The sequence below is a fragment of the Vicia villosa genome, unplaced genomic scaffold (genome assembly GCF_029867415.1).
Source record: "Vicia villosa cultivar HV-30 ecotype Madison, WI unplaced genomic scaffold, Vvil1.0 ctg.002460F_1_1, whole genome shotgun sequence".
Lineage (NCBI taxonomy): Eukaryota > Viridiplantae > Streptophyta > Magnoliopsida > Fabales > Fabaceae > Vicia > Vicia villosa.
This window is the reverse complement of record NW_026705935.1, coordinates 303-288,660: the sequence shown is the minus strand read 5'-3', so window position 1 is coordinate 288,660 and position 288,358 is coordinate 303. Positions and strand designations below refer to the sequence as shown.

The 288,358-nt window shown below is 38.2% G+C and overlaps 1 non-coding gene across 1 annotated transcript; it reads right to left on the bottom strand.

The window, feature by feature from the left end:
- Positions 1-72,640: 72,640 nt before the first annotated feature.
- On the bottom strand, positions 72,641-72,747 carry LOC131638881 (small nucleolar RNA R71). The gene has a single exon (XR_009294789.1). It is a non-coding gene; the product is annotated as a small nucleolar RNA R71 (small nucleolar RNA).
- Between the last annotated feature and the right edge of the window lie 215,611 nt (positions 72,748-288,358).

The following is a 288,358-nucleotide window of genomic DNA, read 5'->3' as shown; positions in this document are numbered from 1 at the left end:
CTGAAGAAGTTTAATCTTCTAGACTGCAAAGAAGCCAAAACTCCTATGCATCCAACATGCATCCTAGGTAAGGATGAGGTAAGTAAGAAGGTAGATCAGAAGTTATACAGAGGTATGATTGGATCTCTTCTATATTTGACTGCTTCTAGACCTGACATTCTGTTCATTGTTTGTTTGTGTGCTAGATTCCAATCAGATCCTAGAGAATCTCATTTAACTGCTGTTAAGAGAATTTTAAGGTATCTGAAAGGTACTACTAATGTTGGCTTAGTTTACAGAAAATCTAAAGAATACAACTTAGTAGGATTCTGCGATGCTGACTATGCTGGAGACAGAATTGAAAGAAAAAGTACTTCAGGATGTTGCCAATTTCTTGGAAGTCATTTAATCTCCTGGTATAGCAAGAAGCAAGCAACTATTGCTCTATCAACAACAGAAGCAGAATATGTCGCTGCTGCTGGTTGCAGTACACAGATACTCTGGATGAAGAGTCAGTTAGAAGATTATCAGATATATGAGAGTAACATTCCTATATTCTGTGATAATACTTCTGCTATATGTTAATCTAAGAATCCTATTCTTCATTCAAAGGCTAAACATATTGAGATTAAACATCATTTCATAAGGGACTATGTTCAGAAGGGTGTTCTATCTTAAAACTTTGTGGATACAGACCATCAATGGGCTGATATCTTTACAAAACCCCTGGCTGAAGATAGGTTTAAGTTCATTCTGAAGAACATCAGTATGGATTTATGCCCAGAATGAGAAGATGAGAAGTTCTTATGTATGAGTATCTTGTGAAATGAAAATGGATTATTTTCTAATCAGAAGTTCTGATTGAAATCTTTTAGAAATTATGATTCGGTTATTACTAACGTTTCATTGTCTAAGTTGATTCAGAACCTCTTTTAAAGCAAAACAGCTGTAACGTTTTATCTCGGGATGGTAAACCTGTCGTTACTGTTCATGGATAAGCGCGCGTGCAGTTGAAGGGACGCCGACCATAGGTAACTGTGCCAGTCACCTCATTTGTCTTTATTATCTCTCCTCATGTCACGTAACATTAAATGCTATCCATCATTTGTTTCATTTTATTTTCTTTTAAATACTCTTCAAACGCTTCTCCTTCCCTCCTATATTTTCTCTATTACACTCTGTCTTTGTTTTCCTTCTCTATCCTTTTGCATTCATATCAAACCCTAGCTGTTCATTATCTGCAAATCCATCATGAACTCTTCATCAAGCCCAGGAAACCATGAAAATGATCAAAACAAAAAGAGAAAAGCTGTTGAAACATCTCCTTCCAAACCCAAAAAGATAAAGATCACCTATGACCCTCTCAAGGTGAATCCATTCGAAGCAATGTTATCTGGAAACTATTCTAGACGTGTGTTTCAACCCCCTGGTGAAAGCCCTCCATCATCTCCATCTTCTTCCTCATCTTTTTACCTTCAAGACTCAACTTCCTCCTCATCTAACCTTTCCTCTCCCTCAACCCATTCCAACGAAATCTCCTCATCTTCACCTGCTGAGAATGTTGTCTCTGATAAAGATTGTGGAAGATCTGCATCAGAACCAAGTCTCCCTGACCCCTCGCCTGGAAGCCCAAGAAGCAGTCAATGATGCGTTTCACTCCTTCATGACATGCTGGCACAGATTTTGTCTTAGCTAGGGTCCTAGGCTTTGGTCTTAGTAGTTTTCTTTCCTTGTTACATCTGCTTGTTAAACATCTTCTCATGTAATATCTTTTGATTATCAATGAAAAGTTACCTTGTTTTACATTTCAGTGTTTTTATTTGTCGTTTTATTCATCTGAATCTTTTGAAATATTCTTTTTGATGTTATGACAAAAAGGGGGAGAAGATAAATGATAAATGATTTGATTAATCTATCAGTTGCTGGGTAAAGCTCCCACACATTTACTAACAAGAACTGCAAGTTCTATATGGTTTAAGTGTTTTGCAGGTATAAAGAAGTGAAGAGAATCTTCAAAGCAAACACAGAAGCAAAACCATAAGAAGTGTTATTCTGTAAAAAGAATAAACTCATGGAAACTGGAGCAAGCTAAGTGCTGTCAAGCTTCAGAAATCAGAAGCAAGAAAGAAGAATGAATCAGAAGCACAGATAATAGAATTTGATCCATATTTGTCTATCTGCTCTGACAAAATTCTATTTGCTCTGATACATTATTTTAGCCTATATGGCTCTGATACATATCATGTGTTCGAATATACATTTTATGTTCTGACTCGTTCATGCTGACTTTTGTCGTTTAGTTTTTGTTCTGTAACATTTCAGGATGTAGAGATGCTCTGATGATGCTCTGGTACATTCAACAATGTTCTGATACAAATCTAGCATGAAGTGATGTTGGTAGAAATTCAAAGCTCTGAAGCTATCCGAGGGAAGCAGAAATCAGAAGCTGTGAATGTTCTAAAGATCCAGAAAACTCAAGTTCTGAAGCTGTCCTAAATGGAAGCAGAAATCAGAAGCTGTGAATGTTCAGAAGATCAAAGAAATTCAAGTTCTGAAGCTGTCCTAGATGGAAGCAGAAGTCAGAAGCTGTGAATGTTCAGAAGATCAAAGAAATTCAAGTTCTGAAGTTGTCCTAGATGGAAGCAGGAATCAGAAGCTGTGAGTGTTCTAGGGATCTAAAGAAATTCTAGTTCTGAAGCTGTCCAATGGAAGCAGAAGTCAGAAGCTATGAATTCTCTAAAGACAGAAGCTTATGTGATCGTCTCTACCGAAATAATCAGGGAAGTCTTTTATTAAAGTTCTTCGAGTATTTATTTCAGGGGGAGATTATTTATCTCAGGGGGAGATTGTTAATCTCAGGGGGAGACATATTCATATGCTTATGCTATAGCTGTGTAATTTGTCTTTTGCCGTCTGCTCTTTCTGATCGCAAATTCATATCATTTATATATGTTTTTGTCATCATCAAAAAGGGGGAGATTGTTAGAACAAGAATTGTTCTGATCAATTATCTTAGTTTTGATGATAACAATAATATGAATTTTGCTTAAGATAATATGGTACTCTAATCCAATGCAATTTCCTTTTCAGGAAATATATAAAGAGTATGCATAATTCAGCGCTCAGAAGCTTTGTCTCAAAGGGTTCAGCATGCAACATCAGAACATGGTCTGGCAAGACATCAGAAGATGGTCGAAGCAGAATCAGAACATGGGTCTATGGAAGCATCAGAAGAACAAGAGATCAGAAGCACTGAAGTTCTGATGGTATCACGCACAGAAGCACTTCAAGGTCAGAAGATCAGAAGATGCTTTGCACCAAGCTGTTTGACTCTGATGATATTCAAATGTTGTATTCACAAACATCAGATCAGAAGGAAGTACAAGTGGCAAGCTACGCTGACTGACAAAAGGAACGTTAAAAGCTATTATAGGCTACGTCAGTAGACACAGCGTGAACAAGGCTCGAGGTAGTTGACAAAAGCGTATAACATTAAATGCGATGCTGTACGGAACACGCAAAGCATTAAATGCACTCAACGGTCATCTTCTCCAACGCCTATAAATATGAAGTTCTGATGTGAAGCAAGGTAAATGATCCTGACGATTTGCAAAACAATTAACTTGCTGAAACGCTGTTCTACTCAAAACTCAGAATCTTCATCTTCATCAAAGCTCACTACATTGTTGTTGTAATATATTAGTGAGATTAAGCTTAAACGTTAAGAGAAATATCACAGTTTGTGATTATCGCTTTTAAGAAGCAATTGTAATACTCTTAGAATTGATTACATTAAGTTGTAAGGAACTAGAGTGATCGTGTGGATCAGAATACTCTAGGAAGTCTTAGAGGTTATCTAAGCAGGTTGTAACTAGAGTGATCGTGTGGATCAGAATACTCTAGAAAAGTCTTAGAGGGTATCTAAGCAGTTGTTCCTGGAGTGATCAGTGTGTGATCAGAAGACTCTGGAAGACTTAGTTGCTGACTAAGTGGAGAACCATTGTAATCCGTGCGATTAGTGGATTAAATCCTCAGTTGAGGTAAATCATCTCTGCGGGGGTGGACTGGAGTAGTTTAGTTAACAACGAACTAGGATAAAAATAACTGTGCAATTTATTTTTATCTGTCAAGTTTTTAAAGCTACACTTATTCAAACCCCCCCTTTCTAAGTGTTTTTCTATCCTTCAGAGAGAAGTCAAGATAGGGGCCGCTTTGCAAAGTGATGTAAAGAGAAGGTTGATTGAGCTGCTTCAAGAATATGTTGACATCTTCGCCTGGTCATACGAAGACATGCCTGGTTTAGACACGGATATAGTTATGCACAGGTTACCGCTCAAACCAGAATGTCCGCCTGTAAAGCAGAAACCACGAAGGACTCGACCTGATATGGCTTTGAAAATCAAGGAGGAAGTTGAAAAGCAGTTGAAGGCTGGTTTCTTATCGGTGTGTGAATATCCTCCTTGGATTGCAAACATCATACCTGTTCCTAAGAAGGACGGAAAGGTACGCATGTGTGTCGACTACCGAGATTTGAATAGGGCAAGTCCGAAGGATGACTTTCCTCTGCCTCATATTGATGTGTTAGTCGACAATACTGCTCAGTATTCGGTATTCTCATTTATGGATGGTTTTTCTGGCTATAATCAAATAAAGATGGCTCCTAAAGATATGACCAAGACTACTTTTACCACTCTGTGGGGTACGTATTGTTATAAGGTAATGCCTTTTGGTCTTAAGAATGCTGGTGCAACATATCAACATGCGATGGTGACCCTTTTCCATGATATGATCCATAAGGAGATTGAAGTATACGTTGATGATATGATTGCAAAATCCCAAACTGAGGAGGAACACTTGGTATATCTTGAGAAATTGTTTGCTCGTTTGCGAAAATTCAAGTTGAGGCTTAATCCAAACAAGTGCACTTTTGGAGTACGATCTGGAAAGCTACTTGGATTCATCGTGAGCCAACGAGGGATTGAGGTCGACCCTAATAAAGTAAGAGCAATACAGAATATGCCGGCACCGAAGAATGAAAAGGAAGTCCGAGGGTTCCTTGGGAGATTGAATTATATAGCCAGGTTCATTTCTCATCTCACTGACACCTGTGAACCCATCTTTAAGTTGCTGCGCAAGAATCAAGATATCCGTTGGGATGACCATTGTCAAGAAGCCTTCGAAAAGATCAAACAGTATCTCCAAAAGCCACCAATCCTCATGCCTCCAGTTCCTGGGAGGCCGCTTCTTATGTGCTTAACTGTGCTTGAAGGATCTATGGGGTGTGTGCTAGGCCAGCATGACGAGTCTGGTCGAAAAGAGTGCGCCATTTATTACCTGAGCAAAAAGTTTACCGATTGTGAATCCCGTTACTCACTACTCGAGAAAACTAGCTGTGCTTTGGTATGGGCCGCTCGCCGACTGAGACAGTATATGTTGACTCACACCACTCTATTGATCTCCAAAATGGACCCGATAAAGTACATCTTTGAAAAACCGGCCCTTACAGGAAGACTAGCCCGGTGGCAAATGCTTTTATCAGAATATGATATCCAGTATGTCACACAGAAGGCAATCAAAGGAAGTGTCCTTGCAGATCATCTCGCTCATCATCCATTAGAAGAATATCAGTCAATGAAGTTTGACTTTCCTGATGAAGATATCATGAAACTAGATGATAATGAAGGACCCGAACCAGGGGAGCGATGGACTCTCACGTTCGATGGTGCATCAAATGCTATGGGCCATGGTATTGGGGCAGAGTTGATGGCAGAGTTGATGGTGCATCACTGATAACGGGTCCAATCTTAATAACAAGATGATGACAGAGTTGTGCGAAGAGTTCAAGATTGAACATCACAATTCATCACCTTATCGGCCAAAGATGAATGGCGCAGTCGAAGCTGCTAACAAGAACATAAAGAAGATCGTCCAAAAAATGGTTAGAACGTACAAAGACTGGCATGAGATGTTACCATTTGCTTTGCATGGCTACAGAACTTCAGTTCGTACTTCAACTGGGGCAACTCCCTTCTCTCTTGTCTACGGTATGGAGGCCGTACTTCCCGTCGAAGTGGAAATTCCTTCGTTGAGAGTCTTGATGGATGCCAAACTTGATGAAACAGAATGGGTTCAGACGAGGCTTGACCATCTCAATCTAATTGAGGAGAAACGCTTATCCGCAATTTGCCATGGCCAGTTGTACCAAAAGAGGATCAAGAAAGCGTATGACAAGAAAATTCGGCCTCGAGAATTCCACACGGGTGACCTAGTCATAAGGAAGATCTTGCCAATTCACACCGATCCAAGGGGCAAATGGACTCCCAATTATGAGGGACCATACATTGTGAAGAAAGCATTTTCAGGAGGTGCTTTAATTCTGACAAAGATGGATGGGGAAGACGTTCCGCTTCCAGTCAATTCAGACTCAGTCAAAAAATACTACGCATAAAAGACCCGCTAGGTCGACGTACCTAGGCAAAAATAAGGGCATCCCGGCAAACCAAAAGGGTTTGGGCAAAAATTAGGGATAAAACAAAAGAGAATAACCCGCTAAGTCGAAAACCCGAAAGGGCGACTTAGGCAAAAAGGGGTATCCCGCTGGGTTGAAAACCCGAAAGGGCGATCCAGGCAAAATTTAGGGATCAAAAGCGAGAGGCTGCAGTCTGAATATCCTTCACAAAGACCACTATACACCCTTGGCAAAGCGGACAGATCGATCCAACCATTACGCTTCTGAAGCAAAGCATTGAGAGGATCAAGGATATCGGAACTGTAGCAATACCAGTTTTAATGGAAATTCGAGCATTTCTCTTTGCCATTTTGCTTTTTTGCATCTTATTTTCTTTTTCGCAACTACCTCATTCAGGAGTTGCTTCCTTGTACAGAAGCCTATTCATAGGCGCTCCATCAATAAAATGATCTTTTGACAAAAAACTTTCCTTCCTACCTTTTTTCGTTTTTCGCATGCAAAGTGTGATTTAATTCGTTATTAAACATTGCATTGAAAGCATGGGGGATAATGATCATAAATCAAAACGAAACATGATGTTACATAAACACAAAAGTGCTCCAAGGGGCACCATTTGCATCCAGACGTTGTTTTCTCTGTGCAGGTTGCAGGTACTAGCCGTCATCTTGGCTTATGACATGTCACAAAGGCCATCGTCATCCCGCGTGAAAGTTCAAGCGTATAATTCATCAGTACTTGTAAGCACGGGGCACCTGAAGAGATCCATGTCCCTCTTCCATATGGCAGACAAAGAAGGGTCCCTCAAAACTCACGATTCCCCAAGCAGTATAGGATGTAAGGAAAGTCTAGCAAAGTCACTTCCTCCCCAACAGAGCTATGTTCTAATCCTCCACACAGTTGCCAATAATCTTTGGCACTATGAGGTTTCCAACGCCCACCCACAATTGCGTCTCAAGAGAATAAGCAACGGACCCCAATGATCCTGCTCCGTTATCTCTTCAATTCCTTTATTTGGCAATCTGCATATAGTGTTCACTGCATATAACATTGCATCCTCAAAAGCGTAGCATATCCATTACAGTGGATCATTACACCATAAAAAACTCAAACATGCATATGAAGCATAGGCCAGATAATGTGAGTCAATGTTGAATCGAAATAATGACACATCCCTATAGAAGTTGTCATCATTACAAACTCCACTTGATATCTGCTGTAGTGCCACAAACACTTTTAAGCTGCGGTGCCGATACGAGGTATCCTCAATGTAACGCCCGTATAATTTTAATATTAATTTAATTTTATTATTGAATTAATAATTAGAATTATTAAAGAAATTGTGGAAATAATAAATAAATGAGGTTTTGGCTTTTGGGCCATATGTGGAAATAGTGGAAGAAGGGGGGGTGATTCTGTAAAACCTTTTTCTAATTTTATTATTTCATAAACATTGGATTTGGGAACCAAGAAAGAGCGTGAAAGAAAGAAGTCTGAAGAACGAGGAACGCGAAGGAGAACGATAGAGGGAGAGACCAAGAATCCAGAATTATCTAAGGTAAGGGGGGACTTGTCTTGATTACCATCTATTATCGGGTTAGGGGTTGATAATGCTGAATAGATGTAGAATTCGGATCAATTGAGTCATATAATAGGTTTAGGGATTATGTCAATTGTGTGATATTTGACCCTGTGTTTTGAATCTATGATGTATGCGTTGTTATAATCTCAATTGATGAATATTTGGTGCATTATGAGACGTAAATTGTGTTGTTTGTGCATTATAATTCTCCATGTTCGCACTGGTATGTGTTGGGGTGTTTGGGATACATGGAATGCTGTTTTTCTGCAGATTGGGGTTTCCAGAATCGCGGTTCGCGCCGCGTACAGAGGGGAGGCGCCGCGAACCTGAAGGCAAAAGGTCAGGAAGTTTTGTTGCGTTCAGTACGCGCCGCGAACGGGTGACCGCGCCGCGAAGGCGTTGTTCCAAATCGTTCCGCGCCGCGAACATGTGTACGCGCCGCGAAGGCGTTGTTTCGATTCGTACCGCGCCGCGAATGTTTGATGGCGCCGCGTGCTGTTGATGTTTTGTGATATTTTAAGAAAGTTCAAAGAGGCGTAACTTTCTAACCGTTGGTTCATTTGATGCGCCGTTTTGGGCTAAATGAACTTTATTAATCGATCTATGTGATGATGATTTGACTGGTTTTAGAATGATGATATTATATGTTGCTATTTCTTGATGATGACGATGATTGTAGCAAATATGTACGTGTTTCGACATGATGATGATAGAATTGTGGTTGAATGATGTTAATATATATGAACATACTTGAATGATGATGATGATGATTGAGGATGATGTTGATAATGATATAAGTATGTTATATATGTTGCATTCATTCATGTGCATTGTTGATACTGTATCCATAAGGGATGTGTTGGATCAATGAAGGGCATGATTCCCATTGTGTGGAATCTGTGCTGGCAGGGCCGTATCTGGATGATGATAGATCGGTCATGGGTTATTCCCATTGAATGACGTTGGTACCACATGCATAGTGTCAGTTCATTCATATGCATGATTTATGACATGATTTGGAGGTATTCCAGTGTTGTAAATGCTGATGATGTGTTGGTTGTTATTTGTTTTGTTTTGATTGTCTGTTTATGAAACAATTGGGTGAATGATGCAACTGTGACGTGTTATTGCTTTATAACCTTATAACATTTGTTAATTATGACGAGACTCACCCTTACATGTTGTCATTTTCAGATTGAGGATAGCGGCTGATCGACTCGATGAGGATTAGCTCATGAGTCAGTGTTTTTAGTTAGCGTCAGGTGTCATGCTCTGGTAGTTGTAACACTGGGAACGTTTGTTTGTAGTTTGATTGTAACTCATTATTTATCTGTTTTGGTTGAAGTCTGATACATTTAGTAATAATGTAGACTTGATGATGTATTTTTCCGCTGCGTAGAACATGGTTTGGATAATGAGTTATGATTTTCAGGTGTTCCAATGATGCATGACTTATGTGACGTGTGCTTTTGTTATTTATGAAGTGTGATACCTCTCTACATGTTACTCTGATTTAAATAATTTGTTTAATTGCCGCGGGTTATTTAGAGGGGTGTTACAATAGTGGTATCAGAGCATAGTCGGTCGTTGTGACCAGAGTCTTAGTGTCAGTGTCAGTTTTCCTGTGTATACGACTAATACGAGTTATTGTCGATACTTGTTCTGACTGGATTGTTGTATTTAAGCAGAACAAATGGCTGGAAGAGGAGGAAGAAACGATGATGCTCTTGCTGAGGCTCTGGGCATGATTGCTGGTGTGCTTGGAGGAGGGACTGTAGGAACAGGGATTGGTGCTGATAGGCAACTGGGGAATTTTCAGAGGAACAATCCTCCATTGTTCAAAGGCACGCACGATCCTGAGGGTGCTCAGAAATGGCTCAAAGAGATCGAGAGGATTTTCCGAGTCATAGATTGTGCTGAGAATCTCAAGGTGAGGTTTGGTACCCACATGTTGTCTGAGGAGGCTGATGACTGGTGGTTGACAACAAAAGCTGAACTGGATGCCGGCGGTACAGCGGTTACTTGGGCTATATTCAAAAGGGAGTTTCTGAGGAGGTATTTTCCTGAGGATGTCAGGGGCAGAAAAGAAGTGGAATTTTTGGAGTTGGTTCAAGGTAACATGACTGTACCAGAGTATGCTGCCAAGTTTGTGGAACTGGCAAAGTACTATGTGCACTACAACAACGACGAAGCCAGTGAATTCTCGAAATGTGTCAAGTTTGAGAATGGCCTCCGTGATGAGATCAAACAGGGTATCAGGTACCAGAGGATCCGGAGATTTGTTGATCTGGTGGATTGTAGCAGGATTTTTGAGGAAGATAGCATCAAGCTGAAGTCATCTCACTCTCGCGAGTTGGTTGACAGAAAGGGGAAGAAGCCTATGGACAGAGGTAAACCATATGGTAGAGGTAAACCTGTTGATTGGAAGAAACCCAGTGGGGGAGATTCCAGTGCTCGTATCAGATGCTACAATTGTGGTGAGATGGGACATCGTAGGAATGAGTGTAAGCTGAACCAGAAGAAGTGCTTCAAGTGTGAGGAAGTGGGTCATGTCGCGGCTGATTGTAAGAAGAGAGTTGTGACTTGTTACAACTGTGGTGAAGAGGGTCACATCAGTCCTAATTGTCCTAAGCCAAAGAAGAACCAATCGGGAGGAAAAGTTTTTGCTTTGACCGGGTCAGAGACTACTCCAGAGGACAGATTGATTAAAGGTACGTGTTTCATTCATGGCACACCTTTAGTTGCGATTATTGATACTGGAGCAACTCATTCTTTTATTTCTTTGGACTGTGCTACGAGGTTAAATCTTGAGATATCTGACATAAATGGAAGTATGATTATTGACACTCCTGCGTCGGGTTCAGTAACTACTTCGTCTGCATGCTTGAATTGTCCGGTTGACATTTTTGGTAGAGAATTCGGAATGGACTTAGTGTGCCTTCCGTTGAAAGAACTTGATGTAATCCTGGGAATGAACTGGTTGGAGTTCAACCGTGTTCATATCAACTGTTTTGAGAAGACGGTAACTTTTCCTGAAGAGGGTTGTGCTGATAATCTGGAAATGACAGCTAGGCAGGTGAATGAGGCTATCGGAGATGGTGCAACGGTATTTATGTTGTTCGCAATGATGAATGTGAAAGAAAAGGTGGCTAGTAGCGAATTACCTGTGGTGTGTGAATTTCCAGAAGTTTTTCCTGAAGATGTAAATGAATTACCACCGGAAAGAGAAGTGGAGTTTTCTATTGAATTGATTCCGGGAACCAGTCCAGTGTCGATGGCACCGTACCGTATGTCGCCGTCTGAGCTAGCCGAACTGAAGAAGCAGTTAGAAGAATTACTGGAGAAGAAATTTATTCGTCCTAGTGTTTCTCCATGGGGTGCGCCTGTGCTGCTAGTAAAGAAGAAAGAGGGTTCGATGAGGCTGTGCGTAGATTACAGACAATTGAACAAGGTTACTATCAAGAATCGGTATCCATTGCCGAGGATTGATGATTTGATGGATCAGTTGGTTGGAGCACGAGTATTTAGTAAAATTGATTTGAGGTCTGGGTATCACCAAATACGTGTGAAAGATGATGATATTCAGAAGACTGCTTTTAGAACGAGGTATGGACATTACGAGTATTCGGTAATGCCGTTTGGAGTTACTAATGCACCTGGTGTTTTTATGGAGTATATGAACAGAATATTTCATCCTTATCTCGACAAGTTTGTGGTGGTATTTATCGACGATATTCTGATATATTCTAAGAATGAGGAAGAACATGCCGAACACCTCAGAACTGTGCTAGAACTGTTGAAGGAGAAGCAACTTTTTTCCAAACTGTCGAAGTGTGAATTCTGGTTAGAAGAAGTTAGTTTTCTTGGACATGTGATTTCTAAGAATGGTATTGCTGTTGATCCTACAAAGATAAAGGCCGTGTCTCGGTGGGAAGCTCCGAAGTCAGTATCAGAGATTCGTAGTTTTCTTGGCCTTGCAGGTTATTACAGGAAGTTTATTGAAGGATTTGCAAAGTTAGCGTTGCCGTTAACTAAACTAACCAGGAAGGGACAAGCTTTTATTTGGGATGCAAAGTGTGAAGAGGGATTCCAAGAGCTGAAGAGAAGGTTGACTAGTGCTCCTATCTTGATTTTGCCGAATCCGACAGAATCATTTGTGATTTACTGTGATGCGTCACTAATGGGTTTAGGTGGCGTGTTAATGCAAAATCAGCAAGTAGTTGCTTATGCGTCGAGACAACTTAAAGTACATGAGAGGAATTATCCGACTCATGATTTGGAGTTGGCAGCTGTAGTGTTCGTTTTGAAGTTGTGGCGACACTATTTGTATGGTTCGAGATTTGAGGTATTCAGTGATCATAAGAGCCTGAAGTATCTCTTTGACCAGAAAGAGTTGAATATGAGGCAGAGAAGATGGTTAGAATTCCTGAAAGATTATGATTTTGGTTTGAATTACCATCCGGGTAAGGCAAACGTTGTTGCTGATGCATTGAGTAGGAAAACCTTGCATATGTCTATGCTAATGATGAAGGAATTGGATTTGATTGAACAATTCAGAGACTTGAGCTTGGTATGTGAAGGTACTCCTACTAGTGTCAAATTGGGTATGTTGAAGTTGACTAGTGGCATTCTTGAAGAGATCAGAGGGGGTCAGAAAGATGATGTTGAGTTAATAGATAAGTTGACTTTGATTAATCAAGGCAAGGGTGGTGAATTCAGAATTGATGAAAATGGTATACTGAGGTTTGGTGATCGAGTGTGTGTCCCTGATATTGTTGAACTCCGGAAACGTATTTTAGAAGAAGGACACCGTAGTGGGTTGAGTATTCATCCTGGTGCTACCAAGATGTATCATGATTTGAAAAAGTTGTTTTGGTGGCCGAGAATGAAGAAAGAAATTGCCGAGTTTGTGTACTCTTGTTTAATTTGCCAGAAGTCAAAGATTGAGCATCAGAAACCGTCTGGGTTTATGCAACCGATGTTTATTCCTGAGTGGAAGTCGGATAGCATATCAATGGATTTTGTGTCGGGTTTGCCGAGGACTGGCAAGAATTGTGAAGCTATCTGGGTCGTGGTAGACAGGTTGACGAAATCTGCACATTTTATACCGGTGAGGATGGATTATCCGATGGAGAAGCTAGCCCAGTTGTATATCGAGAAGATAGTTAGTCTTCACGGTATTCCTTCAAGTATCGTGTCAGACAGAGATCCGAGGTTTACGTCTAAGTTCTGGGAAGGTTTGCAGAAGGCTTTGGGTACTAAACTGAGGTTGAGTTCTGCTTATCATCCGCAGACGGATGGACAGACGGAGAGGACAATACAGTCGTTAGAAGATTTGTTACGTGCTTGTGTGCTGGAAAAAGGAGGTACTTGGGATAGCTATCTGCCTTTGATCGAGTTTACTTACAACAATAGTTATCATTCGAGTATTGGTATGGCTCCGTTTGAGGCCTTGTATGGTAGGAGATGTAGGACGCCGTTGTGTTGGTATGAATCTGGTGAGAGTGCCGTGATTGGGCCGGAAATTGTACAACAGACTACGGAGAAGATTAAGATGATTCAGGAGAAGATGAGAGCTTCTCAGAGTCGTCAGAAGAGTTACTATGATAAAAGAAGGAAGACACTTGAGTTTCAAGAGGGAGATCATGTGTTTATGAGAGTTACTCCTATGACAGGAATTGGTCGGGCATTGAAGTCAAGGAAGTTGACTCCGCGTTTTATTGGACCGTTCCAAATTTCTGAAAAAGTGGGATAATTGGCATATCGTGTCGCTTTGCCGCCGATGCTTGCAAACTTGCACGACGTGTTTCATGTGTCTCAATTGAGGAAGTACATTCCAGATCCGTCCCATGTGATCCAAGTAGACGATGTACAGGTAAAAGACAACTTAACGGTTGAAACGTTGCCTGTAAGGATTGAAGATAGAAGACTGAAGCAATTGCGTGGCAAGGAAATAGCTTTAGTCAGAGTAGCTTGGGGAGGACCAGCTGAAGGAAATGTTACCTGGGAGCTAGAGAGCCAGATGAAAGATTCCTATCCGGAACTCTTTGCTTGAGGTATGTTTTCGAGGACGAAAACTCTTTTAGTGGGGGAGGGTTGTAACGCCCGTATAATTTTAATATTAATTTAATTTTATTATTGAATTAATAATTAGAATTATTAAAGAAATTGTGGAAATAATAAATAAATGAGGTTTTGGCTTTTGGGCCATATGTGGAAATAGTGGAAGAAGGGGGGGTGATTCTGTAAAACCTTTTTCTAATTTTATTATTTCATAAACATTGGATTTGGGAACCAAGAAAGAGCGTGAAAGAAAGAAGTCTGAAGAACGAGGAACGCGAAGGAGAACGATAGAGGGAGAGACCAAGAATCCAGAATTATCTAAGGTAAGGGGGGACTTGTCTTGATTACCATCTATTATCGGGTTAGGGGTTGATAATGCTGAATAGATGTAGAATTCGGATCAATTGAGTCATATAATAGGTTTAGGGATTATGTCAATTGTGTGATATTTGACCCTGTGTTTTGAATCTATGATGTATGCGTTGTTATAATCTCAATTGATGAATATTTGGTGCATTATGAGACGTAAATTGTGTTGTTTGTGCATTATAATTCTCCATGTTCGCACTGGTATGTGTTGGGGTGTTTGGGATACATGGAATGCTGTTTTTCTGCAGATTGGGGTTTCCAGAATCGCGGTTCGCGCCGCGTACAGAGGGGAGGCGCCGCGAACCTGAAGGCAAAAGGTCAGGAAGTTTTGTTGCGTTCAGTACGCGCCGCGAACGGGTGACCGCGCCGCGAAGGCGTTGTTCCAAATCGTTCCGCGCCGCGAACATGTGTACGCGCCGCGAAGGCGTTGTTTCGATTCGTACCGCGCCGCGAATGTTTGATGGCGCCGCGTGCTGTTGATGTTTTGTGATATTTTAAGAAAGTTCAAAGAGGCGTAACTTTCTAACCGTTGGTTCATTTGATGCGCCGTTTTGGGCTAAATGAACTTTATTAATCGATCTATGTGATGATGATTTGACTGGTTTTAGAATGATGATATTATATGTTGCTATTTCTTGATGATGACGATGATTGTAGCAAATATGTACGTGTTTCGACATGATGATGATAGAATTGTGGTTGAATGATGTTAATATATATGAACATACTTGAATGATGATGATGATGATTGAGGATGATGTTGATAATGATATAAGTATGTTATATATGTTGCATTCATTCATGTGCATTGTTGATACTGTATCCATAAGGGATGTGTTGGATCAATGAAGGGCATGATTCCCATTGTGTGGAATCTGTGCTGGCAGGGCCGTATCTGGATGATGATAGATCGGTCATGGGTTATTCCCATTGAATGACGTTGGTACCACATGCATAGTGTCAGTTCATTCATATGCATGATTTATGACATGATTTGGAGGTATTCCAGTGTTGTAAATGCTGATGATGTGTTGGTTGTTATTTGTTTTGTTTTGATTGTCTGTTTATGAAACAATTGGGTGAATGATGCAACTGTGACGTGTTATTGCTTTATAACCTTATAACATTTGTTAATTATGACGAGACTCACCCTTACATGTTGTCATTTTCAGATTGAGGATAGCGGCTGATCGACTCGATGAGGATTAGCTCATGAGTCAGTGTTTTTAGTTAGCGTCAGGTGTCATGCTCTGGTAGTTGTAACACTGGGAACGTTTGTTTGTAGTTTGATTGTAACTCATTATTTATCTGTTTTGGTTGAAGTCTGATACATTTAGTAATAATGTAGACTTGATGATGTATTTTTCCGCTGCGTAGAACATGGTTTGGATAATGAGTTATGATTTTCAGGTGTTCCAATGATGCATGACTTATGTGACGTGTGCTTTTGTTATTTATGAAGTGTGATACCTCTCTACATGTTACTCTGATTTAAATAATTTGTTTAATTGCCGCGGGTTATTTAGAGGGGTGTTACACTCAATCCCCGACAAGTGTCTGACACAATGACTCTCTGCTTGTATCTTCTCTTGTTGTCGAGTCGATGTTGAGTCGTAGATCGCACGAGATCTATCCCCTTTTCGTCCTGAAGATCGAACGAGGTCTTCTCCTGATGTTGAGTCGTAGATCACACGAGATCCTTTTTCCTTTCAGTCTTGAAGATTGTACGAGGTCTTCTCCCGATGTTGAGTCAAAGATCGCACGAGATCTTTTCCTTTCCGTCTTGAAGATCGCACGAGATCCTCTCCTGTTGTCGAGTCGATGTTGAGTCATAGATCGCACGAGATCTTTTCCTTTCTGTCCTGAAGATCGTACGAGATCTTCTCCTGTTGTCGAGTCGATGTGGAGTCATAGATCGCACAAGATCTTTTCCTTTCCGTCCTGAAGATCGTACGAGATCCTCTCCTGTTGTCGAGTCGATGTTGAGTCATAGATCGCACGAGGTCTTTTCCTTTCTGTCCTGAAGATCGTACGAGATCTTCTCCTGTTGTCGAGTCAATGTTAAGTCGTAGATCGCACGAGATCTTTTCCTTTCAGTCTTGAAGATCGTACGAGGTCTTCTCCCGATGTTGAGTCGTAGATCGCACGAGATTTTCTCCTTTCAGCCATTGTCTCATATAACCATTCTCTTTGAAAACCTGTATTGGCACCTCGGTCATGTTACATGCTACCACCATTCAAATCCATTACTCACCGTAAATTCTTCCACCAGAAAAAACAAAATTTCTCTTTCCCCAGCAGATATCAAAACAAAAAATAAAGATAACACTTATACCATCTTTTCAGGACAAATTTCAGGTCTTGATATTTAATCTTCTTCTACCTCGAATGTTCGAAAGGCTAACCCCAATCTCACCTTCAGGTTTAAGACGATTAAATAGGGGCAGCTGTCATATCCCAAATTTGTCCCACCCATTTACTTCTAACTGGCTTAGGCTTTGCATTCATGTACATACATCACGTAGGTCATAATCCCTACCCATGCATGCATACCATTGGTATCAATCAAAGACTAGCAAGAAAGAACTTTTATGGCAAGGAACTTTCTACCAAGTGTGTGGATCTGAGGGGTAATCATGTGGCTCTATGATTCATTGAAGTCTCCTTGGATTAGGGTTTTTTTTCTCTTTCTCAGCTCAAGGCATTGATGGAGGTGTACAAGTCCAGAAGTCATCTGATTCTCTTGACCAGGGTTTCCTTGACCAAAGTCAACCAGTTGACTTTCTGGTCAACATTTAATCAGGGATGGATTTTATGAGTGAAAAAGCTTTTCATACGGGCCATGTGGATGTGTTCATTTGATTGGATTTGACTAGAGGAGATTTAATCAAGAATTCCATCAATAATCAGAAAAATCAGAGCAGTTGACTTTTGGGTCAAAATCAGAAGAACTATTCAAATATTGACTTTTGGTGGAAAATCAATCAAGAAAAGTCAAAGAATGGATAAAATCAAGAGTTTGACAAAAGGTTGCCAAAAATAGAAAAATGACAAAAAAAGAAAGTTTCAACACTTAGAAATTTTTTGAAGGTTTTAAATCTTGATGAGCAGTCCACTCCAGCCCTAATTTACACGTGGCAAATGACATTTTTTGAAGAAATTTCCAACATCAAAGTTGTTCCTCTCATGGAGGAGAACAACTTTGTAGTTGGACACTTTTTCATTTGAAGCTTGCATGAAGAGTTAAAGTGGTTTGAAGTTGCTGAAAATCTATTCAACCCAAGTCATAATCCAAGTCACAAGCCAGGTCATGATCAGGCATTTCAGCAAACACATGGCATGCCAAATCTCAAGCCAGTTTTAGAGCTCTACAAAAAGGCCATGGAAACAAACTTGGTATCATTCTAATCCTTGCCATGTCTTCTTTCCAACAAGCCAAGAATTGGGTCAATTGAACAAGTATTGAATGAGATGCAAGCTCTCAAAGTTGTGCCTCTACACTGACTAAGTCCTGCATCCAGCCAAGGCAGATTTCTAGGGCACACGCATGCATTTTAACAAATACATGGTGTGCCAAATTCCAATGCACTTTTCTTCCTCCACAAGTCTTCAGCTTGAACAAGCTTGATATTGAAGTGCTCTTTGCCATGTTCCCTATCTATTGAATCCAATATCATTAATTTTGGACACATATTGAGCAAGATATAGAGTCCCAAAGTTATGCCTCCACCAAGCTACACTTTCACCAAAGGCACGAGCCCAGAGCCAGGTCATGCGCGCAGGTAATGTTCAATGGTATGTCACCATTTTGCCAGCAACTTTCGAATAGGTTACAGGTTTTGTCTCTCAATCTTCCCAAAATCAAACCTCATCTATTCCATGTACTCTTCCTAATGAGCCCAAGAGAAGATTGAATGGTGAAGTAGAGCCCGAGATATATATGCTTGAACATGGCAATGTGAGCACTGGTTTTGACAAGGCATTTGCACTAGAGCCCATGCAAAGAACACACTAGACACCTCTCCCTTGCCATGTTAATGCCATGCATTCCTGGACTTATGGAAAGCATGTTAGGAACTTTCCACAAGTGCACAAAACTTACTCACTAAGCATCACTTCCCTAGTCCCACACTGAGAAAAACAAGGTTGCTACTAAATGCTCATTTGCAAGTCCCATATTCAAAAAGCTACACGAGCTCCACTTCTCTCATTCACCAAAGAGGAACCTCACACTTGCCCTATAAAAGCATCCACAACCCTCACTCCACACTCACTCAGGATCCACTCTCTTCACGTTTTCCTCTCTATCATTTTCTCTCATCCTCTCTCTCTCTCCATTCCCATTCTCTCGCCCTTCCACACTCTCTCTGTAACCCTCAAACCACCATAACCACTCCAATCACCACCATAACAAACTTTTCCACCTCCACAACAACCTTTAAGCCGCCTTCACCAACTTCCTACTTCTTCAGTCATGGCTCTAAAGGAATTCCCTCAACTTCTTCGTCGTCATCATTGATCGATTTCCACCTTCTCTTATTGATTCCGTAGTGTTATACTGGTCAGGCAAGAGGTCTTCGGAGTGCATTGCTCAGATTACTCTCTAAGCATCCATCACCGTGGTGTTCAAGAACCAAGAGGAGTTCACAGGATCTCGCGAAGCATTTCTCTTTCCCTTTCATTCAAGGTCCTTACAAGTAAGCTTCATAATCTTCACAATGCATATAGCTAGGTTAATAAAGCATGAACCAGTATGTTTAGCATGAACTTCGAACCTTGTGATTGAATTCAGTTTGCCTGCTATAATATATGCTTGTTCGTTTGATCTGCATATTTGAGCTCTGTGTGATGTGAGGATTAGGTAGATGTAAGAATCTTGCGTTTCCTTGAAGTTTTGGTTTGGTTAAAGTATGAGAGGTGGTTCGGTTTGTGTGATAGAGGCAGAATCTGAGAAATCCGAGGCCGGATCCGTGATGTGCGCGAAGAACCGAGCGGAACGATGGTGGTTTGGTAGTTTTCTGGGTGATTTGCATGACGCCGGCCACCGCACGCGTCGGAGGAGATGACCGGGGCTTTGGCTCCGGCGTCTGCTTCCTTTTTTTCATGTTTCGCTTCCGATTCACACGCGTGGCGCACATGTACTGGATTTATTTTCCCATTTTCTTTGCTTTTTGGCGTGTTCAAATGATTGGCATATGAGGTGGCGCGCTCTCATTTGCCAAGGGATTATTTTGTCATTTAGCAACTTAAAATCCACATGACTAATTGATTTTGTGTTGAAGCCATGCATGTCATGTTAATCGTATCATATAAACCACATGCTAATATATTTTGGAATAATAAAATCTGAGGACAAATAAAATGGAAACGGTAGAGTGGCGTTGGGCCTCTATGCTTTGGGCCACGCCAACTCCTGGATTGCACACCCAAACTCGTGATGCACCACCCTCTAGTGATTGGGCAAATTGCAGACTGCTACTCCCACCCCCTTTATTTTGAGCCCAGTTTCTGTTATAACATGCTTTTAGTTCTTTTTAAAGAACTACTTCTGCACCCCCCTGTTAATAGATTTTACAATAAGAAAAGTTGATTTTCTTTTATTTCTTTTGCATATCAATTCATTTTCTTTTAAATAAAAAATGACAAAAATAATCTTTTCACTCAATTAGACTCTTTAGAATTCTATTTTCTTTTAATTGAATTTTAATTGTTGTTTTCCTTGATTTTTGATTGGTTAATAAACCATAGAAAATAAATAGATTTTGTTCCTTTCTATTAGAATTAGAATAACATAGATTTAGAAATTAGGAATAGTTCCCTCTTTTTATTTCTTTTTCTTTTCAACACTAAAACATCTAAAAATATTCAAATAAAATTCCCTTTAAAAAATACAAAGAAAATACTTAAAACACTAATAATCAAAGTGAAAATTCTTAAAAAGGGAATGGAAGCTTGAACATCCCTTGCTTAAGGGAATGTTCGAGTGCTTGGATCTCCCTTGCTTAAGGGTACCATTCAGGCGTAAGTTCCCAACTTCTAAAAAACACCAACCAAAGAGTAACTCGAGTTTCCCTTGCTTAAGGGATTTCCTCGAAACGCTCAAAATCACTCTCTCACCTCCTTTCTTAAGGGCATTGTTATCTCCGCTCTATTGCATCCTAGGCTGTCCCCTTATGCAAGAGCGCGAGCGTTAACTCCGCCCAACTAAAAAACACAAAAACAAACAGAAAATATTGAGCCGAACTACGGCGCTCTGATTCCTGAAAAGGATACGTAGGCATCAAGTCGCGGGGCTTGAACGAGCACACTTGTAAATAATTCCTTCTTTTCCCCGTATCTCTTTTTGCATGCATTCACATATAGGTAGACATAGTGTAATACGGTGAATTGACTTTTTATAATCGAAATGTGCGGTTGAGCAAGAGTCGCCACCGACTTTTATTTTATCCAAATATTGGAAAGGCTAAAAGAAACAGGAAAACACCTTTTAAAAAGATTTGAGTTTGGGGGGTAATTATGCAAAGGGAAGGTGTAAGGCACCCTTTGCATCCATGGTTTTCCATGGGCTCTTAATTGCTTTGCTCTTTTTTGTTTCAGAAATGTAGAAGATAAAGAATAGGGACTTTAGCTCGTAAATGAGCGTAGCCCTTTTGAAGGTTTATGAGAAAGAATATAAAAAAACTTTAGCCAGAGCAAGGCAATTAAAAGCAATTACCTTAAACTTAGCTGATAGGTCTCTTTTAGCCTTTCAGGGGAAAGGGTCTATCCTTGCCATAAGAGGGCAGGAAGCCTTTCATTTGGAGGTTAAAGGGTCGTCGAAACATCCTTTGCCATAAGACTGTCCCATGCCATAGAAGGGCAGGTAGTCTAAGGTAAGGATCAGAATAAGCCTTATTCGTAGGCAACCAGAGGATACCTCAGCCTTTTCCGTAGGCAACTTCCGAGGGTCGAGGTCATATTTGTGTATCGAAGGCAGCATCATTTAGGGTCACATGACCTTTATTTATCGAGGCAGCATGGCTGAGGTATCCTCGTATTCGAGGGACATGGCTTATTCTGCAAAAAACACAAAGGCAACAGGCAACAAGGCAACAAGGCAACAGAGAGGTTACCCCAAAAGAGTGCGTGTGTGCAACAATCATGTGGTGCAATTCAGTTATTTATCTTGTAATTAGTGACTCTAATCCAGTTTAAATTTGCACTCCCTAAATTACTAACCACGCAGTATATAAAGCAATAAAGGGGAAGGGAAATTGAAACCAGCGGATCCCCAAAAGGGTTTGGCACAAGTAATAATAAAAGAAAACAGAAAATATTTAGGGTTTAGGGTTACCCATGACGTAGCTTTGGCATTCGACAAACCCTGAAAAGGTGGAAAGGAAATAATAAACAGAAGAGAGTGAGTGTATTATTTGTTCAGAGGCAACTAGGGTTAACCCTAAAAAATAAACATAACATTACAGAAAAAGGGTAAAAGAAACTTAGCTTCGATTGATGAAGGTTGAGAATTGGAGGTAGATTGAAGCATTGACTCTGACCATCTGATAATTGCATAGAGAAATAAGAGGATGTGAGTGTAGAGGGATTTCATTGACGGGGGCAGTCAAACCCTAATTAAAACAAAATAATAGGCGAAAAATATTAAATAAGAAGAAATTAGAACTTAGCTTCATTCTTTGACGTGGCGCGAAGTCAGAAGGTATTTGACGAGTAACCCTGAAAAGGCACAAAGAAACAAATATTTCAGTGCATGGCATGATCTTCGTAAACCCCGATTAGGGTACGAATTGAATAAAATAATGTAAACGATTTAATTAATTATTGGTCTCGCGACCTAATTAATTAAATCGAGAAGAGAAAATAAAATCAGACACAAGGTATTTTTTATGAATTTTTTAGAATTTTTATGAAAAAAATATGAATTATTTAAGATATTAAAATAAATAAATGAAATATATAAATAAATAAATATAATTAAATAACTAAATAAAAGAGAAAAGGTACATATAATAAATATTATTAATATAAATAAAATACAAATATTATTATTATTATATATAAACTAAAATAAGTTTTAAAAAAACTAATTTATAGTAATAAAAGAAAAACAAACAAATGTATATATGTATATAAATATAAATAAAAAGGAGTTTGTGTGATTAAAAATATAAAAAAAAATTATAAAAATCTTAGCTTTTAATCAGGTGTGGCTGCGCATGAAGGTGCATGGTGAACCTGCATGTTTGCATACGTGGGATCTGCAAGGAGATGAATCTAACGGCTTTGTGGATGATGGCGCACAGTATGATGGTATGTCTTAATGCACTGGATCCCAGAAGCTTTTCCAAGCACGCGCGCCAAAACTTCATTCAAATCGACCACTCGCGTGCTGACAACTCATCATCTTCTTCAGGCAGAACCTGCAACTGGTTTTTTACACCGCTTTTGTGGATGCGTTGTAATAGGCCTATGCTTTTTACACCTGCGAAAATCAAGAAAAGCCCCAAAACGCAACGAAAATTGTTCGCGACTAGACGAATGTGATCGTCTAGAGATCACGAGTTCGATGACACCAGAATTTTGGCTTAATTTTTCCTCTATAGAAAAGCCCCTTTCGATCCTTAAAACCCTAACTATGGTATATGTTTCAAACAGGCACGAAATCACGATTAGAGATCCAGAAACAATCAGCACACCACAGCAAACAATATAATACGATCCAAACATGTTTATATGCCATGAATGAGAGGAATCGAGCTTAAAAGGTTCATGACATACCTTGGCTTATAGGAGGTAAATCTGGGGGTACTGATTGCGTGTGAGGATTCCAACTGCTTTAGAAACCTTCAGGGAGCGTGTTGGGAGCCTTAGATTGGATTGAATATCTCTCCAATTCAAAAACCGAATGTCACTTTTTCCTTGAAACTTTGAGAATTCAATTAGGGCTCTTGGATCAGAAATCTCTAACCCTGGGGGTCTGGAATGCTTCACTATTTATAAGAGAATGAATTAGGTCAATAGTTTTGGACCAAATCTCCTTTGAATCAAATATTGGAAGTTTTGAAAATTAGATTTGTAAATGTTTCTAATTTTGCTTCAATCTCACTCCAATCCTCTTGATCTTAATTTGCACGAAATTTCCTTGTTTATGGGACTTAAATGATGATTGGAATGAATTATGAATGAAATCAAATCCAATTTTTTCTAATTATGTGATTTATTTAATTTTAATCATTTTTAATATGAATAAAAATTCATAATAAATCACATAATTCAATTAAATTCGTGGCAATTGATTCTTAGGCTTTGGATAACTTGTGGATCAAGATTGAATCAAAATATCTTGGGCCCATTTGCAAAAATAATTCAATTCTTTCACATTTTCCCCTCCAAAATAGTCCAACTTTGACAAGGCCTATCTCTCTCAATTTTTGAGATATGGAAGTGTTCTAGGACTTTTTAGAAACCTTAGAGAGTCCTCTAAGTAGTGTCTTTGGTCTCATAACAAAATTATTTTCCATGCTCCTTATATATCCTTTTGAAAAAAGTGACTTTTTGTTGACTTTTGAAAAGGACCTATAATGTTTTAGTCCATATCTCTCAAATGATGCATTTCTAGACTTGGCATATGAGAGACAAAGTTGTAGAGAATCAATTTTCCTTCAAGATGAGCTTTGGATGGAAAATTTTGGATGTTCCATGTGAAAGTTATGGCTGGTCAAAGTTCAGTTGACTTCTCCTATACAAAACCCTAATTTAGAAACTTTTTGATTTGTTGATTTTTGATCTTTCCTTGATGAACCATGATCAATTCTTGATCAAATGGTGAATATTACTTCAATATGAGGATCTTGACAAAAAATCAGGAGTTTTGACCTTACTTTGACCACAGTTGACTTTTAGGTTAACTTAGTCGACTGTTGACTTCCTGAACAATTGAGTGGCCAATTCTTTGAGATGAGACTTGTTATTTGTCATGGAGATTATGTGAGATATATTGAACCATATGAGATGCCTTGGAGCCATTGATTCACTGATTTTCCTTTGAATAAACCAAACCCTAGTTTCAGAGCCTTGCATAGGAGAGTGTGTCTAGGAGCTTTGTGTATTGATTTTGAATTTGAATAAGAGAAATAATATGGGCAAATTTGGGGGTATGACAGCTGCCCCTGTTCAATTATCTTAAACCTGAAGATGTAGAGTGGTTTGTATGCCAGTCGGTATCTGAAGGTGGAAGATGATTGAACACTAGAATACCAAGAAATTTGCCCTAGCTGAAGTAGGGGCTTTTGTCGGAGATGGGCTTGAAGATGCCATCCAGGTGTTTCGAGAAGATGTATGATGGAGATGGGCTTGAAGATGCCATCCGACTTGATATACTTGAGAGTCAGAATGTGTCGTACGTTAAACTGTTTCTGAGCCTTAGACTTAGGTTGAGTCGTACGTCAGACTGGGTCTAGCTTGCATCCTCAGATGTCTGGAAAACCGTGCGTTAGGTCGAAGAATAACTCGTGCGTTAGACTATTCTCAATTGCATCCTCAGATGTCTGGAAAACCGCGCATTAGGTCGAAGAATAAATCGTGCGTTTGACTATTCTTAATTGCATCCTCAGATGTCTGGAAAACCGTGTGTTAGGTCGAAGAATAAATCGTGCGTTAGACTATTCTTAATTGCATCCTCAGATGTCTGGAAAACCGTGCGTTAGGTCGAAGAATAAATCGTGCGTTAGACCATTCTTAATTGCACCCTCAGATGTCTGGAAAACTGTGCGTTAGGTCGAAGAATAAATCGTGCGTTAGACTATTCTTAATTGCATCCTCAGATGTCTGGAAAACTGTGCGTTAGGTCGAAGAATAAATCGTGCGTTAGACTATTCTTAATTGCATCCTCAGATGTCTGGAAAACCATGCGTTAGGCTGAAATTTTTTGTATTGAGGAATATTTGTTGGAGATGGGCTTAAAGATGCCATCCAGATGTCGAGACTGAAGTGTTTGAGAAGTAGTTGTTTGAATGTTGATCGTATAGTAGATGAATTAGATTTTTGGAGAGTTGGTCGTGTCAGCACCGTTTGTAGTAACCGAATTAGACTTTGGAAGATGATCGTGTCTACACCGTTCGTGATGATAGAATTAGATCTTTGAAGGTCGATCGTGTCAGCACCGTTCGTAGTAACTGAATTAGATCTTTTTGTCGTGTCAGTACCGTTTGTAATAACTGAATTAGACTTAGGAAATAGTTGATCGCGTCCACATCGTTCGCGATGATGGAATTAGATCTCTTTAAAGGTCGATCGTGTCAGCACCGTTTGTAGTAACCGAATTAGATCTTGGAGAGATAATCGTGTCTACATCGTTCGTGATGATAAAATTAGATTCTCTTGTCGTGTCAGCACTGTTCGTAGTAACTGAATTAGACTGGGAAGGTCAGTGATCGTGTCTACACCGTTCGTGATGATAGAATTAGATTCTCTTGTCGTGTCAGCACTGTTCGTAGTAACTGAATTAGACTGGGAAGGTCAGTGATCGTGTCTACACCGTTCGTGATGATAGAATTAGATCTCTGAGAGTTGACCGTGTCAGTACCGTTCGTAGTAATCGAATTAGATCTTTTGTCGTGTCAGTACCGTTTGTAGTAGCTGAATTAGACTTAGTTGGTCATTGATCGTGTCTACACTGTTCGTGATGATAGAATTAGATCTCTGAGCGTTGACCGTGTCAGTACCGTTCGTAGTAACTGAATTAGATCTTTGAAAATGATCGTGTCGTTATCGTTCGTGGTAAATGAATTAGATCTTCGAGCGTTGACCGTGTCAGTACCATTCGTAGTAGCTGAATTAGATCTTTGAAAATGATTGTGTCATTACCGTTCGTGGTAAATGAATTAGATCTTCGAGCGTTGACCGTGTCAGTACCATTCGTAGTAGCTGAATTAGATCTTTGAAAATGATCGTGTCATTACCGTTCGTGGTAAATGAATTAGATCTTCGAGCGTTGACCGTGTCAGTACCATTCGTAGTAGCTGAATTAGATCTTGGAAATTTGGAGATTTCGTTCATTTGTCGGTACCTGTATCCTGCAATAGGTATAGTTATGCAATGTCATAATGCATGTATTATGTAATGAGTCCCTCAAAATAAATGAGAAACTTTGTATGTTATGGATGAATTCATTACGAGGTAATGTATGCAATGTATGAATACGTTTATGACATATGATATGTGATTTATGTAGTCTTGATTGAGAAAATAAATCTCTATGTCCTTGTGATTTTGATGTCTGATCTTATTTGAAAATGCTTAGCTGGGAATTTATGATTCTTGCTTGGGGATGATCAGTAACTTGATGGACCCTGATTGGGGCTAAAAGTATTAGTAACCCATGTTGGATATGAGCAAAGTGTTGGAGAACCAGCAGTGTTGAACATGTACACTTTGTTGGGGAGCCATGTCTTTGTCGAGAGCGTTTGAAGATATCTTCTTAATGATTACTCTGTGGGGATATGATCTTGTGAAATCGGAATTACGGGAACGCATGGATGCCTTGAACATTGCCCCCAGTATTATAGTACTACCATTCCTGGATTTGATTAGAACACGCCACTGAGTATTTGGTAAGGATGTAAAACTGGACTTGCATAGATTTGCCCCAGTTAGTAGGAACTTTGGAAAGATTCGCCTCGCGAGGACTTTACTATGAGCGACATGCCCCCAGTAATCATAAATTTAGGATGAGCCCCCTGATTGTTTTGGCATCCTTGAGAGATTCTCGGAATCTTGACTTAATTGCCCCAGATTGATTGAGCAAAGCGTGCCATGCCCCTTGTATACGTAGGGGACATTGCTTCTCGGAGTAATCTTGTCTGTCGGGATAACTTTCAGTCATTAGTTGTACCCTGTGCAAATTCTTCCTGATACTAACATTCAAAATTATGTAGCAAAATATGTTTAATAATGAATTCATGAGATGCAATGCATACGTTTGTCTTGAGTTTTTTGAAAAGACATTAAAACAAGAGATGTAAAAGCGGGGTATTTGTTAAACATGCTGTTTTTGTAGAAGCGGAATATAGACTCAGCATTTTAGTAAACCTTAAGGAGTCGGGATACCTTTTTTGTTGACAGTATGCTTTCGAACCAACCATGCTTCAATTAGGACTTTCAAGGGTTGTAACGTGGCTTGGTTCACGGTTTAAGAAACAAAGGATAAAGGCTCAAAGTTCATTTGTACCCACCCATCTTCGTGATGATCTTCAGTCCTAAGCTCAGTTAATTCAACTTATGCATTCAGGTTCTAAGAGACTTTTGGATTTGCACATTTGATAATGATGATGGTTCCCAAGCAAAGAGAACTTTTAAGATGGCAGTCACTTCTTCCTTTTGGTAGTCACAACATTGTGTTGTTCGGGAATTTATTAAATTCTCTTCTTTCATCTTTTTGATATCCCTAACTTTTGCCTGAACTGTTTATTTTGAGCTTACAGTCAGCGGGATGCCTTGATTTTTGCCTAAGTCATCTTTTGACTTAGCAGGCTTCTCTTTGTATGTATGTTTTTTCATTCATTTTTTTTTGAAAGATATTGACTGCCTTGCTTAATGATTGATGAACCATCATTGGCTTTTGATTGACATCTCCAACACTTCTTTGATGTGTGCGGATGAACGCTTGTGATTGAAACCTTTGTTGAAAAGTGTACTGAATGATTCCCTTAAAATAGAATGCATAGCCCAATTAACTGAGAACTACCCTGCCCCAGGTTATGATCAAGGGTTTTAATTTGTTCAAGAAAGAAAACTTCTACTCCTTAGGCTCAAAGGGGTTGACGAGGGATTAACATCCTTATATCTCCACTGTTTAGGAATTGAAACAATGCCTGTACATCGTCAGCATAGTCTGTTCAAAAGCATACTGTATGAGGTTACGGTATCATTTTCGTCATCCTCCCTAAAAGGCTTACAACTTAGCAGGAGTTGAATATCACAAAACACATGCAAAGTAAAGACATAATTTAAAATGAGTGATAGCGAAATAATTAATTCAAGACAAGCATATGCAATGCACTGATGATGATTATTAAAACAGATAATGTCTATCATAATTCGAATGTTTAAACAAACAGGAAAGAAATTGCAAATGAAAGTAAACCTAATGATTTAAAAATTTCATCCTTCTAAACATTAATCAATCTTGTCGTGACTAGGAATGGGAGTGGTGATCACCACAGGAGTCTTGGGATGATTGAATTCAATTTCACCAGCATCGATCATGTCTTGAATCTTGTTCTTCAATGGCCAACAATCATTTGTATCATGTCCAGGGCTATTGGAATGGTATACGCACCTCGCATTGGGCTTATAGCTAGGAGCGGAAGTGCTGGGCTTTACAGGAGGATTCCTCACAGTAATCAAGTTTGCTTTCAACAAATATTGTAATGCCTGAGCCAGTGACATGTTGATCTTCGTGAACTGACGCTTAGGTGCATCTGACTTGCGTCTTTGTTGTGGAACTAGTGTAGAGATCAGAGTTGTCCCCACAGATTGGTTGGGTTCATTGTGACCTTTCCGATTGTTCCCAGCATTAGCCATATGAGGTTCCTCAGGTGAGTTGAAATCAATGATCTTATCATCAATGAGGTCTTGGATCTTATTCTTCAATAGCCAACAATCGTTAGTGTCATGTCCGATGCTGTCGGAGTGGTAAGCACATCTTGCATTAGGATTATACTGATGAGACAAAGTGTTAGGATTCCGAGGAGGATCCCTCAAAGTCATTAGCCCTTTCTTCAACATCTGTTGCAACGCTTCAGCCAAAGTCATGTTGATCTTTGTGAATTGTCTTTTAGGCGCGTTACGCTTACGTTGTGGTTGTGATGCTGATGTGGAGATCAGAGCTCCCCCAACTTGTTGGTTACGCATAGTATTAGCCATGTAAGGCCCCTTAATTGAATTGAAGTCAATGATCTTGTCGTCAATTAAGTCTTGGATCTTATGCTTCAGTGGTCCACAATCCTCTGTGTCATGGCCAGGACTATTTGAATGATAAGCACATCTCACATGGTACTTATACCCGGGAGCAGGATTTGTAGGAATTGAATATGAAGGTAATAAGGTTATCAAGTTCTGGTTGAGCAGTTGTTGCAGAACTTGATACATCGGTATGTGCAACGGAGTGAATGATCGCTTGGGTTTGGATTTCCATTTACCTTGACCATCTTGTTGCCTACGTTGATCCTTCTCCTTCTCGATCAGAAGTGCCTTTAGTTCTTCTTGCCCCTTGGCCAAGTTAAAGATCATCTCTTGGAATTGGTTGTTCTGAGCTTGGAGATTTTTGATAGATTGTTCAAGGTCCATGATGCTGAAATAAACAGCGAGGGAGGATGAGAGACCTATTGTAAGAAACCTATTATGCGATGTTATGAATGCAAATGCAATATTTTCAAGGATCTTTAGGAATTTAGTTAGCAACTTTAGAAAATGATTTGGTTGCGTCTTTGCCTGAAGAACTCCGACTTTCGTCATGGAACATCTTTCTTTGAGAATCAAGCTCACCATATCGAGTGGGTCATCGCCTCTGATTCGAGATCCTTATGAATTTGAAAGTATATGGCTAGAGGAAAGTAAATCCTCTTACCCCTAGATAAGTATTGTGTCTTTGAATTGGAAGGTATGTGGCTAGAGGAAAATAAATCCTCTTGCCCCTTGATTAGGACATCAACCTTTGATAGAGGTACCTGAAATTGTGCGCCCTAAATCCCTAAGATCCTTGAAAGGGTTAGTTAAATCATGTTATGCTTATGATGTCATGATGTCATGATGTTATGCGAATGAAGTTCATTTGGCATAGTGTGAGATAGTAAGGACAAACAAGTCCTTTTAACAAAACCTGCAAGGAAATGAAGGTTAGTAGTAAACACAATAAGTCACACAAGTCACGCAAGTCACACAAGTCACGCAAGTCACACAATTTTTGGCTTAAGGCTTGCATGGAGTCTGATCAGGTGTCCTTCCCAAGGGTATTTCTATGGATAAGGAGATTTCAGCAACGGGTTCTAGAAGTTATCCAGAATTGTCAGCCCTTCTAAAGCACCCTCGGACATGATGCATTTGCACCATGCAATGATACTTTGAGAAAGAACCTATCTGAATTGTAGCATCGGGTAGCGACTAGTTCTTAACATTTGTCAAGAGTAGTCCCCCCACTACGTTCCTAAAAGCCAGGATGGGTTAAGGGTAACTAAAGGTCCTTGAGCTCCGGCGCACCCACAGACACATACATAGACCTCCCTCATTTGAGAAAGGTGTGCATATGCTATGGAGTCCTAACTCAAGTGTGAACTTCATATTGACTCATCTCCCACATATGTGAAAGAGGTCGCCATGACTATGCAACTCAACTCCTAATCTTAAGTGTACTTGAATCCGGGTGTAGGATTCGTCCTTCAGTTAATTCCCAAAACAGCCCTGAAAAATAAAGCAAGCAAAGCAAACAATAGAATACAATTAAGTGATCCTAAACTTTTAAGGTAACCCCTATTTTATCGAAAAATCCCCAGCAGAGTCGCCAGTTCTGTAATACGGTGAACTGACTTTTTATAATCGAAATGTGCGGTTGAGCAAGAGTCGCCACCGACTTTTATTTTATCTAAATATCGGAAAGGCTAAAAGAAACAGGAAAACACCTTTTAAAAAGATTTGAGTTCGGGGGGTAATTATGCAAAGAGAAGGTGTAAGGCACCCTTTGCATCCATGGTTTTCCATGGGCTCTTAATTGCTTTGCTCTTTTTTGTTTCAGAAATGTAGAAGAAAAAGAATAGGGACTTTAGCTCGTAAATGAGCGTAGCCCTTTTGAAGGTTTATGAGAAAGAATATAAAAAACTTTAGCCAGAGCAAGGCAATTAAAAGCAATTACCTTAAACTTAGATGATAGGTCTCTTTTAGCCTTTCAGGGGAAAGGGTCTATCCTTGCCATAAGAGGGCAGGAAGCCTTTCATTTGGAGGTTAAAGGGTCGTCGAAACATCCTTTGCCATAAGACTGTCCCATGCCATAGAAGGGCAGGTAGTCTAAGGTAAGGATCAGAATAAGCCTTATTCGTAGGCAACCAGAGGATACCTCAGCCTTTTCCGTAGGCAACTTCCGAGGGTCGAGGTCATATTTGTGTATCGAAGGCAGCATCATTTAGGGTCGCATGACCTTTATTTATCGAGGCAGCATGGCTGAGGTATCCTCGTATTCGAGGGACATGGCTTATTCTGCAAAAAACACAAAGGCAACAGGCAACAAGGCAACAGGCAACAAGGCCACAGAGAGGTTACCCCAAAAGAGTGCGTGTGTGCAACAATCATGTGGTTCAATTCAGTTATTTATCTTGTAATTAGTGACTCTAATCCAGTTTAAATTTGCACTCCCTAAATTACTAACCACGCAGTATATAAAGCAATAAAGGGGAAGGGAAATTGAAACCAGCGGATCCCCAAAAGGGTTTGGCACAAGTAATAATAAAAGAAAACAGAAAATATTTAGGGTTTAGGGTTACCCATGGCGTAGCTTTAGCATTCGACAAACCCTGAAAAGGTGGAAAGGAAAGAATAAACAGAAGAGAGTGAGTGTATTATTTGTTCAGAGGCAACTAGGGTTAACCCTAAAAAATAAACATAACATTACAGAAAAAGGGTAAAAGAAACTTAGCTTCGATTGATGAAGGTTGAGAATTGGAGGTAGATTGAAGCATTGACTCTAACCATCTGATAATTGCATAGAGAAATAAGAGGATGTGAGTGTAGAGGGATTTCATTGACGGGGGCAGTCAAACCCTAATTAAAACAAAATAATAGGCGAAAAATATTAAATAAGAAGAAATTAGAACTTAGCTTCATTCTTTGACGTGGCGCGAAGTCAGAAGGTATTTGACGAGTAACCCTGAAAAGGCACAAAGAAACAAATATTTCAGTGCATGGCATGATCTTCGTAAACCCCAATTAGGGTACGAATTGAATAAAATAATGTAAACGATTTAATTAATTATTGGTCTCGCGACCTAATTAATTAAATCGAGAAGAGAAAATAAAATCAGACACAAGGTATTTTTTATGAATTTTTTAGAATTTTTATGAAAAAAATATGAATTATTTAAGATATTAAAATAAATAAATGAAATATATAAATAAATAAATATAATTAAATAACTAAATAAAAGAGAAAAGGTACATATAATAAATATTATTAATATAAATAAAATACAAATATTATTATTATTATTATATATAAACTAAAATAAGTTTTAAAAAAACTAATTTATAGTAATAAAAGAAAAACAAACAAATGTATATATGTATATAAATATAAATAAAAAGGAGTTTGTGTGATTAAAAATAAAAAAAAAAATTATAAAAATCTTAGCTTTTAATCAGGTGTGGCTGCGCATGAAGGTGCATGGTGAACCTGCATGTTTGCATACGTGGGATCTGCAAGGAGATGAATCTAACGGCTTTGTGGATGATGGCGCACAGTATGATGGTATGTCTTAATGCACTGGATCCCAGAAGCTTTTCCAAGCACGCGCGCCAAAACTTCATTCAAATCGACCACTCGCGTGCTGACAACTCATCATCTTCTTCAGGCAGAACCTGCAACTGGTTTTTTACACCGCTTCTGTGGATGCGTTGTAATAGGCCTATGCTTTTTACACCTGCGAAAATCAAGAAAAGCCCCAAAACGCAACGAAAATTGTTCGCGACTAGACGAATGTGATCGTCCAGAGATCACGAGTTCGATGACACCAGAATTTTGGCTTAATTTTTCCTCTATAGAAAAGCCCCTTTCGATCCTTAAAACCCTAACTATGGTATATGTTTCAGACAGGCACGAAATCACGATTAGAGATCCAGAAACAATCAGCACACCACAGCAAACAATATAATACGATCCAAACATGTTTATATGCCACGAATGAGAGGAATCGAGCTTAAAAGGTTCATGACATACCTTGGCTTATAGGAGGTAAATCTGGGGGTACTGATTGCGTGTGAGGATTCCAACTGCTTTAGAAACCTTCAGGGAGCGTGTTGGGAGCCTTAGATTGGATTGAATATCTCTCCAATTCAAAAACTGAATGTCACTTTTTCCTTGAAACTTTGAGAATTCAATTAGGGCTCTTGGATCAGAAATCTCTAACCCTGGGGGTCTGGAATGCTTCACTATTTATAAGAGAATGAATTAGGTCAATAGTTTTGGACCAAATCTCCTTTGAATCAAATATTGGAAGTTTTGAAAATTAGATTTGTAAATGTTTCTAATTTTGCTTCAATCTCACTCCAATCTTCTTGATCTTAATTTGCACGAAATTTCCTTGTTTATGGGACTTAAATGATGATTGGAATGAATTATGAATGAAATCAAATCCAATTTTTTCTAATTATGTGATTTATTTAATTTTAATCATTTTTAATATGAATAAAAATTCATAATAAATCACATAATTCAATTAAATTCGTGGCAATTGATTCTTAGGCTTTGGATAACTTGTGGATCAAGATTGAATCAAAATATCTTGGGCCCATTTGCAAAAATAATTCAATTCTTTCACATTTTCCCCTCCAAAATAGTCCAACTTTGACAAGGCCTATCTCTCTCAATTTTTGAGATATGGAAGTGTTCTAGGACTTTTTAGAAACCTTAGAGAGTCCTCTAACTAGTGTCTTTGGTCTCATAACAAAATTATTTTCCATGCTCCTTATATATCCTTTTGAAAAAACTGACTTCTTGTTGACTTTTGAAAAGGACCTATAATGTTTTAGTCCATATCTCTCAAATGAAGCATTTCTAGACTTGGCATATGAGAGACAAAGTTGTAGAGAATCAATTTTCCTTCAAGATGAGCTTTGGATGGAAAATTTTGGATGTTCCATGTGAAAGTTATGGCTGGTCAAAGATCAGTTGACTTCTCCTATACAAAACCCTAATTTAGAAACTTTTTGATTTGTTGATTTTTGATCTTTCCTTGATGAACCATGATCAATTCTTGATCAAATGGTGAATATTACTTCAATATGAGGATCTTGACAAAAAATCAGGAGTTTTGACCTTACTTTGACCACAGTTGACTTTTAGGTTAACTTAGTCGACTGTTGACTTCCTGAACAATTGAGTGGCCAATTCTTTGAGATGAGACTTGTTATTTGTCATGGAGATTATGTGAGTGAGATATATTGAACCATATGAGATGCCTTGGAGCCATTGATTCACTGATTTTCCTTTGAATAAACCAAACCCTAGTTTCAGAGCCTTGCATAGGAGAGTGTGTCTAGGAGCTTTGTGTATTGATTTTGAATTTGAATAAGAGAAATAATATGGGCAAATTTGGGGGTATGACAGCTGCCCCTGTTCAATTATCTTAAACCTGAAGATGTAGAGTGGTTTGTATGCTAGTCGGTATCTGAAGGTGGAAGATGATTGAACACTAGAATACCAAGAAATTTGCCCTAGCTGAAGTAGGGGCTTTTGTCGGAGATGGGCTTGAAGATGCCATCCAGGTGTTTCGAGAAGATGTATGATGGAGATGGGCTTGAAGATGCCATCCGACTTGATATACTTGAGAGTCAGAATGTGTCGTACGTTAAACTGTTTCTGAGCCTTAGACTTAGGTTGAGTCGTACGTCAGACTGGGTCTAGCTTGCATCCTCAGATGTCTGGAAAACCGTGCGTTAGGTCGAAGAATAACTGGTGCATTAGACTATTCTCAATTGCATCCTCAGATGTCTGGAAAACCGCGCATTAGGTCGAAGAATAAATCGTGCGTTTGACTATTCTTAATTGCATCCTCAGATGTCTGGAAAACCGTGTGTTAGGTCGAAGAATAAATCGTGCGTTAGACTATTCTTAATTGCATCCTCAGATGTCTGGAAAACCGTGCGTTAGGTCGAAGAATAAATCGTGCGTTAGACCATTCTTAATTGCACCCTCAGATGTCTGGAAAACTGTGCGTTAGGTCGAAGAATAAATCGTGCGTTAGACTATTCTTAATTGCATCCTCAGATGTCTGGAAAACCGTGCATTAGGTCGAAGAATAAATCGTGCGTTAGACTATTCTTAATTGCATCCTCAGATGTCTGGAAAACTGTGCGTTAGGTCGAAGAATAAATCGTGCGTTAGACTATTCTTAATTGCATCCTCAGATGTCTGGAAAACCATGCGTTAGGCTGAAATTTTTTGTATTGAGGAATATTTGTTGGAGATGGGCTTAAAGATGCCATCCAGATGTCGAGACTGAAGTGTTTGAGAAGTAGTTGTTTGAATGTTGATCGTATAGTAGATGAATTAGATTTTTGGAGAGTTGGTCGTGTCAGCACCGTTTGTAGTAACCGAATTAGACTTTGGAAGATGATCGTGTCTACACCGTTCGTGATGATAGAATTAGATCTTTGAAGGTCGATCGTGTCAGCACCGTTCGTAGTAACTGAATTAGATCTTTTTGTCGTGTCAGTACCGTTTGTAATAACTGAATTAGACTTAGGAAATAGTTGATCGCGTCCACATCGTTCGTGATGATGGAATTAGATCTCTTTAAAGGTCGATCGTGTCAGCACCGTTCGTAGTAACCGAATTAGATATTGGAGAGATAATCGTGTCTACATCGTTCGTGATGATAAAATTAGATTCTCTTGTCGTGTCAGCACTGTTCGTAGTAACTGAATTAGACTGGGAAGGTCAGTGATCGTGTCTACACCGTTCGTGATGATAGAATTAGATTCTCTTGTCGTGTCAGCACTGTTCGTAGTAACTGAATTAGACTGGCAAGGTCAGTGATCGTGTCTACACCGTTCGTGATGATAGAATTAGATCTCTGAGAGTTGACCGTGTCAGTACCGTTCGTAGTAATCGAATTAGATCTTTTGTCGTGTCAGTACCGTTTGTAGTAGCTGAATTAGACTTAGTTGATCATTGATCGTGTCTACACCGTTCGTGATGATAGAATTAGATCTCTGAGCGTTGACCGTGTCAGTACCGTTCGTAGTAACTGAATTAGATCTTTGAAAATGATCGTGTCGTTATCGTTCGTGGTAAATGAATTAGATCTTCGAGCGTTGACCGTGTCAGTACCATTCGTAGTAGCTGAATTAGATCTTTGAAAATGATTGTGTCATTACCGTTCGTGGTAAATGAATTTGATCTTCGAGCGTTGACCGTGTCAGTACCATTCGTAGTAGCTGAATTAGATCTTTGAAAATGATCGTGTCATTACCGTTCGTGGTAAATGAATTAGATCTTCGAGCGTTGACCGTGTCAGTACCATTCGTAGTAGCTGAATTAGATCTTGGAAATTTGGAGATTTCGTTCATTTGTCGGTACCTGTATCCTGGAATAGGTATAGTTATGCAATGTCATGATGCATGTATTATGTAATGAGTCCCTCAAAATAAATGAGAAACTTTGTATGTTATGGATGAATTCATTACGAGGTAATGTATGCAATGTATGAATACGTTTATGACATATGATATGTGATTTATGTAGTCTTGATTGAGAAAATAAATCTCTATGTCCTTGTGATTTTGATGTCTGATCTTATTTGAAAATGCTTAGCTGGGAATTCATGATTCTTGCTTGGGGATGATCAGTAACTTGATGGACCCTGATTGGGGCTAAAAGTATTAGTAACCCATGTTGGATAAGAGCAAAGTGTTGGAGAACCAGCAGTGTTGAACATGTACACTTTGTTGGGGAGCCATGTCTTTGTCGAGAGCGTTTGAAGATATCTTCTTAATGATTACTCTGTGGGGATATGATCTTGTGAAATCGGAATTACGGGAACGCGTGGATGCCTTGAACATTGCCCCCAGTATTATAGTACTACCATTCCTGGATTTGATTAGAACACGCCACTAAGTATTTGGTAAGGATGTAAAACTGGACTTGCATAGATTTGCCCCAGTTAGTAGGAACTTTGGAAAGATTCGCCTCGCGAGGACTTTACTATGAGCGACATGCCCCCAGTAATCATAAACTTAGGATGAGCCCCCTGATTGTTTTGGCATCCTTGAGAGATTCTCGGAATCTTGACTTAATTGCCCCAGATTGATTGAGCAAAGCGTGCCATGCCCCTTGTATACGTAGGGGACATTGCTTCTCGGAGTAATCTTGTCAGTCGGGATAACTTTCAGTCATTAGTTGTACCCTGTGCAAATTCTTCCTGATACTAACATTCGAAATTATGTAGCAAAATATGTTTAATAATGAATTCATGAGATGCAATGCATACGTTTGTCTTGAGTTTTTTGAAAAGACATTAAAACAAGAGATGTAAAAGCGGGGTATTTGTTAAACATGCTGTTTTTGTAGAAGCGGAATATAGACTTAGCATTTTAGTAAACCTTAAGGAGTCGGGATACCTTTTTTGGTGACAGTATGCTTTCGAACCAACCATGCTTCAATTAGGACTTTCAAGGGTTGTAACGTGGCTTGGTTCACGAGTTAAGAAACAAAGGATAAAGGCTCAAAGTTCATTTGTACCCACCCATCTTCATGATGATCTTCAGTCCTAAGCTCAGTTAATTCAACTTATGCATTCAGGTTCTAAGAGACTTTTGGATTTGCACATTTGATAATGATGATGGTTCCCAAGCAAAGAGAACTTTTAAGATGGCAGTCACTTCTTCCTTTTGGTAGTCACAACATTGTGTTGTTCAGGAATTTATTGAATTCTCTTCTTTCATCTTTTTGATATCCCTAACTTTTGCCTGAACTGTTTATTTTGAGCTTACAGTCAGCGGGATGCCTTGATTTTTGCCTAAGTCATCTTTTGACTTAGCAGGCTTCTCTTTGTATGTATGTTTTTTCATTCATTTTTTTTTTAAAGATATTGACTGCCTTGCTTAATGATTGATGAACCATCATTGGCTTTTGATTGACATCTCCAACACTTCTTTGATGTGTGCGGATGAACGCTTGTGATTGAAACCTTTGTTGAAAAGTGTACTGAATGATTCCCTTAAAATAGAATGCATAGCCCAATTAACTGAGAACTACCCTGCCCCAGGTTATGATCAAGGGTTTTAATTTGTTAAAGAAAGAAAACTTCTACTCCTTAGGCTCAAAGGGGTTGACGAGGGATTAACATCCTTATATCTCCACTGTTTAGGAATTGAAACAATGCCTGTACATCGTCAGCATAGTCTGTTCAAAAGCATACTGTATGAGGTTACGGTATCATTTTCGTCATCCTCCCTAAAAGGCTTACAACTTAGCAGGAGTTGAATATCACAAAACACATGCAAAGTAAAGACATAATTTAAAATGAGTGATAGCGAAATAATTAATTCAAGACAAGCATATGCAATGCACTGATGATGATTATTAAAACAGATAATGTCTATCATAATTTGAATGTTTAAACAAACAGGAAAGAAATTTCAAATGAAATTAAACCTAATGATCTAAAAATTTCATCCTTCTAAACATTAATCAATCTTGTCGTGACTAGGAATGGGAGTGGTGATCACCACAGGAGTCTTGGGATGATTGAATTCAATTTCACCAGCATCGATCATGTCTTGAATCTTGTTCTTCAATGGCCAACAATCATTTGTATCATGTCCAGGTCTATTGGAATGGTATACGCACCTCGCATTGGGCTTATAGCTAGGAGCGGAAGTGCTGGGCTTTACAGGAGGATTCCTCACAGTAATCAAGTTTGCTTTCAACAAATATTGTAATGCCTGAGCTAGTGACATGTTGATCTTCGTGAACTGACGCTTAGGTGCATCTGACTTGCGTCTTTGTTGTGGAACTGGTGTAGAGATCAGAGTTGTCCCCACAGATTGGTTGGGTTCATTGTGACCTTTCCGATTGTTCCCAGCATTAGCCATATGAGGTTCCTCAGGTGAGTTGAAATCAATGATCTTATCATCAATGAGGTCTTGGATCTTATTCTTCAATAGCCAGCAATCGTTACTGTCATGTCAGATGCTGTCGGAGTGGTAAGCACATCTTGCATTAGGATTATACTGATGAGACAAAGTGTTAGGATTCCGAGGAGGATCCCTCAAAGTCATTAGCCCTTTCTTCAACATCTGTTGCAACGCTTCAGCCAAAGTCATGTTGATCTTTGTGAATTGTCTTTTAGGCGCGTTACGCTTACGTTGTGGTTGTGATGCTGATGTGGAGATCAGAGCTCCCCCAACTTGTTGGTTACACATAGTATTAGCCATGTAAGGCCCCTTAATTGAATTGAAGTCAATGATCTTGTCGTCAATTAAGTCTTGGATCTTATGCTTCAATGGTCCACAATCCTCTGTGTCATGGCGAGGACTATTTGAATGATAAGCACATCTCGCATGGTACTTATACCCAGGAGAAGGATTTGTAGGAATTGAATATGAAGGTAATAAGGTTATCAAGTTCTGGTTGAGCAGTTGTTGCAGAACTTGATACATCGGTATGTGCAACGGAGTGAATGATCGCTTGGGTTTGGATTTCCATTTACCTATACCATCTTGTTGCCTACGTTGATCCTTCTCCTTCTCGATCAGAAGTGCCTTTAGTTCTTCTTGCCCCTTGGCCAAGTTAAAGATCATCTCTTGGAATTGGTTGTTCTGAGCTTGGAGATTTTTGATAGATTGTTCAAGGTCCATGATGCTGAAATAAACAGCGAGGGAGGATGAGAGACCTATTGTAAGAAACCTATTATGCGATGTTATGAATGCAAATGCAATATTTTCAAGGATCTTTAGGAATTTAGTTAGCAACTTTAGAAAATGATTTGGTTGCGTCCTTGCTTGAAGAACTCCGACTTTCGTCATGGAACATCTTTCTTTGAGAATCAAGCTCACCATATCGAGTGGGTCATCGCCTCTGATTCGAGATCCTTCTGAATTTGAAAGTATATGGCTAGAGGAAAGTAAATCCTCTTACCCCTAGATAAGTATTGTGTCTTTGAATTGGAAGGTATGTGGCTAGAGGAAAATAAATCCTCTTGCCCCTTGATTAGGACATCAACCTTTGATAGAGGTACCTGAAATTGTGCGCCCTAAATCCCTAAGATCCTTGAAAGGGTTAGTTAAATCATGTTATGCTTATGATGTCATGATGTCATGATGTTATGCGAATGAAGTTCATTTGGCATAGTGTGAGATAGTAAGGACAAACAAGTCCTTTTAACAAAACCTGCAAGGAAATGAAGGTTAGTAGTAAACACAATAAGTCACACAAGTCACGCAAGTCACACAATTGTTGGCTTAAGGCTTGCATGGAGTCTGATCAGGTGTCCTTCCCAAGGGTATTTCTATGGATAAGGAGATTTCAGCAACGGGTTCTAGAAGTTATCCAGAATTGTCAGCCCTTCTAAAGCACCCTCGGACATGATGCATTTGCACCATGCAATGATACTTTGAGAAAGAACCTATCTGAATTGTAGCATCGGGTAGCGACTAGTTCTTAACATTTGTCAAGAGTAGTCCCCCCACTACGTTCCTAAAAGCCAGGATGGGTTAAGGGTAACTAAAGGTCCTTGAGCTCCGGCGCACCCACAGACACATACATAGACCTCCCTCATTTGAGAAAGGTGTGCATATGCTATGGAGTCCTAACTCAAGTGTGAACTTCATATTGACTCATCTCCCACATATGTGAAAGAGGTCGCCATGACTATTCCACTCCTAATCTTAAGTGTACTTGAATCCGGGTGTAGGATTCGTCCTTCAGTTAATTCCCAAAATAGCCCTGAAAAATAAAGCAAGCAAAGCAAACAATAGAATACAATTAAGTGATCCTAAACTTTTAAGGTAACCCCTATTTTATCGAAAAATCCCCAGCAGAGTCGCCAGTTCTGTAATACGGTGAACTGACTTTTTATAATCGAAATGTGCGGTTGAGCAAGAGTCGCCACCGACTTTTATTTTATCTAAATATCGGAAAGGCTAAAAGAAACAGGAAAACACCTTTTAAAAAGATTTGAGTTCGGGGGGTAATTATGCAAAGGGAAGGTGTAAGGCACCCTTTGCATCCATGGTTTTCCATGGGCTCTTAATTGCTTTGCTCTTTTTTGTTTCAGAAATGTAGAAGAAAAAGAATAGGGACTTTAGCTCGTAAATGAGCGTAGCCCTTTTGAAGGTTTATGAGAAAGAATATAAAAAACTTTAGCCAGAGCAAGGCAATTAAAAGCAATTACCTTAAACTTAGATGATAGGTCTCTTTTAGCCTTTCAGGGGAAAGGGTCTATCCTTGCCATAAGAGGGCAGGAAGCCTTTCATTTGGAGGTTAAAGGGTCGTCGAAACATCCTTTGCCATAAGACTGTCCCATGCCATAGAAGGGCAGGTAGTCTAAGGTAAGGATCAGAATAAGCCTTATTCGTAGGCAACCAGAGGATACCTCAGCCTTTTCCGTAGGCAACTTCCGAGGGTCGAGGTCATATTTGTGTATCGAAGGCAGCATCATTTAGGGTCGCATGACCTTTATTTATCGAGGCAGTATGGCTGAGGTATCCTTGTATTCGAGGGACATGGCTTATTCTGCAAAAAACACAAAGGCAACAGGCAACAAGGCAACAGGCAACAAGGCAACAGAGAGGTTACCCCAAAAGAGTGCGTGTGTGCAACAATCATGTGGTTCAATTCAGTTATTTATCTTGTAATTAGTGACTCTAATCCAGTTTAAATTTGCACTCCCTAAATTACTAACCACGCAGTATATAAAGCAATAAAGGGGAAGGGAAATTGAAACCAGCGGATCCCCAAAAGGGTTTGGCACAAGTAATAATAAAAGAAAACAGAAAATATTTAGGGTTTAGGGTTACCCATGGCGTAGCTTTGGCATTCGACAAACCCTGAAAAGGTGGAAAGGAAAGAATAAACAGAAGAGAGTGAGTGTATTATTTGTTCAGAGGCAACTAGGGTTAACCCTAAAAAATAAACATAACATTACAGAAAAAGGGTAAAAGAAACTTAGCTTTGATTGATGAAGGTTGAGAATTGGAGGTAGATTGAAGCATTGACTCTGACCATTTGATAATTGCATAGAGAAATAAGAGGATGTGAGTGTAGAGGGATTTCATTGACGGGGGCAGTCAAACCCTAATTAAAACAAAATAATAGGCGAAAAATATTAAATAAGAAGAAATTAGAACTTAGCTTCATTCTTTGACGTGGCGCGAAGTCAAAAGGTATTTGACGAGTAACCCTGAAAAGGCACAAAGAAACAAATATTTCAGTGCATGGCATGATCTTCGTAAACCCCGATTAGGGTACGAATTGAATAAAATAATGTAAACGATTTAATTAATTATTGGTCTCGCGACCTAATTAATTAAATCGAGAAGAGAAAATAAAATCAGACACAAGGTATTTTTTATGAATGTTTTAGAATTTTTATGAAAAAAATATGAATTATTTAAGATATTAAAATAAATAAATGAAATATATAAATAAATAAATATAATTAAATAACTAAATAAAAGAGAAAAGGTACATATAATAAATATTATTAATATAAATAAAATACAAATATTATTATTATTATTATTATATATAAACTAAAATAAGTTTTAAAAAAACTCATTTATAGTAATAAAAGAAAAACAAACAAATGTATATATGTATATAAATATAAATAAAAAGGAGTTTGTGTGATTAAAAATAAAAAAAAATTATAAAAATCTTAGCTTTTAATCAGGTGTGGCTGCGCATGAAGGTGCATGGTGAACCTGCATGTTTGCATACGTGGGATCTGCAAGGAGATGAATCTAACGGCTTTGTGGATGATGGCGCACAGTATGATGGTATGTCTTATTGCACTGGATCCCAGAAGCTTTTCCAAGCACGCGCGCCAAAACTTCATTCAAATCGACCACTCGCGTGCTGACAACTCATCATCTTCTTCAGGCAGAACCTGCAACTGGTTTTTTACACCGCTTCTGTGGATGCGTTGTAATAGGCCTATGCTTTTTACACCTGCGAAAATCAAGAAAAGCCCCAAAACGCAACGAAAATTGTTCGCGACTAGACGAATGTGATCGTCCAGAGATCACGAGTTCAATGACAGCAGAATTTTGGCTTAATTTTTCCTCTATAGAAAAGCCCCTTTCGATCCTTAAAACCCTAACTATGGTATATGTTTCAGACAGGCACGAAATCACGATTAGAGATCCAGAAACAATCAGCACACCACAGCAAACAATATAATACGATCCAAACATGTTTATATGCCACGAATGAGAGGAATCGAGCTTAAAAGGTTCATGACATACCTTGGCTTATAGGAGGTAAATCTGGGGGTACTGATTGCGTGTGAGGATTCCAACTGCTTTAGAAACCTTCAGGGAGCGTGTTGGGAGCCTTAGATTGGATTGAATATCTCTCCAATTCAAAAACCGAATGTCACTTTTTCCTTGAAACTTTGAGAATTCAATTAGGGCTCTTGGATCAGAAATCTCTAACCCTGGGGGTCTGGAATGCTTCACTATTTATAAGAGAATGAATTAGGTCAATAGTTTTGGACCAAATCTCCTTTGAGTCAAATATTGGAAGTTTTGAAAATTAGATTTGTAAATGTTTCTAATTTTGCTTCAATCTCACTCCAATCTTCTTGATCTTAATTTGCACGAAATTTCCTTGTTTATGGGACTTAAATGATGATTGGAATGAATTATGAATGAAATCAAATCCAATTTTTTCTAATTATGTGATTTATTTAATTTTAATCATTTTTAATATGAATAAAAATTCATAATAAATCACATAATTCAATTAAATTCGTGGCAATTGATTCTTAGGCTTTGGATAACTTGTGGATCAAGATTGAATCAAAATATCTTGGGCCCATTTGCAAAAATAATTCAATTCTTTCACATTTTCCCCTCCAAAATAGTCCAACTTTGACAAGGCCTATCTCTCTCAATTTTTGAGATATGGAAGTGTTCTAGGACTTTTTAGAAACCTTAGAGAGTCCTCTAACTAGTTTCTTTGGTCTCATATCAAAATTATTTTCCATGCTCCTTATATATCCTTTTGAAAAAACTGACTTCTTGTTGACTTTTGAAAAGGACCTATAATGTTTTAGTCCCTATCTCTCAAATGAAGCATTTCTAGACTTGGCATATGAGAGACAAAGTTGTAGAGAATCAAATTTCCTTCAAGATGAGCTTTGGATGGAAAATTTTGGATGTTCCATGTGAAAGTTATGGCTGGTCAAAGATCAGTTGACTTCTCCTATACAAAACCCTAATTTAGAAACTTTTTGATTTGTTGATTTTTGATCTTTCCTTGATGAACCATGATCAATTCTTGATCAAATGGTGAATGTTAATTCAATATGAGGATCTTGACAAAAAATCAGAAGTTTTGACCTTACTTTGACCACAGTTGACTTTTAGGTTAACTTAGTCGACTGTTGACTTCCTGAACAATTGAGTGGCCAATTCTTTGAGATGAGACTTGTTATTTGTCATGGAGATTATGTGAGATATATTGAACCATATGAGATGCCTTGGAGCCATTGATTCATTGATTTTCCTTTGAATAAACCAAACCCTAGTTTCAGAGCCTTGCATAGGAGAGTGTGTCTAGGAGCTTTGTGTATTGATTTTGAATTTGAATGAGAGAAATAATATGGGAAAATTTGGGGGTATGACACATAGTACACACCCTTTAGATAGAAACAAACATAGGTGGATACCATCGAGTACGATGGGCGCGAGGGGTGCTAATACCTTCCCCTTGCGTAACCGACTCCCGTACCTTGATTCTCTGGTCGCAAGACCCTGTTCCTTCCTTTGCTAGGTTTTCTGATATTCCTTTCCCTTATAGGATAAATATATTGGTGGCGACTCTGTTCATTTTTCGCGAGTGGCGACAACGGTGACTTCGAGCTCATCGCCCTGGGGGACGACCCCAGCAAAAAGGTCAAGATCGGAGCAGGGATCCTAGAGATCGCAAAGAAACAGCTGCAAGCCTGCCTCCGCTAGAATGCCGATCTCTTCGCCTGGAGCGCCACCGAGATGCCCGGACTCGACCCTGAGGTCTCCTATCATCACCTTAGTATTAATCCTGCCACTAGGGTTGTAGCTCAATTTAGGAGAAGGCAGTCTCCCGAAAAGGCGGAGGCTGCCGAGAAAGCTGTAAGAGACCTCCTAGAGGCGAATTTTATTTTTGAGGCCAAGTATTCAACTTGGCTCTTAAACGTTGTACTCGTTAAGAAAAGTAATGGAAAATGGAGAATATGCGTTGATTACACTGATCTCAATAGGGCATGCCCTAAAGATGCTTATCCTTTGCCTAATATTGATAAACTGGTCGACAACTCGGCCGGTTACAAACTGTTATCTTTTATGGATGCATATTCAGGATATAATCAAATACCCATGGCGAGGAGCGACCGGAAGCACACGTCCTTCATGACCGAATCAGGCAACTACTACTATAACCTAATGCCGTTCGGACTCAAGAACGTCGGGGCAACCTACCAGCGGATGATGAACACGGTTTTCCGAGGAGAAATTGGAGACACTCTCGAGGTCTACGTGGACTACATGATCGTCAAATCTAGAGAAGAGATAACTCACACCGATGACCTCGAACGAGTCTTCACTCGAGCAAGACAATGCAGGATGAGGTTCAACCCCGAAAAATGCACTTTCGGGGTAAGAGCCGGGAAGTTCCTCGGCTTCTACCTGACCGAATGGGGCATCGAGGCCAACCCAGACAAGTGTCGAGCATTCTCCAGCCTCCCCACGCCGAACAACAAAAAATCAATCCAAATCCTGAACGGCATGCTCACCGCATTGTCCCGCTTCGTCGCAAAATCCGCCTAGCACGCCCTCCCGTTTTTCAAACTTCTACGGAAAGAGGCAACTTTTGAATGGACCGACGAATGCGAGAACGCCTTGTCCCACCTCAAACAAGTACTCTCGCAGCCACCTGTCCTAAGCCGACCAGACGTCAGAGAAACGCTCTACCTTTATCTGGCCTTGTCTGCCGAGGCCGTAAGCGCGGCGCTCATACGAGAAACGAACGAAGGACAGAAACCCGTGTACTTCACAAGCAAAGCCCTCCAAGGACCCGAAGTGAGGTACCAGCAAATAGAGAAAGTAGCCCTCTCGCTCATCATCACGGCAAGACGACTACGATACTATTTCCTCACGCAGACCATTGTCTTGAGAACCGACCATCCCATCAAGCAACTACTAGGCCACCCAGATATGGCCGGTAGAATGCTAAAATGGTCCCTCGAGCTTTCCGAGTTCGACATCCAATACGAAAGCAGAAAGGCCCTAAAAGCACAGGTCCTGGCCGACTTTGTCGCCGAGATGACAATCCCCGGGCCTCCAACATCTGCCAACGACGAATGGATGATCTTCGTCGACGGAGCGTCCAGCTCGTCAGGAAGCGGAGCAGGCATCATCCTCGAAAACAAGGAAGGCATCCTAATAGAAGTTTCGCTCATCCTGTCGTTCCAAATATCTAATAACCAGGCCGAATACGAAGCCCTCTTGGCGGGAATCCGTCTAGCCGAAGACCTAGGAGCACGGGTAATCACCATTTACACCGACTCCCAGCTTGTCGCTTCCCAAGTAAATGGTGACTATCAAGCCAAAAACGAACTCCTAATCGAATACTTGGCCATGGTCAAGGAGAAAATCAAAAACTTTGCTCAAGCCAAGGTCGAACATGTCCCTCGCGAGCACAACGTGCGGGCAGACATCCTTTCCAAGTTGGCAAGCACCATGAAGAAGGGGAGTAATCGATCCGTAATTCAAGAAACGCTTCCCCGGCCAAGCGTACAAGCGTCCGCCCACCCACCGTTGGTTAACGCCATTGGAGAAGCCCATTGCTGGATGACCCTTGTGTACAACTTCCTGACGAAAAACGAACTCCCAGCCGACCAAAAAGAGGCTGCGATAGTCAAACGAAGGTCTTGCTCTTACGTAGTTGTCGAAGACAAACTATACCGAAGGGGATTCTCCATCCCCTTACTTAAATGCCTCGACTCCACACAAGCCCTCGAGGTCCTGCAAGAGATTCGTGAGGGCATAAATGCACAGCACCCCGGAGGATGATCGCTAGCCCGAAAAGCTCTCCGAGCGGGATACTATTGGCCGACGATGCAACAAGACTCCAAGGACCACGTCCAAAAATGTGATAAATGCCAACGCCACGCCGACATTTACCACACGCCCCCAAACGAGCTAAAAACGTTATCGTCACCCTGGCCCTTTGCCTGGTGCAGAATGGACATCCTGGGACCGTTTCCCGTTGGCTCGTATCAGAACAACTATCTAATAGTCGCCGTAGACTACTTCACAAAATGGATCGAGGCAGAAGCCCTCGCCAAAATCACCTCCCTCAACATACTACGACTTTACAAACGAAACGTGCTCGCACGGTTTGGAATACCCCAAGCTCTCGTCACCGACAACAGAACACAATTCACGGACACAAAATTCCAAGACTCCATCGCCAAACTCGGCACAAAACAACATTTCATTTCTGTCGAACACCCCCAGACCAACGGGCAAGCCGAAGCCGCCAATAGGGTCATCCTCCGAGGGCTCAAGCGACGTCTAGGAGAAGCGAAAAGGGCTTGGGTAAAAGAACTCCACAGCGTTTTATGGGCATACCAAACCACTCCCCACTCAACCACAGGAGAAACTCCGTTCTGATTAACTTACGGGACCGAAGCCGTAATCCCAGTAGAAATCCGCGAACCATCTCGTCGCACCGAGCTCCCTCTCGAAGAAGAACTAAACGACGAGGCTATGAGGGAAGAACTCGGCATGGTCGAGGAGATACGCCTCGGAGCATCACTCCGAGAAACCAAAATCAAACAACAAATCACTTTGCCCCACGACGCGAAGGTCATCAAACGCGAGTTCGAGGTCGGCTCCATCGTCCTCCTAGGAAACAAGAAAGACTCGCGTGAAGGCAAACTCGCACCCAATTATGAAGGCCCCTATCGTGTCTACGAGAAAACCGAGCACGGAGCCTACTACCTTGAAAACCTACTCGGGGAAAAATTTGCTCGACCATGGAACGCAGAAAAACTCCGTCAATACTATAGCTAAAACGTCAAAACCACCGACAATCGCTCGGCAACGACGCCACTAGGTCGGCCAAGAGACACGTCTCGGTATGGACGTTTATGTTTCTCATGCATCATAAATCGCGTCGCAGCCCACGCCGAGCAGCTACCTGATTCGACGGGGAGACCTACATCTAGCTTCGCCGTCGTAGTACCACCCTGGCCGGACACCAGCTCGCGATGGATATTCCGCGCCGCGAGCTCTTGGTTCCAAACGTAGCCTCGAATTCGCCTAAGGTCGGGAGTACACCCCTCCTGCCCGATTCGTTCCCCACACGCTCGGATGACAAATATTGGTCGAGCATAAGAAAGCAAACACAACGAATTGCTAAAATAAACGAGCAAACATACAACGAATTGCTAATTTAAACATATGAACATAACACGATAACAACACTGACAAAAAAAGAAGTGCATTACGACGGTTCGAAGGCCCCAAATGTGCCAGGAAAACGCCCATATAAGTCATAAACGGCTCGCAAGCCGACAAAATCTTGGCACGCAGGCCAAAAACAAAAAACAACCAATCACACTTCACCACCATCGTCTTCCTCACCCCCGTCGTCCTCCTCACCCTACTCAGCCTCCCACTCATCAAAGTCTGGGTTTGCCTCAATCTTGCCGTTCGCAACCTTATTATACGGGCTGATCCCCGCAGTGACCAAACCCGAGTTGAGGACCCGCAGTTGCTCCACGTCCGCCTTGAAACCAACCCCCAGGGTGGCGAAGCAATCCACTTCGAGCTCCCTCACCTTGCCCAACAGCTGAGAACGAGTTTCCAAAGCCTTCTCGTCCTCCGCCTCATCGGCCTTCTAAAACATTGAGGACAATGTTTAGTTCAAGTGTGGGGAGGTTCTTATTTTATTTGCTTTATTGCTTTGCTTTCCGTTTTGAATTCATAGTTTAGTTTGTTTAATTTGAACCATTTTCTTTTGTCTCTCTATTATTGTGTTTATTTCAAGTTTGTAGTGCTGCCATGGTGTTACCAGGTTGGATACAAGTCGGAAGGGGGCAAATGAATAGATAGTGGTTGAACAACACATCTCACACTTGATCTCTACAGGCACCACGGAAGTTGACACAATCAAAGAGAAGAAGGTAGGACGCAAAAAGTCAACACTGAACCAAGAGAGGAGTATGGTGTACTTTAGATGAAAGGAAACTGCAGGACACCAATAGCACCTCGAAGCATGCAAGCTTAACCGACCCGGTGAGATTTCAGAGCCAAATTCATAACTCCACATGAGAGTCCAGTCAAGTATGGCACTATTCACTTTGATTTTGTGTATGTTCTCATAACGCAAGCACACTACGAGAGCGCACACTGAGGCAAGTTTTTTCGTAACCCCGAGCCTTTCTAGCCATCCTGTATGCATGATATCCATCGTCAACCCCCTTTGAGCCGTAATGTTTGTTTTGTTCATTGTTGTTATTCTCGTTACCACCCACATATTTACTATTCATGTTATCGCTCGGCATTAATGTTATTCTCTTGAAAGACACGAAAGAATCTAAGTGTGGGGTTGTAAACCATTGAGAAAAGGGCAAGAAAAAAATAGAAAGAAAAAAAAATGAATGTTGAACTTGTGAAAATCCAAAGAGAAAGTTTGAAAAACAAAAGGAAGAAAAAATCCTTAACCCTTGCCCACGTATATGAAAGACCATGTGAATGACTCTAAAAAGCTAAAAACAAGATGTCGAAGGTCTTAACCCCATTCTTACGATTCAAACCACTAAGAGTAGAAATGTGAACCCAACATAAATGCCGAGCACCAAAACCATTTGTTATCCCATTCCTTGTTACCCCACCAAACCCAAGCCACGTTACAACCCTAAGACCTCATGAAGTGTGTGTAATCTGTGTGTGTAGTGATTAGAGAATATATTCAAAGTTAAAAGTAATATGCATGCCTTGGTACTATGAGTGTAGACACTTTAACCCGGAGAGATTTTGTGAGAGTGTGAAAAGCTTGCAGGTGAAAACGTGCTCGAAAGTGATAATGCAGTTGATAGTTTGAAGAAGGAAACCAGAAACTCGATTGCTAAGTGAAGGAATCTTGCGAAAAACCTGATTGTGTTGTGGAGAAAAGAATCTCGTCAGGTGACCTCTGTTTTGCCTCGATACATCACTTGAGGACAAGCAATGAGATAAGTGTGGGGTTGTGATCGGTCACCATTTCTAGTAAGTTTCCGCACCTTTTTCCGACCGAAATTCGTAATCTTGGTAATACTAAGTGGCATTGGCATATGTTTTTAAAGTAAGTTTCTTGTTTTTCGGTCGTATGGCTTTGTTGCATTTTAATGTGTTTTGAGTATTATAAAAGTGTCGTTTTATGCGCTGGTTGTTAGTTTGTTTTTGGCCAGGTTGATGCACGGGAGAGATAGAGACTTATGGCGCGCACGAATGGAAAAAGAAGCCGAAAAAGCCAAAGCTGAGGGCCACACGGGCACCCGTGTGCATGCACACGGTCCGTGTCAAAAAGTGGCTAGAAAAGCAAGTTTGATGCAAAGACAGAGGTTTCACACGGGCACCCGTGTGCAGGCACACGGTCCGTGTGAAAAGATGCAGGGAACGTGTGTTTTTGGCCCAGGAGCAGAGAAACAACACGGGCGCCCGTGTGCAGCAACACGGCCCGTGTTGTTGAAGCGTGCTGATTTTATTTTCATTATTTTTCTCACCTGAAGGGGACCAGTAAGGGTATTTTTGGTACTTCAGTTTCAACCTGAATGGAAGCGAGTGATAAGAACAACCTTAGGGCAAAGAGAAGGGGACTTTTGGACGGACGAAAGAATTGCAGAAGAAAGAGGAGAGCTCTCAAGGGTTTTGGAGAACAGAGATCTTCAAGAGCAATTGCGATTGAAGATCAAAGCAATCCTATTTTCTTGTAATGTCTAATCTTCCTATTGTATTTTCTTTGAATATTATGAGCTGCTAAACCCCCCAATGCTAGGGGGGTGTCCCTGAATTGCTATTGTCATTGAACCTAATTTCCTTTATGTTAGAGAATATTTATGTGTGTGAAATTATTTGATTGTGCAAAGTGCTTATTGCTCTATCTATCTGACAAATAGATTTTTGATTTACGGTTAAGGTTTAGGTCGGACAAACCACCTTATCGCTGTTTGCAAAATTATATTACGATTGCTATTGCTTAGGAATGAGGATGCTTCGTAGTAACCATAATAATCTTGATAAATTATATTGCGCTTGATTACTTCTTGAATTGCTAAGGAATTAGGATACAAGAAAGTATCAAAAGGTTTTCCTCTGAGGAATTAGGGAAGATAACTCTTGAGATTCGGTAATAGTTCATGTACATTGATATTTTATAACTAAGGATTAAGGGTCATTGCAAGGCAATTCATACACTCACCCTAGCATATTCTCTCATATTGTTTTAAAGTCACATTTACGTCTCTTATTGATTTGTTGTCATTTATCATTATTTCTAGTCAAACAACAAAACCCCCATGATCTTTTGTTCAATTGAATCATTAAAATAACTTATATTTCCTACGCAGTCCACGAGATCGATATTTGGGATAAATCCTATTATTACTACATCGGTAAAAATAGTACACTTGCTATTTTCCGATCAAGTTTTTGGCGCCGTTGCCGGGGACTGCCATAATATAAGTGATTAATAAGTCAATTGAAATTTTGTTGCTCTGCAACTAAAATTCTATTTTTCTGCAATTTTTGTTTTGATTTTATTTTTGTTATTATTTGTGCTTCCAATTAAGCATTGTCTAATCTTGTATGCGAGGTAAGGCCTCAGCTGAACTTCTTTTTGACGCAGAACCAGAAAGAACATTGCGAGCACGACTACGAGAAGTTAAGCGGAAAAGACTGGCATCGAAAGAGGGATCACCTATAGTTTCAGAATCGGAAGACGAAGAAGGACTATCTATTCCGTCCGAGCATTCAGAGTCTGAATCAGAACCTATGGCAGCGGATCCACCTCCTCCAGAGAGACTTTTAGGAGACTATGGAAGGGCTAATGCCCCGCTTGGAAGAATGACCATCGTAAACCAACCGGTCAATGTGGAACACTTCCAACTCCATCCTTCAACTATCCGACAGTTGGAGAGCAAACCGTTTGCGGGAAGAATCAATGAAGATGCAAATAAGCATCTACAAAGATTCCTCACCACAACAACATCATTGAAGATTGAAGGCCATTCTGAAGAAGCCAAGAGACTCGTGATGTTCCCATTTACTTTATCCGAAGATGCAGAAGAATGGTTTTACTCACTTCCAGCTGGAAGCATCACAACATGGCAACAGATGGAAACCGCCTTCTTGAATGAGTATTTCCCTGCTTCAGTCTTCATTCGAAAAAGATATGAAATCGTGAATTTTAAGCAGAAAGAAGGGGAATCGTTGGGAGATGCATATAAAAGGTTCAAGAGGTGTTTGGTTGCTTGTCCTACTCATAACATGGACCCAACAGAGCAAATGCAGACTTTTGTTAATGGTCTACGAGTCAAGACAAAACAGCTGATAGACACTGCAGCCGGTGGCTCAACTAATTTTTCAACAGCCACTGGTATCAAGAGAATCATAGAAGCTATTGCCGCTAACGAGCACATTGAGTTATATGACCGTGCAATGAGCCAACCGGAAGGTAAAATTGATTTGAAGCTTGTTGATCAGGTGGTTAAAATGGAAGAACAAATTGCGGTTGAAGTAGAAAGAAGATTGAAGAAGATGAATATTGGTGAACAGAAAGTAGCACAAGTTGAGCCAGTCGCCTCAGTTGTATGTGAAATATGTAGTGGACCTCATTTTGCTATGCATTGTGTGGCAACGCAAGAACAAGTGGAACAGATTCATATGTTGAGGCAGAATAATCCATACGCCAACACATATAATCCAGGATGGAAAAATCATCCTAATTTCGCATGGAAAGACCAACAAGGGAATATTCAAAAGCAGGGACCCAACCAATATCAATCTCAAGCTCAGCCACATCAATACATACCTCCACAACAACCTCCATATCAACAACAATTCCAACATCATCCTCAACAATTTCAACAACAGGTACCAAAGAAAGAAGATTGGGAGATCGCTCTTGAAAAAGTGGCAACCCAAAACTCTCAGTTTCAAGAAGAGACAAGAGCCAACCTCAGGAACACCACGGCTTCAATTAAAAATCTTGAAGTTCAAATGGGTCAAATAGCACAACATCTCAGTCTACAAGCACAAGGAAACTTTCTGAACGAAACTGTGAAAGATCAGAAAAATCTAGAGAAGATCAATGCTGTTACAACAAGGAGTAAAAAGGTGTTAGGATCGGAAAAAGAAAAAGAAGAGATAGATGACCCTATGGTGATAGAGGTAGATTTGGAAATAAGAGAGAACCCAAGAGAGCCAGAAGTGGTGATACCACCGGTTAAACCAGCTGAAGAAAAAATTAAAAAAGATGTTGAACCGGTAATTAAACTACCCTTCCCTTCAAGAGTAACAAAGAATAATTCAAAAGAGAAAGACTTTAAGAAGTTCACTAAATTGTTCAAAAGGTTAGAGGTGAATCTACTTTTTTTTGAAGCACTTGAACACATGCCTTTGTATAAGAAATTTATGAAGGAGGTGTTGGCGAAAAAGAGATCACTAGGAGGAGTACCAAAAATTGTAATCGAGAAGTGTGGTATAGTCTCTTCAGCAAGAAAGATCCCAATTAAGAGGAAAGACCCTGGGGCGGTGGCGATACCATGCACTATCAAGAATATAGCATTTAAAAAGGTACTCCTCGATTCTGGTTCTAGTGTGAGTTTAATGCCTTTATCCATTTTCAAAAAGCTTGAATTAGAAAAGATTAGTGAAAGTAAGACACAGTTAAGGTTCGCCGATCACACCGTTAAGAAATCCTATGGGGTAGCTGAAGATGTACTAGTGGAAGTTGATAAGTTTGTTTTCCCTGTTGACTTCCACATCATGGACATTCCGGAAGATGAAGAAACTCCTATCCTTCTTGGGAGACCCTTTTTGTCAACAGGCCACTGTAATTTTGACATTGAAAAAGGGACGCTAACGCTGAAATCATTTGATGAAGAAGTAACCTTGAAGATGTTAGGAGTCAGGAAACATAGGTCAGATGTGAATGAGAAAACCTCAACTGGTATGACGGAAGGTGAACAAGAAGACAAAAATCTTAAAAATCTCCAAGAAAAAGTTTCTAGCATAGCCTCTATGATGGAACCAACTTATGTAGCTGTCAAAAGTCCTAAGAAAGCTGAAGAAGTAGAGAAAAATGTGGGAAGCAAATTGAAGAGAAAAGTTATCCAGGCTTTTCATCTTCATGAGTTCGCGGTTGCGGAAGTGGCAAGCAACAAGGTTTGGAAAAGGAAATACCCTCCATAATAAAGGGTAATGGACCGTCGAGCCATGCGACGTTAAACGAAGCGCTTCGTGGGAGGCAACCCACGGTTTTAATAATTAATTTTTCTGTTTGTTTGTTTTATTTTCAGGAAATAAAAGAGAGCATCTCTAGTGGAAGCTAGGAAGTGATCATTGGAATGCAATACCTCTGTAAGCAACCTCTCCAAGGCTGGTTCTAAAACATTGAGGACAATGTTTAGTTCAAGTGTGGGGAGGTTCTTATTTTATTTGCTTTATTGCTTTGCTTTCCGTTTTGAATTCATAGTTTAGTTTGTTTAATTTGAACCATTTTCTTTTGTCTCTCTATTATTGTGTTTATTTCAAGTTTGTAGTGCTGCCATGGTGTTACGAGGTTGGATACAAGTCGGAAGGGGGCAAATGAATAGATAGTGGTTGAACAACACATCTCACACTTGATCTCTACAGGCACCACGGAAGTTGACACAATCAAAGAGAAGAAGGTAGGACGTAAAAAGTCAACACTGAACCAAGAGAGGAGTATGGTGTACTTTAGATGAAAGGAAACTGCAGGACACCAATAGCACCTCGAAGCATGCAAGCTTAACCGACCCGGTGAGATTTCAGAGCCAAATTCATAACTCCACATGAGAGTCCAGTCAGGTATGGCACTATTCACTTTGATTTTGTGTATGTTCTCATAACGCAAGCACACTACGAGAGCGCACACTGAGGCAAGTTTTTTCGTAACCCCGAGCCTTTCTAGCCATCCTGTATGCATGATATCCATCGTCAACCCCCTTTGAGCCGTAATGTTTGTTTTGTTCATTGTTGTTATTCTCGTTACCACCCACATATTTACTATTCATGTTATCGCTCGGCATTAATGTTATTCTCTTGAAAGACACGAAAGAATCTAAGTGTGGGGTTGTAAACCATTGAGAAAAGGGCAAGAAAAAAATAGAAAGAAAAAAAAATGAATGTTGAACTTGTGAAAATCCAAAGAGAAAGTTTGAAAAACAAAAGGAAGAAAAAATCCTTAACCCTTGCCCACGTATATGAAAGACCATGTGAATGACTCTAAAAAGCTAAAAACAAGATGTCGAAGGTCTTAACCCCATTCTTACGATTCAAACCACTAAGAGTAGAAATGTGAACCCAACATAAATGCCGAGCACCAAAACCATTTGTTATCCCATTCCTTGTTACCCCACCAAACCCAAGCCACGTTACAACCCTAAGACCTCATGAAGTGTGTGTAATCTGTGTGTGTAGTGATTAGAGAATATATTCAAAGTTAAAAGTAATATGCATGCCTTGGTACTATGAGTGTAGACACTTTAACCCGGAGAGATTTTGTGAGAGTGTGAAAAGCTTGCAGGTGAAAACGTGCTCGAAAGTGATAATGCAGTTGATAGTTTGAAGAAGGAAACCAGAAACTCGATTGCTAAGTGAAGGAATCTTGCGAAAAACCTGATTGTGTTGTGGAGAAAAGAATCTCGTCAGGTGACCTCTATTTTGCCTCGATACATCACTTGAGGACAAGCAATGAGATAAGTGTGGGGTTGTGATCGGTCACCATTTCTAGTAAGTTTCCGCACCTTTTTCCGACCGAAATTCGTAATCTTGGTAATACTAAGTGGCATTGGCATATGTTTTTAAAGTAAGTTTCTTGTTTTTCGGTCGTATGGCTTTGTTGCATTTTAATGTGTTTTGAGTATTATAAAAGTGTCGTTTTATGCGCTGGTTGTTAGTTTGTTTTTGGCCAGGTTGATGCACGGGAGAGATAGAGACTTATGGCGCGCACGAATGGAAAAAGAAGCCGAAAAAGCCAAAGCTGAGGGCCACACGGGCACCCGTGTGCATGCACACGGTCCGTGTCAAAAAGTGGCTAGAAAAGCAAGTTTGATGCAAAGACAGAGGTTTCACACGGGCACCCGTGTGCAGGCACACGGTCCGTGTGAAAAGATGCAGGGAACGTGTGTTTTTGGCCCAGGAGCAGAGAAACAACACGGGCGCCCGTGTGCAGCAACACGGCCCGTGTTGTTGAAGCGTGCTGATTTTATTTTCATTATTTTTCTCACCTGAAGGGGACCAGTAAGGGTATTTTTGGTACTTCAGTTTCAACCTGAATGGAAGCGAGTGATAAGAACAACCTTAGGGCAAAGAGAAGGGGACTTTTGGACGGACGAAAGAATTGCAGAAGAAAGAGGAGAGCTCTCAAGGGTTTTGGAGAACAGAGATCTTCAAGAGCAATTGCGATTGAAGATCAAAGCAATCCTATTTTCTTGTAATGTCTAATCTTCCTATTGTATTTTCTTTGAATATTATGAGCTGCTAAACCCCCCAATGCTAGGGGGGTGTCCCTGAATTGCTATTGTCATTGAACCTAATTTCCTTTATGTTAGAGAATATTTATGTGTGTGAAATTATTTGATTGTGCAAAGTGCTTATTGCTCTATCTATCTGACAAATAGATTTTTGATTTACGGTTAAGGTTTAGGTCGGACAAACCACCTTATCGCTGTTTGCAAAATTATATTACGATTGCTATTGCTTAGGAATGAGGATGCTTCGTAGTAACCATAATAATCTTGATAAATTATATTGCGCTTGATTACTTCTTGAATTGCTAAGGAATTAGGATACAAGAAAGTATCAAAAGGTTTTCCTCTGAGGAATTAGGGAAGATAACTCTTGAGATTCGGTAATAGTTCATGTACATTGATATTTTATAACTAAGGATTAAGGGTCATTGCAAGGCAATTCATACACTCACCCTAGCATATTCTCTCATATTGTTTTAAAGTCACATTTACGTCTCTTATTGATTTGTTGTCATTTATCATTATTTCTAGTCAAACAACAAAACCCCCATGATCTTTTGTTCAATTGAATCATTAAAATAACTTATATTTCCTACGCAGTCCACGAGATCGATATTTGGGATAAATCCTATTATTACTACATCGGTAAAAATAGTACACTTGCTATTTTCCGATCAAACAACATGAGTGTGAATCTCATACTTATCTTTATAAACTTTGAATTCATGTTCCAGCATTTCATACTTTTGCAGCAGGATGTCGTAATCCTTTTGGGAACAAACCCCATGAGCATTTAGAGCCATGGCCAGAGCGGCCACCCTCATCATCCCCTCAACATCCTAGGCCAGATCATTTCCCCGAGCCACCCTGTCTCGCCTAATGATGTGTTTCACCTCATCCCGCTCCAGCAAAAGATTCTTCCTCGAGAAAAGCCCCGATGTAAGGTGCACAGAGGCAGCACGATGTCGTTGTCGGTAGGGTTGTCATTGATTATGGGACGAACCTCTGGAACCCCCTCAGTCCTTTGCTTCTTCTCAGCTGGAGAGCTCCCCGACGTTGTTCCGGCCGAGGAAGGAGAGCTACCGCCAACAGCGACCGCAGCAGCCGCTTTAATCTCTGCGACACGAGTTCTCTTCATGGCCCCTTTGGCGGCCGCCTTGTTCTTCGCCCTCGTCTTCACAACTTTGTCGTGCAAGTCAGCCATTTGCCCTACAGGAGAAAAGAAAAATTAACAACCAAGACAAACACATTAAACAGTCAAAAAATTTCTCACCAAGTAAAATCATGGCATCCCCGTCAGTCTCGCACTCGAGGAGAGCCTTAGTATTGATATGACGAGTCTCAATCTGAGGCTCCCCATCATCCCCGAACAAAAGATCCCCATTTGGCAACGTACACGTCGCTGGCCTAAACCCATCAACGAAAGTGACAAGCCTCTTGTAGCCCGTCAAATCTCGCTCGTTCAAATCTTCGTCCCTAAAGATATAAGCATCCTTCCCGTTCTCAAAGTGCTCATATTGCCACTCTAGAGGAAACCGAGCAGAAGGTCCTACCTTCTTCACACCGTCCTTGTAATATTCGATGATCTCAAACGGATGGTCCTCGGCCTCGGGAGTGTGGGGCTTAACCATGAAGTAACGACTCTTGAAGTGTTTAATGGAGTCCTGGTAGATGGCGAACAGCTTCTTAGGCTGTTTAAAAGAGACCCAGCTAAACTTGTCGTCCACATCGCGGAGCCTCTGAAGGTGAAAAACTCTAAAAAAGAGAGGAAGTGTGGCTTCGATCTCCAAGAAGCCGCACAGGATCTCGAAGACCCTTAAGAAAGCGAAAGCATTAGCGTGAAGCTGGGACGGGCACAGTTGCAACCAACTAAAAACACTCCGCTGTAAATGAGTAAAGGGAAGCCTCAGACCGGCCTCCTTGAACACGAACTCGTACATGGCATATCGAGGACCAGGATAAGCCGAACGAATTCTCTGGTGGGACTTCGGTGCGAAGGCCCCCCATGAAGGCTCCATGCCCGACTCAAGGTCTTCAAGGACATTAAAAGCCTCCTTAGGGTGCGTCGTGAAACGCGAGGCGATACTTCGGGGCGCTACAACCACCCAATCCTCGAGTTTCCTCGGAGTAGTCTCCACAACTGGGATGTGATCATCTTGGGAATGACCAATGGCCTCTTCTTCGTCGGATATGTCGAGGACATCATCGTTCCGGGCATCGTCAGCCATTTACCTGAAAAGCAGAGGAAACAGTGAATTCGACGTGTCAAATCCACCCTTCCACCGCATGCCAAGTGAAAGGGCGAGGAGAATAGACGATGAGGAGCAGCCATCTAGAGTTCGCCGACGACGCCAGTCTTAAATAAGCTATGAGACAAATTCTCACCTAAACGTCCTCGTCCCATTTAAAATACCCTAGGCAAGCGCGCAATTCAAAGATCATTCTCATAACTTGGTCGACGCACATATTCATTTCCCCGCCACGCTCATAACCTACTCGACTCACGCAACCGTTTCCCCTCGTCAACCCAAACCCGCGCTCGGCAAACTCATATAAAACATACGTTATTCCCTCATCCGCTCGGCCTACTCATAGCTAGGTCTCCTAAATCTATGAAGAAAATAAAAAGGAGAAGTTGAGGGCACTTACTTGGATCGAGACAGCATAAGAGGAACACGTGCTGAAAGGCGAAATCCTTGAGCGAATCTTGGGAGAGTTTCGAAAGCTAAGTGACAAATGAATGGCCTCCTCACTCTTTTTATAGGAGAAGGAGGCGAAAGGGCGTCATGATTGCCTAGGGAGTTTAAAGGACGCAATCATTGCCTACCCTAAAAGGCGGCTCCCAGCATAGGAAAACGCAAAAGGTGCCATGAAATGCCTTGGGGAGCCCAAAGGGCGCAATTAATGCCTGAACCAAAAAACAGCAGGGTAATGATGATGCTCCAAACGGTCGCCACTTGTCAGTCAAAGACTGACAAGGTAGATCGTTTCAATTAAAAACCAACAGTAACTCCGTCCACCTCCTCGGCCTAACTATGCGCCTTCAACCCGATTTTCTCCTCGACCTGAACATCTCTCCACAACGACTGCGCTCCCCGCGAGCCGAGGACCCAGTCTTCGAGAAGGCCTTAGCTACGAACGCTCCTTCGGACATATGCTCGGCCAGCCCCATAGCGAAAGTCGTCACTCCCACGGGACTAACAACTTGGGGGGCTCCTGTTCTGGACTGGGCCGAGCAGGCCCAACTCCCCTTGCCAGCCGAGCAGGCCCAATCCACTTGGGCCAATTTCCTTGCTACCGTTACGAACTAGTCAAGCACGAAGACCACGTGCGTAACACTTCAGCGAAGGATCCGGTCAACCACCTCCGAATCCTACGCCACGCTCATCCAGAACGTGAGTCACCTGCTGACTCAGCCCTAGCAGAGGGTGTTCTGGCAGTTTCCTAGCACGTGGGCCTCCAATTGGATTTGGCCCAATTAGGAGACCTTGGCCCAGCGCTGGGGGCTATAAATACCCTCTTTCATTAGAGGGTCAGGTATTCATTCTCTATTTCTTAAACCCTCGCTCTCTCTGATAGCTTCTGACTATAGCATCGGAGAATCTTGCAGGTACCTCTGTTGGTGGTATTCTAGAGGTGGTATGTGATAAATTATGGTGTTGCAGGATTCTGCAGAGGAAAACTGGTTTTTGACACTTTTTGCACTATACTTCCACTGGTGGAAGATATGCTTTAAAACTGCACCGGACACTTTTCTCACTATATTTCCACTGGTGGAAGATATGATTTAAACTGTTATTTTATTGAATTCACCACCAACTGCTCTATCTTTCTTAACATTACAAAGCCTTTATATAGGCTTGAATCAAAACTGACATAGAAGACAATAAGATGATAATTAAGATATGGACTCTTTGGCTCTCTCAATCTTAATGGTACAATTCTAACATAACTCTAAATAAAGATAGTAATTATATTATGATGGTTACAATTCTTTCATAATGCTCACTAATAGTGGTGGTTACAACAACACATTAATTTTAACACTCCCCCTTAATGTGTTGCTCTTTAACTCCCATTGTAACACCCCATAAATTTCTTTATTTAATTTAATTAATTTTTTTTATTAAATAATAGAATTAATTGAATTATTTGAAAAATATGGATTGATGAGGCTAATGGGCCAGTGTCGCAAGTAGCAATTGGGGGGGTGTCAGTTGCAAAGCCTTTTACTAAAACAAGGTTATATTTTTCATAAAATAGAAAAGAGGGAAATATTGTGAAAAGAGAACCAAAAAGGAGAAGAGAAGATTGAACGTGAAATTGGGAGAAGAGCAAGTGTGAAGAACAAGGGCATCCAAGAATTCGACATCGAGGTAAGGGGGGATTCTTCTCATTAACCTCTATTATGGGTTGTATGAATGATTCAATAGAGTTTGTATGTTAGGATTCCGAATTGGATTGTATGTCGGGTTTGGGGTTTTGGGGTTTATAGAACTTTGGTTCAATTTATGTTGTGAATGATGATTGGTGTTGGATAATGATGTTAAGCATGATTAGAAGTATGTGTAAATGTGCAAATTATGTTGTATGTGTGGTTTATTTTCTGAAATTCGTACTGGTATGATTTTGAGGGCATTATGGATGTATAGAATGTTGTTTTCTGCAGGTTGGGGTTTCTGAAATCGCCGGTTCGCGCCGCGTGCACAGGGTTGGCGCCGCGAACAGGTGGGCAGAATGCCAGGATGTTGTGATACGCACAGGTCGCGCCACGTACCTGTGTTGGCGCCGCGAAGGCGTAACTTTTTCTCGTTTCGCGTCGCGTACAGGTGTTTGCGCCGCGAATAGCTTGGCAGAGAGCCAAGGATTTTTGGAACTCTCAGTTCACGCCGCGAACCAAGTTGGCGCCGCGTGCTGTTGCTGTTTGGGACTTTTTAAAAGTTTAACGATGTATAACTTTTTAACTGTTAGTCCGTTTGATGTGCCGTTTCGAGCACAGTGAAGCTAATTAAGCGATTTACGCAATAAAATAGTGTTTGGAGTTGTGACTCGAATTTAATTTAAATACTTGATTTAATTGGTTGTGGTGGTTTATATTGTTATTGCACCGGTTGATGATTATAATTGTTCAGTTGTTTGGCATTGATGATTAGCATGCGGTATGTGATGCATGCATTTCATAATCATATTGTGGGCTGTATCCCTTATGGTGGTGGGACAGCGGTAGCTAATTCCCATTGTGTGGAATTGGTGAGAGAAGTAGCCGAATCTTTATGGTGGTGGATCGGTGAGATGGGTTATCCCATGTTTGGTACCACATGCATTTAGTTGCATTGCATTAGGTTGTTGTGTATAATTGTAACATGAATGGAAGTTGTCCAATGTTATGATTTGTGTGTATTTTGGTATGAATGACTATAATTGACGAATGTTGCTATATTATCTGGATATAATTGATTTGGGTGAATAATGTATGGATGAAGTTGTATTGTTTATATTCCTATAACATTTGTTAATGCGAATGAAACTCACCCTTACTGTTGTTATTTTTCAGATTGAGGAGTAGCTTGTGTACTTGGTGAGGATTAGCTCGTCAAGTAGTTCGTTAGAGTCAGTTGGGTCTGTGTCATGCTTTGGTCGTGTAACACCGGGAACGTTATTTTAGAATTGGCTGATAAACTTCTGTTTTGTTTATGGTTTATGGTTGAATTATGAGTCTTCGACTCCAGATGTTTGATTATTCAGTTGTTAAGAATATTCCGATGTGTTAACATGCTACCTGAATAATTTTTGGTTTATCGTTCCTTTATGGCATGACATGAATATTTGTTTATTTTGTTGGCGTTGTAATACCCTTCTTCATGTTTTACTCTGATTTTAATGTTAATTTTCCGCGGGGTTTAGAAGGGTGTTACACCCATTGCTTCTCTAAGTTGCTGAAATCTTCCTCTTGGTAGTGCTTTAGTAAAAATGTCTGCAAGCTGCTCTTCTGAATTGCAGAACACTAACTGCACATCACCATCTTCGATCACACTTTGAATGAAGTGGTGCTTTATATTAATATGTCTTGTTTGACTGTGGAAAACAGGATTCTTCGCCATGGCTATTGCTGATTTATTGTCACAGTGAAGCAGCAGACTTTCTTCTTGCTTTTCTCCAATATCTTCAAGTATTCTTCTCAACCACAATGATTGTTGTGTAGCCAAACCAGCTGCCATATATTCTGCTTCAGCTGAAGATTGCGCTACAGTGTCTTGTTTCTTCGAACACCAAGAAATTACTCCTGAACCCAGGTTGAACACATAACCAGAAGTGCTTTTCATGTCATCAACACTTCCAGCCCAATCACTGTCACAGTAGCCTTTAATTTTGATTTTAAAACTCTTTTCAAACCTGATTCCAAGCTCCATGGTTCCCATGACATACCTTAGAACTCTTTTTGCTGCTCCAAGGTGTAAGTGACTCGGTTTACTCATGAACCTTGAGAGTAAACTAGCAGCAAACATTAAATCGGGTCGTGTAGCTGTTAGATAAAACAAACTTCCAACCAAACTTCTATACATGTTTGCATCTACTAATCTTCCACCATCTTCCTTTTTTAATTTTTCATTCACCACTAAAGGAATATCAACAGGTTTGCAGCCATTCATGCCAAACTTTTTCAAAATATTTTCAGCATATCTTCTTTGACAAATAAAAACTCCATATTCATCTTGGTAAACCTCAATACCAAGAAAATGATGCCGCAAGCCAAGATCACTCATCTCATATTTTTTCATCATTTCTATTTTAAAATTTTCAACCATTTTCTTGTTGGTACCCGTATACACCAAATCATCAACATAAAGGGCAACAAGAAGGATATCATCTTTACCTTGATGCTTCACATACAAGGTATGCTCACTCTGACTTCTTTGAAATCCTTGTTGAATGAAGTAGCTGTCAATTTCACTATACCATGCTCTAGGGGCTTGTTTCAACCCATAGAGAGCTTTCTTCAACTTGTAAACTTTTTCTTCTTGGCCTTTAGTCACAAAGCCTTGAGGTTGCTGCACATACACCTCTTCTTTTAATTCTCCATTCAAGAAAGCTGACTTCACATCAAGTTGGTACAGGTTCCACCCTTTCTGAGCTGCTAATGCAATAACTGTTTGTACAGTATCTAATCTTGCAACTGGGGCAAAAGTTTCACTATAGTCAATTCCAGACTGTTATGCATAGCCTTTTACTACCAATCTAGCCTTGGCTCTTTTAATTGACCCATCTGGATTATGCTTTAATTTGTACACCCACTTTACTCCAATAGCTTCTTTGTCATTTGGCTTTTCAACTAGCTGCCATGTTTTGTTTTTCTCAATGGCATTTATCTCTTCTTGCATCGCATTCCTCCAAACATCTTCTTTGATTGCTTCATCAAAATTGTCTGGTTCCACAACACAATAGTTAAATCTTGCATAAATATCACTCAAATCCTTCAATTTTATTGGAGTTGAGCTGGGAGATGATGAACTTGAACTTGATGAACTTGGAGAGGAGAGGATGAGGAACTTGGTGTACATGGAAATGGTTGCTCATTCTCAGCTGCTTAATTTTGTTGTTGTAATATGATTGCAGGGACTGTTTTCTCCTTCATTTTGTCTTCTTCCCAATTCCAAGAAGCATTCTCATCAAATACAACATCCCGACTAATAATCACCTTGTTTGTCTTCAAGTTGTAAAGTCTATAGACCTTTGACATGGAACTATAGCCAATAAAGACACATCTTTCACTTGTTTCTTCCAGCTTTGTCCTCTTTTGTTTTGGAGATTGAGCATAGCAAACACATCCAAAAATTTTAAGATGGTTCACCGACGGTGTTCTTCCACTCCAGGCTTCAAATGGAGTCTTTTTCCACACGGCCTTTGTTGGAAACCTGTTCATCAAATACACAGCAGTTTTAACGGCCTCGGGCCAAAAGGTTTTAGGTAAACCTTTCTCAAGTAGCATAGATTTGGCCATCTCCATCACATTTTGGTTCTTTCTTTCAGATACACCATTTTGCTGAGGTGTATAGCCAACAGTGAGCTGTCTTTCAACACCTTCATCTTCACAAAATTTGTGAAATTCATTTGAGGTGTACTCCTTTCCTCGATCACTTCTCAGCATCTTTATAAATCTGCCACTTTGTTTTTCAACTAATGCTTTAAACTTCTTAAAGATTACAAACGCTTCAGGTTTTTGTCTCATGAAATATACCCAAGTCATGCGGGTAAAGTCGTCAATAAACAAGATAAAGTACCTGTTTTTGCCATGAGACAAAGTATTCATAGGACCACACATATCTGTGTGTACAAGTTCCAACACTTGTTTGGCTCTCCATGCACTTTCCTTTGGAAATGGTTGCCGGTGTTGTTTGCCAAGGACACATCCTTCACACACACCAGATTTTTCTTCGATTCTTGGCAGCCCATACACCATCTTCTTTTGATAGAGTAACTTGAGACTTTCGTAATTCAAATGCCCAAGTCTCTTGTGCCATAAGCACGAGTCATTCTCTTTTCTGGCCATCATGCTTACATTTTTCTCATAGTTGAAAGATAGTGGAAAGCTCCTGTTGCTAGTCATCTTCACAACAACAACACTTCTTCTTTCTGAGTCAAAAATTCTGCACTCTCTATTCTCAAAGTTTAGAGAATAGCCGTGCTCTAGAAGTTGTCCAATGCTAAGAAATTTTTCATCTAATTCTGGCACATAAAACGTGTCATGTATGACTTTGCTTCCTTGCTTTGTGGTGACTCCAATGCTTCCTTTCCCTTTCACTTCGACATGTTCTCCATTGCCCAATTTAACTTTTGAGCCAAATGAAGAATCAATGTTTATAAATGCTTCCTTCTGTCCGGTCATATGGTTGCTACAACCGCTGTCCAAATACCAAACATTTTTACCTTCTTCATGCAATGCTTTTTGACAAGCAAAAAACAAATTCCCTTCATCAGATTCTCCTTCTGCGTAAGAAGCATGTTGCTGATTTGCAAGACGACAATCCTTTTGAAGGTACCCGAATCTCTTGCAATTGTGACATTGCGGTTTTCCTTTGTTCCAACAGTCCTTCTCGACATGAGTGACGCTGTTACAAATTTTGCACCAATTGTTTGATGCTTCATTCCATCTTCCTCCATTTGCGCCTCTTCTAGATCTGCCACGTTGGTTTCGACCTCTGCCTCTGCCTCTTCCAAATCTGCCACCTCTATAAGACTCACCTCTAGATTGTATTTGGGGCTTATTTTCACCATTGTTGGACTGAATGTTGAGTTTAGATTGAAAGGCACTTTCAATTGATTTTTCAGAATGTCGTAGGATCTCAAAGACCCCATCAACCCTTGACCAGTCAAGGTTGATAGATCCTTGGTTTCTTCTATCACCCCCACCATTGGGTCAAATCTTGCTGTCAAACTAATCAGAATTTTGTCAACAATTCTGCGATCTTCTATCGTATCACCATGCGACTTCATCTGATTCACCAACTCGGAGAGTCTGTTGAAGTACTCATTCAGGCTCTCGTTCTCCTTCATCCTTTCATTTTTGTAATCTCTCTTAAGAGATTGAAGCTTCACCGTTCGCACCTTTGAGTCTCCTTCGAACTCTTGTTGTAGGATACTCCAGGCTTCTTTCGATGTTTTAGCTCTCATAATCCTTGGGAAAATGGATAGAGAGACTCCTCTTTAAATCATTCCGAGAACTCCAGCATCTTTGATCTTCTTCTTCAACTCTTCAAGCCGTTGGCTTGATTCTTTAGCCTTTTCTTTTGATTTTTCAGCCTCCGTTGGTGCCGGTTCTTCATATCCGTTTTTGACATACTCTAAAACATCCAAAGATGTGAATAGAGTCTCTATTTTAACAGCCCAAAAATCATAGTTCTCTCCTTCAAATAGAGGAACTTTGACATTGTTGTAAGTTGCGGAAGGGTTGTTTGTAAAAGCCATAACTTTTGTTGTTTTTGTTGGGGCTGCAAGGATCTGCAGCTCTGATACCACTCTGTTGGTGGTATTCTATAGGTGGTATGTGATAAATTATGGTGTTGCAGGATTCTGCAGAGGAAAACTGGTTTTTGACACTTTTTGCACTATACTTCCACTGGTGGAAGATATGCTTTAAAACTACTATTTTATTGAATTCACCACCAACTGCTCTGTCTTTCTTAACATTACAAAGCCTTTATATAGGCTTGAATCAAAACTGACATAGAAGACAATAAGATGATAACTAAGATGAGGACTCTTTGGTTCTCTCAATCTTAATGGTACAATTTTAACATAACTCTAAATAAAGACAGTAATTATATTATGATGGTTACAATTCTTTCATAATGCTCACTAATAGTGGTGGTTACAACAACACATTAATTTTAACAACCCCCCCCCCCACCTTGTTCATCAAGCCAGATCCAGCTGCCGTGACGATCCATTCTGATCAGGTAAGATCAATATCCCCACAGAGTAATCTTCAAGAAGATATCTCCAAAGCAGAGACTTAGTCCCCAACGGAGTTTACATCTTCAAACACTGCCGGTTCACCGATACAAGGTCATCCATCTCTCCTACCTCCTGTTAGGATACATCAAGATCAATCATTCAAAGTTATTGTTCATCCCCAAGCAGAAATCATAAATCCCCAGCTGAGCATCTTCAAGACAAGATCAGACATCAAAATCACAATGATATAGAGATTTATTTTCTCAATCAAGAAAAATCACTAATATACTCCAAATAGCATAAACATATTCATACATTGCATACATTACTTCATGATAAACATACAAGTTTCTCATTTATTTTGAGAGACTCGTCATATAATACATGCATCATGACATTGCATAAAGACTAACTTTACCTTTTTCAGAATACAGGTACAAACAGATAAACAAAATCTCCAATCTTCAAAGATCTAAATTCATCAATGCAAACGGTGGAGACGATCATTCTAAGATCTAAATTGGTTACTCCACAAGGTGCCGAGACGATCAACAATTCAAGATCTAATTCTATCATCACGAACGGTGTAGACACGATCATCCTTCAAAGATCTAATTCAGTTACTACGAACAGTGCTGACACAGTCAATATTCCAAGATCTAATTCTATCATCACGAACGGTGTAGACCCGATCATCCTTCAAAGATCTAATTCAGTTACTACGAACAGTGCTGACACGGTCAATATTCCAAGATCTAATTATATCATCACGAACGGTGTAGACACGATCATCCTTCAAAGGTATAATTCAGTTACTACGAACAGTGCTGACACGATCAACATTCAAAGATCTAATCCTATCATCACAAACAGTGCTGACATGATCAGAGAAAGAAACACACTTAATCATGACACTCAATTCAGAAAAGAACACGACAATGGAGTCACAATAATTTAGTCACGACAATTGAGTCACGGCAATGGAGTCACGACAATGAATTCAGGACAATGGAGTCACGACAATGACGTCACCACAGATGAGCACGACAATCGAGTCACGACAATCGAGTCACGACAATACAACAATGGAGTCATGACAATAGAGTCACTACAATCAATTCACTTCATACTCCCAACATCCATGTGGCATCTGTAAGCCCATCTCCGATAAAATTTTTGTCAACGCCCGGATGGCATCTTTAAGCCCATCTCCAACAAACATTTCTCAATACTCCGAGCTCGGATATAGTCTAATGGACGACTCATTCTGACTCTCATATTATCAAAACTAGATGGCATCTTCAAGACCATCCCCGATAACCTTCTGCCAACATCTGGGTGGCATCTTTAAGCCCATCTCCAGCAAAAAGTCCTTATCTCAGCAAGGACAAATTTCTGGGTATTCTAGTGTTCAATCCTCTTCCACCTTCAAATACCGATTGGCATACAAACCACTCTACATCTCCAGGTTTAAGAAGATTGAACAGGGGAAGATGTCATACCCCAAAATTTGCCCACTATATTCCAAGCTTCGATTCACAAAACAGCTCAAATGGTCAACAGTCGACTAGGTTGACTTAAAAGTCAACTGTGGTCAAAGTACAGTCAAAATTCCTGATTTTTGGCCAACATCCTCATTTTGAGGTATCATTCATCATTTGATTGAGGATTGATCATGATTCATCAAGAAAATCTCCAAAATCATCCAAAACCTAAGTTTCTAAATTAGGGTTTTTAAGGAGAAAGTCAACCCAACTTTGACCAGCCATAACTTTCACATGGAACAACAGAAATTCTCCATCCAAAGCTCATTTTGAAGGAAATTGAATCCTCTACAACTTTGTCTCTCACATGCCAAGGCCAAAAATGCTTCATTTGAGAGATAGGGATCCAAACATTACAGGTCCTTTTCAAAGTCAACAAAAAGTCTTTTTTTCTCAAAGAATGGTACATGAACATGGTAGACTAAATTGAGATGAAACCAAAAGGAGCTTTTAGAGGACTCTTTAAGCTTTATAAAAAGTCTTAGAACACCTCCATACCATAAAAATTGAGAGAGTTATGATTGGTGCAAGTTGGACCAAATTTGTGAAGAGACATGAAACCCTAAGTGAGGAACTTTAAATTTCTAATTAATGGGCCTATATTGTTGAGTTATGAACGCGATAAGGATCTCATGAAAGGCCCATAAACACATTTATCTTTATTTTATGATTTCTATTTCTTTTATTTTGAATTTATTCATTTAAATTCAAATAAAATTATAATTAAATGATAAAAGATTGTGAGATTAATTTTCAAGTCAATCTAAAAATCTCCTTGGGACCCATAAAATAATCCCATGCAATATTATGATTTTTATTTCTTTATTTTTGTGTTTATTTATTTAAATTCAAAATTAAATCAAGAAAAATCATGATTTAATTTTCAAAGATTGTATGGATGATTTTTGAAGATCCAAATTGATTCACATGGCCAATAACACGTGAAAAAATGCATCAAATAGAGTTGGGTTCAAAATAGAAGGTTTTAGTGCATGAATCAAATCATATTTTTTCTCAATCAAAGCCAATGATTTCTTTCCAATTATTGGAACCCTAACTCAGTCACCTATTGATAACACGATTTTATATCGTATATTTAGCTTGAAATCCATAGATATTTATAGCATTTTCTATTTATTATGTTAATTTATTATGATATTACGCGAGTATTTGCTTTGTTTCAGGTTCCACACTCTAATTACGACTATTTGCGAAAAGGAAAGAAAATGGAGCTTAAATGACCAATATTTATGCCTAAAAGATGAAAAAGGAGTGCTGAAGTGAAAGAGGGGTGCAATTAAGACCCAAAAGACCCAAAAGAGACAGTCCAGCCCACCATGGAACCAAAGGCGCGTGGCCCAAACCTTCCCAGCAAGTGGAGACGCACGTCTCCAACGTTCTTCTGCCACGTCACCAAGAGGAGACGCCCGTCTCCAACTGCTCCTGGATTTTCTCCACTTGAGACGCACGTCTCAAGTCCTACACCCAGTCCTCCTGAAGAAACGGAGACGCACGTCTCCACACCCAGTCTGCAAAATCCCCACTTTTCACGCAACGTCACAGCAAAACCTCTCCTATAAATAGGACCTGCTACCTCACTTTCAAGGAGTCCGATTTCCTGCCAACGAAGTGCTGCCGAAATTATACCGCGAACCGTATTTCTTTATTCTGCTTTCATTCAAACACTTATTTTCTCACAACGATTTCTACACTGGAAATTGTTGTGAACCTTTTTATAGATCTAGCCTTACGTTAGATTTATCGCTTATTTCCTTGTTTTATTTACTGCCATTCGAAGAACGATCCAGCCAACCTGTGGTGGAAGTTCAGTACTCGAAGATTCAATTACCATTTATTTAATTCAGGTTTTTATTTACTGCTTTAATTTATATTATTATTGCATGATATATTGTATGCCATTTACTATGCCTATTATTATGAACCGAACCGATTTATGCATGTTTAACCATATTAATATGTCTGGCTAAATTATTATGATATCGGTATGTAAAGTAAGTTAACCGTAGGGATCCGAAATAAATTGGCTTAATTATGTTTTATTAACTATCACTTGTTTTTGGTCTGTATGTCTAATTTAATTAGTGAGTCTTAAAACCAATAGAGCGAAGGTTTGAGGGTTAAGACGGTCAAAGGTTAAAATCAATAGAGCGAAAGTTTGAGATCTTTAACTGGATAGTGGACATAGGACATTAGTTTTAAGGATGGCGAAAGCGTATTAAAACTAATTAGAACTTATTTATTTTCAAAAATTGTTTTTACACCCGACGGGATGGCGAAAGCGTACGTTAGGGATATTAGCATGTTCCGAGTCAACAGAGCGAAAGTTTGAGATTAGGAGATTTAAATAGATAACAACTTCATAAAACGGGCATTTTATTAATTACGTTGTTTCCAAAAAGCTTTTCTAAAATCTAATGGGATGGCGAAAGCGTACATTAGGATTAGGACAGTAATCTAAATCAACAGAGCGAAAGTTTGAGACGAGGATTTTTAATCAATTGAATTAGTAAAGATTTTTAATTAAATTATGCAAAAGCCAATGGACCTTCGGATCACCTTAAGTTAAACGAAATACATACTGATATCTGTCTTTTATTATATTCTTAATTTTTCACTCACTTTCCCTTAGAAACAATCAAAATTTTAGTAGCCCTAGCTTTACATAGTAACCTTAGATAACGGTAGATCGATTCATAGTCCCTGTGGATTCGATATCTTTTAAAACTACACGACACGACTGTGCACTTGCAGTTATCAGATTTATAGAGACGTAAAGTCGCGATCAAGTTTTTGGCGCCGTTGCCGGGGACTATTTAAGTCGATATCGTAACTCACTGTTACACCGTAGAGACTAGGACAATTCTTCCCTATCTTTCTGAACGATTGTATGCCAAATACTCGTTCACAAGGAGGAGATTTAATACAACGAATTAACGAGATCGAACGTTTCATTAACGTCAAACGTCGAGCTCGCAATCTTCCCGAAGTAGCAGAAATTCCGATTAATCAGGAATTGACTCTTACTGATCAAATCAATCAAATTATCCCGAAGTTAGAGATGGCTGCTATTCGTCCTCTTAGAGACTATGCCGCTCCTTCGCACGCTGAACAGCATTCAAGTATCGCACCACCTGCGATTGAGGCAAACAATTTCGAACTGAAACCTTCGCTGGTCCAAGCTGTTCAACAGAATCAATTCTCTGGAAGCCCTGTAGACGACCCCAATCTCCATTTATCCGTGTTCGTGCAATACGCCGATACTATCAAAGCCAACAACGTTAGTTCCGAAGCTATTCGATTACGCCTTTTCCCTTTCTCCTTGAGAGATAGAGCGAGAGCGTGGCTTCAATCCCTGCCTTCCAATTCCATAACTACGTGGGACGAATTGAAGAGAGTATTCTTAGCGAGATACTTTCCGCCTAGCAAAACTGCTATGCTTAGAGGTCAAATCAACGGATTTACCCAGAAAGATAACGAATCACTCTTCGAAGCTTGGGAACGTTACAAGGACATGCTTAGAATATGCCCTCATCATGGACTCGAACCATGGCTGATCATCCATACTTTCTATGGTGGTCTCTTATATAACACTAAAATGACTATAGATGCCGCTGCTGGCGGAGCATTAATGGACAAACCCCATGATGAAGCATACAAACTCGTAGAGAACATGGCACAAAACCATTACCAATGGGGTGGAGAACGTGCCGCTCTAGAGAAAGCCCAAACCAAAGGAGGAATGTACGAAATAAGTGGTATAGACCGCGTTATCGCTAAAGTAGACGCTTTAACTCAAAAGATCGAGAACTTAACCATCACTCCTTCAGCCACCGCTGCCGCTGTAACACCTAACTGTGAGATTTGTGGATTGACTGGACATGTAGTTGCTGAATGTCAACTCTTGACTGGAGTCTCATCTGATCAAGTAAACTATGCTCAAGGAAATCCTTATTCTAGCACGTACAACCCTGGATGGAAAAACCATCCGAACTTTTCTTATAAGAACAACAATGCGTTGTACGCACCTGGACAAGCACCTGCTGTACCACCTGGCTACCAAAAAGCGCCTGTAGCTGCTCAAAACACCCCTAGGAAGTCAAATCTAGAAATCATGATGGAGAACTTTATAGCTTCCCAACAACAAACCAATAAGGACTTCCTAAATCAAAACATCCACAATAGCGAGCAACTAAAACAACTATCGAACAAAGTAGATGCCTTAGCTACGCATAACAAAATGCTAGAAACTCAAATCTCACAAGTAGCTCAACAACAAGCACCTACTGCTGCCCCTGCTGGCACGTTTCCTGCTCAACCTCAACCCAATCCTAAAGGACATGCGAACGCGATAACACTATGAAGTGGAACGAATTACGATGGACCCATAGATCCTAGAACTCAAAACATACCCATGTCACAACAAGAGCCAAAGGAAACCCAAAAGAAAACCACTGACGAACAAACTGCTAAGACTGATGAGAACAATAACGAAGTGGAACCTGAAAAAGAGAAACCTTATGTTCCACCACCGCCTTATAAGCCACCAATTCCTTACCCTCAGAGATTAGCTAAATCAAAAACCGAAGCGCAATTTAAAAGATTTGTAGAACTTCTGAAGCAATTAAACATAACCATACCATTCACAGAAGCCATAACTGAAATGCCTTCATACGCTAAGTTCTTAAAAGAAATCTTATCAAACAAAAAGAAACTCGAGGATAACGAAACTATAACGCTTACCGCTGAATGTAGCGCTATCATCCAAAATAACATGCCTCCAAAACTGAAAGACCCTGGTAGTTTCTCTATACCCTGCGTAATAGAAAAAACCATCATAGAGAAAGCCTTGTGCGACTTAGGAGCTAGTGTTAGTTTGATGCCTCTTTCGACCTGTAAGAAACTCAATCTAGGTGAGCTTAAAGCAACGAGAATGTCCCTTCAACTAGCTGACCGTTCAGTTAAATACCCTGTAGGAATGTTAGAGAATATCCCTGTTCGTGTAGGTCAATTCTACATCCCAACTGACTTCATCATTATGGATATCCAAGAAGATTCTAACATCCCGATCATATTAGGAAGACCATTTTTAGCAACCGCTGGTGCAATTATAGATGTAAAGCGAGGAAAGCTTACTTTCGAAGTAGGAGAAGAGAAAATAGAATTTATCCTTTCCCAATTCCTAAAAGCACCGCCTATAATTGACACATGCTGTTCTGCTGACATAATCGACGAGTGTGTCAAAGAAGTAAAATCCGAACCAAATAAGGAAACCGAGATCCTAAGAATTCCTATGCCGCCAATTCTTGAAGATGACAACTGGCGTGAGGAATATCAAGATAACCACCTGAGTGAATGCTTAGCCTTAACTCCCGATCCTATACCTGGACCTAAGAAACCTGCTATAGAGCTGAAAACACTTCCTACCGATCTTAGATACGAATTTCTAGACGAAGAACTAAACCGACCAGTTATAGTGAACGCCAACTTGGGACGAACCGAGACTGAAAAATTACTTAATGTCCTAAGAAAATACCCTACCGCTTTAGGATATAACATATCAGATCTGAAAGGTATAAGCCCTTCTCTGTGTATGCACCGCATTATGCTCGAAGACGATAGTAAAACCTCTAGGGAACATCAAAGGCGAATAAATCCTATTATGAGCGATGTGGTTAAAAAGGAAATCCAAAAACTGCTAGAAGCTGGAATAATATATCCTATATCCGATAGTAAATGGGTTAGTCCTGTTCACGTCGTACCTAAGAAAGGAGGAGTTACTGTAATCACTAATGCTAAAGGCGAATCTGTAGCACAACGTACCCAAACTGGATGGAGAATGTGCATTGACTATAGGAAGCTAAACAAAGCTACCCGAAAAGACCATTTCCCTTTACCTTTCATAGATCAAATGCTCGAACGCCTAGCTAAACACTCGCATTTCTGTTATCTGGATGGATACTCCGGATTTTTCCAAATTCCTATCCACCCTGACGACCAAGAGAAGACCACATTTACCTGTCCTTATGGTACATTCGCCTATAGACGAATGCCTTTTGGACTCTGCAATGCACCCGCGACCTTCCAAAGATGCATGATGGCAATATTTGCCGACTTCCTAGATGGAATAATGGAGGTCTTTATGGACGACTTCTCTGTCTGTGGAGGAAGTTTTGAAACATGTTTAGAAAACCTTGAAATGGTACTTAAACGATGCGTAAGCGTAAACCTGGTCCTTAATTGGGAAAAATGCCATTTCATGGTTCGACAAGGAATTGTACTTGGACACATCGTATCCGATAGAGGAATCGAAGTTGATAAAGCAAAAATCGAAATTATCGAAAACCTTCAACCTCCCAAAACCGTTAGAGAAATAAGAAGTTTTCTAGGACACGCTGGTTTTTACCGACGTTTCATTAAGGATTTCTCTAAAATAACAAAACCCTTAACTGAACTACTAATGAAAGACGCCGAATTTATTTTCACCGATAAATGCACTGAAGCATTTCAAACGCTTAAACGAGCATTAATCTCTGCGCCAATTATGCAACCTCCCGACTGGAATGAACCTTTTGAAATAATGTGTGACGCAAGTGATTATGCTGTAGGAGCCGTTCTAGGGCAAAGAAAGGATAAGAAACTACATGTCATATACTATGCGAGTAGAACCCTAGACGAAGCTCAGATGAATTATGCCACGACAGAGAAAGAATTATTAGCTGTCGTATTTGCATTAGACAAGTTCCGTTCTTACCTGGTAGGAGCCAAAATAATCATATACACTGACCACGCCGCCATTAGGTACCTCCTAACCAAAAAGGACGCAAACCAAGACTTTTGAGATGGATCTTGTTACTACAAGAGTTCGACCTGGAGATTAAAGATAAAAAGGGCACTGAAAATGTCGTAGCAGATCACCTCTCTCGATTAGAAAATCTGAAACCCGAACAAGTACCAATTGACGACGATTTCCCTTATGAAAGACTCATTGCCCAATTAGAAGCGAATGAATTCGAACCGTACCATCCAAACTCTGAAACCAACAAATTAGCAGAAATAGCTTTAGCCCGATCTGACACACCTTGGTATGCAGATTTCGTAAACTACCTAGCTGCTGGTGTGCTTCCTCCTGATCTAAGTTACCAACAGAAGAAGAAATTCTTCCATGACCTAAAACATTACTATTGGGACGACCCACTCCTGTTCAAAAGAGGCCCCGATGGAATCTTTAGACGTTGTGTACCCGAGGAAGAGATAAGAAGCATAATAACACACTGTCATTCTGCACCGTGTGGAGGACACCATAGCACATCTAGAACCTGCGCCAAAATTCTTCAATCTGGACTCTTCTGGCCCAACCTGTGGAAAGACGTTTATTTTGCTGTACTAAGCTGTGATAGATGCCAACGAACCGGAAACATTTCAAGACGCGATGAAATGCCTCAAAAAGGCATTCTAGAAGTAGAAATATTTGACGTCTGGGGAATAGACTTTATGGGTCCGTTTCCGTCATCGTTTGGAAATCAATATATACTCGTAGCTGTCGATTACGTTTCAAAATGGATTGAAGCTATTGCTTCTCCTACAAACGATACACGAGTAGTTATCAAACTCTTCAAAAACGTCATCTTTCCTAGGTTCGGTGTGCCAAGATTGGTAATTAGCGATGGTGGTTCCCATTTCATTTCAAGAATACTTGAGAAACTCCTTCGAAAATATGGAGTGAATCATCGAATAGCCACACCATACCATCCACAAACAAGCGGTCAAGTAGAAGTATCTAACCGCGAAATAAAACAAATATTGGAGAAAACTGTTGCTATATCTAGGAAAGATTGGTCAACCAAGCTAAATGAAGCTTTATGGGCTTATAGAACAGCTTTCAAAACTCCAATAGGAACTACCCCATTCAAACTCGTTTATGGAAAATCATGCCACCTACCGGTAGAGTTAGAACATAAAGCCTATTGGGCCATTAAGAACTTAAACCTAAACTACACTGCCGCTGGTGAGAAACGACTTCTAGACATAAACGAATTAGAAGAACTTAGACAAGACGCTTATGAAAACGCCAAAATCTATAAAGAGCGAACAAAAAAATGGCACGACAAGCGTATATCTAGGAAAAATTTTAGCATAGGCGATAAAGTACTTTTATTTAATTCTAGACTAAAATTATTTCCTGGTAAGTTACGATCTAGATGGTCTGGCCCTTTCGAAATAACTAACATATTTCCGAGTGGAGCGATAGAAATCAAAGGAGAAACCGTCAAACCTTTTGTCGTAAATGGGCAACGTCTTAAGTATTACCATCATCTCGAATACGATGAAAACATCGAAGTTTTTAAACTTGACGAACTGCCCGCTCTTTCGAAAAAATAGTTTTCTATTTTAAAATCGTCGAGCTTACGACATTAAACAAAGCGCTTGGTGGGAGACAACCCACATTTATTTATTCTTTTTATTTTTATTTTATTTTATTTTTAATTTTTAAACCTTTAATTTTCATTTAATTATTCTATTTTTAATTATTCTAATTTTAATCATTTTCATTTTTTTTCTTACATCTTATAATGATTATTATAATTATAACTGCTATCTTATTTCGAGAAAATATTTCCTTTTTATAATTATAATTATTATTATAACTTGTTACTTAATTTTATTTCATTTATTTTATTTTATTTTATTTTATTTTATTTTTAAAATTAACACTAGCCTAGTTCTAACTTAATCTTAATATTTTCAACTTCTAGGTTTTTTTCATTTAACTACTAACTACGATGCAAGAAGTTGATAATATGGAAGTTGTGTTCCGTGGTAGAGGACAAGAAGCAAGATTTAATAAGCTGGCTGAAAGACACATGGATTTGACTTGCTATCCTCACCAACCAACTATGGTGAAACTTGGTATCGAAGAAAGCGTCCTGCACCTGCTTAACCAAATTGGTTGGACTGGTTCTCACCTGTTCCGCAAGTTTAGCACTTACCGGAAGCTCACTCTGGAATTCTTGAGCTCCCTGACCTATCTTCCAAACTGTGGACAAGGACTGAGAAAAGGAGTTATTCTCTTTAGACTCTTTGGTATGGAGTTTAATTTCTGCATCCGAGATTTTGCTGAAATGTTAGAACTACCTCATGGATCAGATGCATACACCAAAGTAGCTGAAGACAATCTTGCTTACTGGGAGTTGGAAAAATACTGGGGCAAGATCACTGGGAACGACAACCCTGAAGAGAATGAATTTCAATCTGAGAACATCCATAACCCAGCCTTCAGATACTTCCATAAGATCCTTGCTCACTACATTTTTGGTAAACCCGATAATGTCACTGAAGTCTCTAGAGAAGAGTTGTTCATCATGTTTTGTACCTCTCAGAATCGCCCGGTCAATGCCATCGCATTCATGCTAACAAACTTCGAGCGCATCACGCATGACGAAGTTTCACCTATTAGGATCGGCGGATTTGTCACTATGATTGCTAATGCTATAGGATTGAGAGTACCTTTGCTTAGATTGACACCTCTTGGTTCCCACAACTCTATGGATATTCACTTCTGCTTTAACCGAGGAATCATCGGTAACCTTGGACCTGATCAGTTTGATTTACTCATTGATAACAAAATATTGGATCAGTTCACCTTACCGAGTCCTAGGACGAGTGTGCATAACCCTGCCAACTGGCTTTTCTTTGATCAGATTCCTGAAAGAGAACCCTCACCTGAAACCCCTCAAGCCTATGAACATTTCGATGAGGAAATGCATGTATCAGAATCTGAGCCTGACACTCCTCCTGGTTACTATGAACCTAATCCTGAAGATGAACCCATTCCTGATTACGAACCTCTTCCTGTTGATGAACCTATATCTGAGTATGAGCCTGAGACTCGTTCTGAAGATTCTGTTGATGATTACACTGTTGATATGACTGATGTCGAACTCGAGCAACAACAACCAGCTACATCTACCGCATCGGTGAATCAAAGAATGCCTAATCTGAACACGCACGAGCAAGCCATCACTGCATTACAACAAGATGTCCAACATGTGCGCAACGAGCTACACACTTTGCAAATGCAATTCTTCGATTTTATCGACACCGTAAATGCTCAGTTTGACGAAGTTTTCAAACACATTCAGTCTAATGAGCATAACAATAGACGTGGCTAGATGTTACCGTATTAGATTATTAGATTTTATTTCTAGTTTTAGCAATTTTTATTCATAAGTTTAGATTTTCATTTTTCTGCATTTTACATTCTGCTTATGTTAACACTCAGTACCGGTTTAATTTTAAATGCAATATTCTTTTGATTACTGCTACTGTGTTATATTACACTGCTATTGACTGCTATATATTTGCCTGTTTATCACTTTTTGCTGTTAATAGTATTAAAATTCGACACTGCTCTGAACTGATGGACAATTTGTGGTATCTGTCAGCACTGTCTGGTCCCTTGCATGCGTGAACCACTTGCCTACAACAGGAGACGCACGTCTCCATCTGTGTGGGACCAGCAGGAATCTTTCCGAGGACAGGAGACGCACGTCTCCATGCTTTGTCCCCTTGCAGACTGACTGCCTGAGACGCGCGTCTCCCAAGGGCAGCAGTCTGCATTGTTGACCACGCTGCAGCACCACCATAACTCCCATTTTGAATTTTGAATTTGAATTTCAAAATTCATCTTCCAATCTTCTTCATTCTTCCCCTTATTTATTCCATTTAAACTCCATAAACCTCATTCATCCTCCATCATTCACCTCTTAAACTCTAATCTTTTCCCAATTCTCTACTCCATTCAAACTTCAAACACCACCATTAATCCATTTTAATTCTCCATTAAACACACCATTTTCAAACCTCACTATAAAACCACACCACCACCACTCTTCTTCTTCACAACCTTCATACCATTCTCTATTCTCCTACACTCCATTTCTATTTTTCATTTCCATACTCACCATGCCTCCACGTTCATTCATCCGTAGTGAGCGTCCCGAGAGACCACCTCCCGACCTTTCAAATATTATCTTCCGAGATGACGACAATGATGCTCAACGAACAAAATATGTCGCCTTCTACGAACGTTCGGTTGTTCCCACAAAATTTGTGAACACCGAGTGTCTAGAAACTCTGGGTCTCATTGATGGTGTTACCCGTTTGCTCACTAAATCTAGCCTCCACCATCTTTGTACCGAACCCGTACCTACTTATGAGCCGCTCGTCTTAGAATTTTTGAGTTCTTTCAACTACGACACTCCCTCTAATCAACCACTCTCAACCGGTAGCATCCAATTTCGGATGTTCAACCGTGAATATGCTCTAGATCAAGATGTCGTAGCTTCATATTTGCATTTTAATCATGCACCAAATGCTCACCGCTCAATCTTTCAAGAACTCAATGGTCGATCTTGGGAGGATCTCGCTTTTGAATTTTGGTTCAATCTCACTGGAGAAATTCCTACCAGTTGGAGAGCTCTCCATGCTTCTCACATTCAAAACCCCGCTATACGTTATTTTCAACGTGTTTTGGGGCATACTATTTTTGCGAGATCTAACAACCACAAGGTAAACCAACATGAACTATTTTTCCTCTACTGTGCGCTTAACAATATCCGTTTCAACGCCGCACCGTTCATGTTCCAACACATCCAAGGCTTAGTCAACGCCCCCGCTACAAACCCATTCTTGCTTGGCGGAATGATTACTTCCTTGGCCTGTGCTTTAGGTCTTGGTGACGAGCTCCTCTCACTCTCACATCTCATGAAGCCTGCTCAGTCACTCGATCTCACCTACTGCCGTGACTCCCACTTGGTTTCACCCCGCCATGACGGCCGATACACTTTGGTCGTCAACAAAGTTCCTATTCCTTATGTCATCCTTCCATGCCCTGAAAGAATCAACATCCGTTATGTTCAACGTTGGAGGCTTATTGAAGACAACCCTCAAGATAACCAACAAGAACATCCTAATGAACCTATGGATGCACATGAAGAAGAACTCAATCAAGGGCAAGCTGATGTCAACCAACCTCCTCCAAACAACCCTCCGCCAATCACTCTTGAGGCCATGTATGCTGCTATTCAACGCCAAGATCAACTCGTTCAAGCTATGCAGACAAACCAAACTGAAACAATTAGGCTCATCCGAGAGATGCAACAGGAGCACCGTGACTATGCTATTAGGAGCGAAAGTCAATACACTGAAATTGCTACATATTTGCATGATCTTGACATTCGTGTGAATGACTCTCCTCCTGATAGACGTCGTCGTGTTCGTACAAGAGGCGCAAGCAGTTCCCGCAACCGCAACAATGAGGAGTAGTTCTTATGCACTGAGGACATTGCATCATCTAAGTCTGGGGGAGTCGTATTATTTCTATTTCCTTTAGTTTTATTTTTCCCTTCAGTTATTTCCCTTCCTTGTAATGTTTTTCTAATTCAATAAAAGAATATTTATGGAATTTAAGTCTTATATGTATAATCCCGTAGTTATTCCAATTTCTTCCATTTTCTTGAGCCATAACAAAAATTTTGCTCCTAAACGATAAACGCAAACCCCACACGTTCGAGAAATACGAAGCTACTCAAACACTCAACGCATAGAAATTGAATATAGTCAATAACCCTATTGTCCCAACACTCTAAAACCCCCGAGTATGCGTAACCGATTTGAATACCCGTTATACCAAAACCATCAACTTTAAGTTTTGAAGTAGCCCTTAGTAGTTTATTTTAGCAGTCGGCACCGTCTTAGATACAAACTACGCAGAGAGTCGATGAATATAAGTGTATGATCCTCATAATAATAATTATGTGCTTAACCATAAGAAGAAATGTGCCTACTAAGTAAGGTGATCCTCACAAGATCATTTAACCTAACGGTCGCGAATCTCAAATACAAAGAATTTAAAAACTCATTGTCGATTGGTTCAGAAGTCGTCTGGTACTGAACTTGGTAGGAAGGACTATTGTCCGATTCCCCACAATCTACAAGTGAGGGCTAAGGAGTATACCACTTATTGTGCCAGAACTCCATGAGAAGGATCATAGTCACTAACCGACTACTCTGCTATGTGCGTGTCAAGATAATGGGCTTAATGTGATTGCGCGCGAATGAAAAGGGTGAAACATGATGACGAGTCAAAAAGGTCGAGCTATAATGGCATGATTCGGATTGGTATGTATACTGGGAGTTGTTTAGTGTTGTTACTATAAGTTTATTGCTAGGATCATTATCATTATTTTCAAATAAGAACACTATGTAGCTGAGTATGACCGAACGACGTGGTGGAAGTGTGTTTCATTTATCTTTATCTTATTATTTTGCTTGAGGACAAGCAAAGGTTCAAGTCTGGGGGAATTTGATAACACGATTTTATATCGTATATTTAGCTTGAAATCCATAGATATTTATAGCATTTTCTATTTATTATGTTAATTTATTATGATATTATGCGAGTATTTGCTTTGTTTCAGGTTCCACACTCTAATTACGACTATTTGCAAAAAGGAAAGAAAATAGAGCTTAAATGACCAATATTTATGCCTAAAAGATGAAAAAGGAGTGCTGAAGTGAAATAGGGGTGCAATTAAGACCCAAAAGAACCAAAATAGACAGTCCAGCCCACCATGGAACCAAAGGTGCGTGGCCCAAACCTTCCCAGCAAGTGGAGATGTAACACCCTTCTAAACCCCGCGGAAATTAATAAAATAATTCAGAGTAAAACATGAAAACAAGGGTGCCACAATTCAATTTAAAACAAATTTATCATAAATTCATTGTCATGCTTTCACTAAGGAACAATTTGTCATAATACATACACATCTCATGTTTACACAGCGGAAAATTCATCATACGGATAAGCATAACATCATCTATGCGATATCTCACAAAATTACTCCAATAACAACAAAATAGAGTATCATCATAAACTCTAAACTAACGTTCCCCCAGTGTTACAATATCAGAGCATGACACCGACGCTATACCAAATAAACTGACTCATGAGCTAATCCTCACCGAGCCAAAAGCCGCTACTCGCCAATCTGAAATCATCAAAGTAAGGGTGAGTCTCATTCTCAATTAATCAATGTTATGCATTCATAAGCAACAAAACATCATAATATATCATTCACCCAATTTGTCATATATTCAGATTCACAGCTATTATTCATCAGTTCACACAATAATAGGATACATTACCAAAAGACAACACCATAACAATTACACCGTCATCAAATATTATAACATTGGACAATCTTCCATTCATGTTATAATTATACACAACAACCTAATGCAAATGCAACTATATGCATGTGGTACCAAACATGGGATAACCCATCTCACCGATCCACCACCATAAAGATTCGGCTACTTCTCTCACCAATTCCACACAATGGGAATTAGCTACCGCTGTCCCACCACCATAAGGGATACAGCCCACAACATGATTATGAAATGCATGTATCAACCATAACATGCTCATCATCAACATTAATCAACCAGATATCATAATCATCAACCACCACAATAATCAACAACCACACACAGTTATGTTGTTTCTCAACCATAATAAAATACATATTTTACATCAACAATATATGTATAACAAACACCAATTACAACTACAACATCATAGCAGATAAAACATTCACCACACAGTGCAACAACAATAGCACTCCTCACAATCGTGTACCAAGTACAACAAATCAACCCAACAATAACAGAGCATTTACATCATCATTCATCAAAACACATGATAACCATATTTACCATGAACAACATCCATTTTGCATAACAAGCAGAAGCAATCACATTATAACAACACCCATCATTGCACATATTCAATTATGCAAACAACAAACCAGTGCACCTCATCAACTACGCAAAACAAGAATAAACCGCATTTGAAGAAAACGATACTTTTCAAAATAGAATCAAGTTATTGTTGTTATATTTATTTTATATGGTAGAACATTCAATTTAAGGAACAACGTCCAAAACGGCGTCTAAAACGGACTTACGGTTTGAAAGTTACACATTTTTACATTTTTCAAAGAAAACAATTATCGCTACAGCACGCGGCGCCAACCGGGTTCGCGGCGCGAAACGAGAAAAACTTACGCCTTCGCGGCGCCAACACATGGACGCGGCGCGACCTGAGCGTATTCACAACTTCCTGGTTTTCTGCCCAACGGTTCGCGGCGCAAACAGTGGTTCGCGGCGCGACCTGGCGATTTTGCAGAATTACGGGTCTGCATTCAGACTCTGCGATTTCACATCCTTTTCACCCAAAAACGATTCCATACGTCGCATACAAGCATATAATCATCGAATTTCTCATCACACATCATTATACATCAAAACAACACATCAATAACCAACAATCTATACAAATTCATCAATTATCCCAAATCATAACATACCTAACAATATCAAATCCCAATATACCAAATCGAATCGAATCATACGTTAATCCATCTCATTACCCATAATCACATAATAGAAATTAACCGGAAGAGTCCCCCCTTACCTTAGCCAAGAGTTTTTGATGGGTCTCTCCCTCCATTGCTCCTCTTTCACGTTCTTCGTGTTCCAAACTCTTTTCACATTCCTTTCTCTTATTCTCCATGCCTTATTATTTTATAAAATAACCTTTTAATTAGAATAGGGCCTTTACTAACATAACACCCCCTCTTTACTAACACCACACTTGGCCCAATAGCTCATCTCATAATTCTTTCTAAATAATTCCACCAAAATACCGAATAATTCCAAATAATAATTTAATTTCCGATTAAATTAAAATTAGAAAATATGGGGTGTTACAACTCTCCCCCACTAAAAGAGTTTTCGTCCTCGAAAACATACCTCAAGTAACCAGCTCGTATAAGAGTCCTTCACCTGACTCTCCAGCTCCCAATTAACAGTACCATCAGTCAATCCTCGAAAATCCATCAGACATAACCAACAGGAGACATGTTTCATACATTCAAATCCCAGTTCTTACGTCGCTTTTGGCTATCCAAAAGTATACCACTCGCTATAGCTCCAAAAGGTTAACAACAACAGAACATTGAGGCATAACCTATACAATACGCTCAACAGCCGAGTAATACAATTACACAATCTATAGTATGATCACACTGATCAACACTGCAGTAATGCATACCATCTACCAAACATACCAACCTTAGACACACTTTTCTATCTAAGTGATAATGTAATACTTACATTTTTCACCAGCTGCTTCTTTCAAGGAACTCAATACTCGTATTCTTATACCATTGAATTCCAATTATCTGACTCCTTTTAAGTCACACCAGTAATTATCCAACACGTTACATTCCGCTTTTCCGCTCTACTCTAATTACTCATCACAATCATCTATACCAAATAGATTTCTGAGTTTTACCTGATTCCGACTCTCTTTACTCATTCGTTTCAAGGATCATTCTTTACCATCCATGGTACTAGTCCACCACTCATCAATACTTACTCGCACTCAAAACCAAATTCCTGATTTACTTCATCTATTAAACATTCCAACCATCGGAATGAGTGCACACACAAGTAATTATAATCACACTCGTCATCCTCAATACACCATTTCTTACAAATAACTCAAACTGAATCCCACTCTCTTCTAAGAATTAAATCAGCTTCGTCCTTCATAGAGTATAATTCCTTATTATATCTGGAATCCACAATATCACCTTAACAACGAAACAAAATTATTATAATATCATACAGTATCGACTCGTCATCTTAACTTCGCCGAATACATACTCGTTAATTACGCACAACCATAATAACATATTCATCATCTCGGAAATTATTCAAAAGAGTTATAATTCTCCGACACGACATCCTTACATCCACTGAATTCTAAATTCAACATATAGATCAATACATATTCTCTATGTAGGCTTCCGACATATTAATTCCTTACTTCCCGCGAGTAGTACTCATAACACTACTCCTCATCACACTTTCGCTGCGCGACTCTGATTACCCATCTTAAGTCATCATCCACCATGTTGCACTCTTTCATATTCACTTCTTCATAAGTTTACACAACATAGTGAGTGATTATCCTCTCGGCTTAATATCCATCACAACTTATACCATTAAGGTAACAAAACAAGTTCATCTCATTTATATGATTTCCGTCTACTACCAACAAGAGATTAAGGGTGATCAAGTCCTCAATTTGTCAATAGATAGTTAAAAATCATATTTAAGCATAAACCGTTGTTACTACATAACAGTGTCCTTTCCGGGTTTGCACTCAAACTCATTAACATCGTCATAGTTCAATAATTCACTATAGTGTCCTTCTTCTAGAATATTCTTCCGAAGCTCAAAACATCAGTTACACAAATCCAATCACTCAACCTCATTACACCGTTCTCGTCGATCTTGAATTCACCACCTTTACCTTGGTAATTCAAAGTCAACCTGTCGATCAACTCAGCATCAGCTTTCTGACCTTCTCTAATCTCGTCAAGAATACCACTAGTAGTCTCTTAGCATACCCAATCTAACACTATTACGAGTTCCTTCACATACCAACTTAAGTCTCTAAATTGTCCAATTAAATCCAACTCCTTCACCATTAGCACCGGCGTATTTAAAGACTTCCTACGCAACACAATAACACAACATTCATAACTCGTGGTTTTACTCCCAATTCCGTGACGTCTTTCACATCCCAACATCATTCCACTCGGAATCTCAACAAGTCTTCCTCACATCAGTAGGTGTTAGAAATTCTCTACAATTCTTCTTTTATACCTGTCGTTACTTTGGCATCACAATTACGACTTCAACTGTTCCCAACGTTTATTTCACCTTTCTTACTAATTCACTCCTCACTAAAATCCATCGGCACTCAAATCATCTTTATTATCGAACATCTCATCAACCTATTCATCAACAACATGTTCCACTCAATTTTGTTTCAAACAATCCCGATAGTAGGCATTCTTATTCAACAAGTTTCACACTTCCGTAACCGACTTTAAAATATCTCCTCATAGGATCAATCTATTGTACCTATAACTTCCCCATAATGTAGAACATAATCTCTCCTCTTCATAGGTTCAAACGGCACGTTAATCCGACACTCGGAACTCAAGATATGAATTTTCCAATCGTTGCCCGAAAAATGCAACACCGACATCATGCAGCGACACTCTATACGATATATCCAAAATTCCTCAATTGGTAAATTCAATTCTTAAAATTACTCCTCAACAAACCTTCTAATTATTCCTTCGATCCATTCAACACTGACACTGACACTGACATCCCGTGCAGTACCAATAAACAAGTCTAGTTATAAGAACAAGAGTAACCGTAACTCCACCTCTTTCCAACGTCACCCTGTCACAATTAAATATGTTACAGCTGCTGCAACTATTTTTATAACAAAGTTCATCTCGTTAGCTTTCCAACGCTTCAAACGGAACTCAATTCGGATGTCCAGAACTCCGGTTATGAGTTTTCGAAGTTCCGCAGCTATTCCGCAATTTTCCTGCGTTTTGCTTACGAAAATCTCTCTCCAAAACTCATTCTCTTCAACTCTATCACATTCCAAACAGCCCCTTATCATATCTCTTTACCTCCAATCATTATTACAACTTGAGCAACACTTCCCATCGCCGAAGCGCAATTTCTGGAACATTACTACATCAATCCCCTTCGCAAACTTGCAGCTGAACCTCTTCTGAGTCGTAAGGCTACTCAACTGACAGCTTCGCAGCACACCAGTAGAGCTGACACATTGCAACTTTCCAATTTCCTTCTCTTACAATAACTGTCAATTACCTCTAATCATCTTCCTTCAAGATGTTCCAACTCAATTCCCAGTGAAGTCTTAATTCCAAGTCACCTTCAATTCGGGAAACAACAAACTCCGACAACGCTCGCACTGTTGCCAACAACAGCCTACTGAATCAATCTTCTTACAACTGAAACATAACCGAGAAGCGAAGCTTCTCCCCCACTTGTTTCAATCCAACACCTGCAACAAACAACCAAGTATCGACAGTGATTCACTCACATATCGCGTACCAAGGAATAAAATGCCGACAATATACAACTGTCGCGCAACTCAACTGACTCAACAATTGGCCGGACGGACCGACCTGCTCTGATACCACTATTGTAACACCCTTCTAAACCCCGCGGAAATTAATAAAATAATTCAGAGTAAAACATGAAAACAAGGGTGCCACAATTCAATTTAAAACAAATTTATCATAAATTCATTGTCATGCTTTCACTAAGGAACAATTTGTCATAATACATACACATCTCATGTTTACACAGCGGAAAATTCATCATACGGATAAGCATAACATCATCTATGCGATATCTCACAAAATTACTCCAATAACAACAAAATAGAGTATCATCATAAACTCTAAACTAACGTTCCCCCAGTGTTACAATATCAGAGCATGACACCGACGCTATACCAAATAAACTGACTCATGAGCTAATCCTCACCGAGCCAAAAGCCGCTACTCGCCAATCTGAAATCATCAAAGTAAGGGTGAGTCTCATTCTCAATTAATCAATGTTATGCATTCATAAGCAACAAAACATCATAATATATCATTCACCCAATTTGTCATATATTCAGATTCACAGCTATTATTCATCAGTTCACACAATAATAGGATACATTACCAAAAGACAACACCATAACAATTACACCGTCATCAAATATTATAACATTGGACAATCTTCCATTCATGTTATAATTATACACAACAACCTAATGCAAATGCAACTATATGCATGTGGTACCAAACATGGGATAACCCATCTCACCGATCCACCACCATAAAGATTCGGCTACTTCTCTCACCAATTCCACACAATGGGAATTAGCTACCGCTGTCCCACCACCATAAGGGATACAGCCCACAACATGATTATGAAATGCATGTATCAACCATAACATGCTCATCATCAACATTAATCAACCAGATATCATAATCATCAACCACCACAATAATCAACAACCACACACAGTTATGTTGTTTCTCAACCATAATAAAATACATATTTTACATCAACAATATATGTATAACAAACACCAATTACAACCACAACATCATAGCAGATAAAACATTCACCACACAGTGCAACAACAATAGCACTCCTCACAATCGTGTACCAAGTACAACAAATCAACCCAACAATAACAGAGCATTTACATCATCATTCATCAAAACACATGATAACCATATTTACCATGAACAACATCCATTTTGCATAACAAGCAGAAGCAATCACATTATAACAACACCCATCATTGCACATATTCAATTATGCAAACAACAAACCAGTGCACCTCATCAACTACGCAAAACAAGAATAAACCGCATTTGAAGAAAACGATACTTTTCAAAATAGAATCAAGTTATTGTTGTTATATTTATTTTATATGGTAGAACATTCAATTTAAGGAACAACGTCCAAAACGGCGTCTAAAACGGACTTACGGTTTGAAAGTTACACATTTTTACATTTTTCAAAGAAAACAATTATCGCTACAGCACGCGGCGCCAACCGGGTTCGCGGCGCGAAACGAGAAAAACTTACGCCTTCGCGGCGCCAACACATGGACGCGGCGCGACCTGAGCGTATTCACAACTTCCTGGTTTTCTGCCCAACGGTTCGCGGCGCAAACAGTGGTTCGCGGCGCGACCTGGCGATTTTGCAGAATTACGGGTCTGCATTCAGACTCTGCGATTTCACATCCTTTTCACCCAAAAACGATTCCATACGTCGCATACAAGCATATAATCATCGAATTTCTCATCACACATCATTATACATCAAAACAACACATCAATAACCAACAATCTATACAAATTCATCAATTATCCCAAATCATAACATACCTAACAATATCAAATCCCAATATACCAAATCGAATCGAATCATACGTTAATCCATCTCATTACCCATAATCACATAATAGAAATTAACCGGAAGAGTCCCCCCTTACCTTAGCCAAGAGTTCTTGATGGGTCTCTCCCTCCATTGCTCCTCTTTCACGTTCTTCGTGTTCCAAACTCTTTTCACATTCCTTTCTCTTATTCTCCATGCCTTATTATTTTATAAAATAACCTTTTAATTAGAATAGGGCCTTTACTAACATAACACCCCCTCTTTACTAACACCACACTTGGCCCAATAGCTCATCTCATAATTCTTTCTAAATAATTCCACCAAAATACCGAATAATTCCAAATAATAATTTAATTTCCGATTAAATTAAAATTAGAAAATATGGGGTGTTACAGGAGACGCACGTCTCCAACGTTCTTCTGCCACGTCACCAAGAGGAGACGCCCGTCTCCAACTGCTCCTGGATTTTCTCCACTTGAGACGCACGTCTCAAGTCCTACACCCAGTCCTCCTGAAGAAACGGAGACGCACGTCTCCACACCCAGTCTGCAAAATCCCCACTTTTCACGCAACGTCACAGCAAAACCTCTCCTATAAATAGGACCTGCTACCTCACTTTCGAGGAGTCCGATTTCCTGCCAACGAAGTGCTGCCGAAATTGTACCGCGAACCGTATTTCTTTATTCTGCTTTCATTCAAACACTTATTTTCTCACAACGATTTCTACACTGGAAATTGTTGTGAACCTTTTTATAGATCTAGCCTTACGTTAGATTTATCGCTTTATTTCCTTGTTTTATTTACTGCCATTCGAAGAACGATCCAGCCAACCTGTGGTGGAAGTTCAGTACTCGAAGATTCAATTACCATTTATTTAATTCAGGTTTTTATTTACTGCTTTAATTTATATTATTATTGCATGATATATTGTATGCCATTTACTATGCCTATTATTATGAACCGAACCGATTTATGCATGTTTAACCATATTAATATGTCTGGCTAAATTATTATGATATCGGTATGTAAAGTAAGTTAACCGTAGGGATCCGAAATAAATTGGCTTAATTATGTTTTATTAACTATCACTTGTTTTTGGTCTGTATGTCTAATTTAATTAGTGAGTCTTAAAACCAATAGAGCGAAGGTTTGAGGGTTAAGACGGTCAAAGGTTAAAATCAATAGAGCGAAAGTTTGAGATCTTTAACTGGATAGTGGACATAGGACATTAGTTTTAAGGATGGCGAAAGCGTATTAAAACTAATTAGAACTTATTTATTTTCAAAAATTGTTTTTACATCCGACGGGATGGCGAAAGCGTACGTTAGGGATATTAGCATGTTCCGAGTCAACAGAGCGAAAGTTTGAGATTAGGAGATTTAAATAGATAACAACTTCATAAAACGGGCATTTTATTAATTACGTTGTTTCCAAAAAGCTTTTCTAAAATCTAATGGGATGCCGAAAGCGTACATTAGGATTAGGACAGTAATCTAAATCAACAGAGCGAAAGTTTGAGACGAGGATTTTTAATCAATTGAATTAGTAAAGATTTTTAATTAAATTATGCAAAAGCCAATGGACCTTCGGATCACCTTAAGTTAAACGAAATACATACTGATATCTGTCTTTTATTATATTCTTAATTTTTCACTCACTTTCCCTTAGAAACAATCAAAATTTTAGTAGCCCTAGCTTTACATAGTAACCTTAGATAACGGTAGATCGATTCATAGTCCCTGTGGATTCGATATCTTTTAAAACTACACGACACGACTGTGCACTTGCAGTTATCAGATTTATAGACACGTAAAGTCGCGATCACCTATATATCATCACTTCATTCAGCATGAAGGGGAAGAAAAATTGAAAACCCTAGCCTCCCACACACTTTCAAAAACTTCAAAGGTTTCAAAAGTTAGGGCAAACAAAAACTATACCATACAGCCACTTCCAGTCCAAGCCAGTCACTCAAAGCTCTTCCTAAAGCACCAAGGGGTAAGTTGAGATCGAAGGTGGAGGCTCATAACAGCGAACACAAGCATCTCGTGAACATCTTTGCATCCATGTAACTTATTTTTCGTTTTCTCATTAGCCTTGCATTTTAATGGAAACTAACGATACTAACATGTTCTTAAGGTTGTTTAGAACAGGATAGGATCATTAGTATGAAGCTTTAACGTGTGGAAGGAGGTATATCATTCTTAAGGCTCCAAGCATGCATTGCATCGTATCCATAGATGCAGCCGTTTTTGGACAAAAATAATGCCACCGTTGGACTCAGGAGGGTCGATTTAGGTGACCTGGGTGTTCTTGGATTCGTGTTTAACGTGATTTTTAGTGTTTGTGTTTTCCAGCAATATCCGTGAAGAATCCGCAGGAAATTCCAAAGCAAATTTCATAAAAAATTCTGCAGGAAAAAGGTTGAAGATGATGAACAGTGGAGGGGACTTTTTGACTCACACGCGTGACTTTTGTTTTGAATTTCCATTTGAATTATGTTTCACATATACTATTTGAATTGTACACATTAGATGATTAAGCCTGCAGCGCGCATGGAAAGGGAGAAGGAAATGCAAGCACTGAAGCGTGGGTTCGAACCCAGTCCACGTTAATTTATTTTTTAACTATCATTTGATGTCACTTGTTCTCAGATCTTGTGCGGAGGGCTAACGCACATCCACGGTACACTCTCGGTCATCTACCAACAGATCCCCTGCGAAATCAAATCTGAAGGGCCAGAAGCATGACGCCTATGGTGGACCTTCAAGACCTTGCCATACCAGATTACTGTGCCAGATTTTCTTAACTATTTTCTTTAATTTAATTTTTAATTTTAATTGTTTCTTTATTGTTATTTTCTTACTAAAAATCTTTTTCAAATTAATTCTTTTTTATAAAAATAACAAAAACTCTTTTGATTAATAAAATAATTTTTTTATATATAATTAATTAATAATCTTAGTTAGTAATTTTAATTAGATTTTAATTTTAGAATACTTAGAAAATTTTAATTAACTTAGGATAATTAGACATAAATTAAATTACTCAATTTTTGTTTTATTTTGGTGCATAGTTAATTTTAGTTAAATAATTAATCAATTAGAATCAATTTTGATTTAGTAATTAATTAGTAGTTATAAAGTTCTAAACACATATTTTTTTTTCAAACCTTAATTTCAATCTCTTTTCTCGATTCTTCTTCTCCATCTCAAACTCCATTGATTGACGCATGCTTGCTTATTTATCGTTTTATTTAATTATTTATTTTCTGTTATTTAAATTCTAGAAATTATGTATAGGTTGCTTGTTCAATTTTTTATGTAATAGTAACTAGGATTTATTTTCTCGCACTTTAATTTCCGCATCCCCCATTTTTTGGTTAAGTACCCCCTTAATTCCGAAGCACTGTAATAGCGTAGGATTTAATTTCCGCACTTTATTTTCTGTAAATATATTAACTGCGTGGTTAGTAAATTAGGGAGTGGCAAGACTAAAAACAATCGTTAGATCGCTAACTCAAAGATAAATATCTGAACATAACACACATAATTGCTACACACATTCACCTTTAGGGTACCCCCTCTTGGTTGCCTTTTGATCAAAATAGTCAAGTCCCTTCAAGCATAGGGATACCTTAGCATACGCTGCCTTCGATTCAAATCACCATGTCCCTCCGATAAAAGATCATAGTCCCTTCGAGTTGCCTACGATAAATATGATCTCGTACCTCGATTAAATGGTGATAGTCCCTTCGATTGCTAAGGTATCCTTATTGTTGCCTAAAATGACTATTATATCTTTCTCTAAAGACTACCAGCCCTCTTTATGGTAGGGACAGTCTTATGGCCAACTGAAAGACTTCCTTCCCTCTCATGGTATGGATAGACCCTTTCGCCTGAAAGACTTAAAGAACATGAAAGACAAACTTAGGGTAGGTAGTTCTCAACTGCTTGCTCACATTCAAATCAAACTTTCAAATGCTTTTCATTCCTCTTTTTTTCAAATCAATTCAAAAGGCTACGCTTATTTACAAGCTAAAGTCCTTATTCAAAATCTTTTTCTAAACACACACTACACTTCTTTTCAAACAATTCAAACAAACAAGTGAGCTAAGCAATTAAGAGCCCATGGATAACCATGGATACAAAGGGTGCTTACACCTTCCCTTTGTATAACTTACCCCCCGAACTCAATCTCTTTCAAAAAGGGTTTTTTCTGTTCTTTTAGCCTTTCTTTAAATTGGATAAAAAAAAGTCGGTGGCGACTCTTGCTATCCGCAACATTTCAAAAAGTCAGTTCTCCCACCGTGTTACACAACCCAACGGTCATCTTCTCTCAACGCCTATATATAAAAGTTATGATCAGAAGCAGTATAGAACTCTTGTGCAAAATACTAAAACGCTATCAAATTCAAAGCTCACGAACTTCATCTTCAACCTCGCAAACTCTTGTAATATTTAGTGAGTGTTAAGCTTAGAACTTAAGAGAAATATCACTGTTGTGGTTATAGCTTTATAAGAAGAAATCTTACTCTTGTAAACATTTATTTTACATTGTTTGTAAAAGGATCCTAGAGTGATCTAGTTGTGAGTAGACTCTAGAAGACTTAGAAGTTTTCTAAATGGTGATTTCCTGGAGTGATCAAGTTGTGATCTGTATACTCTAGAAGACTTGGAAGTTTGCTAAGTGGATAACCATTGTAATCAGTTGGAATAGTGGATTAAATCCTCAATTGAGGTAAATCACTCTAAGGGGGTGGACTGGAGTAGTTTCGTTAACAACGAACCAGGATAAAAACAATTGTGTTAATTGTTTTTATCTTACAAGTTTTTGAAGGCTCACTTATTCAACCCCCCCCCCCCCCCTTCTAAGTGTTTTTTTATCCTTCAATTGGCATCAGAGCGTCGGTTCTAGGTGCAAGCACTTAACCGTTTTAGATAAAAGATTCTTGGAGAAAAACACAAAGTCAATATGGTCGAAACAGCTACATCTACTCCTACACCTGAACAAAACAACAATGGTAATGAAAGCAATAGTTTTAATGGCTATAAGAGACCACCAGTTTTTGATGGTGAAAACTTTGAGTACTGGAAAGATAGACTCGAAAGTTACTTTCTTTGTCAAGATGGTGACTTATGGGATCTAGTGCTGGATGGTTACACACATCTTGTTAATGCTCAAGGGGTCAAGGTGTCAAGACAAGCCATGAGTGATGCTCAGAAGAAAGACTTCAAGAATCATCACAAGTCTAGAACAATATTGCTAAATGCTATCTCTCATGCTGAATATGAGAAGATAACAAACAGAGAAACTGCTCATGATATCTTTGAATCCTTAAAGATGACTCATGAGGGTAATGCTCAAGTTAAGGAGACAAAGGCCTTAGCATTAATCTAGAAGTATGAAGCCTTCAAGATATAGGAAGATGAAAATATTGAAGCAATGTTCTCAAGATTTCAAACTCTGACTGCTGGATTAAGAGTGCTTGATAACACCAAGGCAGATCACGTCAAGAAGATTGTCAGAAGCTTTCCTAGAAGATGGGGCCCAATGGTGACTGCATTCAAGATTGCTAAGAATATGAATGAAGTTTATCTTGAAGAGCTGATCAGTGCCTTAAGAAGTCATGAAATAGAGGTGGATGCAAATGAACCTCAGAAGAAAGGTAAGTCAATTGCATTAAAATATAATAATAAAAAATGCACTAACGCTTTTCAGTCTGAAGAAGAAGATTCTGAAGAGTCAGAATCAGAAGAAGAAGAAGAAGATGATGAACTTTCCATGTGTGGTGTCGTTTTCTTTACCTCCCCGTTTCACTTGGGAGGACGGCACGCTAAACCCTTCACGCGAAATTTGGAAGGAGAATGCGCCCGTGGTGGGATGAATTTTATTTCAGTTCTTCCTACGATATCACACGAACTTTCTTATTTGTCCTACGAGTAGGAAAGGGAAAAAAAGATCTCAACTAAACCCTAGGAGTTTGCTAAGTGTGGGGATTTACACCTAGACTAGAAATTCTGGAGTCCGGGGGGTCGGTTATACATAGGGAAGTGTTTAAACACCCTACATATCTGTAGTACTCTACAGGAACCTTCTCTGTGTCATTGTGTTTGTGTTTATTGCTAATGATTGGGAAAGTTTCTCCTTTGTGTTAGGAGAGAGAATTGATTTGATTTTAAAAGACAGACAGACAGACAGACTGACTATTTTTGGTATTTTATTAGCTCGCTGAGATTCCTTGTGAACCTCATGCCTACATATCCCTAGTGGAAGTCAGAGCTTAATGTAGTTCGGGGAACTAACTAGGGAAATTAATGTTTTTGGTGCCTTGCTTGAAGCTCAAGGTTGAAGCTTGGAATTAAATCTCTGTTTACAGTAAAGAGACATGAAATTATCTCTACAGAGAGGTATTTGTACTATTCTACCACAAACATTTAAAGGAGTGACAGAATAACTGGATTCATTTCATTCAAGAGGGGGACCTTACTTGTGTGTGTGCAAGTATGCCAGTCAGATGCCTCTTAAATGAAAGAAAGATGCTCGTCCAAATTAGGGAAAGTGTACAAGTCTGGGGATGTGCCAGAGCATGTCTTTCAGAGTCCTAAATGGGAGACTTTGATTGAAATTGAAATTGAAATGTTTGTTTGTTTGAATGTGGTAGAGTAGTAAAAATATCTCTTTATAGAGATAAGCTATGTCTATCTACTGTATGAAAGATTTGACTTTAGCTGGCTTGTATGAGGCCCAAGCTTGAGGCTTTTTGATTGATTAATTAATATTATTGACTCTGGGAGATGACTCTACTGAGGGTTAATTACAGGGTATTTTTGTGTTCTGTACAAAGCCCAGAATTGAGGCTGACTCTACTTGAGGAGACTCTATTTATGTGCCTTGTACAAAGCCCAAGGTTGTGGCAGACTGTTGCTAGGGAAAACATTATTTTCTGCCTTGTACAAAGCCCAAGGTTGTGGCGGACTCTTAAATGAATTAAGTATGGATGATTATATGGGGAAAGATCCTAAGTGTTAGGAATCTTTGACACATGAAAGATATGGTTTATCTGCCTTGTACAAAGCCCAAGGTTGTGGCTACTGAGCGATGAAGGACTCACTGGGGAGACTCTATTATCTGCCTTGTACAATGCCCAAGGTTGAGGCTGACTCTTGACAGGGGAGTTTTATTGTTTGGGTGCCTTGTATGAAGCCCAAGGTTGAGGCTAACTGTTTTTTTGTTGGTTTTAACTCTACTGGAGATTAAAAAGACTGTTTTTCTTTGGAAGCTAACCCTTTCCAGGGATTTTGACTCAGCTGGTGAATTTGTCTATTAAAAGACTGACTTTTATCATGTTTTTGGAGGCTGACCCTTTCCAGGGGTTTTGACTCTTTTGGGGAAATTATCTCCTAAGAGAAATGAATCTATTTATTTTTTTTGACATTTATTAATTGACTTTGGAGGCTAACCCTTTCCAGGGGTTTTTATTGAAATGATGGATTGATTTTAATTGACTTTGGAGGCTAACCCTTTCCAGGGGTTTTATTTTAGACAGATGTTGGAGGCTAACCCTTTCCAGGGAAATTTATTGAAATGAAGGAATGTGTGGAAGCTAACCCTTTCCAGGGAAATTTATTGAAATGAAAAGTGGATGGCAGAAAGATTATCTAGTGGAGACTCTTTGTTTAAAGCCCAAGATGAAGGCTGACTCAATGCTGAGGATGACCAAAACATAGATCCTAGACTCTACTAAGGAGGATTGATGAAGATAAGGGTGACAGAGACTGTCCATGTCTCTCATTCCAAAAATGTACTCAATGTGAAATTGAGACAAACTTAGCTTGTTTTAAGTCTGGTTTAAATTGGAAGAAACTCACCAGGGTAGGCTAAAAGGTGACTAAAGACCTGTTCCTATGTTTATAAGAAACCTGATGGGTCCTTGTATACAAGCTCAAGAGGAAGCTGGAAATGCTTTTAAGAAGCCTGTGGGTCCTTGTACAAAGCCCAAGAGGAGGCTAATCGAGGGTCCTTGTTATAGCACAAGAGAAAGCTTATGTAGTTTTGAACTTATTTTGGCTCTAAGCAAATGGGTAAGAGGTTTCACCGGGAATAATTCCTCTTTGGGTGGATGTGTCCTATTTTTTTTGGATTCTAAGGTTTTTGCCAAGATGTTTCACCGGGAATAATTCATCTTGGGGGTTTGAACTACAGATCTCTAATTAGGAAAGAGCCTTCACCGGGAAGACATTCTCAATCCTAGGTCATATTCCTATAATATATATATATAGTTTAACTGTCCTAAGGTTTATACTCAAACGTAGTTCTAAACTAATATATGCACAGTTTATATTTGACAGTAATTTAAATAAAGACTGTAAATTGAAAGCTTGTAAAGCCTAACCTGGATGGAGTGGAGGCCATTGAAGAAGTATGTACAGAGCCTCAACAGTAATTTTTGTTGTTTTTGTTGATAACAGTTGAATGTATATGATAAACAGTTAATGGTTTTTTGAAAAACAGAAGAAGTGAAGATGGACAAAGGTCACATAGGTATCTGAAGAGTTTCACCGGGAATAATGCCCTTCAAATACCAGAAGAATGTTTTTGAAAACAGAAAGAAGATTTTGAAAATACAGTTTTGAAAACAAGCTAAGAAGAGAAGGTTTTTGGGACTTATACTCTATTAGAGGCCCACTTAAAAAATGATTTACTGTTTATGAGAACAGTTGAAGAAAAGATTGAAATGATATAAGGTTTTGTTGTCTGAAAACCTTAATCATCTGTTTAATCAGAGATTGAAAACAATTTTGTAGATTGACAAAAGTCAACTTAATTAAAGCAAAGATGAAATCTATACCTAATTAAGACCTAAATAAATAGGGTTTTTATCATAACATTATTCACAAAGTAATTAGGTTAAAACAAAATGAATATATATATTTTAAAGTATTTAAGAAAACATACTATTTTAAACCTAAATAAAATACATGAAATAAATAATATTTTTATGATTTTTTTGATTATTTATAAAATATATATATTAATCAACAAGTGTTTAAAAAATGAAGTCAAAATGAATTAATTTGATAAGTTAAATAATTGGTTAAAGTTGTGAAGGAATTAAGTTAGAAAAGTGATAAAAAAATAGGTTTTGGTCCTAGCAAGGCTTGAACTCACGCCCTTATAGCCACACACTCAAAACAACACCACTGAGCCAAACGCCAGTTGGTGACTATAACACGCGCGCATTTGGTTTTGTTTTAAAACAAGTTAGAAAAATCTGAAAAAAAAATAAAAGGATGAAAAAGTCTGGGGCGAGGGGGATTCGAACCCCAGACTTGTGGCATGATGATACTAAGGGCGCATGTGTGGCCACTAGGGCAAGTTGTTTAGTCGTTAATAAAACGCATACCATTCAAAATAAAATAAAACCTACCCTGAGATTTCAAATTTGCGCGCCACCACCATCTTCGTCTTCAACCTCAAGCTCTCCATTTTTGGATTTCTGAACTCACTCGTTTCTCAACCATTTGTCATGATGTAAACATGAAACTTGCTCTAATTTCACTCACGATTCTAAATATGTAACTAACATGAACTATCATTAACTACATCTAACTAATTTATCAGAAATCGTGAAGAACCCTAAAATTTCAAAATCAAATTAAATGACTATACTGAAAGATAAATGGATGATGATAGAGGGTTTTCAATCCTCTGATGATGCTGAACAAGATAGAATCGAGCTATTTCACAAAAGGTACTTAAATTAGAGAGGTGAAGTTCAGAAACTTACCTCTGAAAATGGAGATCGTGAGGATGATTGAGAGCACCTGGGTTTGAATGAATGATCTCAATAGCTTCCCTGAGACTCAATGATGCTAACTGGATGCTTATTGTAGCCTGAATCCTTCTGAATTGTTCTATGGACCTCCCTCGATTTGAGCTTCAAGTGGACATGGAGGTTGTTGAATCCTGAGTTACAGATGAGCTGCAGCCATCTGGTTAGCTTCACTATGACCTGAGGAGTGTGTCTGGATGATTGGCTTGCCTTGAAACCTTCTGAATCACTCCATGGACCTCCAACTGCAAGTGCTTCAAAGTGAGAGCAACAATGGTGTTCCTCCACCTACAGAAGTGATCCAGGTGCTTGGATCACCTCAAATGACCTCCCTTGAGATGTTAGAATGCTCACTTCCCAAAGATAAGCTTTGGTTTGAAGAAATCGATTCTTCTTGCCAAAGAACTTTGAAAAACAATGAACAAGAGAAGAGAAGGAGAAAGCAAGTAATATGGTTGCTTTGGTGTGTTTTTGAATGAGGAATGCATCTGTATTTATAGGCAAATGGATCAGTATAGCTGCAGAGGAGTGAGCTTCCTTAGTGAAGTTGATTTGCTTTCTTAGCCATGAAGGAATTTTGCAAATATCTCTTATGCAATGATGAGAATTTTGATTCCATTTGATCAATCCCCTAGCCCTCGATTTTGCTTGATCTTAGGGGACAATTCTGAGCCAGAAATGAGCTCTAATTGGTTGGTGAGAAGATTCCTTGGGTGATTCATCAATTTGCCATAAATTCACAAATGTAATCATTACATAATCACATGTTCTTGTTTTTTAGAATCTTCTTCAATCCTTATGGCATGGTGAAAATGAATGCATGGCATGGTTTCAGATGTGTTATGGGTCGTGTAGCATCCATAAGAGAGGTTATTTGCACAAAATTTGCAAAGTCCAAAAGTGTCCATGACCTATAATTTTACTTCATGAGGCCAACTTTGAACAAGCATAACTCCTAGCTCAAATTGAATTTGGAGAAGGTTGAACACAATTTGGAAAGCCCTAAACATCTACTTCAAATCATTAGTTTATGTCCTCTTCAGAATCATTTAGGAAATTTGTGAAAAATGAGCCTAAAGTTGGATGAAAACTAGGTTAAAACACTTAGAAAAATTTCTAAGTGTTTATGACCTAAACTTCAAAATTTCCAAAACTTCATAAATGGTTGATCTTTTGAAAAAAGTTCCTTTGTAAGATGATGTTTTATTTTGCAAGATCTACAACTTTCATGTTGGAAGTTTTTTGAGTTGTGTAGGTGAAATTTTGAGATCTCACCATGCCTTCAAAAACCCTAATTCCCGACTTTTCGCTCCTTGATGAATTTCTTTGAATTTCTTTGGCCAAATGACTTTGACATCCATATATTGATGATATTGATCTTTGAAAATCATTTTTTGACCAAAAACCTTAAAAGTCAATGATGATCCTTCACAGTTGACTTTTTCCTGACAAAGTGAATTTTTGGGCTTTTGTGTAGAAATAAGATCTTCTCCACAAATGGATGATATAAATGGATTATATGGAGGTAGTAGAGATCCTTGAATCATGTCTTGAGTTTTGGATTCATGCCCTGATTCAGAAGTCAACTATCTTGGTGAATTAGGTCAAAACCCTAATTTGTCGACCATGTGAAAGTAATGACTGTAGACTTTGAATTGAAGTGTGATGTCCAGTAGACCTTGTAATATGAGTTATTTGAAGATGATTGATGTCTTTGAATGACCCTCTGAGGTTTTTTAGGGTTTCCCAAATGTGATCCCTGATTTCAGTCCTTGATAGGCTCAGAACCCTAGTCTGGCGACCTGAGTAAACCTGTACTCATATGACTGGATGTCTAATCAATCATAGATGAGAAAAGTGAAGTCTTTGAGCCTCATGATTGTATTAGGGACTAATCCTTGTATTGATTGATCCTTTGCCTGAGCTTTCTTGTCTTTGAGCATCCTCGATTAGGTACCAGATGGAGAAATGACTGCTCTGGGAACTTGTCTTAACCTGATGAAAAATCCTGAAGATATGTCATCTCAGGGGGGTCAAAAATTAGGGTATGACACCATGATCTCCAGAAGAGTAAATCAACTCTGGAAGAGTAAGCAAAGAAAGTTCAAGAACTTCAGAAGTTCCAAAAGGCCTGAAAGAGGAGAATCTTCTAGACATAGAAGATCTGACAAGAAGAAGGTGACATGCTATGAATGTAAGGAGTCAGGACATTACAAGAATGAGTGTCCAAAGCTTCAGAGGGAAAAGCCCAAGAAAAAGTTTGAAAAGAAGAAAGGTCTTATGGCTACTTGGGAATACTCAGATTCTTCTAATCAAGAGTCAGACTCTGAAGACGAACAGGCAAACATAGCGCTGATGGCCACTGTTGATGATGAATCAGAATCTACATAAGAATCAGACTCAGACTCTGAAGAGGTATTTTCTGAACTTTCTAGAGATGAGCTAGTTTCCAGCTTAACTGAAATTCTGGAAATCAAGGCTAAACTTAGTATCAAATACAAAAAGCTGAGAAAGCTCTTTGCATCTAAAACTAAGAAGCTTGAAATAGAAAATGCTGAACTCAAAGAAAAAGTTTTAAAACTATCTAGAGATGCTGAGTCATTTTCTAGTTCAGAAAAGTCTATTCCAAGTGTGAACAATATTCTTAAGGAATATGACTTGAGTTTCAGAAAATTTCTATCTAGAGGTATTGGAAGAAGTCAACTTGCCTCTATGATATATGCAGTTAGTGGAAACAAAAGAGTTGGCATAGGATATGAGGGTGAAACCCCATATAAACTTGAACCTGTTGATGAGATGAAAATCACATACAAACCTCTGTATGATCAATTCAAGTTTGGCCATTCTCATGATATAAAGATCACATCTAACTCTAAGAGTTTTCATTTAATATACACCAAGAAGCATGTTGCACACACTAGAAAATATCATGCTATTCAAAATAGGGAATATCATGTTGTACCTCCTGTTAATCTTCATTCTAAACCTCGGTTCAATCAGAACTTGAGGAGAACCAACAAAAAAGGACCCAAGAAATTGTGGGTACCTAAGGAAAAGATTATCCTTGTTGCAGATATCCTTGGCAGCCAAGAAGACAAAGAAAAACATGTCATGGTACCTGGACTCTGGGTGCTCGCGACACATGACAGGAAAAAGGTCTATGTTCCAAGACCTAGAGCTTAAATTTGCTGGTGAAGTCAAGTTTGGAGGGAACCAAAAAGGCAAGATCATTGGTTCTGGAACCATTTGTATTGGTAACTCTCCCTCTATAACTAATGTACTTTTAGTAGATGGATTAGCTCATAACTTATTGTCCATAAGTCAATTAAGTGACAATGGTTATGACATAATCTTCAATCAAAAGTCTTGCAAAGCTATTAGTCAGAAGGATGGCTCTATCCTATTTACAGGCAAGAGAAAGAACAACATTTACAAGATTGATCTTCAAGATCTTAAGAATCATAAGGTTACTTGCCTTATGTCTGTTAGTGAAGAGCAGTGGGTATGGCCCAAAAGATTAGGTCATGCTAGTTTGAGAAAGATTTCTCAGATTAACAAACTTAATCTGGTCAGAGGACTCTCTCATCTGAAATACAAATCAGATGCTCTTTGCGAAGCATGTCAGAAAGGGAAGTTTTCCAAACCTGGATTCAAGTCTAAGAATGTTGTCTCTTCCTCTAGGCCGCTAGAACTTCTGCACGTTGATCTGTTTGGCCCAGTCAAAACAACATCTGTCAGAGGGAAGAAATATGGATTAGTCATCCTAGACGACTATAGCAGATGGACGTGGGTAAAGTTCTTGAAACACAAGGATGAGTCTCATACTGTGTTCTTTGACTTCTGCACTCAGATTCAATCTGAGAAGGAATGCAAAATCATAAAGGTCAGAAGTGATCATGGTGGCGAATTTGAGAACAGATTCTTTGAGATTTATTTCAAAGAAAATGGTATTGCCCATGATTTCTCTTGCCCTATAACTCCACAGCAAAATGGAGTTGTAGAGCGAAAGAATAAGACTCTACAAGAAATGGCCAAAACCATGATCAATGAAACCAATATGGCTAAGCATTTTTGGGCAGAAGCAATTAACACAGCGTGTTATATTCAGAATAGAATCTCTATAAGACCTATTCTCAATAAGACTCCTTATGAATTGTGGAAGAACAGAAAGCCCAACATTTCTTAATTCCATCTATTTGGATGTGTATGCTATATTCTGAACACTAAAGATCATTTGCATAAGTTTGATTCTAAGGCACAGAAGTGTTTCCTTCTGGGATATTCTGAACGCTCTAAGGGCTACAGAATATACAATACTGAAACATTGGTTGTTGAAGAATCAATCAATATCAGATTTGATGATAAGCTTGGTCTTGAAAAGCCAAAGCAGTTTGAGAATTTTGCAGATATAGAAATCTCTAATTCAGACTCTGAAGAACCCAAAAGCAAAGTTTCAGAAGATCAAGTTGTAACACCCCTTACTAACCCCGCGGCAATTTAATTAAATTCATTCAGAGTACATGAAAATAAGGGTGCCACAATTCATAATAAAATAAACATCATTCAGTCATGTCATGCATTCACTGAAGAAATCATCATCGATTAAAAACATTTCATGTTAACACAGCGAAAATTAAATCAAACGGACTAAGTTCAACATCTTTAAAACTTATCCTTCAAAACATCAAACATAACTAGAGTTATGAAACATAAACTCTAAACATCGCGTCCCCAGTGTTACAAATATCAGAGCATGACACCTGACGCTAACTAAATAACTGACTCATGAGCTAATCCTCACCGAGTCGAACAGCCGCTATCCTCAATCTGAAAATGACAACATGTAAGGGTGAGTATCATCATAATTAACAAATTCTATCAGGTTATAAAGCAATAACACATCACAGTTGCATCGTTCACCCAATTGTTTCATAAACAGACATTCAGACAAGTTTCATCATCACAAAGAATCAACCAACACATCATCAATATTTACAACACTGGAATACATCCAATCATGTTATAAAAATATGCATATGTATGAACTGACACTATTCATGTGGTACCAACGTCATCAAATGGGAATAACCCATGACCGATCCAACATCATCAAGATACGGCCTTGCCAGCACAGATTCCACACAATGGGAATCATGCCCTTCACTGATCCAACACATCATCATGGATACAACATCATCAATGAATATGAATGAATGCAACATACATGAACATACTTATACCATCGTCAAGTCTAATGAGTAACATCATCAAAATACTTATTTCATCATACTTACCATAACCATCATCAAGCATTTTTATATGTATATGCATCATTCAATCACAATCACATCAGTAATCATCAAATAGATTATTTCACAAGGTTCGTTTAGCTCGAAACGGCACATCAAACGGACCAACGGTTAAAAAGTTACGCATCTTTAAAATTTTTAAAAAAATGTTCTATCGCTAACAACATGCGGCGCCAACTTGGTTCGCGGCGCGAGCTGAGCGTCTCAAAAATCATTGGCTCTCTGCCAAGCAGTTCGCGGCGCAAACATATGCTCGCGGCGCGAAACGAGAAAAAGGTACGCCTTCGCGGCGCCAACACTGGGACGCGACGCGAACTGAGCATGTCAAAACTTCCGGGCTTTCTGCCCAGCCGTTCGCGGCGCCAACCCTGAGACGCGGTGCGAACCGGTAATTTCAGAACCCCAAATCGCAGAAAAAATCATTCTACACATCCTAATTGCCCTTAAATCATATCGGTACGAATTTCATGAAATGGAACACACATACAACCCGAAATGCACGTCATAACACACAATTTAAGCATCAATTAAGACCATAACAACACACACATCTTAGATTCAACAAAGGGATTAAACATCACACAATTGACTCAATCCCTAAACCTATCATATGACACAATTGATATGAATCCCACATCTATCCTATGTTATCAACCCCTAACCCGATAATAGATGCTAATCAGATAAGTCCCCCCTTACCTTTGCCAAATTCTTGAATTCTTCCTCTTTCTTTGCTTCTGCACTTTCACGTTCTTGCTCTCTTCTCCTCTTTTGCTCTTTTCTCGTTCTATTTCCAATTTTCCTCTTTTCCTTCTTTTATGAAAAACAACATAATTTTAGTAAAAGGCCTCATGACTATCACCCCTCCTTTTACTAAACACTACCTCGGCCCAATTCTATTATTTTCCATAATTTTCAGAGAAATGCCAAATAATTCCAATAAAATAATTTAAATTCTAATTAAATTAATTTAAGGAAAATTACGGATGTTACAACTCTCCCCCACTAAAAGAGTCTTCATCCTCGAAAACATACCTCAAGCAAATAGTTCCGGATAGGAATCTTTCATCTGGATTTCTAACTCCCAGGTAACATTTCCTTCAGCCGGTCCTCCCCAAGCTACTCTGACTAAAGCTATTTCCTTGCCCCGCAATTGCTTCAGTCTTCAGTCTTCAATCCTCTCAAGCAACGTTTCAACTGTTAAGTTGTCTTTCACCTGCACATCATCCACTTGGATCACATGGGACGGGTCCGAAATGTATTTCCTCAATTGAGACACATGAAATACATCATGCAAGTTTGCAAGAATCGGCGGTAAAGCGACACGATATGCCACTTCACCCACTCTTTCAGAAATTTAAAACGGTCCAATAAAGCGCGGAGTCAACTTCTTTGACTTCAAAGCTCGACCAATACCTGCCATATGAGTAACCCTCATAACACATGATCTCCCTCTTGAAACTCAAGTGTTTTCCTCCTTTTGTCATAATAACTCTTCTGACGACTCTGAGAAGCTTTCATCTTCTCTTGGATCATCTTAATCTTCTCCGTAGTCTGTTGTACAATTTCTAGTCCAATCACAGTACTCTCACAAGCTTCATACCAACATAATAGAGTCCGACATCTCCTACCATACAACGCCTCAAACGTAGCCATACCGATACTCGAATGAAAATTGTTGTTGTAGGTAAATTCAATCAAAGGCAGATAACTATCCCAAGCACCTCCCTTTTCCAACACACAAGCACGTAACAAATCTTCCAACGACTGAATCGTCCTCTCAGTCTGTCCATCCGTCTGCGGATGATAAGCAGAACTCAATCTCAGCTTAGTACTCAAAGCCTTCTGCAAACCTTCCCAGAACTTAGACGTAAATCTCGGATCTCTGTCTGACACGATACTTGAAGGAATACCATGTAGACTAACTATCTTCTCAATATACAATTGAGCCAGCTTCTCCATCGAATAATCCTTCTCACTGGTATAAAATGTGCAGACTTGGTCAACCTGTCCACAACAACCCAGATAGCTTCACAATTCTTAACCGTCCTCGGTAAACCAGAAACAAAATCCATTGATATGCTATCCCACTTCCACTCAGGGATAAACATCGGTTGCATAAACCCAGATGGCTTCTGATGTTCAACCTTTGACTTCTGACACGTCAAACAAGAATACACAAACTCGGAAATTTCTTTCTTCATTCCAGACCACCAAAACAGCTTCCTCAAATCATGATACATCTTGGTAGCACCAGGATGAATACTTAATCCACTACGGTGTCCTTATTGTAAAATACTTCTTCGAAGTTCAGCAACATCAGGAACACAAACTCTATCGCCAAACCTCAGTATACCATTCTCGTCAACTCTGAATTCACCGCCCTTGCCTTGGTTAATCAAAGTCAACTTATCAACCAATTCGACATCAGCTTTCTGACCCTCTCTGATCTCTTCAAGAATACCGCTGGTCAGCTTCAGCATACCTAATTTAACACTAGTAGGAGTACCTTCACATACCAAACTCAAGTCTCTGAATTGTTCAATCAAATCCAATTCCTTCACCTATAGCATAGACATATGCAAAATCTTTCTACTCAAAGCATCAGCAACCACGTTTGCCTTACCCGGATGGTAATTCAAACCAAAATCATAGTCTTTAAGGAATTCCAACCACCTTCTCTGCCTCGTATTCAGTTCTTTCTGATTAAAGAGATACTTCAGACTCTTATGATTACTGAACACCTCAAATCTCGAACCATACAAATAATGTCGCCACAACTTCAAAACAAAAACCACTGCTGCCAACTCTAAATCATGAGTCGGATAATTCCTTTCATGCACTTTGAGTTGTCTTGACGCATACGCGACCACTTGTTGATTCTGCATCAATACACCACCCAGGCCCATCAACGAAGCATCACAATAAACCACAAATGATTCTGTCGGATTCGGCAAAATCAAAATAGGAGCACTAGTCAACCTCTTCTTCAGCTCTTGGAATCCTTCCTCACATTTTGCATCCCAAATAAAAGCCTGGCCCTTCCTGGTTAATTTGGTTAACGGTAATGCTAACTTTGAAAATCCCTCAATGAACTTTCTATAGTAACCTGCAAGACCAAGGAAACTACGAATCTCTGACACTGACTTCGGAGCTTCCCACTGAGATACCGCTTCTATCTTTGTAGGATCAACAGCAATACCATCCTTAGAAATCACGTGTCCTAGAAAACTGACTTCTTCTAACCAAAATTCACACTTCGACAGTTTGGCAAAAAGTTGCTTCTGTAACGCCCGTATAATTTTAATATTAATTTAATTTTATTATTGAATTAATAATTAGAATTATTAAAGAAATTGTGGAAATAATGAGTAAATAAGGTTTTGGCATTTGGGCCATGTGTGGAAATAGTAAAAGAAGGGGGGTGATTTTGTAAATCCTTTTACTAATTTTATTATTATTTCATAAAACAATTGGAATTGGGAACAAAGAAAGAGCGTGAAAGAACAGAGGTCTGAGGAACGAGGAACGTGAAGGAGAACGGTAGAGGGAGAGACCAAGAATCAAGAATTGTCTAAGGTAGGGGGGGACTTGTCTGATTATCATCTATTATCGGGTTAGGGGTTGATAATGCTGAATAGATGTAGAATTCGGATCGATTGAGTCATATGATAGGTTTAGGGATTGTGTCAATTGTATGATGTTTTGATCTCTATGTGTGAATCTATGATGTCTGTGTTGTTATAGTCTCAATTGATGCGTAATTGATGCATTGTGAGACGTAATTTGTGTTGTTTTGGGCAATCTATGTATCTATGTTCGCACTGGTATGTCTTGGGGGTGTTTGGAATGCATAGAATGCTGTTTTCTGCAGGTTGGGGTTTCTGAAATCGCCGGTTCGCGCCGCGAACATAGGGTTGGCGCCGCGAACATGAAGGCAGAATGTTAGGAAGTGATGATACGCTCAGGTCGCGCCGCGTACCTGAGTTCGCGCCGCGAAGGCGTAACTTTTTCTCGTTCCGCGCCGCGTGTGGATGTGTGCGCCGCGAACTGCTTGGCAGAGAGCCAATGAATCTTTAGGACGCTCAGTTCGCGCCGCGAGATGGTGATGGCGCCGCGTGCTGTTGGTGTTTTGAGATATTTTCTAAAAAGTTCAAAGATGCATAACTTTTTAACCGTTGGTCCGTTTAATGTGCCGTTTTGAGCTAAACGAATCCTATAGGATAATCTATATGATGATGATTGATTGGTTTTAGAGTGATGATAATACATGTATGCTATTTCTTATTGATGATGATGATTGGTGCAGGTACATGTATATTTTCTATATGATGATGATAGAATTGTGATTGAATGGTGTTAATATATATGAACATACTTGATGATGATGATGATATTGATGATAATGATGATGATGGTATAAGTATGTTATATATGTTGCATTCATTCACATTCATTGATGATACTGTATCCATAAGGGTGTGTTGGATCAGTGAAGGGCATGATTCCCACTGTGTGGAATCTGTGCTGGCAGGGCCGTATCTGGATGATGATGGATCGGTCATGGGTTATTCCCATTGGATGATGTTGGTACCACATGCATACTGTCAGTCCATTCATATGCATAATTTATAACATGATTGGAGGTATTCCAGTGTTGTAAATGTTGATGATGTGTTGGTTGTTATTGGATTGTTTTGATTGTCTGTTATGAAACAATTGGGTGAATGATGCAACTGTGACGTGTTACTGCTTTATAACCTTATAACATTTGTTAATTATGACGAGACTCACCCTTACATGTTGTCATTTTCAGATTGAGGATAGCGGCTGTTCGACTCGGTGAGGATTAGCTCATGAGTCAGTGTTTTAGTTAGCGTCAGGTGTCATGCTCTGATAGTTGTAACACTGGGAACGCTTGTTTGGAGTTTTGATTGTAACTCTATGTTTATTTGTTTGGGTTGAAGTCTGATACATTAGTGATAATGTTGACTTGATGAAGTATTTCCGCTGCGTAGAACATGAATTTGATTAATGAGTTATGATTTTCAGGTGTTTTCAGTAATGCATGACTTATACTGACGTGTGTTTTCATTAATTATGAATTGTGATGCCTCTCTACGTGTTACTCTGATTTAAAAATATAGTTATTTGCCGCGGGTTATTAGAGGGGTGTTACAATAGTGGTATCAGAGCATAGTCGGTCGTTGTGACCAGAGTCTTAGTGTCAGTGTCAGTCTTTCTGTGTATACGACTAATACGAGTTATTTGTCGATACTTTTGTTCTGACTGGATTGTTGTATTTAAGCAGAACAAATGGCTGGAAGAGGAGGAAGAAACGATGATGCTCTTGCTGAGGCTCTGGGCATGATTGCTGGTGTGCTTGGAGGAGGGACTGTAGGAGCAGGGATTGGTGCTGATAGGCAACTGGGAAATTTTCAGAGGAACAATCCTCCATTGTTCAAAGGCACGCACGATCCTGAGGGTGCTCAGAAATGGCTCAAGGAGATCGAGAGGATTTTCCGAGTCATGGATTGTGCTGAGAATCTCAAGGTGAGGTTTGGTACTCACATGTTGTCTGAAGAGGCTGATGACTGGTGGTTGACAACCAAAGCTGAACTGGATGCCGGCGGTGCAGCGGTTACTTGGGCTATATTCAAAAGGGAATTTCTGAGGAGGTATTTTCCTGAGGATGTCAGGGGCAGAAAAGAAGTGGAATTTTTGGAGTTGGTTCAAGGTAACATGACTGTACCAGAGTATGCTGCCAAGTTTGTGGAACTGGCAAAGTACTATGTGCAATACAACAACGACGAAGCCAGTGAATTCTCAAAATGTGTCAAGTTTGAGAATGGTCTTCGTGATGAGATTAAACAGGGTATCAGGTACCAGAGAATCCGGAGATTTGTTGACCTGGTGGATTGTAGCAGGATTTTTGAGGAAGATAGCATCAAGCTGAAGTCATCTCACTCTCGCGAGTTGACTGACAGAAAGGGGAAGAAGCCTATGGACAGAGGTAAACCATATGGTAGAGGTAAACCTGTTGATTGGAAGAAACCCAGTGGGGGAGATTCCAGTGCTCGTATCAGATGCTACAATTGTGGTGAGATGGGACATCGTAGGAATGAGTGCAAGCTGAACCAGAAGAAGTGCTTCAAGTGTGAGGAAGTGGGTCATGTTGCGGCTGATTGTAAGAAGAGGGTTGTGACTTGTTACAACTGTGGTGAAGAGGGTCACATCAGTCCTAATTGTCCTAAGCCAAAGAAGAACCAATCGGGAGGAAAAGTTTTTGCTTTGACCGGGTCAGAGACTACTCCAGAGGACAGATTGATTAAAGGTACGTGTTTCATTCATGGCACACCTTTAGTTGCGATTATTGATACTGGAGCAACTCATTCTTTTATTTCTTTGGACTGTGCTACGAGGTTAAATCTTGAGATATCTGACATAAATGGAAGTATGATTATTGACACTCCTGCGTCGGGTTCATTAACTACTTCGTCTGCATGCTTGAATTGTCCGGTTGACATTTTTGGTAGAGAATTCGGAATGGACTTAGTGTGCCTTCCGTTGAAAGAACTTGATGTAATCCTGGGAATGAACTGGTTGGAGTTCAACCGTGTTCATATCAACTGTTTTGAGAAGATGGTAATTTTTCCTGAAGAGGTTAGTGCTGATAATCTAGAAATGACAGCTAGGCAGGTGAATGAGGCTATCGGAGATGGTGCAACAGTATTTATGTTGTTCGCATTGATGAATGTGAAAGAAAAGGTGGCGAGTAGCGAATTACCTGTGGTGTGTGAATTTCCAGAAGTTTTTCCCGAAGATGTGAATGAATTACCACCGAAAAGAGAAGTGGAGTTTTCTATTGATTTAATTCCGGGAACTAGTCCAGTGTCGATGGCACCGTACCGTATGTCGCCGTCTGAGTTGGCCGAACTGAAGAAGCAGTTAGAAGAATTGCTGGAGAAGAAATTTATTCGTCCTAGTGTTTCTCCGTGGGGTGCGCCTGTGTTACTAGTAAAGAAGAAAGAGGGTTCGATGAGGCTGTGTGTAGATTACAGACAATTGAACAAGGTTACTATCAAGAATCGGTATCCATTGCCGAGGATTGATGATTTGATGGATCAGTTGGTTGGAGCGCGAGTATTTAGTAAAATTGATCTGAGGTCTGGGTATCACCAGATACGTGTGAAAGATGATGACATTCAGAAGACTGCTTTTAGAACAAGGTATGGACATTATGAGTATTCTGTAATGCCGTTTGGAGTTACTAACGCACCGGGTGTTTTTATGGAGTATATGAACAGAATATTTCATCCTTATCTCGACAAGTTTGTGGTGGTATTTATAGACGATATCCTGATATATTCCAAGAATGAGGAAGAACATGCCGAACACCTCAGAACTGTGTTAGAACTGTTGAAAGAGAAGCAACTTTTTGCCAAACTGTCGAAGTGTGAATTCTGGTTAGAAGAAGTTAGTTTTCTTGGACATGTGATTACTAAGAATGGTATTGCTGTTGATCCTACAAAGATAGAAGCTGTGTCTCAGTGGGAAGCTCCGAAGTCAGTGTCAGAGATTCGTAGTTTTCTTGGCCTTGCAGGTTATTACAGGAAGTTTATTGAAGGATTTGCAAAGTTAGCATTGCCATTAACTAAACTAACCAGGAAGGGACAAGCTTTTATTTGGGATGCAAAGTGTGAAGAAGGATTCCAAGAGCTGAAGAGAAGGTTGACTAGTGCTCCTATCTTGATTTTGCCGAATCCGACAGAATCATTTGTGATTTATTGTGATGCGTCACTAATGGGTTTAGGTGGTGTATTGATGCAAAATCAACAAGTAGTTGCTTATGCGTCGAGACAACTTAAAGTACATGAGAGGAATTATCTGACTCATGATTTGGAGTTGGCAGCTGTAGTCTTTGTTTTGAAGTTGTGGCGACACTATTTGTATGGTTCGAGGTTTGAGGTATTCAGTGATCATAAGAGCCTGAAGTATCTCTTTGACCAGAAAGAGTTGAATATGAGGCAGAGAAGATGGTTAGAATTCCTGAAAGATTATGATTTTGGTTTGAACTACCATCCGGGTAAGGCAAACGTTGTTGCTGATGCATTGAGTAGGAAAACCTTGCATATGTCTATGCTAATGGTGAAGGAATTGGATTTGATTGAACAATTCAGAGACTTGAGTTTGGTATGTGAAGGTACTCCTACTAGTGTTAAATTGGGTATGTTGAAGCTGACTAGTGGCATTCTTGAAGAGATCAGAGAGGGTCAGAAAGATGATGTTGAGTTAATAGATAAGTTGACTTTGATTAATCAAGGCAAGGGTGGTGAATTTAGAATTGATGAAAATGGTATACTGAGGTTTGGTGACCGAGTTTGTGTCCCTGATATTACTGAACTCCGGAAACGTATTTTAGAGGAAGGACACCGTAGTGGATTGAGTATTCATCCTGGTGCTACCAAGATGTATCATGATTTGAAAAAGTTGTTTTGGTGGCCGAGAATGAAGAAAGAAATTGCCGAGTTTGTGTACTCTTGTTTAATTTGCCAGAAGTCAAAGATTGAGCATCGGAAACCGTCTGGGTTTATGCAACCGATGTTTATTCCTGAGTGGAAGTGGGATAGCATATCAATGGATTTTGTGTCGGGTTTGCCGAGGACTGTCAAGAATTGTGAAGCTATCTGGGTCGTGGTGGACAGGTTGACAAAGTCTGCACATTTTATACCGGTGAGAATGGATTATCCGATGGAGAAGCTAGCTCAGTTGTATATCGAGAAGATAGTTAGTCTTCATGGTATTCCTTCAAGTATCGTGTCAGACAGAGATCCGAGGTTTACGTCTAAGTTCTGGGAAGGTTTGCAGAAGGCTTTAGGTACTAAACTGAGGTTGAGTTCTGCTTATCATCCGCAGACGGATGGACAGACTGAGAGGACAATTCAGTCGTTAGAAGATTTATTACGTGCTTGTGTGTTGGAAAAAGGAGGTACTTGGGATAGCTATCTGCCTTTGATCGAGTTTACCTACAACAATAGTTATCATTCGAGTATTGGTATGGCTCCGTTTGAGGCTTTGTATGGTAGGAGATGTAGGACGCCGTTGTGTTGGTATGAATCTGGTGAGAGTGCTGTGATTGGACCAGAAATTGTACAACAGACTACGGAGAAGATTAAGATGATTCAGGAGAAGATGAGAGCTTCTCAGAGTCGTCAGAAGAGTTACTATGATAAAAGAAGGAAGAAAATTGAGTTCCAAGAGGGAGATCATGTGTTTATGAGAGTTACTCCTATGACAGGAATTGGTCGGGCATTGAAGTCAAGGAAGTTGACTCCGCGTTTTATTGGACCGTTCCAAATTTCTGAAAAGGTGGGAGAATTGGCATATCGTATCGCTTTGCCGCCGAGGCTTGCAAACTTGCACGATGTGTTCCATGTGTCTCAGTTGAGGAAATACATTTCAGATCCGTCCCATGTGATCCAAGTAGATGATGTACAGGTAAAAGACAACTTAACGGTTGAAACATTGCCTGTGAGGATTGAAGATAGAAGACTGAAACAATTGCGTGGCAAGGAAATAGCTTTAGTCAGGGTAGCTTGGGGAGGACCAGCCGAAGGAAATGTTACCTGGGAGCTAGAAAGCCAGATGAAAGATTCCTATCCGGAACTCTTTGCTTGAGGTATGTTTTCGAGGACGAAAACTCTTTTAGTGGGGGAGGGTTGTAACGCCCGTATAATTTTAATATTAATTTAATTTTATTATTGAATTAATAATTAAAATTATTAAAGAAATTGTGGAAATAATGAGTAAATAAGGTTTTGGCATTTGGGCCATGTGTGGAAATAGTAAAAGAAGGGGGGTGATTTTGTAAATCCTTTTACTAATTTTATTATTATTTCATAAAACAATTGGAATTGGGAACAAAGAAAGAGCGTGAAAGAACAGAGGTCTGAGGAACGAGGAACGTGAAGGAGAACGGTAGAGGGAGAGACCAAGAATCAAGAATTGTCTAAGGTAGGGGGGGACTTGTCTGATTATCATCTATTATCGGGTTAGGGGTTGATAATGCTGAATAGATGTAGAATTCGGATCGATTGAGTCATATGATAGGTTTAGGGATTGTGTCAATTGTATGATGTTTTGATCTCTATGTGTGAATCTATGATGTCTGTGTTGTTATAGTCTCAATTGATGCGTAATTGATGCATTGTGAGACGTAATTTGTGTTGTTTTGGGCAATCTATGTATCTATGTTCGCACTGGTATGTCTTGGGGGTGTTTGGAATGCATAGAATGCTGTTTTCTGCAGGTTGGGGTTTCTGAAATCGCCGGTTCACGCCGCGAACATAGGGTTGGCGCCGCGAACATGAAGGCAGAATGTTAGGAAGTGATGATACGCTCAGGTCGCGCCGCGTACCTGAGTTCGCGCCGCGAAGGCGTAACTTTTTCTCGTTCCGCGCCACGTGCGGATGTGTGCGCCGCGAACTGCTTGGCAGAGAGCCAATGAATCTTTGGGACGCTCAGTTCGCGCCGCGAGATGGTGATGGCGCCGCGTGCTGTTGGTGTTTTGAGATATTTTCTAAAAAGTTCAAAGATGCATAACTTTTTAACCGTTGGTCCGTTTAATGTGCCGTTTTGAGCTAAACGAATCCTATAGGATAATCTATATGATGATGATTGATTGGTTTTAGAATGATGATAATACATGTATGCTATTTCTTATTGATGATGATGATTGGTGCAGGTACATGTATATTTTCTATATGATGATGATAGAATTGTGATTGAATGGTGTTAATATATATGAACATACTTGATGATGATGATGATATTGATGATAATGATGATGATGGTATAAGTATGTTATATATGTTGCATTCATTCACATTCATTGATGATACTGTATCCATAAGGGTGTGTTGGATCAGTGAAGGGCATGATTCCCACTGTGTGGAATCTGTGCTGGCAGGGCCGTATCTGGATGATGATGGATCGGTCATGGGTTATTCCCATTGGATGATGTTGGTACCACATGCATACTGTCAGTCCATTCATATGCATAATTTATAACATGATTGGAGGTATTCCAGTGTTGTAAATGTTGATGATGTGTTGGTTGTTATTGGATTGTTTTGATTGTCTGTTATGAAACAATTGGGTGAATGATGCAACTGGGACGTGTTACTGCTTTATAACCTTATAACATTTGTTAATTATAAAGAGACTCACCCTTACATGTTGTCATTTTCAGATTGAGGATAGCGGCTGTTCGACTCGGTGAGGATTAGCTCATGAGTCAGTGTTTTAGTTAGCGTCAGGTGTCATGCTCTGATAGTTGTAACACTGGGAACGCTTGTTTGGAGTTTTGATTGTAACTCTATGTTTATTTGTTTGGGTTGAAGTCTTATACATTAGTGGTAATGTTGACTTGATGAAGTATTTCCGCTGCGTAGAACATGAATTTGATTAATGAGTTATGATTTTCAGGTGTTTTCAGTAATGCATGACTTATACTGACGTGTGTTTTCATTAATTATGAATTGTGATGCCTCTCTACGTGTTACTCTGATTTAAAAATATAGTTATTTGCCGCGGGTTATTAGAGGGGTGTTACAATAGTGGTATCAGAGCATAGTCGGTCGTTGTGACCAGAGTCTTAGTGTCAGTGTCAGTCTTTCTGTGTATACGACTAATACGAGTTATTTGTCGATACTTTTGTTCTGACTGGATTGTTGTATTTAAGCAGAACAAATGGCTGGAAGAGGAGGAAGAAACGATGATGCTCTTGCTGAGGCTCTGGGCATGATTGCTGGTGTGCTTGGAGGAGGGACTGTAGGAGCAGGGATTGGTGCTGATAGGCAACTGGGAAATTTTCAGAGGAACAATCCTCCATTGTTCAAAGGCACGCACGATCCTGAGGGTGCTCAGAAATGGCTCAAGGAGATCGAGAGGATTTTCCGAGTCATGGATTGTGCTGAGAATCTCAAGGTGAGGTTTGGTACTCACATGTTGTCTGAAGAGGCTGATGACTGGTGGTTGACAACCAAAGCTGAACTGGATGCCGGCGGTGCAGCGGTTACTTGGGCTATATTCAAAAGGGAATTTCTGAGGAGGTATTTTCCTGAGGATGTCAGGGGCAGAAAAGAAGTGGAATTTTTGGAGTTGGTTCAAGGTAACATGACTGTACCAGAGTATGCTGCCAAGTTTGTGGAACTGGCAAAGTACTATGTGCAATACAACAACGACGAAGCCAGTGAATTCTCAAAATGTGTCAAGTTTGAGAATGGTCTTCGTGATGAGATTAAACAGGGTATCAGGTACCAGAGAATCCGGAGATTTGTTGACCTGGTGGATTGTAGCAGGATTTTTGAGGAAGATAGCATCAAGCTGAAGTCATCTCACTCTCGCGAGTTGACTGACAGAAAGGGGAAGAAGCCTATGGACAGAGGTAAACCATATGGTAGAGGTAAACCTGTTGATTGGAAGAAACCCAGTGGGGGAGATTCCAGTGCTCGTATCAGATGCTACAATTGTGGTGAGATGGGACATCGTAGGAATGAGTGCAAGCTGAACCAGAAGAAGTGCTTCAAGTGTGAGGAAGTGGGTCATGTTGCGGCTGATTGTAAGAAGAGGGTTGTGACTTGTTACAACTGTGGTGAAGAGGGTCACATCAGTCCTAATTGTCCTAAGCCAAAGAAGAACCAATCGGGAGGAAAAGTTTTTGCTTTGACCGGGTCAGAGACTACTCCAGAGGACAGATTGATTAAAGGTACGTGTTTCATTCATGGCACACCTTTAGTTGCGACTATTGATACTGGAGCAACTCATTCTTTTATTTCTTTGGACTGTGCTACGAGGTTAAATCTTGAGATATCTGACATAAATGGAAGTATGATTATTGACACTCCTGCGTCGGGTTCATTAACTACTTCGTCTGCATGCTTGAATTGTCCGGTTGACATTTTTGGTAGAGAATTCGGAATGGACTTAGTGTGCCTTCCGTTGAAAGAACTTGATGTAATCCTGGGAATGAACTGGTTGGAGTTCAACCGTGTTCATATCAACTGTTTTGAGAAGATGGTAATTTTTCCTGAAGAGGTTAGTGCTGATAATCTAGAAATGACAGCTAGGCAGGTGAATGAGGCTATCGGAGATGGTGCAACAGTATTTATGTTGTTCGCATTGATGAATGTGAAAGAAAAGGTGGCGAGTAGCGAATTACCTGTGGTGTGTGAATTTCCAGAAGTTTTTCCCGAAGATGTGAATGAATTACCACCGAAAAGAGAAGTGGAGTTTTCTATTGATTTAATTCCGGGAACTAGTCCAGTGTCGATGGCACCGTACCGTATGTCGCCGTCTGAGTTGGCCGAACTGAAGAAGCAGTTAGAAGAATTGCTGGAGAAGAAATTTATTCGTCCTAGTGTTTCTCCGTGGGGTGCGCCTGTGTTACTAGTAAAGAAGAAAGAGGGTTCGATGAGGCTGTGTGTAGATTACAGACAATTGAACAAGGTTACTATCAAGAATCGGTATCCATTGCCGAGGATTGATGATTTGATGGATCAGTTGGTTGGAGCGCGAGTATTTAGTAAAATTGATCTGAGGTCTGGGTATCACCAGATACGTGTGAAAGATGATGACATTCAGAAGACTGCTTTTAGAACAAGGTATGGACATTATGAGTATTCTGTAATGCCGTTTGGAGTTACTAACGCACCGGGTGTTTTTATGGAGTATATGAACAGAATATTTCATCCTTATCTCGACAAGTTTGTGGTGGTATTTATAGACGATATCCTGATATATTCCAAGAATGAGGAAGAACATGCCGAACACCTCAGAACTGTGTTAGAACTGTTGAAAGAGAAGCAACTTTTTGCCAAACTGTCGAAGTGTGAATTCTGGTTAGAAGAAGTTAGTTTTCTTGGACATGTGATTACTAAGAATGGTATTGCTGTTGATCCTACAAAGATAGAAGCTGTGTCTCAGTGGGAAGCTCCGAAGTCAGTGTCAGAGATTCGTAGTTTTCTTGGCCTTGCAGGTTATTACAGGAAGTTTATTGAAGGATTTGCAAAGTTAGCATTGCCATTAACTAAACTAACCAGGAAGGGACAAGCTTTTATTTGGGATGCAAAGTGTGAAGAAGGATTCCAAGAGCTGAAGAGAAGGTTGACTAGTGCTCCTATCTTGATTTTGCCGAATCCGACAGAATCATTTGTGATTTATTGTGATGCGTCACTAATGGGTTTAGGTGGTGTATTGATGCAAAATCAACAAGTAGTTGCTTATGCGTCGAGACAACTTAAAGTACATGAGAGGAATTATCTGACTCATGATTTGGAGTTGGCAGCTGTAGTCTTTGTTTTGAAGTTGTGGCGACACTATTTGTATGGTTCGAGGTTTGAGGTATTCAGTGATCATAAGAGCCTGAAGTATCTCTTTGACCAGAAAGAGTTGAATATGAGGCAGAGAAGATGGTTAGAATTCCTGAAAGATTATGATTTTGGTTTGAACTACCATCCGGGTAAGGCAAACGTTGTTGCTGATGCATTGAGTAGGAAAACCTTGCATATGTCTATGCTAATGGTGAAGGAATTGGATTTGATTGAACAATTCAGAGACTTGAGTTTGGTATGTGAAGGTACTCCTACTAGTGTTAAATTGGGTATGTTGAAGCTGACTAGTGGCATTCTTGAAGAGATCAGAGAGGGTCAGAAAGATGATGTTGAGTTAATAGATAAGTTGACTTTGATTAATCAAGGCAAGGGTGGTGAATTTAGAATTGATGAAAATGGTATACTGAGGTTTGGTGACCGAGTTTGTGTCCCTGATATTACTGAACTCCGGAAACGTATTTTAGAGGAAGGACACCGTAGTGGATTGAGTATTCATCCTGGTGCTACCAAGATGTATCATGATTTGAAAAAGTTGTTTTGGTGGCCGAGAATGAAGAAAGAAATTGCCGAGTTTGTGTACTCTTGTTTAATTTGCCAGAAGTCAAAGATTGAGCATCGGAAACCGTCTGGGTTTATGCAACCGATGTTTATTCCTGAGTGGAAGTGGGATAGCATATCAATGGATTTTGTGTCGGGTTTGCCGAGGACTGTCAAGAATTGTGAAGCTATCTGGGTCGTGGTGGACAGGTTGACAAAGTCTGCACATTTTATACCGGTGAGAATGGATTATCCGATGGAGAAGCTAGCTCAGTTGTATATCGAGAAGATAGTTAGTCTTCATGGTATTCCTTCAAGTATCGTGTCAGACAGAGATCCGAGGTTTACGTCTAAGTTCTGGGAAGGTTTGCAGAAGGCTTTAGGTACTAAACTGAGGTTGAGTTCTGCTTATCATCCGCAGACGGATGGACAGACTGAGAGGACAATTCAGTCGTTAGAAGATTTATTACGTGCTTGTGTGTTGGAAAAAGGAGGTACTTGGGATAGCTATCTGCCTTTGATCGAGTTTACCTACAACAATAGTTATCATTCGAGTATTGGTATGGCTCCGTTTGAGGCTTTGTATGGTAGGAGATGTAGGACGCCGTTGTGTTGGTATGAATCTGGTGAGAGTGCTGTGATTGGACCAGAAATTGTACAACAGACTACGGAGAAGATTAAGATGATTCAGGAGAAGATGAGAGCTTCTCAGAGTCGTCAGAAGAGTTACTATGATAAAAGAAGGAAGAAAATTGAGTTCCAAGAGGGAGATCATGTGTTTATGAGAGTTACTCCTATGACAGGAATTGGTCGGGCATTGAAGTCAAGGAAGTTGACTCCGCGTTTTATTGGACCGTTCCAAATTTCTGAAAAGGTGGGAGAATTGGCATATCGTATCGCTTTGCCGCCGAGGCTTGCAAACTTGCACGATGTGTTCCATGTGTCTCAGTTGAGGAAATACATTTCAGATCCGTCCCATGTGATCCAAGTAGATGATGTACAGGTAAAAGACAACTTAACGGTTGAAACATTGCCTGTGAGGATTGAAGATAGAAGACTGAAACAATTGCGTGGCAAGGAAATAGCTTTAGTCAGGGTAGCTTGGGGAGGACCAGCCGAAGGAAATGTTACCTGGGAGCTAGAAAGCCAGATGAAAGATTCCTATCCGGAACTCTTTGCTTGAGGTATGTTTTCGAGGACGAAAACTCTTTTAGTGGGGGAGGGTTGTAACGCCCGTATAATTTTAATATTAATTTAATTTTATTATTGAATTAATAATTAAAATTATTAAAGAAATTGTGGAAATAATGAGTAAATAAGGTTTTGGCATTTGGGCCATGTGTGGAAATAGTAAAAGAAGGGGGGTGATTTTGTAAATCCTTTTACTAATTTTATTATTATTTCATAAAACAATTGGAATTGGGAACAAAGAAAGAGCGTGAAAGAACAGAGGTCTGAGGAACGAGGAACGTGAAGGAGAACGGTAGAGGGAGAGACCAAGAATCAAGAATTGTCTAAGGTAGGGGGGGACTTGTCTGATTATCATCTATTATCGGGTTAGGGGTTGATAATGCTGAATAGATGTAGAATTCGGATCGATTGAGTCATATGATAGGTTTAGGGATTGTGTCAATTGTATGATGTTTTGATCTCTATGTGTGAATCTATGATGTCTGTGTTGTTATAGTCTCAATTGATGCGTAATTGATGCATTGTGAGACGTAATTTGTGTTGTTTTGGGCAATCTATGTATCTATGTTCGCACTGGTATGTCTTGGGGGTGTTTGGAATGCATAGAATGCTGTTTTCTGCAGGTTGGGGTTTCTGAAATCGCCGGTTCACGCCGCGAACATAGGGTTGGCGCCGCGAACATGAAGGCAGAATGTTAGGAAGTGATGATACGCTCAGGTCGCGCCGCGTACCTGAGTTCGCGCCGCGAAGGCGTAACTTTTTCTCGTTCCGCGCCACGTGCGGATGTGTGCGCCGCGAACTGCTTGGCAGAGAGCCAATGAATCTTTGGGACGCTCAGTTCGCGCCGCGAGATGGTGATGGCGCCGCGTGCTGTTGGTGTTTTGAGATATTTTCTAAAAAGTTCAAAGATGCATAACTTTTTAACCGTTGGTCCGTTTAATGTGCCGTTTTGAGCTAAACGAATCCTATAGGATAATCTATATGATGATGATTGATTGGTTTTAGAATGATGATAATACATGTATGCTATTTCTTATTGATGATGATGATTGGTGCAGGTACATGTATATTTTCTATATGATGATGATAGAATTGTGATTGAATGGTGTTAATATATATGAACATACTTGATGATGATGATGATATTGATGATAATGATGATGATGGTATAAGTATGTTATATATGTTGCATTCATTCACATTCATTGATGATACTGTATCCATAAGGGTGTGTTGGATCAGTGAAGGGCATGATTCCCACTGTGTGGAATCTGTGCTGGCAGGGCCGTATCTGGATGATGATGGATCGGTCATGGGTTATTCCCATTGGATGATGTTGGTACCACATGCATACTGTCAGTCCATTCATATGCATAATTTATAACATGATTGGAGGTATTCCAGTGTTGTAAATGTTGATGATGTGTTGGTTGTTATTGGATTGTTTTGATTGTCTGTTATGAAACAATTGGGTGAATGATGCAACTGGGACGTGTTACTGCTTTATAACCTTATAACATTTGTTAATTATAAAGAGACTCACCCTTACATGTTGTCATTTTCAGATTGAGGATAGCGGCTGTTCGACTCGGTGAGGATTAGCTCATGAGTCAGTGTTTTAGTTAGCGTCAGGTGTCATGCTCTGATAGTTGTAACACTGGGAACGCTTGTTTGGAGTTTTGATTGTAACTCTATGTTTATTTGTTTGGGTTGAAGTCTTATACATTAGTGGTAATGTTGACTTGATGAAGTATTTCCGCTGCGTAGAACATGAATTTGATTAATGAGTTATGATTTTCAGGTGTTTTCAGTAATGCATGACTTATACTGACGTGTGTTTTCATTAATTATGAATTGTGATGCCTCTCTACGTGTTACTCTGATTTAAAAATATAGTTATTTGCCGCGGGTTATTAGAGGGGTGTTACAATAGTGGTATCAGAGCATAGTCGGTCGTTGTGACCAGAGTCTTAGTGTCAGTGTCAGTCTTTCTGTGTATACGACTAATACGAGTTATTTGTCGATACTTTTGTTCTGACTGGATTGTTGTATTTAAGCAGAACAAATGGCTGGAAGAGGAGGAAGAAACGATGATGCTCTTGCTGAGGCTCTGGGCATGATTGCTGGTGTGCTTGGAGGAGGGACTGTAGGAGCAGGGATTGGTGCTGATAGGCAACTGGGAAATTTTCAGAGGAACAATCCTCCATTGTTCAAAGGCACGCACGATCCTGAGGGTGCTCAGAAATGGCTCAAGGAGATCGAGAGGATTTTCCGAGTCATGGATTGTGCTGAGAATCTCAAGGTGAGGTTTGGTACTCACATGTTGTCTGAAGAGGCTGATGACTGGTGGTTGACAACCAAAGCTGAACTGGATGCCGGCGGTGCAGCGGTTACTTGGGCTATATTCAAAAGGGAATTTCTGAGGAGGTATTTTCCTGAGGATGTCAGGGGCAGAAAAGAAGTGGAATTTTTGGAGTTGGTTCAAGGTAACATGACTGTACCAGAGTATGCTGCCAAGTTTGTGGAACTGGCAAAGTACTATGTGCAATACAACAACGACGAAGCCAGTGAATTCTCAAAATGTGTCAAGTTTGAGAATGGTCTTCGTGATGAGATTAAACAGGGTATCAGGTACCAGAGAATCTGGAGATTTGTTGACCTGGTGGATTGTAGCAGGATTTTTGAGGAAGATAGCATCAAGCTGAAGTCATCTCACTCTCGCGAGTTGACTGACAGAAAGGGGAAGAAGCCTATGGACAGAGGTAAACCATATGGTAGAGGTAAACCTGTTGATTGGAAGAAACCCAGTGGGGGAGATTCCAGTGCTCGTATCAGATGCTACAATTGTGGTGAGATGGGACATCGTAGGAATGAGTGCAAGCTGAACCAGAAGAAGTGCTTCAAGTGTGAGGAAGTGGGTCATGTTGCGGCTGATTGTAAGAAGAGGGTTGTGACTTGTTACAACTGTGGTGAAGAGGGTCACATCAGTCCTAATTGTCCTAAGCCAAAGAAGAACCAATCGGGAGGAAAAGTTTGTGATTGAATGGTGTTAATATATATGAACATACTTGATGATGATGATGATATTGATGATAATGATGATGATGGTATAAGTATGTTATATATGTTGCATTCATTCACATTCATTGATGATACTGTATCCATAAGGGTGTGTTGGATCAGTGAAGGGCATGATTCCCACTGTGTGGAATCTGTGCTGGCAGGGCCGTATCTGGATGATGATGGATCGGTCATGGGTTATTCCCATTGGATGATGTTGGTACCACATGCATACTGTCAGTCCATTCATATGCATAATTTATAACATGATTGGAGGTATTCCAGTGTTGTAAATGTTGATGATGTGTTGGTTGTTATTGTTAGAACAAGATTTGTTCTGATCAATTATCTTAGTTTTGATGATAACAATAATATGAATTTTGCTTAAGATAATATGGTACTCTAATCCAATGCAATTTCCTTTTCAGGAAATATATAAAGAGTACGCATAATTCAGCGCTCAGAAGCTTTGTCTCAAAGGGTTCAGCATGCAACATCAGAACATGGTCTGGCAAAACATCAGAAGATGGTCGAAGCAGAATTAGAACATGGGTCTATGGAAGCATCAGAAGAACAAGAGAACAGAAGCACTGAAGTTCTGATGGTATCACGCTCAGAAGCACTTCAAGGTCAGAAGATCAGAAGATGCTATGCACCAAGCTGTTTGACTCTGATGATATTCAAACGTTGTATTCACAAACATCAGATCAGAAGAAAGTACAAGTGGCAAGCTACGCTGACTGACAAAAGGAACGTTAAAAGCTATTCTAGGCTACGTCAGTAGACACAGCGTGAACAAGGCTCGAGGTAGTTGACAAAAGCGTATAACATTAAATGCGATGCTGTACGGAACACGCAAAGCATTAAATGCACTCAACGGTCATCTTCTCCAACGCCTATAAATATGAAGTTCTGATGTGAAGCAAGGTTAACGATTCTAACAATTCTAACGATCCTGAACAAAACAACTCAAATTAACTTGCTGAAACGCTGTTCAAATCAAAGCTCAGAATCTTCATCTTCATCAAAGCTCACTACATTGCTGTTGTAATATATTAGTGAGATTAAGCTTAAACGTTAAGAGAAATATCACAGTTTGTGATTATCGCTTTTAAGAAGCATTTGTAATACTCTTAGAATTGATTACATTAAGTTGTAAGGAACTAGAGTGATCGTGTGGATCAGAATACTCTAGGAAGTCTTAGAGGTTATCTAAGCAGTTGTAACTAGAGTGATCGTGTGGATCAGTATACTCTAGAAAAGTCTTAGAGGGTATCTAAGCAGTTGTTCCTGGAGTGATCAGTGTGTGATCAGAAGACTCTGGAAGACTTAGTTGCTGACTAAGTGGAGAACCATTGTAATCCGTGCGATTAGTGGATTAAATCCTCAGTTGAGGTAAATCATCTCTGCGGGGGTGGACTGGAGTAGTTTAGTTAACAACGAACCAGGATAAAAATAACTGTGCAATTTATTTTTATCTGTCAAGTTTTTAAAGCTACACTTATTCAAACCCCCCCCCCCTTTCTAAGTGTTTTTCTATCCTTCAATTGGCATCAGAGCGCCGGTTCTAAGGTGCAAGCACTTAACCGTGTTTAGAAAAGATTCAGGAAGAGAAAAACGCTTCAGTAAAAGATGGCTGGTGAATCTGAAAAATCTACACCTGCATCTACATCTGGCTCTGCTGAGCAATACAACGGTAACAATGGTTATACTAGACCGCCGGTATTTGATGGTGAAAACTTTGAATACTGGAAAGATAAACTGGAAAGTTACTTTCTTGGTCTAGATGGTGATCTATGGGATCTTCTGATGGATGGTTACAAACATCCAGTAAATGCCAGTGGCGTAAAGCTGACAAGGCAAGAAATGAATGATGATCAGAAAAAGCTTTTCAGGAATCATCATAAATGCAGAACTGTTTTGCTGAATGCTATCTCTCATGCTGAGTATGAGAAGATATCTAACAGGGAAACGGCCTATGACATATATGAGTCCTTGAAAATGACTCATGAAGGAAATGCTCAAGTCAAGGAGACTAAAGCTCTAGCTTTAATCCAGAAGTATGAAGCCTTCAAGATGGAGGATGATGAAGACATTGAAAAGATGTTTTCAAGATTTCAAACTCTTACTGCTGGATTGAGAGTTCTTGACAAGGGATACACCAAGGCTGATCACGTAAAGAAGATCATCAGAAGCTTACCCAGAAGATGGGGTCCTATGGTGACTGCATTCAAGATTGCAAAGAATCTGAATGAAGTTTCTCTGTAAGAGCTTATCAGTGCCTTGAGAAGTCATGAAATAGAGCTGGATGCAAATGAGCCTCAAAAGAAAGGTAAGTCTATTGCATTAAAATCCAATATCAAGAAATGCACTAACGCTTTTCAGGCTAGAGAAGAAGATCCTGAAGAATCAGAATCTGAAGAAGAAGATGAACTGTCCTTGATCTCCAGAAGGCTAAATCAACTCTGGAAGACCAAGCAAAGGAAGTTCAGAGGCTTCAGAAGTTCAAAGAAATTTGAACGTGGAGAATCCTCTGATGACAGAAGATTTGACAAGAAGAAGGTCATGTGCTATGAATGCAATGAGCCTGGACACTTCAAGAATGAATGTCCAAATCTTCAGAAGGAAAATCCCAAGAAGAAGTTTCATAAGAAGAAAGGTCTTATGGCAACCTGGGATGAGTCAGAAGATGATTCAGACTCTGAAGATGAGCAGGCTAACTGTGCGCTGATGGCGACAGAAGATGACGAATCAGAATCTACATCAGAATCAGATTCTGAAGAGGTATTTTCTGAACTTACTAGAGATGAGTTAGTTTCCGGTCTAACTGAACTTCTGGAACTCAAGTCTCAGATTAGTCTCAAATACAAAAAGCTGAAAAAGCTATTTGAATTTGAAACAAAGAAGCTTGAGTTGGAGAATTCTGAATTAAAAGAAAAACTTTTAAAATTATCCAATAATGTTGGATCTCCTTCTGATTCAGAAAAATCCACTCCTAGTCTAAACCATATTCTGAAAGAATATGATTTAAGTTTCAGGAAGTTCTTATCTAGAAGTATTGGCAGAAGTCAGCTAGCTTCTATGATATATGCTGTGTCTGGAAACAAAAGAGTTGGCATTGGGTTTGAGGGTGAAACCCCATACAAACTTGAACCTGTTGATGAAATGAAATTCACATACAAGCCATTGTATGATCAGTTCAAGTATGGCCACTCCCATGATATTAGGCACACTTCACATGCTCAAAGTTTTCACATAACACACACTAAGAAGCATGTGACACAACCTAGGAAATATCATGAAACTCACATTAAAAATTATCATGCTGTTCCTCCTATTGCTTACAATGTTAAACCCAAGTTCAATCAGAACTTGAGAAAATCTAACAAGAAAGGACCCAAAAAGATGTGGGTACCTAAGGATAAGATTATTCCTATTGCAGATATCCTTGACTGCAAAAAGGACAAAGCACAACATGTCATGGTACCTGGACTCTGGATGCTCACGACACATGACAGGAAGAAGGTCTATGTTCCAAGACCTGGTGCTTAAGTCTGGAGGAGAAGTCAAGTTTGGAGGAGATCAGAAGGGCAATATAATTGGCTCTGGAACTATAAAGTCTGGTAACTCTCCTTCCATTTCTAATGTACTTCTTGTAGAAGGATTAACACATAACCTCTTATCTATCAGTCAATTGAGTGACAATGGTTATGATATAATCTTTAATCAAGAGTCTTGCAAGGCTGTAAATCAGAAGGATGGCTCAATCCTATTTACAGGCAAGAGGAAGAACAACATTTATAAGACAGATCTGCAAGATCTTATGAGTCAGAAGGTGACTTGTCTTATGTCTGTTTCTGAAGAGCAGTGGGTCTGGCACAGAAGATTAGGTCATGCTAGTTTGAGAAAGATTTCTCAGATTAACAAACTGAATCTTGTCAGAGGACTCCCTAATCTGAAATTCAAATCAGATGCTCTTTGTGAAGCATGTCAGAAGGGCAAGTTCTCCAAACCTGCATTCAAGTCCAAGAATGTTGTTTCTACCTCAAGGCCATTAGAACTCTTGCACATTGATCTGTTTGGCCCAGTCAAAACAGCATCTGTCAGAGGGAAGAAATATGGATTAGTCATCGTAGATGATTATAGCCGCTGGACATGGGTAAAATTCTTGAAACACAAGGATGAGACTCATTCAGTGTTCTTTGATTTCTGCATTCAGATTCAATCTGAAAAAGAGTGTAAAATCATAAAGGTCAGAAGTGATCATGGTGGTGAATTTGAGAACAGATCCTTTGAAGAATTCTTCAAAGAAAATGGTATTGCCCATGATTTCTCTTGTCCTAGAACTCCACAGCAAAATGGAGTTGTAGAACGAAAGAATAGGACTCTGCAAGAAATGGCCAGAACCATGATCAATGAAACCAATATGGCTAAGCATTTCTGGGCAAAAGCAATAAACACTGCATGCTATATTCAGAATAGAATCTCTATCAGACCTATTCTTAATAAGACTCCTTATGAATTGTGGAAGAATAGAAAGCCCAACATTTCATATTTCCATCCTTTTGGATGTGTATGCTTTATTCTGAACACTAAAGATCATCTTGGTAAGTTTGATTCCAAAGCACAAAAATGTTTCCTTCTTGGATATTCTGAACGCTCAAAAGGCTACAGAGTATACAATACTGAAACATTGATTGTAGAAGAATCAATCAATATCAGGTTTGATGATAAGCTTGGTTCTGAAAAACCAAAGCAGTTTGATAATTTTGCAGATTGTGATATTGATATATCAGAAGTTGTTGAGCCAAGAAGCAACGCATCAGAAGCAGAGCTTCTCAGAAGCAAAGAATCAGAAGATCAAGTATCAGCTTCTCTGGAGAATCTAAGCATTTCTGAAGAACCATCTGTCAGAAGATCATCCAGACTCATCTCTGGTCATTCAGAAGATGTCATTCTTGGAAAGAAGGATGATCCAATCAGAACAAGAGCATTCCTTAAGAACAATGCAGACTGTCAATTAGGTCTTGTATCTTTGATCGAGCCAACTTCTGTTGATCATGCTCTAGAAGATCCAGACTGGATAATTGCTATGCAAGAAGAATTGAATCAGTTTACAAGGAATGATGTTTGAGATCTTGTTCCTAGACCAGATGGATTCAATATAATCGGTACAAAATGGGTCTTCAGAAACAAGCCCAGAATTAGAAGATGAGAAATTCTTATATATGGGTATCTTCTGAAATGAAATCTTTTTCTTAAGAAGTTCTGATTGAAATCAATTAGAAATTGTGATTCAGTTATTACTAACGTTTCATTGTCTAAGTTGATTCAGAATCTCTTTAAAAGCAAAACAGCTGTAACTGGCTATCCAGATGGTAAACACGTGCTCACTATTCCTGGACAAGCGTGCGTGCAGTTGAGGGGACGTCTACTTAGGTAACTGTGCAAATCACGTCTTTTGTCATTATTATCTCTCCTCACGTCACGTAACATTAAATGCTTTTCATCATTTACTCTCTTTCAGTTTTCTTTTTATATTCGTCAAACGTTTCTTTTTCCCTCTTATATTTCTCTCTCTTTGCATTCAGTTTCTTTTTCGTTCTCTCTCTTTGCATTCATATCATAAACCCTAGCAGTTTCCAATATCTGCAAATTCATCATGAATCCATCGTCAAGCTCTGGGAATCAAGATAATGATCGGAAACAAAAGAGAAAGGCAACTGCTGAACCAGAAACCAAACCAAAAAGAGTAAGGATCACCTATGACCCTCTCAAAGTGTATCAACCCCTTGACGGTACCCCTCAATCACCTCCCTCTTCAAAGACCTCCACCACCTCTTCCTCCTCATTCATCCTCTCGGAACCACCTTCTTCACCATCTGATATCTCCTCTCCTTCAACCCTTCCATCAGATATTTCTTCATCTCTCTCACACCCTTTTCCCACCAGAACACCTAATCCCTATAGTGTTGTTCTTCCCGACTCCAGGTTCACTGACAACCCTCCAACCCCTACCACTCAATCATATCTGGAGCTTTTACATTCTGATGTAAATGGCTGGTTGGAGATTCTAGGTGCTGCTCACCTTAACCATCTGGATGAGTATGCTACAAGCAACCTTTGGAATACCTTTCGTCAGGATTTTCTGGCTAAGGCTACAGACACTCAGAGAAGGATTATGTCTGAAGCTCCTGGTGTTCGTGGTCTTCGGTTGGAAGTTGGTGAAAGCAGCCATCACCATCTCATCAGGAACAGAAGTGTTCTTGAAGGGAAGATACCAGCAGATGAGTTGGAAGAAGAAAATCTCTGCGGAGACATCATGGTGTGGAGACCATGGTTTCCTGTGCTGACTGGAGATTTTCAGTGGCTGTTCAACTGGTTCAGAATGAACCCTTCTGAAAAAGCACCTCACATGGTCTTTCCAGTAGTGGTTTATCCTGCTGAAGTTGCTGGTCCTACTCCTCCAACAAACCTAGCAGCTATTCTTCAAGCGTTGGAAGATGGAACTTCTGAGCTGCCTGAACCAGAATATGCTAAGGCTACTTCTGAGTCAGACTCAGATGAGGAAATGGAAGATGCACAAGCTGTAGATCTCCCAGAAGATCACCCTGCTGAGATTGCTATCCCTTTTGGCAGAAATTCAGGTGCCTCTTCTTCTGGTGAAACCTCAGCTCTGATGGAGACCTTGGAAACTCTTCATCAGAATCAAGCTATGCTGGCTTCTCGATTGGACGCACAAGAAGCAGCCAATGCTGAGTTTCGCTCCTTCATGGCAAGGCAAGCTACAAGCACTGACGGGATTCATGATGTTCTGGCGCGGATTTTGCGTAGGCTAGGATCTTAGTCCTTTGGTTTTTGTAGTTTTCTTTCCTTGTTGCATCTGTTTTTTCCTGCATTCCTCTCCTGTAATCCTTCTTGTTGGTTATCAATGAAAAGTTTCCTTGATTTACATTCCAGTGATTTTATTTGTCTCTTGCTTTGCATCTGAATCTTTTGAAATATTCTTTTTGATGTTATGACAAAAAGGGGGAGAAGATAAATGATAAATGATTTGATTAATCTATCAGTTGCTGGGTAAAGCTCCCACACATTTTCTAACAAGAACTGCAAGTTCTATATGGTTTAAGTGTTTTGCAGGTATAGAGAAGTGAAGAGAATCTTCAAAGCAAACACAAGAAGCAAAACCATGGAAACTGAAGCAAGCTGAGTGCTATCAAGCTTCAGAGATCAGAAGCACTGATAATAGAATTTGATCCATATTTGTCTATTTGTTCTGACAAAATTCTATTTGCTCTGATACTTTATTTTAGCCTATATGGCTCTGATACATATCATGTGTTCAAATATACATTTTATGTTCTGACTCGTTCATGCTGACTTTTGTCGTTTAGTTTTTGTTCTGTAACATTTCAGGATGTAGAGATGCTCAGATGATGCTCTGGTACATTCAACAATGTTCTGATACAAATCTAGCATGAAGTGATGTTGGTAGAAATTCAACGCTCTGAAGCTATCCGAGGGAAGCAGAAATCAGAAGCTTTGAATGTTCTAAAGATCCAGAAAACTCAAGTTCTGAAGCTGTCCTAAATGGAAGCAGAAATCAGAAGCTGTGAATGTTCAGAAGATCAAAGAAATTCAAGTTCTGAAGCTGTCCTAGATGGAAGCAGGAATCAGAAGCTGTGAGTGTTCTAGGGATCTAAAGAAATTCTAGTTCTGAAGCTGTCCAATGGAAGCAAAAGTCAGAAGCTAGGAATTCTCTGAAGACAAGAAGCTTATGTGATCGTCTCTACCGAAATAATCAGGGAAGTCTTTTATTAAAGTTCTTCGAGTATTTATTTCAGGGGGAGATTATTTATCTCAGGGGGAGATTGTTAATCTCAGGGGGAGACACATTCATATGCTTATGATATAGCTGTGTAATTTGTCTTTTGCCGTCTGTTCTTTCTGATCGCAAATTCATATCATTTATATATGTTTTTGTCATCATCAAAAAGGGGGAGATTGTTAGAACAAGATTTGTTCTGATCAATTATCTTAGTTTTGATGATAACAATAATATGAATTTTGCTTAAGATAATATGGTACTCTAATCCAATGCAATTTCCTTTTCAGGAAATATATAAAGAGTACGCATAATTCAGCGCTCAGAAGCTTTGTCTCAAAGGGTTCAGCATGCAACATCAGAACATGGTCTGGCAAGACATCAGAAGATGGTCGAAGCAGAATCAGAACATGGATCTATGGAAGCATCAGAAGAACAAGAGAACAGAAGCACTGAAGTTCTGATGGTATCACGCTCAGAAGCACTTCAAGGTCAGAAGATCAGAAGATGCTATGCACCAAGCTGTTTGACTCTGATGATATTCAAACGTTGTATTCACAAACATCAGATCAGAAGAAAGTACAAGTGGCAAGCTACGCTGACTGACAAAAGGAACGTTAAAAGCTATTCTAGGATACGTCAGTAGACACAGCGTGAACAAGGCTCGAGGTAGTTGACAAAAGCGTATAACATTAAATGCGATGCTGTACGGAACACGCAAAGCATTAAATGCACTCAACGGTCATCTTCTCCAACGCCTATAAATATGAAGTTCTGATGTGAAGCAAGGTTAACGATTCTAACAATTCTAACGATCCTGAACAAAACAACTCAAATTAACTTGCTGAAACGCTGTTCAAATCAAAGCTCAGAATCTTCATCTTCATCAAAGCTCACTACATTGCTGTTGTAATATATTAGTGAGATTAAGCTTAAACGTTAAGAGAAATATCACAGTTTGTGATTATCGCTTTTAAGAAGCATTTGTAATACTCTTAGAATTGATTACATTAAGTTGTAAGGAACTAGAGTGATCGTGTGGATCAGAATACTCTAGGAAGTCTTAGAGGTTATCTAAGCAGTTGTAACTAGAGTGATCGTGTGGATCAGTATACTCTAGAAAAGTCTTAGCGGGTATCTAAGCAGTTGTTCCTGGAGTGATCAGTGTGTGATCAGAAGACTCTGGAAGACTTAGTTGCTGACTAAGTGGAGAACCATTGTAATCCGTGCGATTAGTGGATTAAATCCTCAGTTGAGGTAAATCATCTCTGCGGGGGTGGACTGGAGTAGTTTAGTTAACAACGAACCAGGATAAAAATAACTGTGCAATTTATTTTTATCTGTCAAGTTTTTAAAGCTACACTTATTCAAACCCCCCCCCCCCTTTCTAAGTGTTTTTCTATCCTTCAGTTATTGGATTGTTTTGATTGTCTGTTATGAAACAATTGGGTGAATGATGCAACTGTGACGTGTTACTGCTTTATAACCTTATAACAATTGTTAATTATGACGAGACTCACCCTTACATGTTGTCATTTTCAGATTGAGGATAGCGGTTGTTCGACTCGGTGAGGATTAGCTCATGAGTCAGTGTTTTAGTTAGCGTCAGGTGTCATGCTCTGATAGTTGTAACACTGGGAACGCTTGTTTGGAGTTTTGATTGTAACTCTATGTTTATTTGTTTGGGTTGAAGTCTGATACATTAGTGATAATGTTGACTTGATGAAGTATTTCCGCTGCGTAGAACATGAATTTGATTAATGAGTTATGATTTTCAGGTGTTTTCAGTAATGCATGACTTATACTGACGTGTGTTTTCATTAATTATGAATTGTGATGCCTCTCTACGTGTTACTCTGATTTAAAAATATAGTTATTTGCCGCGGGTTATTAGAGGGGTGTTACAGCTTCTCTTTTAATAGCTCTAACACAGTTTTGAGATGTTCCGCATGTTCTTCCTCGTTCTTAGAATATATTAGGATATCATCTATAAACACCACCACGAACTTATCGAGATAAGGATGAAAGTTCCTATTCATATACTCCATAAAGACACCAGGTGCGTTAGTAACTCCATACGGAATTACAGAATACTCGTAATGTCCATACCTTATTTTATAAGCAGTCTTCTGAATATCGTCATCTTTCACACAAATTTGGTGATACCCAGACCTCAGATCAATCTTACTAAACACACGCGCTCCAACCAGCTGATCCATCAAATCATCAATTCTCGGCAACGGATACTGATTCTTGATAGTAACTTTGTTCAAATGTCTGTAATCCACACACAACCTCATTGAACCCTCTTTCTTCTTCACTAGCAACACAGGCGCACCCCACGGAGAAACACTAGGACGAATGAATTTCTTCTCAAGTAATTCTTCTAACTGCTTCTTCAGTTCAGTCAACTCGGACGACGACATACGATACGGTGCCATCGACACTGGACTAGTTCCCGGAACCAAATCAATAGAAAACTCTACTTCTTTTTCTGGTGGTAATTCATTCACTTCTTCCGGAAAAACTTCTGGAAACTCACATACCACTTGTAGTTCGCTACTCACCACTTTTTCCTTCGAATTCACCAACGCAAACAACATAAACAGCGTTGCACCACCTTTGATAGCCTCGGTCACCTGTCTAGCTGTCATTTCCAGATCATCAGGATTAACCTCTTCAGGAAAAATTACCGTCTTCGCAAAACAGTTGAATGAACACGGTTGAATTCCAACCAGTTTATTCCCAGGATTACATCGAGTTGCTTTAACGGAAGGCATACTAAGTCCATCCTGAATTCTCTACCAAAAATGTCAACTGGACAATTCAAGCATGTAGACGGAGTAGTTACTAAACCCGACGCAGGAGTATCAATAACCATACTTCCATTTATTTCAGATATTTCTAAATTCAACCTCTCAGCACAATCCAAAGAAATAAAAGAATGAGTTGCTCCAGTATCAATAATCGCAACTAAAGGTGTGCCATGAATGAAACACGTACCTTTAATTAGTCTATCCTCTGGAGTAGTCTTCGATTCAGACAAAGAAAAAACCTTTCCTCCCGCTTGGTCCTTCTTCGGTTTAGGACACTGTGGGCTAATGTGACCTCCCTCGCCGCAATTGTAACAAGTCATAATCTTCTTCTTACAATCAACAGCTACATGACCCACTTCCTCACACTTGAAGCACTTTTTCTGGTTTAGTTTACATTCATTCCTACAGTGCCTGACCTCACCACAGTTGTAGCACCTGACAAAAGCACTGGAGTCTCCCCCACTAGGCTTCTTCCAACCACCAGTCTTTGGATTACCTCTACCATATGGTTTACCCTTATCCATAGGCTTCTTCCCTTTTCTGTCAACTAACTCGCGAGAGTGAGATGACTTCAGCTTAATGTTATCCTCCTCGAAGATCCTGCTACAGTCCACCAAATCAACAAATCTCCGAATCCTCTGGTACCTGATTCCTTGCTTAATCTCATCACGGAGACCGTTCTCAAATTTGATGCACTTTGAGAATTCACTCGCTTCATCATTGTTGTAGTGAACGTAGTACTTCGCCAACTCAATAAGCTTCGAAGCATATTCTAGTACCGTCATACTACCTTGCACCAGTTCCAAAAATTCAATCTCCTTTCGACCTCGTACGTCTTCAGGTAAGTACCTTCTCAAAAATTCTCTCTTGAACACAGTCCAAGAAATAGCTACACCATCAGCCTCTAGTTTAGTCCTGGTAGCCATCCACCAATCATCAGCCTCTTCTGACAACATATGCGTACCATACCTCACTTTCAGATTCTCAGCACAATCAATGACCCTGCAAATCCTCTCGATTTCCTTAAGCCACTTCTGAGCACCCTCAGGATCATGCGTGTCCTTGAACAACGGAGGATTATTCCTTTGAAAACTGTTCAGCTGCCTGTCAGCACCAATTCCAGCTCCATTGGCATTCCCTCCCAGCACACCAGCAATCATGCCCAGAGCCTCAGCGATAGCATCATCATTTCTGCCACCTCTTCCAGCCATTGCTCTGCTTAATCACAAACAATCCAGTCAGAAACAAAGTATCGACAAATAACTCGTATTAGTCGCATACACGGGAAGACTGACCCTAAGACTCTGGTCACAACGATCGACTATGCTCTGATACCACTATTGTAACACCCCTTACTAACCCAGCCGCAATTTAATTAAATTCATTCAGAGTACATGAAAATAAGGGTGCCACAATTCATAATAAAATAAAAATCATTCAGTCATGTCATGCATTCACTGAGGCAATCATCATCGATTAAAAACATTTCATGTTAACACAGCGGAAATTAAATCAAACGGACAAAGTTCAACATCTTTAAAACTTATCCTTCAAAACATCAAACATAACTAGAGTTATGAAACATAAACTCTAAACATCGCGTCCCCAGTGTTACAAATATCAGAGCATGACACCTGACGCTAACAAAATAACTGACTCATGAGCTAATCCTCACCAAGTCGAACAGCCGCTATCCTCAATCTGAAAATGACAACATGTAAGGGTGAGTCTCATCATAATTAACAAATGTTATAAGGTTATAAAGCAATAACACATCATAGTTGCATCGTTCACCCAATTGTTTCATAAACAGACATTCAGACAAGTTTCATCATCACAAACAATCAACCAACACATCATCAATATTTATAACACTGGAATACATCCAATCATGTTATAAAAATATGCATATGTATGAACTGACACTATGCATGTGGTACCAACATCATCAAATGGGAATAACCCATGACCGATCCAACATCATCAAGATACGGCTCTGCCAGCACAGATTCCACACAATGGGAATCATGCCCTTCACTGATCTAACACATCATCATGGATACAGCATCATCAATGAATATGAATGAATGCAACATACATGAACATACTTATACCATCGTCAAGTCTAATGAGTAACATCAACAAAATACTTATTTCATCATACTTACCATAATCATCATCAAGCATGTTTATATGTATATGCATCATTCAATCACAATCACATCATTAATCATCAAATAGATTATTTCACAAGGTTCGTTTAGCTCGAAACGGCACATCAAACAGACCAACGGTTAAAAAGTTACGCATCTTTAAACTTTTTAAAAAAATGTTCTATCGCTAACAGCACGCGGCGCCAACTTGGTTCGCGGCGCCAATTGAGCGTCTCAAAAATCATTGGCTCTCTGCCAAGCAGTTCGCGGCGCAAACATATGCTCGCGGCTCAAACAGATGCTCGCGGCGCGAAACGAGAAAAATGTATGCCTTCGCGACGCCAACACTGGGGCGCGACGCGGACTGAGCGTGTCAAAACTTCCTGGCTTTCTGCTCAGCCGTTCGCGGCGCCAGGAAATGGAACACACATACAACACGAAATGCACGTCATAACACACAATTTAAGCATCAATTAAGACCATAACAACACACACATCATAGATTCAACAAAGGGATTATACATCACACAATTGACTCAATCCCTAAACCTATCATAGGACTCAATTGATACGAATCCCACATCTATTCTATGTTATCAACCTCTAACCCGATAATAGATGCTAATCAGATAAGTCCCCCCTTACCTTAGCCAAATTCTTGAATTCTTCCTCTTTCTCTGCTTCTGCACTTTCACGTTCTTGCTCTCTTCTCCTCTTTTGCTCTTTTCTCGTTCTATTTCCAACTTTCCTCTTTTCCTTCATTTATGAAAAACAACATAATTTTAGTAAAAGGCCTCATGACTATCACCCATCCTTTTACTAAACACTACCTCGGCCCAATTCTATTATTTTCCATAATTTGCAGAGAAATGCCAAATAATTCCAATAAAATAATTTAAATTCTAATTAAATTAATTTAAGGAAAATTACGGATGTTACACAAGTTGCTGCTTCATTAGAGAATCTCAGAATTTCTGAAGAGCCAACTATCAAAAGATCTCCTAGACACAACTCTGCTCATCTAGAAGATGTTATCATTGGAAAGAAGGATGATCCTATCAGAACAAGAGCATTCCTTAAGAACAATGCAGAATGTCAATTTTGTCTAGTATCTTTGATTGAGCCAACTTCTGTTGATCAAGCTCTGGAGGATGCTGACTGGATAATTGCCATGCAAGAAGAACTAAATCAGTTTACAAGGAATGATGTATGGGATCTAGTTCCAAGACCAAAAGGATTAAACATCATTGGAACTAAGTGGGTCTTCAGAAACAAGCTATGCGAAAAAGGAGAAGTTGTAAGAAACAAATCCAGACTGGTTTCTCAGGGCTATAGTCAGCAAGAAGGCATTGACTATACAGAAACTTTTGCACCAGTGGCCAGGTTAGAATCTATTCGCTTATTAATTTCTTTTGCCACTCAGCATAACATCACTTTGTATCAGATGGATGTTAAGAGTGCCTTCTTAAATGGTTATATAGATGAGGAAGTATATGTCCACCAACCTCCTGGTTTTGAAGACTCTAAGTCTCCAGAACATGTTTTTAAACTAAAGAAGTCATTATACGGACTGAAGCAAGCTCCCAGAGCTTGGTATGAAAGATTAAGTTCCTTCCTTCTAGATAATGGTTTCACTAGAGGACAAGTGGATACAACTCTCTTCTGTAAAACCTTTAAAAAGGATATTTTAATTTGCCAAATTTATGTTGATGATATCATATTTGGAACATCTAATGCTACACTTGGAAAGGAGTTTGCTAAGTCTATGCAGGCTGAGTTTGAAATGAGCATGATGGGAGAACTCAAGTATTTTCTTGGGATCCAGATCTATCAAAATTCTGAGGGAACTTATGTTCATCAGACCAAGTATGTGAAAGAACTTCTAAAGAAGTTTAATCTTTCAGAAAGCAAAGAAGAAAAGACTCATATGCATCCAACGTGTGTATTAGGTAAGGATGAGGTAAGTAAGAAGGTAGATCAGAAGCTCTACAGAGGTATGATTGGATCTCTTCTATATCTTACTGCTTCTAGACCTGATATTTTATTCAGTGTTTGTCTGTGTGCAAGATTCCAATCAGATCCTAGAGAATCTCACTTAACAGTTGTTAAGAGAATTCTGAGGTATCTGAAAGGTACTACTAATGTTGGTTTAGTCTATAGAAGATCTGAAGAATACAACTTAGTAGGATATTGTGATGCTGATTACGCTGGAGATAGAGTTGAAAGGAAAAGTACTTCTGGAAGCTGTCAGTTTCTTGGAAGTCATTTGATCTCCTGGTACAGCAAGAAGCAAGCTACAATTGCCCTCTCTACAACAGAAGCTGAATATGTTATTGCTGCTGGATATAGTACACAGATGCTCTGGATGAAGATTCAGCTAGAGGATTATCAGATATATGAGAGTAACATTCCCATATTTTGTGATAATACTTCTGCTATTTGTTTATCTAAGAATCCTATCTTACATTCCAAAGCTAAACATATTGAGATTAAACATCATTTTATTAGGGACTATGTTCAGAAGGGCGTTCTATCTTTAAAATTTATTGATATAGACCATCAATGGGCTTATATCTTTACAAAACCCCTTGCTGAAGATAGGTTTAAGTTCATTTTGAAGAATATCAGTATGGATTTATGCCCAGAGTGAAAGGATGAGAAGATCTGATATATGGATTAGATTTGAAATGATTATTTATTTTCTTATCAGAAGTTCTGAAAATGTTGATCGGTTAGATATTCTGATTCTGTTATTACTAACGTTTCATATGTCTAAGTTGATTCAGAATTTCTTTTAAAGCAAAACAGCTGTCACAATCTATTCCAGAAGATGAACACGTGTTCACTCTAAAGGGACAAGCATGCGTGCAGTTGATGAGACGCCGCCCTAGGTAACTGTGCAAATCATTTCAAATATCACGTTTTACCCTAACGTTATTCAACATTAAATGCTAATTGATTCATTGCCTGTAATCTTTGTCATTCAGAATCACATTGCATATCATTTCAAATTCGTGCCAATATAAACACATTTCTATATTATTTCATCTCTTTCCATTCATCTTCATTATTCATTGTCTGTGCATTTCCGTCTATATCTCTCTCTTTTCATAAACCCTAGTTACAAAACCCAATAATCTCAGTGTGAATCTATGGCTTCCTCATCAAATGTTCAACGCAAGGTTTCGTCTACAAAACAAGATCAACAAAAGAAATCTACAAATACTCCATTGAAGAGCTATTTGATTCCTTATGACGAATTGAAGGTTCTCTGTGAAACTATGGTGGATTTTGAAAATCTTATGGCTCATGATTTTAAAATCAAAACTGGAATGCTAGTACAAGGATGGGCAAACTTCTTTGAACGGTTAATTGGACCAGTTTACCCCACTTTGGTTAAGGAATTCTGGACACATGCCACTGTTACATCAACTGCTATCATTTCCTTTGTCTTAGGTCATGAAGTTGTTGTGACTGAAAAGCTGATAAGGAAAATGTACAGTCTTGATGGTATAGGTGGAGTTACTGGAGCTCTCCCAGGCAGAACTGATTGGGAAAAAGTTGACCCAGAGTTGTTCACTTCTGGAGTTGCCTCTCCCTACACTACTGACTTGAAGTCTTCCTACAGAGTATGGGCAAAGATCATTCTGGGATCTATCTATCACAGAAAACCAACAAACTCTGCTACCTACGTCAATCAAGATCAGAAGTATGTTTTGTTCTGCATTGGAAAAGGAATGAGAGTTAATCTACCACATATTCTGTTTCAACATCTGAAGACAAATGTTGAAGAATCAAGGGAAGAAGAACGTCTGAAGTTTCCCAAGCTAAATAAAAATACTATTCCTTTTGGAAGAATGATATCAGATATGCTGACTGAGAGTGGGTTGATAGATACTCTGAGAGCAGCTGGCTCTTCTCAGAATTTGTCTACTATTCGTGGGAGTATTCTAACTGCTCAGTCTTTGAGAAGGATGCAGTTGATTGAAAAGGTGACCACTCCTCCAAAAGTGTTTCCAGATATTCTGACTAGAAGAACTCCTGTTGTTAGTTTCTCTCATATGTTCAAAGAGGAGCTAGATAAATTTGTTAAACGCTATATGAAATCCTGTGTTAAGGCAGAATCTACTGTTGATCCTGCTTGGATTCGTGGAAGAAATCTTCCATCTCTGGATGAGTTAAGGAAGAAGGATAAGAAGAAGAAAGAGAAGAAGTTGAAAAGAAAGGTCACAGAAGAAGGACCTGATGCTAAGAAAGCTAAGAAGCAGAAGAAATATTCAGGTATTGTAATCTCTGACTCTGTACCTAATACGAATTCTAAACATATATCAACAGAGTCTCTCAAAGTAGCTAGAACTTATGAACAGTTTCAGAAGCTCATAGAAGATGCTTTCAAAGTAGACTCTTCTAGCTCACAATCTACTTCTGCCCTTCCCCCTCACAAAAGGCCACCTCCTTCTGAAATTCCTTCTTCTTCCACCACTTCTAAAAGACACCATCCACTACCAATTCTTGACCCCCAACCTCTAAATGTTGTCTTTCCTCAAATCTCTTCTGAAAATATATTCTCAACCACATCCATTCCTTCTGCAATCTCACCATTAATTGATCCCTCAACCACCTCCACCGCAGATTCTTCATCCTCTCTATCCTCCTCTATCACCACTGCTTTGTTCTCAAGAGAATCTGAACCCTATTGTATTCTTAACCCAGACATTTATTTCACCATCAACCCTCCTGAACCCTCTGTTGATATTTGTTGTGAATTTTTAAAGTATAAGGTCAGAACAGGGTTAGATACTCTGAAAGCTGCTCATGACTCCAAGATGGATCATGTTGCTGCTAGCAAGCTGTGGAAAATCTTTGAGAAGGATATTCAGGCTGATTTTATGGATATCAAGAAGAGATGCTTGGCTGATGCTCCTGGACCTTCTGGTTATTTTTTGGAGTTAGATGATGGTAAGTACTATCATCCTATTACAAACTGGACGCCAGCTATAGAGAAGGAGTCTGTTGATGAGCTTGAAGAAGTGCAGCCTCTGGCTATGGTTGTGTGGAAGCCCCAATACAATGTTCTGACTGCCGAATTTCAGTCTCCATTCAACTGGCTTAGGGAGAATCCCTCTGTTAAATCACCAAATATGGTATATCTAGAAGTTGAATACCCATCAGAACCTGTTGCTCCAACACCTCCAGAGAATCTGGCTGAAATACTTCTTGCTCTTGAACATCCAGATGCTGAGATCCCTGCTCCTGTTTATCCTGAAGATGCTTTTGTGTCTGAAGCTGATGTTGAGAATCATCCTGCTGAGAAAATTCCTGTTGAGAAAAATCCTGGATATTTTCTCATGGTTGAAGCTAATGCTGAGAATCCTCCTGTTATGGACAATAGCTTTGATGCTTCTTCTGCTAGACCTTCTGTCTCTGTTTTGATAAACACTATGAAGGCTCTTCAACAGAATCAAGCTGATTTGGCTACCCGTCTGGACAAGCACGAGGATACTCATGAGGAATTCAGATCCTTCATCAAGGATCAGAAGGAAGACTCTGCTGAGATTAAGAACCTTCTGGCCGTCTTAGCTTCTAGGCTTAGTCAGTCGTAGTCTATCTTTGGTCTTAGCTTGTTTTCTTTGTTTTCTGCATCTGCTTCTATCATTTTGTATCTTCTGATATTTTTATCAATGAAATTTTATCTTCTTCACTCTGTGTGTCTTTTTCATCTGAATTTTTTAATGCTTTTTGATTTTATGACAAAAAGGGGGAGAAACATGATAATTGAATTGATTTATTATATCAGTTGCTGGGATTAAGTCTCAACATTCTCAACATTATTTGCAAGTTCTATGTTTTTGATAGTTTTTGCAGGAATGAGATATTCTGAAAAGGCTACACATGAGAAGCAAATACATGAGGAAAAGCAATTATAAGAAGAAACATGTTCTTAGAGAATTGAAGCAAGCTTGGTGCTGTGAAGCTTCAAGATCAGAAGCAAGAAGAATGTTCTGATACATTTTTTTAAAAATGCTCTGATACATTCAAGAATGCTCTGATAGAATCAAGTATGCTATGATTCAATTGATTACATAGAGAAATTCAAAGCTCTGAAGTTGTCCTATGGAAGCAAGAAGCAGAAGCTCTGAATGTTCTGAAGTTCTATGCTACGTGAAAGTCTCGACTGAAATGGAAAAATACTCAAGGAAGTCTTTTATTTATAAATTCTTCTAGTATTTATTTCAGGGGGAGATTGTTAATCTCATGGGAGACATATTCACACAATCTGATTATATGCTTATGCTATAACTATGTAATTGTCTTTGGTCATCTGATATTCTGGTTACAAATTCATATCAATTATATATGTTTTTGTCATCATCAAAAAGGGGGAGATTGTTAGAACAAGATTTGTTCTGATCAATATTCTATGTTTTGATGATAACATTATATATGAATTTTGTATAAGACAATGTGGTGCCCTAATCCTTTGCATTTTCCATTTCACGAAATACATAAAGAGTATGCACAAATCAGCGCTCAAAAGCACTGACTCAAAAGGTTCTGGATGGCTACATCAGAACATGCTCTGGCAAGACATCAGAAGATGGTCAAGCAGAATCAGAACATGAACTATGAAGCATCAGAAGAACACGAAGTCAGAAGCAGAAGCACTGAAGTTCTAAATGGTATCACGCTCAAGCTCTTCAAAGTCATAAGACAAGAAGATGCTCTGCACCAAGTTGTTGACTCTGAAATTCAAACGTTGTTTACTACAAATCTGAGTTCAGAAGCAAGTACAAGATGACATGCTATTAAGTCTAATCATTGACTGACAAAAGGAACGTTAGAAGCTACAAAAGGCAAAGTCAGTAAAAGCAGCAAAACCATGGCTCGAGGTAGTTGACAAAAGTGTGAAACATTAAATGCAGCGTTGTACTATTCATGCAAAGCATTAAATGCAACCCAACAGTCATCTTCTCTCAACGCCTGTATATAGAAGTTCTGATCAGAAGCAGTATAGAACTCTTGTGCAAAATACTAAAACGCTGTCAAATTCAAAGCTCACGAACTTCATCTTCAACCCCACAAACTCTTGTAATATTTAGTGAGTGTTAAGCTTAGAACTTAAGAGAAATATCACTGTTGTGATTATAGCTTTATAAGAAGCAATCTTACTCTTGTAAACATTTATTTTACATTGTTTGTAAAATGTTCCTAGAGTGATCAAGTTGTGATCAGTACTCTAGAAGACTTAGAAGTTTTCTAAGTGGTGATTTCCTAGAGTGATCAAGTTGTGATCTGTATACTCTAGAAGACTTAGAAGTTTTCTAAGTGGATAACCATTGTAATCAGTTGGATTAGTGGATTAAATCCTCAGTTGAGGTAAATCACTTTAAGGGGGTGGACTGGAGTAGTTTCGCTAACAACGAACCAAGATAAAAATATTTGTGTTAATTATTTTTATCTTACAAGTTTTTGAAATCACACTTATTCAAACCCCCCCTTTCTAAGTGTTTTTCTATCCTTCATGTCCAACCCAAAGTTGGATCTACGAGGTTGGTTACTTTTTCCATATGTGAAATGTGCTAGAAGTATTGTACAGAGTAATTTAAAAGATAATTATTGAAAAGTGATAATTACATTTATTTTAAAATAAAATATCTAATATACATCTAAAATCTAATATACATATATAAATATTTAAGTACCTGGAAAAACCAAGTATACCCTTCGAATTAAATGACTAAATTTTTCTGATTTCAGGGTTATTTGTGACTTATTTAAAGTACCTGGAAAAACCAAGTATACCCTTTTGACATTTTTTTTTACCAAGGCAAAATTAACTTCTTTCATTCAATAAAATGGGTTCAATACAAGGAGGTATACAATTAACGTAACTACGTCGAGACCAGGAATTGGCCGCCTTTGTTAGACAATGAGCAACCATATGCGCTTGACGCTTAACAAACTCTACCTCAAAGTTTGGAGAATTAAGTAATAAAACCTGAATAGATCGAATAATAAAATTAAATTCGGAGCCTCCGATAACATTGGAATGAATAGTTTGCACCACTCTTTGCGAATCACTCTCAAAGACGACATGATCAAGATGATGAGTTAAGGCTCCATGGATAGCTTCTTTAAGTGCCAACGCATCCGCTTCATCAACAGATAAGTGACCAACATCCCAAGCAACACCGGCATGGATAAAATTCCCCACATTATCACGAACACACCACCCTCTAAGTGTGGGGGCAGCCGCGGTATCCGGATTACTTTGTGCCACATTTAATAAACTGATATGTCACTATCACATTTTTTCTTAGTCTTTTTTAATTTATTTTTAAAAAAAATTTACTGATTCTTAAACACTAATATTGGTTGTTATAATAATTAAATTTGTTGAAGAGATTTTTTACGGCTCCACTTTGATTCCATATTCAAATCTATTCCATTTTTACCGTTACAGTTAATGTAATATATTGGAACCAACGTATAATAAGTATATAATGAATACTGCCAAATTTATTTTGTTGCTTTTGAATTTTCACTAGCTACTATATAATTCCTATCATTCACTTGCAAACTTAAGGTTCAGTTTTTTTTTTTCTTTCTATTCTTTTTCTTCTCTTGCTTTTTCAATCCATTGGATTCTGAAATTCTATTCTTTTTGTTCTCTTGCTTTTTGAATTGAAAAAAATGCTCTAACATGTTTAATTTGTTTTCTGATTTTTTACAGGTTATGTTGCGCAATTTTTTCATGTTTATCTCTTAAAATCAAATTTTCTTTGAAGATATTGTTGTTTGATTCACTTGCAAAAGAAACATGGGTGTTACTACTGGCAGTACGGATAGTTTCATCGTGCAAATAAAACATAAAAAGGATTCAAATAAAACTTAAAAGCAATGGCAATTGAAAATTATTTCTAGAAACGTGTATCAAAATATCTTATGAGAATTATGCTTATATTTTCATCATTATTGAATTATTGAGGTTTGTTAATTATATTATAATAATAATTTTATCTATAATTTTGATATTAATATTATAATGAGTTAGAGAATCAGATGTACGGTTTATTATAAGCACAAATCAATGATTAAAAGTTAAAGCATATTATTAGTCTGTATTTGTAACTATGTGAATATTAATCCATTGAAAAATGATTTTAAATTTTACAAATAATAATTTGATAAATGTGAATCCAGACTGGACTCGTGCGATAGCACGGAATTCTTATTATTAGTATTTATTAAAATGACACTCAATTTGACTACTTAGCTTGGATAATGGGAGGAAATTATTTTTGATTTGTAATTGTCTTTTTGACTTGGTCAAAGGAGTAAAGTTGTTTGATTGTTTTTTATTGCCGAAAGAAAGGTGATTATTAGCATTAGAAGTCAGTTTCCTTAGTCTCCATGAGTCTTGCCATGGAATAAACAACCAAAGTTTAGATGTTCTAATTGTTCTGCGCATTACCCTATTAATATTATAGCTTAAATTTGTTACAGAAAGTTTTTTTTTTTTTTTAGCAAACTCAATTCATATCATTAATTAAAAATTGTTCAATACATGGAGGAATTCAATAGAGAACCGCGTGTCTAAAATTGGCTGCCTTAGCAAGACTATAGACAACACAATTAGTTTGACGCTTAACAAAGTTGACCTCAAAGTCATTTCGGGAACTAAGTAAATTACGGATATTATTAATAATCAAACTATATTCAAAATTTATCAAGTGAAGGAGCATTAGTTGCTTGAACCACTAGTTGAAAATCGCTTTCAAAGATGATGTGTTGCAAGTATAAATTGATTGCTTATAAAATAATAGTTATATTCATAGTCTATATAAATATCATTATATCATTTTAATGAACCAAGGTTTCAATTTGATTAATACAAAATTTATTAAGTTCTTTTATATCATTATATCATTGTTTTTTCTTTTTCTGTAATTTTAGATATGTTCCTTTTTCCTTCTGATGTTCAAGTCTATGATCAACTGTATTAATTGTTATATGTTCCTTTTTCCTTCTGACGTTCAAGTCTATGATCAACTGTGTTAAACTTGTTTTTGTAATTAGCTTACTGGATGAAGATATTATAGTTTATCACCGATGATTCAATTATAAAAAGTTAAAAATTGAAGAACCAATTGCCATAACAATTATAAATTTATAGCCATCAAGTTGCTCATGAATATTGAAAAATAAGCCAACATCTGATTAGAAGAGAGATACATTAGATTATTTACGCAACAATTGACAAAACATATATATATTCTAGCAAGCTCTCATCATGAATCAAAGTTTCTTCCTAATTGGTACAGGGGAGGCAGCAGAAATTGCAGACTTAGAATGACAAGATCTGAAAGAACCAGTTCTCATAAACATCAAAACTGAATTGACGATTTTCTTGACCTTAACAGCAGCCCTTTTAATCTTAGGCCTTTTAGGCTCTACAAAATGATTCATAGAAGATAGTTTATAAGTTGTCAGAAATATTTTCCTTTGTTTCGCTCTTCTTCGTCTGTAGCTAATAGATTTGAGAGTGGTTTCTTTTCCTTGAAGACTGACAAGTTCATATCTGTGTCTGCGGCTGAAGGTGAGAGTGGCGTTGCGAACAAGTGTGTTCATCGTTACAGAAAGTAACTGAATCTGAAAAGAAAGCAGAAGTTTTATGTTTTAGATGGTGTTATCCAGGGTATAAATAAAGTAAGCATATTTATATGGGTTCTTTATATGTTGCTTCCACCTATCTTCTAAAGTTTCCGTATTTTTATGTTGTCGTATAGACTGGTGTAATAGAGTGTTTGACCATTCTTTAATTGTTTATTTATACTTTCTTAATTGATGGGCGCACCTTTGTACCATAAAATTTATACTATATATGCATAGTGCTCCTGGTTGGTTGTTGTCTACATGATCACTTTTTAAATTCAAGAATATTAATTTAAATAGAATCATGTGGTCCTAAACTTTTTTTTTTAAAGAGATTGAGTAATGGTGTAGAAAATACCGTTTTAGATTTTTTTTTTTTTTTTTGTTCTTCTCTAATCCATCACCCACTCATTCAAAGTGTATTTTATAATGTAGAAATATTATTTAAAAAAAAAGAAATATTTATTTGGAGATATAGATAAAACTAAATGATAATTGAAATATTTTTAAAAATACTTTTTTTTTAAATAATTAATAATGGCGAAAAGTAAAAGGGGCTAGTATTAATTAGTTACGTCAATTTTGGGGACTAGGTCAAGGGCCACCCCACTTAGTATAGGGTATTATTGCTTCATTATTCTCATGAGTAAGTAATTAACAATGTTGCCCGCTCCGCTCAAGTGTGATTAAAATAAAATTCGGTGAGAATTCAGATCCTATTATTTCATTTCTTCTTTCTTAGCAGCCATGACGTCTTGAGTGGCAGCTACAGAAGCAAATTTTTTCTCTAAGTGCTCATGCTTCTGACTGGAAGAAACTACAGACTCAGATGAGAAAGACTTGAGATTTTGCAAGATTGTATCCATAGAGGTTCTAAGAGTGTCCCATATAGCTGCATAAGCTATGGGATCAGGTGCAATGAGACACTCAGCAACCAAATTTTGAACGCTGTCAACTATAATAGTTCTAAACTCTACCATTTGGTATATGATATGAGATGGAAGGTTCAACTTTTGAGTGGGATGAGGTGTTAAGGGAAAAGATAAATCTATTGTGCTAGATTCTAACACAACATCTGCCTCTCTAGTAGGAGAAAGGTGACGATCAGATGGTTGAGGTTGTTGGTTAAGGTGTATTTAAGGTACAATTTGGTCTTTTGTGGCTTTTGGTTTAGGTTGGTCCAAAATGACTAGTTCAAGGCTAGTTTCGGCTTCAATTATTGGTTGAGGTTAAACAAAGTGGTTTTCAGTGTTGGTTTGGTCTTGGGTGTCTTGCTCAGCTCTAGTCTGAAGTTCTGATGCAGCTTGAACTTCAGATTGAAATTGAACAAGATTAGGTTGAGGTTCAAGTTCAAGTTGGGTTTAGGGTTCTGGTAAAGATTGATCTTGGATTACTTGTTCAGTTTTAGATTGAATTCGAATTTTAATCTGAACAAGGTTTGTTGTTCTAGTTTAATAGAATTGATATGGATATTTTGTTGGGTATCAAAGGGTTTGATTTTAAGAGGACTAGCATGAAGAGGTTCAACCACAAGAGGTCTAAGTTCATATTTATCAAACTCATAGCTTGTGATTAGCCTTGAGCTTTATTTAGAACTGGAACCCTTTATAGGGGGTTCAAACATGATATTTAAGGGTTGAGGTTCGTTATGTTAGAACAAGAATTGTTCTGATCAATTATCTTAGTTTTGATGATAACAATAATATGAATTTTGCTTAAGATAATATGGTACTCTAATCCAATGCAATTTCCTTTTCAGGAAATATATAAAGAGTATGCATAATTCAGCGCTCAGAAGCTTTGTCTCAAAGGGTTCAGCATGCAACATCAGAACATGGTCTGGCAAGACATCAGAAGATGGTCGAAGCAGAATCAGAACATGGGTCTATGGAAGCATCAGAAGAACATGAGATCAGAAGCACTGAAGTTCTGATGGTATCACGCTCAGAAGCACTTCAAGGTCAGAAGATCAGAAGATGCTTTGCACCAAGCTGTTTGACTCTGATGATATTCAAACGTTGTATTCACAAACATCAGATCAGAAGGAAGTACAAGTGGCAAGCTACGCTGACTGACAAAAGGAACGTTAAAAGCTATTATAGGCTACGTCAGTAGACACAGCGTGAACAAGGCTCGAGGTAGTTGACAAAAGCGTATAACATTAAATGCGATGTTGTACGGAACACGCAAAGCATTAAATGCACTCAACGGTCATCTTCTCCAACGCCTATAAATATGAAGTTCTGATGAGAAGCAAGGTTAACGATTCTGAACAAAACAACTCTTATTAACTTGCTGAAACTCTGTTCTACTCAAAGCTCAGAATCTTCATCTTCATCAAAGCTCACTACATTGCTGTTGTAATATATTAGTGAGATTAAGCTTAAACGTTAAGAGAAATATCACAGTTTGTGATTATAGCTTTTAAGAAGCAATTGTAATACTCTTAGAATTGATTACATTAAGTTGTAAGGAACTAGAGTGATCGTGTGGATCAGAATACTCTAGGAAGTCTTAGAGGTTATCTAAGCAGGTTGTAACTAGAGTGATCGTGTGGATCAGTATACTCTAGAAAGTCTTAGAGGGTATCTAAGCAGTTGTTCCTGGAGTGATCAGTGTGTGATCAGAAGACTCTGGAAGACTTAGTTGCTGACTAAGTGGAGAACCATTGTAATCCGTGCGATTAGTGGATTAAATCCTCAGTTGAGGTAAATCATCTCTGCGGGGGTGGACTGGAGTAGTTTAGTTAACAACGAACCAGGATAAAAATAATTGTGCAATTTATTTTTATCTGTCAAGTTTTTAAAGCTACACTTATTCAAACCCCCCCTTTCTAAGTGTTTTTCTATCCTTCAATTGGCATCAGAGCGCCGGTTCTAAGGTGCAAGCACTTAACCGTGTTTAGAAAAGATTCAGGAAGAGAAAAACGCTTCAGTAAAAGATGGTTGATGAAAGTGAAAAGTCTACACCTGCATCTACATCTGGCTCTGCTGAGCAACACAACGGTAACAATGGTTATACTAGACCGCCGGTATTTGATGGTGAAAACTTTGAATACTGGAAAGATAAACTGGAAAGTTACTTTCTTGGTCTAGATGGTGATCTATGGGATCTTCTGATGGATGGTTACAAACATCCAGTAAATGCCAGTGGCGTAAAGCTGACAAGGCAAGAAATGAATGATGATCAGAAGAAGCTTTTCAGGAATCATCATAAATGCAGAACTGTTTTGCTGAATGCTATCTCTCATGCTGAGTATGAGAAGATATCTAACAGGGAAACGGCCTATGACATATATGAGTCCTTGAAAATGACTCATGAAGGAAATGCTCAAGTCAAGGAGACTAAAGCTCTCGCTTTAATCCAGAAGTATGAAGCCTTCAAGATGGAGGATGATGAAGACATTGAAAAGATGTTTTCAAGATTTCAAACTCTTACTGCTGGATTGAGAGTTCTTGACAAGGGATACATCAAGGCTGATCACGTAAAGAAGATCATCAGAAGCTTACCCAGAAGATGGGGTCCTATGGTGACTGCATTCAAGATTGCAAAGAATCTGAATGAAGTTTCTCTGGAAGAGCTTATCAGTGCCTTGAGAAGTCATGAAATAGAGCTGGACGCAAATGAGCCTCAAAAGAAAGGTAAGTCTATTGCATTAAAATCCAATATCAAGAAATGCACTAACGCTTTTCAGGCTAGAGAAGAAGATCCTGAAGAATCAGAATCCGAAGAAGAAGATGAACTGTCCTTGATCTCCAGAAGGCTGAATCAACTCTGGAAGAACAAGCAAAGGAAGTTCAGAGGCGTCAGAAGTTCAAAGAAATTTGAACGTGGAGAATCTTCTGATGACAGAAGATTTGACAAGAAGAAGGTCATGTGCTATGAATGCAATGAGCCTGGACACTTCAAGAATGAATGTCCAAAACTTCAGAAGGAAAATCCCAAGAAGAAGTTTCATAAGAAGAAAGGTCTTATGGCAACCTGGGATGAGTCAGAAGATGATTCAGACTCTGAAGATGAGCAGGCTAACTGTGCGCTGATGGCGACAGAAGATAACGGATCAGAATCTACATCAGAATCAGATTCTGAAGAGGTATTTTCTGAACTTACTAGAGATGAGTTAGTTTCCGGTCTAACTGAACTTATGGAATTCAAGTCTCAGATGAGTCTCAAATACAAAAAGCTGAAAAAGCTATTTGAATTTGAAACAAAGAAGCTTGAGTTGGAGAATTCTGAATTAAAAGAAAAACTTTTAAAATTATCCAATAATGTTGGATCTCCTTCTGATTCAGAAAAATCCACTCCTAGTCTAAACCATATTCTGAAAGAATATGATTTAAGTTTCAGGAAGTTCTTATCTAGAAGTATTGGCAGAAGTCAGCTAGCTTCTATGATATATGCTGTGTCTGGAAACAAAAGAGTCGGCATTGGTTTTGAGGGTGAAACCCCATACAAACTTGAACCTGTTGATGAAATGAAATTCACATACAAGCCATTGTATGATCAGTTCAAGTATGGCCACTCCCATGATATTAGGCACACTTCACATGCTCAAAGTTTTCACATAACACACACCAAAAAGCATGTGACACAACCTAGGAAATATCATGAAACTCACATTAAAGATTATCATGTTGTTCCTCCTATTGCTTATAATGTTAAACCTAAGAAGTTGTGGGTACCAAAGAAAAAGACTATTTCTTTTGCAGATTCTCTTGGCGACAAAGAAGACAAAAGTCAACATGACATGTCACCTGGACTCAAGTTGGTCTCAACACTTGAAGGGAAGAAAGACTGTCTTCCAAGTTCTGGTACTTAAATCTGTTGAAGAAACTATGTTCGTAGGAGATCAGAAAAGGAAGTTTATTAGTCCTGGAACCATCTGTTATGTTTGTTTCTAAAGCAATGATGTTTCGTTCCTGATTATTCTTAAGGCTCTAAATGTTACAGAATATACAATATTGAAACATTGATTGTGGACGAATCAATAAATATCTGGTTTGATGATAAACCTGTTTCTGATGAAACAAAGCAGCTTAAGAATTTCTGCAGATACAGTTTTGTCTTATCAGAAGCTGCAGAACAAAGAAGTGAATCTCCAGAAGCTGTGTATATCAGAAGTAATGGATCAGAAGATCATTCAGATTTATATAAGCACACTTCAGAAGGAGTGTTTCCAGAAGAGAAACTTGATCAATTCAGAAGCAGTGATTGGAATCAGATGGCGTAAAGCCTATTGAATATTTCACACCTGTCATCCATTATCTGATGATGAACACGTGTCTCTACGGTCAGTACGAAGCGTGCAGTTGAAAAGACGCCTACCTAGGTAATTGTATTTAATCATTTCATTTACCATGCTATCTCTCCTAATGTCATTTCTCATTTAATGCAAAATGATTTAAATTATTTTCAAATCTTTTAAATAGCCCGCTTCAACTTCATTCTTTTCTCCGTTTCTCTACTTTGTTGTACATTTTTTTTCGCTGCATCTGTTTCTTTCTTTTTCAAACCCTAGTCTTTGTTCTAATCTTACGACATAATCATCATGGACTCTTCCTCTTGTTCTTCTTCCTCAAAAGAAGGACTTACTTCTTCACAAATCCTTCTGCGAAATTATGAATATGCTCCTTTGAAAACTTGCTTGATACCCACGAAGGACTTGGAGGTTTTATGTGAAACTGCTGTGGACTTAAACAATCTTAAAGCGAATGGCTTTAAGTGTGATGCAAGAATCCTTGAGCAAGGATGGTCCAAGTACCTTAATAGATTGGTTGGTCCAATTTATCCTGATCTTGTGAAGGATTTCTGGGTACATGCAACGGTTACCCCAACGGCCATCATTTCATTCGTGCTAGGGCATGAAGTGGTTATCTCTGAAAAACTGATCAGGAAGCTATACAATCTGAATGATGAAGAAGGTTGGTCTGGTTTTCGACACGCATCTGTTGATTGGTCGATAGTTGAAAAACAAATCTCTAAGTCTTCTGGGATTGACTCGAATAACACAGGCACCTTGAAGCCATTTTATAGAGTATGGGCTGAGATTATTCTGGGTTCTCTTCACCACAGAAAAAGGATGCTCTCCTCTTCTTACATCAGTCCAGATCACAAGCACACTCTTTTCTGCATTGGCAAAAAGACTGAGATCAACATTTCTCACATTCTGTTTGAGAATCTAAAGACTTCAATCCTTGAGTCAAGAGAAGAGGAAAGGGCGAAGTACCCTCATCTTTCAAGAACGACTATTCCGTTTGGAAGAATGATTTCAGACATTCTCACTGAAAGCAAAGTGCTGGACTCCATCAGAAAACTCAATGCATCCCATTTGCTTGGAGTAGTTCAAGGTCCCATTTTTAATGGTGTGGATTTGTTCAGATTAGAACTCATTCAAAATGTACCTTCTGTATGCCCAAGCTTTCCTGACATTCTCTCAAGAAGAGTTGCTGTTGAAGGTTTTGCCTCCTTATTTCAAGAAGAACTGCATCAGGTTGTCAAGTCTTACCTGGAAGATTGTGTTAGGAAGCAATCAGATATTGATCCTGCTTGGATCCGTGGCAGAGTACTTCCGTCCAAGGCTGATCTTCTGAAGAAGGATCAGAAGAAACTAAAGGCTAGGCTAAAAAGAAAAGCCCAAGAGGATGAGGCTGAGAAAGCCAAGAAGTTGAGGGTCACCTATGATCCTGACAAGGTGGACTCTGAAGAACGAAGAGATAAAAGGATTAGAGATTCCTTTCGCAGAACCAGATCGTCTTCTTCTGTACAAATCTCTAGACAGGTTTTTACTCCACCTCCTTCTGTTCCTAAACCATCTTTCCAATCACCTCCATCTGAACCAAAAATAAACTTCACCTTACCAAATCCTTCTCCATCATCCTTCTCCTCTCCCATTCTAAACCCCACACCTTTAAGTATTCTTCCCCCAACTCCTTCTGATAAATCTTTCTCACCAACTCCCTTTACAAATACTTCATCCTCGTCTCAATCTATCATTTCTGATATTCCATCCTCATCAATCATTCTCTCAGATATCCCTTCTTCCTCATCCACCGTACCTCCACCTTCTATATCCCATCCCTTACCTACCAGAAAATCCAAACCTTGCTGTCTTCTCTACCCTGACTACAAATTCACCTTCAATCCGCCTGAACCTGAACCCTATACCTACCTGGAACTTTTCAGACATGAGGTGATTAGCAGTCTAGACCTTCTGAAGGATGCATTTCTAAATGGTCTGGATGATGTTTCTACAAGAAATCTCTGGAGAAGATTTCGCAAGGATTTTCAAGTAGAAGCAATGGGAGTACAGAAAAGACTAGTGGCTGCTGCCCCTGGTTATCCTGGTTACCTTCTGGAAGATGATAATGGTATATACTACCATCCTCTCAGAAATTGTGTTGCTGCTGAGGAGAAGCCCTTTGTGGACGAATTGGAAGTAGCAAGACTGGCTGCTGAAATGGAAACAAATCCATGCAGGGATATTGTTATCTTTATTCCTGATTATCCTGTTCTGCTCGGAGACTTCAAGACTCTCTTTGACTATCTGAGGGAAAACCCTTCTGAGAAAGATCCAAGCTTGGTCATTCCAGAAGTTGTTGACCCACCAGAAGTTGAAGGTCCTTCTGCTCCCAGGAATCTAGCTGCCATTCTTCAGGCACTTGAGAATGGAGACTCGGAAATTCCTGCTGCAGAATATGGAGATGCTTCCATGCAAGAAGCAGATGCTGAAGATCATGTTGCTAAATCAGATCCTGTTGAGGAAATCCCTGCAAATGATCTCTCCATGGAAGCTATAGATCAAGTTGCTATTCCTGTGGTTGAAAGCGGTGAAGCTTCTTCTGATGAACCTTCTCGTCTTGCAAGGACTCTGGAAGAAATTCAGAGGAGACAGGATGAGCAAAGCTCACTCAATGCTGAGTATAGAGCTTTCATGGTGAGGCAAGATGGACACAACAATGAGGTTCAAGAGATGCTGGCCAAGATCTTGTCAAGACTAGGGCCATCTTAGATTGAGTCTGTGTTGTTTCTTTCCTTTCGTTGCATCTGTCTTTGTGCATCTGATCTTACTTATCTTCATGTACTTCTGTACCTGCTGTTTGAACTTCAATGAAATCATCTTCTTCCTCCGTGTGTTTCGTCTTGTTTGTCTCTGAATCTTTTTTGCTTTTTGATGATATGACAAAAAGGGGGAGAAATATGTGATAAATGATTTGATTTAATCAGTTGCTTTTACTAACAAGAACTGCAAGTTCTATATGGTTTAAGTGTTTTGCAGGTATAAAGAAGTGAAGAGAATCTTCAAAGCAAACACAAGAAGCAAAACCATAAGAAGTGTTATTCTGTAAAAAGAATAAGCTCATGGAAACTGAAGCAAGCTGAGTGCTGTCAAGCTTCAGAAATCAGAAGCAAGAAAGAAGAATGAATCAGAAGCACTGATAATAGAATTTGATCCATATTTGTCTATTTGCTTTGACAAAATTCTATTTGCTCTGATACATTATTTTAGCCTATATGGCTCTGATACATATCATGTGTTCTAATATACATTTTATGTTCTGACTCGTTCATGCTGACTTTTGTCGTTTAGTTTTTGTTCTGTAACATTTCAGGGTGTAAGAGATGCTCTGATGATGCTCTGGTACATTCAATGATGTTCTGATACAAATCTAGCATGAAGTGATGTTGGTAGAAATTCAAAGCTCTGAAGCTATCCGAGGGAAGCAGAAATCAGAAGCTGTGAATGTTCTAAAGATCCAGAAAACTCAAGTTCTGAAGCTGTCCTAGATGGAAGCAGAAATCAGAAGCTGTGAATGTTCAGAAGATCAAAGAAATTCAAGTTCTGAAGCTGTCCTAGATGGAAGCAGAAGTCAGAAGCTGTGAATGTTCAGAAGATCAAAGAAATTCAAGTTCTGAAGCTGTCCTAGATGGAAGCAGGAATCAGAAGCTGTGAGTGTTCTAGGGATCTAAAGAAATTCTAGTTCTGAAGCTGTCCAGTGGAAGCAGAAGTCAGAAGCTATGAATTCTCTAAAGACAAAAGCTTATGTGATCGTCTCTACCGAAATAATCAGGGAAGTCTTTTATTAAAGTTCTTCGAGTATTTATTTCAGGGGGAGATTATTTATCTCAGGGGGAGATTGTTAATCTCAGGGGGAGACATATTCATATGCTTATGCTATAGCTGTGTAATTTGTCTTTTGCCGCCTGCTCTTTCTGATCGCAAATTCATATCATTTATATATGTTTTTGTCATCATCAAAAAGGGGGAGATTGTTAGAACAAGAATTGTTCTGATCAATTATCTTAGTTTTGATGATAACAATAATATGAATTTTGCTTAAGATAATATGGTACTCTAATCCAATGCAATTTCCTTTTCAGGAAATATATAAAGAGTATGCATAATTCAGCGCTCAGAAGCTTTGTCTCAAAGGGTTCAGCATGCAACATCAGAACATGGTCTGGCAAGACATCAGAAGATGGTCGAAGCAGAATCAGAACATGGGTCTATGGAAGCATCAGAAGAACATGAGATCAGAAGCACTGAAGTTCTGATGGTATCACGCTCAGAAGCACTTCAAGGTCAGAAGATCAGAAGATGCTTTGCACCAAGCTGTTTGACTCTGATGATATTCAAACGTTGTATTCACAAACATCAGATCAGAAGGAAGTACAAGTGGCAAGCTACGCTGACTGACAAAAGGAACGTTAAAAGCTATTATAGGCTACGTCAGTAGACACAGCGTGAACAAGGCTCGAGGTAGTTGACAAAAGCGTATAACATTAAATGCGATGCTGTACGGAACACGCAAAGCATTAAATGCACTCAACGGTCATCTTCTCCAACGCCTATAAATATGAAGTTCTGATGAGAAGCAAGGTTAACGATTCTGAACAAAACAACTCTTATTAACTTGCTGAAACTCTGTTCTACTCAAAGCTCAGAATCTTCATCTTCATCAAAGCTCACTACATTGCTGTTGTAATATATTAGTGAGATTAAGCTTAAACGTTAAGAGAAATATCACAGTTTGTGATTATAGCTTTTAAGAAGCAATTGTAATACTCTTAGAATTGATTACATTAAGTTGTAAGGAACTAGAGTGATCGTGTGGATCAGAATACTCTAGGAAGTCTTAGAGGTTATCTAAGCAGGTTGTAACTAGAGTGATCGTGTGGATCAGTATACTCTAGAAAGTCTTAGAGGGTATGTAAATCATCTCTGCGGGGGTGGACTGGAGTAGTTTAGTTAACAACGAACCAGGATAAAAATAATTGTGCAATTTATTTTTATCTGTCAAGTTTTTAAAGCTACACTTATTCAAACCCCCCCTTTCTAAGTGTTTTTCTATCCTTCACGTTAGAATCTGAAAGACCTACTAGCTAATATTGTTCAATAGGTCACTCACTAGCTAGGTGACTCGTGAAGTCTTCTAAGAAAAATGCTCTTGGGACAATTTCTTGTAGAGAAAAGTCCTTAAGCATCTGAACAATGTTATGAGAATCTGATGCATCCGTTTCTGATACTGAAGTTAGTTTGGAAGAGGGCATGACAGTACATATAGATAGGTTCTTGTCACGTTCAGGTGAGGGTGAGTGTTGTGTTGATTGTGTAAGAGATTAAGGAGGTGTTGGAGTTGGTGATTTGATCAAGAGAGGTGAAATGGAAGAATTTAAAACATTATCAGAGACAGAATTCAGGGGATTACCTTTGTGAACAATCTCTACAACACCTGAAGAAATTTGATCTTCTTCCATATGAGAAGCTCTAATTTTAGAAGCACTATCAGCCTCCTTCAACACAGCTTTTTATTCAACTTCCACTTGCTTCAGCAGAACTTTGGCAATGGAAGGAAGTTTCATAGCCTGATTCTTGCTTCAACAGAACTTCGGAAATGGAAGGAAATTTCATATCCTAATTGATCAATGCAAATTCTATCAATCTAGATCTTTCTTGAATGGCCTCTATAAAGAGGTTATGAGCTTCTTTTTAAACAACCTCGGTCCTCTTGACCAGCGGTTGTTCATCTTTTTCTTCTTCTTCTTTTTCTTCTGGCAACACCATATTCCTTAGCTTTTTCTTCTTCACAAACACAACCAATTCAAAAGAGGTTTTCTTCTGAGGAGTTTTGCTAGTGGCTCTACTTCTTGTCTTAGTAGACATCAAGACAGTTGCGGAGGCAACTTCTTGAACCTCCTTCTGAAGTTTCTTCTAGCGTACAACCTTCTTCTTAAGTGTCTTATGAACCTCCTTCATAGTTTTAGAAGTCGTCTGCTTCCTTTTTCTTGGAGGTTTGTACACACTTCCTTCTTGGGCTTCAGGAATGTCATTTATGGTCAGAATGACTCCAACTTCTTCCTTGTCCATTTTGATGAACTCCTGAATAACTTCAGGATTTTCCAACTTGGAGGTGCAAGGGAAATATTTATGAAGGCAATTCTGACATTTCTGATTCTTAGCCTAGCTGCTGGTTGCACAATATCTTTCTTTGAAATTATCTTCATATTCCTCTGCACATCAGCTGAAAGAATATTACCATGTGTTTCTTCCAAACATTTTGTAGCACCAGAAGTCATCATAGTCTCATTCAGCCTACTCTAATTAAACAACTTAGAAAAAAGCCTTGCATAAGGAACATTCTTCTTATGATTCTTTTTGGACTCTTTGTTAGCTTCACACAAGTGATTGAAGATGTATGCATGTAAGTTGATTTTTTCCATATTGATTAAAAACCAAATAAAATATTTATGATCCTAAGAGATTTGATAACTATTCTCTTCTTCTGGAATCAAACAACCAATCAAAATTCTGGACAGAAGCATGTGCTCAATCTTCAAGTTCTTCACTTTACCGAAATCATCAGCGTTGAGGAACAAAAGTTTCTTGATCACACTTGATTCTTAGTTGTTGCCTGTAACTCGGTGAACTGACTTTTATTTTCATAAGCAACAATGTTGCGGTGAGCATGAGTCGCCACCGACTTTTATTTTGTGCAATTTTAGGAAAGGAAAAAGTATAGAAAAAGACCTTTTTTTTAAAAAGAAAACGGGCTAGGGGGTTAAGTTATGAAAAGGGAAGGTGCAAGCACCCTTTTCATCCGTAGTTATCTACGGGCTCTTAATTTGCTTAGCTCATGTTTGTTTGTTTTGAGTTGAAAAAAGGGCATAAGGACTTTAGCGTAAATGCGTAGCCTTAGTTTTTTAAAAGAATATTGAAAAGATTTTTTTTATTGAGCAAGGCATATTAAGAGCACTACCCTAAATAGTTGGTCTTTTTATATGCTTTTTAAAGTTCCTAGGACTATCCATACTATATAGAAGTAGGTAGTCCTTGTTTATATTGGACGTGTGGGTCATCGAAGGGTCATCGAGGTCGTTTGAAAGCAACAAGTAGAGGTACCTTAGCATTTTAGCGAGACTATCATCATTTTTCGAGGGACAAGATCATTTACCGAAGGCAACCTTAAGGGACATCGAGGGACTATGATCTTTTATGATGTTTTTACTCGAGGGTCTTTTGCTAGTGGGTACCTCTACATTTGAGGGACAAGGCCTTATAATCGAAGGCAACCAAGAGGGGCGTATCCTAGAGGTGAGTGAGTGCAAGTGTGTTGGATTCGAATATTTAATCTTGAAGTTAATGAGCTAGCGTTCAGTTAACTTATCTTTCCATACAATCCTAATTACTAGCAGTTAAATAAAGTGCGGAAATTAAATCCTACACTATTACAAGGCTTCGGGGGAGGGATTACAATAAATCGGGGAGTGCGAAAAATAAATCCCTAATTACTATTACAAACCATGGGCAGATACATAATATTGAAAAAATGCGTGAAAATTTAAATTGTAAAGGAATGAAGTAAGAGACAATTGGCGAAGGTCTACAACGATCCAAAGGCTCAGGATAGTACCTCATAAACAAAACAAAAAGGTTAGTGATAACATAAGAAAATAGCAATGTTATAAACAATTATCGATACAAAAATTAACTAATGAGAAAAAATCTAAATAAAGACTAAATTAAATTCTAAAGAGAATAAAATGAAAATAAAATAAATTAATGAAGAGAAAAAAATGTTATATACTAAAAAAAAAAAAAATGGGCTGTAACGCCCTCCCCATATCTCTCTTTCAAAAATTTTATTATTTCTAAAAAGAAATATACTATACAAATCACTAATTAAATAGATAACAAAAATTACTTTAAATTTAAATAATCAAATAATCAATTAAAATAGTTATCCTAAAAATTAGACTATAGTAACTAAATTAAAATAAGAAAAACAAATAAACAACAAAAGTTATGCCACAATTATACAAGCAAGAATAATCAATTAACCAATTAACGTAGACTACATCTTCTAAGTCCTAAGACCATCTCCAATGGTGCAACCCATTTTTGAATTCTTTATGGGTCCCACCAGCCATATCATCTCAAAATAATTTATTTAATATTTATTTTATTGCTGTAATTCATATGGGTCCCACAACTTTAACTTATAAATTAATTTGATTGGGTACCACAATTTTTTAGTAGTTACATTGTAATGCAACTCTACTGTAACATGGAAAATTGATTCAATATTTTATTATTATATTAATGTCTAGTTGGAGAACTCATTGAAAAATACTACCATTGGAGATGCTCTAACTATTAGTAGTATGAGAGTTTTGACTTTTTTTTTATTAAATCAAAAATAAAAAGAAAATAAATAATGGAAAAATAGGAAAGAAAAAAGAACCGATTCTTCTCTCTTCCTCAAGCGCTTTCTCCTTCTCTGCCATTCAATTTCTCAGAAAAGAAAAACAATACCCCAACACAAATTTACAATCACACAAAATTTTAAACAGTAACTATCAAAATCTAATGTCATGATTTAACAGAAATCGGTTACCGAAAAGTGTTGCAGCATGGGTTCCATGGCGAAAAGGTATATGGCTTCGTCGTAACACGGAGGACGATTGAACGGTGGACGTCGGCGGAGTGGTGCGCTTACGTTGGTGTCGTAGGTTCCGATGCGATTCGGCGGAGTGCTGCGAGAAGCTTGCGGCTGTTGGGAGGTCGGATCGGGGGTGCGGGTGGCACGGTTGATAGTCGATTCGGTTTGTACGGCGGATCTGATATGCGCCGTCGCGATTCCGGCGCGGCGGCTAACACTTCCTCCTGCAAAAATAAATATACAGAGCATTCTTAATTTTATTCCATGTTTGGTTTATTGTTTATTGTGATTGTTAGAATGTTGATATAATTTGTTGTTTTTCTGGATCGATGTAATTGTCAAGGATGTCATTGAGTTAGGTTGAAGTTGTTTGTGAATTTTGACTTATGGTGATTTTGAATTGTGTTGTTTGTAATTTGGCTTATGGTGATATTGTTACGTGAGAAGGTGGGTTTTAGATGAGGTTTGTAGTGATGGTGATGATGGAGTTACGGTGGAGGTGAAGAGAGTGGGAGGCGGCTGATGTTTAGTAAGGAGAAGGAAGGTGTAGGTTAGAGACTATGGTGTGAATTGTTGTTAGTTTTTTCAACCAGCCCCCTGTGTAGAAATTGTGCGTGTGAATTTGTAGTGTGGAATGATTGGAATTGAATGGAATTTAAGGGAGCAATTATTATGAAATATTTAAAATGAATGGGATTAAAAAAGAGTAATTGTTGAGAAACATGAAATGAATTATAATGATAACGTGTGTTATTTGTGAGCATTTGAATTTTTGGGATGTTATGATTTTATGCATTAATGTTTGGTGAATGAAACGTGTGATTTGGTCTTTCTAATTTTTTTTATTCTCTTTGCTTTAATAATAATAATAATAATAATAATAATAATAATAATAATAATAATAATAATAATAATAATAATAATAATAATATCCTAGTAACTAAAAAAAATGACAATAATTATTTTGATATTTTGGGACTTTTGAGTAAAAATGCAAAATAAAAGAAATAAAGTTAGAAATAAAAGAGAAAAAATGTCAAAAGTAGGAAATGTGGTATTCGAACCCGGAACCTTGTAATCGCAAGCCTCGCACTCTTACCAACCGAGTTATGTCAATTATTTGAAATAAAATGACATTGCCAAATATATGAGGGCAAATTTTGGAGTATGACATTGCCTTTTGTGTTCAGAGCATATCTTTCTTTGTTCTCCACACCATAAGTTTGGCAATATGACTCTAATTGATGGTCACATCAATTCCCATCACAACAGACCTAATTTCCACCTCTTTTAACTCATCCAACCCCATTTCAGCCATAGATTTCCCTTTGAAATCTTCATTCCTAACAATCTTTTTGCTTTCTTCAAGAGCGGTAGAACCTTTATCATATACATCAGCCCTAACCCAAAAATATTTACCCAAGTAAGGGTAGGTTGGACCATTTAGCATATTAAATAATTTAATTGACCCTTGATGTTTGAAATATTCTTTTAAAGGATACTCATTAACCCTAAAAGATTCGAAATCAACACTTTACTCTATAATCACCTTTAGATCCTCCCATCTGATCTTCGTAGTTCTAGGTATGACATGAAGACCCTTCCTAGTTTCAACAATCATAGAAGCTTGATGAGAAGATGATGACCAAGCCATTGCAATGGAGTTTAGGTTTTCTAAAAGGGTATTTTATAAAATGGGTTGTTTTACGAAGAGAGCTTTAGAACGAAGGCATAGGTAGTGAAGTGACATAAGTGTGTGAGTTTTGAGTGATAAGTAATTTTTTTATTCAAACAAAACTTAATGACTAAGGAGGCGGGAGTAAAAAAAATGAAGACAACTCATCATTATCTGAAGGTTTTTACCCAACAATTAAAATCCATTAGCTAAAACACATGTCAGAAGACCTTTTGTATAAAAGGCGAATAAGTGGACAGGTGTTAAAAGAAGTTTAATAGATTTACCACTTATGAACTTCAGAGACACATCATCAAATTCATCAGAGGCTGAAATGCTCCAGAGACATATCATCAAATTCATTAGAGACTTAAATGCTTCAGAGACACGCCATCAAACTCATTAGAGATTGAAGTGCTTTAGAAACTAATATTCAATAGAAGCTCACTCATAGCCTCAGGATAAATTTACTTATGACCACCATCATACTTTGAACTCTCATTTTTTCCAATAATGTTCTTCTAAAGTAGTTGGTAGCTTCTGAATCACCATCTTTTAAACTTGGATAAACTTCTTAACCATCTGCCTCTGAATATCTGATGGCTTCTGAACCACTAGACTCTGAAGTGTCTCCAAACATGTGAGTTTTTAAACCAATGTTTCTTCATTTCTAGTTTCCTCCACACCCTACAGTTCCTTCCTCTTTCAGACTTAGGGTTTGGAAAATATGTCTTTCTCCTGTCATATGTTGTGAGCAGCTATTGTCCAGGTACCATGAGTGTTGTTTTGCTTTTTCCTTGTAGCAATATCTATTGCAAAAATAATTTCAAATTTAGATGCCGATAACCTTATAGGTCCTTTAGGTTTAGTTCTAAAAAACTTCTTCTAAATTTGTACATTAGCTTTTGTGAAATAATGCTTGGGAATATTCAACAATTTTGGTTTAAAAGTTCTGGGTCTTGAATTAACATTAGCCTTAGGTTGTGAACCTTTCATAACTTTAGACTCTGTTGTCTAAGGTTCTGGATGGTTCAGAACTTTTGAATTATGAGTCCTTGGTTCTGGTCTGTTCATAACCTTTTACTTCTGAATCCTTGGTTCTAGTTTCTTCAGAACCTCTAACTTTGAAGTACTAGATTCTGAATTGTTCTTTCTCAATAGAGCTAGAGCAAGAAGGTTCCATTGGTTTGTTCAAGGTTTCATTAGAAGCCTTTGAAGTCCAAGAAGAGAAGATAACGTTATGTGGTACAAGGTACAAGCGAATGTTTCGTTCCATTACCATGAAAAGACACACGCGTTATACTATCTTGTCTCCCACGATTCAAGCTGCCAGCTTTATGGAAATTCCAAAAATACCCTTCAACGGATATATTATTTTATTTGCCTATAAATAAGCTTGAAGCCCAAAGGAAAAGGTTTTTCATTCACACGTTCTTGAAAGACTATTCATAAGCTCCCTTATTCTCTTTTGTCTATTACTCTTGAAATACTGTTTACTTCAGCTTGTGTAGAAGCATTATATTGTAAACAAAATATTTTTAAATTATAGTTTGATTGTGCCTTAAGGGACTAGTTGGTCAGAATCCTTGAGAAGTCTAAGATTAGTGTGTCTTAGAGTTTGTAAGTGAGTCACTCGCAGTTAACTTGTGCTTTGAAATAATCTTGAGATTATTGGATTAAGACCTTATTTGATAAGGCGAAATCACCTTGACGGTTGGACTAGATTAGCTTGATATTTTTCAAGTGAACTAGTATAAACATACCTTGTTCTTTCCTTCTTGCATTTTTATCCTCCTTATCTATAGTAAAAAAGTTTTTAAAAAGGAATTTTCTTAGAGAAGCGTTGTTTTTAAAACCCTATTCAAACTCCCCTTTCTAGTGTTTTTTACACCTTTACCTTCTCCTTTGATCCTATTTACACCATAAATCATGGAAGCAAGTTTTGTCTTCTTGAAGGCCACTTATGAGAAATTCTTGAAGAGTAAGTTCATGCTCATCTGGAATTTTATCAAACAGATAAATAATTTGACTTCTTTCTAAATCATCATATTGATTTTGAAGAGTTTTTAATTCATTTTTTTGTTCAAAATGATTTTTCAAATTTCCATGTGTTTGGATTTCTCTCGACAACGTTTCATAAGGTCTTAAATTAATGTAATTAAATTAGAACGAGAAAATTTTGAAAACACCTTGTCTTCTTCAGACTCTGAACCAGAATCTGAGTCAGAAAATGTTAGAGCCATTATGGCCAGATTGGCTTCTTATTCATTAGAATCCTCTTATTTGTCAAGTTTATCCCATGTTTCCACTAGACTCTTATTGACTTTGTTCTGAAGTTATCGTTCTGGAAGCTTCCTTTCTTTGGCTTATCTTTTTGCAGCTCTGGACAATCAACAATAGAGTGACCAGGCTTCTGACAATTTAAGCATCCCTTTTGGTCACCTTCTTTCTTCTAGAACTAGATACTTTTAAGCCATTTCCTCTACCTGAGGATCTTCTGCTCTTCTTATTAGCCAGTTACTGAAATATCTTGATTACGAATGCCATTTCTTCATCTTTTGAATCTTCTTCAAATTCTCCTGCTGAAGGAGCTTCTTCATATTCCCAAACCTGAGAAGATTTGGCAGGTTGACCAACAAATTTCAAGGTAAGAGACTTGTGTTTCTTTTCAGGTTCATCTCCATAAAGTTCCAACTTATTACTTTGGAGGTTACTGATCATACTTTCAAGACTTATTGGGTTCAAGTCTTTAGCTTTTTGAATGGCTGTCACTTTTGGTCTATATTTGACAAGGAGACTCCTAAGAATCTCCTCCACATGATCAACAATTGTATAGCTCTTGTTCAACACTTGAAATCTAGATACAAGAACGTAAAACCTTGAGAACATGGTTTCAATGTCTTCATTTCCCTTATTTTGAACAGTTTATATGGATGAACCAAAAGGTTAGCCTTTTCCTCCTTTACTTGTTGATTGCCTTCATAAGTAGCACAAAGGAATTCAAAGATGCTTTTAGAAGTAGATTTCTTGAGAATATTGAAGTAATCAAACTCAGGTAGAGCATGTACCAAAATTTCTCGCACTCTATGATGTTTTCAATATATCTTTTTCTTAACAGGTGTGAGAATTTTCCTGTCAGCCATCATCCCTATTTAATTTATTTCTTTATTAATGCTATCTTCAATAATATCCCACAACTCATCATCAACACCAATGATGTGAGTGTACATTTTACTTTTCCACCATTCAAACTCAGTATAATCTCCATTGAAGGTTGAAGGTTTAGAAGTATAATTGTTCTTTTCTACAACATTATAATCAAAGGGCACAATATTGTTTCTAGGGCCACTAGAGGTTCTAGATTCTTCAGTCATGTAACTCTCTCAGGATTTTTTTCTATATCATTGTTAAGTGTTAAAGCACAAACCAGACTCTAATACCAACTGAAGATGAGAAAAACACAAGAAGGGGGGTTGAATTGTGTTAATTTGTCTTTATTTTCAAAGATCTCTTATCAGATTCTGAATACAAAGTCAAAATTTTGAATCAGATTTAAGTGTTTACCAGCGGATTAAGCCAGTTTAGAGGTGGATAAGAAAGAAAGAGAGACACAAGTAGTTATCCTGGTTCCTCCCACAAATCAGGAGTATTCTAGTCCCCTTGTACTTCCACGGGATTTTCACTATAATCACTTATGATTACAAATTCTCAAGCACACAAGCAAGAGACTTCCAATGCTTAAGCATATAAGCAAGAGACTTCCAATGCTCAAACCCTCAAGTAAGAGACTTCTAATGCTCAAGCACACAAGAAAGAGACTTCCAATCCTCAAATCCTCAAGTAAAAGACTTATAATGCTCAAGCACAGAGGCAAGAGAATTCCAGATGCTCAAGCATACAAGCAATATACTTCAAATGCTCAAGCATACAGGCAAGATACTTCTACAATCTAACTTAGAGAAAAATACTATTTGAGTATTACACTTAATACACAATCAGAGGTGTAAACAAAATACAACTAAAAAAACTCTAAGACTTAGGAATTTCTAGAATATACAAGTGTTAACAAATCCTAAGTTAAGCTTGTGATATTGTTTTGACTGAGTAACATCTCTTTAGTTGTCAAGGCACAATGTGGTTTTTTTTTTCTTTAAATCTTCAGTTCCTTAAATAGAGGAACATGAAAGAATTGTTGAAAAAACTTCATGCAAAATGAGTCTTTTTGAGAAGCATCATTAGATACATTGGAAAGCTTCCTAATATGGTTAATATCATTGAAAGTTCATTTTAAATTCCTTTGCTTCAAGAGGAATTAGTTGTTGCATTCCTTCTGTCTTCTGCATAATTCTGCTAAGTCTTCTTGTGATCAGAAGAAGAAAATGTGTCCTCAGAGTCTGATAGTGACTGGTTATAGTCTTCTTAATCTCTGAGCTATGAATGACTCCACTGTCTGAGTCCTTAGAGTCTAGATCATCAGAGGTTGACTTACTTCAAAATATGATCTTCACAGGTTGACCTATTTAGAGCCCGGGCCTGCAATGTCTTGATCTTTAGAGGTTGACTTTCTTCATACTCTGGCCTTTAGAAGTTGACTTCTTGAGAGACTATTCTTCAAGTTCTTATCCTTCAGATTCTGGTTCTTTCAGCTTCTCTTTAATGCTCAATCTTGATGTCAGAACTTAACTTGTAACATAAATCTTAGTATATGGTCCTGCACAGTTGAAAAAAAAATTAGTATACCCAATTGTTCTTTAAATACTTTGTTATCATGAAAACCTTAAGAATATGGTACAAACAAAATTTTTTTTAACAGAAATGTTAGAAGTTATTAGAGCAATTTATGATAATGCGAATATGGTTTACACTAAAAGAAGTAAAAAAGGTCTGACTAATTAAAGACATCAAGGGACTACCTCCATCAAGATTCAAGGAATATAGTCCCTTGAAAACCTCTATAAAAGGCATTTTTAATGAATGTGCCAATGCAGTTCCAACAAAAATGGCTTGAACTCTCTAAGAAAGTATGACTGTACACATGATTGGATTGTTTGAGATACAATTCCTTCCATATAAGAAATAAACACAACATAGAGTTTTACATAGAGTTGAAATATGCCGTTGATAATCCAATCCAAAGATGATTGTTGTGGATCTATGTAAATGGAGGTATGACAATCAGTTGGTTTTGATGATGATTACTGATGAAACAACTTTGAAGATATCAACTTCATAGGTCAAACGACTTGTGGATGTTGATAATTCTATATGACAAGGGGAGTTGATTTCAAGTGTCAAAGTAAAGCTTCTAATGATGGCATTTGATTAAGAAAATAACTCAAGCCTCATTAGTCAAAAGATTCAAGTTCTAATTGAAGTTATAAGTCATTATTGAACAAAGCAAGGAAGCATGAAAATCTAAAGTTGCGAAAGTGTGAAAGCTCATATGATGTTGCGCTTTGCGTCTTAGTGTGATCAATTAAAATGTAGAAGCTCTAGAGAAAGTTTTAAAGTACTGAGACAATCACACACACACACAAATTTTTTTAATACTCTCTCTTATTTCATAATGCTTATTGAAAACATGTCAATGCTTGAATGGAATTGACCAAGAAGTAATTCCTATCAATTAGGAAAAAAATTCATTGCCTAATTGATTAAGGACTTTGTCCAATAGATTCGAGTGAGACAAATGGCTTCTTATTCAATTAGAAAAGCTTTTAATCGATTAAACCATCTAGACATTTTAGGGTTTCCTTTTTTGGATTAGAGTTTCCATATTTTAAAAGCCCTTAAACGATTAACAACTAAGGTAAATCAATTAAGTAATTAAAATTGCTCATGGATTATTTCCATTTTGAGCCAATTTTTTTCTATATAAACAAAGCTTCTCCCCATTTCATTACACCAAATTGCTGATTAGAAAACCTTATTTCTTTCTTCTACTCTCTTTGCTTTCATATTTTCTTTTCACGAAGATTGTCGCAGTGCCAAAAGACCGAAAATCCCTTGTTACAGTTTTGTTGTAATCAGTGTTGTGTTTTAATTTGTTGTATCCAAGAGTTTGATTCTCTTGTGAAATTATTTTGTAAATGTTTCAAGCTAAACTTGTATAAAATCTTGGTTGTAGGTTCTTGAGCTTGATATGTATAAAATCTCTAGTTGTAGACTTTTGAGCTTGTCTTGTGTAAAATTTATGTTTGAGGATTTCTAAGCAAATATCATGTAAAAGCTTAGTGTGGTTGTTCTTAAGCTTAGCCAATGTAAAAACATGATTCGTTAGTTTGAGGGTTCCTCGTCAACGGCCATTTAAAAGCTTAGTCTGTTGGTTCTTGAGCTTATTCAATGTAAAAAGATCTACTTATTTTGTGGTTAAATTCATAAGTAAATCTTGTAAAAAACTTAAGTGTGTTTAGTGGAACTCAAGAGAAAGTTGATGGGGGTAGTAGTATGCCAATTAGTTAGCACAAACCTATAAAAATCTCTGGTACATTCTTTGTATCTCTTCTCCCTTTACTTCTGCAGGTGCACACACTATATCTCTTCTCATTATTAAGTGTGTGACCTAGGTTAGTTTTGTCGGGCCCTATAGTGGGCGCTAAATAAACTTGAAAAGTATACCGAAGTATCTTTATCAATTGTGAAATCAATAAGGTCTCAGTTATATGGTAAACTGAATTGGTTGCCATCTTTAATCCTCTGCCATATATATATATATATATATATATATATATATATATAGGGCCGGTCCTGACATTTTGGAGGCCCTGGACAAATATTAAAAATATAATTTAAAAAAAATCATCTATTTAAATTATAAATCATATTAATAAAATTAAAGTAGTTATTTATCCGTGCAATTAACATAAAAATATGTCATATATTCGGTAGTAAGGTCGTCTCCAGTGTTTTAAAAACAGGACCGAACCGGCCGGTCAGACCGGTCGAACCGGGAACCGTCCAGGTAACCGGTCTAGTTCAATAGCTGGATCGGAAATGTTATTGAACCGGTCAAAACCGGTTAAACCGCTAAAATCGGAAAAACCGGCGATTTTTGTGAACCGGCGATTTGAATGAATTTTTAATTTTTTTAATTTTAAAAAATTAAAAAAACATCGTTTTGATTATTTTAATTAAAAATTAAAATAAAAAATTAAATAAATAAAATAAAATAATAAAAAATTATTGCAGATGCGGTTGATTTTGTTACCGATGATTTTGATATTGAAGAAGGAGATCCCAATATTGAAACAATTTTTCTTTTATTGAAATTAAATTTAGTAGATATGAAATTATTTTATTATAAATTATTCAATTAAATTATGTTGCGATTAAACTTTTGTTTGCAATTATATTTTATAATTATGTACTATTTTATTGTGTGTGATACCTATGTGTAAAATTTGAATTTAAATTATGAACTTGTGAATTTTTCTCTAATATGATATTTTCAAAAAATTTAAGTGTCACTTATATTTTGTAGAGATTGAATCATCCGGTTCGACAGATTTTATACCTATATAATTTTGTTATAACGACCGGTCTATTCAACCGAGTTATCTGGTTTAACCCGGTTTAGTCATGCGGTTCGACCAGTGACCCAGTACCCTCACCGGTTTGATGTCCGATCCGGTTTTTAAAACACTGGTCGTCTCAAATAATTTGAAGCCCGATTTTTATTTTAAAAGTAGGTGTTTAATACTACTTTATAAATCTATTAATTTAATTCATGTTCAATTGGCAGACAACCACCGCGCTATCGTTACTATTTGATATTTTATTGCAACATGAAATATATATATATATATATACATATATATATATATATATATATATATATATATAGGGGACGACTCAAGTGAGAACACTTGGTTATTATGAGAAATGAGAACAATGAATCACGACCATTAAATTTTGATTTTGTTGATTTTAATGGACTGGATTGGTTTCTCTTTCTACGATCCTTAGTATTTATTTTAAATCAACATAGAAAGAGAAATCAATCTAGTCCATTAAAATCAACAAAATCAAAATTTAATGGTCGTGATTCATTGTTCTCATTTCTCATAATAACCAAGTGTTCTCACTTGAGTCGTCCCCTATATATATATATATATATATATATATATATATATATATAAAGAATTTATTTTATAATTTCTAAAGCCCACACCCAAAAAATATGAGGCCCCATTTTTTATGAAGCCATGGGTTGTGGGCCTGCTTGCCCTGGCCCAGGGCCGACCCTATATATATGGTAAAAAAGATTTATTTCTAAAATATACTCCCTCCGTTTTTTATTATAAGTCGTTTTGGAGAAAAAAATTGTTTTTTATTATAAGTCGTTTTACAATTTCAATGAATCATTAATACTATTTTTTCTATTATACCCTTAAGCATTTATTATTCTCTTTCTTCAAATTATTTTAATTTGTCTTTCCCATACAATTAATGAAGGACAATTTAGTAAAATCTTTTAAAATTTATCTATTTCATACAATAGTTATTATTTTTTTTTAATATGTGTGAAAATACCAAAACGACTTATAATAAAAAACGGAGGTAGTATTAATTAAAAAGTTCAAATATCTAAAAATTATAATTTTTTTAAAATAAACTTTTAAATCCTTGGAACAAACAAATTGAACTTAAATTTAATCGAGTCGTTTGTAAATTTAAAACGAGTCATATTTCAACTAAAATAAAAGTATGTATTGAAGTCAAATTGAGTTTTGAATTGAACAAATTTCATATTGAATCGAGTTCCACTCGACTCCTTTCTCACGTTATATATAAATAAAAAGGCTAAGCATTGATGAAATGTTATATTAGAAATACTAAAGTAGCTGAGATTGTTTTAATTAAGTCAAGTACACTGAATCATGACATATCAGTACCACTGGCAGGTGGTGCGAATTCATGTGTAATCATAATAACAAATTTCCTAGTGACCAAGAGGTGTTTCTAAATCTGAGTTGGACGAAACATAACAAATGCACAAATGCACATGATGATGAGCATTTCTTAGTTGTTGATTGACTTGTAAATGAGAAGGCATGCACAAAAATATTAAAAGTAAAGGCAGCTGTCAGTGAGTTTGTTTAGATGGTGTTTAACCAGATAAAGATTTGTTGCCAAATTTGTTTTGGTTGCTTTCTAATTTTCAAGTCAATCATCAATAATGTGAAAATTGTTTGTAAGCTTATGGGATGAAAAAAGCTAACATCTAATGAATAGAAGAGAAATCAGAGTGAATGGTTACATAGTATGTATGTAGATTAAGTCTTATTTACAGAACTATTAATAAAGCATATATATCCTAGGAAGCTCTCATCATGAATTAAACATATAAAGAGTACAACAACTAAACCTTCTCCTTATTGCTCTCCTCACTTCAATCACACAGTGAAAACTGAAATGATTAGAAGGAATAAGATATACTAATTAACAAGGGGGAAGAAAGATTTTAAATCATCCTCAAAGTATCTTCCTAATTGGTACAGGGGAGGTGGCAGAAATTGCAGACTTAGAACGACAAGATCTGAAAGAACCAGTTCTCATAAATATCAAAACTGAATTGACGATTTTCTTGACCTTAACAGCAGCCCTTTTAATCTTAGGCCTTTTAGGCTCTACAAAATGATTCATAGAAGATAGTTTATAAGTTGTCAGAAATATTTTCCTTTGTTTGGCTCTTCTTCGTCTGTAGCTAATAGATTTGAGAGTGGTTTCTTTCCCTTGTAGACTGACAAGTTCATATCTGTGTCTGCGACTGAAGGTGAGAGTGGCGTTGCGAACAAGTGTGTTCATGGCTACAGCAACAAAAAGAGGGTTCTGGTTTATGGTCACAACTTTTTACACTTTGAATCATCTCTTTTATATTATTTTCCAAGTGTTCTAGTTTCTCAAGAGTAATTTGATATTTTAGTGTTCTTGTTTGACCGTTCTTTATTTTATTTTCTTACTTGGCGGGCGCGCCTACGTCATTATATGTATTAAAATACTCTTTAAGTTTTATATGATTTGGTTTATTGCACGTTCTTTGTTTTGTAAGTTGTTAATTTTTATCAATTGTAAATTGATTCACACTTTGCTTCTTATGATAATAAACAGATATGTCTGATGGTTTACACTACATATAAATATTTAAATTAAAAAAAGAATTTATGTTAGTTGAATTTTTATTGTAAATATTATTCAGTTAAACAATTTGTTCGTTTGACCTGTTCACTACTATCAATGTATATATACTCCTATTGAGTAAATTGAAATTAATAAAAATGAGTGTAAATATTATTTTAATTTTAATAAATAATTTTTTAATTTTTTTTCTTTGTTATCATATAAATCTTAATTTCATGGTTTTGATAAGAAATCATCCTATTAATTTATGCTTTCATTTTTTATCTTATTAATCCAAATTAGATGATGATTTCATTGTTTGATGGAGAAGAAGATTCTTACTAGTGGCTACTCTTTCGGTGTGGAACAAAAAATAGGTAGTACACTAGTGATGTCCATTGCGGAAGGTCTCTAGCATGATAGCATGATAGTAGATGTCTTCAGTGGTTAGAGAAGGATTTACTTTAAAGGTTATCACTACAATGCCTTAGTCACCAATGTCAGAGAGATGGAACTTACAAGTATAGAATGAATCTTACCTTGGTGTGATGCTAAGTCGTACTTACATAATAACAATATTTAAAACTGTTTCTAATGAATATGGTGTTTCATGCGTTGTTAGATGGGCCCAACATTTAAGATGGAGTGGTTCCTTGCTTCATTGTAAGGCCCCCAACGTGATCTCACTTGTTCGCCATCTTGAATGGGTGTGGTTGCTTGATTGGAAATCAGAATCAGGCCGATGTTATTGGCTCATTTGACCAACCCTTAATAGATTCCCCCCAAGTCCTTTCTATAAAACATGAAGTTAGGATTTATCCTCTAGAAATGTTGTGACCAGTCACGAGGGATTTCTATTATATGAAGGTCTTCTTGTAGGGGAAGTTCCTCGGGGAAAGAAGGTTCCACTAAGAAGTTGAGCGGGATTTGTTAGCCTCGAGAACACACACATTAAATGTTTGTTTCACCATTGAAATATTGCTTTGAGAACGATCTCCGTGTGGACCTATACACATAGCGTAGAGAGACGACACCCTTAGGGTGCTTGAGTGTACTCTAGTGTCGTTACAAGATTAATATTGTATTTGGAATGTTGGTTGTGGCCTTCGATATTTCATTGATTCTTGGTCTTAGATCTTTGTTCTCATGGTAGCCTATAAATGTAAAAGTGAAGTCAATTACTCTTTTCTCTTTCGTTGCTTGAGAGTGACATAAAACCTTTCTCCCTCTATATAATTTTCATATTCCACCAATCCATCTACACTCTCTGGTTTTCATTCCATTCGCAAGACATCTCTTAGGTATCTCGTGGTTTCCTCTTCTCCACCCTTAAAAACCTACCAATATTGAAGGTACAAATTTCTTTCTTTATCATCTCATTTCTTTATTTTCACTCCCTAGATATTGCCAACATGGAAAATACATGTGTTTCACTCGTTAACTTAGTTAGTGACAACGAGGTTAGCGACGCATCCTCTTACACGGAGGTGGAAGTGGTAGACCAAGTATATTTAGAAGTGTTGTTTAGCAATGTTAAGAACCAAAAGGTGAACTTTGTAGAGGTTAGAGAGCTTGTTGGAAAGTGGGGTCTATGGGTTCCTCCAGGGCTAAAAAATACCTTGGAAAACGATATTGTTGATATAGGGAAATACACCCCCATTGAGATTGACATCGGTGAGCTTGCCCAAGGATTCTCCTTCCTAGCCTTAGACTATCCAAACTAATAATACATATATGATTTCGAGAATAAATGAAAATCCCAAACAAATGAGCCTTTTGGTTGCAACCCAAGTGACAAAGAAAGTTTAGTGGTAGATTGAATCACTTTCATGTGCTCTTACTCACAGTCAAAACATTTTATACATTAATAGTGATACATGAATGGTGTGGAAGAGGCAACGACACACCGGGCTTCCTATTGATGTTGACCACTTATCTTTGGTCAATCAGAAGATAGTGGGGATGAAATTTGTCTTCATTAACGAAGATAGGTTGGAGTCCTCCTTCCGAGACATAGTTCATTATTTCGATTAGGGGGTGCCCTACCCTAAAGGTGACAAAAGGATAAGAATTCAATATGTCGAGTGTGGTCTTCCCCTACGCAAGTGTTTCTTCTTCTGCATGGGGTTAAAGCTCCCTTTTAATGATTTTGAGGACAAGAATATAAATCATAAAGGATTACCCTCTTTGTAGTTATCTCCTAAGATTATAACTTATGTTAAAGTATTTTAACACTAGTTTGAATACAACAATAATGTCCTTAATAACACATTTTTCTTCAACCTTTTTAACATCCAAAGTACTTAGGCAAAGTTGAACTGTGGCAATGGTTTCTCTCATTTAGGCAGGGCAATAAGATGTTTGTAATATATATATATATATATATATATATATATATATATATATATATATATATAATATATAGAATGGAGAAACGTGGTATAAGACGTTTCTTAGATAAAGAGAAAGTCAGAGTCGTTACTTACTCACTTCTCCTTGGAAATAGGGATTCAATTGTCCACTAATTGACTAGGTGAACGACGACCCTTTCCGAGATAACCCTAGGTCTTAGAGACCCTTATAAGTACCCCATCCCTCAAGTGAAAGGATCTCTCTTAAGTCATAAACATTTACTACTACTCATAGAAAACTTTGCTCCTAGTAGCCATAACACATTCAATCTCACTGATCGCCTGCAATCCAGCAACGCCGACCCCCAACAGGGCCCTTCACCTCACGTGAGTCGGACTCTTAAACAGCCTAAAAAACCATTGTCCGGGGCTACTCATCACCTTGAGCTAGCCTTCACCCCGTAATTACGTAATATACCTACTAGTTCCTCTGAGTCTTCATACTCTTGTAGGAGGAACAGACACACACCTGTAGCTTTTGGACAGTAAATTGGCGCCCAACAGGGGGCTTGGTAAAACTAACCTAGGCCACACCTTTCACGCGAACCCTATCACTCTTCTTTTTCTCTCTAGAGATGACTAACAGGGTCCTCCATCACACATCAAGCACTGATGTTAGGGGTATCTCTAGGAGGGGCCTCTTTATGGATTCTCAACGAAGATACGCAAGTCATGTGCTCGCTGTGAATATCATATCTTTTGGTTTTTCCAAGAACATCATAGGAATGGTCGAGGTCAACATCATTTTATCTGAAGAAGATGACCTGGGCATCAACTCATGACAATGATCCCTTTGTGATCACCGTTCAGCATGGCAACTAGGATATCATGCGTGTCCTCATAGACCCAGGTATTTTAGTCGATGTCCTGTTCTGGCACATCTTCCAGAAAGTTACAACTAAATCTTGACAACATACATGGGTTCACAAGATCCCTTATAATATTATCAAGAAAATAGATACAAATACTAAGCTATGTGACCCTAGAAACCACCTGCGGTGAGGAAGATGACGTAAAAAACCATCAGCATTATCCACCTCATGTGTATGCCATTTCTCCTAACAAAATAATCCTATGGAGCCCGACCATCAACACCCTAGGAGCTTCCGTATCCATTAGATATTTAATCTTGAAATATCCGCTCCTAGATGGCATAGTGGGCACCATTCGAGGAGATTAGCAAATAGCTCACGAATGTTATGTGAACAGCCTGGAAATAGACAAAGAAGAACTTTCCCTTGTTGATGCCCAACCTTTTGAATTTCCAAATATTGACTTCGAGGGTTGGAACCCCTGGGGGCGGAGCTGAAACGACTCACAACCATAGAATACTTGAAAGAAGTCCAAATAAGACCTCACGCCTATCATGTCACAAAGATAGACACCTCATTTTCTGCATGGGAGGAATGGGAGCTAGTCGACCGACTTAGAAGAAACATAGACCTATTTGCCTGAGGCACCTCAGGCATAAAAACCAAATTTGTGAGCCATCGTGTTCTAGTCATACATCCGCAAAACCAGTGGCGCAAAGGAAGCGAAAGGTAGGCGAAGAAAAGAGGGTCGCCAATGATGAAGAGGTGGAAAAGCTATCTAGTGCCGAATTAATCAATGAGACAAAATACCCCACTTAGCTTGCCAACATAGTACTTATATGAAAGGCCAACAATAAATGGCTTATGTGCATAGACTTCATGAGTCTTAATGTCGCCTTCCCCAATGACTTGTATCCGTTGCCAGATATTGACTATTTGATCGATGGATCATGTTGAAAGCAGTAAAGCGGCAAGCAACAATAGTTGATACGTCATAAATAGAAATATAAACAATATTTACAACCATTTACGTCGTTAGCTCGACGCCTTTATTGTTTAGGTGTTTGGAAAGTAACTTCCCCGCGGTAAGCCAATGCTTTCGCCTCAAATACAACCTAAAGGAAGCGACTTGCTCAAACACTCAAAAAACGAATCAAAAGCAAAAGTATACACAAGCATGTGTAAAAACACAAATATACATGAAACACAATATTTACAAAATCCTAAATGGCTAAACAAATTGAAAAGTGAAGATTTAGAATTTACGAACTATCTGAGTTCAATTTGTTTAGCCAACTTCACCTTGCTAAATAGCAAAAGTAAAGAGGAACAAAATCAAACATACAAACATGTATAAGTATGAAAATATAAACATGTATCAATATACGAAAATATACAAGTATGAGAATATGCACAAAATATACGATATTCACAAAACTCAAAAATAGAAAAACTATTGCAATGTGAATTCAATAGAAACACCAAACCCCGACAACGACGCCATTTTGTTGAAAGCGGTAAAGAGGCAAGTAAAAAAAGTTGTGGAAATATTTATCCAGGAATTTATTGTGTCCACAAAGATTAGTGCTACTGAATTTCCGTTCGACGGATTCTTAGTTCTTGAGTTTGGGTTAAATGGGTTTTTAGTAAACAAGGAAAATATACTTATGAACATAAAAAGAATTCATTTTTGATAGAGAATAACTTATCTGGTTTGAATCTAAACTACTCCTCACAAAATTAGATTTATCACTCCGCCGTACTCAACATACAATACTCGTCAGAATCACCACATATCCCTCACATCAATGTCCATTTCTGCAACACCGATGAGAATTCAACTATATTGCTCTTTCGACGATGTCTCAACCGATCAAAAACACAGAGGCATTAAACTTATATATTATGTGGATGTTAACCCCACTCCTATCTCTAGAATCTAAAGCTAACAGATATCCCCCTAATCAAGATTTATGATGTCTATTTCTACAAAAACACAAATCCAAAACATTTAGGCAAAAAAATCAAGGAAACACTGATTAAGATTCGTAAAACAAACTTTATACAACTACTAGAAAAAGTAACTAACATCCATGGGTTTAGAGTAATTTACATACAAACTCAACAAAAGAGAAATACAAAGAGAAGAGAACAAAAACCTCTCCCAAAACTATATCTAGAAAATCTATTGACCCCTATTTATACACTTATTTAATATGTGCTGCTTTCTTAACCATACAATACTTATCTTATCTAATGATATCTACAAAACTACTAAAAAGAGTCTTCAAAACGCCACTTAAAAATTGGGCTCCAAAACAAAATTAGTGGCCTAAACACTAAAACAAAATTTGCTGACGCAGCTCAGTTCGCGGCTCAAACTCTATTCGCGGAGCGAACTGAAAGAAATTCCCCACATCAGAATTCACACAAAAACAAGTTGGCTGATAACACTCAGTTCGCGACTCAAATTCTGTTCGCGGCGCGAACTGAGTAAATCTTCACTCCTTTCCTTTCCAAGCTCTCTTCCATATTTTCTCAAGTTCAATTCTTCAAGTACTTCAAAATCTTTCATGATCTATCCTTATTTGCACATGCATCCAAAGCCTCAAGAATACCTACAAAAAGACACAAAAACTAACAAAAGGTATAAAAGTACATAAAAATACAATTATTCATAAAGTATACGTATTTATCCACAAAACGGAGAATTATTCAACAAATATTAACAAAAGTCTCGATAAGTGTCACAAAATATATATACAAAATAAGTACATTTTGGCACTTAACAAATCATTAGGCTACTGTTTCTTGAGCTTCCTAAAGGCCTACTCAAGATACAACCAAATCAATGTGGATCCCCTAGATGCGGCAAAAACTACCTTCATGTCGAACCACGGAAACTACTACAACAACATCATGCCCTTCGTCCTAAAAAACAATGGTGCCACATACCATCGACTCATGGGTGCGGTTTTCGCCTCCAATATTGGGATAAATCTTGAGGTATATGTCGAAGACATGATTATCAAGATGGGAGATGGGCATAGTCACGTCGACGACTTAGAGGATTTCTTTCAGTCAGTACATGCGCCTAAATCCTGCCAAATGTTCATTTAGGGTATATTTGGGGAAATTTTTGGGGTTCATGTTGATGAGGAGAGTGATCGAAGCCAATCCAAACAAGTGTCAGTTCGTCTTGCATTGCAAGTATCCAATCATTTTCTAGGAGAGCTTCGTCGATGGAAGTAGGTTCAATCAGAGATACTAATCTCATAAGAGACTCTTCAGTATTTCTGAAAGAAGATCTTGTTCTGATTGGATCATCTATCTTTCCCAAAATCTTGTCTTCAGAAAGTGCTAAGATACTTTTGGAATGTCTTTTCTGAATGGGTTCTTTAGAAGTTGTTGGAACACTTGTACTGTATTCTTCTATGTATGTTTGAACTTCTGATCTTTCATTTTTAGAGGTTCTGACTTCAATACCTATAATTTTGACTTCTATATCTGCAAGAGATTCACACTGCTTTGACTTTTGAAGGCCAAGCTTATCGTCAAACCTTACATTAATGGATTCTTCCACAATTCATGTTTCAGTGTTAAATACTCCAAAGCCTTTTGAGCGTTCAGATTATCCTAACATAAAACACTTTTGTGCCTTAGAATCAAACTTGTTCATATGATCTTTGGTGTTTAATACGAAGCAGATACATCCAAATGGATGAAAATATGAAATGTTGGGTTTTCTGTTCTTCCACAATTCATAAGGAGTCTTTTCCATAATAGGTCTTATAGATATTCTATTCTGAATATAGCACAATGTGTTAAATGCTTCTGCCCATAAGTGTTTAGCAATGTTTGTATCATTGATCATGATTCTGGCCATTTCTTGTAGAGTTCAGTTCTTGCGTTCTAAAACTCCGCTTTGTTGAGGAGTTATATGACAAGAGAAATCATGAGAAATGCCATTTTCATTGAAGAATTTTTCAAAACATCTATTTTCAAACTCCCCGTCATGATCACTTCTGACTTTTACAATTATAATCTCTTTTTCATTCTGAACTTGGTTGCAGAAAGTAGAGAACACAGAGTGTGACTCATCCTTGTGTCTTAAGAACTCTACGCATGTCCATCTGCTATAGTCATCTATGATCACTAATCCATACTTCTTACCGCTGATTGAGGCAGTTTTCACTGGTCCAAACTGTTAGACGCTGGCCTATAGATCTAGAGGGGGGGTGAATAGATCTCACTAAGTTTTTACAGATTTTTCTACAGACTTGAGCGAAAGCGGTTCTGAATCGACTTGCGTCTATTCTGGACCGCTATTGCAAAGGTCGTATGTGTTTCAAAACCAGATAGTAAGTGGAATTGATGGTGAAGTAATATGATCGCTAACCAATACGTTTAACAACTGAAATCCAATTAACTTCTAGATTGACAACTTTGATTTGCAATGCAGTAAGATTGGATTAAGCAAAAACACAAACACTTGGTGATACGTTCAAATTGATAGTGATTCAAGTTGTGGTGAATTGTGATGTTTGTGCAGAACTTTAATTCACAATTTTAACACTCGAATCGTTGATCAATTTCGCACTTATAACCAATTATGAACAGAAAGTAAAAGAGAAAGTAAAAGCGACAAGAACACGATATTTGTTTAGGCAGTTCGTCGATCGTCCTCGCTACGACTACGTCTGCCCCCAATTCCAAATTGAAATTGGGTAATCTTTCATTAATGTTGAAAGTAGTATATACAAAGAAGATAACAAAGCGATAAACGATAAACCAATTATGTCGATCCTTTGAATCTTCTTCCCCCTTAATCTTGAGCCAGATCAAGGTTATCCAAGAGCTTCACTTTGATTCCCTTCTGCAGTGTCTTGATTCCTTGAACTCCCCGTTCCTCAATCGTTACACTCAGCCGAATCCTCAATGAACGCCTCTTGATAAAAACCCCCAAGAACCACCCGTCGTGGAGGACAAAACCCGCAGATTTTATTCACCAACAAACCCCACGAACCTTCACCCACTAGGAATCTTCAATTCCGTTCCATGGACGTTATCGAACTCATCACTAACCCGCAACGCAAGAATGATTATGTGTAATTGTGTTGGAGATGATGAAGAACGAAGATGAGAAGCGTTTGTGTATCTTTCAGTCGTTGGTGTTGCTGAATAATTAACCCTTGCACAATATATATGATGCATAGCAGTTGGAATCAAGAATAACTGAATTTTGGACTTTCTTGATCAGTTAGGTCGACCACTTGTAGTGCTTAGGTCGACCTAACAGAGCTTGCTGAATTTTGCTCCCAGTTAGGTCGACCTGTTGAAGGAGTAGGTCGACCAGAATCCTCTTCTGGTGCGTTCTGGGAACATTTTCTCAGATTAGGTCGACCTAGTTGCCATGTAGGTCGACCTAACAGACTGATATGAAGATTTCTTCATTTTGAGTCGACCTAAATGGACTGTGAGTCGACCTAGCAGAGGTATATGGATTTTCCTTCATTTTAGGTCGACCTAGGTTGACAGTAGGTCGACCTAACTGCTGATTTACTGCATTTTCCATGTTCAGCTTGTGTTGAGTTGACTTGTATGCATAGTAGATCATCTTGTGCTTTCATGAGTGATCAAATGCTTTACTTTTCTGGTTCCTCCTTGTTGTTTGGATGCTCATTTGAGTTTGCCATAAATCAAAAACATCTTTGAGTGTAATCTTGTATTCACATACTCCCCCTTTTTGATGATGGCAAACCAATAGTCAAGAGAAGCTTTGGTAGTAAGTGATGAAGACTCAACAAGGCTCCCCCGTACATCCAGCATCTATCTCTCAACCAAGAAGTCTCTTCACAAAGCTCCCCCGTACACTCAGCATCTATTGTATTTATCTCCCCCTTTGACAACATCAAAAAGAGAAACAGAAGAATAGAAGAATAACAAGAGCACCATAGATAATAATGCTAGCATGTATAGTGTAGTAGGTAAAAGGTAGTTAATGGTAGAATGAGACACATATGTGAGCAGGTGCAGTTTTTATGCATGAGGTCACTATAAGCATGTTAATTGATAGCATATTATAGTATCAATAATATTTTTGGAAGTGAACAACAATTACGTTACCGCTTTTTCAATATGACGCCTGGCTTGATGATGAACCACCTTTATGCTAAAAAGGATGTTAGCAAGACAAATAGATATATACATAAGGTAAAGAAATAATATTAAGAGAAAACAAACGTAATTAACCCAAATTAGAGATATCGAGTATCCCTAATTCCCTACGAATGTTGAAATATTGCTCCGTTGCTAGCGGTTTGGTGAAGATGTCAGCTAGTTGCTTCTTGCTTTCTACATGTTCAAAAGTAACATCTCCTTTCTCTACATGATCTCGTAGAAAGTGATGCCTTATTTCAATGTGTTTGGTACGTGAGTGTAAGACAGGATTTTTACTCAAGTTTATGGCGCTTGTGTTGTCGCACATGATAGGTATGTGATCAAGCTTAATACCAAAGTCAAGAAGTTGTTGCTTGAGCCATAATATTTGTGCACAGCAGCTTCCAGCAGCTACATATTCTGCCTCAGCAGTGGATAATGCAACCGATACTTGTTTCTTACTATGCCAACTTATTAATGAGTTTGAGAATAGATGACACGTTCCACTAGTGCTTTTTCTATCGGATTTGCAGCCAGCAAAATCTGAATCGGAGAATCCTACCAAATGACACTCATTTCCTTTTGGATACCATAGGCCATATGTAGTAGTTCCACGTAAGTATCTCAGAATTCTTTTGACAGCTTTCAAGTGAGATTCTTTTGGACAAGATTGATATCTTGCACACATACACACACTAAACATGATGTCTGGTCTTGAGGCAGTAAGATACAATAGTGAACCTATCATACCTCGGTATAATTTCACGTCAACCTCTTTACCTTTCTCATCTTTGTCTAGATTTGTATTTGTTGCCATAGGTGTGTCAATTTCCTTTGCTTTACTCATTCCAAATCTTTTGAGCAGCTCCGTACAATATTTAGTTTGATTCACAAACGTTCCATGACTGAGTTGCTTGATTTGTAGGCCAAGGAAGAAATTTAGCTCACCCATGAGACTCATCTCAAATTCACTCTGCATAAGCTTAGAAAAGTCTTTGACAAGTTTTGCATTAGTGGATCCAAATATAATATCATCTACATAAATTTGGACTAAGAGAATATCCTTATCTTTTCTTTTAATAAAGAGAGTAGTATCAACTTTACCTCTAGAGTACCCTTGACTAAGGAGAAATTTGCTCAAACGTTCGTACCAAGCCCGAGGGGCTTGTTTAAGACCGTATAGAGCACGTTTCAGCTTATAAACATGAGTCGGATACATGTAATTCTCAAAGCCGGGTGGCTGAGCAACATAGACTTCTTCATTTATGTAGCCATTTAGAAAGGCACTCTTAACATCCATTTGGAATAGTTTGAAGTCTTTAGAACAAGCATAAGCAAGTAAAAGGCGAATAGCTTCGAGACGTGCTACAGGAGCGTATGTCTCTTCATAATCAATACCTTCCTCTTGATTGTAACCTTGAGCAACTAATCTAGCTTTGTTTCTAGTAATAACACCGTTTTCATCAAGTTTGTTACGAAAAACCCATCTAGTGCCTATTACTTGATGATCTCCCGGATGAGGGACTAAGTCCCAAACATCATTCCGTTTAAATTGGTTTAATTCTTCTTGCATGGCCATTAGCCAATGCTCATCAAGTAATGCGTCCTTAGCGTTTTTCGGCTCAACTTGTGAAACAAAAGCAAAATGATGGCAGAAGTTACTTATCTTTGAGCGTGTTGTAACGCCCCTTGAGATGTCTCCTATTATATTGTCAATTGGATGGTCTTTCACGTTTGTCCAGGCCTTGGGAAGTTCTTCATTGTTTGAGATGCTTTCTTTTTCATTTTCATTGTGAGACTCATCTTTCTCTCTCTCAGCATCTTTCTTTACAATACTCTCATCCTCATCTTCCTTATCCTTGACAATATCTTCAGTGGATGGGCCTGCACCATTAAATGAAAGACCTTTCTCGACATATTTTGCATAAGATTCATCAAAAGAAACGTGTACTGACTCTTCTACTATAAGTAATCTCTTATTATATATTCGATATGCTTTGCTAGATTGTGAGTAACCAAGGAATATGCCCTCATCAGCTTTAGCATCGAATTTGCCAAGATTATCCTTACCATTGTTCAAAACAAAACACTTGCAACCGAATACATGGAGATGAGATACATTTGGTTTTCTATCCTTTAGTAATTCATAGAGAGTTTTGTTCAGTATAGGACGTATTGTTATCCTATTCAAAACATAACATGCTGTACTAATTGCGTCAGCCCAGAAATACTTTGGTAGATTACCCTCATTCAGCATTGTTCTTGCCAGCTCCTCTAGAACACGATTTTTACGTTCAACTACTCCGTTTTGTTGAGGTGTTCTAGGAGCTGAAAAGTTATGCTCAATTCCATGTTTATCACAGTATTTTTCAAAAGAAATGTTTTCAAATTCTCCACCGTGATCACTTCGAATTGCAACTATTTTGTTGTTCATTTTGTTTTGACATAATCTTGCAAATTGTGTAAAGGCTGGAAAAGTTTGATCCTTACTAGGTAAAAAGATTGTCCAACAAAATCTCGAGTAATCATCGACAATGACAAAACCATAGGTGTTTCCACCTATGCTTTTAGTCCTTGAAGGGCCAAAGAGATCCATGTGAAGTAGTTCAAGAGGGCGTGATGTTGAAACCACGTTCTTTGATTTAAAAGAGATTTTTGTTTGCTTTCCCTTTTGACAAGCATCACATAGATGATCTTTTGAAAAATTCATTTTGGGTAAGCCGATTACTAAATCTTTTGAGACAACTTTATTTAGTAAGTCAAAGTTTATGTGGGCGAGACGTCTATGCCAAAGCCATGAGTCATCGCCTAGAGCAACTAGACATTTGGTACTAGACTTAGATACCTCATCCAAGTTTAGCATGTAGATGTTGTTTACTCTTAAGCCCTTAAACATAATGTCTCTTTTCTTAGTATGTTCTATTGTGCATCCGGAATTTGTAAACATTACTTTAAAATCTTTGTCGCACAATTGACTTATACTTAAAAGATTATGTTTAAGACCTTCTACTAGCAGCACATCAGTTATAGTAGTGGTAGAAGGGTTACCAACACTTCCTTTACCAAGTATGGCTCCACGATTGTTATCTCCATAGGTGACATACCCCTTTTTCTTTGCTTGAAACTCAACGAAAAGAGATAGGTCTCCAGTCATGTGTCTTGAACATCCGCTATCAAGGAACCACAACCTTTCGGCAATGTCAAGACACTTTTCCTGCAAGATTAATTTAAAGAGGGAGGTCCCCAATTTTCATTGGGTCCTTGGTAGTGAGTACACAATTTGTTGCACTTAGGCAACCATTGAAATACTCCTTTAGGAACTAAAATTCTCCTAAATTTGCATTTTTCAATGGTATGTCCCTTTTTGCAACAATAATGACAGGTAATATGATGAGAATATGGAGTTTTGCTAGTTGATACTTTTGGTACAAAAGTGTATTTACTATATAAAGGAGTATACGATCTTTTGAACTTGTTTGGATCAACCGCAAAAGTCACTTTTGGTTGTAGAGCCTTGTCTAACTTGGCTTTTAGATCTCTTACTTCTTTTTGCCAAATGTGACATGTCTCACAACCAAACCATGATGTAGGATCTAATTCAACTTTGTCCTTTTGAATGTTTAGCATAGATTGTTTTAAAGCTTCCATATCCCTTTCGGTTTTCTCAACTTTTGATTCAAGGTATGAAAATATTTTCTTATTTGAGGCCAAAAGTTTGAAAGCTTTAATTGCATCTCTATGTAATTCTTCAAAAGCAAGTTTTAGTTGAGAATGAGATACCTTATCTACGAGTTCAGGTTTAAGATGACTTACAGCTTTCTTTTTCTTGTTTTGATGAGCCATGAGACATAGGTTTGCTGATTCTTCTTCATCGCTTGACGAGCTTTCACTAGATGAATCACTTTCCCATGCTATGTAAGCTCTTTTAGATTTGTTATGACCTTTGCTTTGGTTCTTCTCCTTTTCTTTCTTAAGGTATGGACAATCCGGTTTGTAGTGACCGGCTTTCCCACAATTGAAGCAAAGACCTTTGATCTTTCCTTTGTTGTCGTCATCTTGTTTGAACATGTTTGATTGCTTTCTATAGTTGATCAATCCTTTGTCGGAATGTTTTGCTCCATTTTTCTTTAGATATTTGTTGTATCTTCGCACAAACAGTCCCATTTCCTCATCATCGGAGTCTTCGTCATCACTTGTGTCACTATCCTTTGGCTCTCGTTTTGAGGTCTTGGAGCTCGAAGCTTTTAGAGCTATTGACTTCTTCTCTACCTCTTTCTCCATGTTCTTTTCTTTCTTTGTCCTCTTCTCATGCATGTCAAGGCATTTAAGATGCTGTTCATGTTCCTCTAGTTTACCAAAGAGAGTGGTAATGTCTAAAGTGTTGAGATCATTTGCTTCCTTAATTGCTGTAACTTTGGGCTGCCATTCCCTGTTCAAACACCTTAAGATTTTGTTAGTAGCAACTGCATTGGAAACAGGTCTATCAAGAGAATTTAATCGATTTTTCAGGTGAACGAATCTTTTCTGCATGCTTTCGATGGTTTCACCATCTTCCATGTGGAAAAGTTCGAACTCTTGAGTTAACGTATTGATCCTAGCTAGTTTGACATCATCCGTTCCCTCATGGGCAACTTGCAATGTGTCCCACATAGCTTTAGCTGATCTACAATGGGAAACACGATAGTATTCATCAACTCCTAGAGCTGAGATTAGAATATTTCTCGCTTTCCAATCGTATGCATATTTCTTTTCATCTTCAGCATTCCAAGTATCTTCTGGTTTTGGAACAACTGCACCAGCTGCATTTGTCATAGTGATCTGAAATGGACCATTGACAATAGCTGTCCAGATGTTCCTATCAATTGCATTGATATGGACACACATACAATCCTTCCAATAGCCGTAGTTTTCTCCGTTGAAAACTGGAGCTCTATTATGAGCCCCTTTAGGTCCAGAAGCCATCTTTCCAATAAGTGTTTCACAAAGCACGGAATAAACCAGAGCTCTTGATGCCACTTGTTAGACGCTGGCCTATAGATCTAGAGGGGGGGTGAATAGATCTCACTAAGTTTTTACAGATTTTTCTACAGACTTGAGCGAAAGCGGTTCTGAATCGACTTGCGTCTATTCTGGACCGCTATTGCAAAGGTCGTATGTGTTTCAAAACCAGATAGTAAGTGGAATTGATGGTGAAGTAATATGATCGCTAACCAATACGTTTAACAACTGAAATCCAATTAACTTCTAGATTGACAACTTTGATTTGCAATGCAGTAAGATTGGATTAAGCAAAAACACAAACACTTGGTGATACGTTCAAATTGATAGTGATTCAAGTTGTGGTGAATTGTGATGTTTGTGCAGAACTTTAATTCACAATTTTAACACTCGAATCGTTGATCAATTTCGCACTTATAACCAATTATGAACAGAAAGTAAAAGAGAAAGTAAAAGCGACAAGAACACGATATTTGTTTAGGCAGTTCGTCGATCGTCCTCGCTACGACTACGTCTGCCCCCAATTCCAAATTGAAATTGGGTAATCTTTCATTAATGTTGAAAGTAGTATATACAAAGAAGATAACAAAGCGATAAACGATAAACCAATTATGTCGATCCTTTGAATCTTCTTCCCCCTTAATCTTGAGCCAGATCAAGGTTATCCAAGAGCTTCACTTTGATTCCCTTCTGCAGTGTCTTGATTCCTTGAACTCCCCGTTCCTCAATCGTTACACTCAGCCGAATCCTCAATGAACGCCTCTTGATAAAAACCCCCAAGAACCACCCGTCGTGGAGGACAAAACCCGCAGATTTTATTCACCAACAAACCCCACGAACCTTCACCCACTAGGAATCTTCAATTCCGTTCCATGGACGTTATCGAACTCATCACTAACCCGCAACGCAAGAATGATTATGTGTAATTGTGTTGGAGATGATGAAGAACGAAGATGAGAAGCGTTTGTGTATCTTTCAGTCGTTGGTGTTGCTGAATAATTAACCCTTGCACAATATATATGATGCATAGCAGTTGGAATCAAGAATAACTGAATTTTGGACTTTCTTGATCAGTTAGGTCGACCACTTGTAGTGCTTAGGTCGACCTAACAGAGCTTGCTGAATTTTGCTCCCAGTTAGGTCGACCTGTTGAAGGAGTAGGTCGACCAGAATCCTCTTCTGGTGCGTTCTGGGAACATTTTCTCAGATTAGGTCGACCTAGTTGCCATGTAGGTCGACCTAACAGACTGATATGAAGATTTCTTCATTTTGAGTCGACCTAAATGGACTGTGAGTCGACCTAGCAGAGGTATATGGATTTTCCTTCATTTTAGGTCGACCTAGGTTGACAGTAGGTCGACCTAACTGCTGATTTACTGCATTTTCCATGTTCAGCTTGTGTTGAGTTGACTTGTATGCATAGTAGATCATCTTGTGCTTTCATGAGTGATCAAATGCTTTACTTTTCTGGTTCCTCCTTGTTGTTTGGATGCTCATTTGAGTTTGCCATAAATCAAAAACATCTTTGAGTGTAATCTTGTATTCACACAAACAGATCTATATGTAGAATTTCTAATGGTCTAAAGGTAGAAACAACATATTTAGACTTAAAAGAAGGTTTTGCAAACTTGCCTTTATGACATACTTCACAGAGAACATCTGAGCTGAACTTCATATTAGGAAGTCCTCTGACCAGATTGAGTTTCTTAATTTGAGATATTCTTCTCATACTAACATGCCCCAATATTTTGTGCCAAACCCATTGCTCATCATTAACAGACATAAGGCATTTTACATTCTTACTTTTTAGTTCAGAAATTTTTATCTTATAAATGTTGTTCTTTCTCTTACCATTAAAGAGGATAGTTCCATCTTTCTAACTAAATGCTTTACAAGACTTTTAATTAAAGATAATGTCATAACCGTTATCACTTAATTGACTTATGGATAACAAGGTATGCATTAATCCATCTACTAATAGAATATTAGATATAGAAGGAAGTGTACCATTACCAATAGTTTTAGAGCCAATGACTTTTCCTTTCTGATTGCCTTTGAACCCTACGTAACTTCCAGCTTTAAGTTCCAAACTTTGGAACATATGCTTTCTTCCCGTCATGTGTCAGGAGCATCCAGAGTCCATGTACCATGACTGGTGTTTCAACCTTGCTATTAAGGACGTCTCTTACATAGATGATTTTATCCTTAGGTACCCATATCTTTCTGGGTCCTTGTTTGTTAGATTTTAATAAATTCTGATTGAGTTTTGATTTCTCAAGAGTTTGTAGAATAGGAGTTGCTAGTATATTTTATATCATATGTGTGACCATATGTGAAGTGAGAGTTTATAGGTGTGATTTTTATGACCATATCATCAACATGCTTAGGTTGATATGGTTCTTCTCCTCTTGGTTTCACATATCCTATACCTTTTCTAGCATTTCTACTAACTCCATAGATCATTGAAGCCATCTTGCTTCGATCTATGCTTTTAGCTAGAAATTTTTGAAAATTGTGATCATATTGTTTCATGACACTATTAGAACTAGTTGAAACCTCTGAGTCAGAATCTTTCCGAGTTTGTAGTAACTCGTTTTTAATGACCGAGTTTTCATTTTTAAGTTTAAAAAGGTTTTCTTTTAACTCAGAGTTTTCTGCTTTTAGCTTCCTAGATTCTTCAGCATCAGATACAAGACCATGTTTCAGGTTCTTGTATTTGGTTTGAAGTTTCTGATATTTTTCAAGAATTTTTGATAAACTATCTTTTAACTGAGATCTAGAAAAGTTAGAGAATACCTCTTCTTCTTCTTTTTCTGAGTCGGATTCAGATTCATATTATGATGAGCTAGCATCACTTGATATACTGGCCATCAAGGCGATGTTGGCACGTTCATCTTTTGATTCAGATTCTGCTTCAGAAGATTCTGAGTCATCCCATGTAGCCATAAGAATTTTCTTCTTATCTTTTTTGAAACTCTTCTTTGGCTTTTCCCTTTGTAGTTTAAGACAGTCGCTTTTGTAGTGACCATGTTCTTTGCATTCATAACAAATAATCTCTTTGCTTCTAGGCTTTCTGTGTCTAGAAGATGATCGAGAGTAATCGTTTGATCTTCTGGAGTTTTTGAAGTTCTTTTGTCTGTACTTCCATAGTTGTTGGACCCTTCTGGAGAGAATAGATAATTTATCTTCTTCTTATGAGTATCCTCCAGAGCTTTCTTCTTCTACCTGAAAAGCGTTAGTTTTAAATTTATTATTAGATTTAAGCGTTAGTTCATCTTCTTCAAGTTCTATCTCGTGACTTCTCAGGGAGCTGATAAATTCTTCAAGAGATATCTCATTCAGGTTCTTAGTAAGCTTTAAGACTGTGACCACGGGTGTCCATTTCTTTGGAAAGCTTCTGATGATTTTCTTTACATGATCAGCTGTTGAGTATCCTTTGTCCATAACTTTCAACCCAACAACAAGAATTTGAAACCTTGAGAACATTGTCTCAACTTTTTCATCTTCTTCCATTTTGAAAGCTTCATACTTCTGATTGAGTGCAAGGGCTTTGGTCTCTTTGACTTGAGTATTTCCTTCATGCGTTATTCTTAGAGAGTCAAATATATTTTTGGCAGAGTCTCTGTTCGTGTTTTCTCATACTCTGTGTATGAAATAGCACTTAGAAGTATTGCTCTGGCCTTGTGATGATTTTTGAACTTCATCTTCTGTTTATTAGTCATGCTATTTCTTTCGACCTTCTGACCATTTTTGTTCACCGGATGTTTGTAACCATCTGTTACCATATCCTAGAGATCATCATCATGAGCTATAAAGAAACTCTCGATTCTATCTTTCTAGTAATCAAAGTTCTCTCCATCGAACATTGGTGGTCTTCCACTGTCAGACCCCAAATTTGTCCTACCCTATTTATCTGGCTTACAATCCATATACATATATCATTTAGGTCATGACCCAACTCATGCATTCATATCATTAGTACTGTTCAAAAGATGACAAGAAAGAAGCTTCTATGGCAAAGAATTCCTGGTCAAAAGGTGGATCTGAGGTCTAATCGTGTGGCTTTGTCTTCATTGAAGTTCTCTTGGAATTAGGGTTTTCTCATTCTCAACCCAAGGCATTGGTTGGAGTATACAAGCTTGCAATCCATCTGGTCATCCTGAATTAGGGTTTCTTGACCAAAGTCAATACAGTTGACTTTTTGGTCAACATATTGATCTGGAGCTGATTTCATGTTGAGAAAATGCATAATGACTATGTGGAAATATTCATTTGATTGCCATTGGTTTGAAGCTGATTAATCGGGAATTTCATCAAGAATTGAGGAAAAAATAGAAAAGTTGACTTTTTGGTCAAAGTCAAGGTCAACTGCCCAATTTTGAGTGTTGGTGGAAAATTGATCAAGAAAAGTAAGAGAAATAAATAAAATCAAGAAAATGGCAAAAATTACCAAAAATGGAAAGTTAGTTAAAAAGAGAGATTTCCAAAAGTGGAAAGTTGTGAGACTTAGAAATTTTTTGGAAGTTGAGAATTGGTTGGTCACCTGACTTCATGGCTATTTTACACATGTCAAGAGGCTTTATTTCAAGACAAGTTCAACATCGAAGTTGTTTATCTCATGGAGATGAACAACTTTGTAGTTGAAAGGTTTTCCATTTGAAGCATGGTTTGAGAGCTATAAAAGTGCAAAGTTTGAAGGTTCCAAGTTATCCAAGTCATGTTGCTGGGCAGAATTCCGGGTAACGCAAGCGTTTTGTCAAACAGGTGGCATGCCAGATCTAAGGCCAAATTTAGAGAGATACAAGTACCCTACATAACCAAATCCAACACAAATCTCTTTCCTTTCATGTCCCTTATCCAATAGTCAAAGAATCTAGGCATTTGATTAGGCATAGAGTGAGATACGAGGCTGCAAAGTCGTGCATTTGGAGATTGTAGTGTGACAAAGGCCTTGGGCAGGAAATAAGCCATGAGCACGCGCGTCCAGGGCAATAAAGTACCAGCATAAGTCCAGGAGATTTTCTCATGTTTCCAAGTGTTGTTTCAAGATGTGTTCAACACCAAATGTGTTCCATCCCAACCCTTCTTTCAATTGATATCAAAGATGTGATTTTTGGTTGAAGGGTTAACAAGTTATAAGGCTCCAAACTCAGTATTGTGGCCTAAGTTATCGTGACTTGAAATAGGCTATGCATTCACACATCATTACCAGAAGCTACTCATCACCACTTGCCCTATCAAGCCATGTAAAGTCTGCATACAAAAGAAAAATCTGCTACATCCATTACACCATAAGCTGCATGCTATCGCCATATATAAACAACCATTCACACATTCAAAGAGGAGGCTTCACTATTTTCTTTTTTTCAGTTTCATTTCTCACTCTCTTTTCTCTCATCACCTTTCTCTTTCTCTCTTCACTCTCCCTCTTCCAAAAGTTTGTTACATTTTCTAACCACCTCTAACCGAAATTTCAACTATCAACCTTCATCACCAACCATCACCATGAATATTCTCCATCTTCATCAATCACCTTGATCACCATCAACCTCTAACTACATCTAACAAACTCTTCAACCGAATTGTTAACAATCCTCCATAACCATCATCATCCTCGACCTCAATTCCTCCCTGATCTCCATTCTTCATCACCTTCACATCATCGTGTTCAAGAACACACACTCTCAAGGATCTTCACGCGTGCTCCCCTTTCATGGATCGTTCGTAGTGGTTGCATGATTTCGGTGTGGAGTATGGTATAGTGACGTCTTCAGCTTCATTTGTTCAAGCAATCTGCGAGTTTATTTCTCACAGGTCACAGTAGAGGAAAGATCTTTCGTCATTAACAAGACGGTCAAGTCAAGCTGTAGAGTTTTCTTGAGAACCGCTTTCGATTTGATTCACCGGTAAGTTATCTTGATTTAGCTCTGCATATTAGAATTTCTATAAGTAGCTGCATTTTTCGATTAAATTTTGTTTTTCAAATTCAAGTTGTGTGCTGTGATTATTGATGTTACAGTTTTCAATTGCCGAAACTAATCGCATATTCAGAATCCTGAGTTAATTTCGAGTAGAATAGTGTGTTCGTTGAAATTTTCTGGATTTGTTCTTGTAGTTCCGGTGAAGGTTTGATCGGAAGTCATGACCGGAGCCCTAGCTCCGGCGTCCAGGTGGCCATGCATGCTAATTTTCCATTGGTTTTTCGGAAAATACTTAGATGGACACAGATATAACACCTGGATTTACACACAACCAATCACATTTTTTTATTAATTAAATAATTAAATTAAATTTATCTCTCTCCTCTAATTATCACAACCACCCTCCATGTTGGCAATTAAAAACGAAATTATATTTTAAATAAATTTAAATTCTCTCTCTTCTTATTGGTTGTGCCTAAATATATGAATTTAGGTTCGTGTCCATGCAAGAATTGCTTTGGTTTTTCTTCTATTTTATTAAGTTCTCAGTAGAAGAATATTAGGTGTTGTGTTATGATTGGTTTAGGATTTTAATTTTGTTTTATTCAACTTAAGTGAAACTTTGGCCAATTGATACCAATGTGGCATTTATGCGTCACGTTTTATTTTCTGAGATAATGAACAATAATAAATGTAGAATGGAATATACAAATCTGATGCAATTGGATCAAACACAAAACACAATCTTGGGCCACTCCTGGCTGGGCCCTGCGCCCCTTTTGCTATTCATACCATATATTCAATTCACACCCCCGGCCCATTAATTCATGCTAGAACTTAGTTATTTTTACATAGCTTTTTTTCCTATATTTTTTTTTGTGATAAAAAGGACATAAAAAAACAATAAAATTGTGTTAGATTTTTAGGTGATTTTTGAGAGTTTAATTCTTAGTCTTTTAGAAATTTTTCCATAAAATGCAATAAAAAGATATTAGCTTCTTAATTAGTTTTAGTTTAGTTTAATTTTGACTTTTAATTGAATTCCTTCATAAAAAAACAATAAAAATATTAGTTTTAGGATTAATAGATGTTAGTATAATTAGGCTTGAATTAGAACTCCTTTAATACTAAAAACTCATAAAAATAGTAGTATATTTTAGGGTTAATTTTTGAATTGCTTCTTTTATTTCTTTCATACCATTTCCATGTTATTTTTGTATAATTGTTGTGTGATTTTGGCCATATTTTTGGCCTATTTTGTTAGTATCATTTGTATGCTCCTTTTAGAATCTATCCCATTAACATAACTTTAGGCTAGATACCCCTTTGTACATTAAACAATAACTATTAGGTTAGAATAATACTTAGGCTAGTCTCCCCCATTTCATTACTCTTTACAACATTAAAATACCTAACAAATATTCAAACTAACTCCCTCTAAAAAATACCAAGAAAATACAATAAAACATCTAATAAAGGATAAAAATAATAAATAGGGAATGTAAGCTCGAGTCTCCCTTGCTTAAGGGAATCACTTGAGCGGAAGTTCCAAATCTTAAAAAACACCAACCAAAGAGTAACTCGAGTCTCCCTTGCTTAGGGGTCCCACTTAAAACACTCAAACTCTCTCTTCTCTTTTGCCTTCCCAGAATTCTTAAGGGCAATGTTATTTCCGCTCGAACGCATCGTAGGCCCTGCCGCTTATGCAAGAGCACGAATGTTAACTCCGCCCAACTAAAAAACACAAAAACAAACAGAAACTTTTGAGCCGAACTACAGCGCTCTGATTCCTGAAAAGGATACGTAGGCATTAGGTTGCGGGGCCTAAGCAAGCACAATTGTAAATAATTCCTTCTTTTCCCCATATTTCTTTTTGCATTCATTCGCATGTAGGCATAGATATAGTACACACCCTTTAGATAGAAACAGACATAGGTGGATACCATCGAGTACGATGGGCGTGAGGGGTGTTAGTACCTTCCCCTTGCGTAACCGACTCCCGTACCTAGTTCTCTGGTCAAAAGACCTTGTTCTTATTTGTTTTAGGTTTGCTGACATTCCTTTCCTTTTAGGATAGATATGTCAGTGGCGACTCTGTTATTCATTTTTCGCGAGCGTGCGACAGCCACTAATTTTATCTCTATCATCATAGTTATCATTGTTGTTGTTTTTAACTGGTTCCTCCATAGTGTTTTTCTACTAGGATACTTTTCTAACACGGTTAAGTGTTTACACCCAGAACCAGACACTCTGATGCCAATTGAAGTGACGAAAAACACAATAAGGGGGATTGGATTGGGTTCTTTTAAAACTTAAATCAAGAAAAGACACGTTCGGTTATCCTGGTTCGTTTGAACTCAAACTACTCCAGTCCACCCTATTAAGGTGATTTCGCCTCTCTCTTACGAGGTCTTAATCCACTAATCAAATCTTGATTACAATTTACACTTAAAAAACTGTCTAAGTCTTCTCAAGAACAACCACAATCCGGTTTTCTCAAGGTACTATAATTACAACTTATAACTTAAGTGTGTTAACTAATTGCTTCTAAAAAGCTTTATCACAACTCTGATGTGTAGACACTATTTAGCGCAATATACATATAAGAATAATGAAATTTGGAGAGCTATTTCAATTCGTGAATGCGTGAGAGATACTTCCTTTTTCTTAAACGATGTCCTCTTTATGTAGGGTGTGCTTTTTTTGATCCGTTGAGAGACATGTTTCCTTGTTTTGAAATGAGGATGAAATGTTGATGAATGCTATTTCCAAAATTGAAGATTTTGTCTATCGTAATTATGTTCTAACCGTTGCTGATTGATCTTGAATTAAAGAGTTTAACATTATTGATCTTCTAATCATCAGAGTATTCTTTGCAGCTTTTGCTTGTTGGTGCTTGAAGCATTTTCAGTATCAGAGTTTTAAGAACTTCTCATTTATCTTCAGAACTTTTTTTTATTGTAAACTTCCTTCAATCTCTAGAACTTCTTGTTCTTGTAAACTTCTCTCAATGTCTATAACTTCTTATTATTGTAAACTTCCTTCAATCTCTAGAACTTCTTATTCTTGTATACTTCTCTCAATGCAGCCTTCTACTCTTGAGAAAACACTTTCTTAGCTTTGTTCTTCTTCTTAATATGCTTCAGAAATTCTGCAAGTTATATCATACGATTATAATGCATATTTTTTCTTATTGAAAATTATGTGTTTGTTATCATCAAAACTATTTCAAAGATGTAGAACCAAACTATGTTCTAACATCAGGTGTTCTAATTCTCAAGGCACGGGGATAATCTCATTCAGGAAGTCGGCAAAAAAATGGGCCTTTAAATATTTTGTCTTTTCAAAGAATACTTCAAACTAATACATCTTGATGGGCCACTTCGTCAAACGCCCTACCAAATCTAGCCGGTGCAACACCTTTTTTAGAGGTAAATTAGTCCAAACCACTATGGAATGCACGAGGAAATATCATCAGAGCTTGCGCAATGTTGTCACTAATTCCAAGGCCGCCTTATTGATCTTATGGTTGGGTTAACTGAACCCAAGGGGAAACTAGAATGGTATAAGAACATATAAACTCCACTATGTTATAGCCCTCTGCATTAGCTTTCCAACGCATCTGACCGTGTCTCTTTTTGAGTTACAAAACACAATTTTATTCGAAACAAGGGAAGCAATCGATTGTCATATAGGTTCAATCGATTGTCTAAAACTTCCTCAACTCCCTGCCAAGCGTAAAATATGAAAATTTGGACATCAAAAATCGATTGTCACAAGGTCTCAATCGATTTTCCCAAAATTATCACTTCTAAACACTTCTTTTTCAACTTATAATCATTCTAAACGATATTCAATCATAGTCTAACATATCCAAGCATTTCAAACCATGAAATCAACATCACATAAGGATATATATATATATATATATATATATATATATATATGAATATATGTAAACCATTATGCTTTCATCAGTTCTTAACCTAATACAACAACCACAACAACATAACTTCAAACTCAATCAACACAACATATCATCTTGTACACACAATAACGAAGATGCTGAATCTCAATGTATCTTTAGCCTTCAACCATTTGGAAGGTACCATTCCGAACATACTCCCTAAAGTACTCCCATTCATTCAAGATGCTCTAGTGACCTTACGAGCTGAGACACTAGTATACCACCTTGCTTCCGAGCCTTGTGGCATGCGTGCGACAAAACCATTCTTTCTCTTTCACTATATTGAAATACTTGTAATACTTGTTCCGTACCATTAAGTCAATATTGATCTACTAGCAGGCTCACACATTTCTCAAAATTCCAGTGAATTCATCTAATAGAAATCCTTAAATTTCTAACTCCTATAGCACCACAAGATTTATTGAACTATGCGCCACCCTACATTTTCCACATTACCTGAATCACACACTCTTATTACTACCATTGGTGCATCAACTGAAAACATCAGTTCTCTTTACTTCATACACTACTTGACCTTCGAAGCCCTCGTGGTCGCTCAACCATGATCCTACCTACCACGCATATAGGATTATGTTGATCAGGCCCAATACTATATACTATGACATTAAGAATCATGATGGAAAAACACACAAATGAGGAAGGAATTGATTTACTTATGATATTTCAAGGCTAGGTCGAGAATCCACCTACTCTGATACCAATTCTATTACCCGATATAATATACATCTAGAAAATACATTATACACAATACTAATTGGCACTAATACAACATAAAAGCCTATCTACATCGTTATATATACATGTCCAAAAAAATACAACTGTGGCACATGATATACAAGAGTTCCTAATTAGAAACTAAGGTCTATGTAAAATATCCACATTTGTACATAATCCATAGCAAAAGATCACGATAACAAAGTGTTCAAAACATCATCGGACAAGTTTGTTCTTTCCTTTAATCTGCAAAGAATCACATGAAAAATAACAATAATAGTGGGGTGAGATACTAATTTAAATGAGTTTCTTTATATTATGGGTCCACTTGGCTCTACAGGGTTTATAATTGATTCCTCAACTTAAGCTTCACAACATCAATACATGTGTACACATACATAATAGAGAAGGACTTAAGTATTTACAATATTTTTGCATTGTATGGAGACATGTAAATTTGACTTCAATCAACTTAATAAGTCACTATTCAAAAATATAGTCAAACATCTTTCCCCGGCCGATCCTACGTCTAGAAATGTTGACACGAGTCACAAATTTTTGCATCATGATTCGAATTTCTTTATGGATTCAGGTTCTCCATGGGTCTCGAACCCACTTTAAAAATCGTCATTTTTATGGCACTCAAACCTACTTTGAATATGTTTCCTCGTATGGGATTCTAACCCACTTTGAGGTCAACTTTTCTATAGGAGTCTAACCCATTTGGTTGATCTTTCATCATATGGGACTCTAACCCATTTGGTTGGATACGGATTAATAGTTTGTTTATCCTAATTCCACTTTACATAAGCATCACAATTGGGACAGGCACAAATAGGGATTATTTTTGAATACATGACTAGTTTTATCATTCGTAACGTGATTGTACTCATCAACTACTAGGTGATTATATTCACCAATATCATAACATTATCTCATGTTCCATACAATACACATTTGTTCAAGATTAACTATCATTCACCATCCATGCCAATCGACATTCTCATAGATGGAACGATTCATTTCAAGCAACTAATCGTCTATGGTACACACTGATGTACCTTCACGTTCGAGTATCACAATTTAAGTCATTTGTCTCAATCCTAGTTATCATTAATAATTCATTCACATAGTTACAAACCCTAGGTTTAACCTTACTCATCATCATAATATTTTAATCATTTAATACGCACACACAAACACAAGCAAGCAAGCAAATCATAGTAAATCTCATAACATACACATCATAATATTATGCCTGAAGCACACATAGTAGTATATAACCAATAGGACATTTGAAATAAAGGTTCATCACCAAATAAAACTTTTGGAACAAAGGTTCCTCACCAAATAGGATTTATCATATCATGATTCATAAACATGCACACTAGTTCATAACCAATATCCAATTAATAATTAGAACATAAGCATGGTTTTCTCTTCACCAAAAGGTAGATAATTGGACTCACCTTCCAATTTATCAGACTTCACATCAATTGAAGTTATGAATCTTGTTTTATGGTGGAAATAGGGAAACAAGTCTTTGCATAAGTCATAAGAATACACAATAGTATAACATCATCAACCAAGTGATATTTGGCATTCATTTATGTTTTTCCTCCCAACTCCTTCAATTAACTTAATAAATAAGCATCAGGAAAAGCTTCCACGCAACCCGCTTCAACCTAATCTAATCCACTTACACGCCACATAGTAAGCGTACTTTTGACCATCCTATGATGAGGTTAACCAAACCCAATGTAACACTCCATATTTTCATAATTTAATTTAATTAATTTAATTGAATTATGGGGAATTATTTGGAATTATTGAGGATTATGAGGAATTAAGCAATTGGGCTCGAGTTGTGATTAGTAAAGAGGGGGTGCATTGGTAGGCCCTATTACTAATTAAAATAATTTTATATCATTTTTAATAAAATAGAAGGAGTTGTGGAATAGAGAAGGTTACAGCATTTGGAAAAGAGAAACATGTGAAAAGAGAAGAGGAGCAGAGAAGTGCGACAGAGGAAGAGCGAAGAATCAACCTTCAGGTAAGGGGGGACTCTTCCATTTATCTTCTATTATGGGGTTATAGGTAGTGGAATGGAATTGAACATGTTGTTCATGCCAATTGAGTTATGCTTAGGTTGTAGAGATGTTAGGTTTTGGGAGAATTGATTAATAATGTTGTATTGATCATGTGTGGTGTGAATTGGATGATTGAAATGTGTTATAAATGTGTTAATTGTGTTTGTGGTTGCTGTTTTGGTGTTATAATACATTTGGGCGCGAATTGGTATGGATTCGAGTCGATACGGTGTTGAAAAAAATGGTATTTTTCTGGTACAGCAGCGTAGGAACCGGTTCCCAGGTGGGAGGAACCGAGTTCCAGTAGTAGAAACCAGAAGCGAAGGAATTCTGTACAGCAAGAACCGGTTCCTATGTAGGTACAACCCGGTTCCTAGTAGTAAAAATCAGAGAGGAGTTTCTGAAGGATTTCAGGAACCGGTTCCCACGTAGGGAGGAACCAGGTTCAGCGTGACTTTTTCTAAAACTTTCTTAACTTTGAAAACTCCTAACTTTTAAACCGTAAATCCGATTTTGGTGCCGTTTTGAGCATAGTAAAGCTAATCAAATGATTTACATAATAAAATAGTGTTTTGAGTCGTGACTCGAAATTATTTTGAAACACTCGATTTTAATTGGTTGTGGTGGTTTATGCGTACAGGTATATTAATGAATATTTCACCTGTATGATGTTGTGGTTGTAACCGGTGTTTGTTATACATGTATTGTTGGTATAAAATATGTGTTTTACTATGGTTGAGAAATAGCATGATTGTGTGTGGCTATTGATTATTGCAGTTGATGATTATGACATTTGGTTGATTTATGTGGGTGATGAGCATGTTATGGTTGATACATGCATTTCATAATCATTGTGTGGCTGATCCTTGACGATGGTGGATCAGTGGTAGCTAATTCCCATTGTGTGGAATTAGTGAGTGGGTGTTGTCGTATCCTTGACGATGGTGGATCGGTGAGATGGGTTATCCCAGATTTTGGTACCACATGCATGTAGTTGCATTGCATTAGGCTACTTGTGTTATTATAACATGAATGGAAGATTGTCCAATGTTATAATATGTGTTGATTGTGTGTTTGTTGTACTGATTGTGTGGTTGAGAATCTGATCGTAACTGTAATTGGGTGAATAGCATGTGATTGATATTTTATCATCTATATCCTATAACATTGGTTAAATGCGAATGAGACTCACCCTTACTGTTGTTATTTTTCAGATTGAGGAGTAGCTCTTGTACTTGGTGAGGAATAGCTCGTCAAGTAGTTCGTTAGAGTTAGTTGGGTTCGTGTCATGCTCTGGTCGTGTAACACTGGGGACGTTGTTTAAAGTTACTTGTTAAACTCTTTTTATTTTGGTGTTTTATTATGGTGGTGTTTTAAGTCTATGACTTTGGATGTTGCATTGTTCAGATGTTAAAGATATTTCCGCTGTGTTAACATGATGATCTGAATAATTTTGGTTTAACGTTCTTTTATGGCATGACATGAGTATTGGTTTTGATTATATGGAAGTTGTAATGCCCTTTTCATGTTTTACTCTGATTATTGTTTAATATTTATGCGGGGTATTAGAAGGGTGTTACACCCAACAGGAAATTAGAGTGGGATAAAAACATAGAAACTCCACAATGTTATAGCCCACTGCGTTATCTTTAAGCGTGTCTCATTTTAAGATACGAAACTCACTTTATGGTGAAAAGAGGGGAAACAATCAATTATCATGTAAGTACAATAAACTATCTAAAACTTACCCAACTCTCTGCCAAGCGTAAAGTCTAAAAATTTGGGCATGACAATCGATTGTCACAGGGCGCAATCGATTGTCTCTGCAGCTTTCTCCAAAACTTCTAAACACTTCTCCTTCAACCTCTAATTATTCTAATCTATATATAATCATAGTCTAACATATCAAAGAATTTCATACCATGAAATCAACATCATATAAGGATATATATAAATCACTATGGTTTCATCACTTCTTAACCTCATACAACAACCACAAAAACATAACTTCAAACTCAATCAACGTGACATATCATCATGTTACACACAATAACATCATGTATTATCACAATAGCCATGCAACACAATAAGGAATCCATGCATTAAACATTAATTTCAAGCACATAACAAGTTTTCACAAAACCCTAATTCCCTTTTCATGAATTTATTCCCCCCCCCCCCAAAAAAAGCTAAGATATATAGGAATCCACCTTAATCAAGAAAAATACGATGAAATTGGGATGAATTTGGTGATGATAATGGTAATGAGGCTCCCTCTATGAGTTTCTTCTTCTCCATTTCTCTTTTTTCTCTCTTCTTTCTTACTTCTCTTCTTTCTCCCTATTCTTACTAACAATGAAAGAATGAATGAAGAAAATGGGAAATGAAATTGATATGTAGTAAGGTTGTTTGTCATTTAGTGGACAATTGACCATTCTAGTCTTACTAATTCCTTCAAACCTCCAAAGTGCCACTCTTTTCCAAATTACTATAATATCCTCTCTTACTAATTAGTAAAGATTAAGAAAATTGATTACTAATTAGTCTCATATGAGTTCACTAATTACTCTACTAGTCTCAACTAAGAAAGAATAACGTATTTAGGAACTCAATATGTCCCAACTAACAAAAAACAAAACACTTAAGAGGATATTAAATCTCTTTCTGCTTAACATTACGCTAAATTCAGTATTTGAATACGCTACATGAAGATCCTTATTACCATTTTCTTTGATTTTCCTCCCTTCGTCCATGTCGATGCTAATCGTGGTTGACATTTCCTTGTGTCATGATAAGACCTTTAAGTGGACTGGGGATGCCACTGCATCTAGTATCGCTATGAAGGATCTCCCTAGGATGTCTCTGAAGGTACTCAAACACGGTATTACCAAAAAGTTGAACATTATCTTTCTTTTGTGTGCTCCTTCTCCAATTTCCAATATCATATTTGTAGTTCCTTGAAAACGAGTTATCGAAGCGTTAAACCCTAATAGATCCCTTTGCTATATTAATTTAGATCTGCTTGTTGGATACTTAACAGATCCATTGTATCTGTGTAGAGGATACTTACAAGTAAAACTCAACCTAAATAAAAATAAAAATATTATTTATATTCCAAATCCATACACTACACCGTATACACTGTAAATAAATACGTGAACAGTGTTTTCATATTATTTTGACTTCTTAATGTATTTTTTTTCTAAAATTACTTTAGTTAATGAAATATTAAAACTTAGTTAATGCAGTTTAAAGTTTGATTAATATATATTCTAAGATAAAAAAATTAATATATATATATATATATATATATATATATATATATATATATATATATATATATATATATATATATATATATAGTTCAGACTTTGGTTAATATTATCTATAAAGTTGGTTAATACGGTTTATAACTTGGTTAATGAAATCTCAAACATAAGAAAATTTAAATAGTAAAATAAAGTTGGTTAATGGAGTATAAAAGTTGGTTAAAACATTTATAATTTAGTATCAGAACAAGATTAATAGTATGTATTTTAATGGTTAATAAAGTAGTGAAAGTGGTTAATGAATTATAAGTAAAATAATTGATTAATCACATACATTTTATGGTTAATACAATTGTGAAATTGATTAATGACACAATCTTATATTCGTGTTATAAAATAAATTTTAAATATAACTAGTTAAAAAAAAAAATTTTGAAATAATATTATTTCAATATAAAACACAATTCACTTTTTATACAATAACCAATATATATGATATATGTATTTGGTAAAAAAATGTGTAAACATAGCAATCCTGAAATAAAAATTCAGACTTGATAAAGTTACAATTTAGAGAGATTAGTTTAAGATGGGTTTAACTTTTAGTATATGTTAATTATTAAACAGGTAGTTTAGTGGGGTCCATGCGATGGTGAAAATATCGAGGTGACCATGCAATTTTTTGAGAATTTTGAGCTTGATCCTTATAAGATGTTCATCCTCAAGTTTATGAACTAAGCAAACACATAAGGCTTAAAATTGATTATGTTGTATATGTGATTATGAAATAGTTCTTTTTTCATTAGAAAATTTTAGGAATGTTAGTTGCTTTTGTACTTGCATACTGAGAAAAGTTTCTATGAACATAATAAAATTATGAATGTTGCATATTTATTGGCAAAAGTTGATATATGCTGCTTTGAAAATGTCATGAACGAATCTAGAAACTTTCTCATCACATGAGATGTGTCATTTATAGATTATCATGTTTAAGATATTCTTATTTATTAATAATATATGTATTTCAAAGTGTAAATTATGTTTATTTGAACACGGTGAGATTATAGATGTTGCAGATTCATTGGCAAAATTTAAGAAAATTTCTTTACCCACCTCTCTATGGGGGTCATTCAGCGAAAACCCCACTTTACCCCTGCTTCGGAAATTCATTTCCGAAATTTTTTTTTCTAAATTTTTCCAGACTTCGGAAAAGCATTTCCGAAAAAATCCCAAAAATTGAGATTTTGATTAATTCGGAGATGAATTTCCGAAAAAACAAAAAAAAATCTAAAAATTCCAAAAATTAATTTTAGGATATTAATTAATTCATTTATCATAAATTTGATATAATTTATGAGTAATGAATAATAATATTTATATATTTTAATACAATTTATGAGTTATGAATAATAATTATTATATATTTCTATTCTGATTCATATTTTAAAATTTAAAATAATTTTAATTAAAAACACTAAAATAATTTCACTGAGTTATAATTTTTTATTTATATATTTATAATAATTATTATGTATTTACAAAAAAAATTAAAAAATGAGTGTTTTAATTTATATATTTATATATTTATATAATAATTATAATAATTATTATATATTTATATATTTATATAATAATTATTATATATTAATTATAAATATATTTATATATTTATATAATAATTATAAAAATTAAAAAAATGAGTGTTTTAATTTATAATAATTATTATAAATTTATATATTTATATATTAATTATTATATATTTATATATTATATATTTATATATTTCACTTACAAAATTAAGAATTATTATTATATATTTAAATATTTCTATTCTGATTCATAATTAAAAATGAGTTATAATTTTTTATTTAATTTAAAAAAATTGAAAAAAGATTTTGTCTTAATTTTATTTAATGAATATATTTTATATTTAATTCTATATAATTCAAAATTTACTTATGGAATTAAAATGTTTTTGATTTATATAAGTTAGTAAAATAATTTTTAACTTTAAAATTGTTTAGAAAATTTTGATTCACCTTGATTTTATTGATTCACCTTGATTTTATACCTATTAATTGTATTGATTCACCTTGATTTTAATTTTTTAATAATTATTGAATTCTTTCGGAAGTGTATATCCGAAACATTCCAAAACCAATTTTGGTCTTGAAATATTTTGGATATGCATCTCCGAAGACACCCTCTCCCAAAAAAAAATGTGTTTTCGAAAATGCATCTCCGAAAACCCAAAAAAGGGGTGTTTTCGGAAATACATCTCCGAAAACACCTTTTTTTCGTGTTTTCGGAAGTACATTTCCGAAATAAGACAAATTTTAAAAAAAAAAAGCGTTTTGGAAATGCATTTCCGAAGTGAGGGTATTTTAGGTTTTTCACCAGAGGTGACCAAGAAGGTTAGGAGGTGTGTAAAGAAATTTCCAAATTTAATATCTGCTGCGTTGAAAACGGCAAAATTGAATTAGAACATTCTCATCACATGAAATGTGGCATGCTACTGTTCTTTAATAGATTATCATATTTAAGATATTTTTATCTATTAATAATGCAAATATTTAAAAGTGTAAAGTCAGTTGCCAAATGATCTTATTTTAAGAAAATTTCTTTACCCACCTCTTTATGGGGTCATCCCCTACGAAAACCCAATTTTACCCCGTTTCGGAAATGCATTTCCGAAATATTATTTTTTCAAAATTTTTTCAGACTTCGGAAGTGCATTTCCGAAAAAATCCCAAAAATTAGAATTTTGACAAATTCGGAGATGCATCTCCGAAACAACAAAAAAAAATCTAAAAAAATCCCTAAAATTAATTTTATGATATTAATTAATTCATATATCATAAATTTGATATAATTTATGAGTAATAAATAATAATAATTATATATTTTGATATAATTTATGAGTTATGAATAATAATAATTATATATTTCTATTCTGATTCATAATTTTAATTAAAATAATTAAAATAATTTCATTTACAAAATGAGTTATAATTTTTTATTTATATATTTATAATAATTATTATATATTTACAAAAAAAATTAAAAAAATGAGTGTTTTAATTTATATATTTATATATTTATATAATAATTATAATAATTATTATATATTTATAAAAATTATTATATATTTATATATTTATATAATAATTATTATATATTAATTATAAATATATTTATATAATAATTAAAAAAATTAAAAAAATAGTGTTTTAATTTATAATAATTATTATATTATTATATATTTATATAATAATTATTATATATTTATATATTTCACTTATAAAATTAATAATTATTATTATATATTTATATATTTCTATTCTGATTTATAATTAAAAATGAGTTATAAACTTTTATTTAATTTAAAAAAATTAAAAAAAGATTTTGTCTTAATTTTATTTAAAGAATAAGTTTTATATTTAATTCTAAATAATCAAAATTTAATTATGAAATTAAAATGTATTTTATTTATATAAGTTAGTAAAATAATTTTTAACTTTAAAAATGTTTAGGAAATTTTGATTCACCTTGATTTTATTGATTCACCTTCATTTTATTGATTCACCTTGATTTTATACGTATTAATTGTATTGATTCACTTTGATTTTAATTTTTTAATAATTATTGAATTCTTTCGGAAGTGTATATCCGAAACATTCCAAGACCAATTTGGTCTTGGAATATTTCGGATGTGCATCTCCGAACACACCCCCTTTCCCAAAAAGGGGATTTTTCGGAAATGCATCTCCGAAAACTCGAAAAAGGGGTGTTTTCGGAAATGCATCTCCGAAAACACCTTTTTTTCGTGTTTTCGGAAGTGCACTTCCGAAATCACTTTTTTTTTCAGAAAAAAAATGATTTCGGAGATGCATTTCCGAAATATAAGAATTTCGCTAGGGGTGACAAGAAGGTTAGGAGGTCTGTTAAGAAATTTCCTATTTTAGAGTGTGTAGCGCAAAAAAGTATATATGTTCGTGGAATTCAGCAAGTGCATGATCTTGCATTGTTTATACTTCAGTAGATTGCGGGGAATCTTGAACAAAATTTTTGTAAGCTTGTGTACATGTTCTTATATAACCCCTCACAAACCCAAATTAAATAATAATGAGAATAGAAAACCTTGAATTCATACTTAAATAATTTGCATTTGTTATCATTGAAATTTATAAGAGATATTGTCTTAATATTTTCACATATGATTTAGAAGAGTTGACGTTTTGTAGCATTGACATGTAATTTTTGTTAGAGACAAAATATCCCCAAAGCATGTGACTCATTTTTCTTTTGTAGATAACATTAATGTTAGAAGATGTTACACCTACTTCATCTGATGAAGATAATGTTGGGAAATTTTCTTAATTAATTAAGACTTTATGAACCCATACTTAATTCAAGATGAAATAGAAAGCGGAAGCATACCTTTAGGATCTATAGAATTTTAATGAGAAGATGATGATTTTGATTGAGAAATGACGTTCCAATTGTAGATTCCTTAATTTCTTAGTTTCTCTTTTCCAATTGTAGATTTCTTAATTTCTTAGTGTCTAAAATTGGGGACCATAACCACTTATTTATAAAAATCACATGCCCTTTCATGAAGAGTCATGTTTATCCAACTTTAGAATCTCATGCCTTTTCATGAAGGGTCATGATTATTCAAGGTTTCTTATTCCAATTTTACCCATCATAAAAAATAGAAATAAGACTTTTGGTATCTACACAATATTTTTCATGACAATTATATCCTTAGCCATAAACCTTACATTAAATAGATCACTTTAATTTGGCTAATTAAATAATGGTCTTATCACATTAATTTATTACATTTATGACCCCAAAAATTCTAACAATCTCCCACTAGTCATATTTGTATCCTTATAAATGTGTTAAACTAAATTTTCATTATAAACATTGGACATATCTCTATCTCGTCCATTAGTTACATCAATATATAGGACCAAAGCGGTTATCATTATATCAGTCATAATTATATCCATCAATGATCACACTTATAAACACAACTAAATGACATAGATTAATCATGAAATATGTAGCATGAAAATCACATGAAGGTGATCAATACATGTCAATTTTCAACTGTTCCTCCTTACTTTAATGAATTTAATATTATCATACAAAGTGCAATGAACTTAATAACCAAACTTTATTTCTAATCAGAACGTAATAAAATATATGAGTATGTATATATATACTATCAAAACATAGAACATAAATAACAAAAATGACTAACTCCCACTAAACCAAACCCCTCTTTGGATTGATTTATCATTCACATGTGAAGCCTTAAAATTATCACATATTTATCATTACAAATGTGTATATAATTATGTCAAATATCAATTTTTCTTTGGGCCAACTAATACTCACATAGAAACATATGCACACCAATATTTAATATTTCTTATAAGTAATCTCCATAAAAAAATTGTCACTTTGGTGACTAATAATTTTAAATAACTTATTAAAAATATTAAACAAATATATAAAATATAAATCATAGACAAAATTTGAGCATATAAATTCTAAACAAAAATAATAATGAACTTGCGGAAGAATTAAAACTGCAATGGTAATAATTGCCTAAAAGTAAACAAGTGAACCGTGAATAACTTTTCTGCAAAATTATTGTCTTAAGAGGAGTTCTAGCAACACTCTCTTTTGAACACTCTCTCAAATACTTGCTTTTTTATTGGTTGATACAGGTGTGGGCCTCTCACTTTGAAAATAGGTCCCACATAAAGTAGTAGGACCCACACATGTTTCAACCAATAAGAGAGAAAGTGTTTGAGAGAGTGTTTAAAAGAGAGTGTTGCTAGCATTTCTCTTGTCTTAAACTTTATCCATATATGTGTTTGAATATTAGAATCATGCATAAACATAATAATACATTCTTTATCACAACCACAATTAGAATTAATAATTAATTATAATCATGCAAGCATAATAACTAATCACAATTAAAATAAAGTATAAAAAAACTCATTGCAAACTTGCTACGCCTTAAAAAAAACATATTAGGACTAGAATTATGCATGAAATTACAACCTCTATACCAATCTTTCTTTCGTAAAAGTTGATATAAGGGTATGCGACGAAGCTTATCTGAAATTTATTTGCATTCCCACTCAAAGTTGTTTAATTCTATATATAAGATGGATATGATATGGCATGACTCCTTAAACAAAATCATAAATATAGATCATGCTTCGAGTATTCACATAGGAAGAAAAAATGTTTGATAAATTTTATTTTTCAATAACCCAATATTGTAAGCCTTTATTTTAAGAATTAATAAAATTCACACATGAATCAAGTATGGGTGGCTCTGATACCACTTGTTGGGAATTTTCTAATTAATCAAAACTTTATGAACCCATACTCAATTCAAGATGAAATAGAAAGCGGAAACGTACGTTTAGGATCCATGAAATTTTAATGAGAAGATGATGATCTTGATTGAGAAATGACCTTCCAGTTGTAGATTCTTTAATTCGTTAGTTTTTCTTTTAATGGAATAAAGAGAATAAATATTCTATGATATTTTCTAGTAGTGTCTAGGGGTGTGCAAAATATATGGTTGTGTTGCCCAAATCCATAACCAAGCCTAAATCACTTTTAAATATCTGGATATAATTGAATGTTTTTTAACCGGATTAGTTATTAATGGTTTGGTTATCCATTCATATTAATGGTTTAGTTATCCATTCATATAATCCGCATATAATTAAATGGTTATTAACCGGTTAAATTATTTTGGATTCGGTTATAATCTGGTTATTATCCAAATTCAAATATTTTAATTCTCAATATAAAAGTTTTGAAAAAAAAATTTCCCGAAATTTTTTTTTTCAAAACTGGATTTTTAAAAAAAAATTATTATATAATTATAACCAAATTTATAGCAGTTTTGATTAAACTATGGTTATAGTTATAAATCCAAACCATTTAAATGGTTTTAAAATGGTTATGGTTTGATTTTTGAAAATAATCAACCAAGCACATTCTAGTAGTGTCTACAATTGGAGACAATAACCCTTTATTTATAAAAGTTACATGCCCTTTCATGAAGAGTCATGTTTATCCAAGTTTAGAATTTCATGCCCTTTCATAAAGGGTCATGATTATTGAAGGTTTTTTATTCCAATTTTACCCATCACAAAAAATAGAAATAAGACTTTTGGTATCTATAAAATATTTTTCATGACAATTACATTCTTAACCATAAACCTTATATTAAATAGATTACTTTAATTTGGCTAATTAAATAATAGTCCTAACACATTAATTCATTACCCCAAAATTCTAACAAGATAATTGTATCATGATGAGTCTCGTTTTCCTTGCGATGGAGATAATGGAACTTAAGAGAAATGCTAGAGCTTTATCTTATGATTCATTTCAATATTTTAAATGACTTTCTTTCTATCCATACTAGTAAGATACCCGTGCTTCCGCACGGGTAAATTTATTTAATATTGTAGAAAATTTAATTAGATGCGTAAAAATTAAAAATGAATGGTTTAATTATAAATGAAAAATAATTATATAAATTCAATTATATTAAATAATCATATAAAAAAATACTATAAGATGGAGATAATTAAAATGAAATATTAACATTTAAAAATAAAAATTATCTCTCAATTAATAGTAATTGTTGATTAAAATAAAATAGCTACTATGTTGATAATGACCCGTGAAATAAAAAAATTATTTGATGCGATATAAAATAAATTTAAAAACAAATGTAAAATAAACAATAATCATGGAAATTTAATTGTATTAAATAATAATAAATCGTGAGATGGAGAAAAAAATAAAAATAAAGATATTATCTCTCAAATAAAGACAATTATTGATTAAAATAAAATAGACATTATGTTAATAGTGACCCGTGAGATAATAAATAAATAGAGAAAAAAATTAAAATGAAAGTAAGAAAGTGTGAAAAAAAATGTGAGAGAAATTTGAAATTTTAATTAAGATAGAGAAAACGTGTAATGATCGATTAAAAAAATTAAATATTGAGTTGATAGTGACCCGTAAAATAATTAAATATTTTTAGGGATAATAATTAAATGATCGATTATTAATATTTTTTGTGAAAATAGATAAATGTAGAAAAATTAAAATGAAAAAGTAAGAAAGTGTGGGAAAATGAAATGTAAAAGAAATTTGAAATTTTAAGTAAGAGAGAGAAGATGTGTGTTTGGAGAAAAAGTTGAATCATAAACATGCAATTGACACTTGGCAAAAAAGTTGATTTTCATTGGACAATAGAAAAGTGGTTGGGTGATTTTGTTAGTTACTATTTTGTCCAATTTGTAGTGTAATATTTTTTAGTGAGAAGGGTAATTTTGACAGTTTGGTCAATTTCTTAGTAATAGATAGATAGTAGATAGCAAACATGAAAAGATAAAAGTATTTCTAAATTATTTTTATCTTCAAATTTAAATCATCTTTGTAAATTGCAGATATATAATTAGTTATTTTTAAATCTTAAGTGACACTTACTATATCAGATCAAGAGCATCTACAATTAAAAAACCATGACATGTTTCACTATACCATTTGAGGTTGGAGAGTTCGAAATGTTGGCGTTGAATGTCAAGCCGAAAAAGGAACTTTCCAGCTACGATTATTGACCATTGACCAGCTTAGCATATCATAAATAAAATTTAATAATATCAATTCGTGTCAACAAAAAAAACTTAAGATATCAATTATCAACGCTGGCTGAAAGTGACATTTTTATGTTTATTTGATTTTTAATTACTGTATTTTCTTTACTTTATACTAGTAGTCTAGAACATGGAAAGTGCATTTAAATATTATGAAGCAAAATGTAAGGTAGGTGGGTTAATTAGCTCTTATGTATATAGGACATCATTAATAAAATCAAATAATTAAGACAGTTGATAATTCAATCCCTCCTATGTCCATAACCCAAAACCTGCATCAGCCAACTCATCTAGCCATGATTTTATATCTATATAGTGAGTTACAAATTCTTTTAGCATCAAATTAAGAAAACTCCATATTAATAATAAGGTCTCCACAAAAGAATCTAAAACTTTTGTCATACCCCAAAAACATGAATTTTAATCCCTCCTAGAAGAACGTTATTTCTATAATGCAAATAAAGTTCAATATTAGTTTTTTTATATTAATGATGTATCTCAAAAATAATTTTTATAAAAAATTATAGGAAATAAATTTAAAATTAAGTCATTTTTAAAATTTTAAATTTTAACTTTTTTTAATAAAATAACAAAATATTTAAACAAACATTAAGAATAAAAGAAAAAAGAAAATGTACTGATAACGTAAAATATGTTTACATTGTCAACAGATGAGGAACATACATTAAAATAAATCTCAATTTTATTTTTAAAAAATTGAAATGACATGGGAAATATAATAAGCGTGATTTTATTTTTTTCTCTTATAATTTTGGACGGAGGGAGTATATATAGGAAATTTCTTTACCCACCTCCTAACCTTCTTACCCACCTCTGACGAAATTACCAAAATACCCCTTATTTCGGAAATACATTTCCGAAAACGTACTTTTATTGAAAAAAAAAGGTGTTTCGGAAGTGCACTTCCGAAAACACGAAAAAAAGGTGTTTTCGGAGATGCATTTCCGAAAACACCCCTTTTTTGAGTTTTCGGAGATGCATTTTCGAAAACACTCCTTTTTGGGAGAGGGAGGTGTTTTCGGAGATGCATATCCGAAATATTCCAAGACCAAATTGGTCTTGGAATGTTTCGGATATACACTTCCGAAATAATTCAATAATTATTAAAAAATTAAAATCAAGGTGAATCAATACAATTAATAGGTATAAAATGAAAGTGAATCAATAATTTTCTCAAGATTCTTACTTAAAATGATTTTCTCCTATTTTTAGTAATAAATAATTTCCTCTCTAATAAATCATAATTCCCTATTCTCATACATAAAATAGATTTTTCACATTTTTGTATAACTATCTAATTATACTTCATATAAAAAAAATCATAATGCTAAATATTTTTGAATTTTTTTTTAATTTTATTTAAATTTAATCATATTGAATTCACTTAATATAAATAATAAAATTGTTTCATTTTTAAATATAATATATACAAATTCACAAAGTGTCTATAAAAAATATACAAAAACTAAATAATAATTAGCATAATAATTTTATTGTGAAAAAAAATATATAATTGTATTTTAAATAATTGTGAAATTTGTTTCAAATAATGAATACACGTTTTTTTAATTAAAAATCACATTTTTTTCTTAATAAATAATAAAAATAATGTATTATAATTAATAATAATAATAATCACGTAATTTATATTAATTTTTCTTAAAAATACGTGATTTTTAATATTTATTTGTAGAAAATGTTATTTTTTATTAAATAATGATTTATCTCAATTTTAAACAAATGACAATTTTGATAATTAAGAAAAATTATATTCTACAAATTTATTTTAATTTTTAATTTTCAAATTATAAATTTTTTAATATTAATAAATAATAAACGTTATATTGAAATAAAAAAAAATATGACCTTCAATCAGATTTTGTTATTTTTATTTAAATAAACTTATATTATATATACTTTATATACACTATAAAAATTGTTATATTTTTAAATAGTGCGTTAAAATATAAAAACTATATAAACAGTAAATATAAAAACAAACAAGGATTAATGATTAATCCAAAAATATTATATAAAGTGAACAATGAAATTGATAATATTTTGTAATCATTTTTAAACATTTTAAAAATTATTATATATATTTTTTATTTTTACATATTTGTGTGCTTATTATTCATTATTTATGCACATTTTGAGCATTATGTTTTATTCAATTTAAAATTGAAACAATTTTATTATTTACTTTAATTAATTGAATATGATTTTTTTAAAGAAAATAAAAACGTGAGTTTTGTTTTAAAATAAGAATATGTTATTTTTTTATAAAGATTAACAATTATTATAAATATATATAAATAAAAAATTATAACTTATTTTGTAAGTGAAATTATTTTAATTTTTTTAATTAAAATTATTTTAAATTTTAAAATTTGAATTAGGATAGAAATATATAATAACTATTATTCATAACTCATAAATTATATCAAAATATATAATTATTATTATTTATTACTCATAAATTATATCAAATTTATGATATGTGAATTAATTAATATCCTAAAATTAATTTTTGGGATTTTTTAAGATTTTTTTTGTTGTTTCGGAGATGCATCTCCGAATTAGTCAAAATCCCAATTTTTGGGATTTTTTCGGAAATGCACTTCCGAAGTCTGGAAAAATTTTGAAAAAAAAATATTTCGGAAATGCATTTCCGAAGCGGGGTAAAATGAGTTTTTCGCTGGGGGTGACCCCTATAGGGAGGTGGGTAAAGAAATTTTCTATATATAATCCTTTGATTGGACCGTCAAAGGAGATATTTATTGGGATTAGAGCTATTAAACACCAATGTATCATTGTATCTTATGTAATATGCTATTTATTTCATAATTTTAATCCAATACTTTAAGAGGAAAATCATCTAATATGATTATAGAGGATAAGATTCCAAAGGATAAGCTTATTAGTCATCAGAGGATAAGTGCTTGGTCTTATATTAGAGAATCAAATTGTTCACTTTCTTATTATAATGTTTACCATAGGATAACAAAGATAAAATTTCTTTACCCACCTCCCTATAGGGGTCACCCCCAGCGAAATTCCAAAACTACCCCTGCTTCGGAGATGCATAAGTTTTTTTTTTTTTTTGAATTTTTTTTTTACTTCGGAAATGCATCTCCGAAAACACCAAAAAAGTGGTGTTTTCGGAGATGCATTTCCGAAGTAAAAAAAATTCAAAACCGTGAATATTTCGGAAGTTCATTTCCGAAAATATTGCTGCATATATAATTTTTCCTCCTTCACTATTTCATCATTTTTCTCCAAAACTTCTCCAAACCCTCTCCAAAACCCAATCAATCTCCATCCATTTTTGGTCCTAAAATCAAGTTTCAAACCGTTGATCACGTTAAAGGGAGCATAGAAAGCTACAATTTCAGGTAAACATCTCTCATTTCATCCCCTATTTCACTACATTGATTGATGAATTTTATGCTGAACCTGCTATGGTTCAGAAGTTCATTTCCGAAATATATTACCTAACAAATTTCGGAAATGAACTTCCGAAATATGCCCTGGCAGTTAAAAAAAACAGTTTTGGCCAATTTTGATAATTTTTGCATATTTTAGGTATGGTGCATCCGGACAACAATGTGCAAGACAATGACGCAGTAGTTCCGGCAGTTGTCAACGTTAATAACGATCCGGTTATCGACGTTAATCCTATGATCAATGTGGTCGATGTTCGGCAACAATTTACAAATGATCGAAGCTTCGGTAGTCGCGAACAATTGATTGAATGGGTTCGGAACGAAGCTAGTAAACTTGGATTTGGTATTGTTATTTTAAGGTCCGACAATGGAAATAGTAGGCGAAAAGCTTTCGTTGTTTTGAATTGCGAACGGGGTGGGAGTTATGCACAATCAAACCGAGTTGTAAAACACGAAGACACGGGATCAAAAAAGTGTGGGTGTCCGTTTAAGTTGCGCGCGACTCGGAGGGTCGATGATTTGTGGCGTTTAACCGTAATTTGTGGAATTCATAATCATCCCTTGGAGGCCAAGTTACACGGACATCCAATGGCGTGTCGTTTGTCCCGCGAAGAGAAGAATATGATATCGGATTTAAAGATAGTCAAAGTGGCGCCTCGCAACATACTTGCCGATTTGAAGCGTAAAAAACCGGATAGCGTTTCAAATATCAAGCAAGTTTACAATGAACGGCACAATCTCAAAGTTTTGAAACTATTGGGTGATAACAAATATGTGTCAAGCTTCCGAACGTCCGAGGACAAAGTTACGGTGCGTGATATTTTTTGGACTCATCCCGAAAGTATCAAATTATTCAACACATTTCCAACCGTTCTTATCATGGATTTGACGTACAAGGCAAACAAATATAGGCTTCCTCTTCTAGAGATAGTGGGTGTGACCTCAACGGACAAGAATTATTCGGTCGGGTTTGCTTTTTTGGAGTGTGAAAAAGAAGAAAACTTTACATAGGCTTTAGGCATATGCAAGTCTTTGTTAGTTGATCAAAAGTGTATGCCAAACGTCATTGTCACCGACCGGGACAATGCTTTGATGAATGCGGTCGATACCGTCTTCCCGACATCGACCGCGTTACTTTGCCGGTATCACATAACTTGCAACGTGAGAAGTAAGTTGAAACCCGCGGTTGGGACAAAAGATAGGCCGGATGAAAATGGTAAAGTAATCATAGCCGGTGTTGTGGTTGATAGGATAATGGCGGTGTTCTGGACTGGGCCGAGCAGGCCCAGCTCTCCTTACTAGCCGAGCAGGCCCAAGTCATTTGGGCCCATTTACTGGATAACCGTCAAGAGTGATCCACGCGCGAAGACCACGCGTCACGCATCGGAGGATTCGGTCAACCATCTCCGAACCCTACGCTATGTTCATCCAGAACGTGAGTCTCCTGCTGACTCAGCCCTAGCATGGGACGTTCTGGCAGTTCCCTAGCACGTGGGCCTCCAGTTGGATTTGGCCCAATTAGGGAACCTTGGCCCAGCGCTGGGGGCTATAAATACCCTCTTTCACTAGAGGGTCAGGTATTCCATTCTTCACTCTCAACCCTCATTCTCTGATAGCTACTAACTTAAGCATCGGAGAACCTTGCAGGTACCCCCCCCCATCTTGCTCTCCAAGCCAGATTCCGCTGCCTTGACGATTCTTCTGATCAGGTACGATTAGTGGCGCCGTCTGTGGGAATCTTGCTCCCCCTTCTTTAACAAAGATCAAAGCATTACCTTTCACGATCGTCATGGCTAACAATAACAACATCCCAAACCCCGATCCCTTCCTCTTGGAACAGCTGATCGAAGATTCCACCCGCGAGGCGACGAATCATCGTCAGCAGGAAGAACAACAACATGCTCTTGCCGGACAGAGAAGGCCGAGACATGAGACCTCGCAACCTAGGAGGCAGCGGATCCAGAGCATCCAGCAGCTGCAGGGCCTCCAACAGGTTCAGAATGTCGAACAAGCCCCTCCCGAGGGACACGTTCAGAACGGGGAAGACGAGCAGGCCCGAACCCACAATGGGCCAGAACGTCCCCAAAATGAGAATGAGACTGACGCCAGAGACGGGCACGCTGCTTCCTCATTCACCCACACCTCCGACAGGCGGAGAGCCCGTCATGAAGAAGAGGAAGAGCCGCTCAAGATCCCCGAGGATGCTGACCCCATCACCGTCCGTCTGCTCAAAGAACTGCAAAAGACGAACAGCCTCCTCCGACTTCAGGACGACCGTATCCACGAGCTGGAAAGGAAGCGACGACACCGCTCCCCTCCGCGGAGACACTATCGGTCGCTCTCCTACTCCTCCTCGCGCTTACCACCGAGGAGACACCGTCGGCGTTCCCCATCTTCTTCACGATCTCCACCTAGAAGACATCGCCGCCGGAGATCATATTCCCGCTCTCCACCAAGAAAGAGCAGGAAGAATCAGAGACCAGATGTCACTGAAGCAAGAAGCCTTTCCCCTGAGCAGGATCATCGGGGCCCTTCCAAGGCTGTGCTGAAACCCCGCGAGCGTCCTCCTCCTCGGGACAATCGCGTCAGTCTCGACAATGACCAGGGAAGACCCCGGCGAGGCAGACATTCAACTTCACCAGGACCGATCGACGAAGAGGACTTCCGCAGCCCTTTGTTCGAGAACATCCGAAGAGCCCGCCTCCCTCGAGGGATGGAAAAACCCCCAGTGTTGGACCAATACGATGGAACCACTGACCCCGACGACCATATTTGGAGCATCGAAGCGATCATGGACTGCCACGTCGTCAAGGGCTCTATCAAGTGCCGCATCTTCCCGACCACCCTCAGGAAGGGAGCAATGACTTGGTACAGAAACCTCCGTCCCAACTCCATCCATTCCTGGACCGACCTCAAGGAACTCTTCTTGAGCCACTTCTCAGCCTCCCGACGACAACCGAAATCAGAGGCCAATCTCGAGGCCGTGATACAAGGACCCAACGAACCTCTTCGGGATTACCTCGACAGGTTCAACAAGGAGGCCGTCCAAGTACAGACGGCCGACTACATGAAGAGATACCTCTTAGAACGAGGACTTCTCCCCGGCAGTGACTTTAAGAAGGCCATCAAGATTGAGGAGGTCCACTCCATGAACGCCCTCCTTCGCAAAGCTCAAGCTTTCATCGCATCCGAGGAAGGAGAGGCTGCTGCCATCAAAGCCTCGCGAGGTAATGACGCCGCTCGCAGTTTAAACTATGAGCACTCAGGCTCGAAGCGAGGGCATGAAAAAAGGAAAGACGACAGGTCTCTCGACATCAAAGAGCGCCGAGGACCATCAGGTCGCTTCAACGACTACACCCCTCTGAACACCTCACGGGAGAGGATCCTAGCCGAATGCCAAAACACCGACTTCAAGAAATCGAACATCAGACCCCCGAAGTCGAACCCCGCAAGGCCAGGAACCGACAAGTCAAAGTACTGCAAATACCATAAGAGTCACGGCCATCTGACCGAGGAATGCATCCATCACAAGGATGCCATTGAAACACTGATTAAGGAGGGTCGCCTTTCGAGATACACAAAGAAAGGGGAACCTTCTCGAAGGGACGACCAAAGAAACTCTGACGAAGGGAACTCGCCAGATAACAGGCCCCTGCAAGTAGCACTGTCCGTCACCCGACCAGAGGACTTCATGCCATCGGTCGGGATCCCTACCGCACTCAGCAAATGGGAAAGATTCCCATTCACCATGGTCGTCTCCAACGGCGGGGATCCAGGCTCCCTCACCATCAGTTCAGTGAAGAGAAAGTTCGATGAATTGCTCAGCGCCAGCGCAGACCTCGGCCCTACGCTGCGAAAGTTCCGGGGAAAGTCAGAACCAATCACCTTCTACCTGGAAGAACTGCCCGGTGTAACGCCCGTATAATTTTAATATTAATTTAATTTTATTATTGAATTAATAATTAGAATTATTAAAGAAATGGTGGAAATAATAAATAAATGAGGTTTTGGCTTTTGGGCCATATGTGGAAATAGTGGAAGAAGGGGGGGGGGGGTGATTCTGTAAAACCTTTTTCTAATTTTATTATTTCATAAACATTGGATTTGGGAACCAAGAAAGAGCGTGAAAGAAAGAAGTCTGAAGAACGAGGAACGCGAAGGAGAACGATAGAGGGAGAGTTTCGGATCAATTGAGTCATATAATAGGTTTAGGGATTGTGTCAATTGTGTGATATTTGACCCTGTGTTTTGAATCTATGATGTATGCGTTGTTATAATCTCAATTGATGAATATTTGGTGCATTATGAGACGTAAATTGTGTTGTTTGTGCATTATAATTCTCCATGTTCGCACTGGTATGTGTTGGGGTGTTTGGGATACATGGAATGCTGTTTTTCTGCAGATTGGGGTCTCTAGAATCGCGGTTCGCGCCGCGTACAGAGTGGAGGCGCCGCGAACCTGAAGGCAAAAGGTCAGGAAGTTTTGTTGCGTTCAGTACGCGCCGCGAACGGGTGACCGCGCCGCGAAGGCGTTGTTCCAAATCGTTCCGCGCCGCGAACATGTGTACGCGCCGCGAAGGCGTTGTTTCGATTCGTACCGCGCCGCGAATGTTTGATGGCGCCGCGTGCTGTTGATGTTTTGTGATATTTTAAGAAAGTTCAAAGAGGCGTAACTTTCTAACCGTTGGTTCATTTGATGCGCCGTTTTGGGCTAAATGAACTTTACTAAACGATCTATGTGATGATGATTTGACTGGTTTTAGAATGATGATAATATATGTTGCTATTTCTTGATGATAACGATGATTGTAGCAAATATGTACGTGTTTCGACATGATGATGATAGAATTGTGGTTGAATGATGTTAATATATATGAACATACTTGAATGATGATGATGATGATTGAGGATGATGTTGATAATGATATAAGTATGTTATATATGTTGCATTCATTCATGTGCATTGTTGATACTGTATCCATAAGGGATGTGTTGGATCAGTGAAGGGCATGATTCCCATTGTGTGGAATCTGTGCTGGCAGGGCCGTATCTGGATGATGATAGATCGGTCATGGGTTATTCCCATTGGATGACGTTGGTACCACATGCATAGTGTCAGTTCATTCATATGCATGATTTATGACATGATTTGGAGGTATTCCAGTGTTGTAAATGCTGATGATGTGTTGGTTGTTATTTGTTTTGTTTTGATTGTCTGTTTATGAAACAATTGGGTGAATGATGCAACTGTGACGTGTTATTGCTTTATAACCTTATAACATTTGTTAATTATGACGAGACTCACCCTTACATGTTGTCATTTTCAGATTGAGGATAGCGGCTGATCGACTCGATGAGGATTAGCTCATGAGTCAGTGTTTTTAGTTAGCGTCAGGTGTCATGCTCTGGTAGTTGTAACACTGGGAACGTTTGTTTGTAGTTTGTTTGTAACTCTATATTTATCTGTTTTGGTTGAAGTCTGATACATTTAGTAATAATGTAGACTTGATGATGTATTTTTCCGCTGCGTAGAACATGGTTTGGATAATGAGTTATGATTTTCAGGTGTTCCAATGATGCATGACTTATGTGACGTGTGCTTTTGTTATTTATGAAGTGTGATACCTCTCTACATGTTACTCTGATTTAAATAATTTGTTTAATTGCCGCGGGTTATTTAGAGGGGTGTTACAATAGTGGTATCAGAGCATAGTCGGTCGTTGTGACCAGAGTCTTAGTGTCAGTGTCAGTTTTCCTGTGTATACGACTAATACGAGTTATTGTCGATACTTGTTCTGACTGGATTGTTGTATTTAAGCAGAACAAATGGCTGGAAGAGGAGGAAGAAACGATGATGCTCTTGCTGAGGCTCTGGGCATGATTGCTGGTGTGCTTGGAGGAGGGACTGTAGGAACAGGGATTGGAGCTGATAGGCAACTGGGGAATTTTCAGAGGAACAATCCTCCATTGTTCAAAGGCACGCACGATCCTGAGGGTGCTCAGAAATGGCTCAAAGAGATCGAGAGGATTTTCCGAGTCATAGATTGTGCTGAGAATCTCAAGGTGAGGTTTGGTACCCACATGTTGTCTGAGGAGGCTGATGACTGGTGGTTGACAACAAAAGCTGAACTGGATGCCGGCGGTACAGCGGTTACTTGGGCTATATTCAAAAGGGAGTTTCTGAGGAGGTATTTTCCTGAGGATGTCAGGGGCAGAAAAGAAGTGGAATTTTTGGAGTTGGTTCAAGGTAACATGACTGTACCAGAGTATGCTGCCAAGTTTGTGGAACTGGCAAAGTACTATGTGCACTACAACAACGACGAAGCCAGTGAATTCTCGAAATGTGTCAAGTTTGAGAATGGCCTCCGTGACGAGATCAAACAGGGTATCAGGTACCAGAGGATCCGGAGATTTGTTGATCTGGTGGATTGTAGCAGGATTTTTGAGGAAGATAGCATCAAGCTGAAGTCATCTCACTCTCGCGAGTTGGTTGACAGAAAGGGGAAGAAGCCTATGGACAGAGGTAAACCATATGGTAGAGGTAAACCTGTTGATTGGAAGAAACCCAGTGGGGGAGATTCCAGTGCTCGTATCAGATGCTACAATTGTGGTGAGATGGGACATCGTAGGAATGAGTGTAAGCTGAACCAGAAGAAGTGCTTCAAGTGTGAGGAAGTGGGTCATGTCGCGGCTGATTGTAAGAAGAGAGTTGTGACTTGTTACAACTGTGGTGAAGAGGGTCACATCAGTCCTAATTGTCCTAAGCCAAAGAAGAACCAATCGGGAGGAAAAGTTTTTGCTTTGACCGGGTCAGAGACTACTCCAGAGGACAGATTGATTAAAGGTACGTGTTTCATTCATGGCACACCTTTAGTTGCGATTATTGATACTGGAGCAACTCATTCTTTTATTTCTTTGGACTGTGCTACGAGGTTAAATCTTGAGATATCTGACATAAATGGAAGTATGATTATTGACACTCCTGCGTCGGGTTCAGTAACTACTTCGTCTGCATGCTTGAATTGTCCGGTTGACATTTTTGGTAGAGAATTCGGAATGGACTTAGTGTGCCTTCCGTTGAAAGAACTTGATGTAATCCTGGGAATGAACTGGTTGGAGTTCAACCGTGTTCATATCAACTGTTTTGAGAAGACGGTAACTTCTCCTGAAGAGGGTTGTGCTGATAATCTGGAAATGACAGCTAGGCAGGTGAATGAGGCTATCGGAGATGGTGCAACGGTATTTATGTTGTTCGCAATGATGAATGTGAAAGAAAAGGTGGCTAGTAGCGAATTACCTGTGGTGTGTGAATTTCCAGAAGTTTTTCCTGAAGATGTAAATGAATTACCACCGGAAAGAGAAGTGGAGTTTTCTATTGAATTGATTCCGGGAACCAGTCCAGTGTCGATGGCACCGTACCGTATGTCGCCGTCTGAGCTAGCCGAACTGAAGAAGCAGTTAGAAGAATTACTGGAGAAGAAATTTATTCGTCCTAGTGTTTCTCCATGGGGTGCGCCTGTGCTGCTAGTAAAGAAGAAAGAGGGTTCGATGAGGCTGTGCGTAGATTACAGACAATTGAACAAGGTTACTATCAAGAATCGGTATCCATTGCCGAGGATTGATGATTTGATGGATCAGTTGGTTGGAGCACGAGTATTTAGTAAAATTGATTTGAGGTCTGGGTATCACCAGATACGTGTGAAAGATGATGATATTCAGAAGACTGCTTTTAGAACGAGGTATGGACATTACGAGTATTCGGTAATGCCGTTTGGAGTTACTAATGCACCTGGTGTTTTTATGGAGTATATGAACAGAATATTTCATCCTTATCTCGACAAGTTTGTGGTGGTATTTATCGACGATATTCTGATATATTCTAAGAATGAGGAAGAACATGCCGAACACCTCAGAACTGTGCTAGAACTGTTGAAGGAGAAGCAACTTTTTGCCAAACTGTCGAAGTGTGAATTCTGGTTAGAAGAAGTTAGTTTTCTTGGACATGTGATTTCTAAGAATGGTATTGCTGTTGATCCTACAAAGATAGAGGCCGTGTCTCGGTGGGAAGCTCCGAAGTCAGTATCAGAGATTCGTAGTTTTCTTGGCCTTGCAGGTTATTACAGGAAGTTTATTGAAGGATTTGCAAAGTTAGCGTTACCGTTAACTAAACTAACCAGGAAGGGACAAGCTTTTATTTGGGATGCAAAGTGTGAAGAGGGATTCCAAGAGCTGAAGAGAAGGTTGACTAGTGCTCCTATCTTGATTTTGCCGAATCCGACAGAATCATTTGTGATTTACTGTGATGCGTCACTAATGGGTTTAGGTGGCGTGTTAATGCAAAATCAGCAAGTAGTTGCTTATGCGTCGAGACAACTTAAAGTACATGAGAGGAATTATCCGACTCATGATTTGGAGTTGGCAGCTGTAGTGTTCGTTTTGAAGTTGTGGCGACACTATTTGTATGGTTCGAGATTTGAGGTATTCAGTGATCATAAGAGCCTGAAGTATCTCTTTGACCAGAAAGAGTTGAATATGAGGCAGAGAAGATGGTTAGAATTCCTGAAAGATTATGATTTTGGTTTGAATTACCATCCGGGTAAGGCAAACGTTGTTGCTGATGCATTGAGTAGGAAAACCTTGCATATGTCTATGCTAATGATGAAGGAATTGGATTTGATTGAACAATTCAGAGACTTGAGCTTGGTATGTGAAGGTACTCTTACTAGTGTCAAATTGGGTATGTTGAAGTTGACTAGTGGCATTCTTGAAGAGATCAGAGGGGGTCAGAAAGATGATGTTGAGTTAATAGATAAGTTGACTTTGATTAATCAAGGCAAGGGTGGTGAATTCAGAATTGATGAAAATGGTATACTGAGGTTTGGTGATCGAGTGTGTATCCCTGATATTGTTGAACTCCGGAAACGTATTTTAGAAGAAGGACACCGTAGTGGGTTGAGTATTCATCCTGGTGCTACCAAGATGTATCATGATTTGAAAAAGTTGTTTTGGTGGCCGAGAATGAAGAAAGAAATTGCCGAGTTTGTGTACTCTTGTTTAATTTGCCAGAAGTCAAAGATTGAGCATCAGAAACCGTCTGGGTTTATGCAACCGATGTTTATTCCTGAGTGGAAGTGGGATAGCATATCAATGGATTTTGTGTCGGGTTTGCCGAGGACTGGCAAGAATTGTGAAGCTATCTGGGTCGTGGTAGACAGGTTGACGAAATCTGCACATTTTATACCGGTGAGGATGGATTATCCGATGGAGAAGCTAGCCCAGTTGTATATCGAGAAGATAGTTAGTCTTCACGGTATTCCTTCAAGTATCGTGTCAGACAGAGATCCGAGGTTTACGTCTAAGTTCTGGGAAGGTTTGCAGAAGGCTTTGGGTACTAAACTGAGGTTGAGTTCTGCTTATCATCCGCAGACGGATGGACAGACGGAGAGGACAATACAGTCGTTAGAAGATTTGTTACGTGCTTGTGTGCTGGAAAAAGGAGGTACTTGGGATAGTTATCTGCCTTTGATCGAGTTTACTTACAACAATAGTTATCATTCGAGTATTGGTATGGCTCCGTTTGAGGCTTTGTATGGTAGGAGATGTAGGACGCCGTTGTGTTGGTATGAATCTGGTGAGAGTGCCGTGATTGGGCCGGAAATTGTACAACAGACTACGGAGAAGATTAAGATGATTCAGGAGAAGATGAGAGCTTCTCAGAGTCGTCAGAAGAGTTACTATGATAAAAGAAGGAAGACACTTGAGTTTCAAGAGGGAGATCATGTGTTTATGAGAGTTACTCCTATGACAGGAATTGGTCGGGCATTGAAGTCAAGGAAGTTGACTCCGCGTTTTATTGGACCGTTCCAAATTTCTGAAAAAGTGGGAGAATTGGCATATCGTGTCGCTTTGCCGCCGATGCTTGCAAACTTGCACGACGTGTTTCATGTGTCTCAATTGAGGAAGTACATTCCAGATCCGTCCCATGTGATCCAAGTAGACGATGTACAGGTAAAAGACAACTTAACGGTTGAAACGTTGCCTGTAAGGATTGAAGATAGAAGACTGAAGCAATTGCGTGGCAAGGAAATAGCTTTAGTCAGAGTAGCTTGGGGAGGACCAGCTGAAGGAAATGTTACCTGGGAGCTAGAGAGCCAGATGAAAGATTCCTATCCGGAACTCTTTGCTTGAGGTATGTTTTCGAGGACGAAAACTCTTTTAGTGGGGGAGGGTTGTAACGCCCGTATAATTTTAATATTAATTTAATTTTATTATTGAATTAATAATTAGAATTATTAAAGAAATGGTGGAAATAATAAATAAATGAGGTTTTGGCTTTTGGGCCATATGTGGAAATAGTGGAAGAAGGGGGGGTGATTCTGTAAAACCTTTTTCTAATTTTATTATTTCATAAACATTGGATTTGGGAACCAAGAAAGAGCGTGAAAGAAAGAAGTCTGAAGAACGAGGAACGCGAAGGAGAACGATAGAGGGAGAGACCAAGAATCCAGAATTATCTAAGGTAAGGGGGGACTTGTCTTGATTACCATCTATTATCGGGTTAGGGGTTGATAATGCTGAATAGATGTAAAAATTCGGATCAATTGAGTCATATAATAGGTTTAGGGATTGTGTCAATTGTGTGATATTTGACCCTGTGTTTTGAATCTATGATGTATGCGTTGTTATAATCTCAATTGATGAATATTTGGTGCATTATGAGACGTAAATTGTGTTGTTTGTGCATTATAATTCTCCATGTTCGCACTGGTATGTGTTGGGGTGTTTGGGATACATGGAATGCTGTTTTTCTGCAGATTGGGGTCTCCAGAATCGCGGTTCGCGCCGCGTACAGAGTGGAGGCGCCGCGAACCTGAAGGCAAAAGGTCAGGAAGTTTTGTTGCGTTCAGTACGCGCCGCGAACGGGTGACCGCGCCGCGAAGGCGTTGTTCCAAATCGTTCCGCGCCGCGAACATGTGTACGCGCCACGAAGGCGTTGTTTCGATTCGTACCGCGCCGCGAATGTTTGATGGCGCCGCGTGCTGTTGATGTTTTGTGATATTTTAAGAAAGTTCAAAGAGGCGTAACTTTCTAACCGTTGGTTCATTTGATGCGCCGTTTTGGGCTAAATGAACTTTACTAAACGATCTATGTGATGATGATTTGACTGGTTTTAGAATGATGATAATATATGTTGCTATTTCTTGATGATAACGATGATTGTAGCAAATATGTACGTGTTTCGACATGATGATGATAGAATTGTGGTTGAATGATGTTAATATATATGAACATACTTGAATGATGATGATGATGATTGAGGATGATATTGATAATGATATAAGTATGTTATATATGTTGCATTCATTCATGTGCATTGTTGATACTGTATCCATAAGGGATGTGTTGGATCAGTGAAGGGCATGATTCCCATTGTGTGGAATCTGTGCTGGCAGGGCCGTATCTGGATGATGATAGATCGGTCATGGGTTATTCCCATTGGATGACGTTGGTACCACATGCATAGTGTCAGTTCATTCATATGCATGATTTATGACATGATTTGGAGGTATTCCAGTGTTGTAAATGCTGATGATGTGTTGGTTGTTATTTGTTTTGTTTTGATTGTCTGTTTATGAAACAATTGGGTGAATGATGCAACTGTGACGTGTTATTGCTTTATAACCTTATAACATTTGTTAATTATGACGAGACTCACCCTTACATGTTGTCATTTTCAGATTGAGGATAGCGGCTGATCGACTCGATGAGGATTAGCTCATGAGTCAGTGTTTTTAGTTAGCGTCAGGTGTCATGCTCTGGTAGTTGTAACACTGGGAACGTTTGTTTGTAGTTTGTTTGTAACTCTATATTTATCTGTTTTGGTTGAAGTCTGATACATTTAGTAATAATGTAGACTTGATGATGTATTTTTCCGCTGCGTAGAACATGGTTTGGATAATGAGTTATGATTTTCAGGTGTTCCAATGATGCATGACTTATGTGACGTGTGCTTTTGTTATTTATGAAGTGTGATACCTCTCTACATGTTACTCTGATTTAAATAATTTGTTTAATTGCCGCGGGTTATTTAGAGGGGTGTTACACCCGGCGGAGCTCCAAACGCCACAATTCCCCTGCTCGTCCGAGCTAGAATGGCGAATTTCGACGTCCGACGGGTCCTGGTCGACGAAGGCAGCTCGGTCGACATCATGTATTCCCACCTCTTCCAGACACTCCAGCTGGACGACTCACACCTCACTCCCTATGTGGGTTCGGATCTCCAAGGTTTCAACGGAGCTACCACCAAACCATGGGGTTACGTCGAGCTGATTGTCACCTTCGGAGAAGGGGAAGCCTCCAGGCAAGTCAAAACCAGATTCTTGGTGATCGACTGCAAAACCCTGTACAATTGCATTATCGGACGCCCCACTCTAGCCGAGCTAACCGCCGTACCTTCCACTGTCCACCTAAAGATGAAGTTTTACACGAGGACAGGACGAGTGGCCACCATCAACGCCGATATTGAAGCTGCCAGGAGAATCTTCGACGCCTCCGTCAAGGGACTAGAACTAATCGCCCCTCCAACCAGCTCCAACAGAAAGCCAAGGGCCGAAGACAAACATCCTCGAGAAGACCAGCCTCAGACAACCAACGTCAGTTCAGTCGACCTTGACGCACGGTTCACAGAAGAAGAACTGAAGATCGGGGAAGAGACGCGATCAAAGGCACCTCATCCCGTCCGACCTATCCCAGACGGAGATTTCGAGTTGGTCCCCTTGGGCGACAACCCCGACAAAGCGGTAAAGATCGGCAAGGGCATCCCAGATCTACCAAGGAAGCAGCTCGTGGCCTGCCTTCGAGCCAATGCAGACTTGTTCGCCTGGAGCGCCGCAGAAATGCCCGGACTCGACCCCGAGGTCGCCTGCCACCACCTCTCCATCGATCCAGCCGCGAAGGCCATAGTTCAACGTAGGCGTCGGTAGTCCCCCGAGAAAGCGGAGGCTGCCGAGAAAGCTGTAAAAGACCTCCTAGAGGCAAATTTTATTTCCGAGGCCAAGTATTCAACTTGGCTCTCAAACGTTGTACTTGTTAAGAAATCTAATGGAAAATGGAGAATGTGTGTTGATTACACTGATGTTAACCGGGCATGTCCAAAAGACGCCTATCCTTTACCTAACATTGATAGACTGGTCGACAATTCGGCCGACTATAAACTATTATCTTTTATGGATGCTTATTCAGGTTACAACCAGATCCCCATGGCGAGGAGCGACAAGCAGTGCACAGCGTTTATGACAGAGTCGGGCAACTATTACTACAACGTAATGCCCTTCGGCCTCAAAAACGCTGGCTCCACGTATCAACGGATGATGAACAAAGTGTTCCGAGGAGAGATCGGCGGCACCCTCGAGGTATATATGGACGATATGATCGTCAAATCTCGAGAAGACACCGACCACACCTCCCATCTCGAGCGGGTGTTCGAGCGGGCCAGGTCCTGCAAGATGCGCTTCAACCCGAAGAAGTGCACCTTCGGCGTCCGAGCAGGCAAATTCCTCGGTTTCTATTTGACCGAACGGGGAATAGAGGCCAACCCGAATAAGTGCCGAGCATTCTCTGAACTACCTACTCCTAACAATAAAAAATCCATCCAAGTCTTAAACGGGATGCTCACCGCACTATCACGTTTCGTCGCGAAATCCGCCCAACACGCACTCCCTTTCTTTAAACTGCTACGCAAAGAAGCGGCCTTTAAATGGTCCGAAGAATGCGAGCAAGCACTTTCACACCTCAAGAAAGTGCTCTCCAAACCGCCCGTCCTTTCTCGACCCGATGACAACGAGCCTCTGTATCTTTACTTAGCCGTTTCAAACGAGGCAGTCAGCGCGGCGTTAATCCGAGAAACCGAAGACGGGCAAAAACCCGTATATTTCACCAGCAAAGCCCTACAAGGACCCGAGGTGCGATACCAACAGATCGAGAAAGTCGCCATGGCCCTAGTAATAGCGGCCAGAAGGCTGCGATACTATTTCCTCGCCCACACCATCTTCGTTCGAACAGATCAACCCATCAAGAAACTCCTCATCCGACCAGACATGGCCGGCAGAATGTTGAGATGGTCCCTCGAGCTTTCGGAGTTCGACGTACAGTACGAAAGCAGGAGGGCATTGAAAGCTCAGGCGTTAGTAGACTTTGTAGCAGAGATGACCTCGATCACCGACTCCCCAGACCCGACCAAGAACAAATGGACCATCTACGTAGATGGCGCCTCAAGCAGTTCGGGAAGCGGGGCAGGCATTATCTTTGAAAACGACGAAGGACTCATCATCGAAGTATCGTTAATCCTATCTTTCAACACGTCGAACAACCAGGCCGAGTACGAAGCCCTCCTTGCAGGCCTGAGACTTGCCGAGGACGTGGGCGCACGGGAGGTCAAGATCTACACAGACTCCCAACTCGTCGCGTCCCACATCAGCGGCGATTACCAAGCCAAAAACGACGTACTCGCCGAGTACCTCACGCTCGTCAAGGATAAGATGAAAAAATTCATCAAAGCAGAAGTCGAGCATATCCCCCGAGAACACAATTCGCGTGCCGACATATTATCCAAACTTGCGAGCACAAGAAAGAAAGGGGGAAACAAGTCGGTCATCCAGGAAATCCTACCCAGACCAAGCATAGGCGAAAACGCGCGAGCTCTACAAATATTCGCTATCGGGGACGACCATTGCTGGATGACCCCAGTATATAACTTCCTCACGAAAGACGAACTTCCCGCTGACGCGAAGGAAGCTTCAGCGATTAAAAGACGAGCCTATTCGTATACTATCATCGAAAACAAACTACACCGACGAGGCTTCTCCATCCCTCTCCTTAAATGCATCGACGGCTCGCAAGCACTTTAGGTACTCCAAGAGCTTCAGAAGGAATCAACGGCCAACACCTCGGCGGACGATCACTGGCGAGGAAAGCCCTCAGAGCCGGCTACTACTGGCCGACCATGCAGCAAGATGCCAAAGAATACGTCCAGAAATGCGACAAATGTCAGCGTCATGCCGACATGCACCTGGCTCCCCCGAACGAGCTCAAATCTCTCTCCTCGCCTTGTCCTTTCTCCACCTAGGGAATGGACCTCCTCGGACCTTTCCCGGTCAGGTCTTACCAGAATAAATACCTAGTAGTCGCTGTGGATTACTTCACGAAATGGATAGAAGCTGAAGCGCTCGCTAAAATCACATCCCAAAACGTACTCCGCTTTTATAAGCGGAACATACTCGCTCGGTTCGGGGTGCCACAGGCGATCATAACCGATAACGGCACCCAGTTCATGGACAGAAAATTCCAGGAGTTTGTAACCAAACTCGAGACGAAACAACACTTCACTTCGGTCGAACACCCTCAAACGAACGGACAAGCTGAAGCCGCCAACCGGGTCATTCTCCGTGGACTAAAGAGAAGGTTGGGCGAGGCGAAAAAGGCTTGGGTCGAAGAGCTACACAGCGTCCTTTGGGCATACAGGACGACCCCACATTCGAGCACAAGCGAAACACCGTTCAAGTTAACCTATGGCACCGAAGCCGTGATCCCCGTGGAGATCCGAGAACCCTCTCGTCGGACTGAGTCACCTCTCGAGGAGGAACTCAATGACGAAGCTATGAGAGAAGAGCTCGACATGGTCGAGGAAATCCGAACAGGATCTTCCCTCCGAGAAGCGAAATTGAAACAACAGATAGCCTTGCGCCATAGCACTAAAGTCATCAAACGCGGATTCGAAATCGGAGACTTGGTTCTCCGCAGAAACATGAAAGATTCGCGCGAGGGCAAACTAGCCCCGAACTGGGAAGGCCCGTATCGAGTTTACGATAAAACCGAAAACGGGGCGTATTACCTCGAGAACCTTCTCGGCGAAAAACTTGCTCGACCTTGGAACGCTGAAAAACTCAGACGCTATTACAGTTAGAAACAACCTAACGCTACCCGGCCGCTCGTAGCGAACACGAGGAAAGGCTGGGAAAGGACTCGCGCCATGGTACAAGCGCGTATGCTCCATGACAGCTTCGGTCGGATAACCCCTATCAGGAGGCAAAGCCGACTAATCGGTGGGCCTTACACACAAACCCTCCGCGGAAGTACCTGTGTCGCACGCTCGCGAAAAATGAACAGAGTCGCCACCAATATATTTATCCCATAAGGGAAAGGAATATCAGATAACCTAACAAAGGAAGGAACAGGGTCTCACGACCAGAGAATCAAGGTACGAGAGTCGGTTACGCAAGGGGAAGGTATTAGCATCCCTCGCGCCCATCGTACTCGATGGTATCCACCTATGTTTGTTTCTATCTAAAGGGTGTGTACTATGTCTATGTCTATATGCGAATGAATGCAAAAGAAATACGGGGAAAAGAAGGAATTATTTACAAATGTGCTCGTTCAAGCCCCGCGACTTGATGCCTACGTATCCCTTTCAGGAATCAGAGCGCCGTAGTTCGGCTCCATAGTTTCTGTTTGTTTTTGTGTTTTTTAGTTGGGCGGAGTTAACGCTCGCGCTCTTGCATAAGGGATCGCCTAGGATGCAATGGAGCGGAGATAACAATGCCCTTAAGAAAGGAGAGAAAGAGAGGGAGTTTGAGTGTTTCGAGGAAATCCCTTAAGCAAGGGAAACTCGAATTACTCTTTGGTTTGTATTTTTTAGAGGTTGGGAACTTACGCCTGAATGGAACCCTTAAGCAAGGGAGCTCCAAGCACTCGAACATCCCTTAAGCAAGGGAAGTTACAAGCTTCCATTCCCTTTTTATTAGTCAAAGTATTTATTAGTCATTTTTTATGAGTTTTCTTGGTGTTTTTTATGGGAAATTTATTCAAGTATTTTTAGAGTGTGTTATGGTTGAAAAGGAAAAAGAAACTAGCCTAAGTATGAAGGGGATTTCTATCTAATGTTATCATGGTTTCTACCTAAGGTTAGGATTTAAAAGAAGCATGAAAAATAAAGCGGTAAGGTAGAATATTGAAAATGGCATGAAAAGAACAATTCAAAATGTAGCACAAGAAATGAATTAACAAAATGATTATTATTTATGGTTTTTATAAAGGAATTTAAATGTCAAAATTAACCTAGAAATCTACTTATTTTTATGGTGATTATTTTTATATGTCAAAAATTGCATTTAAAAGTCTAAAATGTAAGAGAAAAATTAGCAATTTTATTGCCTAAGAATAATGGAAAATGGCTAAGTAAAAAAACTAAATTTCACTAATTAAAATAAAATGGAATCCGAGGGTGCATATTGAAAATGTGGGTGTGAAGAGTAACCTGGGCGCAGGGTCCAATAATTGGCCCAGAAGGGTTTTTGGAGTAACAGTTTTTTTATAGCAAAAAATGATATGGGTCCAGAGTGGTGTATGATTAACATGATGGTGTAATAAGCAGAATGGGCGTAGGGCCTAACAGAATTCGGCCCAGTGGCATTTTTGTTTACAGATTTTTCTTATGTAAAAAGAAACATGGGCCGTTGGAGGGTGAGGATAGTAGCAATTCATGTATGGGCCCATGGACATTGATCCAACTATCAGTTTTGTTTAATTTTTAATAAAAGAAAAAGAAAGAAATTAACTAAAACAAAATAGGAAAATTAGGGTCAAACGTTGTGACTATTCGCCTCTCAGACTCTCTTCTTCCTCTCGTCCACTCTCGCACCGAAGCGATTACCGGCGGCGTCGCCACCTCCATCGACTCCTATTCTGTCCTAATCTCACACAAAATTGACTCAAAATCATCCTCCGATCTCAAAACTTCTATCGATTTCACCCAAAGCGTTCACAATCTCATGGATTCGGGGAGCCGAAATGAAAACAAGATTAAGTTCTAAAGGAAAACGAAGGATTCGGAGAAGACGGAACCTGAATCAGTACGAAGATGATGATGCTCAGTCTCAGAAAGCCGGAGATGAGCCACGCGGAGAAAGGCGAAATAAACGCTGCGGAGCAAAGCGAAATAAGCGCTGTAGAGAAGTTTTGGAGATCTTTGACTCAGGTACACCCAATTTCTCGTGTTCACAACTGCTTCTTCTCCCTCTTCTTCTATTTTCTTTCTGGATTTCTGTGTGTGGTTTCTGTGCTTGAGAGCGATAGACGATCGTGGTAGTGTGCGATGTGGTTTAGCTCATCTGTTAGAGCTTCAGATGTTGAAACTCTAACAGTTATGGTGTGAGAGCTCTTGGTGAGAGGGTGAGGGAAATGAGGTTGCAGGGAGTGAGAATGTTTGAACTGGGGTTTCACGATCCTTCCTTCAAAGTCTGCAAGCGAGACAATGATGGTGATAGTGCTTAGGTCTTTTCTAGGTGTGTGAAGTTGATTTTATAGGGCAATGATTGGGCAATCAGTATGAGCTCTTAGATGTGGGACTCAGGATCACAGCTCATGATGTGTTTTTTCCTTTCTTGAATGTGGGACTAAGTTTGCAGCACATTTTTTTTTAGTTCTTTGGGTGTGGGACTAACATGAACTTTGGCTCTGCAGTTTTCTTGGTGGTGAGGAATGATGCCAATGCGGCGCTGCTTGAAGGTGATGCGAAGGTGCTGGTTGTGAACTATTTTTGTTATAGATTTTGATGAATGTATGGCTGCTGGCTGTGGGGTTGTATATGAATGATGTTTTTTTTCTGAATTACTACCTTTATTTTGATTTTCCTTGTATGCCTTTTATTCATAGATAAAGTTTGGCATTGTGCTGTAACAGTTGGAGAGCCTTGAGAACCATTGGAGAATAAAGCTGACACCATCTCTGACTTCCTAGAAGAATCCCCTTTTCTCAACAAAATCTCTTGTTCCTCTCAGAATGCATATTTGTAAGTATCTTCGATAAACTTGTCAAGAGATAACTACTGGTCTGATCATCATTTGTAGGACTTCCATTAGGAACAACTTCATGATTTGTCTTTGAATTAGCTTGAGCTGTTTCGGTTTGGTCTTGTTTGAAGCGCTGTTTGGTAACTGCTAGGCCAATACTATGTGATTTAGAAAAAATTGGATAGGTGTGTATATGGCGGTTTTGTGTTGGTTTGTACATGGTCTGTTTGGTTGGTTAATTGCTGTTAGGAGGTTTATGTCTGGATAGTGTGAAATGCTGTCAGAGTAATTGTCAATGATTGTTGAATGTTGATGAATGGCTTAAGGTTTGAATTTGTAATTGCGTGGGGACTGTTTTCTGGTTTATTTGACTGAGTTTATGAACTGTGTTGTATTGAATGCAAATTGGTTTCATTGATGTGGTAGCAGTAGGTTTAAACAAGCAGGGCTGCAACTAGAAGTTATTTGAATGCTGTTTTGGAATGGTTATGGGGCTGCTTGTTATTTGAAACCGTTACGGATTGTTGGTGGGGTTATGCAAGTTTATATGATTGGATACTGATGTGTGATTGTTATGCAGGTTTTGTGGTGAAGTGCAGTGGCTAGTTTGCGCGGCAGCTTGTTGCATTTACATGGGCTGAGTTTGGATGGTGCAGGGACTGTTTTTTTGGCTTTATGGATGACATGGGAAAGACTTTGGGATGAATAACTCAAGATGGAATCATGGAGACCCTTTTTAGTAAAGCAAAAGGCAGAGTCAATGTGATGCTGAATGAAGACATAGAAAACTAGAGGGAATAGATTCTCCTGTAGATTTATTGTATTATTTTTGTAATGGAGTTTGACTGATAATGGACCCAGCTTTTTATCCAAATTTGGTTTTGATAGACTTTGGTAGTAAGTGTAATGTTTTTTTTTGGATTTTGTAATGAACATGTAATCTTTGACAATGGAATTTTGTAGTTGACTTGCAATTGACTTTTTTCAAGTGATGAAACAGTTTCCCTCCTTATCTGGATTTAAATTTTCTGGTTTCTTGAATGACTATCATGAATGAATTTTTCAATATGACCTTTCATCTAGTCTTGAATGAAAATGGCAATCTTACCATCTCCAATGAAATTTTGACTTCAATCCAACCTTTTCCAAACCACATACTTTGCAAATTAATCTTCGACTCCTCTTTTGTCTTGACAAAGTTTCTCATTGAAGGTAATATTGGAAGCATAGAGGAAAGCCTTGCCCCGAAGTACACAATAACCATGAATCCAAACCCCGCTTTCACGGTCCAATGCTTCAAGGATCAATGTTATTTGATATGTACACCTCAAAGTTGTCATGACACTTTACCAATTCCAGATACTTGATCCCAATGCCAAATTTATTGATTAATGATGCATGAGTCATGTTAATGTCCTAATGGAGATATGCACACGAATGAAAAGCCTAAGCCAGTTAGAAGTTAAAGGGTAGGACAAATTTGGGGTATGACAGCTGCCCCTATTTAATCGTCTTATACTCGAAAGTGAGATTGGCGCTAGCCTTTCGAACATTCGAGGTAGAAGAAGATTAAATACCAGAGTACCAGAAATTTGTCTTAAAGAGAGGATGGCGTAAGTGTTATCCTTATTTCTTGTTTTTGTTTTGATATCTGCTGGGGAAAGAGAATTTTGTTTTTCTGATGGAAATATTTACAGTGAGTAACTGGATGGTGATAACTTGTAACGTAGCCAAGGTGCCAATACTAGGTTGTCAAAGGGATTGATATTTACATGGAAATGATTGGGAGAGAAGTAGGTTTGACAGAAAGATAAGGTGACATAGACAATTGTTTTGAGGGAGATACAGACGAGCATCAGAAGGAGATACAGACGAGTATCGAAAGAATGACACATACGAGCATCAGAAGGAGATACAGACGAGTATCGAAAGAATGACACAGACGAGCATCAAAAGGAGATACAGACGAGTATCGAAAGAATGACACATACGAGCATCAAAAGGAGATACAGACGAGTATCGAAAGAATGACACATACGAGCATCAAAAGGGGATACAGACGAGTATCGAAAGAATGACACATACGAGCATCAAAAGGAGATATAGACGAGTATCGAAAGAATGACACATACGAGCATCAAAAGGGGATACAGACGAGTATCGAAAGAGTGACACATACGAGCATCAAAAGGAGATACAGACGAGTATCGAAAGAATGACACAGACGAGCATCAAAAGGAGATACAGACGAGTATCGAAGGAATGACACAGACGAGCGTTCGAGGAGTTTGGTAGATTGACTTACTGGGGATTGGGATACCAGGTATCGGCACCACGGCTGGAAGAGATTTGTGATGGAGTAGCAGATATCAAGTGAAGTTTATACGGATGACAACTTCTGTGAGGATGCACCATCAGCTTGATTGAGTGATGATTTGTACTATCTGGCTTATGCTTTGTATGCATGCTTGAATTTTCCTATGGTGTAATGCTCCATTTTGATGGATATGCTACGCTTTTGAAGGTGCAATGTTATATGAAATGAATTCTATATGCAAAGTGCCAAATAAAGGCATTAGTGACAGCGGAGCAAGATCATTGGGGTCCGCTGCTTGTTGTCTTGAGACACCATTGCGGATGGGCGCTGGAAACCTCATAGTGCCACAGATTATCGGCAACTGTGTGGAGGGTTAGAACATAGCTCTGCTGGGGAGGAAGTGACTTTGCTCGACTTTCCTTACATCCTATACTGCTTGGGGAATCATGAATTCTTTGGGGGACCATTCTTTGTCTGCCATGTTGAAGAGGGACATGGACCTTCTCAGGTGCCCTATGCTTACCAGTGCTGATGAACCATACTCTTGAACTTTCATGCGGGATGACGATGACCTTTGTGACATATCCTGAGCCAAGCTGATGGCTAGAACCTGCAACCTGCACAGAAAACAACGTTTGGATGCAAATGGTGCCCCTTCGAGCACTTTTATGTTTACGTAACATCATGTTTCGTTTTGGTTTTGTGATTATTGCCCCCATGCTTTCAATGTTTAATAATGAATTAAATCACACCTCGCATGCGAAAAAATGAAAAGCAGGAAAGAACACTTCTTATCAAAAGATCATTTTATTGATGGAATGCCTATGAATAGGCCTCTGTACAAGGAAGCAACTCCTAAATGAGGTAGTTGCGAAAAAGAAAATAAAATGCGAAGAGCAAAATGGCAAAGAAAAGTGCTCGGATTTCCATTAAAACTGATATTGCTACAGTTCTCATATCCTCGATCCTCTCAATGCTTTGCTTCAGAAGGGTAATGGTTGGATTGATCCGTCTGTTCTGCCAAGGGCGTATAGTGGTCTTTGTGAAGGATATTCAGACTGCAGCCTTTCGCTTTTGATCCCTAACTTTTGCCTGGGTCGCCCTTTCGGGTTTTCAATCCAGCGGGATGCCCCCTTTTGCCTAAGTCGCCCTTTCGGGTTTTCAACTTAGCGGGTTATTCTCTTTTTTTGTTTTATCCCTAATTTTTGCCCAAACCCTTTTGGTTTGCCGGGATGCCCTTATTTTTGCCTAGGTACGTCGACCTAGCGGGTCTTTTATGCGTAGTATTTTTTGACTGAGTCTGAATTGACTGGAAGCGGAACGTCTTCCCCATCCATCTTGGTCAGGATTAAAGCACCACCTGAAAATGCTTTCTTCACAATGTATGGTCCCTCATAGTTGGGAGTCCATTTGCCCCTTGGATCGGTGTGAATTGGCAAGATCTTCCTTACAACTAGGTCACCTGTGTGGAATTCTCGAGGCCGAATTTTCTTGTCATACGCTTTCTTGATCCTCTTTTGGTACAACTGGCCATGGCAGATAGCAGATAAGCGTTTCTCCTCAATTAGATTGAGATGATCAAGCCTCGTTTGAACCCATTCTGTTTCATCGAGTTTGGCGTCCATCAAGACTCTCAACGAAGGAATTTCCACTTCGACAGGTAGTACGGCCTCCATACCGTAGACGAGAGAGAAGGGAGTTGCCCCAGTTGAAGTACGAACCGAAGTTCTATAGCCATGCAAAGCAAATGGCAACATCTCATGCCAATCTTTATACGTTCTAACCATTTTCTGGACAATCTTCTTTATATTCTTGTTAGCAGCTTCGACTGCGCCATTCATCTTTGGCCGATAGGGTGATGAATTATGATGTTCAATCTTGAACTCTTCACACAACTCTGCCATCATCTTGTTATTAAGGTTGGACCCATTATCAGTGATGATCTTGTTTGGAACCCCATATCGGCATATGATCTCTTTCTTGATGAAGCGAGTAACAACTTGCTTGGTCACGTTCTTGTAAGAAGCGGCTTCAACCCATTTGGTGAAGTAGTCGATAGCAACAAGAATAAATCTGTGTCCATTCGAAGCTTGCGGCTCTATCCGTCCGATCATGTCTATGCCCCACATAGCAAAGGGCCAAGGCGACGTCAGGACATTCAGAGGAGTTTGGGGGACATGAATTCTGTCAGCATACACTTGACATTTGTGACATTTCTTCACATACACATAACAATCACTTTCAATCGTCATCCAATAATACCCCGCTCGCAAGATCTTTTTGGCCATAGAATGTCCACTGGAATGAGTTCCAAAAGATCCTTCATGAATTTCCCGCATGATCAATTCTGCTTCGTGTCTATCCACGCATTTGAGCAAAACTGAATCATAGTTTCTTTTGTACAGGACGTCTCCTGACAAGAAGAATTTGGATGCTAATCTTCGAAGCGTTCGCTTATCACCAATCGTAGCATCTTCGGGATACTCTTGCTTCTCAACATACCTCTTGATGTCGTAATACCATGGCTTTTCATCATACACTTCTTCAGTAGTGAGACAATGAGCAGGGAATACATGGGCAGGTTCCTTGTAACGGAGGATTGTTATGTCTGGCACTTCTTTAGGGGAGCTAACTCTGAACATAGCCGCCAAAGTAGCCAAAGCATTTGCCAGTTGATTTTCCTCTCGGGGGATGTGATTGAAAGTGATTTCCTCGAAAGCGGGCAGCAACTCCAAGATATAGTCCTTATAAGGAACTAAATTGGGGTGTCGTGTCTCCCAATCACCTCTCACTTGATGTATAACCAAGGCAGAATCCCCATAGACCTCAAGGATCTTGATTCTCATATCAATGGCTGCTTCGAGACCCATTATGCAAGCTTCGTATTCTGCGACATTGTTCGTGCAATCAAAGCATATTCTAGCTGTGAAAGGGATGTGAGTTTGACGAGGAGAAGTCAAAACTGCCCCAATACCATGGCCCATAGCATTTGATGCACCATCGAACGTGAGAGTCCATCGCTCCCCTGGTTCGGGTCCTTCATTATCATCTAGTTTCATGATATCTTCATCAGGAAAGTCAAACTTCATTGACTGATACTCTTCTAATGGCTGATGAGCAAGATGATCTGCAAGGACACTTCCTTTGATGGCCTTCTGTGTGACATACTGGATGTCGTATTCTGATAAAAGCATTTGCCATCGGGCTAGTCTTCCCGTAAGAGCCGGCTTTTCAAAGATGTACTTTATCGGGTCCATTTTGGAGATCAATAGAGTGGTATGAGTCAACATATACTGCCTCAGTCGGCGAGCAGCCCATACCAAAGCACAGCAAGTTTTCTCGAGTAGTGAGTAGCGGGATTCACAATCGGTAAAATTTTTGCTCAGGTAATAAATGGCGCACTCTTTTCGACCAGACTCGTCATGTTGGCCCAACACACACCCCATAGATCCTTCAAGCACAGTTAAGTACATAAGAAGCGGCCTCCCAGGAACCGGAGGCATGAGAATTGGTGGCTCTTGGAGATATTGCTTGATCTTTTCGAAGGCTTCCTGACAATGATCATCCCAACGGATATCTTGATTTTTGCGCAGCAGTCTGAAGATGGGTTCACAGGTGTCGGTGAGATGAGAAATGAACCTGGCTATGTAATTCAATCTCCCAAGGAAACCTCGAACTTCTTTTTCATTCTTCGGTGCTGGCATGTTCTGTATTGCTCTTACTTTATCAGGGTCGACCTCAATCCCTCGTTGGCTCACAATGAATCCAAGTAATTTTCCAGATCGCACTCCAAAAGTGCACTTGTTTGGATTAAGCCTCAACTTGAATTTACGCAACCGAGCAAACAGTTTCTCAAGATATACCAAGTGTTCCTCCTCAGTTTGGGATTTTGCAATCATATCATCGACGTACACCTCAATCTCTTTATGGATCATGTCATGGAAAAGAGTCACCATTGCTCGTTGATATGTTGCACCAGCATTCTTAAGACCAAAAGGCATCACCTTATAACAATATGTACCCCACGGAGTGGTAAAAGTGGTCTTGGTCATGTCTTCAGGAGCCATCTTTATTTGATTATAGCCCGAAAAACCATCCATGAAGGAGAACACCGAATACTGAGCAGTGTTGTCGACTAGCACATCAATATGAGGCAGAGGGAAATCATCCTTCGGACTTGCCCTATTCAAATCTCGGTAGTCAACACACATGCGTACCTTTCCGTCCTTCTTAGGAACAGGGACGATGTTTGCAATCCAAGGAGGATACTCACACACAGATAGGAAACCTGCCTTCAACTGTTTTTCAACTTCTTCCTTGATTTTCAAAGCCATATCAGGTCGAGTTCTTCGTGGTTTTTGCTTTACAGGCGGACATTCTGGTTTGAGCGGTAACCTGTGCATAACTATGTCCGTGTCTAAACCAGGCATGTCTTCGTATGACCAGGCGAAGATGTCAACATACTCTCGAAGCAGCTCAATCAACCTTCTCTTCACATCATTTTGCAAAGCGGCCCCTATCTTGACTTCTCTCTTTGCTTCTTCTGAACCGAGGTTGATGATTTCTATGGCTTCCTGATGCGGCTGAATAGATTTCTCCTCTTGTCTCAAAAGTCTTGCCAATTCCTCAGGGACTTCACAATCTTCCCCACTATCCTCATCAGCTTGGTCAATTGGATTCTCAAGGATATTAAGACGTGGAACTGTAACATTATCATTTTTGATGGAATTCGAGCCGGATCTGCACGATGGATGATTTATGCCTTAGAATGCAACACATAAAGAAGAAAAAAGGAAAAAAAACTTTGCCATTTTTGAAAAAAGTTTTTTAAAGTAAAAACAAAAATGAAAGAAATGGAACAGTAATTGCATGCGAAGATATGATTTTCATTCAATATTAAACAAATTGAAACAACATGGGGGCCCTTCTTTGTACAAATGGTCAAAATGCTTAGGGCGAAGCATATGACTTATCGAAATAAGAAAATTACATCTCCATAAAAGTGACTCTGGGGATGTCCAAGATAGTCCAATTGTTGAGCTCCTGTCCAGGCGCAGCATGGCAAATGAATCTGGAGAGATCTTCTTCATCATCATCATCCACGGCGAGAACCTGACTTCCAGAACTGGTGCTTGCACTGACGAACACTTGAGAAATGGGGGGAATCACCTTCTTTCCAGGAATTATGCTGAGCTGAGTAGAGGAAGATGGCTGATACCCAAGGCCATACTTGTCTCGCTTCTCATGAACATCAATCAGCTTGCCCCAGGCACTATGGGGAGTACCAGCTTCTAAGAAGGCCTTAGCATCATTCAGAGACGAGAGGGGCGCTCCGAGTTCCTTCTTATTCTCAACCACAGGGAGTTTATCAACCGACACAATCTCTAATGCCTGAAAAGGTGTCTCTTGTATCTCTCCTTCCACTTCAACATAACGATATGACGCCAGATTATTGACTATCAAATCCTCTTCACCAGTGATCACAACAATCTTGTCATTCACAACAAATTTCAAACACTGATGAAGGGTAGATGTCACAGCCCCAGCAGCATGGATCCAAGGACGACCCAAGAGGCAAGTGTATGAAGGACGTATATCCATAACATAGAAGGCAATATAGAACATGTGAGGACCAATCAAGACAGGCAGATCAATTTCCCCTTCTACGGACCTTCTAGAACCATCAAACGCTCTGACACTCATAGTGCACGGTCTCATCATAACCCCATCCATACTCAGCTTAAACAAAGTAGTCTTGGGCATCACATTAAGAGAAGAACCTGTATCAATCAGAACTCGAGACAACACAGCATCCAGACACTTGACGGAGATATGCAACGCTTTGTTGTGTGCTCTACCCTCAGGTGGAAGTTCATCATCGGAAAAACCCAAACAATTACCAGCAACAATGTTGGTCACAACCCCTTCAAACTGAGGCACGGTAATGTCTTGAGTTACGTGAGCGGAAGCCAGAACTTTTATCAGAGCATCACGATGGGCTTCAGAATGCACTAAGAGAGACAAGATGGAGATCCTGGCTTGGGTCTGATCAAGTTGGTCAATCACTTTGTAATCACTTTTCTTAATGATCTTCAAGAGTTGCTCGGCATCTTGTGCATTACGTGTTACAGGAGGATCACCAACAACTTGCTTTCCTTTTGCTTGTGTACTAGCCTCTTTATTGGTTTCTTTAGGAGGCTGAGGAGGGGCAGCAAAGATTCGACCACTACGGGTAATACCACTAGTGCCAGTAACATTAGTGATGCTAGAATTACCCACCGGAGGACAATCATATTTCTTTCCTCGAATATACACAGCATTATAACTCCAAGGAACAGCCTTGGAATTGCTCACAGGAAAGGGAACGAGAGATGAGGTTGAAGGGGTCAAAGAGGCTTCTGGCACCTGAATGACCAACGGAGTTCTCGGAGCTTGAATAACCAAAGGAGTACTCGGAGCATGAATGACCAAAGAAGTGTCCTGAGTCCTCGATACTTCAGCAGGGTAGTAAGGGATCTCTAAAGTGGCCACATCTTCACTAGAAACAACCCTTTCCACCCTAAGAACGCCTTCATCCATCAGCTTTTGGATTTCCTCTCTTAATCTAGCACATTCCTCCGGATTGGAAGAACATTGCAAACAGTAGTCATGTAGCTCACACAAAACCTTTCGTTGCATAAGATGTTCTCTGACAACTGCTAGCGGCATCTTAACCTCATTAACATCATTTACCAGGACCTGATCATCACATAACTCAATAGCATTGGTCGTACCAGCATGCGGAGGCATAGGGTTATTCTGCACATTGGGACCAGTAGGAGCAAAGGAGATCAACTTACCATCCAGCAAATCCTGAACCTTCCACTTGAATGCCCTACACTTCTCAATTGTGTGGCCTGGAGCCCCAGAATGGAATTCACAATGAGCATTCGCATCATACCCAGGGGGAAGAGGGCTAGGTGGAGGACCTAGTTCACGCAATTGTACCAATTGACCAGCAAGCAACTGAGGGAGAAGCTGAGCGTACGGCATCGGAATGGGATCTATACGCCTGTCTTGGTACCTTGGCCTTTGTGGGCCCCTTTGACCTTGAGGCCTAGGGTTCTACTGACGATTCTGAGGAGCAGCGGCTTGTTGTTGTGGTACAAAAGGCTGTTGGGGTGCCATCCATGGTTGTGGAAGGGCAGCAGCATACGCCTGAGGGACATATGGACCAGGAACAGCATAAGGCATCGGATAATAAGGAGGTGGAACAGCAGAATATGCAGGGGCTCGGCTTTGGTCAACAGAGGCAGTGCTAGTCTCACCTTCCTTCTTCCTCACAAACCCAGAATACGGCTTCTTACCATTACCACTTGAGGTGCTAGGACTAGTAACACCCTGAATGGTACCCGCTTTGACACAGTTCTCAACTCTTTCACCAATGATAACCACATCCGAAAAGGAGGGAGAAGTATTACTAACCATGTGCTGAAGATACGGCCCTTTCAGAGTTCCCATAAACAGATCAATCAACTCGCGGTCCAAGAGAGGAGGTTGGACACGGGCAGCAAGTTCACGCCACCTCTGGGCGTATTCTTTAAAAGACTCCTCAGATTTCTGTGACATATTTTGCAGCTGTGCGCGGCTAGGAGCCATAGCAGTATTGTAGTGGTATTGTTTCAAGAAGGCATCAACAAGTTCTCCCCAAGTACTAACATTAGACCTCTCGAGCTTCATATACCACTCTAATGGGGCTCCAGTGAGACTATCCTGGAAGAAATGCATAAGCAGAGGTTCGTTCTCAGCGTGAGCGGCCATTTTACGGCAGTAAGAACGAATGTGAGTCTCTGGGCAGGTAACTCCCTTGTACTTATCAAAATCTGGCACTTTGAACTTCGGGGGAATAACAATCCCAGGTACCAAGCACATAGCAGCAGTGTCGAAACTCGAAGTTTTAGCAACCTCAACGGCCTTAAGGCGTTCTTCGAGAGCTTGGTACATCTTAGCAGTCTCAGTCAACTCAGCAGTAAGATCATGTTCAAGGTCAATAACCTCGTGGTGGTCATCCACTACCTTCGGTATCCCCTCAGCAGGAATCTCCTTAGTTTTCACCCCTCCATCAGCAGAATTGGTAGGAGTGTCTTTGATCAACCCAGCAACGCTCTTTCTGAGCTCTTCTTGCCCTTGGACAACGACATGAAGAGTCTCCATAAGTTGGGTCATTCTTTCCCCCATAACATCCATATCCCTACGGAGGGCAGCTTGACTCTGTTCAAATTGATCCATGATTCTCTCGTTGCTCCTGGTGCGGTAAGGATGTAAGAAAGTCAGCTTCGTCGTTGGAAAAGAAATCTGTTGTTGGAAGGGACCCCAATTAGAATCTGATAAAAAAAACCTGAAAATGCAGTATGATATGAGTGCATGGGTGCATGTGTGCATGTTATATTATTTTCAAGAATTTTTGGCTTTGTCTCGAACCAACACTACAAGATAATGGGAAATAACGAAGCGCAACCAAGATAAACAACCATAAAATCCATTAATTCCACAACCACGTTTGAAGTACAAAATATTCTGCTCTCATGAGCCAACAATACAGAAAATGGAAATAAGAACCCCATCCAACAAGACTGGTGGTGATTCTATAACAAAAACCAATACTAAGCAGGATCTCCCATGTCCAAATGACGAAGTGGGCTATCTCCAATGTTCTTATAGCTCCAAGCCTTCATTTCTTCAAACAGCTTTTTGGTCTCAGCATGGGTTGGTCTTTTAACAACTTCTTGAATCAATAGGTCCTTTCTGAAATGCATGGTCTCCAAGTAACGGCTTCTCAATTCCCAACCTCTGGCTTCCTCTTGAGCTTGAGTATCACTTTGCCCCTTTTCCTCCACTCGACCCTTCAACTTGCGAATCTCTTCATAACACCCCTCAATCCTTGCCTGACGTTCCAGAAGGAGCTTGTCTGCTTTCTTTCGACGGGCTTTCTCTGATTTGGCTATATCAGTTTGGACTTGGAGCCTCTTTGTCAATTCCGCCAACTGATCCTCATAATGCTCTTTGATCTTCCTCTCTTGAATTTTAGTGGACTTGGGATCGACAACCACTCTCGGCCTCTTCTGAGAAGTGCTTCCCTTGGCATACAACTCTTCAAGCTCTATTTCTCTCATTTTCAACTTATGAAGGGCAGAAAGCTTCTCTTGCCTATCAGTATTCATCTTAACTTGCATCGTCTCCATTTGTTCAGTCAATTTTCGATTCTGCTCAACAGTCTGATTATAACGAGGCATGGAGACGATGTTGGGTTGTGCGCCAACAGGAGGGTACAAAGGATCCTTAATAGGGAAAGGCATCCCTTGGGTATTAGCCACAGTTTCGACCCACTTAGTATAGTTTTCATAAGTCGCACAGTCCCTTTGACCAAAATGCTTCTTGTCTCTCCAACAAATGTTCTTCCAGGCTTGCACAGCTTCTGCCATCTGCCCAGTGTTGGTGGCTACATGATAAAAAAGGTTTTCAGCAATCTCAGATTGCTCAGGAGGATTGACGAAAGCATATCCATAAGTTCTCCTAGCCAAGACGGGATTATAATTGATCCCACCTCTAACACCCATGAGGGGCACATTATTGAACTTTCCACAACTCATGATAACCTCCTTGTCTTCCAAAGATCTGTTATACCATACAATGTCTTTGGCTCTAAGTCCCATAATCCTTTCAGCCCATTTAGAGGTGTGCCTACTATCAACGAAAGCTCCACGTTCAGGCAAATGTGATCTGAACCAACGGTATAGCAAAGGAGCAAAACATCTGACCAAACCCTTCTTTTGACGATTCTTTTGATGAACTGAATGATAAACATCCCCCAAGAGTGTAGGAACAGGATTCTGTAGAATGAACAAATGGATTGCACTCATATCAACAAAATCAGGCACGTTCGGGAACATTAGGACACCATAGATACTTAGAGCCAGGATAGCCCTAAAAGTGTCCCATTCTTTCGCTTCAGCAGCATCACACCCTCTTTTGACCAGGAACTCCATATGAAAACCATGATATCTTCCTCTCTCGGAAAGATTTGCATCAACAACTGACTTGCTCAAATAAAGATCCTTGGAGATTTCAATAGAAGTGGGAGCCTCCATGGTGCCATAGTACGGAACTTCTCCCTTCTTGATCGGAACACCGAGGAAAAGAGAATATTCTTCCAATGTGGGAACCAAAAGGTAGTCAGGGAACATGAAGCAACGGAGAGAAGGGTTGTAGAACTGAAGCAAGGTATGAACTCCTTCTTGTTCGTATTTGGTGAACGGCATCTTGAGAAGACTCAGAATATACCCATACTTTTCACGGAACTTGGTTGTTTCATCCGGCGTGATCTTCTTAACCAAACACTCGGGAGAATCCAGATTCGGATTTAGAAATGTGTAGGAGATGTTGCGACTACCAGTCTTCAATGGAGGAGCCATGAGTTGGTCGGAGACAAAGCCAAATGTTCCTGAAAATAAATAAACATGCATGTTAAATGATATGGCGGAATGCATTTCATCGGGAGAATCCTAAAGTCCATTCGTAATTGCATATTTTCTTTTCTTTTCTTTTTGTGAAGTAAAATATTCTCTTTTTCTTTTCATTTTCTTTTTCTTTTCTTCTTATTTTTGAAGTGGACTTTAGAATTCTCCTCAAATGAAGTGAGGTGGATGCAGTAACATGATGTGTCATGGTGCAATGTGGTGAGAGACTGAGTGCCTCTCGCAATTCTGAATATCTGAGTAACACTGGGTATGACAAGTTCAAAGTTTCGGCTTCAGATTGCAATGTGAAAATCCGGGTATGATGAAGGCTAGTATCCCGTCCCTCCCCAAACTCACGGGTATGAATTCTAGACACGGACAGGTGGTCCCTAATGGTCACTAGGGTCTACAGTTCCCATGGGGTACAAAGTGTTTGAGGCAACAAGCGTGCCAGACACAGTGTTCCATGAAAGAACCTCGCCCAGCTGTGGTACCCCATATTGAACTCATCCATAGCAAGCGCTACGGTAGTCAACATGAGCATCCACGCTAATCCTATGTGTCACTGGCCTGGGTAGTGGGCCTTTTACCTCACACAAACCCCCCACCTGCAAAACAGAACAGAAGACCCCAAGGAACACAAAATATAATCCATATGCATGATGTGCAAGCAGAAATAAACATGATATGCAAGCAGAAAATAAAACATGCAAACATATATACAAGATATAGACATAAAAAACAAATAAACACCCAATAAAAGAAACAAACAAAGGCTAGGATCGACTTGCTTAGGATATCCCCAGCAGAGTCGCCAGCTGTCGCACGCTCGCGAAAAATGAACAGAGTCGCCACCAATATATTTATCCCATAAGGGAAAGGAATATCAGATAACCTAACAAAGGAAGGAACAGGGTCTCACGACCAGAGAATCAAGGTACGGGAGTCGGTTACGCAAGGGGAAGGTATTAGCATCCCTCGCGCCCATCGTACTCGATGGTATCCACCTATGTTTGTTTCTATCTAAAGGGTGTGTACTATGTCTATGTCTATATGCGAATGAATGCAAAAGAAATACGGGGAAAAGAAGGAATTATTTACAAATGTGCTCGTTCAAGCCCCGCGACTTGATGCCTACGTATCCCTTTCAGGAATCAGAGCGCCGTAGTTCGGCTCCATAGTTTCTGTTTGTTTTTGTGTTTTTTAGTTGGGCGGAGTTAACGCTCGCGCTCTTGCATAAGGGATCGCCTAGGATGCAATGGAGCGGAGATAACAATGCCCTTAAGAAAGGAGAGAAAGAGAGGGAGTTTGAGTGTTTCGAGGAAATCCCTTAAGCAAGGGAAACTCGAATTACTCTTTGGTTTGTATTTTTTAGAGGTTGGGAACTTACGCCTGAATGGAACCCTTAAGCAAGGGAGCTCCAAGCACTCGAACATCCCTTAAGCAAGGGAAGTTACAAGCTTCCATTCCCTTTTTATTAGTCAAAGTATTTATTAGTCATTTTTTATGAGTTTTCTTGGTGTTTTTTATGGGAAATTTATTCAAGTATTTTTAGAGTGTTTTATGGTTGAAAAGGAAAAAGAAACTAGCCTAAGTATGAAGGGGATTTCTACCTAATGTTATCATGGTTTCTACCTAAGGTTAGGATTTAAAAGAAGCATGAAAAATAAAGCGGTAAGGTAGAATATTGAAAATGGCATGAAAAGAACAATTCAAAATGTAGCACAAGAAATGAATTAACAACATGATTATTATTTATGGTTTTTATGAAGGAATTTAAATGTCAAAATTAACCTAGAAATCTACTTATTTTTATGGTGATTATTTTTATATGTCAAAAATTGCATTTAAAAGTCTAAAATGTAAGAGAAAAATTAGCAATTTTATTGCCTAAGAATAATGGAAAATGGCTAAGTAAAAAAACTGGGTAAGGGGGTAGGTTATACAAAGGGAAGGTGTTAGCACCCTTTGTATCCATGGTTATCCATGGGCTCTTTAATTTGCTTAGCTCATTTGTTTTCAATTGCTCTGAAATGCTCGTATGTGGTTTTGAAATACCTTTGTAAATTGAATTTGTAATGATCCTTGTGCGGATGTATACAAAGTGTTTTTATCTTTCAAAAGATGTTTTTGAAAAAAGAACGTTAACTTCGTAATGATCCTTGTTTGGATATATACAAAGTATTGTCTTTTTTGAAAGTTTTATTTTGAAAAACAATGATATATGAGAGATTTGTTTGTTTTGATTTGAGCAAGCAAATTAGGAGGTCTACCCTGTGTTATAAGGTCTTTATCCTATTTCCTTTAAAAATCTATCCTTTCACCGGATATAAACAAAGGTTCGATTTTGTACTCGAAACAGTAGAATTTGATTTTTTGATTTTTTTGAAAAGAATGAGAAAGGGATTACCTTAAGAGGTGCAAATGTGATTGTGTTTTGATTCAGGTATTTTATCTTTGAAGTTAGTGATCTAACGATTCAATTTTATCTTTGGCATACACGCAGTTTTATATGTGCTGGAATTTAAATGCGGAAATGTAAAATGCGGAAAGTAAATCTACGCTATTACATCGATTTTGCGGGAAATGTAAACTACGCTATTTACATGAATTTGACAACCTATACATTTATCTAGGAATTTAAATTGCAAGAAAATAAAAGAAGAAAGAAATGCATGTTTTTGGTTTTTTATGATTGTTTTTAATTATAATTAATGCATGATTAATTAAATTAAAATGAGGAAAAAAGATGAAAATAAATTTCAAACCTAAAAATTAAGTTCAAAATATATTCAAAATGCTTGTTCATTAATTTTAAAACAAAACTAATTTTTTTGGGATTTTTTGAAATTGATTTGAAATTTATTAAGTTAATTAATACATAATTATACAAATAATTATACAAATAATTAAAACTTAAAGAGAAAATTATTCTAATATGTACAAAATTAGCCTATAATATATAAACAATTTTTGATATAAAGAACAATTTTTTTTTATGATTTTTTGATTGATTAAAATAATTAAAAAGCGAATATATAAATATAATCTAATTAATTATGCAAAACATTTAAGTTATGAAGAAAAATAAAATATTATTTTAGAAGCCTTAAAATATTTTTTGTGTATTTTTTTGGATTTTTAAAACTATTTAAAATAATTTTGCAAAGAAAATAAAATAAAATAGAAAATATAAAGACAATAATCAGATGTGGAAATTAAATGAAGTCCATGGTATGGGGCTTCATTCAGATGCGTTGGATGAGCTGGCAAGTGGATCTGATGGTGACCAGAGTGAGACACATGGCAAAAGCGTAGACTGCAAAGCACAGGATCACATGTTAATTTAAAAAAAACACGCGCGCGCTCTGGCCAATAGGGAGAGGCCACGTCTTCATCTTCTTCATCAGAACACTTTTTACAGCGCTCATTTGCAGGTGTTGTAAAAAGCTTCAACCTATTACACTTGTTAAAATAACGAATGCAAGCAAAACGTAAAATAAATTTGGCGCGATGCCACCAATCAACTCGTCTTGTTCATACGAGTTCACTGATACCAATTAAAGCTTGTAATTTTGCATGGATCGTAAAGCCCTAATTTTGAAAGTAAGAACCCTAAAATGGTGGTTCCTCGTACAGGTGTCCAAACCTCAATTAAGTTTCCAGAAATGATCTACACATCAAACTAAACTCAAATATATGTCTACATCTTGTTAAACATGCATGAATGACCAGATACGAGTTGATTTAGATTTGAACAAATCGTGACCTGTGTAGCTCGATTTAGTGAGTTTCAAGGCTTGCAATTGATTGGGATATGTTCAATGATACTTGAGGATTGTATGTGAGTGTTTAGTTTGAACTGAAACAAGTTAGAAATTAAAATTCGAATTTTGAATTTCTTTGAAAAGTTTCAAGTGATTACAAGTATGTTACAAGCAAAGCTTTGTTTCTGAATTCGTCCCCCTTTTGTGTGAAGTACTCTAAGCTATTTATAAGCTATGTTGTGCTTAGAATTGAAGCCAAGAAGCCTTTGGTTGCCTTTGTTGAATTCTTGATTTTTTTTATATTAAAACCTTTGAATTGTTGACCAAGTCTTGCTTCTCTTCAATGCTATTGCCTTGTACCTCAATCTTCTGCAGAAAATTAAAGATTCTTGGATGACTCATGCTTAGAAACTAAGCTATCCATTATCCTTCCATTTTCCATTTTCATTTAATCTTAAACTAGGATAAAATTAAACCAAAAATGGATAAAAATGGTGTGGGCTTTGTCTTGGTCGTGGGAGGCCCATAATATCATGGTAAACATGTTTGGATCATGAAAACTTGGCCCCATTTGGAAAAAATACATTTTTGAGCAATGTTGGTTTCATGCATTTTCCCAAAATTTATCCAACTTCAACAAGGTGTAAATCCCTCAATTTTTGTCATATGAAGGAGTTCTTGCACTTTTTGGAAACCTCAAAGAGTCCTCTAACCAATGTCTTTAGTCTCAAGTCAAAATGATTTTTGATGCTCCTTATGTATCCTTTTGAAAAAAGTGTCTTTTTGTTGACTTTGAAAATGACCTGTAATGTCTTGGTTCATATTTTTCAAATGGTGAACCTAGTGACCATGGGACCAATTTCATTTGAAAGATAATTGAATTTCCTTCAAGATGAGCTTTGTTTTGAATTTTTTGGATGAAGGATGAGAGAGTTATGACCAGTCAAAGTTCAGTTGACTTTTTAGGAGAAAACCCTAATTTTGAATCTTAGGGTTTTGTTGATTTTTGATCTTTCCTTGATGAATTATGATCATCCAATGATCAAATGATGAATCCTTTGACAAAATATGGATGTTGACAAAAAATTTCATTTTTGACTGTCTGTTGAATTTTTTGGTCAAACAGGTCGTCTGTTGACTGTTTGAGCTGCTGACGGTGCGTCTGAGTGAATTGAAGTTTGAAAATTTGTATGATGGTACTTTGAGATGTATGTTGGTCCATGAAATCCATTTGAGGTCTCAAAAACTTGTTTCTCCTGAAAAAACAATAAACCCTAATCAGGGACTGTTTGTGTAGGAGACAGTTAAGCGTACCTGATTTTTGTGCAGTGCTGAGTCTCAGCTAATCATGTGATATTCAGAAGACTTCTAGGACAAAAATCTTGGAATTTTTGAAATGCAAAAGTTTGATGTGATTGATGGTACAAAACACGGAGAATTGTACTGTCAGCAGTTTGACTGTCAACTGACTGTTCAGGCATTAATGGTTAGAGTGAAAAATCAACAGTCAAAGTTAATTTTCTTTTTGTTGTTTTTGTTTTATGTGAAAGATGAAAGTTTATTTACATGAATTGTTAAAAAACACAGACATAATAAATAATTAATATTTACTGTATGCGAGCAAAATTACCGATAATAACCCTGAAAATCATTTAATGCACAGAAAAATAAATATTTGACTGGCAGAAAACACACAAAATATTATCTGAATAATTAAGCAACAATATGACAAATAGTACAACATTTAATACTGACAGTACAAATATTACATACTATAATGAACAGTACGACGAATAAATGGTACATTTAAGAAAATAAGAGATACGGCAAACTTTAAGAATGACGATTAATAACCCATGCTATGTCCAACAGAAAATAGATGATCGGGAGTGTAACCATCGCAGGTCCACATTTTTCAGGACTATGTAGACAGAAAAAGGACATGATCACCACCACAACGGTGATGACCATAAGAAAACACGTTTCCCACCGCTTCGCCATTTTGTCGGGGAAGAAGAAAAAATGGATATGAAGTAGAAATTTGAGAGGTGATTTAGAATTTGATGTGAGATTTTATGGAAAAAATGAGAGGTATTTATAGAATGAAAAGAAGGATAGAGTCGTTGGGGAATGAAGTGATTCCGTACAAAAGGAAAATTTGAATGGAAGTAAGATTTGAAAGAAAGTGTATGATAGTGTTGGGAAAAAGAGAGATGTGTAGAATAAAGTTAAGATTTGATTTTTGAAAAAGAGATTTGAAAAGAGACCCTGAAAATAATGGAATATAGTACAAAAGTTAGTGGGAAACAAAAATTAATAATAATTTACTTGTTTACCAGTACAGTCTGAATCCTGGTCTCTGCGCCTGCAAAAGATTTAACTCTGTACCAATTGCGTCAGTACTACTTATCTGTAAATAAATATCAAATAAATAGCGTGTGTGAAGTAATAAACAGTACCTGGCATTTGCGTAAGAATAAATTCAACAGCAAGCCAAAATACTGTATAAGAAAAAATTCTAAAAATCAAGTATTCATAAATCAGGATGTGAAAATCCAAGATTATATGAAACTCTTAATTTTTAGATTGAAGTTTTCTTGAAAAAAGATGCGGGCAAATTTTGGGGTATAACACTATCTAAACCAATATTGCATAGTCGAATTGGCAAATGGGCGTTGGCCCTTACTGAGTACTCTCTAATCTTTCAACCTCTTAAGGCAATGAAAGGACAAGTTGTATCAGATTTCATTGTTGATCATGCAGTGGTTGAAAACCCTCAGCAATATGTAGAGTTGAAGCCTTGGAAGTTATACTTCGATGGTTCAACACATAAAGAGGGAAGTGGCGTTGGGATACTAATAATTTCTCCTGATGGAATTCAAACAAAGCTCAAGTACAAGATTGAAGGCCCCTTATGCTCTAACAACGAAGCTGAGTATGAAGTACTGATTGCTGGACTTGAAGCTTTGTTAGAATTGGGGGTAACCAGAGTCAAAATTAAAGGAGACTCAGAATTAGTGATTAAGCAGCTGACGAAGGAATATAAATGTATCAAAGAGAATTTGATCATGTATTTCGTCATAGCGAATAGACTGCTTAAAAAATTCGAGTATGTGGAGTTAAAGCACGTCTCAAGGATAAATAATCGGGAAGCAAATGACTTGGCACAGCTAGCCTCAGGGTACAAAGTATCAAAAGAAAAATTAGAAGAATTGATCGAAGTAAGAGGCAAAGCAATGGCCACAAAGCTATCTCCAAGTGATCTGAAGGACTCACAATTAGGCTTCGCTAACAAAGAGGAATTTGAAGTTCTTAATATAGACTCCTTAGCAGATACAGACTGGAGGAGTCCAATTTTAAACTACTTGAGAGATCCTTCGACAGATACAGATAGAAAGATAAAGTATAGAGCTTTGTCATACTTCTTGATGGGAAATGAATTGTTTAAGAAAACTCCTGAAGGTGTTTTACTAAAGTGCCTGGGCGAAGCTGAAGCATACTTGGCTCTCTCGAACGTACACAGTGGGGCATGTGGTGCTCACCAAGCGGGGCACAAAATGAAATGGCTTTTGTTCCGTTATGGAATGTATTGGCCCACCATGTTAAAAGATTGCATAGAGTTTGCAAAAGGGTGTCAAGAATGTCAAGAACACGCAAGTATTCAACATGCACCTGCAAACGAATTAAGTTTGATAATAAAACCATGGCCTTTCAGAGGTTGGGCATTAGATTTAATTGGTGAAATTCGTCCCACATCTTCCAAAGGTCAAAGATATATTTTAGTAGAAATAGACTACTTCACAAAATGGGTCGAAGCGATACCATTGGCAAATGTGGATCAGGAGGCCGTGATTAAGTTTATCCAAAGACACATTATATACAGTTTTGGAATCCCAGAAAGTATAACCACTGATCAAGGATCAGTGTTTACTGGACGAAAGATGCAAGAGTTCGCCAAAGAAGTGGGGTTCAAGTTGTTTACCTCTACACCTTATTATGCCCAAGCAAATGGACAAGTCGAAGCAGCTAGTAAGGTAATAATTGGTCTCATAAAGAAACATGTAGGGAAAAAACCTAAGAATTGGCATAAAACTTTGGACCAAGCACTTTAGGCTTGTCGAACGTCACCAAAAAAAGCTACAAACACTACACCTTTCCAGTTGACGTTCGGACATGACGCAGTACTCCCAGTTGAGATATACTTGCAATCAGTCCAGATCCAAAGACAAGCAGAAATTCCCCCAAAGATGTATTGGGAAATGATGATGAACGAACTAGTTGATCTGGACGAAGACAGGATTCGAGCGTTGGAAATGATAAAAAGATAAAAGGAAAGGGTGTCAAGAGCATACAACAAAAAGTTGAAAGGTAAAACATTTATTAATAATGACTTAGTTTGGAAAGTTATTTTGCCTATAGATCGAAAGAACCAAGCTTTAGGCAAATGGTCCCCACACTGGGAAGGACCTTTTCGGATCTTAAAAGTGTTCTCAAATAACGCTTATGAGATAGAAGAGTTGGCAGAAGATCGTAGGATTTTGAGAGTAAATGGGAAGTACCTGAAAAGATACAAGCCGCTCATGCATGAAGTAAAAATTGCAAAAACCTGGACATTAAAGGTGTGCGTTGTAGGCCAAAATGGTAAACAAGCACCAAAATGGCTTCGTATCTAAGAGAGGTATCCATAAACTAAAAGACAGAATAAGGTCAAAATATATTCCATTATAATTGAAAGAGTACATTAGATAGAGAAGATTATGCTTGCATGCATAACCAAAGTTACAAAATAGAGGCACACTAGAAATTGTCAAAGAAGCATTCAAAAGTGTAGACAATAAAACTAAAGCCTACAACGCCTCCAACAAAGCCTCGAACAATGCACCCCTTAGTCAATCCTCTGCTCCAAGCCTTCCAAGGATAGCACAGGCAAGCTTTCTGCTTCGAAAAGATCTAGAGATCCTTCCATGCGCATCCTTCTCACTAGGCCCAGTTTAATAAACATATAGGACAGCAACCTTCCATAAGGAAGGCATGTTGCTATGCCTTGACGAGAGGCAGCAATAGAAACAGCTTCGACAAGCTGTTTGAAGATCATTAATGGGAAGTTGATTTTTCGTCCTCAGAGGGCACAAAGTATGAACTCCAGATCTTCCACCATTATGCTTTCTTGATCCTCGTTTCGTGGGAGAAAGTTACCCACTAAAAGCTGATGCAAAATCCTGATGATTTTGGCACTAAAAGGATCATTAGCCATGAGGGCCCTCAAGACATCAGAGGTAGTCATGCTGATAGTGTTATCATCAAACACTTCTCCGAAGTTATCGCATCTTAACAGTTCAGAGATAGTCGAGGGGGTGATGGTGATACGGGCTCTCCGAACCTGAGACACAATGGTGGTTCTTCCTTCTGGATCTATGCGGAGAGACGCAAACATCCAGAAGTCTGCTAACATGTTTGGATAAACGGATCCCTCCAGGATTCCCTGGTAAACCCGTAGTCGTTGGTTGGCAAAGAGTGTGTCAACATTGATTTCGTGATCATCAAACTCTTCCACAGAAAGTTTGAATTCCTTCTTGATAGAAGACCTGATGGTATTGTAAGTCAAAGGTGTCATTGTGAACAAGGGGGTACAAAAACAAACTCTTCAAACTCTGTATTCAAAGAAGCGCAAGAAGAGGAGAGAAAACTCTGAGGAAAATATGGAAAGAGGATGAAGAAATGAGCATAATTCTAAGGCTTATATAGGGGACGTTGGCCATAAAAGAGTGGTTACTCTTTAAACTTTGATTAGACTGCATTTGGTATCCCCAGGAGAAGTTATGGCCTCCGCCGTTTCCTACCTTGGAAGTTGTAGTGTAATCATTTTAGAAACTGATACACGCACGTCTCAAATAGACGTTTTGAAAAAGTGATGTCATCGTTTAATGATGGTTGCAGCTAGAGAAGTGGAAACGTCAAATCTAGGCTTGAGAGGATGCGAAGAGCAATCATGTCACGTGGATACACTATTTAAGTCATTATGATAGTGGGAAATAAATTTTGACAATTTGAGGAATTGTTAAAATGCTACTTGTGACAATCACATAATATAATGTATGGAGAATTGGAAGATAAATTGCATATATATTCCTTGGATAGTTTGATTACAAAATAGAGACTAAGTACGAAATGCAAAAAATGGTACAAGTTTCAAATTATTTAATCAAAGTCCTTAGGAAGATTATTTTTCATCTTGGAATATTGGGATTCCCATAGAGACAAACGGCGTTCAATTAATGCCTGTTGTTTCTTCAACTCTTTGATTTCTGGCACTAATTTTTGTGCCGTTTCGAGGTGTCGAATCCCCAATTGTGCCACTTCAATCAATTCTTTCTGTTGGGATTGTTTGATTGTTTCCTGGCGAGACCTGGCATTCTTTATCTTCTCTTCGAGGCGTTTGATTTCCTGTTCCCAGGATGCGATATCCGCCTCACAAGTCTCGTATTCCTCTTGGTTTTCGTACGCTCAAGCTCAAGGGCATTAGCCTTGTTTGTTGCGTCACTGGCAGCTTTCCACGAAGAACCGTGAGAGGTCACTTTTTCTTTGAGTTGTTCGTCAACATTTCGCTTGCGAAGAATATCAGATTGAAGTTGATCGATCAGAGGACTCAGCGAAACAATCACTTGTGAAACTTCCTTTGAAACCAAGAGTAAATCCACCTTCTTCAAAAGATTGTTTAAACTAAAACAGCTGGTGGAATCCTGGCTCAGGACTTCGATGAGGTTGGTTTCGAAGAACTTTTCCTTTATTTGACGAAGGAGGTTAGGAATATCATCCTTCTTACCACTCTCCGCCAATACATTAGAAGAAGTTTCAAGCCTGATGGGCGAAACTTTATCAGCACTCATCATAGTCTTGAGGAAGCTTACAGGGTCATTATTCTTAAGTTGCTCTAGTTCAGCAGGAGTAAGCACTGTAGGGATCTGCTTCGAAGAAGCCACATGAGTGACGATAGTCCCAAAAGTTGAAGTTTCATTATTACCAGGTGTAGGCAAATTGGAAGTTTCATCCGCAGCCTCATGTTCAGAGATAGTGTCTTCGCTTCCAGCTGACTGTTCGACTATATTGTCACTGTTGGAACATTGAGGATTTTCTCCCATGTTTTCATCTTGACGAGTAGGTGGAGAATCGTCATTCGAATGACTTTCTTCAGCATGCACAATTGGAACAATAGTTGCAAGAGGTTGGGCGTCTTCGACAACCGGAGAAAGCACAGGAGATTTGTTAGTCTTTACATTTTTGTCTATTTAATTCTTATATCGAAGACCAAATAATCAACCAATATGAACCAATTCATCACAAATAACAACCTTTTTGACTATGTCCTAGGATCAATCTTGTCGATCCTGCGAGTAACCAAAGTATATTTTATAGTTTGGAAGACTAGCGGTTGTTTACCGGAAATCACCGTAAACAACCGCACATTTAAAAAAGTCAGTTCTCCCACCGTATTACAATTATAAATTCAATTAAATTAATAAATCAGAATTTATGGGGTGTTACAGTTACACTGGGTTAAAAGGGAAAAATTGCAAAACTTCAGAAATTCATAACTTTCGCCTCGGGTATCGGAATTGCGCAAAGTTTATATTGTTAGAAAGCTAGTTAGATGAACTATCTAATAAAATTGGTCCCAAAACCAGAATGTTTGATTTAATAATATTGGAACCCCTCTTAGTGAGCCTTGTCGGGTGAAGTTTTATGTTACTATTTCCCCCGAGAGCAATTTCGTTCCGTATAGGGAACCGAATGCTTGCTTAGTTGTGTGAGACTTGTTTATATTGTGTTTCAACATGTTATGTTATATATGATCATGGATGTTCTATTTCTCAATATGTGGAATATTGATGGCTGCTGTTGCACCCCAAAATTTGCCCATCTAATTATTCTTAATTGGCTTACATATCTCATTCATTTACATCTTAGGTCATTGATAAAATCACGCATCATTAAGCAACCATCGGCAATGGAATCAGAGATCTTAAATTATTAAAGTTTCACTGTTTTTATATTTCAAGACTAATTCTTCTTCAAGAATTTCTTCAAAGTATTTTAGTGGTGGTAGATTGAAATATGAGTGCTACAATATTGAGGATTGACTTCTTCATTCATTTTAATACAATTCTTGGTTTTTATCATATATTTGTTACTTCAAAGGAGAGTTAATTTGGGATTCATTGAGAAGTGAGGACCAATTGAGACAATATTATGGAGAAGCATTTCATTCAAAACAAGGTCAAAATTCAAGTGGAAATCAAATAAGTTTATTTCTTCCTCAGCTATTTCATCCATGGATTTTGAGATTTATTCATTATTACACCAAGAGTTTTCTACAAAGATTCAGTTCAAGATTTTCAAACAGAAGGAGCTTCATAATCATTCAAATCCAATAGTGTTTCAAGTACATTCATCATTCAAGTTCAAATTCAAAAACACAAATAAAACTCACTATTTACAAACCATGCCTATCTTTTGTTACATGTACAAAGACCTACACATACAAACCTTCAATAACCTATCCTAAAGCATGCACTCAAACAGCCACAGAACTTGACTCAAATTAATCCCATTCGCCATGTTCCAATAACTCCTTGGCCACAGTAGGAACCCGTACAAAGTGCTATGCCATTCGCTTGCTTTTACTTGCATCCGAATCCATCCATATCAGTTCAGCCCCATGGCATCCTTGCATCATTCAAACCGCAGACCTAACCACAAAAGAAAAAAACCAGTTTGACATTAGTTCATCACCTATCAATAACCACATTCATGACAATCTCAACTAATGCAATTAAATTCCTATAATCACTAACATTCATGCTAACACCTTACAAAAAATGCATACAACACAAACACACTGGCAGTTTTCAAACAAACCAGCCCCGACATTCTACCACCTAACAGAGTCATAACAGTTCAGATACTTACATACAAAACATTCACTATTTCATAACCATCATAACAGAACTCATTAACTAACTTTCAGAACCTATCCTAACAACTAACAAAATCAGTTAGCTTATCATAACAGAACCAACCAATTGCATAACAGAAAAAACCAATTGCACCAAAGGATGACTGCCACCTCCATCAAAGCCATAAAGGATCCTCATCCATCACAACCTTCCTGAAAGGCGAATACTCGTGTCAAATTAACTGAACGTAGGACTGGAAAACATCACGAAGAGGGGTGGGTTAAGTAGAATTTGAGCCTTTATCCTTTGTTTCTTAAACCGTGAACCCGGCCATGTTACAACCCTCAAAAGTCCTAATTGAAGCAGGGTTCGTTCCGAAAGCATACAAACTGTAAAATCATGACAAAACTGACTCCTAATGTTGCTTGTCCTTGTGTCAGTATCAGTACAACATCACGACAAATAAAAACTTTTTCTTTGAGATTAACATGTGCATTGCATTCTCATTATCCTTGTCAAAACAGAATTGTCTCTAATCAGAGAGTAAGTACTTGATACCAAGGAAAGTTCAACATTGAAATTCCATCGAGCAATCTTACAAAAAGGTTGGTCACCCACTGAGCAAATACCTGAAGCATCCATTTGGTGGAATAGTTCCTCTCAATCTGGGGCATTCATTCCATGATCAACACTGGGGCATACCATTGCAAATCTCCATGATTCAAGTATTATCAAAGTTCTACCTCGAGAGATCATACAAGCTGGGGCAAGCTAGCCACAATTCATCTCTTCATCTTCGATCAAGTGTCAGATATCGAGATAGGTGTTGAGTAGTCAAGCCAAACACCTCACCTCCACAAATTCTATCCTTCAAGCTATAACCTTTTCGCAAGGGCATCCCTCATCCATTCCTTGTATCTCGGAAACAATCATTCCATTCATAGTCATACATGAATCATACATATCATTGCATTCTCATTGGCATTTCTCCCTTAATAATCCAATCATCAATAATCCAGGGGCATCCACCCTACCTTGATTCTCAAACAGAGTGTCAGAACTCCATCTAATCTATTCCCCACATAAAGCAGAAACCCTGACCAACCAATCAGTACATTGCATATAGAACTCATTACATTGCATCTCCAGAAGTACAATAAATCAAACATTTGCATAAGCCAAGTTATTCATCAGATGAGGTCCCTACAAGCGTTCAATTAACAATCCACCTGGATCACTCAGAGTTACCATTGTGGTGTCATCTCTCATAGTCAATCATGTTCGTCTTTCTTCAACCCAGAGTTGATGTTTTTGTGTTCAACCCAGAGTTGATTTTCCTTTCATCTTTTAACCCCGAGTTAATTATCTTTTCCCTCTCAACCCACAGTTGACGGTTATCTTCTTTCTTCCCCACTCAACCCAGAGTTGACGGTTATCTTTTCTTTTATTCAACCCAGAGTTGATCCTTGTCTTTCTTTTCCCACTCAACCCAGAGTTGACGGTTACCCCTTCTTCAACCCAGAGTTGATGTTTTTTGTGTTCAACCCAGAGTTGACGGTTATCTTTTACTCAATCCAGAATTGATTCCTTTTCCCACTCAACCCAGAGTTGATGGCTATTTCTCTCTCAACCCAGAGTTGACGGTTATCCTTTGTCTTTTCCCACTCAACCCAGAGTTGACGGTTATCTTTTATTCAACCCAGAGTTGATCTCTTTCCCACTCAACCCAGAGTTGACGGTTATTCTTTTTCAATCCAGAGTTGATCTTTTACTTCTCAACCCAGAGTTGACAGTCATCTTTCATTCAATCCAGAATTGATTCCTTTTCCCACTCAACCCAGAGTTGACGGTTATCTGTTGTCCCTTCCCACTTAACCCAGAGTTGACGGTCATCCTTTCTTATTTCCCTCTCAACCCAGAGTTAACGATTATCTCCTGTCTTTCCCACTCGACCCAGAGTTGACGGTTATTTCTGATTGTTCATCTTTCCTTTTTCAACCCAGAGTTGATGTTCTTACTTTCTTTCTCAACCCAGAGTTGGTACCTATATCTTGTCCCATTAATACTGATTTCCCTTTCCGTTCTCAACCCAGAGTTGATGTTTACCTCTTATCAAACCCAGAGTTGACTTCCCTCTATTCTTCGACCCAGAGTTGATCTACTTTTTCTCCTCGACCCAGGGTCGATGTTTATTTCGTCCCTAACCCAGAGTTAATTTGTTCAACCCAGAGTTGATACAATCTTCCTCAGTGGATTTGACACCATTTCCTCCCCAATGGATCACATCTCTCATCAGGCAAATTTTCAGGTTCTTTTGGTATTTAATCTTCTTCCACCTTGAACATTCGAAAGGCTAACGCCAATCTCACCATCAGGTTATAGATGATTAAATAGGGGCAGCAGTTGCACCCCAAAATTTGCCCATCTAATTATTCTTAATTGGCTTACATATCTCATTCATTTACATCTTAGGTCATCGATAAAATCACGCATCATTAAGCAACCATCGGCATTGGAATCAGAGATCTTAAATTATTAAAGTTTCACTGTTTTTATACTTCGAGACTAATTCTTCTTCAAGGATTTCTTCAAAGTATTTTAGTGGTGGTAGATTGAAATATGAGTGCTACAATATTGAGGATTGACTTCTTCATTCATTTTAATACAATTCTTGGTTTTTATCATATATTTGTTACTTCAAAGGAGAGTTAATTTGGGATTCATTGAGAAGTGAGGACCAATTGAGACAATATTATGGAGAAGCATTTCATTCAAAACAAGGTCAAAATTCAAGTGGAAATCAAATAAGTTTATTTCTTCCTCAGCTATTTCATCCATGGATTTTGAGATTTATTCATTATTACACCAAGAGTTTTCTACAAAGATTCAGTTCAAGATTTTCAAACAGAAGGAGCTTCATAATCATTCAAATCCAATAGTGTTTCAAGTACATTCATCATTCAAGTTCAAATTCAAAAACACAAATAAAACTCACTATTTACAAACCATGCCTATCTTTTGTTACATGTACAAAGACCTACACATACAAACCTTCAATAACCTATCCTAAAGCATGCACTCAAACAGCCACAGAACTTGACTCAAATTAATCCCATTCGCCATGTTCCAATAACTCCTTGGCCACAGTAGGAACCCGTACAAAGTGCTATGCCATTCGCTTGCTTTTACTTGCATCCGAATCCATCCATATCAGTTCAGCCCCATGGCATCCTTGCATCATTCAAACCGCAGACCTAACCACAAAAGAAAAAAACCAGTTTGACATTAGTTCATCACCTATCAATAACCACATTCATGACAATCTCAACTAATGCAATTAAATTCCTATAATCACTAACATTCATGCTAACACCTTACAAAAAATGCATACAACACAAACACACTGGCAGTTTTCAAACAAACCAGCCCCGACATTCTACCACCTAACAGAGTCATAACAGTTCAGATACTTACATACAAAACATTCACTATTTCATAACCATCATAACAGAACTCATTAACTAACTTTCAGAACCTATCCTAACAACTAACAAAATCAGTTAGCTTATCATAACAGAACCAACCAATTGCATAACAGAAAAAACCAATTGCACCAAAGGATGACTGCCACCTCCATCAAAGCCATAAAGGATCCTCATCCATCACAACCTTCCTGAAAGGCGAATACTCGTGTCAAATTAACTGAACGTAGGACTGGAAAACATCACGAAGAGGGGTGGGTTAAGTAGAATTTGAGCCTTTATCCTTTGTTTCTTAAACCGTGAACCCGGCCATGTTACAACCCTCAAAAGTCCTAATTGAAGCAGGGTTCGTTCCGAAAGCATACAAACTGTAAAATCATGACAAAACTGACTCCTAATGTTGCTTGTCACTTGTGTCAGTATCAGTACAACATCACGACAAATAAAAACTTTTTCTTTGAGATTAACATGTGCATTGCATTCTCATTATCCTTGTCAAAACAGAATTGTCTCTAATCAGAGAGTAAGTACTTGATACCAAGGAAAGTTCAACATTGAAATTCCATCGAGCAATCTTACAAAAAGGTTGGTCACCCACTGAGCAAATACCTGAAGCATCCATTTGGTGGAATAGTTCCTCTCAATCTGGGGCATTCATTCCATGATCAACACTGGGGCATACCATTGCAAATCTCCATGATTCAAGCATTATCAAAGTTCTACCTCGAGAGATCATACAAGCTGGGGCAAGCTAGCCACAATTCATCTCTTCATCTTCGATCAAGTGTCAGATATCGAGATAGGTGTTGAGTAGTCAAGCCAAACACCTCACCTCCACAAATTCTATCCTTCAAGCTATAACCTTTTCGCAAGGGCATCCCTCATCCATTCCTTGTATCCGGAAACAATCATTCCATTCATAGTCATACATGAATCATACATATCATTGCATTCTCATTGGCATTTCTCCCTTAATAATCCAATCATCAATAATCCAGGGGCATCCACCCTACCTTGATTCTCAAACAGAGTGTCAGAACTCCATCTAATCTATTCCCCACATAAAGCAGAAACCCTGACCAACCAATCAGTACACTGCATATAGAACTCATTACATTGCATCTCCAGAAGTACAATAAATCAAACATTTGCATAAGCCAAGTTATTCATCAGATGAGGTCCCTACAAGCGTTCAATTAACAATCCACCTGGATCACTCAGAGTTACCATTGTGGTGTCATCTCTCATAGTCAATCATGTTCGTCTTTCTTCAACCCAGAGTTGATGTTTTTGTGTTCAACCCAGAGTTGATTTTCCTTTCATCTTTTAACCCCGAGTTAATTATCTTTTCCCTCTCAACCCACAGTTGACGGTTATCTTCTTTCTTCCCCACTCAACCCAGAGTTGACGGTTATCTTTTCTTTTATTCAACCCAGAGTTGATCCTTGTCTTTCTTTTCCCACTCAACCCAGAGTTGACGGTTACCCCTTCTTCAACCCAGAGTTGATGTTTTTTGTGTTCAACCCAGAGTTGACGGTTATCTTTTACTCAATCCAGAATTGATTCCTTTTCCCACTCAACCCAGAGTTGATGGCTATTTCTCTCTCAACCCAGAGTTGACGGTTATCCTTTGTCTTTTCCCACTCAACCCAGAGTTGACGGTTATCTTTTATTCAACCCAGAGTTGATCTCTTTCCCACTCAACCCAGAGTTGACGGTTATTCTTTTTCAATCCAGAGTTGATCTTTTACTTCTCAACCCAGAGTTGACAGTCATCTTTCATTCAATCCAGAATTGATTCCTTTTCCCACTCAACCCAGAGTTGACGGTTATCTGTTGTCCCTTCCCACTTAACCCAGAGTTGACGGTCATCCTTTCTTATTTCCCTCTCAACCCAGAGTTAACGATTATCTCCTGTCTTTCCCACTCGACCCAGAGTTGACGGTTATTTCTGATTGTTCATCTTTCCTTTTTCAACCCAGAGTTGATGTTCTTACTTTCTTTCTCAACCCAGAGTTGGTACCTATATCTTGTCCCATTAATACTGATTTCCCTTTCCGTTCTCAACCCAGAGTTGATGTTTACCTCTTATCAAACCCAGAGTTGACTTCCCTCTATTCTTCGACCCAGAGTTGATCTACTTTTTCTCCTCGACCCAGGGTCGATGTTTATTTCGTCCCTAACCCAGAGTTAATTTGTTCAACCCAGAGTTGATACAATCTTCCTCAGTGGATTTGACACCATTTCCTCCCCAATGGATCACATCTCTCATCAGGAAAATTTTCAGGTTCTTTTGGTATTTAATCTTCTTCCACCTTGAACATTCGAAAGGCTAACGCCAATCTCACCATCAGGTTACAGATGATTAAATAGGGGCAGCTGTTGCACCCCAAAATTTGCCCATCTAATTATTCTTAATTGGCTTACATATCTCATTCATTTACATCTTAGGTCATCGATAAAATCACGCATCATTAAGCAACCATCGGCATTGGAATCAGAGATCTTAAATTATTAAAGTTTCACTGTTTTTATACTTCGAGACTAATTCTTCTTCAAGGATTTCTTCAAAGTATTTTAGTGGTGGTAGATTGAAATATGAGTGCTACAATATTGAGGATTGACTTCTTCATTCATTTTAATACAATTCTTGGTTTTTATCATATATTTGTTACTTCAAAGGAGAGTTAATTTGGGATTCATTGAGAAGTGAGGACCAATTGAGACAATATTATGGAGAAGCATTTCATTCAAAACAAGGTCAAAATTCAAGTGGAAATCAAATAAGTTTATTTCTTCCTCAGCTATTTCATCCATGGATTTTGAGATTTATTCATTATTACACCAAGAGTTTTCTACAAAGATTCAGTTCAAGATTTTCAAACAGAAGGAGCTTCATAATCATTCAAATCCAATAGTGTTTCAAGTACATTCATCATTCAAGTTCAAATTCAAAAACACAAATAAAACTCACTATTTACAAACCATGCCTATCTTTTGTTACATGTACAAAGACCTACACATACAAACCTTCAATAACCTATCCTAAAGCATGCACTCAAACAGCCACAGAACTTGACTCAAATTAATCCCATTCGCCATGTTCCAATAACTCCTTGGCCACAGTAGGAACCCGTACAAAGTGCTATGCCATTCGCTTGCTTTTACTTGCATCCGAATCCATCCATATCAGTTCAGCCCCATGGCATCCTTGCATCATTCAAACCGCAGACCTAACCACAAAAGAAAAAAACCAGTTTGACATTAGTTCATCACCTATCAATAACCACATTCATGACAATCTCAACTAATGCAATTAAATTCCTATAATCACTAACATTCATGCTAACACCTTACAAAAAATGCATACAACACAAACACACTGGCAGTTTTCAAACAAACCAGCCCCGGCATTCTACCACCTAACAGAGTCATAACAGTTCAGATACTTACATACAAAACATTCACTATTTCATAACCATCATAACAGAACTCATTAACTAACTTTCAGAACCTATCCTAACAACTAACAAAATCAGTTAGCTTATCATAACAGAACCAACCAATTGCATAACAGAAAAAACCAATTGCACCAAAGGATGACTGCCACCTCCATCAAAGCCATAAAGGATCCTCATCCATCACAACCTTCCTGAAAGGCGAATACTCGTGTCAAACTAACTGAACGTAGGACTGGAGAACATCACGAAGAGGGGTGGGTTAAGTAGAATTTGAGCCTTTATCCTTTGTTTCTTAAACCGTGAACCCGGCCACGTTACAACCCTCAAAAGTCCTAATTGAAGCAGGGTTCGTTCCGAAAGCATACAAACTGTAAAATCATGACAAAACTGACTCCTAATGTTGCTTGTCACTTGTGTCAGTATCAGTACAACATCACGACAAATAAAAACTTTTTCTTTGAGATTAACATGTGCATTGCATTCTCATTATCCTTGTCAAAACAGAATTGTCTCTAATCAGAGAGTAAGTACTTGATACCAAGGAAAGTTCAACATTGAAATTCCATCGAGCAATCTTACAAAAAGGTTGGTCACCCACTGAGCAAATACCTGAAGCATCCATTTGGTGGAATAGTTCCTCTCAATCTGGGGCATTCATTCCATGATCAACACTGGGGCATACCATTGCAAATCTCCATGATTCAAGCATTATCAAAGTTCTACCTCGAGAGATCATACAAGCTGGGGCAAGCTAGCCACAATTCATCTCTTCATCTTCGATCAAGTGTCAGATATCGAGATAGGTGTTGAGTAGTCAAGCCAAACACCTCACCTCCACAAATTCTATCCTTCAAGCTATAACCTTTTCGCAAGGGCATCCCTCATCCATTCCTTGTATCCTAGAAACAATCATTCCATTCATAGTCATACATGAATCATACATATCATTGCATTCTCATTGGCATTTCTCCCTTAATAATCCAATCATCAATAATCCAGGGGCATCCACCCTACCTTGATTCTCAAACAGAGTGTCAGAACTCCATCTAATCTATTCCCCACATAAAGCAGAAACCCTGACCAACCAATCAGTACACTGCATATAGAACTCATTACATTGCATCTCCAGAAGTACAATAAATCAAACATTTGCATAAGCCAAGTTATTCATCAGATGAGGTCCCTACAAGCGTTCAATTAACAATCCACCTGGATCACTCAGAGTTACCATTGTGGTGTCATCTCTCATAGTCAATCATGTTCATCTTTCTTCAACCCAGAGTTGATGTTTTTGTGTTCAGCCCAGAGTTGATTTTCCTTTCATCTTTTAACCCCGAGGTAATTATCTTTTCCCTCTCAACCCACAGTTGACGGTTATCTTCTTTCTTCCCCACTCAACCCAGAGTTGACGGTTATCTTTTCTTTTATTCAACCCAGAGTTGATCCTTGTCTTTCTTTTCCCACTCAACCCAGAGTTGACGGTTACCCCTTCTTCAACCCAGAGTTGATGTTTTTTGTGTTCAACCCAGAGTTGACGGTTAACTTTTACTCAATCCAGAATTGATTCCTTTTCCCACTCAACCAAGAGTTGATGGTTATTTCTCTCTCAACCTAGAGTTGACGGTTATCCTTTGTCTTTTCCCACTCAACCCGGAGTTGACGGTTATCTTTTATTCAACCCAGAGTTGATCTCTTTCCCACTCAACCCAGAGTTGACGGTTATTCTTTTTCAATCCAGAGTTGATCTTTTACTTCTCAACCCAGAGTTGACAGTCATCTTTCATTCAATCCAGAATTGATTCCTTTTCCCACTCAACCCAGAGTTGACGGTTATCTGTTGTCCCTTCCCACTCAACCCAGAGTTGACGGTCATCCTTTCTTATTTCCCTCTCAACCCAGAGTTAACGATTATCTCCTGTCTTTCCCACTCGACCCAGAGTTGACGGTTATTTCTGATTGTTCATCTTTCCTTTTTCAACCCAGAGTTGATGTTCTTACTTTCTTTCTCAACCCAGAGTTGGTACCTATATCTTGTCCCATTAATACTGATTTCCCTTTCCGTTCTCAACCCAGAGTTGATGTTTACCTCTTATCAAACCCAGAGTTGACTTCCCTCTATTCTTCGACCCAGAGTTGATCTACTTTTTCTCCTCGACCCAGGGTCGATGTTTATTTCGTCCCTAACCCAGAGTTAATTTGTTCAACCCAGAGTTGATACAATCTTCCTCAGTGGATTTGACACCATTTCCTCCCCAATGGATCACATCTCTCATCAGGAAAATTTTCAGGTTCTTTTGGTATTTAATCTTCTTCCACCTTGAACATTCGAAAGGCTAACACCAATCTCACCATCAGGTTACAGATGATTAAATAGGGGCAGCTGTTGCACCCCAAAATTTGCCCATCTAATTATTCTTAATTGGCTTACATATCTCATTCATTTACATCTTAGGTCATCGATAAAATCACGCATCATTAAGCAACCATCGGCATTGGAATCAGAGATCTTAAATTATTAAAGTTTCACTGTTTTTATACTTCGAGACTAATTCTTCTTCAAGGATTTCTTCAAAGTATTTTAGTGGTGGTAGATTGAAATATGAGTGCTACAATATTGAGGATTGACTTCTTCATTCATTTTAATACAATTCTTGGTTTTTATCATATATTTGTTACTTCAAAGGAGAGTTAATTTGGGATTCATTGAGAAGTGAGGACCAATTGAGACAATATTATGGAGAAGCATTTCATTCAAAACAAGGTCAAAATTCAAGTGGAAATCAAATAAGTTTATTTCTTCCTCAGCTATTTCATCCATGGATTTTGAGATTTATTCATTATTACACCAAGAGTTTTCTACAAAGATTCAGTTCAAGATTTTCAAACAGAAGGAGCTTCATAATCATTCAAATCCAATAGTGTTTCAAGTACATTCATCATTCAAGTTCAAATTCAAAAACACAAATAAAACTCACTATTTACAAACCATGCCTATCTTTTGTTACATGTACAGAGACCTACACATACAAACCTTCAATAACCTATCCTAAAGCATGCACTCAAACAGCCACAGAACTTGACTCAAATTAATCCCATTCGCCATGTTCCAATAACTCCTTGGCCACAGTAGGAACCCGTACAAAGTGCTATGCCATTCGCTTGCTTTTACTTGCATCCGAATCCATATATATCAGTTCAGCCCCATGGCATCCTTGCATCATTCAAACCACAGACCTAACCATAAAAGAAAAAAACCAGTTTGACATTAGTTCATTACCTATCAATAACCACATTCATGACAATCTCAACTAATGCAATTAAATTCCTATAATCACTAACATTCATGATAACACCTTACAAAAAAAGCATACAACACAAACACACTGGCAGTTTTCAAACAAACCAGCCCCGGCATTCTACCACCTAACAGAGTCATAACAGTTCAGATACTTACATACAAAACATTCACTATTTCATAACCATCATAACAGAACTCATTAACTAACTTTCAGAACCTATCCTAACAACTAACAAAATCAGTTAGCTTATCATAACAGAACCAACCAATTGCATAACAGAAAAAACCAATTGCACCAAAGGATGACTGCCACCTCCATCAAAGCCATAAAGGATCCTCATCCATCACAACCTTCCTGAAAGGCGAATACTCGTGTCAAACTAACTGAACGTAGGACTGGAGAACATCACGAAGAGGGGTGGGTTAAGTAGAATTTGAGCCTTTATCCTTTAGTTCTTAAACCGTGAACCCGGCCAAGTTACAACCCTCAAAAGTCCTAATTGAAGCAGGGTTCGTTCCGAAAGCATACAAACTGTAAAATCATGACAAAACTGACTCCTAATGTTGCTTGTCACTTGTGTCAGTATCAGTACAACATCACGACAAATAAAAACTTTTTCTTTGAGATTAACATGTGCATTGCATTCTCATTATCCTTGTCAAAACAGAATTGTCTCTAATCAGAGAGTAAGTACTTGATACCAAGGAAAGTTCAACATTGAAATTCCATCGAGCAATCTTACAAAAAGGTTGGTCACCCACTGAGCAAATACCTGAAGCATCCATTTGGTGGAATAGTTCCTCTCAATCTGGGGCATTCATTCCATGATCAACACTGGGGCATACCATTGCAAATCTCCATGATTCAAGCATTATCAAAGTTCTACCTCGAGAGATCATACAAGCTGGGGCAAGCTAGCCACAATTCATCTCTTCATCTTCGATCAAGTGTCAGATATCGAGATAGGTGTTGAGTAGTCAAGCCAAACACCTCACCACCACAAATTCTATCCTTCAAGCTATAACCTTTTCGCAAGGGCATCCCTCATCCATTCCTTGTATCCCAGAAACAATCATTCCATTCATAGTCTTACATGAATCATACATATCATTGCATTTGCATTGGCATTTCTCCCTTAATAATCCAATCATCAATAATCCAGGGGCATCCACCCTACCTTGATTCTCAAACAGAGTGTCAGAACTCCATCTAATCTATTCCCCACATAAAGCAGAAACCCTGACCAACCAATCAGTACACTGCATATAGAACTCATTACATTGCATCTCCAGAAGTACAATAAATCAAACATTTGCATAAGCCAAGTTATTCATCAGATGAGGTCCCTACAAGCGTTCAATTAACAATCCACCTGGATCACTCAGAGTTACCATTGTGGTGTCATCTCTCATAGTCAATCATGTTCGTCTTTCTTCAACCCAGAGTTGACGGTTATCTTTTACTCAATCCAGAATTGATTCCTTTTCCCACTCAACCCAGAGTTGATGGCTATTTCTCTCTCAACCCAGAGTTGACGGTTATCCTTTGTCTTTTCCCACTCAACCCAGAGTTGACGGTTATCTTTTATTCAACCCAGAGTTGATCTCTTTCCCACTCAACCCAGAGTTGACGGTTATTCTTTTTCAATCCAGAGTTGATCTTTTACTTCTCAACCCAGAGTTGACAGTCATCTTTCATTCAATCCAGAATTGATTCCTTTTCCCACTCAACCCAGAGTTGACGGTTATCTGTTGTCCCTTCCCACTTAACCCAGAGTTGACGGTCATCCTTTCTTATTTCCCTCTCAACCCAGAGTTAACGATTATCTCCTGTCTTTCCCACTCGACCCAGAGTTGACGGTTATTTCTGATTGTTCATCTTTCCTTTTTCAACCCAGAGTTGATGTTCTTACTTTCTTTCTCAACCCAGAGTTGGTACCTATATCTTGTCCCATTAATACTGATTTCCCTTTCCGTTCTCAACCCAGAGTTGATGTTTACCTCTTATCAAACCCAGAGTTGACTTCCCTCTATTCTTCGACCCAGAGTTGATCTACTTTTTCTCCTCGACCCAGGGTCGATGTTTATTTCGTCCCTAACCCAGAGTTAATTTGTTCAACCCAGAGTTGATACAATCTTCCTCAGTGGATTTGACACCATTTCCTCCCCAATGGATCACATCTCTCATCAGGCAAATTTTCAGGTTCTTTTGGTATTTAATCTTCTTCCACCTTGAACATTCGAAAGGCTAACGCCAATCTCACCATCAGGTTACAGATGATTAAATAGGGGCAGCTGTTGCACCCCAAAATTTGCCCATCTAATTATTCTTAATTGGCTTACATATCTCATTCATTTACATCTTAGGTCATCGATAAAATCACGCATCATTAAGCAACCATCGGCATTGGAATCAGAGATCTTAAATTATTAAAGTTTCACTGTTTTTATACTTCGAGACTAATTCTTCTTCAAGGATTTCTTCAAAGTATTTTAGTGGTGGTAGATTGAAATATGAGTGCTACAATATTGAGGATTGACTTCTTCATTCATTTTAATACAATTCTTGGTTTTTATCATATATTTGTTACTTCAAAGGAGAGTTAATTTGGGATTCATTGAGAAGTGAGGACCAATTGAGACAATATTATGGAGAAGCATTTCATTCAAAACAAGGTCAAAATTCAAGTGGAAATCAAATAAGTTTATTTCTTCCTCAGCTATTTCATCCATGGATTTTGAGATTTATTCATTATTACACCAAGAGTTTTCTACAAAGATTCAGTTCAAGATTTTCAAACAGAAGGAGCTTCATAATCATTCAAATCCAATAGTGTTTCAAGTACATTCATCATTCAAGTTCAAATTCAAAAACACAAATAAAACTCACTATTTACAAACCATGCCTATCTTTTGTTACATGTACAAAGACCTACACATACAAACCTTCAATAACCTATCCTAAAGCATGCACTCAAACAGCCACAGAACTTGACTCAAATTAATCCCATTCGCCATGTTCCAATAACTCCTTGGCCACAGTAGGAACCCGTACAAAGTGCTATGCCATTCGCTTGGTTTTACTTGCATCCGAATCCATCCATATCAGTTCAGCCCCATGGCATCCTTGCATCATTCAAACCGCAGACCTAACCACAAAAGAAAAAAACCAGTTTGACATTAGTTCATCACCTATCAATAACCACATTCATGACAATCTCAACTAATGCAATTAAATTCCTATAATCACTAACATTCATGCTAACACCTTACAAAAAATGCATACAACACAAACACACTGGCAGTTTTCAAACAAACCAGCCCCGACATTCTACCACCTAACAGAGTCATAACAGTTCAGATACTTACATACAAAACATTCACTATTTCATAACCATCATAACAGAACTCATTAACTAACTTTCAGAACCTATCCTAACAACTAACAAAATCAGTTAGCTTATCATAACAGAACCAACCAATTGCATAACAGAAAAAACCAATTGCACCAAAGGATGACTGCCACCTCCATCAAAGCCATAAAGGATCCTCATCCATCACAACCTTCCTGAAAGGCGAATACTCGTGTCAAACTAACTGAACGTAGGACTGGAGAACATCACGAAGAGGGGTGGGTTAAGTAGAATTTGAGCCTTTATCCTTTAGTTCTTAAACCGTGAACCCGGCCAAGTTACAACCCTCAAAAGTCCTAATTGAAGCAGGGTTCATTCCGAAAGCATACAAACTGTAAAATCATGACAAAACTGACTCCTAATGTTGCTTGTCACTTGTGTCAGTATCAGTACAACATCACGACAAATAAAAACTTTTTCTTTGAGATTAACATGTGCATTGCATTCTCATTATCCTTGTCAAAACAGAATTGTCTCTAATCAGAGAGTAAGTACTTGATACCAAGGAAAGTTCAACATTGAAATTCCATCGAGCAATCTTACAAAAAGGTTGGTCACCCACTGAGCAAATACCTGAAGCATCCATTTGGTGGAATAGTTCCTCTCAATCTGGGGCATTCATTCCATGATCAACACTGGGGCATACCATTGCAAATCTCCATGATTCAAGCATTATCAAAGTTCTACCTCGAGAGATCATACAAGCTGGGGCAAGCTAGCCACAATTCATCTCTTCATCTTCGATCAAGTGTCAGATATCGAGATAGGTGTTGAGTAGTCAAGCCAAACACCTCACCACCACAAATTCTATCCTTCAAGCTATAACCTTTTCGCAAGGGCATCCCTCATCCATTCCTTGTATCCCAGAAACAATCATTCCATTCATAGTCTTACATGAATCATACATATCATTGCATTCGCATTGGCATTTCTCCCTTAATAATCCAATCATCAATAATCCAGGGGCATCCACCCTACCTTGATTCTCAAACAGAGTGTCAGAACTCCATCTAATCTATTCCCCACATAAAGCAGAAACCCTGACCAACCAATCAGTACACTGCATATAGAACTCATTACATTGCATCTCCAGAAGTACAATAAATCAAACATTTGCATAAGCCAAGTTATTCATCAGATGAGGTCCCTACAAGCGTTCAATTAACAATCCACCTGGATCACTCAGAGTTACCATTGTGGTGTCATCTCTCATAGTCAATCATGTTCGTCTTTCTTCAACCCAGAGTTGATGTTTTTGTGTTCAACCCAGAGTTGATTTTCCTTTCATCTTTTAACCCCGAGTTAATTATCTTTTCCCTCTCAACCCACAGTTGACGGTTATCTTCTTTCTTCCCCACTCAACCCAGAGTTGACGGTTATCTTTTCTTTTATTCAACCCAGAGTTGATCCTTGTCTTTCTTTTCCCACTCAACCCAGAGTTGACGGTTACCCCTTCTTCAACCTAGAGTTGATGTTTTTTGTGTTCAACCCAGAGTTGATGGTTATCTTTTACTCAATCCAGAATTGATTCCTTTTCCCACTCAACCCAGAGTTGATGGTTATTTCTCTCTCAACCCAGAGTTGACGGTTATCCTTTGTCTTTTCCCACTCAACCCAGAGTTGACGGTTATCTTTTATTCAACCCAGAGTTGATCTCTTTCCCACTCAACCCAGAGTTGACGGTTATTCTTTTTCAATCCAGAGTTGATCTTTTACTTCTCAACCCAGAGTTGACAGTCATCTTTCATTCAATCCAGAATTGATTCCTTTTCCCACTCAACCCAGAGTTGACGGTTATCTGTTGTCCCTTCCCACTCAACCCAGAGTTGACGGTCATCCTTTCTTATTTCCCTCTCAACCCAGAGTTAACGATTATCTCCTGTCTTTCCCACTCGACCCAGAGTTGACGGTTATTTCTGATTGTTCATCTTTCCTTTTTCAACCCAGAGTTGATGTTCTTACTTTCTTTCTCAACCCAGAGTTGGTACCTATATCTTGTCCCATTAATACTGATTTCCCTTTCCGTTCTCAACCCAGAGTTGATGTTTACCTCTTATCAAACCCAGAGTTGACTTCCCTCTATTCTTCGACCCAGAGTTGATCTACTTTTTCTCCTCGACCCAGGGTCGATGTTTATTTCGTCCCTAACCCAGAGTTAATTTGTTCAACCCAGAGTTGATACAATCTTCCTCAGTGGATTTGACACCATTTCCTCCCCAATGGATCACATCTCTCATCAGGCAAATTTTCAAGTTCTTTTGGTATTTAATCTTCTTCCACCTTGAACATTCGAAAGGCTAACGCCAATCTCACCATCAGGTTACAGATGATTAAATAGGGGCAGCTGTTGCACCCCAAAATTTGCCCATCTAATTATTCTTAATTGGCTTACATATCTCATTCATTTACATCTTAGGTCATCGATAAAATCACGCATCGTTAAGCAACCATCGGCATTGGAATCAGAGATCTTAAATTATTAAAGTTTCACTGTTTTTATACTTCGAGACTAATTCTTCTTCAAGGATTTCTTCAAAGTATTTTAGTGGTGGTAGATTGAAATATGAGTGCTACAATATTGAGGAATGACTTCTTCATTCATTTTAATACAATTCTTGGTTTTTATCATATATTTGTTACTTCAAAGGAGAGTTAATTTGGGATTCATTGAGAAGTGAGGACCAATTGAGACAATATTATGGAGAAGCATTTCATTCAAAACAAGGTCAAAATTCAAGTGGAAATCAAATAAGTTTATTTCTTCCTCAGCTATTTCATCCATGGATTTTGAGATTTATTCATTATTACACCAAGAGTTTTCTACAAAGATTCAGTTCAAGATTTTCAAACAGAAGGAGCTTCATAATCATTCAAATCCAATAGTGTTTCAAGTACATTCATCATTCAAGTTCAAATTCAAAAACACAAATAAAACTCACTATTTACAAACCATGCCTATCTTTTGTTACATGTACAAAGACCTACACATACAAACCTTCAATAACCTATCCTAAAGCATGCACTCAAACAGCCACAGAACTTGACTCAAATTAATCCCATTCGCCATGTTCCAATAACTCCTTGGCCACAGTAGGAACCCGTACAAAGTGCTATGCCATTCGCTTGCTTTTACTTGCATCCGAATCCATCCATATCAGTTCAGCCCCATGGCATCCTTGCATCATTCAAACCGCAGACCTAACCACAAAAGAAAAAAACCAGTTTGACATTAGTTCATCACCTATCAATAACCACATTCATGACAATCTCAACTAATGCAATTAAATTCCTATAATCACTAACATTCATGCTAACACCTTACAAAAAATGCATACAACACAAACACACTGGCAGTTTTCAAACAAACCAGCCCCGGCATTCTACCACCTAACAGAGTCATAACAGTTCAGATACTTACATACAAAACATTCACTATTTTATAAGCATCATAACAGAACTCATTAACTAACTTTCAGAACCTATCCTAACAACTAACAAAATCAGTTAGCTTATCATAACAGAACCAACCAATTGCATAACAGAAAAAACCAATTGCACCAAAGGATGACTGCCACCTCCATCAAAGCCATAAAGGATCCTCATCCATCACAACCTTCCTGAAAGGCGAATACTCGTGTCAAACTAACTGAACGTAGGACTGGAGAACATCACGAAGAGGGGTGGGTTAAGTAGAATTTGAGCCTTTATCCTTTGTTTCTTAAACCGTGAACCCGGCCACGTTACAACCCTCAAAAGTCCTAATTGAAGCAGGGTTCGCTCCGAAAGCATACAAACTGTAAAATCATGACAAAACTGACTCCTAATGTTGCTTGTCACTTGTGTCAGTATCAGTACAACATCACGACAAATAAAAACTTTTTCTTTGAGATTAACATGTGCATTGCATTCTCATTATCCTTGTCAAAACAGAATTGTCTCTAATCAGAGAGTAAGTACTTGATACCAAGGAAAGTTCAACATTGAAATTCCATCGAGCAATCTTACAAAAAGGTTGGTCACCCACTGAGCAAATACCTGAAGCATCCATTTGGTGGAATAGTTCCTCTCAATCTGGGGCATTCATTCCATGATCAACACTGGGGCATACCATTGCAAATCTCCATGATTCAAGCATTATCAAAGTTCTACCTCGAGAGATCATACAAGCTGGAGCAAGCTAGCCACAATTCATCTCTTCATCTTCGATCAAGTGTCAGATATCGAGATAGGTGTTGAGTAGTCAAGCCAAACACCTCACCTCCACAAATTCTATCCTTCAAGCTATAACCTTTTCGCAAGGGCATCCCTCATCCATTCCTTGTATCCCGGAAATAATCATTCCATTCATAGTCATACATGAATCATACATATCATTGCATTCTCATTGGCATTTCTCCCTTAATAATCCAATCATCAATAATCCAGGGGCATCCACCCTACCTTGATTCTCAAACAGAGTGTCAGAACTCCATCTAATCTATTCCCCACATAAAGCAGAAACCCTGACCAACCAATCAGTACATTGCATATAGAACTCATTACATTGCATCTCCAGAAGTACAATAAATCAAACATTTGCATAAGCCAAGTTATTCATCAGATGAGGTCCCTACAAGCGTTCAATTAACAATCCACCTGGATCACTCAGAGTTACCATTGTGGTGTCATCTCTCATAGTCAATCATGTTCATCTTTCTTCAACCCAGAGTTGATGTTTTTGTGTTCAACCCAGAGTTGATTTTCCTTTCATCTTTTAACCCCGAGTTAATTATCTTTTCCCTCCCAACCCACAGTTGACGGTTATCTTCTTTCTTCCCCACTCAACCCAGAGTTGACGGTTATCTTTTCTTTTATTCACCCCAGAGTTGATCATTGTCTTTCTTTTCCCACTCAACCCAGAGTTGACGGTTACCCCTTCTTCAACCCAGAGTTGATGTTTTTTGTGTTCAACCCAGAGTTGACGGTTATCTTTTACTCAATCCAGAATTGATTCCTTTTCCCACTCAACCCAGAGTTGATGGTTATTTCTCTCTCAACCCAGAGTTGACGGTTATCCTTTGTCTTTTCCCACTCAACCCAGAGTTGACGGTTATCTTTTATTCAACCCAGAGTTGATCTCTTTCCCACTCAACCCAGAGTTGACGGTTATTCTTTTTCAATCCAGAGTTGATATTTTACTTCTCAACCCAGAGTTGACAATCATCTTTCATTCAATCCAGAATTGATTCCTTTTCCCACTCAACCCAGAGTTGACGGTTATCTGTTGTCCCTTCCCACTCAACCCAGAGTTGACGGTCATCCTTTCTTATTTCCCTCTCAACCCAGAGTTAACGATTATCTCCTGTCTTTCCCACTCGACCCAGAGTTGACGGTTATTTCTGATTGTTCATCTTTCCTTATTCAACCCAGAGTTGATGTTCTTACTTTCTTTCTCAACCCAGAGTTGGTACCTATATCTTGTCCCATTAATACTGATTTCCCTTTCCGTTCTCAACCCAGAGTTGATGTTTACCTCTTATCAAACCCAGAGTTGACTTCCCTCTATTCTTCGACCCAGAGTTGATCTACTTTTTCTCCTTAACCCAGGGTCGATGTTTATTTCGTCCCTAACCGAGAGTTAATTTGTTCAACCCAGAGTTGATACAATCTTCCTCAGTGGATTTGACACCATTTCCTCCCCAATGGATCACATCTCTCATCAGGAAAATTTTCAGGTTCTTTTGGTAGTTAATCTTCTTCCACCTTGAACATTCGAAAGGCTAACGCCAATCTCACCATCAGGTTACAGATGATTAAATAGGGGCAGCTGTTGCACCCCAAAATTTGCCCATCTAATTATTCTTAATTGGCTTACATATCTCATTCATTTACATCTTAGGTCATCGATAAAATCACGCATCATTAAGCAACCATCGGCATTGGAATCAGAGATCTTAAATTATTAAAGTTTCACTGTTTTTATACTTCGAGACTAATTCTTCTTCAAGGATTTCTTCAAAGTATTTTAGTGGTGGTAGATTGAAATATGAGTGCTACAATATTGAGGATTGACTTCTTCATTCATTTTAATACAATTCTTGGTTTTTATCATATATTTGTTACTTCAAAGGAGAGTTAATTTGGGATTCATTGAGAAGTGAGGACCAATTGAGACAATATTATGGAGAAGCATTTCATTCAAAACAAGGTCAAAATTCAAGTGGAAATCAAATAAGTTTATTTCTTCCTCAACTATTTCATCCATGGATTTTGAGATTTATTCATTATTACACCAAGAGTTTTCTACAAAGATTCAGTTCAAGATTTTCAAACAGAAGGAGCTTCATAATCATTCAAATCCAATAGTGTTTCAAGTACATTCATCATTCAAGTTCAAATTCAAAAACACAAATAAAACTCACTATTTACAAACCATGCCTATCTTTTGTTACATGTACAAAGACCTACACATACAAACCTTCAATAACCTATCCTAAAGCATGCACTCAAACAGCCACAGAACTTGACTCAAATTAATCCCATTCGCCATGTTCCAATAACTCCTTGGCCACAGTAGGAACCCGTACAAAGTGCTATGCCATTCGCTTGCTTTTACTTGCATCCGAATCCATCCATATCAGTTCAGCCCTGTGGACCTCCGTTTTTCTAATCCCGGGCCATACCTCTGTTCTGTAGAGATACGTGAACTGACTCTTTTTTATCGCTTAATGCTTTCGCATTTTGAAAATTCACAAAGTCGCCACCGACCTTTTATTTTATCCAATTAAGGAAAGGTTTATAAAAGAAACAGAAAAAAGACCTTTAAGAAATTCTGGGTAAGGGGGTAGGTTATACAAAGGGAAGGTGTTAGCACCCTTTGTATCCATGGTTATCCATGGGCTCTTAAATTTGCTTAGCTCACTTGTTTTTCGATCACTTTTCAATTGCTTTAGAATGCTCATATGTGGCTTCAAATACTTTTGTAAATTGAATTTTGTAATGATCCGTGTGTGGATGTATACAAAATGCTTGTTTATCTTTCGAAAGATGTTTTGAAAAGAACGTTAACTTTGTAATAATCCGTGTTTGGATGTATACAAAGTATTGTCTTTTTTGAAAGTTTTGTTTTGAAAAACAACAGTGTATGAGAATTTTGTTTGTTTTGATTTGAGCAAGCAAACTAGGAGGTCTACCCTGAGTTGTAAGGTCTTTATCCTATTTCCTTTAAAAATCTATCCTTTCACCGGATATAAACGCAAGGTTCGATTTTGTACTCAAAATAGTAGAATTTTGACTTTGATTTTGAAAAGAATGAGAAGGGATTACCTTAAGAGGTGCAAGTGTGATTGTGTTTGGATTCAGATATTTTATCTTTGAAGTTAGTGATCTAACGGTTCAATTTTATCTTTGACATACACGCAGTTTATATTTGCTGGAAATTAAAATGCGGAAATGTAAAGTGCGGAAAGTAAATCTACGCTATTACATCGATTGTGCAGGAAATGTAAACTAGCCTATTTACATGAATTTGACATCCTATACATTTATCTAGGAATTTAAATTGCAAGAAAAATAAAAGGCATGTTTTTGGATTTTTTTTATGATTGATTTTAATTATAATTAATGCATGATTAATTAAACTAAAATGAAGAAAAAATATGAAAATAGATTTAAACCTAGAAATTAAGTTTAAAATATGTACAAAATATTTGTCAATTAATTTTAAAACAAAACTAATTTTTTTGGAATTTTTGGAATTGATTTGAAATTGATTTAAGTTAATTAAAACATAATTATGCAAATAATTATACAAATAATTAAAACTTAGAGAGAAAATTATTCAAAATATGTAGAAAATTAGTTTATAATATATAAACAATATTTAACATGAAGAACAATTTTTTTTTATGATTTTTTGATTGGTTAGAATAATTAAAAAGCCAATATATAAATATATACTAATTAATTATGCAAAATATTGAAATTTTGAAGAAAAATAAAATATTTTTATTTCAGAAAATAATATATTATTTTAGAAGCCTAAAAATATTTTTTGTGTATTTTTTTGGATTTTTAAAACTATTTTTAATTAATTTAACAAAGAAATTAAAATAAAAATAGAAAATAAAAGGATACTGATCAGGTGTGGAAATTCAATAAGGTCCATGGGATAGGCCCTCATTCTGATGCGTTGGATGGATAATAAATGAAATCAGATGGCTCAGATTGTGAGGGTCCACCAATTATGACGCGCCTGCAAACACTGAAACCAAGGGTTAAGTTTAAAAAAAACGCGCGCTTGCTGTCCAATGAGGTGAGGACACCTCATCATCTTCAACCTATCGCCAGGACTTTTAATAGCGCTTTCTTATCAAAAGCGCTGTAATAGATGAAGCTTAAACCTGGAAAATAACGAATAGGGGTTAGACATAAAAGAAATTAGGCGCGATGGTACCATTCAACTCGTCTTGTTCCACTGAATGTAGCCATGCCCTTTATTTGCTTTAATTTTGGCCCTAATGAAGAACCCTAATTTTGAGCTAAGGAAACCCTAAAATGGTATATGCTACAAACAGCCATTAAAATCCAATTGAAGCTCCAGAAACGACCAGAGCTTCAAACCAAACACAATTATGCATCTACCTCTTGTTAAATATGCGTGTGTTATGAGATATAAGTTGGTTTTAGTTTGAATAAACCGTGGCCTATATAGCTCGATTCAATGAGGTTTAAGACTTGGAAATGATTGGAATTGTTTCAGTGAAGCTCAGAGATGATGTTTGAATGTTTATTTTGTATTGAAATTGACTGAAACTTAAAATTCGAATTTCAAGTTTCTTTGAAAATTACAAGTTGTTACAAGAGTGCTATGTGCTTATGAATGCTACTGAATTCGTTCTCCCTTTGTTACTAAAGTATGCTAGCCTATTTATAAGCCATGGAGTGCTTAAAAACTAAGCTAATAAGCCTTGATTGTCTTTGTTGGAATCTTGACTTTTCAAGCTTAAAATTTAAGCCACCATTGCTTGATCTCCACACCTCTTGCCTTAGGCTTTCCTTGCTGCATAATTAAGTCCCATGTGGAGGCTTTAGCTTAGAAAATAAGCTATGCTTTATCCTTCCTTTTTTTCTTTTTTAATTTAATCTTAAATGATAAAATTAAATCAAAAAAATGGAGAAAAATGTTATGGGCTTGGTCTTGGTCGTGGGAGGCCCATTATATAATGGAAATGATGTTTGAACCATGAAAACTTGGCCCCATTTGGAAAAAATGCATTTTTGAGCAATGTTGGTTTTATGCATTTTCCAAAATTTAGCCAACTTCAACAAGGTGTAAATCCCTCAATTTTTGTCATATAAAGGAGATCTTGCACTTTTTGGAAACCTAAAAGAGTCCTCTAACCAATGCCTTTGGTCTCATGTCAAAATGATTTTTGATGCTCCTTGTGTGTCCTTTTGAAAAAAGTGTCTTTTTGTTGACTTTGAAAATGACCTGTAATGTCTTTGATCATATTTTTCAAATGGTGAATCCAATGACTATGGAATCAATGGCATTTGAAAGATAATTGAATTTCCTTCAAAATGAGCTTTGGTTTGAATTTTTTGGATGAAGGATGAGAGAGTTATGATCAGTCAAAGTTGAGTTGACTTTTCAGGCAAAAACCCTAATTTTGAATCTTAGGGTTTTGTTGATTTTTGATCTTTCCTTGATGAATTATGATCATCCAATGATCAAATGATGAATCCTTTGACAAAATATGGACTTTGACAAAAAATTTCATTTTTGACTGTCTGTTGACTTTTTTGGTCAAACGGGTCGTCTGTTGACTGTTTGAGCTGCTGACGGTGCGTCTGAGTGAATTGAAGTCTGAAAATTTGTATGATGGTACTTTGAAATATATGGATGTGCATGAAATCCATTTTAGGTCTCAAAAACTTGTTTCTCCTGTAAAAACAAGAAAACCCTAGTCAGGGACTGTTTGTGTAGGAGACAGTTAAGCGTACCTGATTTTTGTGCAGTGTTGAGTCTCTGCTAATCACGTGATATTCAGAAGACTTCTAGAACAAAAATCTTGGAATTTTGAATTGTGAAAGATTGATTTGATTGATGGTACAAAACACTGAGAATTGTACTGCCAGCAGTTTGGCTGTCAACTGACTGTCCAGGTATTGGTGTAGCAGTTAGAGTGAAAAATCAACAGTCAAAGTTAATTTTCTTTTTTGTTGTTTTTGCTTTTTTTTTTGTGAAAAATAAAAGTTTATTTACATGACTTGTTAGAAAAACACAGACATAATAAATAACTAATATTTACTGTGTGCGGGCAAAATTACCGATAATAACCCTGAAAATCATTTAATGCACAGAAAAATGAATATTTGACTGGCAGAAAACACATAAAATATTATCTGAGTAATTAAGTAATATTATGACAGATAGTACAACATTTAATACTGACAGTACAAATATTACATACTATATTGAACAGTACGACGAATAAACGGTACATTTAAGAAATAAGAAATACGGCAAATTTTAAGAATGACGATTGATAACCCATGCTACAAATAGTAACATGTAGATGATTGGGAGCATAAGCATCCCAGGTCCACAGTGTTCCGGGCTATGTAGACAGAAGAAAGACATGATCACCGTAGCAATGGTGATGACCATAAGAAAACACGTTTCCCACCGCTTTGCCATTTTGTCGGGAAAGAAGAAAGGATGGATTATGAAGTGGAAATTTGAGAGATGAATTAGAATTTGATGTGAGATTTTATGGAAGAAAATGAGAGGTATTTATAGAATGGAAAGGAGGATAGAGACGTTGGGGAATGATGTGATTCCGTACAAAAGGAAAATTTGAGTGGAAGTAAGATTTGAAAGAAAGTGGAGATAGTGTTGGGAAAAAGAGAGATTTGATTTTTGAAAAAGAGATTTGAAAAGATTTTTGAAAATAATGGAATATAGTACAAAAATTAGTGGGAAACAAAAGATAATAATAATCTACTTGTTACCAGTACAGTCTGAGTTTCCTGATTCTGCGCCTGCAAAAAGATTTAACTCTGTACCAATTGTGTCAGTACTATTTATCTGTAAATAAATAAATAGCATGTGTGAAGTAATAAACAGTTTTGGCGTTTGCGTAAGAATAAATTCAACTGCAAGCCAAATTACTGTATAAGAAAAATTCTAAAAACTAAGTATTTCATATGTCAGGATATTTGTTGAAATAAAAATCCATGATTATATGAGACTCTTAATTTTCAGATTGGAGTTTTCTTGAAAAAAGATGCGGGAAAATTTTGGGGTATAACAAGCCCCATGGCATCCTTGCATCATTCAAACCGCAGACCTAACCACAAAAGAAAAAAACCAGTTTGACATTAGTTCATCACCTATCAATAACCACATTCATGACAATCTCAACTAATGCAATTAAATTCCTATAATCACTAACATTCATGCTAACACCTTACAAAAAATGCATACAACACAAACACACTGGCAGTTTTCAAACAAACCAGCCCCGACATTCTACCACCTAACAGAGTCATAACAGTTCAGATACTTACATACAAAACATTCACTATTTCATAACCATCATAACAGAACTCATTAACTAACTTTCAGAACCTATCCTAACAACTAACAAAATCAGTTAGCTTATCATAACAGAACCAACCAATTGCATAACAGAAAAAACCAATTGCACCAAAGGATGACTGCCACCTCCATCAAAGCCATAAAGGATCCTCATCCATCACAACCTTCTTGAAAGGCGAATACTCGTGTCAAACTAACTGAACGTAGGACTGGAGAACATCACGAAGAGGGGTGGGTTAAGTAGAATTTGAGCCTTTATCCTTTGTTTCTTAAACCGTGAACCCGGCCACGTTACAACCCTCAAAAGTCCTAATTGAAGCAGGGTTCGTTCCGAAAGCATACAAACTGTAAAATCATGACAAAACTGACTCCTAATGTTGCTTGTCACTTGTGTCAGTATCAGTACAACATCACGACAAATAAAAACTTTTTCTTTGAGATTAACATGTGCATTGCATTCTCATTATCCTTGTCAAAACAGAATTGTCTCTAATCAGAGAGTAAGTACTTGATACCAAGGAAAGTTCAACATTGAAATTCCATCGAGCAATCTTACAAAAAGGTTGGTCACCCACTGAGCAAATACCTGAAGCATCCATTTGGTGGAATAGTTCCTCTCAATCTGGGGCATTCATTCCATGATCAACACTGGGGCATACCATTGCAAATCTCCATGATTCAAGCATTATCAAAGTTCTACCTCGAGAGATCATACAAGCTGGAGCAAGCTAGCCACAATTCATCTCTTCATCTTCGATCAAGTGTCAGATATCGAGATAGGTGTTGAGTAGTCAAGCCAAACACCTCACCTCCACAAATTCTATCCTTCAAGCTATAACCTTTTCGCAAGGGCATCCCTCATCCATTCCTTGTATCCCGGAAATAATCATTCCATTCATAGTCATACATGAATCATACATATCATTGCATTCTCATTGGCATTTCTCCCTTAATAATCCAATCATCAATAATCCAGGGGCATCCACCCTACCTTGATTCTCAAACAGAGTGTCAGAACTCCATCTAATCTATTCCCCACATAAAGCAGAAACCCTGACCAACCAATCAGTACATTGCATATAGAACTCATTACATTGCATCTCCAGAAGTACAATAAATCAAACATTTGCATAAGCCAAGTTATTCATCAGATGAGGTCCCTACAAGCGTTCAATTAACAATCCACCTGGATCACTCAGAGTTACCATTGTGGTGTCATCTCTCATAGTCAATCATGTTCATCTTTCTTCAACCCAGAGTTGATGTTTTTGTGTTCAACCCAGAGTTGATTTTCCTTTCATCTTTTAACCCCGAGTTAATTATCTTTTCCCTCCCAACCCACAGTTGACGGTTATCTTCTTTCTTCCCCACTCAACCCAGAGTTGACGGTTATCTTTTCTTTTATTCAACCCAGAGTTAATCATTGTCTTTCTTTTCCCACTCAACCCAGAGTTGACGGTTACCCCTTCTTCAACCCAGAGTTGATGTTTTTTGTGTTCAACCCAGAGTTGACGGTTATCTTTTACTCAATCCAGAATTGATTCCTTTTCCCACTCAACCCAGAGTTGATGGTTATTTCTCTCTCAACCCAGAGTTGACGGTTATCCTTTGTCTTTTCCCACTCAACCCAGAGTTGACGGTTATCTTTTATTCAACCCAGAGTTGATCTCTTTCCCACTCAACCCAGAGTTGACGGTTATTCTTTTTCAATCCAGAGTTGATATTTTACTTCTCAACCCAGAGTTGACAATCATCTTTCATTCAATCCAGAATTGATTCCTTTTCCCACTCAACCCAGAGTTGACGGTTATCTGTTGTCCCTTCCCACTCAACCCAGAGTTGACGGTCATCCTTTCTTATTTCCCTCTCAACCCAGAGTTAACGATTATCTCCTGTCTTTCCCACTCGACCCAGAGTTGACGGTTATTTCTGATTGTTCATCTTTCCTTTTTCAACCCAGAGTTGATGTTCTTACTTTCTTTCTCAACCCAGAGTTGGTACCTATAACTTGTCCCATTAATACTGATTTCCCTTTCCGTTCTCACCCCAGAGTTGATGTTTACCTCTTATCAAACCAAGAGTTTACTTCCCTCTATTCTTCGACCCAGAGTTGATCTACTTTTTCTCCTCGACCCAGGGTCGATGTTTATTTCGTCCCTAACCCAGAGTTAATTTGTTCAACCCAGAGTTGATACAATCTTCCTCAGTGGATTTGACACCATTTCCTCCCCAATGGATCACATCTCTCATCAGGCAAATTTTCAGGTTCTTTTGGTATTTAATCTTCTTCCACCTTGAACATTCGAAAGGATAACGCAAATCTCACCATCAGGTTACAGATGATTAAATAGGGGCAGCTATTGCACCCCAAAATTTGCCCATCTAATTATTCTTAATTGGCTTACATATCTCATTCATTTACATCTTAGGTCATCGATAAAATCACGCATCATTAAGCAACCATCGGCATTGGAATCAGAGATCTTAAATTATTAAAGTTTCACTGTTTTTATACTTCGAGACTAATTCTTCTTCAAGGATT